This window comes from Nomascus leucogenys, chromosome 10 (genome assembly GCF_006542625.1).
Source record: "Nomascus leucogenys isolate Asia chromosome 10, Asia_NLE_v1, whole genome shotgun sequence".
Taxonomy (NCBI): Eukaryota; Metazoa; Chordata; class Mammalia; order Primates; family Hylobatidae; genus Nomascus; species Nomascus leucogenys.
In genome coordinates, this window is record NC_044390.1 from 9,387,170 (window position 1) to 9,637,238 (window position 250,069).

At 41.1% G+C, this 250,069-nt stretch overlaps 5 protein-coding genes, 1 non-coding gene and 1 pseudogene across 9 annotated transcripts; 4 read left to right on the forward strand and 3 right to left on the reverse strand.

Annotated features, from left to right (window-relative positions):
- The first annotated feature begins 28,192 nt into the window (after nucleotides 1-28,192).
- Nucleotides 28,193-28,543, forward strand: LOC100584457 (annotated as a pseudogene).
- Nucleotides 28,544-48,227: 19,684 nt separating this feature from the next.
- Nucleotides 48,228-48,299, reverse strand: TRNAD-GUC. Its single transcript has one exon. It is a non-coding gene; the product is annotated as a tRNA-Asp (tRNA).
- Nucleotides 48,300-48,662: 363 nt separating this feature from the next.
- LTA4H (leukotriene A4 hydrolase) lies at nucleotides 48,663-83,377 on the forward strand. 2 transcript variants are annotated; one of them, XM_030819796.1, is made up of 19 exons: nucleotides 48,663-48,963; nucleotides 55,147-55,277; nucleotides 56,774-56,894; nucleotides 59,776-59,844; nucleotides 61,970-62,074; nucleotides 63,083-63,135; nucleotides 64,969-65,041; nucleotides 65,306-65,446; nucleotides 66,624-66,647; nucleotides 67,110-67,180; nucleotides 68,532-68,643; nucleotides 69,236-69,380; nucleotides 70,373-70,476; nucleotides 70,968-71,038; nucleotides 75,068-75,122; nucleotides 77,782-77,877; nucleotides 80,287-80,369; nucleotides 81,130-81,234; nucleotides 83,101-83,377. In XM_030819796.1, the coding sequence occupies exons 1-19, from the start codon at nucleotides 48,805-48,807 to the stop codon at nucleotides 83,216-83,218; spliced, it is 1,836 nt and encodes a 611-aa protein (XP_030675656.1). In that variant the 5' UTR covers nucleotides 48,663-48,804; the 3' UTR covers nucleotides 83,219-83,377. The 2 variants fall into 2 exon arrangements, with proteins under 2 accessions (XP_030675656.1, XP_030675657.1); XM_030819797.1 differs by lacking the exon at nucleotides 80,287-80,369.
- Nucleotides 83,378-87,843: 4,466 nt separating this feature from the next.
- On the forward strand, nucleotides 87,844-111,717 carry HAL (histidine ammonia-lyase). 3 transcript variants are annotated; one of them, XM_003259689.3, is made up of 21 exons: nucleotides 87,864-88,128; nucleotides 88,215-88,542; nucleotides 89,214-89,274; nucleotides 89,381-89,408; nucleotides 90,041-90,115; nucleotides 90,207-90,279; nucleotides 90,367-90,433; nucleotides 90,717-90,754; nucleotides 91,404-91,529; nucleotides 93,716-93,855; nucleotides 96,013-96,060; nucleotides 97,030-97,177; nucleotides 98,083-98,178; nucleotides 98,277-98,335; nucleotides 100,250-100,330; nucleotides 103,375-103,440; nucleotides 103,517-103,682; nucleotides 106,142-106,276; nucleotides 107,679-107,787; nucleotides 107,887-107,956; nucleotides 110,001-111,717. In XM_003259689.3, the coding sequence occupies exons 2-21, from the start codon at nucleotides 88,296-88,298 to the stop codon at nucleotides 110,139-110,141; spliced, it is 1,974 nt and encodes a 657-aa protein (XP_003259737.1). In that variant the 5' UTR covers nucleotides 87,864-88,128; nucleotides 88,215-88,295; the 3' UTR covers nucleotides 110,142-111,717. The 3 variants fall into 3 exon arrangements, with proteins under 3 accessions (XP_004089193.1, XP_003259737.1, XP_003259738.1); XM_004089145.2 differs by lacking the exon at nucleotides 90,367-90,433 and having other exon boundaries at nucleotides 87,844-88,128; XM_003259690.3 differs by lacking the exon at nucleotides 107,887-107,956.
- A 2,359-nt stretch (nucleotides 111,718-114,076) lies between these two features.
- AMDHD1 (amidohydrolase domain containing 1) lies at nucleotides 114,077-137,404 on the reverse strand. Its single transcript, XM_003259688.4, has 9 exons — nucleotides 137,168-137,404; nucleotides 130,491-130,597; nucleotides 128,356-128,420; nucleotides 126,366-126,643; nucleotides 122,756-122,981; nucleotides 120,883-121,007; nucleotides 116,880-116,973; nucleotides 116,151-116,311; nucleotides 114,077-114,907 (listed from the first exon to the last, which is right to left on the reverse strand). The coding sequence occupies exons 1-9, from the start codon at nucleotides 137,302-137,304 to the stop codon at nucleotides 114,820-114,822; spliced, it is 1,281 nt and encodes a 426-aa protein (XP_003259736.2). The 5' UTR covers nucleotides 137,305-137,404; the 3' UTR covers nucleotides 114,077-114,819.
- Nucleotides 137,405-138,050: 646 nt separating this feature from the next.
- Nucleotides 138,051-209,617, forward strand: CCDC38 (coiled-coil domain containing 38). Its single transcript, XM_003259685.3, has 16 exons — nucleotides 138,051-138,270; nucleotides 144,149-144,199; nucleotides 155,623-155,723; nucleotides 158,905-159,070; nucleotides 167,877-167,941; nucleotides 177,819-177,982; nucleotides 178,081-178,161; nucleotides 181,407-181,564; nucleotides 185,590-185,688; nucleotides 188,093-188,141; nucleotides 195,134-195,203; nucleotides 196,880-197,031; nucleotides 198,322-198,457; nucleotides 204,229-204,434; nucleotides 207,098-207,191; nucleotides 209,476-209,617. Exons 2-16 carry the CDS (start codon nucleotides 144,163-144,165, stop codon nucleotides 209,587-209,589), a joined length of 1,692 nt encoding a protein of 563 aa, XP_003259733.2. The 5' UTR covers nucleotides 138,051-138,270; nucleotides 144,149-144,162; the 3' UTR covers nucleotides 209,590-209,617.
- Nucleotides 209,618-210,635: 1,018 nt separating this feature from the next.
- Nucleotides 210,636-217,902, reverse strand: SNRPF (small nuclear ribonucleoprotein polypeptide F). Its single transcript, XM_003259501.4, has 4 exons — nucleotides 217,758-217,902; nucleotides 215,541-215,666; nucleotides 211,373-211,437; nucleotides 210,636-210,773 (listed from the first exon to the last, which is right to left on the reverse strand). The coding sequence occupies exons 1-4, from the start codon at nucleotides 217,758-217,760 to the stop codon at nucleotides 210,707-210,709; spliced, it is 261 nt and encodes an 86-aa protein (XP_003259549.2). The 5' UTR covers nucleotides 217,761-217,902; the 3' UTR covers nucleotides 210,636-210,706.
- Nucleotides 217,903-250,069: the final 32,167 nt, after the last annotated feature.

Sequence of the window (250,069 nt, forward strand, 5' to 3'; positions counted from 1 at the left end):
TCATCTTAAGGCTGGTTTCTCTCAAAGGAGCAAGAGGGCTACCAGAAGCTTCAGGGAGCATGCTTCCTTGTTCATTTCTAGCAGAAGAAGCAGCGTCTCTCCCAGATTGTTAAATGAAAGCCCTGGGCCTCCAATTGGATAATCTAAGGTCATAGGACCACCCCTGAACCAGTCACTGCAGCCATGGCACCAAGTGGACCATAACTGGTTGAAGTCAATCAAGACCTACCCCTGGCCTGGAAATCAAGTACTTTATCCACCGCAGTATACTGTTTCTTTGATTTCTGACATGGAATTTTCTGGAGTCATTAAAAATACCAAATATAGTTTAATGGAGCAATAAAGTAAATGGCAACTACATTTTTCCAATTGCTCAAGTCAAAATCTTGAAATCAGGCAGGGTGTGGTGGCTCACGCCTGTAATCCCAACACTTTGGAAGGCCAAGGCGGGTGGATCACCTGACGTCAGGATTTCGAGACCAGCCTGGTCAACATGGTGAAACCCCACGTATTTTGTATTTTGTAAAAATACAAAAATTAGCCGGGAGTGGCGGTGCACATCTGTAATCCCAGCTACTTGGGAGACTGAGGCAGGAGAATCACTTGAACCCTGGAGGCGGAGGTGCAGTGAGCTGAGATCGTGCCTGGACAACAAAAGTGAAACTCCGTCTCAATAAAAAAAAAAAGAAATCTTGAAATCATTCTTGACTCCTTTATTTCTCACATTCCACTCCCATATCCAACCTATCATCAAAATCAATTAGCTCTACCACAAAAATATCTAGAATCTGATCCCTTCTCACTTAACCACTACTGTCTCTTATCTACAGAGAAGCCAAAGTAATCCTTTTAAATAGTAAGTCATACCATGTCAGTCCTAAGCTCTAAGGCCCTCAGTGACTCTCATATCAATCCAAAGAAAAGCAAAAAGCAAAAAGCAAGACTATTCATGCTCCGGCCTGTCTCTCCACTCTCATCTCCTACTACTCTCATCTTGCTCACTCTGCTTCAGCCAGAATGGCTTCTTGCTAGATCCCCAAAAATATCCAGCATGCCCCTGCCTTCAGGCCTTTGTATGTGCTGTTTCCTTGGCCTGAACACCTTTCTTTCCAATATCCGCTTGGCTCATCCCCTTTGTTCAAAAATAACATTATCAGAAAGGCCCTGCATGACCAGTCAGTGTGAAAACACACCCAGCCAATCTTTAAGTCTCATACCTTGCTTTATTTTCATAGCACTTACCATTACCTAAAATATTTAAGTAATTGTGTACATGTCATTTTTCTCCCCTCCTGAATGAAAGCTCACGATAGCAAAGTTATTCACTAGTACAGCCCTAATATCTAGAACCATGAAGGCATTCGACATATAGTTACTGAAAGTGAATGAAAGCTTTAGAACAAATAATATACGAAAGAGGAAATAGCTAACAACATGAAAAAAATGTTCCGTTTTTCCAATAAGCAAAGAAATACAAATTAAAATATAGCCAAGACAATATTTTTGCCTATTAAGTTGGCAAGAACTATCAAACACTAAATCCATTGCTGTTGATAAGCATTGAAACTGGTATTTTCATGTAATTTTGGTGACCAGTCTCATTAATTCATTTAAGAGATATTTGTTGGGTACCTACTATATACACTGTGCAATTTGCCAATATATACTCTAATGTGTCATAAGGTTCAGAGTCTCTGTATTAGTCAGGAAAGACTAGGTTACCAGTGGTAACAAATTAACCCCAGAATCCTAGTAGTTTACTGTAACAAGAGTTCCAACATACCCACCTTGGGTTGGTGAAGAGAGAGAGTTGTTCTGTGTCACTCAGGGACTCTACCATCTGGAATGTCATTGGTCACCCTTGCAGAAAACAGGAGAGATTGGCAAATTATGCATAGGCTTTCCACAGCCACATCCAGGAAATTCACACATCACTTCTGTTCACACTTCATTGTCCAGAGCTATTCATATGACCCTACCCAATGGCAAGGAGGCTGAGAAGTGAAGCCTCCTTTCTGCATGCCCAAAAGGAGCAGCGAAACACAGATGTTGGTAAATACTAACAATGTCTGCTATAGTCCTTCACCAAGAAATCTTACCACTCTACTAAAATAACCTAAAGTACATAAAAGGCCTCATTAAGGAAAATATTCATTGATGTTTTATTTATTATTTTGATAGCCCAAAAGAATCTTATTGGATAATGAGGAAATGGGTAATGAACTTATAGTTTATCCATATACAATAAATTATTGTGCAGTCATAAAAATAGTAGTTAATGCAGAATCTATATATGGAAAAATAATTTTAATAAAAGAGTAAGTAAAAATTAGGAAACAAATAAAATGGGTATTATGATCACAACACCATAAAAATATACCTAATTTTAAAAAGTCTGAGAAAATACACTGAAATGTTTTCATTCAACAAATACCTGCTAGGCGCTAGGCCCTGCAGATTCAAAGATTAAATACACTGTCTTTGTACTAGAGGTGCCACAGTCTTATAAGAATATCCAAAATGAGCCAAAAGAAATCCTTGCCTAAACCCAGAACAGTTATTCTAATAATTTTATGGTTGTAGATAAGGATAGACTTTCATGCCATTGTGATTTGAATCACTCAGAGAATGAGAGGCAGAGAATCATCATTCATTCCATAGATAGTAATCAAACTTGTCCTAAGTGGGTCACAGAATTGATCAAGACACCATACCATGCTCACTGACCCCAGAAGGCTTAGAGTCTAGCTGGAATCCTACATGTCAAACAGGCTGGTCCTTGCTGGCCTCAGCTTCCGGCCTGATGAACTCCTTTACATAATGCTCTGTATCAGACCTATGAAAGTTCCTGGTGCCTAAAATAGTTCCTGGCATATAGTTTGGTGTCCAATAAATTCTGGTGTTTTCCCCTAAACCAACTCTACCTATAGGCTTTCCATTTCAGTTGATGGTATCTACATCCTTCAATGCTCAGGTCAAAAATATGGAGTCATTCTCAACACCTCTCTTTCTCTCATACCCTACAAATCTTTTTCAGAAAACCTTATAGCCCCCGCCTTCTGAAATATATCACAGAATCAGACCACTTCTCACTCCTCCACTGCCACCGCCATGTTTCACCATTAGTGCCGCAACCTCCTAACTGGTCTCCAGGCTTCTCCCCTGGCCCCTGCATTCTGTTCTCCATATGGCAGGCATGGAGAGCTGTTTAAATCCTAAGTCTGACCCCACCACTCCTCTGCTCAACTCTACTCAAACAACTCAGCTTAAAGAGTCAAATTTAGAGTTCTCACAATGATCTTTATGGTCCCTCTCTGGAGTCTCAGCTTTGTTAGATGCAAGTTAGTAGCTGTTAGTAGCAACATGGTATAACACCGCCTTTGCAATCCAGAATTGGAATTCAGAGATAATATGACCTCCCTCCATGCACAATTTTTAAGAGTCATATCTAAAATACAAAGCAGAAATAAAAAGAAAGCCCACAATAAGGGATGCATTTTAATATGTAAACATTCAGGCACAACTACAGTAGAAGACAAAAACATCTCCACGAATTTCACAAACACCCACTATCAGATGGCACCACCCCATTGAAAACCACTGCCCTTTACCATCTGGGCTGGCTTCCTCTCTCTAAACTAAACACCAGCCCTCAGGCACTTCAGTCACTCTGCTCCAGCCACACCTGCTTCCCTGCTGTTTTGGACCAGCAAGTCACCTTCCTGTCTGGAGTCTTTGCAATTGCAGGATTCCCTCAGGGAGCCACGTGGCTCACTCACTCCGCCTTCAGGTCTTTGCTCAAACATTCTTTTCTCAGAGAATCCTTCCCTGACCACTCTCTTTAAAATAACGACCTTCCTCTCCCCAGACAGCACTCCCTCTCACCCCTCCCTGCTTATTTTTCTCCATACGCTTATTGTCTGACATACCAGATATTTTATTTATATGGTGTTGTCTGTGTCCACTCCATGAGGTCACTGATTTTTCCTGTTTGTCTTCTGCTATATCCCTATTATGTAAATAGGTGCTTGGCACAAGGTGAGTATTCAATAAATATTTGTTGAATGAATGAAAACAGTGAACAAGGGATATGTATTGAGTGATGAATGAATGAATTGCTACAGACACCCAGCAATCATGGCATTAGTCCTGAACGCCTGGCCTCTGCTCTTCTTTACCTCACTCCTTTCCAAACTTGTTCTGTCCCACATGCTTGTTGCTTTCCACTGTATACATTCTTCATTTCCCAATTTGAAGCTTGACCTGGCTTCTTCCAACCTTGACTTCACATCTGGATTATGAATTTTGTCTCACCCCCAGGCATGATGAAATTGTGACAGCTTCCTAGCAACACCCATCTTGACCTCCTTCCTGCCTTCTACCCTGTGTCCCTCCCCTCCCCGCTTTTCAACACTCCATAGCTTTATCCACATATGTACTTGCTCTAATATGCCTGTCAAAATCCTACTGGTTCTTCAAGGGTAGATTCAAATGCCCCCTCCTTGCTCAGTGAAGCCTGATCCACCATCCCAAAGTCAGTCTCATACCGCTAAGGCCTCTTAAGTATTTGTAACTCTTATGGCCCTCATCACAGCCTTTGCTGTATAAAATCTTTGTTTGCTCATCTTATCCCTTCCGCTGGAGTTTAAATTGTTTAAAGGCAGGGAGTAAGTCTTACTTATCTATTGCGTTTCCCGTGGTATATGAAACATGGTCAATAAGTATTAAATAAGATAATTTCTATAAACTTCTTAGTACAGTTCTTGGCATATAGTGAATGTTCAATCCACAGTGGCTGCTAATACCAGTTCACACACAAGGAAGGCAGAGTCAGTTCCACTCCAGAGGAGATCTACACCGTGTGACTTTAGCTAGGTGAGTTTGAGAGCCTGTGACATGTCCAGGTCCTTACTTTTCACTGCCTGTGCCTCTTCCTATCTGTAGCAGTTGCCCCATGTTTCCTGGACCCACCTGAGTGCCCCTGAAGCTGTGGGCAATTCCTGGCACAGGCAGACTGACGGCTTTCATCCCAAGTGCTTGCATAGGCCTTCTTTCTTTGTCTGGTACAGAATCCTGCTAGGCTACTTATAAGTGCAACCCATAGTTGAGGGAGGGGGTGCTCAGTGAGCCGAGATCATACTATTGCACTCCAGCCTGGGCAACAAGAGCGAAACTCCATGTCAAAAAAAAAAAAAGAATGCTTTGAGTTGCATGAAGCCATCCTAGCCATGGCTTAAACTTTTCTCACATGACATAAAGTGCAAAGGTAGGTGGTTTCTGGCAGCAATTGTCATGAAGGACCCAGGCTCTTTCTCTATTTTTGCTCTGTTATCTGTGCATCTTGACTTTATGCCATAACACTTGTCACTCTTGGTCACAAGAAGGTCACAGCAGTCAAGGTAGAAAGAAGGAAACAAGAGAACAACAGTGTCTACTTCCTTTGCAAGGAAAGCAAAAGTCTTTGTCAAAACATACCAGAGGACTAACTTTCTTCTGTTTCATTGGCAGGAGGGATACCAGGAAAGTCAGCATCTGATATTCCTGCATCAGCTGCTGCAAGCAGCAGTTAAGAAGAAGGCTGTGCTGGGCATGGTGGCTCAGGCCTGTAATCCCAGCACTTTGGGAGGCTGAGATGGGTGGATCACTTGAGCTCAGCCTGGGCAACACGGCAAAACCCTGTCTCTACTAAAAATACAGAAATCAAAAATTAGCTGGGTGTGATGGCGTGTACTATAGTCCCAGCTACTTGGGAGGCTGAGGTGGGGGAGGGTGGTTTGAACCCAGGAGGCTGAGGTTGCAATGGCCGTCTTCACTCATTCCTAGGCATTAAGTCAAGCTAAACGTGGGAAGAATTTAGTTAATGGTGTAACTTTAAAGCAAGGATGGTAATAGTCCTTCCTTAAAACAAATCCCCTTAAACAAATCCCCTCCTTGCTCAGGGACCAAAGCTGCCTTTGTAAAACTAATGAAAGTCCACGAAATTAGGATTATGGCGGTGGCAGCAGGGGCGGGGAAGGGAGGGGGCTGAATTATCTGAAAATGTAGGCAAGGTTTCCATGATTCCTTGCTGCTCAAGCATCTGGTTTAGGGGCTGCCTGATTCTTGAATCATTCTTTGCTCATTTAAACGCTATTGAATTTAATTTGTCTAAGATCTTTCTTTTAGCGAGCCACTGAGACCCTGGAGTTGTTTGGTGTGACCACATATTCCAACTAATGAGATTTAGACTGAGGAAAGAGCATTTATCTCATTTTTTTTTCCCTATAAAGCCAAATTGCTGGAAAGTATAATTTACCCTTACTGAATACTTTCTCAGGTTGTTACCATTTGGTTTCTGCCCTTCCCATTTGACTGAACCTGCTTGTACTAATGGTGACAGATAAGGTGCCACCATACACTGGTTCAAAAGTCACCTTGTTACCAGAAAGCGGGCCCAATCCAGACCCCAAGAGAGGGTTCTTGGACCTCATGCAAGAAAGAATTTGGGGCAAGTCCATAAAGAAAAGCAAAGCAAGTTTATTAAGAAAGTAAACGAATAAAACGATGGCTACTCCATGGACAGAGCAGCGGCATGGCCTGCTCAACTGAGTATATTTATAGTTATTTCTTGATTATATGCTAAACAAGGGATGAGTTATTCATGAGTTTTCTGGGAAAGGGGCATTGATTTCCCAGAACTGAGGGTTCCTCCCCTTTTTAGACTGTATAAGGTAACTTCCAGATGTTGCCATGGCATTTGTAAACTGTCATGGCGCTGGTTGGAGTGTCTTTTAGTATGTGAATCCATTACAATTAGCATATAATGAGCAGTGAAGATGATCATAGGTAACTTTTTTTTGCCATGTTGATTTTGGTGGGTTTTGGTCGACTTCTTTACTGCATCCTGTTTTATCCGCAGGGTCTTTGTGACCTGTATCTTGTGCCAACTTCCTATCTCATCCTGTGACTAAGAACCACTAAACTGCTAGGAATGCAGCCCAGTAGGTCTCAGCCTTATTTTACCCAGCCCCTATTCAAGATGGAGTTACTCTGATTCAAATGCCTCTGACAACTTTCTCTGTAAAAACATCACTGCCTCCCTCAGGAAGGGGTTGTGGGTGGCTTAAAACAACAGAAATGTATTGTCTCACAGTTCTGGAGAGTAGAAATACAAGACTAAGGTGTTGGCAGTGCCATGCTCCCTCTGAAAGCCATAGGAGAATCTTTCCTGCCTCTTCCTAACTTTTGTTGCTTTTTCTTGTCTTGCAACTACATAACTCCAGTCTGTCTTTGTCATCACATGGCATTCTCCCTACATGTCTGCATCTTCACAATTCTGTCGTTTTTTGTTTGTTTGTTTGTGTTCCTGAGACGGAGTTTTGTTCTTGTTGCCCAGGCTGGAGTGCAGTGGCGCGATCTTGGCTCACTGCAACCTCCACCTCCCGGGTTCAAGCGATTCTCCTGCCTCAGCCTCCTAAGTAGCTAAGATTACAGGTGCATGCCACCATGCCCAGCTAATTTTTGTATTTTTAGTAGAGACAGGGTTTCACCATGTTGGTCAGGCTGGTCTCGAACTCTTGACCTCAGGTGATCCACCTGCCTCGGCCTCCTAAATTGCTGGGATTACAGGTGTGAGCCACTGCGCCCAGCAAGGCTGTCTTCTTATAAGGACACTGGTCATATTGGGCTAGGGGCCCACTCTTCTGCCGTATGACCTCATCTGAACTAATTACATTTGCAATGACCCTACTTCCAACTAAGGTTGTGTTCTGAGGTACCAGGGATTAGGATTTTAACATCTTTTTTGGAGGTTGGGGGGAATAAATTAACCTATAACATTGCTCTTATGGAACTTATAGTCTAGAAAGGAGGCATACATTAAATGCATCATCACACAATTAAAGATGAAAATGTCATTAGTGGTAAGTGCTCCAATAATAACAAGAACAACAAGAAATCGTATCAGGTGGGCTGGACATGGTGGCTCGTGCTTGTAATTCCAGCACTTTGGGAGGCTGAGGCAGGCGGATCTCTTGAGCTTGGGAATTCGAGACCAACCTGGGCAATATGGCGAAATCCTGAGTCTACAGAAAATACAGAAATTAGCTAGGCATGGTGGAGTGTGCCTGTAGTCCGTGCTACTGAGGCTGAGATGAGAGAATCACTTGAGCCCAGGAGGCTGAGGCTGCAGTGAGCCAAGATCGTGCCACTGCCCTCCAGTCTGGGCGACATAGTGAGACTATATCTCAAAAAAAAAAAAAAAAAAAAAAGAAAAGAAAAAAAAGGAAGGCTGGGCGTGGTGGCTCACACCTGTAATTCCAACACTTTAGGAATCCAAGGTGGGTGGATCACGAAGTCAGGAGTTTGAGACCACCCTAACCAACATGATGAAACCTCGTCTCTACTAAAAATACAAAAATTAGCCGGGCATGGTGGTGCGTGCCTGTAATCTCAGCTACTCAGGAGGCTGAGGCAGGAGAATCTCTTGAACCCGGGAGGCAGAGGTTGCAGTGAGCTGAGTTTGCACCACTACACTCCAGCCTAGGTGACAGAGGGAGACTCCATCTAAAAAAAAAAAAAAAATCATAACAGGAGAAGCTAAGCCATGGTTGAAGGCGGTGGTCAGGAAAAGTTTCTCTGAGGAAGGAACACTTAAGCTGAAGCCTGGAGCGTTCCTCAGGGGGACAGCAACACCGAAGGGGGCCCCAGGCTGAGCAGAGATTTGACAGAGGTGTATTAATACATAAGAGACCCTCCACAAAGATTCTCAGAAAAGCTGAGAAGAAATAGAGTCTCTATCACTCTGGTAATCTTAATGGTCCCAAACAGTTGTGTGCAAGAGGAAAATTCAGTTACTGAGTCTTTCAAAGAAGGAAGGCCTGTCTTATTATCAGGTTCTCCTACTACATAAGTGGTTGTTTTGTTTAGTCTTTTTAAGGACCATGTTGAATATGCCAAATTTCATTTATATCCTTATTCCTTTGGGATCTGGACAAGTCTGCCAGATTTCTGGATTAGCAAAAATTGATTCGAGTGTATGATTTCAGTTAGCGGCTGCTGGAATCACTGTGAGTTTTCAGCATGACATTGTTTAGTGAGCAAACCTCTGAAAGTATGCTTTTATATCTGTCAGTCCCCTCCCCAACAAGCCTCCAAAACCCAGCTATTCTAAAGGGAGTTAAGACTTCCTAAAGTAGTAGACAAAGAACTGAGTGTCAGCTCCTTGGTTGAGTTCAGATTGCCTCCGACAGCAACTGGGCCACAGTATGTGGCACACATTTTCAGAGCCAGATGGGGAAAGGGGGTGGGTTGGTTCCCCCTGGAAAGGCTGTGCTGTGGCTGGGTGGGGTGGGAAGTTAGCCTCCCTTTTCAGGGACAATGTGTCCCACCCTATGCCGGATAATGGCACATCACAGCTCAGCCTCCCAATTTCACCCACTGGCCTCCGTTTCCCATGTCATCTGAGGTCAGAGAGGCCCAAGCCAACAGAGGTGACTCCGCAGCCTTGCAGGAAGCTGAAGCTGTGAGAAGGATATACTGCTCCATGCACACCCCCGAAGAGCTGTCCATGGACGGGCCAGGGCTGCTTCCGGGCCAGCGTCCAGGTCTGCTGCTGAGGGCCAGGTGGTGTTGGAGTTGGCCGACTCTCCCTCCTCCATCACATTTTCCAGGAAGGGGTGGCTAGGGACGGGTGGTAGGTGGGGATATTGTCGGCAATGAATGTTAGTGTTTTTGACCAAGAGCCAAAGTATTGTGCGTTTCTGGGGGTCTGGCAGACTGCCTCTACCCAGGGAGACATGCACAACGAGCCTGCCATCCCAGCCTATAGCACAGTTGTTTGAACTTTGCGGGGTAGGATGGGTGTGGGTGTGTGGTTCTCACCGTAAGGATCAAGGCTTTTTTTTTTTTTTTCCACTCCTTTACATCTTTAAGTAAATGAAGCAAAGGAACTGACTGTTGGACTTGAGGAGTGGAAAGGGGCTGTTTATTACCATTCTTGCCAGTCATTTCCCAGGGTTAGAAGTCAACAGTTCTTTTCTTCCTTTCGTCCAGTATTTGAGTTTAAGTCTTAACAGAGGCAAGTGGGCATTAATAATAGTTGTCCAGGCCAGGCGCAGTGGCTTACACCTGTAATGCCAATGCTTTGGGAGGCTAGGCAGGAGGATCACTTGAGCCCGAGAGTTCAAAATCAGCCTGAACAACATAACAAGACCATATCTCTCCAAAAAATTTAAAAATCATGCAGGTGTGGTGGCACATGTCTGTAGTGCCAGCTACTCAGGAGGCCGAGGTGGGAGGATCGCTTGAGCCTAAGAAGTTGAGGCTGCAATGAGCCATCATGGCACCACTGCACTCCAGCCTGGGTGACAAAACAAGGCCGTGTCTCTAATAATAATAATAATAATAATAATAATAATTTAAAAGTCCAGTTTGGCACCATGGGCATATAATCTGGCCTTGTTGGGTTCCTGTTTATAAAAGATCTCCCTGCTATGGGCTGACTCCTTCCTCACATAGCCCTCCTTGGCCTAAGAAAACCCAGGAGAACAAAGGTGGGAGGAAATGTCAGAATCCAGAAGGGCCAACTTCTGAGCAACTCCGGGAAGTTTTCTCCCAGAACCAGGTCCTGCCAGCAGAGAGCTCTCCTAAGGAACCGGGTTGCTGAGGAGTGGGTGGAGCTCAGCACCTTTCACACTCCATCAGATCACAGCCTGTTTCCATTAGGAGGGTTGGATGCTGCAGCCTGTTTCCCACCTGGTGTAAATTGCAGGGGCTACCGCTGCCACCAGCAGGGTATCAGCAAATAAAACCAGGCCTGAGGCCATTTGTTACAAATTTGAGGCTTGTGGTATTTGAAGCTGCACAGTCATTCGGGAGACTGAGTATTCTACAGAGGAAAAGGCTGGTGGGGCGGTGCATGTCCCAGAGGACACCAAGTGTTCTCCAAACCCACAAAGTTTGAAAATCCATCAGTAGAAATTTCTAAAATTTCAGAGATGCCAGATTTGGCTAATCAAAATTCAGGGTATTCCGTTAAGTTTGAATTTAAAATAAAGGAGGAACACTTTTTTTTTTAAGGATAACTATGTCCCATATATTGCATGGGAAGACACACTTATGCTTACAAAGTATTTATTCTTCCTTGTATGATGTTGGTGAGAATGTAAATTAGTATAGCCACTATGGAAATGAGTATGGAGGTGTCTCAAAAAATTAAAAATGGACCTGGCATATTGCTATGGTTTGAATATGTCCCCTCCAAAATTCACGTTGAAACTTCATCCCCACAGTGGTGATATCAAGAGGTGGGACCATTTGGGGAGTGATTAAATCATGAGGGCCCCACCTTCATGGATGAGATTCAGGTCATTATAAAAGGGCTTGAGGGCCGGGCACGGTGGCTCATGCCTGTAATCTCAGCACTTTGGGAGGCCGAAGCGGGTGGATCACGAGGTCAGGAGATCGAGACCATCCTGACTAACATGGTGAAACCCCGTCTCTACTAAAAATACAAAAAATTAGCCGGGCATGGTGGTGGGCGCCTGTAGTCCCAGCTACTCGCGGGGCTGAGGCAGGAGAATGGCGTGAACCCGGGAGGTGGAGGTTGCAGTGAGCCGAGACTGCGCCACTGCACTCCAGCCTGGGCAACAGAGCAAGACTCTGTCTCAAAAAAAAAAAAAAAAAAAAGGGCTTGAGGGAGAGGCTTTACTCTCATCTTCCTTCTGCCACAAGGACACAGCAACAAGATGTGATCGTGGAAGCAGAAAGCAGTCCTCACCAGATACCAAATGCCGGAGCCTTGATCTTGGACTTCCAAGCCTCCTCAACTGTGAGAAAATACATGTCTGGCCAGGCGCGGTGGCTCACGCCTGTAATCCCAGCAACTTGGGAGGCCAAGGCGGGTGGATCACGAGGTCAGGAGATTGAGACCATTCTGGCTAACACGGTGAAACCCTGTCTCTACTAAAAATACAAAAAAAAAATTAGCCGGGCGTGGTGGCGGGAGCCTGTAGTCCTAGCTACTCGGGAGGCTGAGGCAGGAGAATGGCATGAAACCGGGAGGTGGAGCTTGCAGTGAGCCGAGATCGCACCACTGCACTCCAGCCTGGGCGACTGAGCGAGACTCCATCTCAAAAAAAAAAAAAAAAAGAAAGAAAGAAAAAGAAAATACATTTCTGTTCTTAATCAATTACCCAGTGTCAGGTATTTTGTGGTAGCAGGACAAATGGATGAAGGCACGTGCAATCCAGCTACCCAGTACTGATTGTATATCCAAAGGAAATGAAGTCAGTATGTCAAAGAGATATCTGTGTCTCATGTTCATTGCAGCATTATTCACAGTAGATAAGATATGGAATTAAATTAAGTGTCCATCATGGATGTATGAATAAACAAAATATATATATACAATGGAATACTATCTAGCCTTAAAATAAAAAGAGGAAAATTACGTCACTTGTGACAACACGAATGAACCTGGAGGACATTGTGCTAAGTAAAATAAGCCAGGCACAGCAAGACCAAAATCACGTGATCTCACTTCTATGTGGAATCTCAAAAAGCCCAACTCATGAAAGCAGAATTGAATGGTGGTTACCAGAGATTGGGTTTGGGGAGATGTTGGCCAAAGGATACAAAATTTGAGTTCGATAAAAGGAATAAATCCAAGAGATCTATTGTACAAACAGTGACTATAATTGATAACAATGTATTATATACTTAAAAATCACTAAGAGAATAGATTTTCAGTGCTCTCACCACAAAAAAATAAGTATGTGAGCTAATGTATATGTTATCTCAATTTATCCATTCCACAATGTATACATATTTCAAAACATCAAGTTGTACACCGTAAATATATACACTTTTACTGGTCAATTAAAATTTATTTTCAAAAGTACTTGTTCTTTATCTAAAACTTACATTTAAAGCATCGTCTATTTTCTCTGTCTACCCCACCCCAGGTACAGAATGCCTCCAGAAGTTTCTTTTTCTTTTTCTTTTTTTTTTTTTTTTTGAGACAGAGTCTCGCTCTGTCACCAGGCTGGAGTGGCTTGATCTTAGCTCACTGCAACCTCCGCCTCCCCGGTTCAAGGAATTCTCCTGCCTCAACCTCCCGAATAGCTGGGACTACAGGCGTGCACCACCATGCCCAGCTAATTTTTTTTGTATTTTTAGTAGAGATGGGGTTTCACTGTGTTGGCCAGGATGGTCTCAATCTCTTGACCTTGGGATCTGCCTGCCTCAGCCTCCCAAAGTGCTGGGATTACAGGCGTGAGCCATCGTGCCTTGCCTGCCTCCAGAAGTTTCTACTGAAGGCAGAGGCTAAAGGAAACCTGCTGTGAATGCTGACATCTTATTCACTAGTCTTTGAACTCTTCTAGGGGCTGGCTGCCAGACTGAAAGCATTGTTTGCTTATGGGATGAACGTCTTAATGCAGGGAACCTGAATGGCCAGTTGTCATCAACCCAACCAAAGGTTGGGCAAAGAAAGTAATGTTGTTGTTCTGTAATAGGTAAATGTCAGGTAGTTCTATTCTCAATGGCAAGCTGATGAAGCCCACCCCAGTCCACACACTTTCTCCCCTGTTCAGAATCTGTTGCCAGGTGGGTGGCTCGGCCTGTTCTTCCTCTCCCTTCCTTGTTGCCCTCTCAGCCTCTGCAATGGGGCTGTGAGGAGACCAAACCCCATCAGCTCCTCCTTGGTATTTCCTCATTCCACCATTCAGAGTGTTTCCCTGAACCTGTTTGCCTGAGCATCTGGGCCAATATTTGGTGGGGAAAGTGATTTAATTTTTTTAATTGAGGTGAAATTCACATAACATAAAACTAACCTGATTTTTTTTTTTTTGAGACAGAGTCTCACTCCCTCTGTCGCCCAGGCTGGAGTGCAGTGGCACGATCTCAGCTCACTGCCTCCTGGGTTCCAGTGATTCTCCTGCCTCAGCCTCCCGAGTAGCTGGGATTACAGGCACGTGCCACCATGCCAGGCTAATTTTTGTATTTTTAGTAGACACGGGGTTTCACCATGTTGGCCAGTCTTGTCTCGAACTCCTGACCTCAAGCAATCTGCCCGCCTTGGCCTCCCAAAGTGCTAGGATTATAGGCGTGAGCCACCGTGCCTGGCCAAATTAACCATTTTAAAGTGTACAATTCAGTGGCATTTGGTACATTCACAATATTGTGCAATTTCCGCCTCTATTTGGTTACAAAGCGTTTTCTTCGCCCCCGGAGAAAACCCTGTATCCATGAAGCAGTTGGCTGCCAGCAATTTAAATTTAATTTTAAATTTTCACAGTTTTAATTAAGCAAATTTAATTTCAAATTTGCCTCTTTAGAAATAGAGAGCCCCCCTCAAACTGCCCCTTGTGAGGCTGACGTGAGGGGAATGAGAGAAATGGAAAAAGCAATTCTTGAGTTGAGTTGAATCAGTGGACAAGACTGGTTTCCAAACCTAATTGCAGATCTCTCACTGGTTTATAGAACTGAAGGCTATGAATTAAAAGGCTCCAGAAAGACAGGTGTGTGCATGAAATGAGTCCCTGGTGGTTGACAGAAGAGGGTTCACTTTAAGGCAGGGCTTACCAGGGAAAGTGGCAGAAGCTGCCAGACTATGCAAACAATGGGGAAGGGAGTCACAGGGCATGAAAGGGTCTTGTGAAGGGTGTAACCTGCTCACAGAGCACATTCTTGGGGACTAGGGTAAGAGAAGAGGCTACAAAAAGGTGCACAATGGGCTTGAGCTTCTGGGTTCGGAGGGAGCCGATGAATCACCTTGGGGAGGTGTCCCATTGCTCCTTAGCCAGTGAGAGCCTGAGGTTTCCTGATTTACAGGAGTTGGTTTCTTCTCAGAGGAACACTTGACTCTCTCCTCTCTAGAGAGACCAATCCTCCTTATTGTATGTAAAATCTGGTGCAACTGCATTGTTGGAGACCACTGGTACTTCTTGCAGTGACTTGCTTGCAGCAGTTTTCTTTATTCTCCAGCTGGTTCCAGCTTCTTTTAATCTCTAGTTGTTGACAGCAGTCTCTAGCTCACCACAAAGCTAGAAGCTTCCCAGTTTGGAACAGACTTGCAGAGGTAATCCCCTTTGTTCAAGATTTGGGAGATAACTGTTGGGCCAATGCCCCCTTTATTGCAAAGGTTGCAAGGAAAAGAACAAAGGAAGAGGAAGATCCGCTGGGACAGTTGGACCTGCCAGGTGGCACAGAGCTGTACAGTCCTTCATTGAACAAATGTTTGTTGAGGGCATGCTGGCACAAGGCACTGCTCTAGAAGACGCAAGTGGTTATAGCCCACCCTGAGCTACTGCATTTTATGTGCCAGGCACTGTTCTTGGGGCTTTGCTTATATTCGCTTATACTGAAGGACAACAGCCTAGTGATTATTTATGGGAAAGTGAGCTTTTCCCACCCTTGCCTCAGGGTGGCGGTTGCCCAAAAGTGGGGTTCGTCCTATGTCCACACCTCCTTACCTGCCACCTCAACCACCAAGAGGAAGTGAACCTCCCCTGCTACTCTAGCTCACGTGCAATAATCACAGGACACAAGGAAGTTGTGGCAACAGGAGCAGAAAAGTGGAAAAACAAATACCTCTACCCCTCTGCACAGATGCTGTGTCTGCCTCACAAATATCTTTAACCTCCATCATCTCGTCATTGCTCCCTTGCTCCACGGATGGAAGCAGTTGTCCCCTCTGTCTAGCTTTACAGACACTTTGCTCAAGCATCAGAGGAGATACAGTATTCAAATGGGATGCCCTGAATACTATGTCTTCTTTAGGCATCAGGCAGGAATGTCTGAAGCTGAAAAACCCTAAAACAAGTGCAGAAGGGCCTTGTTAACGTTTCTAAGAATAGCGCTGGGAGAATCCCCTTGGCCTAGCCTGGAAGGTCATCATTCATCCTAGGTTGGGGGGATGAAGAATCCTGCCTGTGTCATTCTATATACTCTTTTCTGATAAAGATACTTTGTTAAATGTAACTCAATTCAATTTGATTTTATATCCTTAAAAGATTTCTTTCACATGAACAAATCCACAAAGTAAAAAAAAAATAAAAATTTTGGCCGGATGTAGTGGCTCATTCCTGTAATCCCAGAACTTTAGGAGGCCGAGGTGGGCGGATCACAAGGTCAGGAGATCGAGACCAGCCTGGTCAACATGGTGAAACCCCGACTCTACTACCTGGCCAACATGGTGAAATCCCAACTCTACAAAAATACAAAAATTAGCAGGACGTGGTAATGTGTACCTGTAATCCCAGCTACTCAGGAGGCTGAGGCAGGAGAATCTCTTGAACCAGAGAGTTGGAGGTTGCAGTGAGCCGAGATTGCACCACTGCACTCCAGCCTGGCGACAGAGCAAGACTCTGTCAAAAAAACAACAACAAAAAAACAAAAACCCCTCCACTTTTATTTATTTATTTATTTATTTTGTTGTATTGTTATTAATTTTTTGAGACAGAGTCTTGCTCTGTCGCCAGGCTGGAGTGCAGTGGCGCGATCTTGGCTCATTTCAACCTCTAACTCCCCGGTTCAAGAGATTCTCCTGCCTCAGCCTCCCTAGTAACTGGGATTACAGGCACACACCACTACATCAGGCTATTTTTTGTATTTTTAGTAGAGATGGGGTTTCACCATGTTAGTCAGGATGGTCTCAACCTCCTGACCTCGTGATCCGCCCGCCTCGGCTTCCCACAGTGCTGGGGTTACAAGCGTGAGCCACCGTGTCTGGCCTAAAAAAAAGTTTTTATTGTGTCCTCAGTGGGGATCAGAAAATATAGTTACTGTGTTTTTCCTTCTGCATTCCGTCTGAAATTATGTCTTATTTTTAAATTTATTATTGAATGCCGCATACTGTCATTTTGTTTCCTATCTTGGATCAGGTTGTAGGTACTGTGTGTGAGTGTGCATCTGTGTGTGTGTGTGCGTGTGTGTGTTTGAGAGCAAGAGAGAGAGAATGTTGAATTAAGGTCTTTCAAGGAAGGGTTAAAGAGCCATGTGCGAATGCGCTTCTGTTCCACGGCAGGCATTTAGAATCACAGTGCTTAGAAGAAGTGGTATAATGATAGGCTGCTTGTGATGATATTGCCTCCCTGGGACGCTTCAGGAAGGGTGAGGAGACTAATTGGCTGGTCTGGCAAACAATTCAAGATGAGACCAAAAGGAGGAGCCATCTGCTGGCAGGAAGTAAACAGAAATTCACCTTAGCGCTGGCCCTTCCACAGTGGGTGCACAGATGGTGACAGGCGGAACCCTTAGGGAGAGAGCAGAGGCCCTCATCTGCCAAGAGAGGAACAAAGGGGATTTGCTATTGCCTCCAGGGAACAGCCTCTTCTTTCATTTTGAGATCATCTAAGGAGTTTGCCCACATCACAAACCTGTTAGTATGAGCTTGGTGGCCTTGGGGAGTTTCCAGGCAGTGTTACTGCGTAGAACTAAGAGTGAGGCTTTAGAGGAAGCAATGGAGATGGAAGTAATTGGTTTAAGATCTTGGACATGGGCACCCTCTAATCTGGGATGACCTCATGTGGCTGTGCAGCACAGAACAGCAAGGGGGCACCATTGACATGCAAAAGGCATTTCCTTGACACTACCCCTCCCAGCTCTGCTGCAGGTCCCAGTCCGCGCAGTGCTTCAGGGCAGTCCTACTCCTGACTGCTTGCAAGTTGAACCTTCGAGTCTCCAAGCAGGAAGCATTGCAAGGGTGAGTAGCTGCTGCAATAAGCTCTCATTTCTGCAAAGGGGTGGTAGTATATGTTTTCCCAACATACCCACCTCAGATATAGTAATTTCTAAACATATCAGTGGAAATAGAATAAAACCTCTCAGATGCAAATTATCTTGGTTGCAAGGGTAAGGAGTAGGGGGAAAACCAATATGAGTTAATAAAAGAACTGAACATACTTAAAATAACGTGAATTTTTTTCCCTCTAATTCCATGAGAGGTTAGACATGTAATTTCTTTATACTTGAGTACATTGAGAGAATCAGGATAGCACTTTTTAAAAATTTTAATTTTCTGTCTGAAAGCCGTCACTGTAAGGACTATTACTGAAAATTTAAAGGTCAAATATTTAAACAATATGAAAAATTTGCCATTTTGCTTAACAAGAAGTCCTGAGACACGACAGATGCAAAGTTTGTCAATTCAGTGGCTCAACGAGGTTAAGAAAGATTTGGGCTGTTTACAACCTTCCTATTCCATTCCCACTTAGCAGGGCAGTTTTGAACCACCAAGTACCTCCCTTCATGGTCACAAGATAGCAGCCATGGTTCCAGCCAACCCACACAAATCCTACAACATCCTTTAGATGAATATTCTCTCCGTGTGTGTGTGTGTATGTGTGTGTGTGTGTGTGTGTGACCACAGAGGAAAACCTTCCCCAGGAGTACCTCATATACATACAACTTAAACTGCTAAAAAAAAAAAAAAAAACTAAAAAATATGATGGTTCAAAGAAGAAAGCAATTTATTTTCTTTTCATGTATCAGTCCCAATGTATGTAAGTCTTTCTGTCTTGCTCTGCCATTCTCTGAAGTCATGTGCTTGCTTGAAGCTGGATTAGCAGTACCACCCAGTTTGCAGAAAGGGATTAAGAGAGAAAGTACAGAACAAGCATTCTCCTTCTTAAAAACATGGTCTAGAAATTAGACTCATTATTTTTTCTCACATCCCATTAGCCAAAACTTGGCCACACCTTACAATGATGGAGGCTGGGAATTAGAGTCTGTAATTGGGCATGTGCCTAGCTAACAATGAATGTAACTTCTGCTGAAAAGAAAGGTAAAGTGAATGTAGGGAGAAATTAACATTCTCTGCCATACTCCTCTTGTCAATTTCTGCTCCTGTCTCATTGGTCAGAATTACTTAACATGATGGGATCTAAACCACTAACAGCTAGGGAATGAGACCACCAGGATTGGTTTAGATCAGGGTTCTCAACCTCAGCACCATTGACATTTTGGACTGGATGGTTCCCTTTGTTGTGGGGGCTGTCCTGTGCATTGAAGAATGTTTAGCAGCACCCCTGCCCTCTACCCGCTAGATGCCAGTAGCACAGTACCCCTACCTCTGTGGCAACAAAAACTGCCAAATATTGCCAAATTACCTTCAGTTGAAAATCACTACCTTAACCACGATTTTGCCCTCTAGCAGGAATAGGATGCCCCTTTCCCTGAATCAAGTTTTTAAAAGATGGACGCTGCCAGGTGTGGTGGGCCCACTCCTGTAATCTCAGTGCTTGAGGGGCTGAAGCAGGAGGATCGCTTGAGTCCAGGAGTTTGAGACCAGCCTGGGAAATGAAATGAGATTCCATCTCTGCAAAAAATAAAATAATTAGCCTGGCATGGTGGTGTGCACCTGTAGTCCCAGCTACTCAGGAGTCTGAGGTGGGAGGATCACTTGAGCCCAGGCGTTCCAGGTTGCAGTGAGCTGTGATCACTACATTGCATTGCAGCCTGGGTGACAGAGTGAGACCTTGTCTATAAAATAGAATAAAATAAAATAAAATGACAAACACAAAATCAGGGTTATTCTAACAGGAGTGATGGGGGCAATGGCTGCTGCGCAGGCAACCGTCATCAATGTACAATGATAGAAGAAATGTCAAATAACATGTTATCCAATGAAGGCTGGACGTGGTGGCTCATTCCTGTAATCTCAGCACTTTGAGAGGCCAAGGCAGGAGGATCACTTGAGCCCAGAAGCTCAAGACCAGCCTGGGCAACACGGTGAGACCCTGTCTTATTTAAAAAAAGAAAAAAGGAAAAGAAAAAATAACACTATCCAGTGAAGATTCTGTCAGATGATCTTTAATTTATTTATTCAATAAATATGTATTAAAAGCATACCTGGTAGGCTGGGTGCTGTGGCTCACACCTGTAATCCCAGCATTTTGGGAGGCTGAGGAAGGAGGATTGCTTGAGCCCAGGAGTTCGAGGCCAGCCTGGGCAACATGGCAAGACCCCGTCTCTACAAAAACTACAAAAATTAGCTGGGTGTGGTGGTGCATACCTGTAGTCCCAGCTACTCGGGAGGCTGAGGAGGGAGGATGGCTTGAGCCCAGGAGTTTGAGGTTATAGTGCGCTGTGATCATACCACTGCACTCCAGCCTGGGTGACAGAGGGAGGCCCTGTCTCTAAAAAGTAAACTAAAATAAAGTAAAATAAAAAATTTGGCTGCTGAGGCTTAGCCAAAAGAAGAAGAAAACGAAGAAATATTTTCTAAAAAGAAAAAAATTTTGTAATTTAAAAAAGATTTATGGGTAAATTGCTAATATCAAAGCTTTTTAAGTGCTTAAAAGCCATTTGACTTCTTAAATAGATTGTTTACATTATTTTCCTAGTAAATCCTTTCCCCACTGAGTGGAAAAATAAACCTAAAACCAACTCCTATCTAAATCATGGGAAATATGGGTAAGATCCAAATGAATTTATTTGGGTTTTAATTTTTTCTTTTTTTTTTTGAGACGGAGTTTTGCTCTTGTTGCCCAGGCTGGAGTGCGATGGTACGATCTTGGCTCACTGCAACCTCTGCCTCCTGGGTTCAAGCGATTCTCTTGCCTCAGCCTTCTGAGTAGCTGGGATTACAGGTGCCCACCACCATGCCTGGCTAATGCTTGTATTTTTAGTAGAGATAGGGTTTCACCATGTTGGCCAGGCTGGTCTCGAGCTCCCGACCTTAGGTGATCCGCCTGCCACAGCCTCCCACAGTGCTGGGATTACAGGTGTGAGCCACCGCACCCAGCCAAAGGTTTAAATTTTTTCAAGTTATCATGTTAAATTCGTAGACTTCATCTATACAAATAGATTTGAATTTGCTTAGAACTTATTTTGGCTAAAGAAGTGGAAACAGTATAACAAACAATAATTGAACAAACTCTAAAAAATTATTGGTAACAACATTGGTTGTTCTTCCAATTTGCTTATAATTATTTTATTCTGACTTTTTCTTAGATAATTGAGCTGGTTTCACTTAGATAACCTCTAGCTCTCCTAATGTAGATGTATTTAATATAAATTATATCCTGTGACAAATTAAATATAAATTGGGGAACAATTGAAAAGTATAAGAGAAAACAGACCCAAATTAATGTCATGCTGTCAGGTAGGGCTTCAGGGGCTGTTATCACATTCCTCATTTCTGCAAAATGTTTCACTTAAATCTGGAAAAATGAAAAGGCACAGTGTTTGTTAAATGCCTAAGGGCAGAGATGGGAAAAGCAAAGGTAAACTTTGTAGAGAAGTGAAGTTGGCAGGAAATTGCAAGATGAGATTTGGCTTGAAAATAGAAGCTTATTTATCAAGAAGAAAACTATGAAAAGATAAAAATACGCAATCCTCCTTGCACATTCTCCCAAATGATCCTGTGTATGGCTTGTGTGATTAGGTTAACCACTTCTATATTAAAACTAGAGAAACTTTACATTTTCCCGTTGCTACTTTGCCTGAAAAAATGGGTCACTGGCCAGGCGCGGTGCAGTGGCTCATGCTTGTAATCCCAGCATTTTGGGACCTCACGAGGTCAGGAGCTTGAGACCAGCCTGGCCAAGATAGTGAAACTCCATGTCTACTATAAATTCAAAAATTAGCTGGGTGTGGTGGTGCACCCTGTAATCCCAGCTACTCGGGAGGCTGAGGCAGAGAATTGCTTGAACCCGGGAGGCGGAGGTTGCAGTGAGCCCAGATTTCACCACTGCACTCCAGCCTGGGCAACTCTGTCTAAAAAAATAATAATAATAAAATAAAATAAATTTAAAAAAAGGGTCATTGCCCTAAGGTGAGTGGCAATACTCAACTTATAGCTTTTATCAATTAGCTAGGATTTTGCACATACAGATAACTGCATTTCTTTTTATATCCTGTGATCCAATTATATGTTTTTCCCTTTAAAATATCTGTTGAAATAAGAAGCATAAGTTGTAATCACTAAAAGTGTTTTTGCATATTTAAAACAAAGTAAAATCTAGAACAAGAGTTGAAGACACACCAACAAGTACGTATACGCTCCTTCTTCTTGAATTAAGTCAGCTGCTAATATTTTCTGGTTTGACCTCAGAAATTCAGTAAGGAAGCCATTGTGAATATTTTACTAGAGGCAAAAGTCCTTGATAATTTTTTTTTTTTTTTTTGAGACAGGGTTTTTGCTCTGTCATCCAGGCTGGAGTGCGGTGGCATGATTACAGCTCACAGCAGCTTCAATCTCCCGGGTTCAAGTGATCCTCCTACCTCAGCCTCCCAAGTAGCTGCAACTACAGGTGGCAGCCACCACACCTGTCTAAGTTTTTAAATTTTTAGTAGAGATGGTGTTTTGCCATGTTGCCCAGGCTGGTCTTGAACTCCCGGGCTTAAGCAATCTGCCCACCTTGACCTCCCGAAGTGCTGGGATTACAGGTGCAAGCCACTGCCCTCGGCCCTTTATAAATGATTTTTCACCATTGGAGCTTACTGTGCATAACAGACACCTTTGGGGATCTGTTCAACCCACAGTCCCACATTTGTGGCCACTACTTCTGTTGGGTGGCCTCTGCCATGATTCCTCTCACTGGTCTCCAGTAACACCTTTCCTTTCCCCTTGCCCTTCAAGCCTCAGGGAGGTGCTGGCTCGCTGCTGCTGCTAATGCCTTGGTGATTTCTCATCCTGTTTGTGCGCCTTTAACCCTGGCCAAGCCTCTGTAAAACACAGTGTCTCATTAAACTTTTGTCAGTTATGTCCTATATGTGCGCCACTTGTTCCCCACAGGGACCCTATCACACTCTCTGTATTATTTCCTATTGCTTCTCTAACAAACTACTACACATTTGAGGGCTTAAAAAAACACAGGTGTAGTATTTTATAGGTCTGGAGGTCAGAAGTCCAAAATGGGTTTAACTTAGCTAAAAGCAAGGTGTCAGCTGCGATTCATGCCTAGTGAGGTTCTAGGGGAGATTCCATTTCCTTGCCTTTTCCAGCTTCTAGAAGCTGCATTCTTCGGCTCAGGGCCCCTTCCTCTCTCTTTAAGGCCCACAGTGTAGCATCTTCTCTCTCTCCTCTGCTTCCATCATCACAGTGTCCTTTTTTTTTTTTTTTTTTTTTTTTTTGAGACGGAGTCTTGCTCTGTCGCCCAGGCTGGAGTGCAGTGGCGCGATCTTGGCTCATTGCAAGCTCCACCTCCCGGGTTCACGCCATTCTCCTGCCTCAGCCTCCTGAGTAGCTGGGATTACAGGCGCCCGCCACCACGCCCGGCTAATTTTTTGTATTTTTAGTAGAGACGGGGTTTCACCATGTTAGCCAAGATGGTCTCAATCTCCTGACCTTGTGATCCGCCCGCCTTGGCCTCCCAAAGTGCTGGGATTACAGGCGTGAGCCATTGCGCCCGGCCCATCACAGTGTCTTATTTGGCTCTCATGCTCCTGCCTTCATCCTTCCCTTGAAGAGCCCCCTGAGATTTGATGGGTTCCACCCAAATCATCCAGGACAATCTCCCCATCTCAACTTCCTGACTTGAAGCACATCTGCAAAGTCCTGTTTGCCAAGTAAAGTAGCATACTCATATTTCCAGGAATTAGGACTTGGACGTCTTTGGGAGGCCAGGGTGGACATTATTCCATCTACCATCCTTCCTTCAAGGCAATGGGTCCTTCTGTTTTCTTTCCCAATGCTCTGTTCCCCCAGATAGAAATACAGTCATGTATCACTTCACAACAGGGATATGTTCCAAGATATGTGTCACTTGTCAATTTGACCGTCGTGCAAACATCATAGAGTGTTCAGTACTTACACAAACCTAGATGGTATAGCCTACTATACACCTAGGCTATATGGTGTAGCCTATTGCTCTAGGCTGCAAACCTGAACAGCACGTTACTGTACTGAATACTGTAGGTAATTGCAACACAATGGTATTTGTATATCTAAACATATACAAACATAGAAAAAGTACAGTAAAAATATGCTATCAAAGGTTTTTTTTCTTTAAAAAGGATACCCCTCTATAGGACACTTCCTGTGATTGGAGTTTGCAGGAAGGGAAGTTGCTCTGGGTGAGTAGTGAGTGGGTGGGGAGTGAGTGTGAAGCTTCCTTCCAGCGGTTGCTCTGCTCTTCCCCACCTTCCTGTCCTCACCCTCCTGTCAATGCTGGCTCACTACTCCCCTATCCCTGTCCCAGCCTGGGGACAAGGAAAAGAGGACATAGAGGCAAGCAGCTTCCTTTTAAGAATGGAACTCTGAAATTGCAGACATCATTTCCACTCACACCTCAGGTGTCTAGAATGTAGTTACATGGCCACATCAAACGGCAAGGGAGGCTGGGAAATGTCGGCTCTCCTTGGGCAGCCATGTGCCCAGCCAAAACTCATGAGCTCCTGTTACTTAAATAAAGGAAAAGAAAATGGAAGTTAGGAAACCAGGAGGAGTCTCTGCCACATTCTCTGCAGCTTAGTTTTCTCATCTACAAAATGAGAAGGCAGTTTTGATGATTAAATGTCATGCATAGAGAGGGATGAGAACTGTGTGCAGCACACAAGTGTTCAATAAACGTTAGTTTATGTTATTGGATTATATTCTTTTCTCTTCTCCTCCATGCTTGAGTCTTGTCTTTTTGTTGTTTTTTTGTTTGTTTGTTTTTGTTTTTGAGACAGAGTCTCATTCTGTAGCCCAGGCTGGAGTGCAATGGCGCGATCTAGCTCACTGCTACCTCCGCCTCCCAGGTCCTGGTTCAAGCAATTCTCCTGCCTCAGCCTCTCGAGTAGCTGGGATTACAGGCATGTGCCACCATGCCCAGCTAATTTTTGTATTTTTAGTAGAGACGGGGTTTCACCATGTTGGCCAGGCTGGTCTTGAACTCCTGACCTTGTGATCCACCCACCTCAGCCTCCCAAAGTGCTGGGATTACAGACGCGAGCCACCGCGCCTGGCCGATGCTTGAGTCTTAATGTCTGCTCCAAGGTAAATGAAGACCATGAATGATCCAAGGATGCTGGAGGCACATTCCATTGGGTATTGACCTCTAGGGTGTAAATGGACCCATTCCTTTAAAGGTGCAAGAATGGGGTGAACCATCTGGCACCCACAAAGGGCCTGGCCCACCAAAAGTACTGGATGAATGTGTGGTGCAATGAATTAAATCAGCTCTTTACGGACATGGAGCAGGTTCAGCCTGAAGAGGAAAGAAAGAGAGAGAAAGGCTGAAGAAAGAGAATGATGGGAAGGAGGACAGGAAAACAACAGAGGAAAACGAAGGGGCCAGCACCTTTGTGTGAATGAGAAAAAGACTCCCCTTCCTCAAGACATGTTGCTGCCATTAGCCTCAACATTATCACAATACATATGCAAACCTATGCTGACTATGGCATGAACGGTGTCCCCTAGAGTTTTCGGTTTACAATAAATACAACTAGCCCTAGAAAAGCCATATAAAGATTGAGGGATGGCGGATGGGGTTCGGGAGAGGAGTGGGAATAATAGAGAGTAACAGCGAAAAACCACATTGGTAGGAAGTGTGAGAATTAGGAATTAAAAAATGATAGGTGTGTGTTATAAACTGAAGGGTGTCCCCTCCAGATTCACACAATGAAGCCCTAACCCCTGGTTTGACTGTACTTGGAGACAGGGTCTTTAGGGAGGTAATTAAGATTAAATGAGGTAACTTGGGTGGGGCCTAATCCCATAGGACTGGTGTCCTTATAAGAAGATGCTCCAGATCTCCCTCTCTCTCTCCCTCCCTAAAAACCCTATCTGCAAGCCGGTGCAGTGGCTCACACCTGCAATCCCAGCACTTTGGGAGGCCAAGGCAGGCGGATCACGAGGTTAGGAGTTTGAGATCAGCCTGACCAACATGGTGAAACCCCATCTCTACTAAATTACAAAATAATTTGCTGAGTGTGGTGGCGGGTGCCTGTAATCCCAGCTACTCTGGAGGCTGAGACAGGAGAATGGCGTGAACCCAGGAGGCGGAGGTGGCAGTGAGCCGAGATCGCACCACTGCACTCCAGCCTGGGCGACAGAGCAAGACTCCATCTCAAAAAACAAACCAAAAAAACCCTATCTGCAAATACAGTCAAACTGGCGGTTAGGGCTTCATTGTGTGAATCTGACATCTCTCCCTCTCCCACTCCCTCTCCTTCCTCTCTCTGTGTGGCACAGAGAAGAGGCCCTGTGAGAATAACAGTGGGAGGGTGGACAGCTACAAGCCGGGAAGAGAAGCCTTACCAGAAACCAGCCCGTATGGCACTTTGATCATGGACTTCCAACCTCCAGAACTGTGATGCATTAAATATCTGTTGTTTAAACTACCGAGTCTGTGGTATTTTGTTGTGGCGGCCCAAATTGACTAATATGTATTAAGTGGGAAAGAAAGAAATGGTTCATTACAGCAGAGAGTGAGCAGAGATGAGAGAGAAAGGAAGGGCAAGAAAGAAGAGGAACTTCACTTCAAGGCCTAAATGAGGTTCAGTGCTTTTTTTTTTTCAGTGTGTATCTGGACTTCAGGAGGGAGTTCTCATGAATCTCGTGTTTGGGTTCTGCCTTGATAGTGAGGCTCTTCTGCCACCTGGTGGCAACTGCTTAACCCAGTCATTCATTAATTCATTCCTTCATTCAAGAGACATCTGTTGCATGCCTGCCCTGTGCAAGGTATTGTGCTACGCAAAGGATATAATCCTTAACACCTACTCTGTGCTGAGCTCTGTCCTATGTGTGTTTTGTTTTGAGACAGAGTTTCGCTCTTGTTGCCCAGGCTTAAGTGCAATGGTGCAATCTTGGCTTACGGCAACCTCCGCTCCCGGGTTCAAGTGATTCTCCTGCCTCAGTCTCCCGAGTAGCTGGGATTACAGGCGTGCACCATCACGCACGGCTAATTTTTGTATTTTTAGTAGAGATGGGGTTTTTCCACGTTGCCCCGGCTGGTCTTGAACTCCTGACCTCAGGTGATCTGCCCACCTAGGCCTCCCAAAGCGCTGGGATTACAGGCGTGAGCCACCATGCCCAGCCTATCCTATGTGTTTTACATGGAGAAATGATTCACACTTCACCACAACCCTCTGGGCTAAATACTATTATCTCTGTTTTATAGAGGAGGAAATTGAGACACTAAGAAATTAAATAACCTGCCCAAGAGCCTACAGACAGTGAGAGAGTGAGATCAGGAAGCAAGAAGCCCAGCTCTAGAAGGCTTTACAGACATACTCCCTGCCCTGGAGGACCTTACAGTTTCCTTTTAAAAAGAGGTAAATAACCAGCTTAAAGGATATGTATTAAAAAAAAGAAAAAGAAAAAGAATAACGTGAAACAGCAGTGTACCATTTTATTCTGTATTGACAGGGACAGAATGCAGAAAAATTCTGGGCAGAAGAGGGTGGGTCCCCAGCGACGGCCCCACCCTCAAGGTGAAAAGCCTAATACCGCAGCCCAAAGTGAAAACTTACATCCTTGTTTTCCCGCTGGAATGCTGCCTTTTCCAAAACCACCCACAGCCTGCCCTGCCCCCCATCCTGTATCTGTAATAGCCCCAGAACTCAGCTGGCAGAGAGGAGAAGCAGCTTGACTTAAAAGTGTGCAGCACCTCCACCTTAGCTCTCTCTTGCTCTGCCTCCCAAAGTGCTGGGATTACAGGTGTGAGCCACCGCGACCAGCAAGGCTATTTTCTTATAAGGACAACTGAGAGCCTGACGTTGTAGCTTTCGAGAGTAGTCCAGCAGGGACAGCTGGACTTCAGGGGAAGATTACCTTCCGGCTCTCTCCCCTTTTCAGCTCCCCTTTCTGCAGAGAGCCACTTTCACTGGCAATAAAATCCCCCACATATACCATCTCCAATTTGTTGTGTGACCTCATTCCTCCTAGATGCCGAACGAGAACTCGGGCGCGAGTGCAAAAGGCTGTCACACTGACTTTCCACTGAGTTGTTAACACGTCAGCTGTCCACAGATGGCAACGCTAAAAGAGCACTGTAACACTCTTTCTGGGGCTTCAGGAGTCATGGGTACCCCACTAGACCGTGCTGCAGGGCCGCATGGAGTTTTGCTCCTGCCAGCGCCCCAAAGCATTCGCCCCAGCTCCTGCACCCACTCACCTACACTCCCCCTCCTGTGAGGGGTCGGGGAAAATTTCCTGCTTCAGTATGAATTCTGGTTTTAATTAACTGTCAAGAATCCTGGGGCCTTCATCCCAGCTGAGGAGATCTGGCAGCCATGGATCTCATTGCCACTCAGAGATTTTAGAACTTCAGCTATAAAAATGGGCAGAATTTTCCTTGATCATATCGGTGGTACCTGTCTGTGTTCCCGTGCAAACTGACACGATCCTGACCAACTGCTCAGAACTCATCTCCACTCAGTTCACAGGCGCCCTGGCCTTTTAACAAGGTAGTTAACCTGCCGTGCAGTGAACTTCAAGATCTTGTCATGCTCACTGGCAGCCACAGGTTCAAGATGTGAGCTGCAAAAGTTGCAATAGCAAACCGGGATGGATTTATGAATTTGCCACTGGAGATAGCCGTGTTATAAGGAAGGCTGTGTGATCCTGGAAAGTGCTCTAGTTCAAGAGAGTGAGGGCTCTGAGGAGCATGTACCATCTGATAATTCTTGAAGAAAAAGAGATAAATTCATCTTTCCCAGGTCCCCCTTGCTGAAAACAAACATCAGGTGACATTCACTGTCACCTTAGCATCAGAGTCAGATGTATGACCTGCAGGTTGCGAGGATCTAAGATGGAACCTTTTAAAAAAAATTTTGTATTTTCCATCCAACAGCAGTGTATAGAGAGAATATCAGACAGATGCCATTAATTTTTTCCCCTATGTTTACATTTTGAGGTAGAAGAGTCTGTCTGCAGCTACATGGTGGGTTATGTAAGAAAAAATATCTGGGCTATTGGATGAAAAGTGTGTTTTATGTGAATTTTGAAAGGAAAATATGACAAGAGTATTGTTTGAGACTTACTTGGGCTTCATTTTAAACTTAAAAAAAATTCCAGTTATTTCACTTGATTTGCTAACTTCAGAGAATAGATCTGAATCTGTGCTTGGCACTGAAGGCCCAGTTAGCATGGCTGTGCTGGCTGGTGTGCCATATTCTTGCTGGAAATGAACTGTAGCACCAGAGCCCATTCTTCCTTGTTGATCTTGACCCAAAGCTGTCACCATTCCTAGTTATTTGTTGCCACATGATTGGTGATGATTGGAAACTTTTTCTGAAATGGGCAGAACTGCTTAGTTGTCTTTTATCATGTAACTTAAGCCTAGTAATATAAATAAAGTAATACTTGGAAAAAAAAAAAGAAAGAAAGAATCTTTCCCTTTGACTAAAAGAGGCCACATTCAACTGGCTCATTGTGCATCCATTAGGTTAGGGCACTGGCCCCGACTGGGAGGATTTTTAAAACACAGGAAATAGGCCAGTACAGTGGGTTTATAACTGTAATCCCAGCACTTTGGGAGGCTGAAGTGGGAGGATCGCTTGAGCGCAGGGGGAGACCAACCTGGGCAACACAGGGAGACCCTAGGAGTTCAAGACCAAAACAGAGCAAGACCCTCATCTCTACAAAACACTAAAGAATTAGCTACATGCAGTGGCTTACACATGTAATCCCAGCTATTCTGGAGGCTGAGGTGGGAGGGTTGCCTGAGCCCAGGAGTTCAAGGCTGCGGAGAGCTATGATCAAGCCACTGCACTCCAGCTTGGGTAACAGAGTGAGACCCCTATCTCTTAAAAAAAAAAAAAAAAAAATAGAAAGCCGGCTGAGCACGGTGGCTCACATCTGTAATCCCAGCACTTTAAGGGGCTGAGGCGGGTGGACCACATGAGGTCAGGAGTTCGAGAACAGCCTGGCCAACATGGTGAGACCCCGTCTCTACTAAAAATATAAAAATTATCTGGGCATGGTGGTGGGCACCTGTAATCCCAGCTATTTGAGGGGCTGAGACAGGAGAATCGCTTGAACCCGGGAGATGGAGGTTGCAGTGAGCCAAGATCGTACCACTGCACTCCAGCCTGAGCGACAAGAGTGAGTCCATCTCAAAAAAAAAAAAAAGCCACATTCCACAAGAGCATTTCTGCAAGAGGGGTGGTAAATACACAGAAGGCAGAGCAGAAGAGGGATGAGAGAGAGAAAGAAACCATCAAGCTACACTATCCAAAATGGTAGCAACTGTTTAAATTATTATTTTTTTTTTTGACCAAGAGAGCAGAAGTGCAACAATCCCAGAGCAAAGCAAATGGTCCCTCTTCTCCTGACCTGTCTCAGGGATAAACTGAGAGTGGCGATGTTGAGCTTAATTAGGACTTTGCTACTTTTCTATGTGAGGTGACAGGATTTTAAGAGTGACCTTATTCCTCCCTTCCACTGAGTCCTGCAGCTGGTTGTCAGGTGCTGTTACTCACACCTTCCAAGTGTCCTCTTTCCTGGTGGTTAGAGAAAGGAAGGACAACTTCACCTTCCAGTCTCCATTTCAGTTGAGACCGTTGCTGGTAGTTTATGCTCCATTAAGTTGCCCAGGAGCAGCCTTTACTGCAAACTGAGTTATGCGGGTCTCCAAACTTCCACCCCTATTCTTATGAAGACCTGAAGGTATTGTTTAATAAAAGGTCTTTCTTGTAATAATCATGCTTATTTGCTTATATGTGAGTCTCTGATTCTCTATCATTAATTTTTTCACTTGTGATAAACTAGCAGAGATGGGTGATTTAGACAGGCAATAATCAGCCAGTACAATAAACTTTTAATTTAGGCTGGCTGCTCTGAAACCAAAAGACACAAATATGCAGAACAGGGTAGCACTCAGGCTTTAATCTAACTATTGCTCCACCCCACTCTGTGTCACTGCCTTGTTAAATCTTTCTTCGGTATTTCTCCCTTCCCTTTCAATCCTACTCTTCAACTTGGTTGAGTCCCTTGATCACATCTTGCACTAAGTCCATTAGCCTCCCTAAAATATCCCTCCTCTAAGGTCAGTCTCCTTCAAAACACCCTTCAGCTGAATTCATTTGACAAATATTGAGCATCTACTGTCCTCAAAGAATTATGGTTAGTAGGGAGACACCTTGGTAAAATGAAATACATATAGATATATAGACACAGATACATAGTGAAATGTATGTATTGGTTAATGTTCCTTTGGTCGCAAATGATAGATAACTCAAGCAGGTTTAAGCCCAAAAAGGGAATTTGTTAATGCACAAAATCCAAGAATATATCTTGAATTTAAGTGAGGCATGAATCAGAGGATCAAATAATGTCACCAGCAGACTCTTTCCCACTCTCTCTCATTCCTTTCACTCTCTTTATTTTTGCTTCATGCTCAGGCAGTATGTGAAGTCTGCTGGCGGCTCCAGGCTTGCAATAAAAACTTGTGTTTCTTGCCAGCCGCTCATGCTCAGTCCCAGGATTCACTCTAGTTAGATGGACCTGGGTCACATGATCACCTCTGAACTGTAGCTCCTTAGTGCTCTGATTGATTAGACTTAAATCACATGGGCTACACCCAAAGTACGGGGTGGGGGTGGGATGGGTTGCTGAACTCTTGTCAGAGAAGGCAGAATAGAAGCTAGTGTTAAAAGAAACTGTTTAGACAAATTAAATTTAACAGAGTTTATTTGGGCAAAGAATGATTCATGAATCAGGCAGCACTCAGAACCAGAAGAGGTTCAGAAAACTCCACTTGGCAGTGTGAGCAATGAGCTTTTCTAGGGTGAACACAAAAGCCATGTAGAAAAACCACTTGATTGGCTACTGCTAGGCATCTGCCTTATTGGGCGTGGCCTCATCAATTGGGTGCTTATCATTGGCTGAAGCTTCTCTGTGATTGGCTGAAACCAGGCTATATGTTACAAAAATATACTCCTAAATTAGGTTTCAGTTTGTTTACATGCTATTAGGTTGCTGTTTGTTCCACAGAAACTCAAAATATACAGAGAGCCTCTGGCCAATGGCCTCATACTTATTTAATTTAACACTAGGTAGATTAAAAACAACAAATATTTCTATAGTATGGGTAAGACATATTGAGAACACAATGAACAGGTGCCTAAATCTGTATGTGAGTCACAGGAGACATCACAGCAGAGGGTAAATCCGAGCTGATGCTTGAAAAAGGAGCAGGAGTTTGCTGACAGGCAGGGAAGGCCATGAGGATTGGGAGGGAAGGGGTCCCAGTGGCAAGAATGGCCTATGCAGAGTCACAAAAGAAAATAAACTATGTGTCCATCGGACATGGCTTGGGTGTGTGTCCCCATCAAATCCATGTGGAATTGTAGTCCCCAGTGTCAGAGGTGGGGCCTGGCGGGGAGGTGATTAGATCATGGGGGCGGATTTCTCATGAATGGTTTAGCATCAGCCCCTTGGTGCTGTTCCAGTGATAGTGAGTGTGTGCTTGTGAGATTAGGTTTTTTAAAAGTGTACATCACCTCCTCTCTAGCTCTCTCTTGCTCTTGCTCTCAAGAGCAAGAGACACCTCGCACCCCCTTTGCCTTCCACCGTGATTGGAAGCTTCCTGAGGCCTCCCCAGAAGCAGAAGCCACCATGATTCCTGGGAAGCCTGCAGAACCATGAGCCAATTAAACCTCCTTTCTTTTCTTTTTTTTTTTTGAGACGGAGTCCCACTCTTTCGCCCAGGCCGGACGGCAGTGGCGCAATCTCGGCTCACTGCAAGCTCCGCCTCCCGGGTTCACGCCATTCTCCGGCCTCAGCCTCCAGAGTAGCTGGGACTACAGGCACCCACCACCACACCCGGCTAATTTTTTGTATTCTTTTTTAGTAGAGACAGGGTTTCACCATGTTAGCCAGGATGGTCTCATTTCCTGACCTCGTGATCTACCCGCCTCGGCCTCCCAAAGTGCTGGGATTACAGGCATGAGCCACCGCGGCTGGCCAATCTCCTTTCTTTGTAAATTACGCACTCTCAGGTATTTCTTTTTTCTTTTCTTTCTTTCTTTTCTTTTCTTTTTTTTTTTTTTTTTTTTGAGATGGAGTCTGCTCTGTCACCCAGACTGGAGTACAGTGGTGCAATCTTGGCTCACTGCAACCTCCGCCTCCTGGGTTCAAGTGATTCTTCTGCCTCAGCCTCCCGAGTAGTTGGGATTACAGGCGCCTGCCACCACACCCGGCTAATTTTTGTATTTTTAGTAGAAATGGGGTTTCACCATAAGCCAGGCTGGTCTTGAACTCCTGACCTCATGATCCGCCCGCCTCAGCCTCTCAAAGTGCTGGGATTACAGGCATGAGTCACCGTGCCCGGCTTCTTTTTTTTTTTTTTTTTTGAGATGGAGTCTCGCTCTGTCACCCAGGCTGGAGTGCAGTGGCACAGTCTTGGCTCACTGCCACCTCTGCCTCCCGGGTTCAAGCAATTCTCTGCCTCAGCCTCCCGAGTAGCTAGGATTACAGATGCCCGCCACTACGCCTGGCTAATTTTTGTATTTTTAGTAGAGACGGGTTTTACCATCTTGGCCAGGCTGGCCTTGAATTCCTGACCTCACGATCCACCTGCCTCGGCCTCCCAGAGTGTTGGGATTACAGGCGTGAGCCACCGCGCTCGGCAGATATTTCTTTATAGCAGTGTGAGAATGGACTAACTCACCATCTTTTTGCACAAGGCAGAGAGCCAGATTAAAAAGGTAGGTTGTGGAGCCACATTGCTTGGTTTGAATCCCAGTTGAATCTTGGCTGCTTACTTAATTGCACCATGCGTCAGTTCACCATCTGTAAAATGGGAATAGGAATAGTACCTACCTCTCAGGCTGTTGCCAGGATTAATTGAAATGTGTCAATACACTTAACGTGCGTAGAAGGCGGCCTGGGATATAGGAAGTGCTAAAAACAATTGCTAAATAAATCCAATGAAGTAAAATAAAATTGGTGTGATTATTAATTCATGCTGTGCCACAACCTACTTTAAAATAATGGCCTACAATTATTTGGTTCAATGCACTATAAATTTGGTTTAAAAGATCACAACAAAAGAACAACACGACTTTCTTGTGATCATTTATATAGGGAACATACAATCCAGTTCCTTCTCATATATAAATTTCCCTCTTTGTAGTCATAGTGTTTACACTGTTATCCCACAGTTCCACATTTTATAGGAAATGTAGTTTCTCCTTCCGGCTTTTGTTGCCTAAGGTCTAATATTGCAGACTTATTATAGCAAAATGTTGCTCAATTTAGCCCACCCAGTCTCATGAGACAACAGACTGACCCAAACAACCCCAAAGGAGAGAAACTGAACAGAACGCACATACAACCCACACTGCCTTGTGTTCATTTTGTAAATGTCAAGCTCTGAAATTGGGTCAATGGTCTTGTTATCCTTTGTCTGTGAGTTACATTTTCTGCATTGTGTATGTGTTAGGAACTTTGATTAGATATTCTCTGTATATTTTATTCTTTGGAAATCTTCCAACCTCCACCCTTAAGTAACAATGACTTTTGAAATGGTCTAAGAAAAAGGAAAAATCTCATTTGCAATGTTTTGCGTGGTGAGGGGAAGAGAGGAAGTTAGAAAAAAAGGCCTGTGGTGAGGCCAGTGTATAGGGCAGTGCTATAAAAGGAAGTGTTCTGGGGTCTCATTGTCTGGGTTTGAACCCCAGACCTGCCTGTTCCAAGTTGAGTTGACTTGAGCAATTATTTATTGGAGCTTCTGTTTCTCCTCTGTAAAACAGAGATAATGCCTCATAGTGGCAGCCAGCTTCCAAGGAGTCTCCCAGTGATCACCCCTCCTGGTACTCATGGCTTTGTGGTGTGCCCTCCTATTGTGTTGGGGTTGCTCTGTGTGACCATTGGAATATGACAAAAATAGTTGTATATTATTTTCAAGGCTCAATTGTGTTAGCAAAAGGCAGCTTCCCCATGGCTGCCATTTCCTCCACTTTTAGAGAATGGGAAACTTCAATGATTCCCTGCCCTGATCACCAGGCCAGGGTAGACTAGACGGCCCCAGTGCACACAGATATCTTGTGTAAAATGTGAGGCATTCATTCTTTGGAAAAACACCTGGGGGTTCAATAAGTGTGTCTTAGTCCATTCAGGCTGCTATAACAAAATACCATAGATGCGGTAGCTTATGCACAACAGAAATTTATTTCTCATAATTTTGGAGGCTGAGAAGTCCACGATAAAGATGCCAGCAGATGTGATGTCTGGTGAGGGCCCATTTTCTGGTTCATAGATGGTGCCTTCTTCCTGTGTCTTCACATGGTGGAAGGGCATACAAGCTCTCTGAACTCCCTTTTGTAAGAGCACGAATTCCATTCACCAAAGGCCCCATCTGCCAATACCATCACCTTGGGGATTAGGATTTCAACATATAAATTTTGGGGGTGACACAAACATTTAGACCATAACAAAAGATGAGTTTTTTTCTGAATTTGCTTTTTGTTCCTAACTTTGCTTATAACTGTCAACCTCATAAGAAGTATTTTCCCTCTCAAATACCCATCCAAACTTTACACATTCATTCATTAGAGGTTTCCAAAGTAGTATGGACATAGGCATATGGCAATTATTTGGATGCAGGCAGAAACTATTAAATCTTTAAGATTATTTATGTAACTGGCTTCACAAGCATAATTTGTAACATAGAATTATAAACAACTATATTTTATTCTTCTGCTGTCCCTTTAATTTTTCTCAGTGAACTGGTATTTCCTCTGCCCCTGGATAAACCTTGTGCAGGCTCATGATTTTTCTGGATCCTCAGATAATTACAAGTTCTATGATCATGTTTCATACATTGCAGCATTAATTTAGAAGTTAGAATGTAAGCATAAGTGAGTGCCTGAGTCAGCTAAGGCTGCCAAAACAAAATATTATAGACTGGGTGGCTTAAACAACAGATATTCATTTCTGACAGTTCTGGAGGCTGACAAGTTCAAGTTCAGACTGCGAGCAGATTCAGTGTTTGGCATGGCCCTTTTTCCTGGCTTGCAGATGGCCACCTTCTTGCTGTATCTTCATATGGCAGAGAGAGGAAGCTCTAGTCTCTCTTCTTCTTATAAGGGCACTGATTCCATCACTAGGGATCTTCTCTCATGACCTCATCCAAACCTAATTACCTCCCAAAGACCTCACCTTGTAATACCCTCACATTGGGGGTTAGAGCTTCAATATATGAATTTGGGGGAGACTTAAACATTTAGTTCATAATATTCTGCCCTTTGTCCCTCTCAAAATTCACATCCTCCTTGCATTTAAAATACATTCATTCCATCTTAACAGTCTCAAAAGTCAACTCATTCCAGCATCAACTCTAAAGTTTAAAGTCTCATCTAAATATCATGTAAATCCAATGAGTGGGACTCAAAATTCACCCTAAGGCAAAATTCCTTTCCAACTGTGAATCTGTGAAACCAGACAAGTTATGTGCTTCCAAAATACAATGATGGAACAGGCTCAGGATAGATATTCCTATTCCAAAAGGGAGAAATTGAAAGGTAGAAAGGGGTAACAAGTACCAAGAAATCCAAAATCTAGAAGGCAAAATTCATTAGGCCTTAAAACTGAAATACGATTCTCTTTGGCTCAAAGAGTGCTCTGCCCTGTAGGCCCACTGGGGTGGTGGTCCTCCCTCCCAGAACCACTGGAAGGTATCACCCTCATCTTTCAGTGGGGTGTCCCTGCTTCTTCAGCTCAGTGTAGCACTCGCCACATGGCTCTCTGTGAGGGCCACACCCACATGAGTGCTGAGTAGCAGTCCCATTCTTTGAAACCAAGATGGAGGCAGCCTTGTTCCCAGGCGCCTGTGCACTCTGGGCCTGTGGTGGGAGTAGCAGCCCTGATGATGTCTGAATTGCCTTTGGGATCCTTCCTCTCTTTTCCTGAAGGATATTGAATATTCACAGGCTTACTTCTTTCCATCTTGTTTTCTCTTTTCCTGAAGGATGTTGCATATTCACAGCCTTACTTCATTCCATCTTGTTTTCTCTTTTCCTTTTAGTCCCAACTGGCAGGGGACTAAAGCATTATTTCTCCTGGAATAATCCCAACTCTATTTCTGGCTTCTGTTGAGATGGCTGATTAGGTCCATGGTTTATACTCACACTACTCTCCTTATCAAATGGGTGACCAGCCACACTGTTAATAATCTCTTCTTTTCTTTTCTTTTTTTATTTTTTAAAATAGAGATGGGGTCTCACCATGTTGCCCAGGCTGGTCTTGAACTCTGGAGCTCAAGTGATCTGCCTGCCTTGGCATCCCAAAGTGCTGGGATTATAAGCATGAGCCACCATGCCTGGCCTAACTCTTCTGAACATGGTTTCTCATTTTTTTTGCAATAAGGACAGGCTAAGAATTTTCCAAATCTTCAAGTGCTGGTTCTTTTTTGATTAACAATTTCTTCTTCAATTCATTTCTCTCTTCTTAAATTTTACTATCAGTAGTCAAGAGGAACCAAGCTGCTCTTTCAGCACTCTGCTTAGAAATGGCCTCGGCCAACTATCCAATTTCATTGTTTGAAAGTTCTACCGTCCACAAAACACTAGAACGTGAACACAATTCAGTAAGCTCTTTGCCGCTTTATAAAAAGGATTTTCTCCATTGTCCAACAACATGTTCCTCATTTCCATCTGAGGCCTCACAGAATAGCCTTTGCCACCTATATTTCTGCTAGCATTCTGTTCACGATTATTTATGCATCCTCAAAGAAGGAAGACAGAAGTTCTTTTTGAGTCCTCACCAGAATCATCTTCAGCAATTTTTTCACAGCAACCTTGGCTTTTTCTAGCATGTATCTCAAAACTCTTTTAGCCTTCACCCATCACCCTGCATCATCACTGATTCCACATTTTTAGAATTTATTTTAATTAAAAAAGTGTATATAATGTAATTCAGAAGATCCAAAGATATTCCTTATGCACCATATGGATGCCAATTTCACTATGCAAATTTCACCATGCAAATTCTTCCTCCCTCTGAAATACTTTGGCCTTTATTATTATTATTATTTTAATTTGAGATTCAGGAGGTACATGTACAGATTTGTCACATGAATATATTGCATAATGCTGAGGTTTGGGCTTCTGCTGAACTGTCACCCAGTTCAAATGGTGAACATGAACATAGTACCCAATAGGTAGTTTTTCAACTCTCTTTCCTCCCTCCTTCCCTTTCCCCTTTTGGAGTCCCCAGTGTCTATTGTTTCTATCTTTATGGCCGTGTGTACCCCATGTTTATCTCGCTCCCACTTACAAGCAAAAACATGCAGTATTTAATTTTGTTCTGTGTTAATTCACTTAAGATAATGGCCTCCAGCTGCATCCATGTTGCTACAAAGCTTTTTATGGCTGTATAGTATTCCATTGTATATTTGTACCACATTTTCTTTTCCAATCCATCATTTGATGGGCACCTAGGTTGATTCCATGTCTTTGCTATTTTTATACATTTGTTACAGCAGCACACATCCTGATACCAATTTCTGTCTTAGCTTGAGCTGCCATAGCAAAATAACGTGAGCAACAAGAAAGATTAGCAGACCTAATCATTCTCCTACTCCAAGGTAAGATGAGTGCATTAACAAACAAAACAAAATAATGATGACAAATAAGATCTGACAAAAGGTGCCCCCCATGCAAATCATAAGATGCTTATTTAAAGTAAGGATTTACATTGACCATTGTTAAGAGTAAACCTTGCCCTCAATGTATTTTGCATCTTGAGATATGATTAATTAGCATATGTAAAGAATTTGCAAACATTTATTGAGGATGTGCCCTTTTTGCTGATATTGGTGAACAATAACAAAAATTAGAACCCCGTTTTTTATTTCCATGCAAGCCTCACTGCTTCCAGGAAGATGCCCACTGATGTCTCCATTGAGCTCCTACAGCGTTTGGGACTGGTCCACCTTGATACCCTTTAATTATTCAGTCTCCCACACTGATCTTTGGTGGTTTCATTTTAGTACCCACAAAAGGTGTCTGATAATTTGCCATAGGTGTGTTTATGCTTGCCATGAGTGCCCACTTCCTTTTGGCCTGGAGTTCAGGAGTTCTAGAATTGTCCCTCTCCAAGTGAAGACCAGGGAGTAGAGGATGAGGAGAGGGAGAAGAAAAGGTTGAAAAAAAAAAAATCAAAGAACCTGGAAGGTTTGTTCTGTTAGATTTTGCAAAGAGCAGCAGAAAAAGCCAAATCTATCATAAAATATAACTTGATTTCTGATATTATATTATTCTAGTTCAATGATTCAATGAAATAAAGAGGAAGCATTTAAGGAGTGAGAGATGAGATGTTCTGGGAAGCCATGCCCGCTTAGATAAGCAGCACCCTCAGCTTCCATGGTGCGTCTTTTCGTTCTGCCATCTTTCCTTCTTTTGTTCCTTCCTTTCTCCACTTCTGATTTTTATTCCTTTTGAATCTTTTGAAGACCTACTATGTTGTTTGTACTGAGCTGGGGGCTGCAATAGAGACAACAGAATTGTAAGGTATACCTGGAAGAAACTGCCCCCTCTACTTCTTTGGGAACAGAGTGAGAGAGGTATAAAGAAACAAATACAAACTAACCAGAAGGACAAGAAATATATACAGTCGATTCTCGTGATTTGCAGTAACTATATCCTAGAAAGTTACCATAAACATTGCATTAGTGAATCCTGAACCTTTGCTCCCAGGGGAAATAGAGTAGGTTCCTCAGAGCCTCTGTTCGCATTTTCGTCAATCAATACAAAATCTCATTGTATATGTTTTTCTGTTTAAAGACACTTTTGTAATATATAGTTGATTCATTAACATTGAAATCACAGCCAACAGCACTGTAACTCATGCTTGATGCAGCTTATCTAACACACACACTTTCTCCCTAAAGCACATCGCAGCCTTCTTGCACTTAACCCTAGACAGCACTTTAGCACCCACTTGGGGAACGTTTTAAACTGCAAAATCACCAACGAAAAGAACAAAAATGTGTAAACAAGGTGACACTAGACTGCAAAAAGGACACTTGTTTACAGTATAAGCGCAGAAGCAGGAAGGCAGAGGGTCACTTTGTTTAACCTCAGTTGAGACTGTGTGCCTCTGGAGACTCAAATTTTTCACAGCTCTGAGCGTGTCCAAGAGTAACCACAAAAGCTCTGTAAATATTGATTTTGGGATAACAAATAAATTTTGGCAAGTAGGCAAACTTGTAAATGCCAAATCCACGAATAATGAGGATTAACTGCATATATATATATATATATGTATGTATATATACATACACATACATACATACATACATACATACATACATACATAGGTATGTGAAGTTCACGTTCAGAAGAATTAATGACCAAAAGAGAGAAAAATACACTGGGAATATATCTATGGCAAAAGGGGGCAGTGAGCAGAGGTGAGAGAAGTGGATATGGAGGGCCTTCCAGGACCGTGCATTGGTTGGATAGAGCTGAGTGGGGTGCAGGGTGTGTGTGAGGAAGAAAGGAGAAGGGGGCTGCTTTGGAAGCCAAGGGAAGCAGCTTGGAAGGGAGGAGGAGGCCAGGTCTGGGAGGTTTGCAGAAGTGTTCGGCTGGGTTTAAGAAATCCTGAGACACATGTGCAGGAGAGGGCAGAGAGTGAGTCAACCATGTGAGTCTCTTCCACGGGTTTACTCAACTCTGAATTTCAAATAAAAGCCTTTTGTAAGAAATGACAAAATAATAGTTCCTCAAACATGGATTTGTAGATGAGAAGAACGTATAGGAGGAAAGCATTTTGGGTTAGCCTTTGCTCATGAAAATGTTATTTCCATGAGCAAATAGAGATAACCTGCTCTGTTGGCAGAGCAAGAGAAACTGGGCTCAAAGCCAACAAATGTGACACAGAAATAGGACTTTTGAAAACGAAACCCTGAAAGCACTTATCAAAACCTACTTGTGCTTTAAGTCATCAGAACAAAAGGTGTAAGTACCTGCTGTGATGAAATATCACTGCCTACTTAGTGGGAAAAATGTAAGCTGAGCTGGAATCTCTGAAGCAGAAAGAAACAGGTACAACAAAGCTTGCAATCAGGCTTACTGGGAAAAGAAAAGAAAGTGAGCGAGAGGAAAATAAAGTATGATCAAGGCCAGCAGTTGTAAAGAAATTTTTCTCGTAACTTGAAAACAGCTTCCCTCCCTACTTCATCTACTTTTAACCCCTACCCAAGCTGGGGTAGGGAGAAGGGTGTAGGATTTGTGTCTACAACTACAGAATCAGGTTGCTGCAATGCAGTGAATGTTTCTGGCCTGGTGCAGGGATCTTAAAGGAAATCTCCTGCCAGGGTGCAACTGTCGAAACTTCAAAGCAGCATGACAAAACCTGGCTACAATGTGTTCACCAAAAGACACATACCAGAATGTCCATAGCAGCACCATTCATAATAATAACTCAGAACTGGAAATCACCCACATGTCTATCCATGGTTGAAAGGATAAGTAAATCATGGTATATCCACACACGGAACACTGTACAGCAGTGAGAATGCACAGCCTAGATGTACACACAACATTATGGAGAAATCTTGCAAAAGGAATGTTGAGCCAAGGAGCCAGGCATGACAGAATATACTGTATGTGTCTGTTTATGCAAAGGAAAGATAAATAGCCGCACAGGTCAAGGTAATATGCTATTGGAAGTCAGGCAGTGGTTACCCCTAGGAAGCAGGATTTATAGAAACTGAAAGGGAACTTAAGGGAGGCAATAGTGCGGTGGTGGTAATGTTCTGTTTCTGATCTGGGTGCTGATTGCACTGGCATGCTCAGTTTATAAAGTTCAGTGAGCTATACACTTATAATATGTGCATTTTTATGAATGAGTAGTATGCTTCAATAACAATGTTTTTAAAAGTGTTTACCATTAGTGGGGGGGGGAGTGGGCTGGCAAGGGCATTCTGTATCACAAACAAACATATTGCCTGGTGGCATCAGAGGACAAGGGCAGGTGCAGAAGGTGGCTTTTTCTTTGCTGCAAAGTCAACACAGAGTGAAACACTGAATAAAAGGATGCCTGGAACCTCATGTGAAATCTCATTCGCTCATTTATACATTTGTTCATTCACACAACAGACATGTGCTGAGAGGGAGAATATACAATCGGGGTCTTAAAGACACATCATGTAGTAGGGAAGGCAGACAAGTAAACTGACAATGATGCAGTGTGGTAAATGCTTTGTTGAGGATAACACTAGGGTATTAAGACAGTACTGATTTGAGGGTCCAGGGCAGTGGACCCCAAGAGGAGTCCTGACATGTTTGATTAACACTTGAACTGAATTTTCTCCAATGCCAAAAGTATTTCTTGAGCCTCTAAGGCAGTGATCTCATTTAAAATGCACACGGATCACCTGGGGATCTGGATAAAATGTGGATTCTGATCCAGTAGGTCAGGGCAGTCCTGATATCTGCATTTTTTTTTTTTTTTTTGAGACAGAGTCTTGCTCTGTTGCCCAGGCTGGAGTGCAGTGGCGTGATCTCGGCTCACTGCAAACTCCACCTCCTCAGTTCAAGCGATTTTCCTGCCTCAGCCTCCCAAATAGCTGGGATTACAGGTATGCACACCACGATGCCCAGCTAATTTTTGTATTTTTAGTAGAGACGGGGTTTTGCCATGTTGGTCAGGCTGGTCTCGAACTCCTGACCTCAAGTGATCCGCCCATCACGGCCTCCCAAAGTGTTGGGATTACAGGCATGAGCCACTGCCCCCGGCCAAGATCTGCATTTCTGATGAGGCTTCTAGGAGGTGCAGATGCTGCTGATCTTCAAACACGCTTTGTGAGACCTAAGAGAGAAGGCCATGTGATGGCGGGCACTGTCTGGCTCCAACTCAGGACAGCTTGACAGCCTATTTGGTTCAGGCCAGTCCCTCCCAAGGACACAAGCAGAGAAATAAAAGAACTGTGTGGGAGGAGACACGGGTGGCTGGGGGTGCTTTCCAGACTCTGCAATCAACCATGGGGTGGGGTGGGGTGCCAGAAAGGGATCTGGGAGGAGACCACTTACGCTATTTTACAAAATTGGCAGAACTTTTTCTCATGCTTCTTTCATTTTGGACCTCCCAGCTGCTCAAACCTTGAGTTTTTTTATTTTTTATTTGTTTGAGGTGGAGTCTTGCTCTGTCACCAGGCTGTAGTGCAGTGGTGCAATCTCAGCTCACTACAATCTCTGCCTCCTGGGTTCAAGTGATTCTCCTGCCTTAGCCTCCCAAATAGCCGGAACTACAGGTGTGCGCCACCACGCCCCGCTAATTTTTATACTTTTAGTAGCGATGGGTTTTCACCATGTTGGCCAACATGCTCTTGATCTCCTGACTTGGTGATCTGCCCACCTTGGCCTCCCAAAGCGCTGGGATTACAGGCACGAGCTGCCATGCCCAGTCCCAAACCTTTTCTTGACATGCAGAACAGACTGGAGATGTGACTATAAATATAGAATTCATGCACATGGCTGCACAAGGAAGAAGAAATTTCACAGAAGATGGAGAAACTGGTCAGGATTGCCTCAACTATGTTGTAAGGTGAACATTAAAAACGTGGCTAAAATCATTTCTTCTATTTGCTCACACACTGAAGGGAGGAAGAGAAGGGTGTCACATGCACTTTGTTCTCTTGGCGAGGGAGATTCTACTAGACTCTAGCCCAGACTGGAGGGTGGGGGGCACAGTCCTGAAGGGGAGGAGGAGAGCCCTGCCAAGGTTGTGGGAAGAGTGGGAGTGGGAAGGGCATGCAGGCTCAAGGAAGGGCAAGAGAGTGCAGAGAGCTTGAACACCTTGGTTCAGCATGGCTGATGCAGGGCGTATTGAGCCACTCAAGTGGAAGCTGCAGAGCCCCGTGGGGCCAGTGGTAGACACTATGAAGTCCACAGGAAGTCAGCAAGGGCTGTTTTTGTTTGTAGTTTGGGATTCCAGTGACCTTTGGTTTTTTCATATCAATAAATAACCTTTTGACTGGGAAATATATTCACATTAAAATTCAAAAGGCTTACAAGATTATTCAGTTGAAATATCTCCTTCTCACCTCTGTTCCTTGGCCTTCCTTCTCTGTCCACACAGGCAAACAATACCATGAGTTTCTTGAGCATCCCTCCAGAAGTATTTTATGTAGATATGAACAAATTTTTAGAATAAATTCTCTTCCCCCTTTTTACACAAAACAGTGAGTCATCCATAGTCGGAATTTCATCAGGCTTCCTGACCACACTGCTCCTTTATTTTTCCAGACATCACTTGTCATCCAAGACACGGACTTCCTTGGTTTTCCTTCTTCATCAAGGATCACGAGGTCAGGAGGTTGAGACCATCCTGACTAACATGGTGAAACCCCGTCTCTACTAAAAATGCAAATCATGATGTTTTTCTTGACTTTCTCCGAAGGGATAGAACTTGTCCCTCTAGAATTTCATGTATTGTTTTCCTTGGGCCTTAGTCTCCTCTTAACACCATGTTGTCTTAGGTCATTAGTATAGCTGGGTACTAGAGTATAAATTATCCAAGAGGTAAGACAGAACCTTCCCCAATTATTTTCTAGGTAGCACAGTGTAGTAGAATGCATTTAATACATATCTGCAAATTACATTGACTATTTCAAGAAAGGAAAGGTACATGTAAAGGAAGGGGAAAAAACAATGTAAAGTCTTTTTGCCCTTTTAAGGGAAGCATTTGTGCAACAATTGAAACTTCCCATAAATGCATTTCAAAACATATCTTTGCTAATGTTGCCATTCTTTTTAGAGGCCTGATTTAGTGTGACTTGTTTTGCTGTACAAACCGTGGTTGCTTCTCATTTCCCAGGTTGTCCTAAAAGCTCTTGCTAACACAACAAGGAAAAATAACATTACAGTGGTTAAAACAGACAAAATAAAAGCCAACAGCAATAATCATATTAGCTAACATGTAACAAATGCCCAATCTGTGCCAATCACAGTGCTAAGCAGTTCCCATACTTTATGTCATTTTATCTTTTCAACAACTCCACTGGCCACAGGTGCCTCAATTATCCTGAGGGGATTGAGGGATTAAGTAACTTTTCCAGGTGAACAGCAGGGCTAGAATTCTTCCTGTTCATATGGCTCTATAAATATAGGTATTATTTCTTTTCATAATATATTATATAGATCATCTTTTCATCTTTAAGTTTCCTTTGGTAACTAGACCCTGATATTACCCTTCTTTTATTATTATTATTATTATTATTATTTGTAGAGACAGGGATTCGCCATATTGCCCAGGCTGAACTCGAACTACTGGGCTCAAGCAATCCACTTGCCTCAGCTTCCCAAAGTGCTGGGATTACTGGTGTGGGCCACTGTGCCCAGCCTTATCCTTCTTTTATAGATGCAGTGGAAAGCCTCATTTTTTGAAGCATTCTCAATTTCCCATTGGATATCAATAATACTCCAATTGCTTGTAAATTGTGAATTTTGTACATTCTATATTTGGGGCGAGTGGTATCTCAGAAAACATTTCCTACTGTAATTTATTTTTTGATTAATATATTAATGGAGGAATTTATTTGTGGTTGCCTGTGGATATTTTTATTTAAACACAAGTGGCATAAACTCTGTGGGTTCCTGGTAATCAATAATAGAAGATGATGATAATGACGTTCTTATTAAAACAAACTATCCTTTCTCCATTCTAGATAAAGAAGATGATTTGATTGTGTATTATTTGACTAAATGAATTCTATGGTATCTATTGTATTGTATTTGTCACCCTAGATTTGGTGACCTCAAAAAATGTTTGCGTCTCTGCATGGTGGCCTGCACCTGTAATCCCAGCACTTTGGGAGGCCAAGGCAGGTGGATCACTTGAGGCCAGAAGTTTGAGACCAGCTTGGGCAACGTGACAAAACCCCGTCTCTACAAAAAAATATAAAAATTAGCCAGGCGTGGTGGCGGGCGCCTGTAGTCCCAGCTACTCGGAGGCTGAGGCATGAGAATCGCTTGAGTCCAGGAGGTTAAATGTGCAGTTAGCCGTGATCATGCCACTGTATCCAGCCTGGGCAACAGGACACTTGCCAAAAAAATCCGAAAATGCAAATGTTGATGACAGATTCTTACACCCTATGAATTAGGACCTACGCATGTGTGAGGTATTAGATTTCATAGTTTGGGATTTTTTTATTTTGTTTTCCTTTGGCTTGCAGGGGCCAACACAAGGATATCCAGAAATACAGCAGTTTTTTTTTGTTGTTGTTGCTGGAGCTAAATTTCGTCACTTTTGATAGAGAATTGAACCATACCAGCATGCTCAACCCATCAACTATCCCTCACACCTCTGAAATCTTTACTTTCTTCTTCTTCTCTACCTTTTTGCCTCTGAGTCGATCCTTCTGCAGAAACTTTCCTCTTCTGCAGAAGCCCTTTTACCTGTATATCTAAACATATTAAAGTTTTCTCTTGCCCTAAAAAGCAAAAATTAAAAAAACACTTTCTCGGCCGGGCGCGGTGGCTCACGCCTGTAATCCCAGCACTTTGGGAGGCCAAGGCGGGTGGATCACGAGGTCAGGAGATGGAGACCATCCTGGCTAACACGGTGAAACCCCGTCTGTACTAAAAATACAAAAAAAAATTAGTCGGTCTTGGTGGTGGGCGCCTGTAGTCCCAGCTACTCGGGAGGCTGAGGCAGGAGAATGGCGTGAACCCGGGAGGCAGAGCTTGTGTGAGCCGAGATCGCGCCACTGCACTCCAGCCTGGGCGACAGAGCGAGACTCCGTCTCAAAAAAAAAAAAAATGCTTTCTCAATGCTGCATTCCTTTCTAGCTTCCCCTTTATCTTCCCTTCTCACGTTGGCCAAGCAACTTGACAGTGGTTTATGCTCCACCTCCCTCTTCTCTTCATTGCTTAATCCACTACTCTCTGGCTTCCATCTTCAACCAAATCACGACAGTCAACAAAATCACCACCTTCCCCACTCTCACCCCACTGCCAAATCTAGAGAATTTTCACTTCTTACTTCGGTGGTCCTCTGGACTGCATCTGGCATTGATGGTTGGCTCTTTCTGGTTTATTTCATGGGTTTCTCTTCCTCTAGCCCTTTTTAAAACAATAAATTCTGGTGTTCTCTCAGCTTCCAATCTGTTTTCATTACCCTTCTCTTTACACACTCTTCTTGGGTTGAGCTTACCCACTGTCATAATTTCATCCACCACGTTATGTGACGTGGTCATGTCTACCTGACACTTCCCCAGAGCTATGGTCTTAAATATCCAAGTGACCCATGGACATCTCCACTTCGACTCCCATAGGTTCTCAAATTTCATATGTCCAAAATTGAATTTAGCGTCTTCCCCTTAAATCTGTCTGATTTAGTTTGAATATATGTCCCTACTAAATCTCATGTTGAATTATAATCTCCAGTGTTGGAGGTGGGGCCTGGTGGGAGGTGTTTGGGTCACGGGGGCAGATCCCTCATGGCCTGGTGCTGTCCTCGCCACAGTGTCTTGTGGGATCTGATTGTTTAAGTGTGTGGCACCGGCCCCGCAATCTCTTGCTCCTGCTCGGGCCATGTAGAGGCCTGCTCCTTCTTCACCTTCTGCCATGATTGTAAGCTTCCTGAGGTCTACTCGGAAGCATACCGGAGCTATGCTTCTTGTACAGCCTGCTTAACTGTAAACCAATTAAACCTCTTTTCTTCCCAGTCTCAGGTATTTATAGCAATGCAAGTACAGCCTAACATACTATCCTCTTCATATAGACTACTACCTCTGGTTAATGACTAGCCAGCCACTGAAGCCGAAAGCCTGGGCCCCCTTTGTCTCCTTTCAATCTGTGAATCCACTTATCTAAGTATTCCTTCCATTCATTCCTTCCTCTCTATCCTAACTTACTACTTACCTATGTCAGGCCCCCAGCATCTTCTGATTGAGCCATTTTAATAGTTTCCTAAATCTCCTGCTAATGGTTTTGATACCGCATTTTATAACATGAGTCTGACCATGCGTTATCAGTCCCCTGCTGAAAACACTTCAGTGGGTCCCCCATTAATGCACCCAGGATTAAAAGGCCACCTGTTTAAGGTCCTTCGAAACCTAGCCTCTTCCAATTTTTCCAGTTTTAATTTTGAGGCCCCACCCTAAAGGCAAGGCATCCTTCAGTCCTCTTTCACCTGCCACAAGGGCCCCAGAGCTGAGCTAGATGTCCCAGCTCTGCACTCCCATTGCGACCAGTGCATAACTTTTATAGAAATTCATTAGTTTCTAAGATGGGAACGTGGGCTTTCTCCGTTTGAGAGATGCAGGTTCTGGGGATGTACATAATAAACACTCAAACTGACAAAACAACTGTTTAAACCTTGAATTACTTACTTACATCTGAAAGAAAAACAGCTCTGGTGCCTCCCCGTCGGGGAATCGAACCCCGGTCTCCCGCGTGACAGGCGGGGATACTCACCACTATACTAACGAGGAACCGCACAAAAGAAAGTTTTCTGATAGGCCTTTTCTACGTTTTTGCTCCGCCCCGCCTTCGCTACATGCAACCACTAATGAACCTGATTTTCTTATGTTTGCCACTACAACTTCCACGGAAGTTAAACAGAGCCAAAATGGTAGTGTTCAGTTTTATCTCCCCCTCCATTTCTCATCATTTCCCTCAGGCCACCCTTCTTCTAACTGCCCCGACTCCCCTCCTCTTCTTCAGCTCCAGGAGCACTCTCGGTCCCCTTCAACACCCCTAACACACACGCTCCCAGGTAGCAAAGCGCCCGCTTGCCGCGCGGCACCATGAAACTTGTAGTTCCTTCACCCATCCCCCAACGCTCGTCTGACTTTAAGAAACTTCCTTTCCCGGCGTGCACCGCGAATCCCTCCTCCTCTTCTTTACCTCTCTCCCTCCTCCTCAGGTTCTCTATTGACGAGTCTGGTAGCTGAGCGTTGGGCTGTAGGTCGCTGTGCTGTGTGATCCCCCAGAGCCATGCCCGAGATAGTGGATACCTGTTCGTTGGCCTCTCCGGCTTCCGTCTGCCGGACCAAGCACCTGCACCTGCGCTGCAGCGTCGACTTTACTCGCCGGACGCTGACCGGGACTGCCGCTCTCACGGTCCAGTCTCAGGAGGACAATCTGCGCAGCCTGGTACAGTGGGGCGCCTGCCCAGTGCCCGCCTCTCTCGGGCTCCCTGCCCCTCGCCCCTAGTCCTTGCGGGCTCCCGGATTCCGGCTCACCCCGCCGCGGTCCCTGCCTAGCCCCACGTCCCCGTCTGCTCTTCTGTAGCCCCCATCCAACTCATGTTGTGCACTTCAGCCCCCAGATCTCCCACAGCACCCCCTCTCAACCCCACTTACGCTTCTGCATCCCTTCCCTCATCCCCCACTTATACGTATGTCTCCTCCGCCCCTCTCCCGGATCGTCTCTCCTTGGTCCCCGGGCACATCCAGCGCCTCGTCCACTCCTCTCAACTCACCCAGCCCTTAGGTGTCATCTTTGCAGTAGCCCCCGTAATTTTAGTTCCTGGCTCTAATTACCCCATGGCCTCCCCATTGCTTCGGCCTGCGGCCCAGAACCCCCTTCTTCAGGCCCCAGACTTTTCCCAGCCCCCAGCGCACCTTCCTCAGTCAACAATCTTACCCAAGTCTCAGATCCCATGTCCTGTCGATCCCTGATCACGGTTGCCTCCCGGGAACCCTTATTTCAATCCACAGGTCTGCAGGGCATCACCCATCCGTCTCCCTCCTAGTTCCCTGGATCTCCCTGCTAGTCGTTCTCAAGCCTCTTAGGATTCCCAGCCCCGGCCGGGCAGGCCTCTTCTTTCCGCCCTACTTTGAAACTAACAGTCCCTGCTTGCTAACTCTAGGCTCAGCTCTCTCTCTTCAGGGTCCTTTCTACTTTTTAATCTTATCAACTTTCTTGTTTTCTAATAATTTGAGAACGGATAGGACATTCAAATTTTCTAAGGATGATTCAATACGTTTTATTAATAGTTGGTTCCAAGGAGCCAAGTAGTTATTTCACTTAGAAAACACATACTTCTACAAACTCTATTACCATTGGAATGAAGAAAGGTTGTAGATTCATGGAATATTATTCAATGATTTTATCTGTATCATAACCTATATTTAATCTTCTTGCTCAAATTGCCCGATAGTATTTGGTTTATACCTTTCACCTGAAGGTACCTTTCACCTGAAGAATTTCATAGAAGAGCATTTTAAAAATAAGAGGGTCATGAAAAGACAGCCAAATTCGGCTTCTTCACCAGAGTAGGATGCTACATGTGTATTTTACACAGTGTAGCATGGTGAAATCTACTAAAGCATATCAATAAGCAATCAGATCAGATCGGGCAGATAAGAATTGGTGGCTTTCAGGCCTCTTTTTCCTACTTTTGTAGGAAAGATCTGCATTTTGATTTCATTAATATGAACTAATAAGTACTTTCTTACTTTGTCCTTCAACATTTTGCTAAACTGATTGATTTGAAAAATAGGTCGATTCCTCTATGTACTGATACGTAATCAACAAAAGTACTATAAGAAAGAAAATAAAGATATTATAAGCAGGAAGGCATCTATTTCCTTGTAGATCGCACTTTGGTCTTCTTGAAGTACCATGCTATCTTTAATTGCAGTAGCAACTTTGCCTGGGCAGGGCTGAAGTCCTATTTCAATGCAGTTTCAAAACTAAACACCGTATGTTCTCACTCATAAGTGGGAGTTGAACAATGAGAACACATGGACACATGGAGGGGAATATCACACACCGGGGCCTGTCGGAGGTAGGGGCCTAGGGGAGGAATAGCGTTAGGAGAAATACCTAATGTAGCTGACGGGTTGATGGGTGCAGCAAACCACCATGGCATGTGTATACTTATGTAACAAACCTGCACATTCTGCACATGTGCCCCAGAACTTAAAGTATAATAATAAAAAAAGAAAAACCACACCGTGGGACTGCCATATTTGAACATGTGTTTATATGTCCTACATTCAAAAGTACTAGAGATTTAAAAATTAAGCAATTCAGGAAACTTGTGTTCAGATGTGAATAATTCCAAACCAAAACCAAGGTTGCTAGTGGAAGAAATTTAAAGAGGTTTTTCTAATATATGAACAGCAAATTCTTCCTTGAATCTTTAGCTGCAACCTATATTTCAGAAGAAATATTCCAATTGGTTTAAGATATAATAAAACCTTGACTAAGCCCCAAACCCACTCAAAGCTCTCAGTTAACTGGAAAGTTCTTGCTTTTCAACTTTATTTAAAAAAATTAAATTATAAACTATGCTGAAAAAAATAAAGAATGAAAATTTTTATAGCTTTTTGCTGCTTAATGTGACCTCACAGTTACCTTTGTTTTGTAAAATAAAAACTTAAAAAATTTATTATTTGAAGTTCAGGTGTACATATGCAGGTTTGTTACATAGGTAAACTTGTGCCATGAGGGTTTGTTGTACAGATTATTTTGTCACCCAGGTATTAAGCCTAGTACCCATTAGTTATTTTTCCTGATCCTTTCCCTTCTCCTACCCTCCACCCTCCAGTAGGCCCCAGTGTGTGTTCCCCTCTGTGTGTCCATGTGTTCTCATCACTTTTGTAAAATAAAAACTTTACCTCTGTTCTATAAGTAAGCAAGAGTCAGGATGTTTAAATCTTGAAAAGAATGTCCCAATCTAAAAATCTGCTCATTGTTTTTACATTCCCCAAATCTAGAGAAAAGTAAGATTTTAAAATTGTGATTTCTGGTTGGCATGTCTGTTTAGCAAATTAGAGCCTGGAATTATAATAATGTTAGATGTTATACAAGGAAGGCAACTTGTAGTACAAAATAACATGTTTATAATTGTTTGCTTATTTATGACAAAAGCCTTAGACCAGGAGCTTATCCTTATTAATTAGTTAATTAATATTTATTTAAGGTTAACCTGTTTCTTTCCTCCACTAGATTGGGGACTCTTGAATGTAGAGACTGTGTTTCATAACTCTTTGTATCTCAACTTCCTAGTATAGTCTATGTCTGGCATGTATAGGACATTCAAAAGTTTGATTAATGGATGATTTCAATTAGAAAACAGTGCCTAAGTTTAACATGGGCTACATTGATAATAGTGCCAGCTGTATTTCAGAGGTGAGACGGGAAGACCCAGTGCCAGTGCTGAATCAGGAGAGACGTCGTGTCTTCTTTTCATGTCTTCTTTTCCTCTCCATGCTTAGAGTTTGTGATGTTGAGGAATGCCGAAGGAGCCTTAATCAGACAAATTCTAAGCTTTCTAAAATTCTTTTCAAGTTTTGGGTTATTTACACTGAAGTTTGATCCTCCAAATTTATGATAACTTTCACACATTTGTTTCTTTTCACTGAAACTTTCAGAAATGTTTAGGTGTTCTTTTGGTTAGTGGCTCAAGAGGTTTTAGTGCCATGGCCAAGGCAGAAGCCAGCAGTTAATAATAGGTATTTCTGACTGCAAACCATCTTGTCTTCACTAAGTAAATGGCTCAACTGGGAATCAAATCAAGGTGGTTTTTTAGTTTTAGTTTTGTGTTTCACAATAAACCTATGTTTTTTTCCCATCATATCCCTGCACATAGCAAGTAGAAAATGTAAATTTAGACATCATAATGAGGCATAAAGCTTTTTTAGAAAAAAACTCTGCTTTGTTCTAGAAAGGACTGAGACTGCTTGAAGCAACATATATAGTATAAGATTAAAAATAAATAATTTGCAGGAAGAGAGAATAAGAATAGGAGAAACAAAACCCATGGCATAAAGCCCTCTATACTTTAAAAGAAGTGGGCCACAAGGTTGACATGGAGCTTCCTACCAGCCTGTGCAAAAAAGGAATCAGATATCTATTCCATGTCAACTGACCAGCTACTGAGAAGTACAACTGTTTTTTTGGGGGATGGAGGGTATTGTTCAAAGAGGATACTGTGAAACATAGTAAATTATATCCTATAATTAGTAGAGCTGTTGATGCTTAACACATGTTTCTTAAAAAGTACCAAATCCAACTTGTCAACGATCCAGTTTTCTTTATTTTTCTTTCTTATTACAGTTTTTGACTTTTTTTTAAATAACATCGCTGAAATTTGAAGGGGAATTTTAAACAGTAGTTTGCAAATGATAGTTGAGGCTTAGGACTTGGGATAATACAGCTTAAACATTGCATTTTTTGTTTTCTCTTGGTCTAGGACCTGCTTCATGCGTTAATTGACACCTAGTATTTTTGAGGCAGAGTGCTAAACCCTGGGAATACAGACCTAAGTAACATTCTCTGTTTTAGAACCCTTAGTCTAATGGAAAAAGAAATCATTATAATGCAGTACAGTAAGTATTATAGGAAAGGGTAGGGCCAACTGCTATAACAAACACAGGGGATATCAAAAAGTTTCACAAAAAATAGTTGTCACTATGACACTTCTGATTCTGAACAGATTTGGAAAGTTTAGCCAATATAGAAAACAGAATATGTTCCACTGGGAAATGACCCAGTTAATTCATCTATATAAGCATGTGTTGTTATAAATGCAAGATACTCAAATCAAGTTTTTAAAACAAGTTAGCTATTCTGAATAGCTATTCAGAACTAGGTACTAGAGTATGAAGAGACTAGAGAGGTACTAGAATATGAAGGAGTAACCCTATTATTTTAAATAGGATATAAACTGGATCTTCTACTAATTTAGAGTAAGGATAACAGATAAGGTACCCCCAAAAGAAAGTACCCAGGGGCAGCTGGGAAATGGCTGGTTCTTGGCCTTACATGTAGCCAGGCCAGATTTCAGAAAAGGAAAAAAATATTGCCAGAGGTAGGGAGATCTGGTAGAACGCAGTTCTACCAGTCCAGGGCCTGACCTGGATTAGTGGTGGAAAGAAAGGAAAAGTATGAAGACATTGTGAAAGAAGAACTTTTAAGTGGCTGTGTGGGATTGGGAAATGGGATCAAACCTTCAGTAACTGGAAGAGTTCTTGTAACAGAATTAAGAAATCTGGGGAGAAAGCTGATTCAGGGAGGATAAAAATCATTTTTGGAATTTTTAGAAGGCTATTTCAATGTATGGTGCTATGTCCCATGGAGATGTTGAGCAGGCAATTAGACTGAGGTCCTGGGGAGGGAATACAACTGTAGAACTAGAATGGCAGGCATCTTCACAGAGATACTAGCTGAAGATGTGGGCATGAGTAAGAGCTAGGGAGTGAAGGATTTGGGTAGAAAATCAAAGGACCGGGGCTGGAACATTGGGACATATCCATATTTTTGAATTGGAATAAAGGAGGGGAAAGGAAAAAAACATTAGACAAATAGAGAACCATTTATGATGTATGTGTACAGGCAAAGAAGCGAAGGAAGGGGTTTTAGCCAGATGACATTGTCCGTAAGGGCTGTGAGTAGACAGAGGTCAAGGTTATTGGACAGAAAAGACTTTGTTGATCGGGGTGGGGGCTGCCCTTTCAATAGCAAAGGAGCTAAAAGCCAGATGGAAGAAGGGGAAAGGGAGGATGATTAATGAGGAAGTAGAAGTAGCAGTCATAGCAGTCATAAACTGCCTTGGAGTTTAAGGAAGGAAGGAGGAAAAGTAGAATAGTTAGTGGGTAGATCCATCAAGTAGAATTTTGTTTATGTTGTTAGGAAACAGTCTTGTGGCATAGGAAGGTTCAAGATTCTAGGACAAGAGATTAGTTGAGAGATAATTAAAGAGTATGATTTCTAGGGCTCAGGATTTTGGGGATAGAAAATACTCTGACACTTGATGCCACTCCTTCATGCCCAAAGCAGTTGTCCTTAATTGGCCATGTCAAGTAGATATGGCCTCCCAATCCTCTGCAGGATCATTTGGTCTGAGTTGCCATACCAGGTTGGGCTTTTTCTAGATACACAACCACAGTGATATACAGTCTGCTGATTTGCTTAACGAACATGAAGTTTGAAAGTACATGAGTTCTAGGAGGAAATATATTGTGTAATGTATTGAGGAGCCAGAGTGAAAGAAATAAGTTATAGGTAAAGTTTTTCATAATAGAGAAAATTTTAGGAGTCAGAAGCAAACATATTTTGATTTAGATTTGACTTTTACTTAAAGCCCAAAATTTGTGTGACTCTCCTAGGGTTACTTAACAATATATATGCAAATGTTAGAACCCAAACATTTTCAGGATGCTTAGAGTCCCAAAAAATTAGACCTAGACTAGCTTTTGACTCTTTAATTCTTCTAATTTCACTCTATATTTTACTCTCCACAAGCAACTAGTTGTTGTAGCCTAATACGAGTTTTTTTCTGGCAAATAAAACTATTTTCTTACTATTTAAAAATATTAATTTTAGGTTTTGGATACAAAGGACCTTACAATAGAAAAAGTAGTGATCAATGGACAAGAAGTCAAATATGCTCTTGGAGAAAGACAAAGTTACAAGGGATCGCCAATGGAAATCTCTCTTCCTATCGCTTTGAGCAAGTATGAATGCTATGGTCTTTCTCTTTTACAGCTAAATAATGGGGAAACATATTTTTAACTAATTTAAATATTTTTTCTTTTTAAATTTTAGTTTGTAAATATGTAATGATTGGTATACTACTTCTCTTGATCTTCTGTTCAGGTTAAAGTTGATACAGCAGTTAAAATTATATATACTTAAGATACTAAAAATGTTGTTTGTATACAATACAACAAGGACTTTGGGAACTGTTAGTTTTTAAATGATTCATCCTTTTACTAATATCTAGAGTGATGGTGGGGGCATGCCATCATAAGAAGGCATTTCAAGATAACCTGGGCAGCTTTTACAAGCTGCACATTCCTTGCCCTTGCCCCAGAGGTCAGCTGCATTTATTAATAGGACAATGATAATGCCAAAGATAGAACTGTTACAGTGCAGCAATCTTGGGATAAGTGCTTTAAATGCATTCTTGTATCTAATCCTTACAGTAACCCTGCTGGTATAATCTACACTTAAAGAGGAGGAAAGGGAACCTTAGAGAAATAGCTTATTCAAGAAAGTGGCAACCAGAATCATCACATTGGGAGTATATGCCACCTCTTGATATATTGGGGAGGGGAAAAAGGGTGAAAACTATTGGCCTAGAACAAGGGTGATCTACCCCAGTTGTTCAGTGGCCAGTGTTTTCATGCCTTCTCTTTCCCTTTAAGAGAAGGGAAACACTTAAGTCTAGCTTGTGAGGTAGATGGTATTCACCCCATTCTACAAGGAAACTGTGGCATAGGGAGGTCAAATAATTTCCCCAAGTTTACAGTACCAGTAAGTGATAGAGTCAGGATTCAAACACCAGCAGGGCTGCTGGTCTCTAAAGCTCTGCTGTTCCCTTATTATCAGTGCTTCTCAAACTCTCTGGGGTAAAGGAGCAATTTTTATCCTCTTCAATCTGTCATAGAGTGATACTTTTGTAAAATGCAATAAAAATGAAATATGAGGAAGAGATGAAATATAAGCACACATTTTTTATTATTAGATTCAACAGACATAAAAATGACTCTAGAAGTTTTGCAATGCTGATTCTCAACTTCTGGTCTTGTCTTGTCCTGGGCCAGTAACAGTTTGCAGACTAGCACTGCTCTGTGTCATGCTGTGGCACCTGCTGCTGTGGTAGTTGAAGCCCCAAAATGATTTCTTTCACTTTTCCACTCTAATAAGATATTAAATGATATCACAGATGCAAAGTATGTGACACACAACGGGGTGGTCAACCACTGTTAGTTGCCGTTATGCCTTCACTAGCAGTTAGCATGGGAGAGGTAAAAGGACCCACAGGCTGGCAATTAGGTAGGAAAACTGAGAGGAGACTTAGCCACTGAGGATGTGGCATACCTAGAGCTTACTGCCAATCAGTGATGAGAATGCATACTATGTTATTTATATTATTCAGTGTATGTATTATGAGTTTAAATTTTCACTAGATGGAATCATACTCTACTAATATATTTGTTTCATACAGAAATCAAGAAATCGTTATAGAAATTTCTTTTGAGACCTCTCCAAAATCTTCTGCTCTCCAGTGGCTCACTCCTGAACAGACTTCTGGGAAGGAACACCCATATCTCTTTAGTCAGTGCCAGGTAAAAAGGATTCCAGAATGATTTCTGATGCAGAAAATTCCAGCACATACGGTTGAATGAAGCAAAATGAACAGTGGTTTTATGGATTGTGTGGGTTTTACCTAATATAATGTATTAATTGATCTTATAAAAACATATAAGATAAATTATATATTTTCATTTTATCTTTCACTATTAATACACTCATGCATTACTTTAAATAAGAAGCTTCTTTCAGTTTGGAAATATGTCCACCTAGATTGGACTTTCTAGGCCTGACTTAGAACTTGGCAGAGAGTAGGTACTCAGTCATAAAATAAAAGGAAAAATTAATAAATAATATGTACTGGTTATGAAAAATGCTAATAGTAAAGAAATGGAAAGTGAAAGATTTAATTTCCAAACCTTTTCCAGACACCATTGCCCAGAGGTAACCACCATTGAGTTTGGAATGTAGCTTTTGCATATTTTTCTTACACATTTACAAAAGTATGTATTATATCAATATATTAACTGTACCTTTAAAATTGCATGACTTAAACTACTTTTGTTTTCTGTTTTAAAACTAAGGGTAAAGAGCCATACAATTAGAGATACCTGTCACAAGGATAATACATTTCAAACTGTCTTCTGAAAGAAAAAATACCTACTTTGCATAGTAATCAAATAATTTACAATTAAGGGAACTGACTTCATTAAACGTTTGCTCTATTTCCAGGCATTGTGCTAGATTCTTTACATGTTTCATCCCTCCCAATATTCCTGTGTATTAGGTTCAAATTTCAAAACAAGTCCATTTAAAAAAGGAATTAGCATATGAATCAGACCTGTTTACTTTCTATGGTCACTTGAAACATCTTTTTAATCTAAGAAACCCTCAGTTTAATAATCTAGAAGAGATGAAATGTTCTACGCAAGAGTGTACAAATGGCACAATCTATACATGAATATCTGATTTTCAGGCAGTATTTCTTAATAGAATGTCTATTAACCAAAGTTGGCAAGAAATGCAAGATTTGTGAGTCATGAAAATGTTAATTTTGAATATATTATTCCATTTCTTATTGGCAGCAATGTTGGGAATACAGGAAACAGATTTCAGCTAAATTAATAAATGATTGAGGTGATAGGAATCATGTAGACATGATTTTGTTTGATGAGTTTGCTTACGGTTGTTCTGTATGCATATTTGCCTGGGTTTGGCCTTATCCAGTGAAATACATTTAAAAACCCCTTTGGTATTGCCATGTCACCTAACTAGAAACCATTAAGGAACTCTAGAGGCGTGGTCTTGGAACTCTATTTTGGGAGAGAGAACGAGGTGGCTCTGCTAGTCCTACTTAATCCATCTAGAGGTCATTTGGGAGCCTATATCTTTGGAGAATTTTCTAGAACTGAAATGAAAAGACCTGGAGTTTGGGGGTTTTAAGAAAGCTTGTGGTGGAATGAAGTATGTTTAGGATTTGTAATAGCTTCAGAGAAGGGTGTTAATATCAGAATTCCTTTGAGTTTAGTAGACTGTCTCAATGAGGCTGGGTTTCCATTTCATTGTTCACCAGCAGTAGACAGACTTATTTGTAAGCAGACCGGGTATAAGATTGTAGGTGCTCTTTTTTTTTTTTTTTTTGGAGACAGGGTCTTGCTGTGTTGCCCAGGCTGTAGTGCAATGGTGTGAACTTGGGTCACTGCAGCCTAGAACTCCTGGGCTCAAGCGATCCTTTTACCTCAGCCTCCTGAGTAGCTGGGACTACAGGTGTGCACCACCATGCCCAGCTAAATTTTTTTGGGTGGAGGTAAGGTCTCACTATGTTGCCCAGGCTGGTCTCAAACTCTAGAGCTCAAGCAATCCTCTCATCTGAGCCTCCCAAAGTGCTGGGATTGCAGGAGTGAGCCACGGCACCCGGCCTCTAGCCATACTGGATGGAACCAATGTTAATAATGATTGGTGTGGCAGTAGAGAAACACTTTGCATATCGTATGAATGAATATGTCTAGATGGTATTGAAAGAGACTGTTCTTTCTCCCTTCTTTGCTTCTTTGTTTTACTTACAAGGTTTGCGGCAAGATTGAAGTGTCAAGACTACAGCAACATTTCTCAGGCTGTGTTCATTAGAACACTGACATCCCGTTAGCTGTTAAACCAGAGAGAAATGGGTTTTGTGTTAACATAAATGTAAGAAATCAAACAGGTTTGTTTATTGTAGGTCTGTTCAGAGCCTTCAGGCGGCTAATGTTCTAGTGGCTCTGCAAGACAGTGGTGTAGTATGCCATACTTCTCAGGTCTGTTTTGCTACAGAGCCCTTTTTTTCTCAGGTTTCTAAAAGCTTCTCACCGGGCCCTACTGTCACCCAGACCATAGAGTAGGAAACACTGCTTATGAGTTTCTCCATGCTTCAACTGAAATGTGAGGGTTAACCATAGATTAAGATGGAAAATCTGATTTTTAAAAGTCCAAGAATCTATTTTTGGACTTTGAAAGATCCCAAGAGGCCAGGCGTGGTGGCTCATGCCTATCATCCCTGCACTTTGGGAGGCCGAGGTGGGCAGATCACCTGAAGTTGGGAGTTCGAGACCAGCCTGACCAACATGGAGAAACCCCATCTCTAATCAAAATACAAAATTAGCTGGGCATGGTGGTACATGCCTGTAATCCCAGCTACTCGGGAGGCTGAGGCAGGAGAATCGCTTGAACCCGGGAGGTGGAGGTTGCAGTGAGCCAAGATCCAGCCTGGGCAACAAGAGTGAAACTCCGTCTCAAAAAAAAAAAAAAAAACCCAAGAAATGAGGACTGTTTTTATTTTTAAAAAAATATGTCTAAGAACAATGCTGCAATTTTTAATGATTTCTTAATGACTTATCAGAAAGATAAATAGCTATTTCTTCTTGTTTCTCCCTTTTTCAGGCCATCCACTGCAGAGCAATCCTTCCTTGTCAGGACACTCCTTCTGTGAAATTAACCTATACTGCAGAGGTAAATATTACGAATTATTAACTCAATTAAATGATGCATATCAGTAAATATGGTATAAATGATAAGCAGAGATGATAATTGAATTTCTAGAGCTAGAATTATTTTTCTTAATGAAATTCTACCTGAAATATGTAAAAAAAAGAGGCTGTGGCACTCATTCTGAATCTCTACTTTAAAGGCAGTTTTAAACATTTTAACTGTGAAAAAAAGGAAATGGAAACCAATCTGACTTTTAAAAAGGAATTCAGGACCAGGTATGGTGGCTCACGCCTGTAATCCCAGCACTTTGGGAGGCCGAGATGGGCAGATCACGAGGTCAGGAGATTGAGACCATCCTGGCTAACATGGTGAAACCCCGTCTGTACTAAAAAAAAAAACACAAAAAATTAGCCGAGCATGGTGGCAGGCACCTGTAGTCCCAGCTACTGGGGAGGCTGAGGCAGGAGAATGGCGTGAACCCAGGAGGCAGAGCTTGCAGTGAGCTGAGATGGCACCACTGCACTCCAGCCCGTCTCAAAAAAAAAAAAACCAAAAAACAAAAACAAAAAAACAAACAAAAAGAAGGAATTCAGAATCCTGGATCTAGAAATAAGAACTTAGGAACAATTTTTACTTAACTTTTAAAAATTGACATTTGCAGGATTCAGGCTTCTATAAATGCATTCTGTAGCCATATAAGCCTAGTGGGCATATATTCCAGACTTGTCTGTATGCAATTCCAACTTGTTCCCTTGGTAGGTACTGCTAATCCTTTTTGGAAAAGGTGGACTGTAATTACTAAATAATCACTATCCCAGAGGCTAGACCTACTTAGACCAAGCAAATAGAATGAGGACCAACCCATATTTATGGGGCCTTCTTGCTTCCCAAATCATCCCACAACCAAATTACACCTAGGGTAGTGCAGTGATGTATTATACTTGGAGGCAAAGAATCCCAGTGCTCTGGCTCTTCTCCACCACTTAATAACTATGTGAAGTCCCAACTACTTGGGAGGCTGAGGTGGGAAGATCACTTGAACTCAGAAGTTCAAGGCCAGCCTGGGCAACATAGCGAGACCCCATTTCTAAAAAAATAAATAAATAATGATGTGACCCTTGAACAAGTTTTATGACCTCGCAACCTCAGTTGGCACATATATATAACGTATCGCCACCTAAATGAAGGGAGGCGGCTGAACCAAATTATTTCCTGAATAGTTTTGTGCTTTAGAATCTATAATTGTAGCACTGGTTCAGGAACTTCTAATTCTGTGCCTGCCTCAGTCATGGCTTTGGGTCCTGAGCCATGCAAGAAGAACATGAAAGTCTAGCCCCTACTGGAATATATTCTTGCTTGATCATTAATACTTGGGGGAGTCCATTATTCTGGCATTCGTCAGAAATCAAACTTTCAGAATCATGGAGCTAGGATACACAGTTAAATGACTATATGGTTTGCCCCATAAGGGTCTTTTCCATAAGGATTTCCAGAGAAAATTATTTGACAGTTTTTAGCAATAAATTTTAGTTTTTCACAGTTACTACTTTTAAAACGTTCCTCTATTTGTAACTCCAAGTGTGTGTTTTCAAAACAAAATTGTTCAAAACCATTCTGTCCTACAGTGAGTATATAACGTCCTTTTAAATCTGTTTTGTGAGTGTAGGGGGAGCAGGGATGGTGGCTGCCATTGCCAGGGATGGTGCTGGGCTCTTCACTTATATTATTTATTCCTTGCAACAAGCCTTTGAAGTTTTACACTTACTTGATGGGGAAACTGAGGCTTGGGGGTATATTTATTTGCCCAAGTTTGTGCAGTAAGTTATTAGGTGGCAGAGCTGGGATTTTAATCCAGTTTCTACCAAAACTCTGCTCTTAATGTGCATGGGTGAATGGATAGAAATTTCACATTCACATATATATATGTGTGCATATATATATACACATGTATACACATTGTGTTCATATATATGTGTATGTGTGTGTGTATATATATATATACTTTTTGTATATGTATATACTTTTTGTGTTCATAGTCTGTTTATTAGACAGTCAAGAAGGGGAGGTAAAGGTTATTTTACATATATAGTTTAAGACACATAGAAGCTTTTATTTATGACTAGAAATGATTTTTCTCCTTGATTAGGTGTCTGTCCCTAAAGAACTGGTGGCACTTATGAGTGCTATTCGTGATGGAGAAGCACCTGACCCAGAAGACCCAAGCAGGAAAATATACAAATTCATCCAAAAAGTAAGATCCTAGGGTCTAGATTTTTGTTTTCATTGGCGGTAAACTACAGTTAGCTTGTACACATCCAGAGGGCAAAATTACTTTTGAAATATTTCAGAATTTTGAGAACAGCTTTTGGTTTTCGTGTTCTTTGTTTTTTTTTCTTTTGTGCTTTTAAAGGGTTTTGTTCTACTTACAGAGTATTGTTTGAAGAGAGGGTTTGCTGTAGAGACAGAGTAGGGAGCGTGCCTGTTTTCATTTTCCCTCACTCCAGTCAGGGGCTGGCTTCCTGTTCTTTTGTGTTCTTATGCATTCTCCTGCCCTGGTACTACAGTGTGGGCAAGTGGCTGTTGAGAGTGTTTACAAATGGAGGAGTCAAGACCAAAAATGCACTCAGTTACAGTCCTGGTCATTAGACATATATCTTTGACCTTCAATGAATAGAATGTGTATGCATGTGTGAGTGTGTGTGTGTGTGTGTGAGTGTGTGTGTGTGTTTTCTTAATTGATCTCACAATGGATAATTTGACTTCCACTGCAGCTTCTGTGGTTCCAAGCTCCCATAACTTTGGCATCTACTTATTGCCAGGTTACTCTGTGTGTCTCTATAACATGTCAATAGTGCTTTGAAACATAAAGGAATAAAAAAAGAAAACCAAAACCTTTTAAAAGTCAGGAGGAAAAAGGCAAACACACGGGAAAAGCACTTCCTTTAGGTTACTTTTTGGAAAATGCCTAAAATGTACCTTTTAATAGTATGTGTGATCTTGTTTTTCCACGTGTGAGAAGCTTTTGTTCCTAGCAGAATAAAAGGCAAATAGATGTTTTGAACAATGTTTTTTGTATCACAATTTCAAGCTATATGTTAAAGATGAGAACTATTTGAGAAGTATAAAAGCAAAGTTATCCCTACTAATATTAGGAGATTTGAAAGGGAATTTACTTACTTTTAAATATGAATTGTCTTACTGTGTAACATTTGTGAACACTAATGCAAGCACGTGGTGTGCGTTTGTTTGCCCTCTTTAGGTTCCGATACCCTGCTACCTGATTGCTTTAGTTGTTGGAGCTTTAGAAAGCAGGTGAGCTTTTGGAAAAATTTTCAGGTTTGTGGAAGGATCAAAACTTAAGCATCTTGAACCTCTCTCAAGGTTAATTGGTTGATCATTTGCATATTTCTCAAGATATCAAGCTGACAGCTCTAGAAAAATTCAAATCTAAATATAAAATGTAGGCAACAAATTAATTTTACATTTAAAAATCTTGACCAGTTATCCCTTAGATTTTTCAAGTATTGTAAAATGAGCATGCTCTTACCTTTAGAGGTCTGGATCCTCAGGGAAGCTTGACCAAGTCACTCTCTTAATCTCTGTTTCCTTATCCTTGAAATTATAATGTCTGACTTCCTACCTCATAGGGTGGTTATGAGAAACAAATGAGATAAAATATATTAAAGAACTTGGAAGCCTACAAATATTACAGAAATGTAAGATATTTTACTAATATTTTACCAATAGAGTGCACTTCCTTCTTAATTCTTTGTTCATTCTTAGTTTTAAGCACACTTAACTGTTTTTAAGTGTGCAGTTCCATAGTGTTAAGTATATTCACATTGTTGTGAAACAGATCTTCAGAAATTTTTCATTTTGTAGAACTGAAACTCTGCACCCATTAAACGATAGCTCCTCTTTCCTCCACCCCCCAGTCCTTGGTAACACCCATTCTATTTTCTGTTCCTGTGAATTTGACTACTTTAGATACCTCACATAAGTAGATCATACAGTATAATTTTCTCTCTTTGTGTCTGGCTTATTTCATTCAAGGTGTAATGACCTTAAGGTTTATCCATGTTACAGCATCTGACAGGATTTCCTTCATTTTCTGTTTGTTTCTTCTTGTATAAGAGTATTCAACCTTTAAGTGCATAACAAAGTTTATACCCATTCCTGTTCTAGAATAGTCTTGTGGGCTGGGCTGTGTGGCTCACGCCTATAATCCCATCACTTTGGGAGGCCAAGGTGGGAGGATCGCTTGAGCCCAGGAGTTCGAGACCAGCTCAGGCAACATAAGTGAGAGCATGTCTCTACAAAAAAATAAAAAATTAGTTGGGCATGGTAGTGTATGCCTGTAGTCCCAGCTACTCAGGAGGCTGAGGTGGGAGGATTGCTTGAGCCCAGGAGGTAGAGGCTGCAGTGAGCTGTGATGGCTCTTCTAAACTCAGCTTGGGCAACAGAATGAGACCCTGTATCAAAAAAAAAAAAAAAAAAAAAAAAAAAGCTGGGCATGGTGGCTCACGCCTGTAATCCCAGCATTTTGGGAGGCCGAGGTGGGCGGATCACGAGGTCAGGGGATTGAGACCATCCTGGCTAACACGGTGAAACCCCATCTCTATTAAAAATACAAAAAAAATAAAAAATTAACCGGACATGGTGGCGGGCGCCTGTAGTCCCAGCTGCTCAGGAGGCTGAGGCAGGAGAATGGTGTGAACCCGGGAGGCGGAGCTTGCAGTGAGTCAAGATCGCGCCACTGCACTCCAGTCTGGGTGACAGAGCGAGACTCTGTCTCAAAAAAAAAAAAAAAGGAGAATAGTTTCTTATGAGTTGTGACTGGGTTTCTATAGTTGTGAAATTGAGGGATGAAATGAGACCCTCAAGAGGTCTTACAAGAGGCGATAAACTAATTGGGGACAACTTATGTCTTGGTTTTTTTCTTTTGGCCCAGCCTGTACCTCCTTAGAGAGCTGCATATCTATTGCTGCATATACAACAGGCCATGTAACCTCATCCCTTTCCCATAAGCACATGGTAAATGCACTCTCACTGTAAAGGTTTGTCTATAAGACATTAAATACTTTTTAGAACCAGATGAATCATTTGCTGTGAATTTCTTTTTTATTAAGCTTTTTAATCTTGCAGGCAAATTGGCCCAAGAACTTTGGTGTGGTCTGAGAAAGAGCAGGTGGAAAAGTCTGCTTATGAGTTTTCTGAGGTTGGTCATACAGTTATCCGTTGTAGTCATTGTGATAGACAGTAGATTGAAGATTTTGAGTGTGAAATGTGATGGTTTTAAGTGATACGGAGAAATAATCAGATTGTCTTTTATGTAGGTGTGCAGTTGCTACATTCTTTTTATCATTTTCATTTAAAATAAAAATCATTAACTTGTAACCTTCATAGAAAGCAATATACAATTTTAAGAAATGTACAATGGTGATAATTAAGACATACAGACACATATGTGTTGATTTTTCAGACTGAATCTATGCTTAAAATTGCAGAAGATCTGGGAGGACCGTATGTATGGGGACAGTATGACCTATTGGTCCTGCCACCGTCCTTCCCTTATGGTGGCATGGAGAATCCTTGCCTTACTTTTGTAACTCCTACTCTACTGGTAAGTGTAACTATTTCTTCATTTGAAATTGACATCTTTCAAAAATAAACTTAAGAACCTTAAGAGTCCTAATAATATGTATATATATGTAAAGAACCTTAGAGTCCTAATAATGTATATATGTATAAAAATCTTTTCTCTTGTTCGTGTAACCTTTGTTTCTAATTTTATTGTGTATTGTGGTTATCACATCTCATTTTTTTTGTTTTTTGAGACACAGGCTTGCTCTGTTGCCCAGGTTGGAGTGCAGTGGCGCGATCTCAGCTCACTGCAAACTCTGCCCCCGGGTTCAAGCGATTCTCCTGCCTCAGCCTTCTGAGTAGCTGAGACTATAGGTGCACACCACCATGCCCAGCTAATTTTTGTATTTTTAGTAGAGACAGGGTTTCACCATATTGGCCAGGGTGGTCTCAATCCCCTGACCTCGTGATCCACCTGCCTTGGCCTCCCAAAGTGCTGGGATTACAGGCATGAACCACCCCACCAGGCCTCCATCTTGTTTTTGAAAGGAAAATAATCTGGCCATTTGGAGAAGGAGAATATTATGTTCACGGTATTTGGGGAGTTGGGCATGGGGGCGCTGTGTAACAACAATTCATTGATAAATTATGTATCCAGACAAACAGACTACACCAATTACACTTGGTGTGTAGGTACAATTAAAAAAAAAATCAGTACACCATGTATAGGAAAGGATTAGGGCCATAGTACACTGCTCTGTTTAATATGCCTGTGAGCTACTTTAAATTTTTCCTAGAACCAAAATGAGTGATGGATTAGCAACAAAATAAATAAAATACAGCACAGGACACATAGGACACTCTAAAGTTTTATTAAATATATTTTGGGTAATAGGAGAGAAAGAAAGTGATGGGTAAATAAGAGCAGATGTAAAAATGGAAGTAGAAGAAATGTTTCATGGAAGTTAGACACAAATAGACTGGCTTTCATTGTATTGCAAAAATTCCCTAGAATTAGGGCAAGAAAGAATGATGCTAATTTTTAGTTCTGTATTTTTTTTGTTTTTTAATTAAGGTCTCTTTTGCCTTCTTTGAAGTGCTGTAGTAGAAATATAGTGGACCACCAGTGCCAGTATGCTAAGTATTTAGGTAGGCAGTCTTTTAGATAGTCTGTAATTTGATTACTAAAATACTAAGGTAATTTTCTTTTTTTGTAGGCAGGTGACAAGTCACTCTCCAATGTAAGTTAAACTTTTTCATTATGGCCTTACCTTTAAGAAGTATACGTCAACTGATTTTAAAATATCCCTTGTATTTTTATGTTAAAGATATGGTTATAACGGACAATTTGGGGACTCTTGTCACATTATTAACAATTAGATGTAATAGATTTAAGGAAATTTTATGGTTTGATCTCTTCATATATTTATGAAATATTTTTAATGCAGTGATATATCTATTTAATATTTTCTAAGTAATTTTTGCTTTCTAATTACTTTATGCCATATTTGTGTGTGTGTGTGTGTGTGTGTGTGTGTGTGTGTGTGTGTCTTTGGTTAAATTAAAGATTTTGCTGAACTGAGTAACTCCCTGAATATCTCAGCTAATATTTTTTAAAAATTGAATAACATGGAGTGTTTACAGAATGCGTTATTTTAGGTTAAGATAATCAGTCTTACTATTAATCACACTGTTTTCTTTAGGTCATTGCACATGAAATATCTCATAGCTGGACAGGGAATCTAGTGACCAACAAAACTTGGGACCACTTTTGGTAAGATTTTTGTTATTATTTCTTTATTGGTTCATGTTACTGATTTTTTTTTCCCTGCCTCCTACCACTCTGAATTGTTTTGTGTGTATCTCTTGTTTTTCTTTGTTATCATATCTTAGGTAGGCAGGGTTTTTTTTTTTTTTTTTTTTTTTTTTTGAGATGGAGTCTCACTCTGTCACCCAGGCTAGAGTGCAGTGGTGCGATCTAGCTCACTGCAAGCTCTGCCTCCCAGGTTCAAGTAATTCTCCTGTCTCAGCCTCCTGAGTAGCTGAGATTACAGGCACACGCCACCATGCCCAGCTAATTTTTTGTATTTTAGTAGAGATGGGGTTTCACCGTGTTGCCCAGGATGCTCTCGAACTCCTGAGCTCAGGCAATCCACCTGCCTCGGCCTCCCAAAGTGCTAGGATTACAGGCATGAGCCACTGTGCCCAGCTATTTTTTTTTTAATTGGAGACAAGGTCTCACTCTGTTGCCCAGGCTGTAGTGCAGTGTGCGATCTCTGCTAACTGCAACTCCAGGGTTGCAATCCTCCCTCCTCAGCCTCCAAAGTGGCTGAGACTAAAGGTGCATGCCACTGTGCCTGGCTAATTTTTGTATTTTTTATAGAGATGGGATTTCACCATGTCACCCAGGCTGGTCTCAAACTCCTGAGCTCAAGTGATCCGCCCACCTCGGCCTCCCAAAGTGCTGAGATTATAGGCATAAGCCGCCAAGCCCAGCCAACAAGGATTTTTTTTTTTTTTTTTTTTTTGAGATGGAGTCTCACTGTCACCCAGGCTGGAGTGCGGTAGTGTGATCTCTCTGCCTCTCAGTTGAAGCAATTCTCATGCTTCAGCCTCCCAAGTATCTGGGACTACAGGTGCACGCCACCATGCTCAGCTCATTTTTGTATTTTTAGTAGAGACGGGGTTTCACCATGTTGGCCAGGCAGGTCTTGAACTTCTGACCTCAGATAATTCTCCCGCCTCAGCCTCCCAAAGTGCTAGGATTACAGGCATGGGCCACCACGCCCGGCCAACAAGGATAGTTTTAAAAAATTCTGTAACACTACAGTGTTAGGAGTGTTAGGTTCAGTCTAGGTGTTAAGTTTAATTCCTGATATACTCACACTTTTAACATAGGGACATACAAGAGCAGAACCAGGGCTTAACTTTCCCTGCTGCCATCGGCTGGGCTGGGCTTCCCATTGCTCTGGATTGACTGCCTGGGGCCAGAGTCAGCTTAGACTGTAGTGGTCATGCCTTACAACTGCTTTCCTCTGTAGAAAAGCCAAAAAGAAAATATCTTGACTGAAATGTCTTTTCTTCTCAGCTGTGTCCATGTTTTTATTAAAAAAATTTTTTTTCAGGTTAAATGAGGGACATACTGTGTACTTGGAACGCCACATTTGCGGACGATTGTTTGGTGAAAAGTTCAGACATTTTAATGCTCTGGGAGGATGGGGAGAACTACAGAATTCGGTAAAGGAGTCAAAGTTTTAAAAACTTTCATCCAAAGTTGTATAGGTGTTAAAAACTGAGTTTTTATAAAAGTGTCTTTACTGTGTAGCAACCAAAAAGTCATTTTTACAAGTGTGGAAAGTGAAGTCGATGCTGGTATAACACTGTATTGATCCACACCGTTCACTGTTCTATGTGAGGTAGTTTTGATGACCTGGTCTAAACAGGGAGCTATGGGACCTCACTGGGTCTTTGCTATAATATAGCTGTTTACTATGTTTGAATTTTATTTGGTGTATTTATGTCATTTTTAAGTGTTGTCTCCTGAAAGCCGAATTTGCTGACCAGGCATTAAATCCTTTTTCTAGTCTTTTTATAAGAATAAAGCCTGTATTATTGAGTGAGAAACATCAGAGAATATTACGTAAGTAAGCATTCTATTAATAGGCTTCCAGAAGTTTATGCCAACAAACATATCCTAGTATTCCAGTCTCCAAGTTTTAGATTCCCCTAAAGTTATACCACTGAGTGAAGTAATACCTCCTTATTAGCTTATTTGCGTGGTGATAGCAGTCTTTCTATATGTTTCTCCGTGTTATTTCATGTCTTGCAGGTAAAGACATTTGGGGAGACACATCCTTTCACCAAACTTGTGGTTGATCTGACAGATGTAGACCCTGATGTAGCTTATTCTTCAGTTCCGTATGAGAAGGGCTTTGCTTTACTTTTTTACCTTGAACAACTGCTTGGAGGACCAGGTAAGTAGTTGCTATTTTATGATTTTTTTTTTTTCTTTTTGAGGGTAATGTGAGAATTAGGAAGAATTGTTTTGTTCCACTTAATACTTCCAATTCATTCTGGACGTAGCTGCTGAAGAAATCTGTATTGTTTTCTAAGTTACCTCTCGACTTAAAACCATTAATAACTCCTAAGGTTTAAATTATGCTGCTTCATTTTTTAAAAAATCTCATCAGTTTTTGAAATTAGGATAATAGTGTGTACTCCCTGAAAACATTTCTATGGTACAGAAGTTTATAAGAGTAACAAGTGAGAGTCCATCAACCCCTTTCCACTCCCCAGGGGTAACCACTGTTAGCAGTTTGGCGTAAATGGCTCCAGATAATTTTCTAGGTGTAAATTAACAAGCAGACAAATAAATACATATAATTATTTTAATTACAAAAAATGGATCATGCTATATATTGGCTCTGCATTTGTGTTTTGTTTTGCTCAATATTTCACATACACCCTTCTATGTCAGTACATATAAATCTGTCTCATACTTTTTAATGCCATCATACTATTTCATGATAAAGCTATGCTGAGTTACGTACCCATCCCCCACTAATGGACATTGAGGTGTTCTCCTTGGTTGATTGACTTGGAAGGCTGTCTGTCACCTGGATCCATTCTGCCTGTCCAGTCTTATTTTTCTCCTTTCTAGTCATATGAAGGTTATTGCTTTTAGAACTTGGGTTATGCATTCCTTTTCTGTGTCTTCATGTGTTATCCCCTTAGCTATAATTAGAATTTCTCTGCTCCCTTCCACTGAATTACATATATTCTTCAAGGCCCAACTTAAGTCCCACCTCCTTTTCTGAACATTCTTTCACTCTGAAAGTCCTCGTAGATTTCCCTATTCTCTGAATGTTCTCTATTCTCTGTGGTTAATTGTACAATGCCAAACACGCACACAAAATGTCAAATAATTACTTTCTATGAATTGATTTCTTTTCTTTTTCACTCTTAGAGATTTTCCTAGGATTCTTAAGAGCTTATGTTGAGAAATTTTCCTATAAGAGCATAACTACTGATGACTGGAAGGATTTCCTGTATTCCTATTTTAAAGATAAGGTTGGATTTAAAAACGTTTTCTATTTTTCATGCTCAATATATCTCTATTTATTGACTGATTAGGTTAACTTGTATTATCTAATAGTAGTATTGGTTCAGAACTTTAGGACTCAACCTCTCATTGCATATTTTTTCTATTTTAAATGTGATCTTAACCACATGAACTACCTGTAGAATTTTCCTATTTCAGAGAGGTCATCAATAGTACGGTGATAAATACAAATTTTAGAAGATAGAGTTAGATGAGGTAATGGATATATTAGCTCGACTTAGTCCACATTGAATACATATATCAAAACATCGCATTGTGTCACATAAGTATACACAATTATGATCTATCAATTTAAAATATTAATTTTTAAAAAAGATTTAGAAATTATCTTGATATGGCAGATTAGACAAAATTATATATCTAAGGACTTATAAGTTTACATTTTTTTTCAACAGGAAAGGGCTTTCTATTGTAAACTGTGAATTCTTACTATTCATAGGTTGATGTTCTCAATCAAGTTGATTGGAATGCCTGGCTCTACTCTCCTGGACTGCCTCCCATAAAGCCCAAGTAAGTACTTGCCTGCTAATGCTTTCCTTCTCATTCTCTTAACTCCTAGAGAGCCTCAAAATATCTGAAAGAATAGTATGCCTTCCTGAAACTGTTACTAGTTAATGATGACAGCAGAGTTCTTAGGTGTTTTGGCCTTAACCCTGAGGCCAAAAGAATAATTTCCGCAGTTTACAAATATGGTTTTTCACTTCAAGTGCATCCTTTCTGCACAAGGATGGTGAGGGATTTAGAAAAGAATAAGCTATCGTGTCTTCCTTCAAACTTCTGCAATAAAAATATAATTATTATGTTAATTACAACACTGTTATAAGTTATTATCCCCATTTCCCAAGGAAGTAAGTTAGTTTAGCTAGGTAAAGTGTCTTGCCCTAGGTTGCACAGCTAGTAAGTAGTAAAAGTTGAGATTCAAACCCTGGCAGTCTTATTGCCTCTAGTATACTGCTTTCTTTCTTCTTTTTTCTTGGAAACAGGATCTCACTCTGTGGCCCAGGCTGGTGTGCAGTGATGTGATCTTAGCTCACTGCAACCTCTGCCTCCCGGGCTCAAGTGATCCTCCTACCTCAGCCTTGCAAGTCGCTGGGACCACAGATGCACACTATCACACCCGGCTAAGTTTTTGTACTTTTGCTAGAGGCAGGATTTCACCATATTGCCCAGGCTGGTCTCAAACTCCTGAGCTCAAACGATCCGCCTGCATTTGTCTCCCAGAGTGTTGGGATTACAGGCGTGAGCCACCATGCCCGGCCTCAATATACTGCTTTTTATACTGAACCCCCTCCTTCAATCGGACCTGAACCCTGTTCTTTCACGAGTCGTGTGAGGACACTGACCATGGCACGTTCCAGTCTCTTGTTGCCTTTCTTTTGGATCACCGAAATTGCCTACCAGCTTCTCTTACACTAAACAGGCCAGTTTAATTGATGTGCAGGGAGCAGCAGGAGAGAAGCTAGGAAACAAGATGAAGCCTGGTCATGTTTGTTTGTAAAGCACTTTAAACAGTCAGGCCGAGAAGTGTTTGGTTGAGAAGTTACTGGGAGTTTTGAGTATGGAACAGATGTGGTCAGAGCGCCCCACTAACTGGGCAGTCCTGGTTATCACCGGCTGTGGTGGGAAACAGGAGCTCAGAGAGGGAGGGGTGATTACAATAGAATGTTTCGAATTTTGTTTGGAAACAGGTGGCACAAATCATCAGTGAACCCTTTTAATGTCTAAAAAAGGTTATCAGCAAAAATAATACTTTAGATTTTTTTTCCTAGCACTTCATTAAGAAGTGCCATACATTATCTCGTTAATTTTTACAACAGCCTTACCAGAGATTATGAGGACCTGAAGGAATACAAAGGCAGTGGAAAGGAAAGGAGTAACTGAGGGAAGAGACGTTTGGGGGCTAGAATCTATTGGCAACTGATTGGCTGTGGTGAGAAAAGAAGAAATTAAAAATGAGCAGAGATGTAATAAAGTTTCAGCTCAATCCAGCACACATTTATTGTCAGGCACTAACATGATGAATAAGGAACTCACAGAGCAAATATGTATGTATCAAGTAATTATAATACAATGAAAAGTATTTTTTTAAAAAAATATTAAGTGTTGCGGGTGAGGAAACTATTAATTTTAATGGTGATGGATTTGGACATCATCTTGGAGAGATGACTTACAAAGGAGAATACAAGAAGTAAACTTTAGAACCTTAGAGGATCTTCATTTTAGAGCTAGGACAGAGGAAAGGTAGCAAAATAAATGGAAAATCAAAAAGATTTCAAAGGTTAATTCATTGTTAAGAAAGCTGTGGGAAGAAATAATTTAAAAGTGGTACGGAGAGTGGTCAGCAGTCTGGTGTGCTGTAGAATTATGAGGAGCCTGAGAATAAAAGCATAGAATTTGGAGCTTGGAGTCTTTCAAAGGCTGTAACTTCAGGGGCCTGATAAAGCCAAAAGACAGTACCAGGAAGTTTAGGAGTGGAGAAGGCTTTGCCCATTGCTTTTGAAATTGGGGAAATCTGGGTGGAAAATTAGTTCTTCAAAAGTGTTTCTTTGATATCACTGCTGCTAAGGGATCCTTTTTGGGCGTTGGTTCATTCTAGATCCCTTGAGATTGCTTTCAAGTAATACCAAAGTGCTGGAGGAACCCTGGAATCATTCCTGTGCCTGGGGATTCTGTAAAGAGAGAGTATCTTAAAAAATCTAACCACAGAAAATACTTTGATCCATTGCAGCACAGAATCTTGGCTTCCACGATCCTCTTTTTATAATGCTCTCATCATTTGTATATGTACTTAAATATCTGAGTCTATCCACATCTCTCCATTTCTACTACCACTGTTCAAGTTCAGTATCACATCTTCACATCCTGGAAGACTGTTCTGGCACCGAAACTGTGCACTTGTACCTGTTCTGACTTCTCCCAGCCACTCTCCACACTAAAGCTAGAGTAAACCTTTAAAAGCACAAATGTGTCATGGTGTCCTCCTGCTTAGCAGTCTCCACTGGTATCTCTTTGCTCTTGGGCTAAGACAAAATCTTTTAGTGGGGATTATAAGCTCCTAACACTCTAGTTCCCTTTGCTTCAGTCACACTGGCAGTTTTGGAGTTTCTCGAACTCTCCATATGTCCTCCAACGTAGTACCTGAGCATGCTGTTTCCTCTACCTGGAGCCCTTTGCCCAGTTAATTCCAATCTCAGCTCAAGAACCACTTCCTCATGGAAGCATTTCTTGACATCCCTGGCCAGGTCAAATCTCCCATTCTAGGGCTTCTTAGTGCTATATCCTCTCTTCGTAGCAGTTGCGCAGTTCTAACTTTACATTTAATCACACATTTGTGTGATTAAAGTATTTCCTCTTCGCTATACTGTCAGCACCATGAGAACAAGGCACATATCTGGTTTTGCTTTTTACTTTTTTTAAGACTTTGCCATAAGTAGGGTCCTTTCCCAGGCTAATTCTTAAGTTAGTACTTTTAATTACACTAATAAGGAAGTTTCAGGACACTAAGAAACAGACCAGCTAAAGGTTTTCTACTTTGCTATTATTTTTTAAGAAATCAATGCTAATAATGTTTTAGTTGAAAGCAGTGTACTCTGATCAGTCAAGGACCTCTGATCCCACCTGTTCTTGAAGACAAAATGGCATGCCTGCAGTCCACAACCTGACACTTCATGTAATAAACTGGCAACTGCTTCAAGGTGGGAGCTGTGTTGACCTCTTTATTGTCTCCCCTAGGGAACAAACGGAGTCCCAGTCACAACTCTCTTTAAGGGAGATTCAGTGGTAACTTCTAATCAAAACTTACTTCATTTAGGCTCTAAGGGGCAGGTGCCACTCTGTTCCCTAATACAAGCATTTCAGTGCAAGCAAGCAGGATTTACGGACAAAGAGGGATGTTTTGCGAGAATTTTGCACACACTACATGTTCTTTCCCATTGTTGCAAAATATGATTTCTAAGTTGAGAACACAAAAATATTGGTATAATTTGCTTAACAATTACAATGTGTCAATTTCATTTTCGTCTGAAAAGAATGAAATCATCAGGCAATGATATCAGGCTCTCTCAAGGGTCTAGCATCTAGAACGGTGACAATTATGTAGCAGGTGCCTGCAGGTTTGTTAGATGATTAGATGTTTGGAGCAAGCAAGTAAAATCCATGACAGCAAGGACTTTGTGTTGTTCATCTTGTTGTCTTGGGTGCCTAGAACTGTTCCTGCCATATAGTAAATATGCTCAACTGATTCCAACTACTGTAACATATACTACTTGGGCACATGACAGTCTTTTGCTGAGGTGCTTTGGCATTCTTTCTAAAAGATAGACGGGTGTTTCATTAATGTGGTATCCATTTGGGTTTGTGAGTTCTTGGATGATGCCAGTAGTATGTAAGTTAGGTAAAATATTTCCTATTTTCATCACTTTGGAGTTTGTTTTCCTTATTTAAAAGGGACTTTGAAATTTAAGTGTGTACTGTAGCTTTAAAACTGCATTTCTGCAAAAGCATGTGCATTTTTATACAATTTAATCTTTATCTTTGCAGTTATGATATGACTCTGACAAATGCTTGTATTGCCTTAAGTCAAAGATGGATTATTGTAAGTAATAACGTGTGATTTATTCCTTTTTGAATTGTGCAAATATGTCTTTACTCATGAAGCAGGGAGGGTACTTTAAATCACAAACAGTTATATTTGGAAAGGCTATTTGAAAGTCAGGTTTATCTAAGGTGATATTATATCTACTCTCAATATAGAAAATTAAGGGTTTGAGACAGGGTCTTGCTCTGTTGCCCAGGCTGGACTACAGTGGCGTGATCATGGCTCATTGCAGCGTCAACCTCCTGGGCTCAGTCAGTCGTCCCACCTTAGCCTCCCGAGTAACTGGGACTACAGGCATGCGCCACCATGCCTGGCTAATTTAAAACTTTTTGTACAAACAGGGTCTGTGTTGTACAGGCTGATCTCAAACTCCTGGTCTCCAGTGATCCTCCCACCTTAGCCTCCCAAAGTGCTGGAATTACAGGCATAAGCCACTGTGCCCAGCCTAGAAAATTAAGTTTTATGGTGGGAAAAAATAGATGTTGAAGGCATTAATCCTGATTTTTCTTGCTTCTTAACTGTTAAAAAAAAGTATGCAAAAATATTTGCATCTTACCTTTCTTCTTTTCCTTTTAAATCATTTATAAGATACTGCTTCCAATATAGCAATTTCACATACCAGGTAAATCTAAAATGATCTTGGATGACCAACTGCTATTAGTGGTGGAAAGAATCGAGGCACTTTTGCTCTTTGTTCACTTTCTATGAAGCTTCTTAAAGAGGAGCTTCTTTATATATGTACTAAAAATATAACCCTTTACTGAAGCCAAAGTAAGGATGTGCCCTTGATAATTCTTTAATGAAAAATAACAGAAGATTTAGGAATACTTTTATTCCTATTAATTTGCAACAGATTTATAATTTTTTTATGTAATTTCAACTTTTAAGTTCAGGGGACACGTGCAGGTTTGTTACACGTGCATATTGTATGATGCTTAGGTTTGGGGTATGATTGATCCCATCACCCAGGTACTGAGCATAGTACCCAATAGTTTTTCAACCCTTGCCCCAGTCCTAGTAGTGCCCAGTATCTATTGTTGCCACTTTTATGTCCATGAATACACAGTCGTTTAGCTCTCACTTACATGTGAGAACATGCTGTATTTGGTTTTCTGTTCCTGTGTTAATTCACTTAGGATAATGGCCTCCAGCTGTGCAATCAGTTTAGCTATTGCCTTTTAAAACCTGTTTTGTGTAGTTGACAAACTTGTCATGAAGAAAAGTATAAGAGATTTCTATGGGAAACAGGATTTTTTAATAGTGTATTAAAATCCTCTGTTTTAGTTTGAAAAATGTATTCCAGCTTATTTGGTGCTAGATAAAACTGCTGCTAATTTCTGCTCAAATATTGCTTTGGGCCCAGCAGTTAAGGTGGATAATGATCAACTCTTCAATGTTAGTAGAAGCAGGCAGTGTTAGGAACAGACTCAGGACACTGTATTCACTAATGCACTCTTTTCCTTATGTATTTTATTTCTCAATGATTTGTCTTAAATAGTAAATAAATGCAAAAGAATACTTACGACATATTCATATGATGTAAAAAACGATTGTCTGACCCACCACTGGCGTAAAAAGTAAAATCTTACCGGTACCTCTGTAGCATCCCTCCCCATCTTATCCCCCTCTCCACCCTCCTTGCTGACCCATCCAGGTAACCATTGTCCTGAATTTTGGTTTATCATTCTCTTGCTTTTTATGTTTTTACCACATAAATATATCCTTAATATATAGTTTAGATTTGCAAGTTTTTGCACAGAAAATGAGCTGGAGCTGTAAGTTCTCGTATTAAGGATAAGTTGTAAAGGGAAAAGAAGTATTGCTATTAAGGAGAGTTCTGAAGGGGGGGGAAGATGCAAAATATTTCTTTAAAAGGGTATATACCTATGCATTAAATTTAGTGGGAAGATATACAGAAACTACTAATATTGGTTACTGAGGAGTAGTACTTGGAGACGGAGCAAAACCAAAAGAATTTTCCTTCTGTCCTATTTGATTTTTTAGTATTTGCATATATTTCTTTTAAAGTAACAAAAGCCCTAGTTTAAAAGAATATAAAATTAGTTCTAAAAGATTTAAAAATCCGTATTTTTATAAGCTTTTTAAAATATTGCTTAATCATCTTCTCAAAGATTTTTGAGAGTAAATCCAAATCTGAAAAGTGCAGACTCATTTTTCTTTTTCTTAGATGGTTTCTAAGATTAAGTGGGAAAAACAGAATACGTGGAGATGGAGAAAAACATTAGTTTATGGCCTTACCAATTTATTAATGTAATATTTAAAAATATACGATTTCGTTCTTTACCTACATTTTTGAATTGGTCTATAAATTAGTCGACATGCATACATTTTGAAATGTTTCTTTGCTTTGGAAATTTCTATACCTCGAATGGTACAATGAATGTCAACAGTTTCTTCTACTCTTCCTACCCATAATCTACTTTTTCTTAAGTAATATAGATTCTAGGAGTCATATCAGCTATTTAAATTACAGTAACTCAGTCTCAGGATTACTTAAGTAACTCAGGCTTAAATTTATTTTGAATAATCTTGTTCATATGATTCTTTTTCTCAATTTTTACTTTTATGTCAGATAAACCAATAAGTATTATTAAATTGTACTTGAACAAAAATAACTAGGTAACATTTATTTTAGGCCAAAGAAGATGATTTAAATTCATTCAATGCCACAGACCTGAAAGATCTCTCTTCTCATCAGTTGAATGAGTTTTTAGCACAGACGCTCCAGAGGGTAAGTACTAGCTCAAAACCTTAGAAATCAAAATGGACAGAAAGGCGCAGCATTTATGTTCTACCCAACTTGGCAAAAGATTATTAATGTGGAAACTAATGGGGAAAAAATCATTTATAAAATTTATTCATTTCTTTAAAAAGGCATTGAATGCTGTGTTTTATATTGTGCTAAATATGAAAATATGTAAGAAAGGATATACCTTATCTTCAAATAGCTTATAATCTAGTAGGAAGGGGAACACATGCAAAATTTAGCAATAAGCCAGGCGCGGTGGCTCACATCGTAATCCCAGCACTTTGGGAGGCTGAGGCAAGCAGATCACTTGAAGTCAGGAGTTCGAGACCAGCCTGGCCAACATGATGAAATCTCATCTCTACTAAAAATATAAAAATTAGCCGGGCATGGTGGCAGGTGCCTGTAATCCTAGCTACTCGGGAGGGTGAGGCAGGAGAATCACTTGGACTGGGAGGCGGAGGTTGCAGTGAGCTGAGATCATACCCCTATACTGCAGCCTGAGCAACAGAGTGAAACTCCATCTCATAAAATTTTTTTTTAAAAACATTAACAATAAAAGGAGGCATACTTTAGGTATCATTTGGAAAAACTTAATTAGTGAAAGACTCTTCCAACTGGGGCATCAGAGAGGGAATTTTGGAGGAGACTTGATTTGCACCCCCAGGGCTAGCAGGGAGGTAGAAATTCAAGGTGGAGGGAGCAGCAAGGGCTGGAATTTGTCTGCAGCATTGCCGGAGTAAACAGTAGCACTGGGTAAGGAAGTCAGTGAAGGTAACACTAGAAAAGCTGGTAGGACCAGATGTGATGACTCTCAATGCTAAGCTAAGAAATTTTAGATCTTACACTGATCAGTAGGAAAGGATTTTAAAAATCCAGCAGGATAGTCGGGATGAAATGCTGGGTTGTGAAAACTAATCTGGGGCCCTGAAGGCTGCCTGGTGGTGAAGTTACTAGTTGGGAGACTGGCAGGAGTACCGGACTTGAGAGAGTGAGTTGCGGGGAGAGGAGAGAACAGGACGTGAGAAAGAGGTTACACAGGGTGAAAGCACAGAGCTCTGTGACTGACTGGATATAGGGGTTGACAGTAAAGAATCCAAGCAGATTTTAAGGTTTCGAATCTAGGCAACTGAAAGAACAGATGAAACTGAAAGGAGATGCTGCATTTTGAGATAAACCAATGACTGGATTTTAAAGACTTCCATGAGAGGGAAGTCTTCAGTCTAAGGACCTTTAGAAGGAAGATTTGGAGCGGAATTTCCTGTGGAATTGATGCAAAAATTAGGAATAGGATTTTGAGGCAACAAAGGCCCCATCAAAGAGAGAATCTATTTTTAGTGCGTCGGGTCATCATGGTTTCATAAATTGCTCTACCACTGGTGGGTGGCCTAGGGCCACAGAGAGAGAGAACATGGTAGGGTGATTCTGGAATGGGTATGGCAAAACTTAGGGCAAGTCAGGGAGCCTTGGAGATGACCTTAACCAGTTGGTCTACCAGGGTGGACTTGGAGTTGCATGTGTCCATAAGGGGCTAATGGACTAAATTATTAGCGACAGGGTTAGTAGAGATTGGTTAGTGAGTGTGTTAGCAGAGATTGGTTAGTGAGAGCAGAGATTGGTTAGTGAGTGTGGAGTCCTGTAAGGTAAGGAGGTTATGGTTGGAGGGGAGAGTTATCATCTACCTAGAGGCACCTCTGCCTCTCACAGGCACTACAAACTCTCTGCTGTCCAAACTGAACTCATCTTTTTTCTTTCCTTCACCCAAACATGTCCTCCCTTTTAGGGTGAGTTAAGGTAGGGATAGGATGCTTATGAACCCCCTGAAATTGTATACAGAAGTTTGTATTCATGTAGTAAGTGTATTTTCCCCCTAGGGAAAGAGTCCACATTATTCATCAGATTCCCAAAGAGATCTATAATACAAACATTTAAGAACTGCTATTATGTAGGGATGCAGATAATTTAAGAGGGATTTCAGAGGAAATATACAAAGATAAAGCTAGGGGGAATCAGTCAGACAAAAATTAAGGAACTATGATTTAATCTGGAGAATGGAATTGCATTTGAGATATACAAGGTTTAGACAATAACTAGAAAAACTCTAGGAAAGGTCTATTTATACGTTCTAAAAAGTCTAAGAAGAGCAATTCTCATTTAATGCTGAATACTTCACAAAGTAAATTATCCCTGTGCTCCCAGTAGAATATCCTTATCTGGAATAAGTTTGCACAGAATTTACTTTAGTGTACAATTTGTTTCTTTTATTTTTATCTAACTTATTTCTATATTATAAAATATTTAGGATTTTAATCTGGCTATGCATTTCTCTCCAGCTCCTTTCTTCCAAGGAATCCTGTTGAAATGATACGGTATACTTCTTTATTTTGCTCTTAGGCACCTCTTCCATTGGGGCACATAAAGCGAATGCAAGAGGTGTACAACTTCAATGCCATTAACAATTCTGAAATACGATTCAGGTACATCATTTTAACTTGTCTCTGTGGAAGAAAGCAGAAAACTCCTTTGAAAGGTGGAGAAAGGGAATGCAGAGTATGAGACATACTTGAGTCTTGAGAAGTCCTTGTCAAACTGACTGCTTCTATATAAATACTTATAGTGGTATTTAAGGAATAGTTGCAATGTATAATCTGATAGTATTAATCTTTTTGTTAGACTTTGCTCTAAACCTCTCTTGCCTTAAAAGAAAAAAAATTAGAATGAAGGATTCCGTGGTAAATAGGCTTTCCCACAACCAATTAAATCTACTTAGAAATGGGAATAGTTAGAAATATTTTATTCTATTATATGTTAATCTTTCTTAATTCAAATTTGTAATGTGAGGCTTAAACCAAAGTTTAATTCCTTCAGAAACTGCATTTATAAGGTATGTGTGCACCTACCTGATCTTTCTTAATTCACATTTGTAATGTGAGGCTTAAATCAAAGTTTAATTCCTTCAGAAATTGCATTTATAAGGTATGTGAGCACCTACCTGATCCAGACCTTTTAAAATATATGATCTTTTTCAAGAACCAGCTCCTCTTCTTTCTCTTTACTGATTATTAAATTGTATATATAAGGAGATGAGAGTCTCAGAATCAAGACATACCATAATGTGGTGTACAGTATAACTATATGGGGTTATTCATCACTACAGAAGTAATATTAAGATATACCTATCATATCCTGCCCCTTCCTCATTTTCTACCCCATGCTCCCCCTAAATCCTCCTTTTAGATGGCTGCGGCTCTGCATTCAATCCAAGTGGGAGGACGCAATTCCTTTGGCGCTAACGATGGCAACTGAACAAGGAAGAATGAAGTTTACCCGGCCCTTATTCAAGTAAGAGCCCACTCAGACTGCACTTTGAATTCATCTAAGAAATAGGAAGAAAACTCTCAAATGTTTAAACGTAATCTATATGACAATATTTTTTAATTTGTTAAAGTTTATCAATATAATTTTGGAATAGGGATTCACACTTATAAATATTTAAAATTTGAAATAATTTCATTCCTTTTTTTAGAAGCATTATATATGGATTACCTATTCTGGGCCAAATAGAGTTAGACACTGATGAAATGGAAATAAATCAAAGATAGCCTTATATATACAAAGATTTTTAAAGGTAACTAGAAGATAATTGGTGGGTAGGTGTAGACAAGAAAGAGAGTCTGAAGTTAAATGTAAGGAGAAATAAGCAGATAAAGCTAACTCTTTTGTGTTCAAATGTTGCATAGAGGTCAAGGGTAGGTTGCTTGACATAATAAAGGAATGCTTGGTGAGAGGGGGATAAGTTGTATCTTGACAGCAAAATACAAGTTAAAAATATCTCAGTCAAATTCTTTATGAATTTTGTCCAAATTCTGGAAAAAAATATCATGCCATAAATATCCGTGGTTACTTTTGTTTGCTTTTCATTTACTTCACAAGTATTTAGGTTGGTGCAAAAGTAATTGCAGTTTTGGCCATCAAAAGTGATGGCAATATAATAATAATATCATAAAACTTGGCAAAATAAGTCATTATCTCTTTTTTGATGTGACCACAAAATTAATTTTTAAGTATATTTTATATGCTTTCCATAATTAAAACCCATCTAGCTTTGAACTGAGTAAAGTATACTTTAAATAGGTTTTTAAATAAGAGTATACTTGGGCCGGGCGCGGTGGCTCACGCGTGTAATCCCAGCACTTTGGGAGGCCAAGGCAGGCAGATCACGAGGTCAGGAGTTTGAGACCAGCCTGGCTAACATAGTGAAACCCTGTCTCTACTAAAAATACAAAAAATTAGCCAGGTGTGGTGGTGGGCGCCTGTAATCCTAGCTACTTGGGAGGCTGAGGCAGGAGAATCGCTTGAACCCAGGAGGCGGAGGTTGCAGTGAGCTGAGATTGCGCCATTGCTCTCCAGCCCGAGTGACAGTGCAAGACTCTGTCTCAAAGAAAAAAAAAAATGAATAAAATAAATAAGAGTATACCTTTTGTGGGAAAAATAAATATTTCTGTTTTATGATGTTTATAGTAGTTACATTAAAAATGACTAATCCTACCTTTTGTATGGTAGGTCCTGTTTATTTAGTGTATTTATTATTTATTTAGTGTATTATTTATTATGTATTTATTATTTATTATTTCACTGTGGTCAGGATTTTTACTCTCAATTATTTGAAGTTTTCAGAAATTCTACTTATAAATTTAGTGTTTTCATACTCTTAAATAATCTTGATTAAAAAATTTTTTTTAAAAAGCAGTTTTTAAAAAGAAAGCCTTTGAGGCACACTCTCACATACAGGGCTGATATTTAGCCAGCAGATTAGAGGACACTGTTCAAATAATAAAATCCTTCCATGCTGCTTGGTAAATAGCCACTGGTCCCAGCCACTCTAGCCCTTCCCTGTAACTCGCTGCAAAATGTCTGATCTGCCAGTATAAAGGCCAGTCTCTGGTACAGAAGGAGGTCTCTGGGACCCTGTGGCAGGACCTTACCCATCTGACTGGCTGGGAGTGGTGCCTTATTTGGGTGACATTGGCTGTCACCCCTGCTGACATCCTTTAATTTAATATTGGGTATTGACTTATGTTCTTATTCTCTTTCTCCGTCCCTTTTCCCTTCCTCCGAACCCCTTCCCTCCTTTCTTTCTTCCCTCCCTCCCTTTCTCCTCCTCTGTCTCCTTCTCGCCTTTCTTTTCAATTTTTTCTTTTTTGGCAGGGATCTTGCTGCCTTTGACAAATCCCATGATCAAGCTGTCCGAACCTACCAAGAGCACAAAGCAAGCATGCATCCCGTGACTGCAATGCTGGTGGGGAAAGACTTAAAAGTGGATTAAAGACCTGCCTATGGATGATTTTAGAGATTTCTCTTTTATAAATGGAATTCGTAAAGAAATATAAAACTTCAGCTCACAATTAAAACTGTCTTTTTAGTTTTGGCTTTTTATTGTTTTGTTGGTGATTTTACTAAAATAAAGTTGAGCTACTTCTTCTTATAGTGGCATATTCTTTGTAAATTTTAACAAGGTTTAATCTTTGGATTTACAAATTTAAAAATTTTAAATTAGCTTTATATTAATTTTCTCCCAGTATGATCACAAAATATGTCAAGGTAGTATTTTACCTGATAATATGATTTAAATTCATTAATTTGAATCTGCTGCAGATTCAAAAATTCAACATGATTAGGATCTTGCTTTGCTTTTTAAATAACCTTAAACATGAGGCTGGGCACGGTGGCTCACACCTGTAATCCCAGCACTTTGGGAGGCCGAGGCAGGTGGATCACCTGAGGTCAGGAGTTTTTGAGACCAGTCTGGCCAACATGGTGAAACCCCGTCTCTGCTAAAAATACAAAAATTAACTGGGCATGGTGGCACGACTGTAATTCCAGCTACTCGGGAGGCTGAGGGAGGGTAATTGCTTTAACCTGGGAGGCAGAGGTTTTAGTGAGCCGAGATGGCGCCATTGCACTCCAGCCTGGGCAACAGAGGGAGACTGCCCCAAAAAATAAAAAATAAAAAAAAAACCTTAAACATGAATGCTCAGTTGTATTTGCACACCACCTACCTGACGGACAGCAGAAGAACTCCTTACCAGAATGTGTCAACCATAGCGGGAACTCTCAACTCCCTCGTCCTGGACCCCTCCAGCTCATCCAGTGGGCTTGTCCTGGTCTCCTGTCCATCAGGGGTCAGATGGCCACCCCAAGCACCAGTCCTTCCCATCCCTCTGACAGTCTGTTCAAAGACAACAAAATAACTTGAACCAAATAAACATAACAAAGCACCCCTGCCAATGCAACGTAGTGCCCCAGGGCACCTCAGCACACATAGCTGTATTAGGTAGAATTATTAGTGTATTAGCTCTATTAGTTAGAATTAATTGGAACGATAGCTGTGTTAGAATTCTTTGATTGCAAGTAGCAGCAATCCAACTGACCAGAAGTCAAAAAGGGAAAAGGAAGATTATTTTAAGGATACAAGGTATGGGGAGATTATCAGAACCTGGGACGGACAGAAGGGGTCTGATGCCCAGGACTGCAGCACTATCAGTGCTCTTGTCCCTCACCCTCTGCCTCTCTTAGTCCACATTGTACAGGCTGCCCACTCTTCAGCTTTACTGTTGCAAATAGCTCTGACCACATGGAGAGGCTATCACAATTCCAAACTCCCAGAGGTGAGACTCTAACCCCGGTTGGGTCCACCTCCGGTCAAATAAATTGTGTAAGAGGAATGGTGTCTTAGAGTATAATTGTTGGCAAGGGGTGTGGTGGGGGGGCGGTGTCCTGACCAAATAACCCCTCAAAGTGCTAATGCAGTGACTAAAGTTACAATAGGAGCGAACACCCAAGGTGGGGCAGGTATGGAAGAGACATATTCCTGCCTATTCCTGGAATCCTGACTTCTCCCTGGCTCTCACTCTGCCTAGTAGTCTTTGTTTTGTTTTGTTTTGAGACAGGGTCTCACTCTGTCGCCCAGGCTGGAGTGCAGTGGCATGACCACAGCTCACTGTAGCATCGGCCTCTGGGTTCAAGCCATCCTCCCACCTCAGCCTCTGGGGTAGCTGAGACTACAGGCATGCACCACCATGTCTGGCTAATTTTTGTTTTGTAGAGACAGAGTTTGGCCATGTTGCCCAGGCTGGTCTCGAACTCCTGGGCTCAAGCAATCTGCCCGCCTCATTCTGTCCTCTTGGTCACTTATCTACACTGCAGTGTGATTCTTTCTCCAGGCTCTGGTCTCCCTTGTCTTCCTTGCCAGGAATACAGAGAAGGGAGTTCAGCTCAAATCACTGTCATAAGATCACATTCTAAGATTAGACTTTAGCAAATCCATTTACCCAAATACTGCTTTTTAAGGCTTCTGCCCTATGAACTTACAAGACAAGCTCTAAGTTAATGTCGTTTTTAGTTATCACTTAGTGATACTGAAAGTGAATTGTGACAAGGGATGCTTGAAGGGTGATGTGGAAGGGCGCTGTGAAGAAGGTAGAGGGCGCTAAAGACAAACTTAATCCTGCTTGCTGGTTTACCTAGGGGCCAGCTCAGTGCAGTTCACATTTCTTCACTTCAGCTAGTAAGCATATGCTAAGTGTCTTTGTGCCAGGTCGGATATATATATAAAATCATGGATGAACACAGACAAGTAATTTCTAGATAATACTAAAGAAGAGCTATGCTAAGGCATCCCAGAGAGGGGCCACTTAACCCAACTGAAGAATTTGGGGAATGCTTCCTGGAGAAGAAAAGGCCTAAACAGGCTTAAGGAGTAAGAAAGATCTAGCCAGGCAAAGGAAGTTGGAAAATGCGTTCCTGGAGAGAGAATAACAAGGAAGTCTCTGTTCCACAATGCATAGGGCCTGAGTTTAGAATCCTCAAACTGCTGGGGGTGACTTACATGGCTGGGAGCTGGAAATCATCTGGAAGCTCCCTTCACTAGTCTGATGTCTGGGCTGAAATTACTCAGAAGCTGGACCCGGCAGTGACTGTCAACTGGAGCCCGCAGTAGTTTGGGTTTTCCTGCAGAAAAGATAGTTTCTATGAAGATAGTTAGGCCTCTTATTAGTCATCTTTATACAGCTTTATCCATCACCAGACAGTAAGCCTCATGAAGGTAGAGCATGTTTGTTATTTATTTCATCCCCAGCACCTCGCATAGAGCTTGTTACATAACAGGTGTTTAAAAATATTTGTTAAATGAGTCAAGAAATGAATGGAGGGGGGCAGAAGGTTAAGGTGGTTCACATGTGCAGGCCTCAGTTTTCTCACAGATGTAGGAGGTAAGGTCTCCCTCTGAGAATTAGAGGAGGTGGATGTTGAGAAGGTCCTGGCAGAGGGGTCAAAGTTTTGGAAAGTCACTGTGGGCTGGACAGAATAAAAGGGCAATACCATCAATCTATGTGATCACAGGACTTTCTCTTTCAGTGTCTTCTGCCTGGGTGAACAGATATGGCAGTTTCTTTTAATTTTAAACAGGGTCTTGCTGTCACCCAGGCTGGAGTACAGTGGTACAATCATAACTCATTGCAGCATTGACCTCCTAGGCTTAAGCAATCCTTCTGAGAGATGGCTGTTTTTTGTGATGACTAAGGGGATGGGTGTTACTCCAAGTGTAGACACAGGTTTAGGGATGCAATGGAATCTCAGAGTGCATAAGAAAGAGTGGTCCAGTGAGCAACTAGGGGACAAGCTTCCTAGGATAGTAAGTGAGGATGCTGGTGGGAAGTGGAGGGACGAAGGGACTGACTGGAGGTCAGGTCCAAGGCTGGCGGTGACTAAAGTAAGGGGGCAGCTGGAAGGTCATGGTCAGAAGGTGGAATACTGGAATTTCAGATTTCTTAGGTGTGTCAAATTCAGGTCATGACAAATTCCAGGGTGATTTCTTGAATGTGTCAAATTCAAGTCATGACAAATTCCAGGGTGCAGTCATGGTATGGGTAGCTGAAGAGCAAGTTTCAAGGAAGGGTAGCTATTTGTACGCTTCCTGGGAAGCTGTCAGCAGCTGAGAGGGACTCTGGGTATGAGTATAGGTGTTTTTCGTGAGCAAGCATGTCTCTCTTTCCAACAGAAGTCTGATTTAGTGGAAACAGACTTTTTAGGATTTTTCTAGTGCAATAATCAAATCTCTAAAAACTGGCTTACGATGAAAGTGCTGCTTAGTCGAAATAGCATCTGCATATCTTTGATGCCTTAATCATGCTATCCAGAGTTCCTTAATACCAATGGTAATGAGGCGGGTGCAGGGAGCAGTTATCTGTGGTGAAGAAGCTTAATTGGGTGAGGGATATCCATGTGCCAAGATGAAAGACCATTTATGGAACATTATAGCTTTATGATTCGTACAGGAACATTTACAAAGCATTATAGTTACATGGAGTATTGGTGTCCAGATACTAGTAATCACAGACACTTCTATAACATTTCCACTATGCCAGGTGCTGTGTTGAGGGCTTTATATATATGAACTGACTTCATCCTCCCAATAGCCCTTTGACATATATACTATCATCATTATCATTATCTTCATTTTGCAGATGAGGCAACTGAGGCTCAGAGAAGTCAAATCACTTGCCCACAAGTCATACACTTAGCAAATGGCAGAGCCAGGATTTGATCAGAGGTAAATCCTGCACATACTGGAGGGAGGCAGTTAGCCCCCAGCCCTTCTGATAAGGAAATACAGGGTAATACTCACCTAATCAAGGCTAATAAGTAGTAGAGCTGGACTCTCATCCACAGCTGTCTGAGCCCCTAATCTCCAAGTCAGGGTGGTTCATTTGCCCAGATGATGACCTTTAGTTGTGAAAATGATCTCTGGCCTTTGCAGTCTTCCCTGGTGGAAAGAAAGCTTCAGAAAACCTTACTGGTGACAGGAAGTAGTTGCTCAATACATGTTTGTGGGATAAACAAGTGAGTGATGATTGCCACACTCCCGGTGTCACAGTTGGCCTGCAGGACACATTTTACAGTTGAGTAATCTCAGATAAAGACTGGAACATGATGTTTATAAGCTGCCCTTGATGGCAGAGAACACAGACAGAAACGAGGGGAGAGAAATTGGGGACCCTGAAGAAAGGGGGCCAGCAGCAGGTAGGTGCCATCAGGGGACAAGAGCAGCACCTCCCCAGGGTGGGAGACCCCAGGCCTTTCTGGCAGCAGGTCTGGATGGAAAGTGGACAGGAGGCTCACCCGTCTGCATCCCCTGCTCCTGCCCCTACTCGGCTACAAAAATCAAAGGGACAGCGGGTACCTCAATAAATATTTGTCCAATGCATGAATGAGTAAAGGTGAAGGAGGGGGAGTGTTTTGCAAGTCTTTTCTCATCCTTCCAGCTGACCACACCCCGGTAGCCACTCCTGCATAAAGCTCTCCCCTCCTGTGACCGGCTGAGGACGTCAGGCTGCAGCGGAGCCATGCCCAGATACACGGTGCACGTACGTGGGGAATGGCTGGCAGTGCCCTGCCAGGACGCGCAGCTCACTGTGGGCTGGCTGGGCCGGGAGGCCGTGAGGCGCTATATCAAGAATAAGCCCGACAATGGTGGCTTCACCTCCGTGGATGATGTGCACTTCCTTGTGCGCCGGTGCAAGGGCCTGGGCCTGCTGGACAATGAGGACCAGCTCGAGGTGGCCCTAGAGGACAACGAGTTCGTGGAAGTGGGTGAGTGGCTGCAGGAGAGGGCCGCGAATGGGTGTGGTTTGGCCTGGTTTAGGCTTTGCAGCATTGAACCCCCACCTCAGGGAAAATGATGAGCAGAGGTCAGGCATGCCAAGGCTGGCTCTGTGCAGGCACATGCCACGCCTCTGGGGATTTTACGTTCTCACACAACCCTGTGAGATGGGTAGGATTCCCCTCCACCTCTGAAGGAGGAGAAATCAGAGAGGAGGTAACTTACCCAGACTCCAGCAGCTAGTAAGTAACAAAGACTAGGCTGGTACTCAAGGCTGCAGGTCTGAATCCCTTTGCAGTGACGGAATCATTTTGAGGTTATTTTGCCTTTCAAAAGAATCCACCCCCACCCCCAGACTGGAGGCCAGCAGCATAGCATCAGTTGAGATTTTGAAGAAAATAAAGCTGGGAATGGGGATGGAAGTGGAATTCTGTCTTGAACTTTCATCTAAACCCCTGGTCTCTGCCCTGACACCTACCTCTCTGCTTTTTGCTCTCCTCCTACATAAAGATGCTAAGACCACATGAAACCATCTGAAGTAGTTTTAAGGCAGCCATTTCTATAGAATTCATGGGCCAATGATGGGCCCCGTCCTTGGTTTAACAGGGGGAACATGGCTGTACAATGTGATCTGTAACGAGTCTCCCGTGCATTGTTTTAGTTATAGAGGGTGATGCCATGTCTCCTGACTTCATTCCATCTCAACCAGAAGGAGTTTACCTGTATCCTTTCCCACAGGCTTTTTGGTCTGCTCTGGGGGTGGTTCCTGCAGATGGTGGGGCTGGGGTTTTTCCACACCACCCTGTATGTTCCTTTACCTGGATACAGATACAGCAAGTACCGGGAACCTGAAAAGGTAAGCTTCAAACCACTTTCTTTTTCTTCAGAAAATTAAGGCCCTTTATTTAAGAGGGAAGAAAGCCAGGAAAACTTCTGAGTAAACACTGTCAATTAGAACAGGGCTGGCCGGGAGCAGTGACTCATGTCTGTAGTCCCAGCACTTTGGGTGGCCGAGGTGGGCAGTTCACTTGAGGTCATCAGTTTGAAACCAGCCTGGCCAACATGGCGAAACCCCATCTCTACTAAAAATACAAAAATTAGCCAGGTATGGTGGCATGCACCTGTAATCCCAGCTACTCGGGAGTCTGAGGCACGAGAATTGCTTGAACCCAGGAGGCGGAGGTTGCAGTGAGCCGTGATTGTACCACTGCACTCCAGCCTGGGCTGGAGACTCTGTCTCAAAGCAAACAAACAAACAACTACAGGGCTTTATCCAGCTCTGTAGTAGGGAAAGGGGGCTTGGAAAGGCATTACGCTTTTGCACCAATCAGCCTCCTCTTATGCAAGCTGCCTTTTTATTTAGCACATTCATGTTTCACGCAGTGATCAGATCTCTGAAATGTCAGTTTGGTTCTGTTGAAGGTGTCCCTACTCTGGTTAGAATAATCAAGCTGTTCAGACTCACTGAGATCCCCTTCTTTTGTGTAGCACATCGAGTTAGATGGAGACAGTCTGACCACAGAGGATCTGGTCAACTTGGGAAAGGGACACTACAAAATAAAGGTATGGGGAGGGAGGGGAAAGATGTCCTCTGGCCGTTTTTGCTGCCCGTGGAAGCCTTCGACGTGCTCAGTTCTGATCAACATTCTCCTAGCTCACCCCAACTGCTGAGAAGAGGGTGCAGAAATCCAGGGAGGTCATAGATAGCATCATAAAAGAGAAAACAGGTATATTTTTATCTTTATGTTATAAATATTTTTATAAACAAACAAAAATCCCTGCATCTAATTGCATAATGTCTCTTTTTATCCTAGTTGTTTACGGTATTACTACAGGTTTCGGGAAATTTGCCAGAACTGTAATTCCTATCAATAAGCTACAGTAAGTTTAAAACACACATATGTTCACGTTCCACCTACCCTCGTCTTTGAAATATTTTTCAACAAGGGAAATAATTCACATTTGCCCCAATTTACAGATCAGAGGATGAGGCTTGGGTTAACTTGCATGTGAGTTGGTATTGAAAACCCAGGCTGGCTGGTTTCTCCCATTGCCTTCCTTCTGTCCCTTCAAGGATTTGACCACGATTCCCTTCATTTTCCCAGCTGAGGGAACATTTTCTCACTGCGATGTATCTAAGAGGGTTTTTACCTTTCTGTTGCAGGGAGCTTCAGGTCAACTTAGTACGCTCACATTCTTCAGGTGAGTCAAAACATTGGGTGCCTCCTGGATCTTGTGTGATTAGATGAATAAAGCACAGCACAGTGTGAGTTATCCAGTTATAGTCACAAAAAGCTAGTTTCTCAAAACAGCATTTCAAGAACTAGCTGCCGAGGTGAGAAGGGATGCAGAAAGAATCAGCTGAGCCTCAGAAAAAGAAATGGGCCAGGTGGAGGGATGGGGTTGGTATGAGAACACATGCCCCATCCCGTGGAGACAGTGTTGCATTCAGGGAAGGAAATGAAGCCTGGAACTCAGAGAATGAGTTAGGATGGGCGTAGTGAGATGGGAAAGACTGTCACCAATCAGCACCCATCAAATGGTAAAGAAGTTGTGCTAAGGACTCTGGATGCTATTCTAAAGGTGAGTGGGAGGTCAGGGGTTCACTGAAGCTTCCCCAAAAGGGGAATTGAGAAGGCAAAACTGGGGTCTTAACCTTTGTCAGGAAGATGGGGCTCGGACAAGTCAGACAGGCAGGAGGGAGAGTAGTCCAACTACCTGAGCCGAGAGGAGAAGGTAATAGCAGGCTGGGCTACATATGGGAAAGATTGGAGGGAGGGAGGGAGGGAGGTTGTCAGGAGATAGAAAGGAGTTTGCTTTTCTTGGAGAAAACATCAATTCTGTTTTGCAGGTGTTGGGAAACCACTAAGTCCTGAGAGGTGTCGGATGCTCTTGGCTTTAAGGATCAATGTCTTAGCGAAAGGATACAGTGGCATTTCCCTGGAGACCCTCAGACAAGTCATAGAAATGTTTAATGGTAATGCAATGGCTGCCTAGACGGAACCTCTGTGGAGGCTGGGCATGTACCACAGGGTAGAATTGATTGGCCAGATGCTGAGGAATCACCTGAGATAAGAAGACATGAAATAATTGAAATGAGTGGGAAATGCCCTTGGCAAAAAAAGGATAGTTAGATGGGGGAAGAGGAGAGAGTCGCTCATAGATGCTTACTCCTGTGAACTTTATTCTGCAAGACCCTTTCCCTAGCATTTGTCATTTTCAAGACTAGAACAGGACTCTTAAGTCTGCCCTTACATTCAAGCCTGCCTAGAAGAACCTTGGATTAAGTGGTACACGAATATGGTTAGAAAAATTGCATAATGATATCAATGTCCATCCCGAAGTCCAAATCAGTAGTTCTGGTTGGTGCCTGAGAATCTGAAATCGTAATGCCCCCCAGGTGATGGCCAGACTTGCACACTAAAATCCAACTTCTTGCAAAGGTAGAACAGAAATGCAAAGAGGTTAATGACTCCCTTGTAATCAAGAAGCCGTGTAGTGGCAGGATATGATGGAACTCAACTCTAGAGCTTTCTTCTTGGATAGGAAAATTCTAACGTGGAAATCAGATTTGCAGTAGTTGGAGGTATTGTCCCTTCTCACAGGTAAGGACAAGCCTTCTAGGTGAGTGGAGACTCAGAACTCTTTGAGGGGAAGGAGAGGGAGGAGAAGCAGAGCTGAGGCAGTCACAAACAGCAAAACACATTCTAGAGTTTCCATGTTATGGACGCAAGTGGCACATAGATAGGCTATGCCAATGAATGGAGTGCAATTTGAATGAACAGTCTGTTGTCTGTAGGGCTGTGCTGAACAGACTAGTAGTGATTCCCACACCTATTTTTACTCCTACCTTGGTCTGCCATACTATATAGCCCTAAAATCCCAGACAGTAGCACTCCAACCTTAAACCCACCTGTACTTTATGGGTGAGTCTAAGGCACCTCTGAGAATTCCCCAGCGTGAACTATGAGCCAGAAGCTGGTCTGTGGATGGCACTGCCATACCCGACTGACATTATTTAGTAGTTGGAAAAAATGCTTCTGTCAGGAATCTGATTTTATTTCAGAAAAATGAAGCCTCTTTTTTGGTAACTTTTTGGGAATTTCTTAGAAAATGGCACGTGTTCATTGATAAGGGGCAGTGGAGTGTAGACTGGGTGACTGGCAAAATGAAAAGACTCAGTTGCCTATGACTTCTCTTCCCCTGGGAAACCTTGTTAATTCTTTGGTGCACCGCTTCCTTCTGGAACATTTTATATTACTTTTCCAGTGTTTCCAAACATTTTCCAATAGCTGTGAATGGCTAAACTTGGTCAAATGAATGTCCTTGAATTTCATATTTAGATAATTTCTAACTATTTTTCCTATAATAAACAATGAACTGTAAAAAAACAAACAAACAAAAAAAAAAACCAAAAAAATAAAAACAAAACCAAAACAAAAAAAACAGCTAGTTCCTGATCACGTCCTTAAGATACATTGCTAAAACTTCTACAAGTGGAAGTACTAGGTCAAATTAGAGCATGCAGATTTTGAGGGCTTTGCACCCAGAAGTGTCCTCCTTCCTTCTTCTTATTTATTTAGGAGACAGGATCCTGCTTTGTCACCCAGGCTGGAGTGCAGTGGCATGATCTCGGCTCACTGCAACCTCCGCCTTCCGGGTTCAAGTGATTCTCCCATCTCAGCCTTCCCGGTAGTTGGGACTACAGGCATGTGCCACCATACTTGGCTAATTTTTGTATGTTTTGCAGAGACAGGGTTTCGCCGTGTTGCCCAGGCTGGTCTTGAACTCCTGGGCTCAAGTGATATGCCCGCCTCGGCCTCCCAAAGTGCTGGGATTACAGGCTTGAGCCACTGCGCCCAGCCCTTCTTTCCTTCTTGCTGACTCTCCCTCCAGCCCTCCTTTGCTCCCTCTCTCTTCTCTACCTTCCTTTCTTCTTCCTCTCCACCCCCACTCCTCTTTTTCTTTCTATAGCAATTCATCCAGGTCCCTTACATATTAGCTGGGTTTGAAGAATTGTCTTTCCCCAGGTATTTATGCCATAAAGTGATAGATATTGGAGGCAGGGTGTTTGTTGCGGGGGCGGTGGGGGCACTCACTGGCAAAGCAAGGAGAGTCAGAATGCAGTCCTCTTGAACTAATTGCTGCCTACTTCTCTCCCAGCCTCCTGCCTGCCCTATGTTCCAGAGAAAGGAACCGTTGGTGCCAGTGGAGACCTTGCCCCACTCTCTCATCTTGCTCTTGGGCTAATTGGAGAAGGGAAGATGTGGTCTCCAAAGAGTGGCTGGGCTGATGCTAAATATGTAAGACTTATAACAGCTTCCATCTGCAGCAGTTGCCCTAGGTTGGACACCAACTGTGCTTGCATGCTTCGTATCACCTAATCCTTACAACAGCCCAGTGAGGGAGCCTCTACTATCCTTACTTTATAGATGAGACAGTGAAAGCTTAGAAGTCAGACTAGGCAAGACTGTTAGCTTCTATACTCGGCTGTCAGCCTTCTGGGTTTGGTAATCACCTTGGTGAAAAGGCATAACTGCTACTGTTAATCCCAATTATTTATCCTGCACTTAGAACATTTCCAGTGCCTAGCAGGGAGGTCACACACTGTCACAATTTTAGTTAGGAGCTGGTCTCACAGGTGCAGTGGTATGGCTCGTAGCACTTACTATATGGCTTCTGGAAAGCAGGTTTCATTTTTCCCTAAGCTCTTACCCTGGTGGCTAATCAAAAAAGCCTGTTTTTGATAAAGCGTCGGTGTTTTCTTCATCTGTGTCTGAATTTCATTACAGCAGCATAAAGCATCATTTAATGTATCATCCCTGATGAATTGCTGGGAGGTTCCCTGTTAGTAAGTGAAAGGGCTAGAGGGCCCCGGAAGAGGAAACAGCTGAGGAAATAGATAATCCTTTTGGGGATGCAGCTTCCAGATCATCTGTCTTCCGTGCAGGCTTGTCTTTGATTATTTCACTATGGACAGCATTTTCCTCCGACCACCCTCACACAGCAATCACCCTGACCTTTCTAAACAGCAAATTCAAGCATGTTCTGGTGAAAACCTGTAATGCTTCCCATTGTCCTCAGGATAAAGGCTAAACTTAAAGTGGCTTTCAAGGGTCTTGTTTGTCACGTTAGCCCCTAATCCCTTCTGTGTGTGGTTCTGCATTGCAGAAACTGGAGGTTGCTTGCAGCAGGAATGTGCTGGGCAGAGGATCTGGTATAAATACGTTCTTCTCTTTCCTATTTCTGCTTCTGAAACATCTTCTAGGGATCTTTTGAAGCCAGAAGTTCAAGACCAGCCTGGGCAAGAAAGCGAGGCTCTGCCTCTACATAAAATAATTTAAAAATTATCCTGGCACAGTAGCATGTGCCTGTAGTCCCAGCTACTTGGAAGGCTGAGGCTCACTTGAGCCCAGGAATTCAAGGCTGCAGTGAGCTAGGATTGCACCACTGTGCTCGCTCCAGCCTGGGTGACAGAGACAGGTGTCTAAAAAATAAAAGAAAAAGAAAAAAAGAAAAGCCCTCTAAGAAGCTTCCCTCTCTGCTGCTCCACTTCCTACCTCTCGAGTTCCTTGTGACCCTCCTGTATGCTCTCCTAGCACATGATCGTTTTCCACTGCACCCCACCCACTTCCCACATCCTCAAGCACTGAATGTACAATTACTCAGATTGCCCCTGAGCTTGCCTGTCTTCATTTTGCCTAGTCCTAGATCCACCCCAACACCCAGAACAGAATCCAGCCTCTAGCTGATAATTGAATCTAATTGTGAAATTGACATAATAAGTGGGACCAGCTCTGTCCTTCTCTTACCTTAACTTCCCCTTCCTTCTTTCCTAGAAAGACCTTAACTTAATGACTCTCTACTTCTTTTATTTCAAGGGAAGACTGTTCTGCCCATTCCCCTCGGGATTCTGTCTCCATCTAGTAGAGGGAATTTTATAATCCCCTCTTCATTGGTGCTCACACATGTGCCACAAAAGCCCTGCTCTGAGGTTTTGCCAGTATTTAAATGAAGCATTAGTGAGGTTAGAGGACTTTTTAGGTCAAGCTCTGGAGGCAGGGGAGTGTGAACTGGGAGGAGTCCAGCCTGTGCACAACACAGATGCATGTATGTGTGTCAGATGCATGTATGTCAGGAGGCAGCGGTAAAAAAGGTGAACCGCTAAGGTGGAAACTGAACACGAAGGACCTAGAAACCAAAATTTAGGGTTGCTTCTATAGACAATGGAGCTCCTGATTTCAGTACAAAAATTAATTGAAAGATAAGTCTGCCTTCATGACTAAAGAACAGAACTAGAGAATAGACCAGAGAACACGAATAGAGCCAGTTCCTGTAGGTCTCATCTCTTGTAAGATGGACTTTTGGGTGTAAAGAGCTATTATTGGATTCCATATGATATTGGAAATAGGCTAGTATTTCATTTGATACCCATTTTCAAATTTTTAATCATTCTATAGGTCCTAGAAGCCCATGGATTGAAACCAGTTATTTTAAAACCAAAAGAGGTAAGGAAACCCAAGGAAAATATGTTCATAGTGCATAAGTCTTTATTTATGCAATATTTTCAGTTTTAATCTCAGCCTCAATGGTTCCTTAAATGCAACTTGCATGTTTGTTTAAAGTTCATCCCTGAAGAAGGGGCACCTCTGTAAGAATTTAAAAGATTCTTTATGCCAGGCATGGTGGCGGATGCCTGCAATCCTAGCACTTTGGGAAGCCGAGACAGGTGGATCGCCTGAGCTCAGGAGTTTGAGACCAGCCTGGGCAACATGGCGAAACCCATCTCTACTACCTCCCCTCCAAAAAAAAAAAGACAAAAATTAGCCAGGAGTGGTGGTGCACGCTTGTAATCCCAGCTACCCTGGAGGCCAAGGTGGGAGGATCACTTGAGCCCTGGAGGTCAAGGCTGCAGGGAGCCATGGTCACACCACTGCACACCAGCCTGAGCAACACAGTAAGACCCTGTCTCAAAAAAGAAAAAAGATTCTTCATGCCACAATGCATAGGAGGTCTCTTAGGAACTTAAAACTTCAAATCGAGTTCTGTTAGGATCTCTGAGAGATAGACGTTCTCAGCCCAAATTCCTTAGAATGCTCTAAGCTAAGAGTCTTGGACAAGAATTGGGTTTTTTTTGGATGTCTCATCTATAACAGTAAGAATTTAAAGAAGAAATGCAACCTAATGCACTAAAGATTTTATGTGCATTCTACACTCCAGAGCTGCATTGCTGCTTTGGGAATGGGGATACTTAACGAGTGTTTCATTTGCCAGATTTGTGCTTACAAGTTCACATATGATAGCACTTACTCTTCAAGGGCTTAAATAAACATTACTGTCCCATACTTCAGAAAACATAAACATAATTCAGCTGACTAGCTAATTTTTCTTTTATGAAAGCAAAAGATACAAAATCCACTGGTATGTAGGTTCGTTACAATAATCACAGTAGGAAACTTTGCTCTCTCCCCCCACAGGGCCTGGCACTCATCAACGGGACGCAGATGATCACATCCCTGGGATGCGAAGCTGTAGAGAGAGCCAGTGCTATTGCACGGCAGGCTGACATTGTGGCAGCCCTGACCCTTGAGGTGCTGAAGGGCACCACCAAAGCCTTTGACACTGGTCAGCAGGGTTCTTCCTTTCGGTTGTTATTCATTCAACCAGAGGTTGTGGGGTGGGGTGGCTGAGATCTTTAGACACAGAAGTGGTGGGGGCAGGTGGTAGGGAAGGAGAAAACCCAAGTGCCTATGGCGTACCCAGTGTGCTGCATCTTCATCTAGGCTATGGCACAACTGATCCTTGAAAGAACCGCAGTTTACAGATGCACAGAGCCCAGAAGTTGAGTGACTTGCCTCAGAGCACCCGGGGATCTGGGTGTGTCAAGCTCTGTGTTGCCTTAGGAATCTTTTTACAGGACTTAGGAGTGCTGTAAAAAGGAGCAGGATTAGAGTTGGTCCCGACTAGAAAATTGGGAAAGAAAAACTGTCGAATTGGTAGCTTATTTAGAAAGTAGTGAATTTTGATGACCCCCCAACTATAATACGAAAAAGGGCAGAACATTGTCTAAAAGTGACTGAGTTAAATTGAGCCACTGTAGGGCTCCCTCCCGTTATTAGCCCTATTCCTTTAAGGTAGGCCCAGTGTCTTGAGTGGAATTCCCGGTAGTCTCAACATATAGTTTGCTCTCAGATATTTAAAGTAGAAGGAATCAAGTCAATAAGGAAAATTGTGCTTTTGGAGTTAAGTTTCTAATTCTGAATGGTGGCTAAGGACCCCTGGGACTTTTGAGGGCTGTGTCAACACTGTAGATGGTCCTGAACCATTGATGGTCATTTATTCTAATATCAGAATTACTTGACCTGGCATGGTGGCTCATGCCTGTAATCCCAGCACTTTGGGAGGCCAAGGTAGGAGGATCGCTAGAGCCCAGGAGTTTGAAACCAGCCTGGGAAACGTAGTGAGACCCCCATCTTTAAAAAAATAAATAAATGGAATTATTCAGACTTTTTCTCCTTCATTAATTCTAGACATTCATGCTCTTCGACCTCACCGTGGGCAAATTGAAGTTGCTTTTCGGTTTCGGTCACTCTTGGACTCAGATCACCACCCATCAGAAATAGCAGGTCTGACCATGTTTATGGGAGTGGCCTATTTGGTTATGTGTTTTGTGAAAAGAATTGGTAACATGATCCCTGTCTCATCCCCTCCACCTCTTCCACAGAGAGCCACAGGTTCTGTGATCACGTCCAGGATGCATACACCTTGCGCTGCTGTCCACAGGTAAAAGCAAAAAAAAAAAAAAAAAAAGTCAATAAAAATGCCAATAAAGCTTTTCTTTCCCCAGGTTCAGGATGAAAAATTTTAAAACAGGAAAGTGTTAGAAAAACATGTAACGGTCAACTATAGTCCAAATTTCTTACTGTCTCTATGAAAAGTTATGTATATTTTACCTTTATGTGTGCAATTGTTGTAAAGTTTCTATCCTATATGGTGAACTATTTGTTTTCTTTTGATTGCTCAACCTACTTTCAGAGGACAACTTTTTTTTTTTTTTTTTTTTTTTTGAGACAGACAACAAACAGATAACCTCTTTGTTTTGGAGACAGAGTCTCACTCTGTCACCCTGGCTGGAGTGCAGTGGCATGATCTCTGCTCACTACAATCTTCACCTCCCAGGTTCAAGTGATTCTCCTGCCTCAACCTCCCGAGTAGCTGGGATTACAGGCATGCGCCACTATGCCTAATTTTTGTATTTTTAGTAGAGATGGGGTCTCACCATGTTGGCCAAGCTGGTCTCGAACCCCTGACCTCAAATGATCCACCTGCCTCAGCCTCCCAAAGTGCTGGGATTACAGGCGTGAGCCACCGTCCCCAGCCCAGACAACCTCTTATGTTGATTCAGTGCTCTAACTTTTAAAAATTCTCAGTAATAAAATCATAACCAGTTAGTAGAGTTTTACTGTTTCTCCCTGTTAAGAGGAAACTTTAACCAGATAGTCAGAGATGTTTACAGGAAAGTCTTAATTATATCATTTTGAAACTCAAGTGCATAGTAATGGTTATACCTTACTTGCATTTTATGGGCAATATAAATATTTTAAATGAACTTGTGATGCTTAACTTTAAATTAAAAATGCAGATGACGTGGGTTGGCATTAGGCATCTGTATTGCAGATGTATAATTTACATATAACAATTAGAGAGCCAGGCATCTCAATAAACAGTATTTTGGTCTGTGCTAAATTTCAGTCTATGGTGTAATAGAGAGTCCCCCCTAGAATAAATACCCTCATTTCCCTTTACTCAGCAAGTTATCTTTTCTAGCTGGCTTATTAAATAATAGATCAAAACACCTACGGGTAAGAATTGCCAAATTAGATCTACAGGAAGATTAAGTCCTGATATAAGACTTCCCTGATATTTTAATAACGATAGCAGATTCTATGTGACAGGCACCATTATCACTGTCTTTCATTTATTAATTCATTTAATCTTCCCAACTATAAGATACTCTTTCTCCCATTTTGCAATGGGGAAACTGAGGCACAGAATTAAGTATCTTGCCCACGATCACACAGATAGATAATTACTTCCCTGACTTCTGGGAGAAACCAGAGCCAGGTGCTGCTTTATAGGATTGTGGCTATCTCTGGGGTTTGTACAGGGTAGCTGCCTTACGTGTGAGCATCTTCTAATGTGATACCTTCATGCTTAACGAACTTTACCGCCTTGGATAATAGCTACCATTTGAGGAATCTCTGCGAGTCACATCTAAGAATTTGTTTGCATTGTGTACTTCTCAAAAGCCATAATTGCTATTGTCTGTTTTCTAAGTCTTCCTCTCTTTTAACTATAAACCTAAGAAACTTGCCCAAGTCCTACCACTAACCTGGGAGTGAATCTGTCTGTGTCTAGAGTTGGCATTCTTCCTCCCACACCATGCTGCTTTGTATAGATTGATCTAATGTGAATATATATGATAATGAATTTATTCTAATTTGTTTCAGTGAAAACCCAAAATAATTATAACAAAATTATCTTCAGTTCAAAATGAACAGAGTATAATTTCCATGGTTGTAACTTTAAGATCTTCTACATTCTTTATAACTTTAAGATCTTCTATATTCTTTTAAGAATATTGGTACTCTTTGGGTAACCAAATGGGTCATATACCTTATTTTGATTGTATTTTAGGTCCATGGTGTGGTGAATGATACAATAGCATTTGTGAAGAGCATCATTACCACGGAACTGAACAGCGCAACAGATAATCCTGTATCTTTTGATTGTATACTAACCTGCAATTATAGAATTGCAGCTGGTAATTTTAGGATCTACTGAAACAATCATTTTGTGTAGCTTCTCAGTTCCATTGCTCCATTTCACAGAGTAAATGAATCAGTACCTGAGACTCAGAGGTTAACTGACTTTCTCCAGGTCAGAGCTGGTAAGTGGCAGAGGTGACCCGTGAACTTACTCTCAGGTTCGAAGTCTAACATGCTGTACTTTCAAAATGGACCCATTCAAGATTTAAGAAGATATTTCCAGCATTGGCTGACATGTTTCCTGAAGACACTGGCCCTAAAACCCACTGCCAAGGTTGTTGGTGGAAGGGTGAAGACGTAGGTCACAAATGTGATTGCAGAGATGCTGAACAATTGATGCAGGCCTCTCTGCTTTGAGTGAGAGCAGTTTGCGTTACGCAGAGATCAGCCTTTTAACACTTACCAAAGTATTGTTTAAAGAGTTATGGCTTCTTCATCCTGAGGTTTTTGGCATTTTTTTGTTTTTGTTTGATTTTAGACGGAGTCTCACTCTGTCTCCTAGGCTGGAGTGCAGTGGTGCCATCTCGGCTCTCTGCAACCTCTGCCTCACGGGTTCAAGAGATTCTCCTGCCTCAGCCTCCTGAGTACCTGGAATTACAGGCATGTGCCAGCAGGCCCAGCTAATATTTGTATTTTTAGTAGAGACAGGGTTTTGCTGTGTTGGCCAGGCTGGTCTCATACTCCTGACCTCAAGTGATCCACCTGCCTTGGCCTCCCAAAGTGCTGGGATTACAGGTGTGAGCGACCACACCCGGCCCCCATCATGAGTTTTTATTTGTCATGTGCACTTTGCTCAAATTAGTGCTTTTGCATTTGTTCAAAGAAATAGTAAAACTGATTCCATTTCTCAAGGATGGAGCTCCTCTCTTCTTAATGGTGTGGCTTACCTCAGAGCCATCTGGTTTTTGCTATGGAATGTTCCATGACGGCTTAGTTCCCCAGATGTTGAGGTGATCAGTCAGGAGTCACACTGGCACAGTTTTCACGGAGACAGCACTGCCTTTGAAGATAATCAAACGCCTTTGGAATCTATTTTTCCTATTCCACATCTGCCTTAGTTCTGAATCCCAGAGAAAGTGCTGAATCAGCAGCCCCAAAAGCAGGTCACAGGCTGAGTTAGCAGATGGTTACGTGACAGCTCTGTAAGGTTTCCCATGAGATGGCTTTTGTATGTATGTGTTTTTTGACAAGCTTACTTCAGAATGTGTGTTTTATGTTCTTTCACATTGTTTTACACTGAAGTCAAACCCACACTAAGGCTCAGAAATTGTGGGTCTCTCCATTCACCTCAACACCACCCCATCCCCCAGATGGAATAGTAGTTTTTATGAACTCTGTGTAGTCTTATCTCACGTACCAGTCTTTTCACTGTAGGGAAGAGGTATCTATTCTACATTTACATCATTGCCTTTAAAGGGTATCTCATAGTTTTTAGAAATTACCATTCAATTACTGAATATGGGGCAGGGGATAATTAATTCCTCACTAAATTCTTCTGCTACCACTTGCCTCAGCAAGAATTTCAGCCAAAAGTCTTTTTTTTTCAATTAAAGATTGCTAATTATTGATAAATTTCCAATAGGCTAATATTTGGGAGTTCTCTTGCAATACTGCTGTTACCTGAAAGAATATGTTTCTCAATTTTCTATTGCAGATACGGAGCCCCATCACACATGCTGGATATTATGGGAGTTAAATTCTAATTGTTTTAATCTAATAGGCAACAAACAAATTTGGAACAACTAGAGGACAATAAAAACATGTCTAAGTTCTAAATTGATGCAGAATTCCATTGCTATAGGGATTCAGAGAATGGAGAGGAGGCCAAGGCCAAGGAGCTAGACCCAATGGGCTCACAGTTACACATGCAGAACAGAGTAATCCACACTTGACTAGGTTAATGTAACACATACATCTCCAACCTTTTCAAAGTTAGAACCTTTCTTGCACACAGCAAGTTCTCAGTTAATAGGTAATGAATATTCTTGAGCCCAAGAGGCAAAGATTAGCTCTTTAGAACCAGGAAGAAGGATCCGTTACTGCCTTTTCCTGGGTGCTTACTGGCTTAAGTAAAGTGCATGATGGAATAGAAATATCTGAGGCTGAGTTTGGTGGCTCACACCTATAATCCCAGCACTTTGGGAGGCCAAGGTGGGCTGATCACTTGAGGCCAAGAGTCCAAGACCAGCCTGGCCAACATGGCAAAACCCTGTCTACGAAAAATACGAAATTTAACTGGGTGTTGTGGTGCGTGACTGTAATCCCAGCTATTCAGGAGGCTGAGGCACAAGAAATCACTTGAACCTGGGAGGCAGAGGTCACAGTGAGCCGAGATGGCGCCACCGCACTCCAGCCTGGGTAACAGAGTGATACAGAAAATAAAAAAAGAATTACCTCAGAGTAATAATATTCAGCAAATTTAAACTTGCCACCTACTTAAAATGGATTCATGAGGACATATTGGCCACCATCTGCTGTTGAATGCTGACACCAGATTACTGAGTAAAGAATTTGAAAATTTTCTCAAAATTGGTTGTTCCAGACATTTTGGTAGTTGCTCATCAGCAGAGTTTCCCATTCAACAGATTCTTCTATGGAACACAAGTTTGCAGTGCCCATTGAAGAAACAGAAGTTGCTTTCAAACAGATGTGTTGGTCTCTGTTTTTAGTTTCAGGCTATAAACCTTTTGAGGGCAGGTACTAACCACCAGGTTAGTACAATTATGGTGCTTGAGAATCTAATCTCAAGAGAAAACATCATTTCAAGATTCACGTTTTTTCGGCCTCCAAATTGGGTGTACATGATTCACCTTTAAGGCTTTTTGTTTTTTGCTTTTGTGCCCCTTTGTGTCTCTTGCAGGAAGACTTGTCTCTTTCCCTCCACCCCACATTTGTACACAGACTGCCACCTCCACGTTAAAAAAGAGGGCAGGAAGGGGTTGTACTTGAAGTGACCAGCAAACGTTATCTTCAAGCCTTAACCTCTTTTGAAAGATGGTCTTCGCCAGTAGGGGAGAGACAATTTCTGGAGGAAACTTCCATGGTGAATACCCAGCCAAAGTAAGCTTTTTAGAACTGCTCTTGACCCAGAAAGCACATTCCAATATAGGCTGACTAAATGGAGACCCTCTTTCAGGCCCTAGACTACTTGGCCATTGGCATCCATGAACTTGCTGCAATCAGTGAGAGAAGAATCGAGCGGCTCTGCAATCCCTCCCTCAGTGAGCTGCCTGCCTTCCTGGTGGCTGAAGGTGGTCTGAACTCTGGGTTCATGATAGCTCACTGCACAGCTGCAGCCCTTGGTAAGGACACTGCCCTTTTCCCAGAACACACGCCTATCCATCTAAGGGTCTTTCCATTTCACCTAGAAGTATCAAATGTGGTCTGTGAGTGAGATCTAACTTTTCACCACTTTTATTTGCATCCTAGTTCTCTCAGTGCAAAGGTGACAGGTTAACTCTAATATTTTCCAGAAAAAAAATAGTTGAAAAACTTCAATACTGTTATACTGAAATATAACAATACAATAATAAGGCTGTAATGGACGATTTCTCTGTGGAAAGCAATTTGACATTGCATATGAACTTCATCTCTATAGCTTTTTTCCAAATCTCCATTTGAAGACTATTAGAAAAAGACTAAGATGGTTATAGTTAATAGTGAAACTTGAACCGACCTATAATTAAACTTTAAACTTTTAAACCTATAATTAAACTTTGGATACGTTTCACTAGATATAACAACCACTAAAACCATAAAGATGTTATTGCAACATAAAAAAATGCTTATAAGAATCAGGATACCCTCTGTGAAGAGTGAGCTTCAATATAGTTTATTTCTGACTCAAGATTGTAAGAGAGAGATTAACACATCAGAACAGCGCCTGGTACTAAGTAAGTGCTAAGAGCCTCATTTATATTCATTCACTTAATTGCACAATTGTCACCGGAGGTAAGTGCTATTATTGTTATCTATAGATTAATATCTGAAGATCTGAGAGTTAAGCGACTTGCCCAATATTGCACGCTAGCAAGATGTAACGCAGAATTCAAACCCTGAATTTTGACATGCAAAAATGTGCTTTTACTTCAATTAATGAGGATCTCATTTTAATCAATACTTAATCCTAAAATAGGATTGTCAAATTTAACAAAAACACAGGATGACTAGTTAAATTTGAATTATTTGGGACATACTTATACTACAAAAAATTTTTTTTAATCTAAAATCAAAATTTAACTGGGCATCCTCTACTTTATTTAACAACTAAAAGGCAGGATAGCATGAGTTATTACATGCGTAGATGCTAGATCAGAAGCCCAGCTCTGCCATTTACTAGCTCTGTGAGCCTCTTTATCCTGTTGATCCTCAATTTACACCTGCATAAAATGGAGATAAGTTTACCTAAGGGGGTTGTTTGGAGGATTAAATGAATTGATGCATATAAAGCCTGGCACATCATAAGCACTAAATAAATACTAGTTGCTATTAATATTATTCCCAACCAACACAAATAACCAACTAAGAGCCACTGAATTCACCTCCTCTGACCAGTATCTTCTATTTGCTCACTTGCTTATTAATAAAATACCCCTTTAACAAGTAGAAATTTCTCACAATAACGTAGTAGTGGGGGAGTAGTCATTGATTTCTAGAGAACAGGATGGACATTGGGAAGCCTCATTTGAATATGTTTTAGTTTCCCAAGCTGCCTATTGAGGTTGTTCGGCTTGCTTTCATTATAGTAAAATTAGTGTTTTTCTTTTTTTGGCTCTTATAAGTTATCTTTCTGAACAAGCCTCACCACAGATTGCTTATCTGTATAGTCCTCGGTTTAGGGTCCAAGGACTTGGGACTTACAGTGCTGAAACCTGGAAAGTCCTTGGCCAACCAACATGACCTTGACAAAGTAGCATGACCCTAGTTTAAAGCGAGATCATCTTAGGATACGATTCCATACAGCATAGAAAACAACTGAAGCTTCACCCATGACCACTCTTAAAGCCAAAGAAAGAGGAGAAGAGACTTTGAGTCTGACCTTTCCTGACTTCTAAGATAGGGTGAGGGAACTTCATAACTAAGTTCTTGCTACTTATAGTGTAGTCCTCAGACCAACAAATGGCCATCACCTGAGAGCTCGTTAGAACAGCAGAATTTCAGGCCCCACCCAAAGCTCAGTATCTTTGTTATAACAAGGTCCCCAAGTGATTCATGTGCACTGGAAAGCTTGAGAGTCCCATGTCTGGGTTCTCCCTAGAATTCCCCCACCTCCCAGATATTTCTGGCAGTCATCGAGCCCGTTTATATCCACTTATATCATCCTTGAACACTGAAGTGTTAAATCTTCTCGCCCAAGATTTATGGGTCCAGCCTCAGTCCCCAAATGCCACACCCGAATTCTGGTGACAACCAAATTGACCTCAAGTACCTGAAAATGGCCATCATGTCTCTTTCTCCCCTAGTCTCCCTGGCATGCTAAATGCATCCCAGGTTTTCATCTTGGCCTCGTTATATTAGAATTCCCAGCTCTCCCATCCCCGTCTTACCTCAGAACTCACTATTGCTTTAGAGTCCTCACTTTGGGGAAAAAATGACCTGCTTCCTTTTCCCAAAGCAGCTTTCTACCATCAGGTGCTTGGATAATGTCCAAGATCTTCTGGAGAGTGTATCCCATGCTGTGAAGCACTCTGTGGAAGCCACAGGTCCTTTAGACAGCTCATCCTATGAGGAACACTTCTTAACTGGCGCTGGTCTCTTGCAGTTTCTGAGAACAAGGCTCTGTGCCATCCCTCGTCTGTTGACTCCCTCTCCACCAGTGCAGCCACAGAAGACCATGTCTCCATGGGAGGATGGGCAGCAAGGAAGGCCCTCAGGGTCATCGAGCACGTGGAGCAAGGTAATGCTGATGAGTCCAGGATGGCGGGCCTCCCTGATAGACCACTGTGCCGGTGGTTCTCAAGTGGGATCTTCCACCAGCAACATCAGCATCACCTGGAAACTTGTTAGGAAGGCAGACTCTCAGGCCTCCTTCCAGGCCGCTAATTCAGAAACTCCAAGAGGAGAGCGGAGCAATCTGTGTTTAACAAACCCTCTGAGTGATTCTGATCTTCACTAATGATTAAGAACCAAGGAACCGTGCAGAACTAAGCTGGTCCTTTGGCTGGCTTTTTTTTTCTTCTTTCTTTCTTTCTTTTTTTTTTTTTTTTTTTTTTGAGACAGGATCTCTATCTGCCGCCCAGGCTGGAGTGCAGTTTTGCAACCATAGCTCACTGCAGCCTTGAACTCCCGGGCTCAAGTGATCCTCCTTCCTTAGTCTCCTAAGTGACTGACACCGCAGGCAAGCACCACCACACCTGGGTAATTTTTAAATTTTTTGTAAAGATGGGATCTTGCTGTGTTGCCTTGGCTGGTCTCAAACTCTTGGCCTCAAGCGATCCTCCCACCTTACCCCCCCAAAGTGTTTTTTTTTTTTATGAGACTTTTAAAACATATTCAAAGTGGTGAGAAGAGTACCATGAACTCTCACACCCTACCTTGATTCAACAGCACATTCAATTTATGAAGTACACTATGAACTCTAGTGAGTGCAGACAGGTCACAATGGGAGAGGATGAAGCTGTGGACTTCACTGTGGACCTGGAAGCAATTTCTCATCTTCTAGTCCAGTATCCCCACCCCGCAATTCATATGGAATTGGAAACCGCGAGATGTAAAGCATCTTGATGAAATGCATACAATTATTTAATAGAACTGGGGCTCAAGATGAGGATCAGCTCTTCTTTCTGACTTCCTTCCCTACCCACATGACCCAAACTTGGCCAACAAACCTCGGTTAGAGGATGTGAATGGGGGATTTCACATGTTTATTATATGGCTTCTTAGTTGGTGCTGCAAGTTGTTGCTCAAATACCTTTTTGCTCATTCCCAAGGAATGGCCAGAAAACAATAGAATAAGGCAATGTTTCTCCATCCCTGACTTTGCTTTCCCGTAACAATTAAAAATTGGCAGATTTTGCTAGTGCAGATGAATGGGCAGCTTCCTGGGTAGGTGTGCGGGTCTGGTAATTATTCAGGCAAATGTCTCAATTCTCCCCTTCTCAGCATTAAAGATATAGTCAAGGGGTTAGAAAACATGTTAAAATGGCAACTAACTACCAAAGCAACTTCATTCTACCAATAGACAGAGAACAAACCATCTGTTAGTTGGCTGGTGATGGGTGTCAACTTTGGGAAATCCACATTCCTTAAGCATGAAGTCAGACTTTCATAAGCTACCCTCTTCTAATTTCTTGTTTCAGTGCTGGCCATTGAGCTCCTTGCAGCCTGCCAGGGCATAGAGTTTCTACGTCCCCTGAAAACAACCACTCCGCTGGAGAAGGTCTATGAGCTGGTGCGCTCTGTTGTAAGGTAAGATCAAACAGGTCTTTGAAAATTACATCAGTTCAGCACTGTGAACCCTGGCAGGGTTTAGTGTTTGGCTGATGGGTGGATGTGCTCTCCCTGTAGGCCCTGGATAAAAGATCGCTTCATGGCCCCGGACATTGAGGCAGCCCACAGGCTGCTCCTGGAGCAGAAGGCAAGCTGGCCCCTTGGCTTGTTTCTTAATTTTTAATTGTTACAGGAAAGCAAAGTCGGGGATGGAGAAACATTGCCGTATTCTATTGTTTCCTGGCCATTCCTTGGGAATGAGCAAAAAGGTATTTGAGCAACAACTTGCAGCACCACTAAGAAGCCATATAATAAACACTAAGTGCACCAGGTGCAGCCAAATGTTGAATGTCTAAGGATTAGAAACAGAAATGGATTTTAAATGGAGTTTTGGGACAATATTCATGGGGAAAAAGATAAGACATCAGGTTCATTGATGCCTTCCCACCCCTGCAAGATGTCCTCTTTGATTCAAAAGTGCGTTCCCTTCTGGGTGATGCTATCACAACTACCACCACTGGGTGCAATGGCTGTGTGGACCTGGAGAGAAAACCAAGGCCCAGGTGTTTACTTCAGAAGACTTTCGGTCTGTCTAGTGCTCTGGTGAGATGCGGGTTTTTCTTTCCTGCGTATTTCCACTGGTTACATTGACCATATACTCAGCTGCCGGGTACAGATGCCCAGCATGTTGGCTTATCTTTTAAATGTCGTTTGAAGTGCTTCAAACCTTTTGAATAACTTCTGGGTGTGATGTTCCCTAGAATCGCTTGATTTCCTTAAAACAGTTGCTCTGCTCTGGGGGAGTGATTTTTCCCTGTGATTTTCACACCCATTATTTCTAAGCACGTCCTCCACTCTGGGTGGGGAAGCTGCTTGTCTGCTGCCGACTTTGGAGCTAGGAGGGAGGTATAAGAGAGGTTAGCCTTTAAGAGTATTCATTTTCTAAGGTCATAAAAAATAATAGGAAAGGCTCCTTGGCTGTCAGTGGCAATCAGTTAAAAAGCAGATATAAACCAAAAACAGGGCCTTAATTTCATTCAATTTAAAAAAAAATTTTTTTTAGAGATGGGGGTCTTGCTATGTTGCCAAGGCTGGACTCAAACTCCTGGGCTCAAGTGATCCTCCCACTTTGGCCTCTTGAGTAGCTGGGACTACAGGCACATGCCACCATGCCCATCCAGGGCCTTACTTTGAGATGATGTTATGCTTGGAAAAAAAAAAAAAGAAAAAAGAGGTTGGTGGGTGGGAGGCAAAAACTAACCAAGGATCTGAGGCAGTGCCTCTCCAGCGTTAATGTGGCTATGAATCTGCTGGGCATCTTGTTAAAATGCAGGTGTGGATTCAGTAGGTTTGGGTGAAGGCCAAGATTCTGACTTGTCCCAGGTGATGCTGATACTGCAGGGGCACAGGCCACGCTTTGAGTAGCAGGGTCAAAGGAACAGAGCACCTGTGGCATGGAAATAAGGCAACAGGGAAATACAATTCACTGCCTTTTATCATTTAAGGCTTGCTTTGGAAAACACACAGGTCCAGGCCATGTGTGGTGGCTCACGCCTGTAATCCCAGCACTTTGGGTAGCCACGGTGGGTGGATCACTTGAGGCCAGAAATTCGAGACCAGCCTGGCCAACATGGTGAAACCCCATCTCTGCTAAAAATACAAAAATTAGCTGGGCCTGGTGGCACGCACCTGTAATCCCAGCTACTCAGGAGGCTGAGGCACAAGAATTGCTTGAACCTGGGAGGTGGAGGTTGCAGTGAGCTGAGATCATGTTACTGCACTCCAGCCTGGGTGACAGAGTGAGACTCTGTCTCACAAAAAAAGAAAAACACAAAAAGAAAAAACCACATAGGTCCTGTTAAGACCCTGGAGCAACTATCCTTCACTCTGTCCACACTGAATTCTCTGGGTTTTGTTATTTCCTTGCTTGTTTTGGTTTGGAAAAGTATGCAGCTTAAAATCTTTATGATGACTTTAGAAAGTTTTGGACTTTGTATATTTACAGTCTTTAATGCAACCAAAGACTAATTGACACAGGTCATGTGTCAAATGGCTTAAAATAAAAGCAAGCAAACAGTAGCTGTGTCCAGTCATGTATAGAGTATGTTTTGACTTCGGATGAAGTTGATGTTTAATAGCATGTGGAAACAATGTCGTCAATATTTCAACTTTGTTTTGTCCTTGCTTTTCAGGTTTGGGAAGTAGCTGCTCCATACATTGAAAAATACAGAATGGAGCATATTCCAGAATCAAGACCTCTTTCTCCAACAGCCTTTTCACTGCAATTTCTGCACAAGAAATCCACCAAAATCCCGGAGTCTGAGGACCTTTAATGGGCTTTGTCATGAAGTAGCAGATCAGAGGGCAGTCAGTTTAGCACAAAGCAATACTAGGCTGAAGGAGAGACCCGAGAACTTTCCTAGGTAGATCAATCCATTGTATAACTCAGTTCTTCTAAAGCCGACTTTGGTTAGGCTGATGGCAGTATTATAGTTGCTAAATTCAGCACTGTGTTCCTGCTGTCGTGGTTCAAGACCCACGGTATTTTCAGATTATAAAAGTTTTCTTTCTTTCTTAACAGTTTCAACAGGCCACTCACTCTTAAGGGTGAGAAGAATAACCACAATTGTATGTGCCTGTTTTTTACTCTTAGCATTAGATGAATTCAAATTTGGAAATAGATTGATAGCAATTTTTTCTAAAAACATTAGACTTTTGTTAACCTTTTTTTTTTTTTTTAAATTTGCTTCAACAAGCTCTCCACCAGTTGACTTTCTTTGGCTAATTTTACTTTGCATGATATTCCTTAATACGCCTTCATAAATAACCATTTTAAGTCATAATTTGTCCTTAAGCTGCTTTTTTCTTCTATTAATTGGATCATAGTAAAGAGTAGTCAATAGGGTCTTCAGCTATTAATTATAGAGGTGATTAAAACGAACAAGGGGTTTCATGTGCAAACGAGATAAGGAATGAATATAAAGATTGCTATTTGGGTGGCTCTTATTAAACTGTGTATTTTGTACTTATCACTACACGTATCCCCCAAATGCTTACATGGGAGTTTGAGGTTAGTATTTTCGCTTCCTAGGTGTTAGTACTCTATTCACATTCTTATTGTAACCTTCCTCGTTTCACAGATAAGGAATCTTTGGGGATTAACCAACCTCCTTTCTGTAATGGTAATCATTAAAATGAGTTCTATTGACAAAGGTCAGATGGAGCCCTAGAATGTATTACCCCATCTATTTTTTCCCCCAAGAAGATAAAGGACCTTCAGGGATGGCTTAAGTGCATCTGTCCAGATGAAGGATGGGTCACATGACCTCTTGGCTTCCCAAGGTTAAGCTCTGTGACTTTGCACCTGTGCGTGCATATATGTGCAAGGCCCTTCAAGTGGTCTGAAACCGTGGCTCCAAAACCCACAGCTGGTGGAGAGGAGGACAGACACACTTGCCACCTTGCCTACCTAATTGCCATCTAAAATGGGCCCAACAGTGGATTTCACAGTAGAGTTTTCACCCTTTAGATTTGCAACCTGTCCACAGGAAAGGTGGAAACTGAAGTGAAAACTGCTGCCCACAGCCATTCAGGGAGCAAAAAAAGTGCTGAGGAGCCTGTTTACCTAAAGGTTGTTCTTGGTGCTATTCTTTGTCAAAATGTGAACACACACAAATGAGGTTTGTGCATTGTCATCCGTGAGCTGCCGTTGAGCCAGTAACCCCCAGCGGTCTGATGGTGCTCTTCGCTCCAGTTTGGGGAATGCTGGATTCTCACAGCCCCTGCAGTCGTCCAGGTCAAAATGACACTTTGTCACTGAGTTTTCTACACAGCTCTATTAGTAACTGACAGCACACGCCTTCAAGGAAACTTCAAGGGAAACATGGAATAAACTAAGTCTCAATTGCCTTATGGTGTCACTTTATTCTTAGGTTTTTATAACAAAGTTTAGCACCTCTAACAGCAGTTAGTCAAGCTTCTCAAGGATTCAGTTGACAGACGTCAACCGTTTTAAGAACATATGCTTGACTCAGTACACTCTTTTTCCCATTGGTTAGCAACAAAAGAGTCGGAGGCATCAGGATTTCCTCCCCAGCCCCGCAGGCTCACCTGGGCTTTGTCACAAGTTGTCTCAGGACAGCCAGAGGAGGAAAACCCTAAAGCACAAGGGCTTTTCAAGCCTCTGTTGTGCCACGTTCGCTAATGTCCTGTTGGCTAAAGCAAGTCACATTCCAGGCCCAGAGTCAATTTGGGAGAGTAACACTCAAGGGCATGGGCATGTGATTTGGCGTGATCCATGGGCCCCTATCTGACAATCTACCACATGCATAAAATCCCATCACAGGCTGGGCGCGGTGGCTCATGCCTGTAATCCCAGCACTTTGGGAGACCAAGATGAGTGGATCACGAGGTCAGGATTTCAAAACCATCCTGGCTAAGATGGTGAAACCCTGTCTCTACTAAAATTACAAAAATTAGCCGGGCACGGTGGCAGGTGCCTGTAATCCCAGCTACTTGGGAGGCTGAAGCAGGAGAACTGCTTGATCCTGGGTGGCAGAGGTTACAGTGAGCCAAGATCATGCCACTGCACTCCAGCCTGGGTGACAGAGTGAGACTCCATCTCAAAAAAAAAAAAAAAAAAAGAAAAATCATCACAACCAGCAAAATTCAAAAGCAGATACATTTCATACTGCTTTAAACCTGTGTCTGATTTTTGGGTCTGGTCACTGCATTGCTTTTTATTAAACTTTATGGTTCTCTCTTTATGGTTCATTTTCCTTTTTTTGAAGTGGAGTCTCGGCTCTGTCGCCCAGGCTGTAGTGCGATAGTGCTACCTTAGCTCACTGCAAACCTCTGCCTCCTGCGTTCAAGCAATTCTCCTGCCTCAGCCGACTGAGTAGCTGGAATTACAGGTATGCGCCATCACACCTGGCTAATTTTTGTATTTTTAGTAGAGATGGGGTTTCACCGTGTTGGTCAGGCTGGTCTCGAACTCCTGACCTCAAGGGATCTACACTTCTTGGCCTCCCAAAGTGCTGGGATAACAGGTGTGAGCCACCGCTCCCAGCCCATTTTGCCTTTTTACTTACTTTTGTTAAGAGTATTAATTTATTAAATGTAAACATTGAAAATATACCAAAAAATAGTTGGAGAACGTTAGTTTCAGCCCAGAGGGTAGACTTCATTAGTCTAAAATAGAAAAGACAGTTAAATTACAATGCTATAAAGGCTATCATAGAGACGTGGGAATGTGGGGAGGGGCGTCCAGCTCCAGTTTCCTATGTAAGGAAGAGAAGGAAAGCATTCTGGGCAGAGGGAACCGTACTGCATGGCCCTGAGCAGGTCACTGTCCCCTAAGGAACAGTGTGAAGATTGGTGTGATTAGGGCTTAGAACTCAGAGCTGCTCAGACCTTAATGTGCATGTGAATCACCCGGGGCTTATTAGGACGCAGATTTGGACTCAGCAGGTCTGGGTCCAGCCAGAGGTTCTGCATTCCTAGCAAACTGTGAGTTGCACGGGCTTGCAGCACACTGGCCTGGGAGGACTAGGGCAGTTTGGGGTAGATGTCGTCTTCTGTCTTCTTTCAAAAAAGGCGTGAATGCTATTTGTTTAAAGTGAGTGCCTCCTAGATGAAAAATCGGATGTGCTTCTCCTTCTTGTTTCTTCAACAGAAGAATCTAATCTTGTGTTGCTTGAGTTCCAGGGAAGAGTGGACCTATCATTCAGTTTTGGCTTTTATGTCTATCTCCTGTGTCCCAAATGTTCACAGTGCCTAGGTGACTGGTCACAGGGGAGCCATCACACACAGCAACTGTGTGCCCCCTACACTGTCTCAAGACTTCTTAAACAATCGCATGAGGTTCAGAGCTCCAGAGACCCCATCATGATGACAACAATGTGCAATGTTACCCTTAACCTTCCAATGATTACCCTTAACCTTCCAATGAGGGGCATTTTGAGTTGCTTTATATTGACTACAGCAAAGCCTTATTCATTCAGGCTCTATTAACCTGAAATTAGTGATCATTGGGAGAGTTAATCTTTACTTCTCAAATTATTTCTTACCAAGTTTGATAATGCAGTTGTGATTATAAAGATGATTGAAACATTTAAAAAGATTTCATATCAACTTACATGGCTTTTAAAAACACCCATTTATATGTAAATAATTATCCACTCTTTACAAATAATTTTGTAATTTCCTAAAAACTCTAATAGACAACGCTGCTGATCTACTTCCAGGCTGAAAGGAAACAACAACAACAAGAGTGACAGCAAACATTTATTGAGAGCTGTAAAATGTGTTTCACCCAATTGTAATGTGAAGAATCAAAAATTTTTAAAAATTTCCAAAAACATTACAATTGTAGTTGGTAAAAATGCATCCATTTCAGGAAGGCTCCTATGCCTGTGTATAAATGATGTGTCTTCAACACTGCTGGGAAGCTCTATTGCTGAGATTGAGAAGACCTTAGAAATGGAAGGACACTCTTCATCAGAGGACATTAATTCATTTGACAAGCATCTAGAAAATGAACTACTTGGGGAAAGGAAATATTATTTGCTTAACAGAAGGCTATATTTTAGCTTCATTGGGGCGTATCACTGAGATTTCTTTTGATCCCCCAGTGTTCACTAAATATAGTTTAAAAACTGAGATGTGAAATACAGACACAAAATGAAAATTTTACACCAAGCCTACCTTCCCCCACAAAGGCATTTTTATGATACCCATCATATTAATCTACAGAATATTTGTAACCAATATTTGTGAAATAATTGGATGTTTTGTGATTTTAATCACAATAGGTTTACCTGTTTATATGTCAAATGCATGTGTTAAATGAAAATAAATCTATCCCTTGGGTTTTTTGAGTGACTTAAAAAGACATTGAAGTACATTTAGGTTTAAGTGATATAATTCTTGTAAATATTAAGGTGTTTTAACTTTTAATATAACTATATTGACTTATTTCATATAGTCAAAAATCTTCTCGTTTCAAATCTATCATGTTTTATAGATGACTTTTCCTTTAGCTACAACATATTCAATTAATTCATGATGGCCTCCGAACTGGTAAATCAAATGCTCCCATCTAGAAAAAAAAACAAACAAATATTACTTCAATGTGTGCAAGTAAAAATTATTACTTTATCAATAAATGCTAATTTTAAAATGCATTCCCTACACATTTATTTACACCCAGTCAATGGTATTTGAGCTTTCTAAAAAACATTGTATAACTAACTGGTCTATGGTAAATCAAACATTGTTTAATAATATTGTTTAAGTACTTGATCTTAAAATGTTTGCTTCATTAAGTGATACACAAATGTCACCATCAACATTATATTCAATACAGGGAGTGATTTCTGATCATGGAGAGAATTTTAAAGCAGGTGTCTCTGGAGGACATGAGGTCCAAGGGCTGCAATGGGCTCATAAGAGTCAAGTAGCCAAAGGATTTACAACTTGTAGGTCTAGAACAGTAAGACCCTGATATGGTTTGCTGCTATGTCCCCACCCAAATCTCATTTTGAATTGTAGCTTCCATAATTCCTACATTGTGGGAGGGACCCAGTGGGAGGTAATTGAATCATGGGAGTGCGTCTTTCCCATGCTGTTTTCATGATAGTGAATAAATCTCACAAGATTTGATGTTTTTATAAATGGGAGTTCCCCTGCAAATGCTCTCTTGCCTGCTGCCATTTAAGACAAGACATTGCTCCTCCTTTGCTTTCCACCATGATTGTGAGGCCTCCCCAGCCATGCAGAACTGTGAGTCAATTAAACCTCTTTCCTTTATAAATTACCCAGTCTCGGGTATGTCTTTATTAGTAGTGTGACAACAGACTAATATCACGCTGGAGGCCCAGGTGGCAACAGACTGTGGGTGGGTGAGTGATAAGCCACCAGGAACAGGAAAACTAAGTTTAAGCTTTTGGGATCCAGTCGGCATGAGAAATCAGAGAGGGAATGAATCAGAACCAAGGTGACAAGCCAGCGTTGGGAGAAAGTTGAAAATCAGAAGCGGAGCAGAAAAACACAAACATGTGCCAGAGGGCAGAACCCGGCCAAAGTCCAGGTAAACAGAGCAGAAACCTGGAAATCTACGAAAGATACCAGACAGATGAAGAGATCTTGAAAACTTGGTCTACCCTGTCGTTTAGGGCCTGTCAGTAGATTTACTCATTGGAAAGGGATCAAGGTACAGGGAACTGGATAGTGTCTGAGCCCAGACAGAGTCTGACACTAATTATTAGTGGAAAAGGGATTTAGGCCTCATCTCTATACTTCAGTGGGCATAATATAAAAGAGCTAAGTTGAAGCACACTCACCGGGATGAATTGATGATAATGAGATCTCCCTGTTTGCCAACTTCCAACGATCCGTGTGTGTGAGACTTTCCCAGTGCATAAGCTGCATTGATGGTGGCAGCAGCCAAGGCCTCAGGCATGGACATTCTCATGTTTACACAGGCCAGATGCATGACCATTGGCTAAGGCAGGAAGAGAAAAGTGTTGGAGGAAAGTGACACACGGCAACTGCAATTTAAAACATTTCTCAACACAGCACAACAAATAGAGGCAGCTAAAGGTATACGAGGAATTGGCTCAGTTGCAATGGGAAAAATCTAAGTTTATACATAAAGGTTCTTAGACTTTGGAAAAGATTACTTTATTATAGGGATTGTGCATTTAATATTTATTGACAACTTTTCAAGACCACTTACTGCACACAATGAAGTTCACTTCCACCCTTACTAAGACCTCTTGGAGTTTATGCTATTCTCTGGAGAAAGGAAATGGGTTATTGTAAAACCACAATACTCAAAGCTGAATCAGAAAATAATGCACATAGAAGCTTCTCTCCTCTCTCTATGCCTGCAGGCATTTATGTGGGACAGAAAAATCCAGTTACACTGCTGTCTACCCCTTTTTTTCTTGTTTCACAGAAAAATATTTTTAGATTTTTTATACTGTTTTAAAAGCTAGTGAAATATTTTAAAATTATTTATATGCTTGGTAGATACTCTGCTCAGAAAGGTACATGAAAAAAATAATTACCATTGAAAAGCAATATGCATTGGGGTTGAAATCACTTCCCAGAGCAACTATTACTCCTTCATCTAACATCTTCCTGGCTCGAGGTTGTTTCAGTCTAAGGGGAGGAAAAAAATGTCAGTCTCTAGAATGGGAACTTTTGTAGAATAGCTGTTCAGAACAGAAGAGAACTTGAGACAGTCAACGCCTTCATATTCTGGAACAAGAAGCAGAAACTCAAGATTAAATGATTAGTGGTAGAGTTACATATATAATCCCAGGACTCCTGATTTTTATCATTCTGCTTTTGAAATTACTTAGATATAACTAACATTTAATTAATGATTGTTTATCTCATCCATCTTTTTACATATTAAGGCATTCTTGCAAAGGGAGGAAAATATAACTTACAAATCATTTTAGAATTTAATAAGCTTTTTGGTGACTCCCAAATTAAATAATAAATGAGGTTACACTATGCTTTTTTTTTTTTTTGAGATGGAATCTCCGTCTCTTGCCCAGGCTGGAGTGCAGTGGCACGATCTTGGCTCACTCCAACTTCCACCTCCTGGGTTCAAGTGATTCTCCTGCCTCAGCCTCCTGAGTAGTTGGGACTACAGGCAGCTGCCACCACGCCCAGCTAATTTTTGTATTTTTAGTAGAGATGGGGTTTCACCATGGTGGCTAGGCTGGTCTCGAACCCCTGATCTCAGGTGATCCACCCACCTTGGCCTCCCAAAGTGCTGGGATTGCAGGCATGAGCCACTGTGCCTGGCCACAATATGCTATTTTTATTAGTTTCTGTTTTGCAATTTCCTATTCATATCTCTCCTTTTCCCCTCTTTTTATTTTTTTTGCCTCAAACATCTCTGTAGGTCCTTTAAAATCTTGAAGGTCCAAGAATTTAGTGTGTAAAATGTTTATACTTCTTCCTGGATTAGGCATCCCCTTGACCTCCCTGGTGAAATATTCTTTTTTTTTTTTTTTTTTTTTTTTTTTTTTTTTAATTTATTTTTTTATTTTTTATTTTTTTTATACTTTAGGGTTTTAGGGTACATGTGCACAATGTGCAGGTTTGTTACATATGTATCCATGTGCCATGTTGATTTCCTGCACCCATTAACTCGTCATTTAGCATTAGGTGTATCTCCTAATGCTGTCCCTCCCCCCTCCCCCCACCCCACAACACTCCCCGGAGTGTGATGTTCCCCTTCCTGTGTCCATGAGTTCTCATTGTTCAATTCCCACCTATGAGAGAGAACATGCGGTGTTTGGTTTTTTGTCCTTGCGATAGTTTACTGAGAATGATGTTTTCCAGTTTCATCCATGTCCCTACAAAGGACACGAACTCATCATTTTTTATGGCTGCATAGTATTCCATGGTGTATATGTGCCACATTTTCTTAATCCAGTCTATCGTTGTTGGACATTTGGGTTGGTTCCAACTCTTTGCTATTGTGAATAGTGCCGCAATAAACATACGTGTGCATGTGTCTTTATAGCAGCATGATTTATAGTCCTTTGGGTATATACCCAGTAATGGGATGGCTGGGTCAAATGGTATTTCTAGTTCGAGATCCCTGAGGAATCGCCACACTGACTTCCACAATGGTTGAACTAGTTTACAGTCCCACCAACAGTGTAAAAGTGTTCCTATTTCTCCACATCCTCTCCAGCACCTGTTGTTTCCTGATTTTTTAAATATTCTTTATTCTTTAGGACATATCTCAAAAGTGTTACACCAAAAATAAACAAAGCCTAAAAGCTCTTTAAAGCAATGAGGACAGATTTAATTTTGGAATAACTGCTGCAATAGAGAAAGAGTCCAGCAGAGATAATTCTCATCCTAGAGTCACTCCCAGTCTATGATCGATCATTTGTACGACCACTTAAAATGTTTTTCAACAGTGTATGAGAGGAGGTGAGTGAAGCAGAGACAGAGAGTGAGGAAAGGGCACAGCTTCAAATGTTCCTGCAGGTCATTTGAATGGCCCTCCTCTCCTTCAATAAATACTCAGGGGTAAAAGAGAAAAAAGCGAGGCTGTAAAAGTATTAGGGCGCTCCATAAAAACCAAGGTGAATATTTCCTGAATACATTTAAATATTACATGCAAATTATACATAAAATACATGATTAAAGCGAGCCCTTAAGTAGCATAAGGCAATGGTTATTCTGGAAATGAGAGTCAGGAGAGGTTTCAGGGGAGAGCAGGGGCCCTGCTGGTCTCTCCTGATGCAGAGATCAGAAAAATACAGAAACGAGAAGCCAGAAAGCAGAGTATGGCCTTCACGTCGACTGCCCTTGTGGTCCTAACAGGAGGCTAAACCTGTCTATGGCAATGGCAGATGACAGCCTCCGCTGGCATAGGAAAAAAGTTCAGACTTTTAATGCTGAATGGCCCTCCAGTACCACAAAGTCTTAGGCTTTTGCTCCACGTCAAGAGATTCAAGACCAGTTAAAGAAAGCCTTTTTTTTTTTTTTTTTTTTTTTGAGATGGACTCTCACTCACTCTGTTGCCCAGGCTGCAGTGCAGTGGTATGATCTTGGCTCCCTGTAACCTCTCCCTCTTGGGTTCAAGCGATTCTCCTGCCTCAGCCTCCCAAGTAGTTGGGACTACAGGTACGCACCACCTTTTAGTAGAGACGGGGTTTCACCATGTTGGCCAGTCTGGTCTTGAACTCTTGGCCTCAAGTGATCTGCCACCTCGGCTTCCCAAAAGTACTGGGATTACAAGCGTAAGCCACTGCGCCCAGCTGAAGAAAGCCTTTTCTTTCGAAAAAAATAAAAAACAAAAAACTTATTTCTTGGGTGGTGGAGACAAATATTGATTGATGACTTAGACTGATGACACTTGAATGTATAAGACATTGGTCATACCAAGAACAGTTATTGATATTTCCTGATTGTAGTCTACATTGTGTTTACTCTTTAAATTAAGAGAATAGTAATAATAATAAAAATGTACAATATCATACATGTGCGTATAAAATCATAGTAGATTTGAGAAAAGCACTGAAGTATTCCTTTCTTCACCCTTCTAAAACTTACTTGGAGCCTGGTCTTACCTAACCTCAGCACAATTCATGTCCTGGGCTGGATAATTATTTGTTTTGGGTAGCTGTTTTGTGCAATGAGGAATGTTTAGCAGCAACCCTGGCCTCTACCCACTAGATGCCAGTAGCATCCCCTAGTTGTGACAACTAGAAACGTCTCCAGACATTGCCAAATGTCCCCTGAGGGACAAAATTACCCTGGGGTTGAGAACTACTGTCTTAACTGCAGAATCACTCCCCATGCAAAAGACCACATATCCTAGCCACACAGAAAGCACCTAGTCCTAAGAGAAGATAAACTTCCTCTTGACTGCCGGCCTCCCAGACCACAAACTTGGATATCATATAAGTAAGTAGTACAATGGGAAGGGTCAGAAGACCTCAGATCTCATATTGGTTAGAATTAGAGCAACAGTAATAACAGATAAACTAAGAATATTCAATTCGTAGACAGCATACAGCAAAATATCTGGGGAGATTTTACAAAATATATGTCTCCTCTTTCCTCCCACCCCCAGGATTTATAAAGATTTATGACAATTATGGTACCCACTAACATCCCGTTAGAAAACAGCTCATGCAGATTCTGAATACTGCTAAATATCTTTAACATCTTATGCACATATTTAAAAGTATAGCACGTATTTCATTATTTACTAATTATAAAAGTAATGCATAGTAATTCTTTTTAATTGGAAAATTCCAAAATCCATGAAAAAGAAAAAGAAAAAGAAAGCACCATCTTCCTCAATAATCCTACCACTCAAAGGCAATCTGGGTGTAAGTTCCTTCCTCAGGGAAATTCGTTTACGAACATCAATCCAGGGTTGGCATCTTCATTAGCTGAGTTTTCTTCATCTGCATTTTTAAGGGATTTCTAAGGGCAACGAAATAATGTCTGGGCACTTTGGACGTCTGTGTCTTCACAGCTTGTACTTGCAGCTCTTGGGTCTGGGGTGAGAAACGACCTTACCTCAGCATGTAGGCCGTGGTGGGCAGAAGGACGGCAGAGCACCTGGCCGTTGCCATGGCAATGATGCCTTCATCACTCACTTCTTCCAGGTGGCTGATTGCCTGCGCTCCCAGTTCAGCTCCAAGCTAAGGAGAATGCGCAGAGAAGGAAAGATTTAACAAACAGCAACAACGAATCGATGAAGTTCCATTAAATTGTTTTGTTTGTTTGTTTGTTTGTTATTTTTGAGACGGAGTCTTGCTCTGTAGCCAGGCTGGGTGCAGTAGCGCGATCTCAGCTCACTGCAACCTCTGCCTCCTGGGTTCAAGCAATTCTCCCACCTCAGCCTCCCGAGCAGCTAGGACCACAGGCGCGTGCCACCATGCCCAGCTAATTTTTGTATTTTTAGTAGAGATGGGGTTTCACCATGTTGGCCAGGATAGTCTCGATCTCTTGACCTCGTGATCCGCCTGCCTCAGCCTCCCAAAGTGCTAGGATTACAGGCATGAGCCACTGAGCGCAGCCTAAATTGTTTTTCCCATAAAGAGAAACAGTGTTTTATTATTAAGATTTCTTGCCAACCGTTGTAAGCCCAATCCCCCAAATGGGTGAAGGGTTTGTAATTGGCACTCATTTGAAAATTAGCTAGTGGGCTACTTTAAAAACTATTCTTAAACACAAATCCTTCAGACATTTTCTGAAACAGAAAATTTTATGAATCTTATGGATCAGAGGTGAGAGAAGGGGATCTAGAGCTATTTGGGAGAATTGGGAGGAACTGGTGGTTGCATGAAATGCGGTAGGTGAGGGAGAGGCAGCAGTCAAAACGATATCCAAGGTTTTCACTTAAGCAACAGACAGGTGACGGCGACATTTACTGAAGCAGAAAATGGGACAAGACTTGGAAGCAATACTAAGAGATCAAGCTGGATATAAGCCAGTTAAGAGGCGTGCAGATGGGGTATCTATGTCTGTATTTATGCCCCAAGGGCTTGTTTATTTAGGTCTCAGGCTTTAGAAGAGAGAAGCCTAGACTCATGACTGCAGGGACTTTGTCTTACTGCTGAATTCTGAATGCCTAGAACAGTGCCTGGCACACAGTATTCATTCAAATATTTGTTGAAAGGATGAATAAATGAATTAATTTGAGCAAAGATATATGGATTTGAAAATCATCTTGTGGCTATTTTTGGTGTGCTCCACTAAAATGATTTGGATGCTGCCACAGAAAGATCTGAAAAGGTACAAGTGAAATTAATATACTGTGCTAGTGTGGCTTTGTGTGCCAAGCAAAATACATTAGAAATTTAGTAAAAGAGATCACTGAGGTAATTCTTTTTCTTTTCTTTTCTTTTTTTTTTTTTCTTTTTTTGAGATGGAGTCTCACTGTGTCCCCCAGGCTGGAGTGCAGTGGCGTGATCTCGGCTCACTGCAACCTCTGCCTCCCCAGTTCAAGCAATTCTCCTGCCTCAGCCTCCCGAGTAGCTAGGATTACAGGCGTGTGCCACCACGCTAATTTTTTGTATTTTTAGTACATACGGGGTTTCACTGTGTTAGCCAGGCTGGTCTCAATCTCCTGACCTCGTGATCAGCCCGCCTCGGCCTCCCAAAGTGCTGGGATTACAGGCGTGAGCTACCACACCCGGCCAATTCTTTTGCTATTAATACTAATATCACCAGCGGATGATAATGAAAGTAAATGATCAGCAAAAAAGTAAGTTTTTAATAGAGGTCAGGGTTTTCGAGTCTCAACCAGACCAATCTGTACATTGTTCAAACAAATTTCCCCATTCAATATCTTTTCAGAGGGCTTTGAAGACACTAATTAAGTTTCCCATAGCATGAATGTGCAAGAATGAATGTTGACGAGGGAAAAACTAAAAGTCAACCACACCTCAGCAGCCTTCATCGGGTGGAGTTCATCCCCATGGAAGTTAATCTGTAACCCTATATCTTTTCCACTTCGAAGAATCCTTCTGGTGGAATCGAGATCAAAGACACCTTTCTCACAAAATACGTCGATATTGTCCACGTGTATTTCCCCATTTCTGCCAAGTTCCTTCAGCTTTGGGAGGTGGTTATTGATGATGTCATCAGCAGCTTCCGTAGCAGTTTTTCCTCTGGGGGAAGAAAATGAGATTGCCATGGGCAAATATTAAAAACAAGAAACAAAAAGACAGGGTTATCTGGCACTTGAAGAACCAGAGGAGCAGTAGAGGTAAACAACTTCAAGCCTCAGAAAGGTAGAGAAAGACTCCAAGCTACAACTCTGGGCTCTTAACTATTGGGCCATGTCTACATAGTGGAGGTATCGACAAGACTTCTGTATGCACTGACCCTATGCACAGAGATTCAGATGGTTCATCCATTCTGGCAGACCTATGTTACCTTTGGGGATGTTGCAAGGCTACCTGGCTGAAAAGCTTAATTTGGCCGGGCACAGCGACTTATGCCTGTAATCCCAGCACTTTGGGAGGCCGAGATGGGCAGATCACTTGAGGTCAGGAGTTTGAGACCAGCCTGGCCAAAATGGCAAAACCCCGTCTCTACTAAAAATACAAAAATTATCTGGGCATGGTGGCATGCACCTGTAATCCCAGTTACTCTGGAGGCTGAGGCAAGAGAATTGCTTGAGCCAGGGAGGTGGAGGTTGCAGTGAGCCGAGATTGCACCACTGCACTCCAGCCTGGGCGACAGAGCAAGACTCTGCCTCAAAAAAAAAATGCATAATCTTCCTGTCAAGGACACTCAGAGGGCATCCTGGATACTCCCCCTAATGACCCACCTGTGGTCCCCTTACCTGAGCCCAGCTATCACCCTGCCTTTTTCTTCCTTCACAATGTTTCTTGAAGCACCTGCCTTAGGCTTTCTGTCTCACCATCTGGGGATATGGGGGAGGAGGACAGCAGGAGGCTCTGAAATTCTCTCTAAAATTCTGGTGGAGTTGGGCATGGTACGTCATGCCTATAATCCTAGCAACTGGGTAGGCTGAGGCAAGAGGATTGTTTGAGCCCAGGAGTTTGAGGCTGCAGTGAGCTATAATTGCACACTGCACTCCAGCATGGGCAACAGAGCAAGACCCTGTCTCTAAAAAAAAAATTAACAATAAGAAGAGTAGATAAAATAAAGTTCTGCAGTAGTTATATGTTAGAAAAGCCTGTGCTTTTAGAGTCTGGTAGACACAGAGCTCTACCACCTGGTGGCCACGTAACTTAGGAGATGCTCTTTAGCTGTTATTTGAGCTCAGGCTTTACCAATGGGAATCCAGATGCAGACCTCAGAGGCTCATTGGCAGATGGAGAAAATTTCTATGAAACCTCAGCCCTATATTTGGCGCACAGAAGGCTCTCACTCAGCAAAACCATTTGGGTAGGTGGGTAGAGGTGGACTAGGAGAGACAGGCACTTATGCAAGTTATTTCTTTTTCTTTTTTTCTTTTTTGAGACAGAGTTTCGCTCTTGTTGCCCAGGCTGGAGTGCAATGGCATGATCTCGGCTCACTGCAACTTCCACCTCCCGCGTTCAAACGATTCTCTTGCCTCAGCCTCCCGAGTAGCTGGGATTACAGGCATGCGCCACCACGCCCAGCTAATTTTGTATTTTTAGTAGAGACGGGGTTTCTCCATGTTGATCAAGCTGGTCTCAAACTTCTGACCTCAGGTGATCCACCCGCCTCGGCTGAGCCACTGTGTCCCGCCTATGCAAGTTATTTTTAATTCTTAAGACAATCATATAGAATAGGGTGGCATTTAGCTCTGTTTCACAGATGAGTAATTCATGTTCAGAAAATTAAGTCATGACCTCAAAATCACCCAGCTGGAAGTAGCCAAGCTGGATTCAAACCCAGGTCTGGCATCACTTCAAACTGAGACTTTTCCACCATGCCACACTATCCTTTCTACTGCAAAAGAAAGCAGACTATTATACACTTTATATTCTGTTTGAAAAAAAATCTACTGTTTTCTATAGAGAATGTCTCAAGAGTCTCAGTGAAATTTTAAGCTTTAATAATTTCAGAAATATAAATGCTAAAAACTTACAACAAAGATCACTGGAAATATTAAATATTTATGTATCTTTTCTACACAACTAGTTTTGTGAATTTTGAATAATAAATTTTAATGTTACTTTTTTAGTTCCTCTGATTGAAGATAACATGAAAAACTTAATTTTTATTGACATTAAATACTTATATTTTCCCATTACAAAGTGACTATAGCTAATAGCAATGTGTTGTTTTCTTAAAAATTGTTAAAAAATAGAGTTTAAGTGTTCTCACCACAAAAAGTGATAAGTATGTGAAGTAATGCATATATTAATTAGCTCGATTTAGCCATATCACAAGGTATACATATTTTAAAACAACATGCTCTACATGATAAATATAGTATTTGTGAATTAAAAATATATATATATTTTTGAGGTAGAGTCTTGCTCTGTTGCTCAGGCTGGAGTACAGTGGCGCAATCTCGGCTCACTGCAACCTCCACCTCCCAGGCTCAAGCGATTCTCGTGCCTCAGCCTCCTGAGTAGCTGGGGTTACAGGCACGGGCCACCAGGCCTGGCTAATTTTTGTATTTTTAGTAGAGATGGGGTTTCACCATGTTGGCCAGGCTGGTCTCAAACTCCTAAGCTCAAGTGATCCACCTGCCTTGGCCTCCCAAAGTGCTGGGATTACAGGTGTGAGCCACCGCGCCTGGCCTAAAAAATGAATTTATATTCTGAAGTTTACAAAATCAGATAAATGTAAAAGAAATTTAAACAATTAAATTTTTAAATAATGATTGTAAGTCTGTAGTATTATATTTATCTATCTAAGTTATTAATGTTTAAGACTGTACTAAGACTTCAGAGGCACCTTATGCATGTTCAAGTCCTGGACTTCTTTTAGATAGGTCAGTTGGCTGTTGGAACCATGAGCCTTCTTATTTAGAAATTCCAGGACCAAAAGGAACTCTGGACAAATAAAATGCAAGTGCAGAAAGGAACAGAGTTCTCTACAGTAAGGCCATGCAGGAGGAACTTTTAGATAAAGGGGAAGGCTAAAAATCAATTACAACAACAAAACAAAAATGTTTGCTGTTAAGAAAGCAAACAGATGAACAAAAACGAACCCCTCTGAGTCACCTAGACCACGAGGTTTGAGCTACCTCCTAAAGAGTGTTACTATTAATTTCTAAAGTGCTTTTAGAAATGCTAATTATCATGGGAAATTATTCAAATTAACATGTGTAATTTTAAACGACTACAAGGGGCCATTTCTTTTTCTTAACCCAAAGAGCTTGAAACATCTTTTCTATCATAATTAAAGGACTAGCAGACTGATGAGGCTAAGGGATCGCATTCCTAAAACCGAGTCTGCAGGATGAGTGGCCATTAGAATCAGTTCTTTCCAAAGACTTCTATCCTTCTGCCTGCAACAGCTGAAGTGCTAATGCATCTCCACCCCCGGGGTTCGTTTTCAATGCTCTGAGTTAAACCCCGGTCCCCACTGGCTGAGATTACTTCGGCACTGAATGAGCCCCGCAGTAGGTAGCCGAGATGCCGATGTCCAGCTCCCGCCGGGCGCGCTCAATCACGCGCAGCATCTTGAGCTCGGTCTCCAGGTCGAGGCCGTATCCACTCTTGCACTCCACCAGCGTGGTGCCAGCCCTCATCATGCACTGGAGCCGTTGCTGGAAGGAGCGGAACAGCTCCTCCTCTGAGGCTTGGCGCGTGCGCTCCACGGTGAAGTGGATCCCTCCTCCGGCCTTGTGAATTTCCATGTAGGTGGCTCCTGCCAACTGAACACACGCCTTACCCTTAGGCCGGCAAATGCGAGGAAGTTGCAGGGAGGTCTGAAGAATCTACCTCCAGGGGCAATATTATATAATGATTAAGAAGCCATATGACACGGGCACCAACCCATCAGATTAGAAAGGTGCTGGGATACACAGTCCTGGAAGCCCCTAGTCTGCCAGACACTGGATTGTGGAGAGCTCCGAAGGGGTCCTGGGAAGAGACTGGAGTGGTAGAGATGGGAGACGTGGTGGGTAGCCTGTTGGGATCTCAGGGCAGTGGCAATTAAAAACTGGCACAGGCTGGACGCGGTGGCTCACACCTGTAATCCCAGCACTTTGGGAGGCCGAGATGGGCAGATCATGAGGTCAGGAGTTCAAGACCAGTCTGACCAATATGGTGAAACCCCGTCTCTACTAAAAATACAAAATTAGCGGGGCGTGGTGGCACGCGCCTGTAGCCCCAGCTACTTTGGAGGCTGAGACAGGAGAATCGCTTGAACCTGGGAGGCGGAGGTTGCAGGGAGCCGAGATCGCACCACTGCACTCCAGCCTGGGTGACAGAGCGAGACTGTCTCAAAAAACAAACAAACAAACAAACAAAAAACTGGCACAGGAGTATTGCAATATTTTAACAAGTCAATCAGCCCGCAATGTGTACTTGCTAAGTATCAGCCCTCCCTCCATCCCTCAGCTTGTTTGAGAAAACAAAGCTTAGGCAATTCAGGAGTTGCAGGGAACCCCATTGCAATTATTCAAATCTCCACTAAAGCGGCCCCAGGAAGTTTCCTTGTCTCAATATTTGGCCATCAGAGTTTGGAGCTTGACCTTTGTCACTCAAAGAGGCTCTTTCTGAGGTCCCACTGGGCTCCAGTTACTCTGGGCAGCAAGGAGTGTGGTGCAGAGAAAGGATGCAGGCCTGGGGTCTCCTGGCCAGAGTTTTCATCTGCCATCCTCCATCTGGTGACCCTAGTCAACACTCTTCCCTTCTCTAGACCCGGCTTTCTCCATCTACATAATGAGAGAATGGGACTGTGAATCTCTTTCTGCATCTATACAATGAGAGGATTGGACAGCTTTCGGCTCTGAAATTCTGTGATCTAATAAAACAATCTTAAAAACAGCTCTAGTTTGTTGAAGAAGGTACATGATATCTGAAGAAAAGAATTTTTTTTTTCTTTTCCTGAAATAAGCCAGTTTAGCTGCTAGGAGGCACATCTTTTTTTTTCTTTTTTTAAAAACACATGTGAAAATCTCTCCAACCAGGGATTTAGGAGTTGGTTACAGCTAATATAGGACTAACACAGATTACATTTTGTGATTCTTAATAAGTCTCAGTTTATAAGAGAAAAATTAAGACATTTTATTTTTGTGATCAGTAACATATTTTTCCAAGTTTCACTCCAATAAATGGCAATTTTCAAACTATTCCCTGGAGCCCTTTCAAAGGCTACTAGAGATAGCGATTTGGAATGGGAATGTGGGGAAGGAAAGAGAAGGAGACATTAGTGGGCAGTAATAGCCCTGTATATAATACAATGATTTGGGGCAGTTATAAATAAGTTTTGTTGTCATTTGTTTCCCATACCCAAGCAAGTAAAAATATCCATTAAAAAATATGTTGACATATGTTGCAAAGCTTGATAGCCTACTAACTGTTCAGCAAAAGACTTCATATTTGTGCTTTATTTTGATTTGCCATGATTTGTTGCAGTTACCTTCATTGCAAATTCGTGAACTCTTTCACCAGCCCATACCGGATGTGTGTGTGGATCCACCAAACCTGTAATCAATACATCAAGTTATCTTACAGTTAAGAAATAAAGAGCGCTTAGACAGCAGGCAAACAGCAGCACTGCACCCTGCTGCTCTGGGGAAAGCGTGATGGTGGCCATCCATTTTGGAGGAGCATGAAAGGAAGAATTTGTCTGTCTGTTTCCGTTGACAGAGAGAAAAGAAGACTGCCCTGTTGTATGGCTGGTCTAGAAAGCTCTAATGAAGGAGGTGATGCAACACGATGAAAATATCCCCTACAGAAATACAGCTCCTTTTGCTCAGTAAGTCCATGCTCACCAAATAAGCTTTTATTTTATTTTATTTTATTTATTTATTTTTGAGAAAGGTTCTCACTCTGTCGCCAGGCTGGAGTGCAGTGGCACACTCATGGCTCCCTACAGCCTTGACCTCCCAGGCTCAAGAAATCCTCCCACCTCAGCCTCCCTAGTAGCTGGGACTACAGACATGCACCACCACACAGGCTAATATTTGCCATGTTGCCCACGCTGGTCTTGAACTCCTGGGTTCAAACAATCTGCCTGCCTTGGCCTCCAGTGATCTACCTGACTTGGCCTCCCAAAGTGCTGGGATTACAAGCATCAGCCACTACGCCTGGCCCAAATAAACTTTGAAATCAGGTTGTCAAGCCCCCTAGTTGAGCAAAACCATGAACCTTATCACAAGGAATAATCTGGATATGAAAACATAATACTACAATCCCCTCCTCCTGTAACTCTGAGAAGGGAAAATATGAAATCAGAAAGATGAATCTATCTTCAAGAAAGAAATGTATTTTAATTAAGGAGAAACTGTACAGCAATCACTTGAAACTTTTGTTTATCCAGGTACAATTCAGTAAAGTGTGTCTTTCCAAAATATTTTAGATTTCTTATGGATTAAATGACTCATTATTGGCTCTGATTGGACTAAAATCAAAAGCCTCTACTCAGATTGCTTTCTGCTATATCCCTCTTTTTCATAACATTTCACCCCGACTTTGTCTCCTGACCCTCAAGAATCATAAGGAAGGCCAGGCATGGTGGCTCATGCCTATAATACCAGCACTTTGGGAGACCGAGATCAGCAGATCACTTGAGGTCAGGAGTTCGAGACCAGCCTGACCAACATGGTGAAACCCTGTTGCTACTAAAAATACAAAATTAGCCAGGCATGGTGGTGCATGCCTGTAATCCAGCTACTTAGGAGACTGAGGCAAAAGAATTGCTTGAACCTGGGAGGTGGAGGTTGCAGTGAGCCAAGATCACACCACTGCACTCCAGCCTTGGTGACACAGTGAGACTCTGTCTCAAAATAAACAAACAAAAACCCATCAGGTAGAAGCTCTGTCAGATGTGTATAATAAACATTTAAAAGTATAAAAATTTTATATAAAAAAATAAATATGAAGCCCTTTTGTTTGTGTAGAACTGGAAGTTTGTGAAACTTGTTTTTGATGATTACATGAAGTCATACAACATAGTTAATGTAGGATATGATGGTTAATAAACTGATTCTGTTGTCAATCATTAAAGATACTGCAGTGAAAGCTCTAGGATTTTTGTTTTTCTTTTTCTGCCCAGAGCTGGATCCTTTGTTTCACATCCTATACAAATTTAGAGTATTTCTGGTATTAGAGACAGCAGCTGCCTTGTTAGCCTCTCTTATGCCATGGATTAGTAAAGTTCTTTTGACTGTTTTTGAACCTAAACACAACACAGCTGGTTTCTATTCAGCATGTGAGTGGGAAGAAGTGGAGTCAAATGAATGGGCTTGATTCCTAGGTTGCCTTTTTCCTGTTGAGGAACCTTGGGTAACACATTTCACCCTTAGCCTTCAATTTTCTAATCTGTAAAGTATAGATAATGATACCTCCCACACAGGGCAGTTATCAGGATTCAAGGTGAAACCATGTTTGAAAGCAGCTAGACATTCAATAATAGAAATTCAGTACATGGAATGATGATTTTTTAAAAATATTATCTTGAGACTTTAAAATAAACTGTTACTCTTCCTCTTTACATTTCAGGAGCAACTGTTAAAGCTAGTTGTAGACCTTTACTGAAAAAGAGGTAAATACCTGGTAGAATACATTTCCCAGAGCAGTCAATTATTTCTTCAAAAGTTTCTCCAGAAAACTGTCTTCGAATAACATCAGCAGGACCAATAGCTTTTATAAACCCATCTCTGAAGAAAAATCAAGAAATAGTTATTAAATTTGGGGAAATCTTGTGAGAAATCTGATGAGTGACTTAAAATATGTTTTCAGATTCTTTGGTGTTAATTAGTCAACATTTACTGTGTTTCTATCTTGAACCTGAGTCTTTGGAAAAGCGTCTCTAGCCACGTTCAAGACAACCATAAAAGACCCAGATTAGCCAAAGCCTCCTCAGCAAAATGAACAAAACTGGAGGAATCACATTACCTGACTTCAAATTATACTACAGAACTATAGTAACCAAAAGAGCATGGTACTGGCATAAAAAACAGACACATAGACTAGTGGAACAGAATAGAGAACCCAGAAATAAGTCCGTACATCTATAGTGAACTCATTTTCAGCAAAGATGCCAAGAACATACATTGGGGAAAAGACAGTCTCTTCAAAAAATGGTGCTAGTGAAACTGGCTATCCATATGCAAAAGAATGAAATCAAATCTAAATGGGTTAAAGACTGAAATCTAAGACCTTAAACTACGAAACTACTCAAAGAAGACATTGGGAAAACTCTCCAGGACATTGGTTCAGGCAACAATTTCTTGAGGGATACCCCACAACAACAGGCAACCAAGCCAAAAATGGACAAATGGGATCACTTCAAGTTAAAAGGCTTCTGTACAGCAAAGAAAATAATCAACAATGTGACGAGACTACCCACAGAATGGGAGAAAATAATTTGCAAACTATCTGACAAGGGATTAATAACCAGCATATATAAGGAGCTCAAACAGCTCAATAGGAAAAAACCTAATAATCTGATTAAGAAATGGACAAAAGATCTGAATAGACATTTTTCAAAAGAAGAGATACAAATGGCAAACAGGTATGTGAAAACGTGCTCAACATCAATGATCATCAGAGAAAAGCAAACAAAATCACAATGAGAGATCATCTTACCCTGGTTAAAATGGCTTTTATCCAAAAGACAGGCAATAAAAAATGCTGGCGAGAATGTGGAGAAAGAGGAACCCTCGTACACTGTTGGGAATGTAAATTAGTACAGCCACTATGGAGAGTATGAAAGCTCCTCAAAAACTAAAAATAGAGCTACCATATGATCCAGCAATCCCACTGGTAGGTCTATATGCAAAAGAAAAGAAGTCAGTATATTAAAGAGATATCTGCATCCCGTGTTAATTGCAGCACTATTCACAATAGCCAAGATTTGGAAGTACACTAAGTGCCCACCCACCGATGAATGGATAAAGAAAATGTAGTACATATACACAATGGAGTACTATTCAGCCATAAAAAAGAGTAAGATTCTGTCATTTGCAACAACATAGATAGAACTGGAGGATATTATGTTAAGTGAAATAAGCCAGGCACAGAAAGGCAAACTTGGCATATTCTCATTCATTTGTGGGAGCTAAAAATGAAAACAATTGAGCTCATGGAGATAGAGAGTAAAATGATGGTTACCAGAGGCTGGGAAGAATAGAAGGGGAGAGGAGAAAAATGGGGATTGTTAATGGCTAGAAAAATATGGTTAGATACAGTGAATAAGGCCTAGTATTTGATATCACAACAGGGTGACTACAATCAGCAATAATATGTTGCACATTTTAGAATAACTGAGGGAGTATGGTTGGAATGTTTGTGACACCAAGAAATGATGAATGCTTGAGATGATGGAAACCCCATTTACCCTGATATAATTATTACACATTGTATGACTGTTTTAAAATAACTCATGTACCCCATATATATATATACCTACTATGTACCCATGAAAATTTACAATTAAAAAACTTTAAACGTCAAATATATGTAGCAGACAATTGCCATTTGTTCCCCAAGATCAATGTTCCCTTTTTTTACACTAGTAGAGCCCTAAAGTTTAGCTGGACACATGACGACCCAAAATACAGACTGTATTTCCCCGCCTCCCACTAGCCAGGTGTGGCTATGAGACTAAGGTCTAGCCAGTAGGATTGTCTTCTCTTCCTATTCTTATTGGCTGGAATGCAGACACCATAATTAGAGATGGGGCGGCCATCTTGGGTCATGGAGTGAGTGTAAGAAAGTGGGCCATGCATGGGGGAGCAAGGCAGCAGGGGTCTGGCTCCTGAGGACTCCATGGAGTACTGCAGTCAACTAGCCCTGCATTCATATGTCTGGATTTTCACATAGGAGAGAAATATACTTCCATCTTGTTTCAGCCACTGTTAATTTAGGTCTTGGTCACTTAAACAAATTCGTGTTTCCAACATGGAGATTCAGGGCTATAAACCTGAGAGCTGGAATATGTTGTGAAAAGCAGTTCGGATAAGGGATTCAGAACTGGGACAGAAGGGGTTGGGGTAACCTAACAAAATGTAAGAGTGGAGGAGCAGAAGAAACTGGATGGAAAGAGATGTTATGATAGGAAAAGAAATAACGATTGTGGGGGCTTTTGGGAGGATAAACTTAGGGTGGAATAAGAAATTAAGTCTTGAAATCGAATTTAGTATCTTGATTAATACAATTCTTCATCACTAACAGCTTTTATCTGGCCCAGTTAGATAATCTACCCAGTGTGCAGTGAATCTGGTGGTGGAAAGGACCAGCAGGATTAGAAATTGACCCTTGAATGGGAAAGAACAAAAAGAATGCTCTTATGCAAAGAGCTGATGACTGACACTGCTTTAAGAGAGGTTGTTTTAAGAAAGTCAGACCTAAGAAATAAATCTGTAACATTCTCCATCTGTGCAGGAGGGGAATTTCGAGGGCACTGGGTCCTCTTCCTGACCCCACTAATCCCATGCTTATCTACTTTTCAACAGTGTGGTTCTCTCATTCATCGGTGGACTCCTACCTATGTTTGAACAAAGTTTTATGTCCTTTGTTGAGGACATAATGAGGACAGTTATTGAAGGAAACTAAAAAAAGCATTCCCCCAAAACTGTTTTTTTAAGGTAGTCATTAAAATTACAAAGATACATATTACTGCTATGGTGAGATTTTCACTATTTATGACTAAGTGAACAAACAAGAATACAAAACAGTATGCATAGCTTCCTTTTCTAAAGCATGCATTTTTATGTGATTCTATTTGCATAGGAAAACATCTGAAAGCAGAAGCACTAAATGTTGGTATTAGTTCACCTAATGATGGGGTTTGAGTGACTTTTTCCCTTTTTGTTCATCTGTATTTTCTTTTCCTACAATGAACGTATATCACATACACTTTTTTAGGGGATACAAATAATAGGCACACGTGGTTTTATTTACTTTGTATTCTGAGAAGTTTAGAAAGAAAAATTCTGCAGAGTCTTCTGAAAGTAAAGCAAATTAGCAAGGAAGACCCTACTTCAGGAGCTAAAGTATAATTATAATGAAAACAGTAATGATGATGATTTAAGGAGGAGGATGCTTCTTTGAGTGGCTCTCAGGGTGCTTTGCGAAAATTTAGAATTGGCACATACACTGTCTCAGTTTCTAAAACCTAAAAATTGGTCTTGTTTTACAGATAGATAAATCTGACACCTCTCCCGATCCTCCCATTGGTTCAGGCACCCCTCCGCATAGTCTCTTACAATAAGCCTATGTGCACACATCTCTCTAGCTTTGTGCTTACCATATTGTATTATAATTATCTTTTCATGTGTCTTGTTTCCCAGTAGACTTTGAGCTCTTTGAGGTCAGAACCAGTCTTAGTCATTTTTGCATTCCCTACGCTGAGCACAATCTAACTACTCAGCACATATTTGTGAATGAATGAAAATGTCCTATTTTAGGTTCATTGTCCACCTGACAGTTTAATTGGCTTCTAGGAAGGAGAATATAACACCCATCAACTTTTCCTTCAACATTTTCCATTTTTGCCCCTCCTCTGAAGTGCTAAAACAAATGGTCCTTGTGTATGAATCTATATTTTAATTCCTGTTTGTTTTGTTCATTTAGACATTTTCATCTAGGTTTTAGCCTTTGGATGGGACAATTGTAAACTGGATGACAGCTTGTGCTTCTTTTCCACACCTGGGAGCCTCTTCGAGATTAACTACAATCTACACACACACACACACACACACACACACACACAGAAAGAGAGAGAGAACTTAATTTAAGAATGAGATACCTTTAGAGACCTAAATGAATGAATACAATGGTGGAATTTACACCCTATGGCAGACAATCACTGAGATATTTATTTTTAGGAAGGGGGAGTTTCTGGTGCCCCTCAAACCATATTCTTTTCCAGGACTCATTTTATATATCTATAGCATATAGGGGATTAACTATTAGTTGATCTTACTGAGATTCATTCTAATCAGGACACACCATGGTATGTATATACTTGTTGAAAAAAAAAATAACACACTGTTAAAATCCATCCATTTCTGGGCTTTGAAATGGAACTTTCTTCCACTTCTCTGTGCTTTTAATCAGTACCCCTCTTCCTACACACACTCACACTCACAGCCTGTGTTCTTCTTGTCTACCAAAAGAAAAGCAGGATTAAGTTGTCCTTGAACACACGGGTTCTGCATAAAGGAAGTGATGTGAAAATTTAAGACAATCACCTAAATAATTCACCTGAAAACACTGTTACCTTAAAATATTCAGATAATGAGGTGGGAGATATATTTCAAAGCACCTCAAATCACCAGATAATTATTCCAATTCTATACTTGATTTTTGCACCAACCTAATATATCAGACAGTGATGATAGTAAGTGAAAATAAAAACAACACCATCCTGTACCGAGCTAATCAGATTTGAATGGCAAGGTTCTCAATATTCTTGTAAATTTATTCCAATGTAATAAATCCAACAAACTCTGAGAACAATGTAGCAGACTTGAATGAAAAAGCTCCACCTTCCAGACCACAAGTCAGCTCCCTCCTTTTTCTTTCCCTACTTTTTGTGGTTTTGATGTGAACAAAGAACATGTCTTGGAACCCAAGACTTCATGTTGGTACATTAGCATAATTTTATTTATATATTTATTTATTTTTGAGACAGAATCTCGCTCTGTCGCCCAGGCTGGAGTGCAGTGGCGAGATCTCGGCTCACTGCAACCTCCGTCTCCCGAGTTCAAGCGATTCTCCTGCCTCAGCCTCCCGAGTAGCTGGGATTACAGACGTGTGCCGCCATGCCCGGCCAATGTTTGTATTTTTAGTAGAGATGGGGTTTCACCATGTTAGCCAGGCTGGTCTCGAGCTCCCAACCTCAGGTGATCCACCTGCCTCAGCTTCCCAAAGTGCTGGGATTGCAGGCATGAGTCACTGTGCCCGGTCGCATTGATATAATTTTTATAAGATACTCCAGTCCCAACCCAGGTAGATATTTTTCAACTTTCTAAGCAAAATTTAAAATAATATTTTCATAGTAAATTGGGAATGTTTTCATCCCTTAATTTAAAATAGACCAATCAGGCTGGGCGTGGTGGTTCACACCTGTAATCCCAGCACTGGGAGGACAAACCAGGTGGATGGCTTGAGCCCAGGAGTTCGAGGCCAGCCTGGGCAACACAGTGAGACACTGTCTCTATAAAAAATACAAAAATTAGCCTGGCATGGTGGCACGCGCCTGTAGTCCCAGCTACTCGGGAAGCTGGGGTGGGAGGATGGCTTGAGCCTGGGAGGTGGAGGTTGCAGGTGAGTCTGTGAGGTGGAGTTGAGATCATGCCACTGCACTCCAACCTGGGCGACAGAGCTAGACCCTGTCTCAAAAAAAACAAAAAATAGGCTGGGCGCAGTGGCTCATGTGTCTCAAAAATAAATAAATAAATAAATAAATAAATAAATAAATAAATAAAATTAAACCAACCCACAGTCCCTCAAAACCTGGGCTCTTGCACAACCCTGAACTGCCTCAGATAAGCCATGGTCAGTTTGTGAGACTCATTCATCGTGTGCAGTTGTGGCCCTATGGCGCCCTTTGGATTCAAATTCTCATCCAACTTCCCTTGCTACCCCAGGTCGCCCTCAAACTTTGTTCTTTTATTCACATCTGGCAGGAAGCTCAGATGAGTAAGAGAAATATCTTGCTTTCTGATGGTCAAATCTTGATTTATTATCACTCAGGGCCGTTATCGTCTAAATGTTCTCCGTGGTTCTAAAGCTTTAGTGTACAAGATCATGGGGATGTGAAAGGTACTTTTGAAAAATTCAGGTCTCAGAACTCCAGCCCCAGTGATGCTGATTCTAAAATTCTAGGGATAGGGAGTGGGGGACACAGGTGGAATCAGAAATCTGCCGTAAGAATAAAATAACCACAGGCCACCCTGACAAAGGTGGTCTCCTGGCTTCCCTTTAAGAAGCACTGGGGAGGACCTCAACCCCTTCTGATGGTTGGACAGTGATATGTTACCAGAAGAGGCAGGACCCTGATGCCTTCCAATGGGGTGTTCCTCTCTGAGCTCTTTGGACGGAATGACAACCCCAAGCAGCAGAGCGTGTTAGCAACAAGTACCCCAAAGCCTGGCTTGCCCGTGTGTCTCTGTGCAGGGACGCTTTCACGGCGTTGTTTCCCTCCAGAGTGCACAGTGAGAGGAAGAACGGCCGGCTCCGCCCGTGGCGGCCCCCACCCTGAGCGCCCGGCCACTTACTTGCCCACCACCAGGCTGGCACCCTCCAGCACCGCCAGGCTGCGCAGCGCATCCCGCGCCAGGAAGCGCTCGCCGCGGGCGCACACCAGCACCACTTGCTGCGCGTTCTCCAGCAGAAGGCTGTGGCCGCCTGCCATGTCGCCCCGCGCCGAGAGTCGCCGGGAGGCCACCGGGCTCGGGCCACCGGCAGGACTCAGTGGAGGACGAAAAGCCGCAGCCTGCGCCGTCCGGGGCCGGGAGGGTGGGGCGGGGGCGGGCGCTCGCAGCCGCTGCCCTTTGCTCGCGTCTCCCAACCACGGCAACAGGGGCGGTAATCATTGCAAGAATGGCAATGAGTAATAAACCTGATGACGAATCCTCTCCTTTTTGGTCTTATCCCGTCCTGAGTAAACGAGATGGAGACTAGTGTCCCTACTTTTCAGATAAGGAAACTTAAGCTTGGTTACCCCGAGAGATCAAAGTGAGCTGTGTCGATCACGTGGTTATGTGGAAGCCGGTCAAGGGGTGGCGGGGTGAGGGCGCCCGGAGTGTTCGGGAGTGAGGGACCGGAACCTGGGGTAGAGCACCGGAAGGGGGGCAATGGGGGAAACCTCTGCCCAGGGGGTTGGGGTGGGAGCCTGGAGATAGCGCTCCTGGAGAGGGCAGAGTAGGGGAAAGCTGTGCCCAGGGGCAGGGACGGGAGCTTGGAGGTAAAGCCCCGGGAGAGGACAGAGTGGGGGAAATCTCTGCCTAGGGTGCTGCGACGCGAGCCTGGAGGCAGAGCCCCGGGAGGTTACTGCGTGGAGGAAACATCTGCCCACAGGTTCTGGGGCGGCAGCCCGGGACGCTGAGGGCGGCGAACCGAGGGAACCTGGGGGTGGGGAGGAGGGGGATGCGGTAGGGGAGGTGCTCCTGGGTCCGCGCGGGTGGCGGGTGCCGCGCTCTTATCCGTTGGCCAGCTGCGTTCCGGGATCAGCTACCAGACGGTCCCTGAGATGACGGGGAACCGGGCTGGGGGAGGATAGAGCCGAGACTGGAGGATCGATTGGCACCTCCGCCCACTTTTCCCACAACGCCTTCCCGAACGATAGGTTGGAAAGGCTCCTGGATCCAAACTCGCTGAGGTAAAATAGGTTTCAGCTCAGCGTCCGCCCCTCCGCACGCCCCCTCCCGCCCCTCAGCTGTGTCTGGTGGGGTCTACAAGCAACTTGCGACCAAAATTGGAGACAGAATCAAGTTTATAGAAGATGGTCTGTGATTCTCAGCCTCGTCGCTTCCTGCTACCAATTGCTATGGAAACACTGCCAGGCACAGGCTTTTGTTTTGAGTCCTTAATTACTTGATTTCGTTTATACATGTTTATTACAAGCTGTGTGTTAAGTCTTGTGGAACATACAAAGACAGGAAAGGCGCTTTCCCTGCCCAGCAAAGACTTTACAATAAAAATGATAGATGTGGACACAAATAATGTACTATAAAAGCAGACTAAGCCTGCAAAACCACAAAATACAAAAGTTAATTTAGTGTCATTAAAAAAACCTAGAACAGAAAGCAAAAACTCCTTTAGATGACCACGATAAATAAGAATATAAGTTAGCTTCATATTATGGCCTATAAAAGAGAGATCAGTTAGGAAAGAGAGAGGAAAGATAAAAATTGGAAAATATATAGACAATGTGAGTGAAAGAGACCCTAAGGGCGGGGGGAGGGGCATCAGAAGATTATTCACAGCTCATATACACAATCACAAACAGGTTGTTTGTGTGTGTGTGTGTGTGCATAGCTTTTAAAAAGTTTATACATATATATATTTCTGTGTCTTTAAAAAGAGAAGTAGAAATAGTGGGGAATAGAAACACATAAAGTCACTAATTCACAGAGAAATATTAAAATTTTATATTGTAAAATTTCTGCTGAAGACTTTAATCAGTTACATTTTGCAATTTTAGGCATATTTGCAGAACTATGCAATTGTAGGTATAAAGGATGGGTTAAAATTTTAGAAAAATAGAAAGGGTTCAATAAACTTGTCTTAGTCTGAGTTGTTTCCTATGAGCTGTTTGACCTTGGGGAATTTATTTACAGTAATTTCTCGAAGCCTCAGTTTTCTCATCCTCATCATAGGGAGAACTGTTTCTGCTTTATGGGCTTGTCTGAGTTTTAAATAAAATAAAACATAAATCACTTAGCCCAGTGCCCAGCTCTAAACAAGTAATAGGTATTATTACTATTATTAGTTTGTTTTAATCCTGCTATTTGTCTTGCTGGCCAATTAAGTTAAGGATTAGATTTCAGCCAATAGTACTGTTCCTCTCCTGACTTCACAGACCATGTACCTAAAGCTTGCGAGCTCTGGGTGAGTCTAAAAGAAATTATATTTCTTTTTCATAGGTATTTATGTTTGTGGGTGAACTGCATCTGATTCACAGTCCAGACAGACAACATTACCTGATAAGCTCCTGCAAACAGGAGGTTTGCAAAAGCAGAAAGGATGAGTGAATTTCTTTCCTTAGTTACTGTTCAGCAGTTATAGTTGGATAAGGATGACACATTTTTCCTTGGTAATAACCAACATCCTGATAGCAGCTCTTATAAAGTACTTTTCACATTATCTGACTTGTATATGCTGACTCCTTAACCCATCCTTCCTTCCTCTTGACCTCCAGTTTTTGTTTTTTGGTGTTTTTTTTTTTTTTCACTTCGCAAAAGGGGCAGTCAGAAATGTCAACAGAAGAGTCCATGCTAAATAGGCTGACGCCAGCAGTGCCTTAAAGGTCAAGGTGAAAGTAATTTCCTCATCATCGTGCTGTGCTCTGACCCAGTCAGAAGAGGCAGCGTGCATCTAAGCAGGCCAAGGACCCAGTGGCTCCTGGCTTTTAGGTAAACAAAAAATTGCTAACTGTGATCTCCCCACACCATCCAAGGACACAGTTCACAGCCCCTTTTCCTAGTATTTGTCCAAGGTAGGCGGAGAGGAGGTGGGGAAAAAAAATGGAAGGGCATTGGGTCTGAGAGAACCAGTCTAAATCCTCATATGCATGTGAAGATAAACATTGCTTTTTATCTCACATTGAGATCATCTGGAAATTTGTTTTCATTGGGTTTTAGAGGGGGTTGTTGCAAAAAACAAATAAACTGCTTCGAATAATATCCAGTAGACAGTATTATTATTCATTTTATTTAGAGTTGGTTTAGAACCTTAGGACTGGGCCTTATCAAATCCCACTCCTCTTTCCCCACTTCCCCTGGAGCTCAGAATGTTAAGAATCTACATGAAGCTGATTCAGGTCCCCCAGATTTGCACTGATATTGCTGGTAGACTCCTCTCCAATGACCACGTTTCAAGAACTTTGATTGGGAGTTTCTTACGAAAAGTAGTTGTCAGTTATGCTCCTATTTCAAATGGTGGCAGTTGACAGAGCGGACCAGAAAGAGGAAGGATCTGGACAATATCTACTTTGAAAAAAGTATAAGGGATCACTTCTTCACAAGCCTACTATGAGCAGGCACTTCGCATATATTATCTATGTTTGAAAATTGCAGCAAGCCTGTAAGGAAGGTGTTATTATTCATACTTGATAGAAGATTCTACGGTGCATTAAGCGTAATTCTCTAGATCCAAGAGAAAGAGTGGATAAGAGTCAGAGGCAGGAGTTAAACCTACCTGCCCCCAAAGGCCAGGGGTCTTTCCATAGTGCCATTCCTACTACCCTTGCAATGACACTTGTCAAGGGACCTGACTCACAGACCACATATAATTGTACAGCTATTAAAGGAACACAACAATTAATTAAATCAACCAGCATGGTGTTCACTTGAAAGAACAGTACACGTTACACCCATGTCCCTTTAGATATCTAATACATATCTCAAATTTCACATGTTCCAAAATGAGCCTCTGATCTTCCCAAGTGCCCCTTCCCCCACTGCCTTCTCTGTCTCCATTTATGGCAACTCCATCCTTTCTGCAATCAGTTTTTTATCTCATACTCCACATCCAAACCATCAGCCAATCCTGTAGGCTCTACTGTCAAAACTCATCTAGAATCGGACCACCTCTCACCACTTCCACTGCTATCCCAAGGAAGGGATAGCATTATCTCTTGCCTCCCAGTGGCTGTAGTCTCCTAGTAGATCTCCCTGTGTGACCCTTTTCCCTTTCTACAGTCTTCTCAGCTCAGAATCAGAGTGATTCATTGAATGTTTCCATTTCACTGAGAAAATGACCTCCAGGGCCCTCATGATCTTGGACTTGTTGTCTCTCTGGCTTCATCTGGTGTTCTCCCCTTTGTTCACTGTGCTTAAGGCCCACTGGTGTCCTTACTGTTCCTGAAACACACCAGGTACATTCCTCCTTCAGAGTGCACCTCTCCATGTGCTCACACTCCCATAGCACATACTATGCAACTGAGGCCATCCAAAGGCTGGACATGGTGACTTACCTAACAATCCCACAAAGTAGACACTATTTGCATCATTCCTCTTGAAAGATGGGGAAATTGAAGTGTGAGGATTAGGGGACATAGAGAGAGTCTATGCTCTTAATCATTTAGCTTATGCCACCATTTTACATTTCTGATATTTCTGAGCTTTTGATCTTTTTCATCTATTGGAAGTTGGATTTGAACATGTATTTAAGATGTGAACTTTCAGGCATTTGCTGTGCAATCCAACAACATTTTCCCTCTCTTTTGGTACAGAGCCTTTGTTTAGCCATCATGCTGTTTTTATTTCTCACAACAAAGACATCCACCGACTTTAACATTTTTTTTCTGATTGGAAAGGGGACTTTATAATCCCTTCCTAAGAAAAACTGGTTCTGTTCCTCTCCCTCCCTTTTGTTCACCAACCCTTCATTCATCAATACAGGAATTCATGCATATGGAAGTATAGAAGTAAAACAACATCTAGAGACTGCTGATTGCATTTACATGTTATATGAACTATATAAGAGACGGAATAAGAGCAGATATCTGCTCTTAGCAATTGGTTTAGAGGAACAGAACTTCCAGTTTTTCTGGGAGTGAAAAAGTCCTTGAACCCATGGATAAAGATGCTCATTGCAAAAAGACTTTAAAGATATAGGGAATGAGAGTGGGAAGGAGAGTGAATGTAGATAGATAGAAGGATCAAAGGAGTGAAAATGTGACAAGAAAGAGGTGATCAGAATCTTAAGAGTGGAGATGAGTACAGAGTGTAAAATTGAGAAAATCTACAAATCTTTAGTATTAGCCATCCAAATTCCAAATACTCATCAACCACAGGTTGTCACCAATTTTTCAGCGATCTTTCTTTTCCACCTGTGAGAATGAATGTAATGCCTGTGAAAAAATGTTCAGTCATTTGAAAAAGTATAATGTCAATGTTATAGGTTTTTATTCATTTTTTCTCTTTTACAAGCTTTAACATAATTTTTTAAATATTTATTTTTATAACCACTGGAACTAAAATCAGATGCTAATTAGTAAATATTAGCACATAATAGTTCCCACTTACTGAGCTGGTCTGTAAGCCAGGCATCCCACTTGGTTAAATCCATTGCCCACTGAATCCTCAAGAAAGCCTTAACAGGTGTGTCCACTTTAGGAAACAGGAAGCAGAGGCTCAGAGATGCTGAGTAATTAAGATGTAGGCTCCGTGAAGACAGTGGTTTTTGCTCTGCTTTTCTGTCTTTTTAAAAATTGCCCTGTCCGCCACACGTAGAACAGTGCCTGACACATAGTAGGTACTCAATAAATGTGTTTTGAATGACACATGAACTTGCTCACACACAAGTAAATACCAAACCAAGATTTAAAAATCAGGCTTGTCCCAAGTCTGTGTTCTTAATCATCTGCTGCTCTGCTTCCAGGATATTTAGGTCTTCTATATGGCTCTTTGAGATTCCTGAGGCACATATTTAAATGGGCAGCCCAAAATAGAATGTGTTGCCCATTGTTTCTGCTGTGGGCACATTTTTTAATATAAACTCCTGGGTGTCCTTTATCCCCAGAATGAATATATCTTTATTATTTTTCTCATTGTAAAAGTTACACCAGCTCATTGAGAAATTTGAATGATACTAAAAGTATAGAAATCAGAACAAAGATTAGGGTAAGGCCAGTGAAGCTCTAGCTTCATGCACAAAATTTAAGGGGAAAGCAAAAACTCCGTAATCAAAATAAGCAATATTTTAATTCACTATTTTAAATATATAAATTAATGTAAAAAAATTCATGATAAACGAAATAACAGAATTTTAAATAGAGACAAGTTCTGTGGGCCAGGATTTGGGCGAGTAGCGTGAGGCACTGGCTCTCAGGGTCATACAAGTACAGGGTCAGATACTTGTCTGTATTTACAATTTTGATATTTTGCTCATTATAAACCTTCCTGCATTTATTTGGAATTTTATAAAAATATACTGCATTAACATTTAATTGATCATAATAACTGAAGGTTGGTTCTTTTGTTTTGTTTTCGTTTATTTTGGCAGTCCTTAAGTTTTGCAGCTAAGGCTGAGTGCCTCAATCACCTAACCCTAATCCCAAACCTGGTAAAAATGAGAGACTGCACCAAATCACATATAATCACGATTCATGTTTGATGAACAGCATTTCAAACACCTCTCAGATTTTTCCATGCAGTTTTTAATCCACACTATCCCTACTCTTTTGAAATGTTTTTAAACCAATACCATGGACAGAGGTAAACAGTGACTACAGCATCATTTTAAGGGGCTAATTGGTAATTTATTTTATGGATATACCATAGTTATTTGGTCAACTCTGTATTTATGAAATGACATTGAACAAACATTATTGCACATGCTTTTTTGGCTGCTTGTCTGATTATTTTCTTGACATAAGATACTAGAATTGAAATTGCCGGGTCAAAGAGTATGTGTGTGCTCACTGCTTTTAAAAGTCATAAGGACTGTTAAGGAGTCATCGGCAGTTGAATTTAGCCCTTTTATACGATGTTCATAGAATTTTTAAAAAACATTTTTTTTTCTTTCGACAGGGCCAGGCGACAAAATGTCCTCAAATTTATTGCCAACACTGAATTCTGGAGGTAAAAAGAAATCAGTCAATATATTCTTGTTCGGGCCTAGTAGTGTTAGGCTCCATAGCAGATTGTGAGCGTAAGAAAAGGAGAATGTTATACAATAAATATAAAATGTAATGAGTTTATAAACTATGTGCAGAGAAGATTCAGTTCTACTTTTTAATTCAAAAAAAATCTTCAAATCAGAGAGTGCATTAAATTGTCATATTTAGCTAGATTGCCCCAGTCTCTCATGACATAAAACAATTAACTCAATTATTTGTCATAGTCAAGGACATACCTAACTAAACTTTATGGAAATCTGCCCTCTTCTTTCCTTAACCACCCTTTCTCATTTTATCCTTCTGCCTATTTTTTATTTTTATTTATTTTATTTAATTAAGTTTTTTGAGACGGAATTTCACTCTTGTTGCCCAGGCTGTACTGCATTGGTGCGATTTTGGTTCACCTTAAACTCCACCTCCTGGGTTCAAGCGACTCTCCTGCCTCAGCCTCCCAAGTAGCTGGGATTACAGGCATGCACCACCATGCCTGGCTAATTCTGTGTTTTTAGTAGAGACAGGGTTTCACCATGTTGGCCAGGCTGGTCTCAAACTCCTAACCTCAGGTGATCCACCCACCTCGGCCTCCCAAAGACCTGGGATTACAGGCATGAGCCATCGTGCCCGGCCTCCTTCTGCTTATTTATGAGGATACAAGGAATTAGGATTTACTAGTATATAAGGAATTACAATTTTCACTTACAAATCTGACAAAAATTTAACATTTGGATAACACTAAGAGTTTGTAATAGGTAACAGGCACTCAGGCACTCTACAGGCATTCTCTTTAAAGGAACATTTGGCACTATTTGTATTTACAATGTAAAAGTTTGGCTGCAAGAGACAGAAAATATAAAACAACTGTGGCTTAAACATGATAGACATTTGTTCTCTCTCAGGTAAAGTCTGGATATAAGCATTCCATATCGAGGTTCACATCAGGGGCCCAACTCCTTCTGGCTTGTTCCTGGGCTATGTTCTTGGTCCAAGAGGGCTGCTTCCGCACCAGTGATTACATCCATATTCCTGCCAGCCAGGAGAAAAGGGGAAGGGGGGACATGCCCTGAAGTTTTATTCACCACTTCCACTGACCTACCTCCAAGGGAGGCTGAGAAACATAGCCTCTACTCTGAGTGTTCATTTAGGGTTCATTTAGGTATAGAAGAAGGTATAGAAGGAGGAAGAACGGATATTGGGGGTTCACTAGTAGTATCTGCTCCACTACCATTTTTTTAAAAAGCATTTAAAGGGAGCCATGTTTGGAATTTATTCCACAGATATGTATGCACAAGTGATTAAAGATGTGTGTACAGGAATATTTATTGCAGCATTGTTTACAATAGTAAAATACTGGAATCAATCATAATGTCCATTGGAAAGGGTTGGTTATATAAACTATAATACATCCAGGGAATGGGATAATGGGATACTAGACAGACAGCTTCTCTGTCACCCAAGCTGAAGTGCAGTGGCACCACCTCGGCTCACTGCAAACTCCGCCTCCTGGAGGTTCAAGCAATTCTCGTGCCTCAGACTCCCGGGTAGCTGGGATTACAGGTGCCCACCACGCCCAGCTAATTTTTGTATTTTTAGTAGATACGGGTTTTCCCCATGCTGGCCAGGCTAGTCTCCAACTCCTGACCTCAGGTGATCCATCCACCTCGGTCCCTCAAATTGCTGGGACTACAGGTGTGAGCCACCACACCCAGCCTGGTTATTTAGTTTTTTTTTTTTTTTTTTTATGTCGTGAATATATATTTCCTGATATAAAAGGAACTCCTAGCTATATTGCTAACTGAAAAAACAAGATGCAGAATATTAGAATAGTATGGATTGGATGATGACTTTTTTAATTAAAGGATTTATATTACTTTGTCAAGAACTGTGACAGGGCTACGATTTTCCTCTACTTGCAAACTCATAAGTTAGCTTGCTACAGTTTCCTGGATGTTGACAAGAGATACAAAACTCTTGGGTCAGAGACAAAGGACTTTATTCTCACAACACAACAAGCAGCATGAGTTTTGACATATTTGGTACCAGTTCCCTAAGACCCATAGCCTTCTTTTAAGAGTAATACAATTATATATTAATAACATAATATGAACCTTTGAACCCATCAGAACCCACAGATGAGGATCTTCACAAGAAATTACAACCTGACAATAAGTACATACCCTATCCCTTGGCTTTCCTCACCTAAGCCAGGCACCATGTTGAAGTCTGTTTAGATTATTTCTTTACTTTTTTATTTGTATGTATAGTTTTATACTGTATATATGTAGTCTTAAAGAGCATATTTTTCATTTTAGTTTTAACTTTTAAAAAAGGGTATCTTGTTGACTATCATATTTTAGAAATTTTTCAGTTAACATTATATATATATACAAACATATATATTAATTTTAATTTTTAAAACACAATTGTTTTTATAGACAAGGTCTTGCCATGTTGCCCAGGCTGGCCTTGAGTTCCTGGGCTCAAGCGATCCACTTCAGTGTCCCAAACTATTGGGATTACAGGAGTGAGCCACCATGCCCAGCCAACATTATATTTTAAGATTCATTCATACTGTTGTATGGTTTAGATCATTCATTTTCACTGCTGTGTAATACCACAAAATGCAAATGTACCATAGTTTACAATTGACGCTTCTTTGGGTATTTGGGTTGTTTTCAGCTTATTGCTATTAAATGATGCTGCTAATAAACATTCTTGTTCACATCTCCTGGTATACAAGAAAGTTTCTCTTGCATGTATACCTAGGAATAGAATTGCTGAATCTGATGTTGGCTGGATATTCAACTTCAGATAATAATGTCAAAGTGTTTTCCAAAGTACTTATGCCAGTCACAACCCTACAAGAAATATGTTAGAGGTCCTGTGGAATTAATATCCTCTCCAAACGCTTGGTATTGTCAAGCTTTTTAATGCTTTGCTAATCAAATGGGTGAAATTATGGTCTTAATTTGCATTTCCCTGATAACTAATGAAGTTGAACAACTCTTCATATGTTTATTGATCATAAATGTTTCTTCTTCTGTTAAATGCCTATTTAATACAGTCTTTTTTTTCTATTTTTCTTTAGGTTGTTAGTGCTCTTTATATTGATTTGTAGTTTTGTAGATATGGTATATCCCAATTATGTCATCTGTATGGAGTACAAATATTTTCTCCCAGTTTTATCTTTCACTTTGTTTATGGCGTCTTTTGATGAACAAAGTCTTTAATCTTAATGTAGCTGAATTTATCAATATTTTCTTGTATAGTTACTGCTTTTTATGTTTTTAAGTAATCCTTCCCTAGCAAAGGCCTAAATGATAAAACCTGTATGTTCTACTGTTTGTTTTAAAGGTTTTTGGGGGACAATTTTATCCTTATTTCATCTGTAGTTAATTTTTGTATGGAGTGTGAGGTAAAGATCCAATTTCCTCTTTTATTCCATGAGAATAACCATTTTCCCTAACTCATATTTTGAACAGTCTCTCCTTTCCCCATATGTGGATATGTTCCTGAGATTTCCATTCTAGTCCATTAGTGAATTTGTCTTTCCCTTTACTGTAGCTCCATAATGATACACAGCAGAGAAATCTCCCCCTCCTGTTCCTCTTGGGAAGGGTTCTCACTATTCTTGTCTCTTGGTTTTCCTTACTAATTTTAGAATTTACTTATCAAGTTTATTTAGAGAAACTCCTGTGGGACTATATACTTATATTACTGTGAATCCATTGATCATTTGTGGAGAATTGGCATTTTTATGAAATCATGTCTCTCTATCCACAAACCTGACTCATCTCTCTATTAATTTAGATCACTTTAATGTATTTTAAGATTATGTTATGCAGTTAATTCAATTCTGCAGTTTTTTAGTGCCTTTTATATACTGACCTAGCTGCTCAGGGTTCAAATATGAATACATCAGTATGATTAGAGACAGTAAAAACCATGATTTCTAAAAAGATATTTAATATTGGTAGATACTCCAAATATGATTTTAAAAAAACAAAATCAAGTCCAGAAACAACACCAAAAAATGAAGAAACAAATGGAAGGAAGAAAGGAGGGAAAGAAGGAAGGAAAAATGAGTGCTTGAGGGAAAACACCCCATATGCAATCTATTAGGGAATTCTGTTGGCTCTCCCTTCGGAATGTACTCAGAACCCAACCACTTTTCAGCGTTTTACTCCTACCATGCTGGTCTGAGCCCATTACCTCTTACCTGAACTAGTTTGATCTTAACCCTTGACTGCCCCACTCCAAGTCTCTTCTTATCCAACTACAAAGTACTAAGTAGGCCAGACCACATTCCTTCTCTGTTCAAAGCCCTCCCTCCAATGCTTCCCTAGTTTACTGAGGGTCATTGCCATAGTCTTCAAGACTGCCTACAAGGTACTAAGTAATTATCCTTGCTACTACAGTCCCCCGACCCCATTTATTTCACTGCAGCTACACTAGCCTTTCTTGAACACACACAAGAGATGATCTTGCCTCAGGACCTTTGCATTAGCTGTTGCCACAGCCAGTACCACTCTTCCTCAGATATCCACTTGACTGATTCTCTCAACTCCTTTAAATACCACTTGATCAATGAGGCCCATTCTGATCACTCTACTTAAAGTTGCTCATCCCAGCCCTCCTATATTCTGCTTTACTTTTCCCACAGAACTTTATTATATTAATGTTTATATTTTCTATTTCCAAACCTGCCACTTAACCTCAGTATAAGTTCTTCAAGAGCAGCCATCTTTGTTTTGTTCACCAGTGTAACATCAGTGCCTAAAACAGTACCTGGCACATAGTTGAGGCTTCATCAGTATTTGTTGAATGAATGAATGAATGAATGAGTGGATGAATGAATTAATGAATAAATAGAAGAATTAGGACAAGACAAATAGAGTGTCAGTAAGGAGCAAGGCTAAGAAAGGAGTGAGACTGTGTGAGACAGAATAATGGCCCCCCAATTGTGTCCACATTCTAATCCCTGGGATCTGTGAATACATTACCCTTACATGGCAAAAGGGACTTTGCAAATATGATTAAGTTAATTACCTTGATATGGGAAGGTTATCCTGGATTAGCCAATGGGCCTAATATAATCCAAGAGTCCTTATAAAAGGAGTATCAAAGACAGAGAAGGTGATGTGACAATGGAAGTAGAGGCTAAAGTGATGCACTTTGAAGATGGAGGAAGAGACCACAAACCAAGGAATGCAGGAGGCCTCTAACAGCTGGAAAAATAAAGGAAACTGATTCTCACCTGGAGCCTCCAGAAGGAACACAGCCCTATCAACATCTTGATTTTATGCTCAAAGGACTCATTTCAGACTTCTGGCCTCCAGAAGCGTAAGAAAATAAATTTGCATTGTTTTAAACCACTAGGTTTGTGGTAATTTGTTACAGTAGCAATAGGATACTAATACAGTGAGGCAGAGAAGAGAAAGCCTTCTCCCAAGGTTGTTAATTAGTAATGGCCGGGATTTGCAAGTCAACTTAGAGAAGAATATAATAGTAACAAAAGGAAGAGATCTAGAGTTTAGAGTTTAGAGTAGCCAGGATTCAGCTACTGGAATTTGATTTGTAGAACTAAGCAGACCCCTTATTATTAAAATGGAGTATTGGAGAGAGGTTGAGCCTAGTGTCCAGTTTGCTAAACAGCTGGTAGAATGAGACTCTGTGTTGAGGCAGAAGACTATGGTTAATGGTGGAATTTGATGTACATTGCAGGTATGGAGTGCTGTGAGGGGTTGAATGCAGACCCCAAAAGATATTTCCACCAAGAGCCTGAAAATGTGACCTTGTTTGGAAAGGGGGATCTTTGCAAAATAATTAAAGTAAGGATCTCAAGATGAGATCTTCTTGGATTTAGGACAAGTGCTAAATCCAATTACTATTGTCCTTATAAGAGAACAGAAAGGAAGATTTGAGATACAGACACACAGAGGGGAAGGTCATGTGAAGAATGCAGGAAGAGATTGGAGTGATGGATCTACAATCAAAGGAATCCCAGGAATTTCACTACCAGAAGCTAGGTGAAAGTCATGGAATAGATTCCCCCTCAGAGCCTCCAGAAGGAACCAACGCTGCTAACACCTTGATTTTGAACTTGTGGCCTCCAGAACTGTGAAAGACTACATTTCTGTTGTTTTAAGCCACCTTGTTTGTGGTAATCTGCTACAGCAGCCCTAGTCCTATGTGACGAGGAAAGAAATACAGGGAGAAGCGTTGCCTAGGGGCTAGTTCATGTGGTGTGTTTATAATACAGGAAATTTGGTGTAGCGGGTTGAATGGCAGCCCTCCACAAATGGTTGGTCTGCCTATTCTAACCTCTGGAAGCTGGGAATGTGGCCTTATTGGGGAAAAGGAGCTTTGCAAATGTAATTAAGATAAGGATCTCGATGAGACCATCCTGAATTTAGGGTGGGCCCTAAATTCAATGATAAGTGTCCTTATAAAAGAAAGAAAAGGAGAAGGCCATGTGAAGTTGGAGGCAGAGGTTGGAGTTATCCAGCCAATGAATGTCTAGAGCCATCAGAAGCTAGAAGTGTGGAAGGATTCTCCCCTAGAGGCTTCACCAAGAGAACATGGCTCTGCCATCACCTTGATTTCAGATATCTGACCTCCAGAATGGAGAGAATACATTTCTGTTGTTTTAAACTATCAATTTTGTGATATCTTATTATGGAAACAAGAAGAAACTAATATACTTGGTGTTCAGAAACTTAGTTTTCTTCTATTTCTCTGTAAACTGAAATAAACTCAGCTTTGAACTTGGAGGGACAAAAATATCATCTTGTCAATTCCAAGACACTTAAACTTGGTCAGTAGAGATTTTAACTCAGGCATTAAAGATTTGAAGACACTTGGGATAGGGCAGAATCTAAGTTTGTAGAGTTTCTCTTGGGAGAAGAGAAGGCTGATTGGGGAAGAGGTGTCCAGCCCACCAATAACTCATCCCCTGGAGGACAACAGTGGCTCCATATTGGGATGTCTGGGGTCCAGCCCTGGCCTGAGAGTGATGGTATATAAGGCATAGGTCCATGAACTCTGGAAACACCACTGTATTAGGCAGAGCTCTCCAGAAAAAAAGAACCAATAAGAAGGAGATTTACTATGAGTAATTGGCTCATATAATTATGGAGGCTGAGAAGTCCCATGATTTGCCATCTATACTCTGGAGACCCAGGAGAGCTGGTGATGTAATTCAGTCAGACTCAGAAAGCCTGAGAAGCAGGGGAACTGATGGTATGAGTTCCAGTCTCAGCATAGGAGAAGATGAGATGAGATGTCCCAGTTCAAGCAGTGAGGCAGAAAAGAAGGGGTTACTTCCTAATTCCTCAGCCTTTTCTACTCAGACCCTCAAGAGATTAGATGAGACTCACCCACGTGGATGAGGGCAGTCTACTTTACTGAGCCCACCAATTCAAATGCTAATCTCACCTGGAAATACCCTCACAGACACAACCAGAAATAATGTTTAATCTGGGCACCCATGGCCCAGTCAAGTTGACACACACAATTAACCATCACAGGCACCTGGCCCCAGGTCCTTTTGGGTCCTCAATCTCTGTTGCTCCCTCCTGGTCTCCAGCCTGTTGGCTTTGCTCATCTACACTTCTGCTGTCCCAGAGTCCAGCTGCATGGACCCACCCTCAGCTGTTTCTACTTCGTGTTTTTAAGACCTAAAATTTTACGTGCTGCCTTGACATATTTCAGCCTCACAGGGCCCCAAAAGCCTAACCATAAATCCTCTTGCTCTTGCCAAATATGACCTCCACCTAGCAGGAAAGTCTCCCTGCCTAGCTAGTTCCTCTATCAATTGGACCAGCTGCATTCCACCTGGTCTTCAACCTAATGGGTTTCACTGCACTGTCAGCCATGAAATTATTCAAACAAGTCAATCACATCCTCCTGTGGGGACCAGGGGACACCTCAGCCTTTTGTTACTACAAAGTTGCCTCCCACCCCTGGTGATTCACTGTGCTCCTGAGTGCAATTCCCATGTGGCACTGCATTGCAGGCAGCATTCTCCTCCCCCAGTCTATGAGTGTTCATCTGTCCAGTGTTGGGTATCATGTGTTCAGCCATCTCGTAGTATTTAGGATGGGGGATTCACTCCATCACCATCAGGGTGAATAGGAGATGATCAGAGTACTCTGTGTTGAACCCAAGACTTCCACTCTGCAATTTTCTTTCTCTCTAACCCATGACTTACAGAAAAATGTGTCTGGAGTTTCTATAATCCCAGCCACTCCCACTTTCTACACTGAATCCTTGGGCAAATGGCTGCTTCTCAGGTAGACTTTAAGCTCCAGTCCATTAATTCCTTAAACTTTGGTCCACTAGCTCTTAGCCCTGGATGTACATTACAGCCCCCTGGGGGATTCTCAAAATATTCCAGTGCTGACGTTTCCTTAACCAATTAAGTCAGAATCTCTGGAGGTGGGTGGAGCCAAAGTGATTCTAGTGATTTGGGGCAAGAATCATTGAGTTTCTTCACAGGCCGTCTGCTTGCTGGGAGGATGTGGAGTCTTTTTGTAAGGTTGAGGTGGACATGGGATGTGGGGTATGGGTTGGGGAATGTGTCCTCAGGAATCCTCTTCCTATCTCTGATTTAAGATGTCAACTCCAGGCTCCCAGTATTCTTGGTCATATGGTTTGGCTCTGTGTCCCTACCCAAATCTCATCTCAAATTATAAACCCCACATGTCAAAGGAGGGGCCCATAATCCCCATGTGTTGAGGGAGGGAGGTGATTGGATCATGGGGGCGTTTTCCCCCGTGCTCTTGTGATAGTGAGTGAGATCTAACAAGATCTGATGGTTTTATACATGTTTGGAAGTTCCTCCTTCATGCTTCTCTCTCCTGCTGTCTTGTGAAGAAGGTTCTTGGTTCCCCTTAGCCTTCTACCATGATTGTAAGTTTCCCGAGGTCTTCCCAGCTATGCAGAACCGTGAGTCAATTAAACCTCTTTCCTTTGTAAACTACCGAGTCTCAGGGAAGTTCTTTATAGCAGTGTGAAAATAGACAATTACACTTGACCTTGACTATTGGTTTTGAAAGCCAAGATTTCCATCCTGCCACATCCCAAGAATTAGAAAGTAAGAAATAAAGAAATAAAGAGACAGAGAGAAAGATTTTTTTGTCATACCAAATGTTATAGATAAAAACAGGAAGTCCATGCAGAAATTCAACTGACTTTTCTTTTTCTTTCTTTCCTTCCTTTTTTTTTTTTTTTTTTTTTTGAGATGGAGTTTCGCTCTTGTTGCCCAGGCTGGAGTGCAATGGCGTGATCTCGGCCCACCACAACCTCCGCCTCCCAGGTTCAAGTGATTATCCTGACTCAGCCTCCCAAGTAGCTGGGATTACAGGCATGTGCCACCACACCCAGCTAATTTTGTATTTTTAGTAGAGACGGGGTTTCTCCATGTTGGTCACACTGGTCTCTAACTCCCGACCTCAGGTTATCCACCCACCTTGGCCTCCCAAAGTGCTGGGATTGCAGGCATGATCACCAGGCCCGGCCCTCTTTTACTTTTTTAATGGCCTCTTTTACTTTTTTATTAAGTGTACAAGTCCATGGTTTTTACTATATGAACACATATGTGCAACCATCACTACAGCCAATTTTAGAATATTTTTACTAATTCAAAAAGAAGCCTGCACCCCTCAGCCATCAACCCATAGGCCCCATCCACCCTCCAGCCCCAAGCAACCACTCATCTACTTTCTATCTCCATGAATATGCCTATTCTGGATATTTTATATAAATGGAATCATATAACGTGTGGTACTTTGTTACTGGCTTCTTTTACTTAACATGTTTCCAATGTTCATCCATGTTGTAGCATATATTGTACTTCATTCCTTTCTCTGGGCAAATAAGAGTTCCTTGTATGGATATACTGTGTTTTGTTTATCATTCATCAGTTGATGGATATTGTATTAATCTGCTCTCATGCTGCTAATAAAGACATACCCAGAAAGAGATTTAATGGATTCACAGTTCCACATGGTTGGGGAGGCCTCATAATTATGGTGGAAAGTGAAAGAAGAGGAAAGTCACGTCTTATGTGGTGGTAGGCAAGAGAGTGCGTGCAGGGGAACTCCCCTTTATAAAACCATCAGATCTCATGAGACTTATTCAGTATCACGAGAACAGCACAAGAAAGAACCCCTCAACACGATTCAATTACTTCCCACTGAGTCCCTCCCATGACACATGGGAATTATAGGAGCTACAATTCAAGATGAGATTTGGGTGGGGACACAGCCAAACCATATCAGATATCTAGGTTGTCTCTATTTTTTGGCTATTAAAAATTATACTGCTCTAAATATTCATGTACACATTTTTGTGAGCCCCTATGCTTTCACTTCTTTTTGGTATATCCTAGCAGTAGAATTTCTAGGTCATGTGGCAATTCTATGTTCAACTTTTTAAGGAACTGCCAGATTGTTTTCCAAAGTGACTGCCCCACTTAAACATTCCTTCTAGGAGTGAATTTGGGTCCAATTACTCCACATGCTCTCCAGCACTTTTTATTATCTTTGACTTTCTTTTTTAAGACGCTCTAATCTGGGCAGAGGCTCTCCCTAAGGGTAGTGGCTGTATCTGTTGCTGTTGAAATGGTGGTGTAAGGGTAATGGTGGTATATGTATAATGGTGAGAAGAAACATATTAATATCTCAAAATTTTATCCTACTATTTTGGTAAAGACCTCCTTATTTTATCAACTCATTCCTCAAGAAGCAGTAAGAGCTATGTCAGTGCTGTGGGAAATAGACAGAGGAGCTGTGGCTCCTACCCAGGAGATGTGGAGGCAAGGCTGTCTGCATTCTACTGTTAAAGCAAACTAAATATGGCCTGAGAAGGACTTCATACTTCTATTTTGAGTCCTTGTGAACGAACTGCAACCTAACTTAATAGGTAGACAAAATTGAAACCCTAACTTAGAAGTATGCCCTGAAACAATAGCTGAGTCTTGGCCTAATCCCAGCAGTCGTACTTCAACCACTCATACACTGCTGAGTGCTCAGACTGTGTTCAAATAAGGCAAATGCCGAGCTGTAACCAATCTAGCTGTTCCTGTACCTCACCTGAGATTTCTGTACTTCACTTCCCTTTTTTGTCTATAAATTTGTTCTAACCATGAGGCATCCCCGGAGTCTCTGACTCTGCTGTGATTCTGGGGGCTGCCTGATCCACAAATCGTTCATTACTCAATTAAACTCCTTTAAATTTAATTCGGCCAAAGTTTTTCTTTTAACGCTACCTTCTCAGAGACCCCTGCATCCCATTCATTCCACCCTAGCTGGTGGGAGACTTACTATTTTGGTCAGCAGAGGAAGGATGACAGAATTCATTCATTCATTCTTTCTTTTTTAACAGATAAAGTAAAAGATGGCTCAACCGAAGAGGACAGGCCTTATAAGATCTTTTTCAGAGATCTCTTTCTTTTCAAAGAAAATGAAATGGCAGCAAAGAAAACGGTAAAGTTTAATTAAAATCACAACCCCAATTAATGTTAGAATCATATCCACTTATCTATTGCTCTTATGAACTTTGCTGGGCTAAGACATGGAGTCAACTAGACACAGGTGGTGTGTGCCCCACACCATGATGGGGAGACAGTGTGAACACAAACTACAGAAAAACATCCAGCTGACAGTAGGCAGCGCGAAGATCGCCACCTAACGGATGAAGAGAGATACAACACTGCAGTCCAGTAGGACAAGTATGGTACACTGTCCTTCATTGATTCCAACACCCACATTTCCACATTTCCACATTTTGTACATTTCTGAAATTGGTATCTAGCTTACATAGATGGGATGTCATACATCACTGGCCGTGCGTAACACAATAGCACATCTTACAATAAGTGGCATCTCAGAGTGGAGGAAATACAGTAACAGAGGCGTGCCAAGGAAATATAGAGAAAGGGGTGTTCATCTTTGTTGATGAGAAGATGGAAAAAAGGGTGTTAGTGGTGAGGAGATAAAAGGAGGTGGGTCTTCAAGAATCAGATATGGATAAGACAATGTGCCTGCCTCCCTGCCCCGCCCCGCCACGCCCCGCCCCGCCCTGCCCACCTGCCCGCCCGCCTGCCGCCCGCCCACCCATAGTCAGCTGGCTGCAGACTCCCTGCCTCCGGCTCCCGTGATTCTCCTGCCTCGGCCTGCGGGCTGCCTGGGATTGAGGGCGTGCGCCACCACCCCTCCCTGGTTTTTCTCCTTTGGCTGGAGGCGCGGTTTCGCCATGTTGGCCAGGCTCTTGGCCTCCCGAGGTGCTGGGACTGCAGACGGAGTCTCGCTCACTCGGTGCTCGGTGTTGCCCGGGCTGGAGTGCGGTGGCGTGGTCTTGGCTCGCTGCAGCCTCCGCCTCCCAGCCGCCTGCCTTGGCCTCCCAGGGTGCTGGGATTGCAGCCTCTGCCCGGCCACCGCCCCGTCAGGGAGGTGGGGAGCGTCTCTGCCTCGCCGCCCATCGTCTGGGATGTGAGGAGCGCCTCTGCCCGGCCGCCCATCTTCTGGGATGTGAGGAGCGCCTCTGCCCGGCCGCCACCCCGTCTAGGAAGTGAGGAGCGCCTCTGCCCGGCCGCCCCGTCTGGGAAGTGAGGAGCACCTCTGCCCGGCCACCCCGTCTGGGAAGTGAGGAGCACCTCTGCCCGGCCACCCCGTCTGGGAAGAAGTGAGGAGCGTCTCTGCCCGGCCGCCCCGTCTGGGAAGTGAGGAGAGCCTCTGCCCGGCCGCCCCGTCTGGGAAGTGAGGAGGCCTCTGCCCGGCCGCCCCGTCTGGGAAGTGAGGAGTGCCTCTGCCCGGCCGCCCCGTCTGGGAAGTGAGGAGCACCTCTGCCCGGCCACCCCGTCTGGGAAGAAGTGAGGAGCGTCTCTGCCCAGCCGCCCCGTCTGGGAAGTGAGGAAAGCCTCTGCCCGGCCGCCCCGTCTGGGAAGTGAGGAGTGCCTCTGCCCGGCCGCCCCGTCTGGGAAGAAGTGAGGAGCGTCTCTGCCCGGCCGCCCTGTCCGGGAAGTGAGGAGCGCCTCTGCCTGGCCGCCCCGTCTGGGAAGTGAGGAGCGCCTCTGCCCAGCTGCCCCGTCTGGGATGTGGGGAGCGCCTCTGCCCGGCCGCCCCGTCTGGGAGGTCTACCATGGAGGCCAGACGCAATGTGGGGGCTGGACGCGGTGGCTCACGCCTGTAGTCCCAGCAGTCTGGGAGGCCGAGGCGGATTGATCACTTGAGGCTAGGAGTTCGAGACCAGCCTGGCCAACATGGCGAAACATATGAAAAATACAACAGACAAACCAACCAACCAACCCAGCGACAACAAAACAGGTCTACCCTGGAGTCATACTCTAATTTTTTCTATTTTTCTCCGTTTCTGATCCTTTATCCCATTTGCTTTTTCTTCCTCTTCTCTTTCTTCTTTGTCAAATAGAGGATTGAGTTATTATTGATCCATACAAAGTCCCTCTCTCATTTATTTTCTTTAATTCCCACCCCCCATTTCTATTCCCCGTCTTCCCATGTGCAACCTTCCTAATATGTTTGATATGCATCTTTTTGTTTGTATGTATTTTTAGAAAATGTTTATTGTTTTGTGTGCAAAAAAAATTAATAAAAAAATAAAAAAAGACAATGTATATGTGTATGCTGGGGAAGGAAGAAGGGATGCAAGTGGAGGAGGGGGTGTTGTTTTCAAATTATGTGGTATGAAGCTAGATCAATGATAAGGCTAATTTTCCCACTGTACCTTGCAGAGTTAATCTCACCACTGGTGTGATCATCATACCTACATCGCCTGGTTCACATTTCAGTAGATTTACTTTCTTTCTTTCCAGAGGTAAAAGTTGATTACAGGACTTTGTCTACCCTAAATAAGATAAGGAAATTATCTAGAAATGCTCAACAACAGATTCATCTGTATGTGATGGTTCCTCAGCATCTGTTGTATGGTTTTGTGGAACATACTTTAAATTAAATTGAGAGAAGATGAATGAAATCACAAGCCTAATTTTTAAATACCTACTGGGGAGATCCCTTTCAAGTTTCTAATTCCACAGAACCAACCCTTAGAATTTCCTTTTTTTTTTTTTTTTTTTTTTGACAGTCTTAATGTGTCACCCAGGCTGGAGTGCAGTGGTGTGATCTCGGCTCACTGCCGCCTTTACCCCCAGGTTCAAGTGATTCTCATGCCTCAGCCTCCTGAGTAGCTGTGACTGCAGGCACCCATCACCAAGCCCGGCTAATTTTTGTATTTTTAGTAGAGAGGGGTTTCTCCATCTTGGTCAGGCTGGTCTTGAACTCCTGACCTCAGGTGATCTGCCCGCCTTGGACTCCCAAAGCGCCAGGATTACAGACATGAACCACCGCACCCAGCCCAGAATTTCCTAATTTTAACTGCGTTTTGAGCAAGACTAAATTGTGAAAATGAAGCTGAGAGGACATTTTCCAGTCTTGTATTTGTGATGTACATATTTAATAAAAGTTAAATGATCTCAGCTTCATATGAGAAGGAAATTAAAACAACACACATTCCTTCAAAGAGAAGAACCTGGGGTTGCTTTTTTAATGTTAAGATTTTTGTTGCAAATGTTATTTTTATATATGATCACTAATTTTAAGATAACATACTTTGGCATATTAAAAATTCTTTTCAACTTTTTCACTTGGGCAGGAAAAATTTATTAACCATAACATGAAAGTCTACCAGAAAACTACTTTTTCATCCAGAATGAAGAGTCGTTCATACCTGAGCCAACTAGCTTTCTACCCTAAAAGGAGTGGTAGGTCATTTGAAAAGTTTGGGCCAGGTCCTGCTCCGATTCCTGGATTAATAGAAGGTGAGTCTAAATTACTCTTAAAGAACATCATTTTGAATATTTACTATTAATGTCAGGTTTGGGAGCTTTGTTGGAGGGTGATTAAAACAGACAGTATGCTCTCTTATAATGGTAAGGGAGTCTTAGTAAATGGGAATTGAGAGTTAGGAGAAACTCTATGTTAAATAAGAAAACATACTTTTCCAAGATGACTGTTACTCATTTTCATAACCATCCTCCCAGGAGGACAGTTACTGCCAAAAGAATATAGTATTAAAGTTTGCAAAAGTGGATAAAATATAAAGGTAATAGCTCTGGCCATTCATACTCAGTTGTAGATGTCAAACTTAGAAAGTTTCTAAAGATGAAAAAGCCTCGATATCCAAGCCATAGAACTGACGCATCCAGAATGAGGAAGCTAATAAAATTAAATGAGCAAATACCTAATTTGGTTTTAGTGACCTTTGGAGGCAACATATTAAAATACTATAAGATGATAATTACCACTCAACAAAAGAAGGCAATCTGATTATCAAAAATGTCATGGGTGTATCCTACTTGTCAAACCAAGTAGTGCCTATAGATGAGATACAAAGTACTTTGAAGTTAATGAAAATAAAGTAATTAATGCTAGGATGATGGAGTCTAAAATCTTCCCCCAAAATAAATGTTTTCCAAATTTTTAAATTAAAAAGTTTAAAATAAGAAGGGAAAGAAAGAAAGGAGGAAGGAAGGAAGGGAGGGAGGGAGGGAGGGAGGCAGGCAGGCAGGCAGGCAGGCAGGCAGGCAGGCAGGCAGGCAGGCAAGAAGGAAGGGAGAGAAGGGCATACATCATGCTGTGATAACTTAAAAAAAATTTCTCTGGATCCCAAAGCCCATGCACTTTCTCAAACTGTAAAAAAATTTTTCAGAGAACAAGCAAACCACTTAGGGAAGGGCTTTGGATTCAATAATTAATGTAGGAAAAGGAAGCCATGTTAACTTATTCAGAAGAGCTTCCAAGTGCATATATAATTGTATGTAAAAGCAGCAAATGATAGGCAGCAAGGTGATGCCAGGGACTGTACCACAAGTTCTACGGCATATCTACGTTCAATCATGTGCCTCATAGTTCGCCTTCATAGAATGGTAAGCCTTAGGTCATCAAGAGCATTTACAATTACATGTGATATGTTTTAGAAAGAGTTCTACACCAAGGGGCTGGTTTTAAAAACCCAGGACACTCCAGCAGTTCTTAAATAACTCAGAAGTATGGCTTTGCAGATAACCCCATTCGACAGCATTGCTATTTAACACAGAAGTTACCGGTCTCTTGAAAGTAGGTGTCTTGGATGAATTTTGGGTACAAAGGAAAAAAAAAAGTAAATGGCATAGGATCAACTCTTCAAAAGGAAACAGTAAAATTGTTTGGCATTATCCAAGGCAATTTGGGCTCTGTCAGCAATGGAAACCAGGTTGTCAGTTTCTGCCAGTTGCACAGATAAGCAATTTGGACATTTTAACTTAAAATATAGAAGTCACCCTCAGACTGTATTTCCAATCAGGAGCTGATTTGAGTGAAACCCTTACTCCTCAACCTTGCATCCCCTGCCTGAATCCTGATTGAAAACAAACCTCCATGAAAGCAAAATGAGCAAGCAACCACATGCTGGGAGGTTAGGTGACTTTATTTTTTGTGTATGCAGTAAGTGGCAAACTGCTTGGTCCCCATCAAAGAAATCACATGCACAACTAAGTGTCAGAGACAGATCACTTTGCCTACATGAGAGAAGTGCCATTTCCATCTTCGCACAGCTACCAGCCTGACTCTGGTTTTGCTCTCAAAGCACAACACCTGGGATAGTTGCAGGACTCTCTGTTGCAGTATTCTATGTCCTCAGATCTCTCAAACTGGTCTTTACATCCCCAGAGAGTGGTGGAGGTGCCCTCAGGTCTAGGAATGCTAGTGCTTTGGGTAGGGCTTTATTATTCATGGCCTCTTGGTTCAAAGATCTGCCTGATAGCTAGAATAGCCAAAATGGGAAACTCACTTTAACGAGTCTACTTAGAGTTGAAGAATAAAATTCTATCAACTCAGCCAGATAGTACTATGTCAAAGTAGGCTGAAATGGTGAATATGGCTCTAAGATTTAGTAAGTTGACAGCACAGGAATTTTTTTGGATATTGAAGTTTATTTTTAATTTGGCTGACCCATCAGAAGTGATCAAATTAAAGCTACAGTAAGCACTTTCATTCTTTTCTTCTATTAAAAATGTTTGAGTAAATTGAACCTGAATCTAATCAAATAAATATGAGGATTGAAGACCATGTTAGATAGCACCATGAGGATACAATATGTCAGATCCATTATATGGGAAATTCTACAGAGAAATTGACCTCGTTTCTTGAACAAATGAATGGCATGGGAAAAAAAAAGTGTGTGTAGGGTATAGGGTGTGAGGAGTGGGGGTGGCTATTATAGATTAAAAAGAGACTTCAGGATTCTTACCATAAAATATTTAGATTTTAATTTTTAAAATTCCAAAAAGGTATTTTTAAGGCAACTGGGAAGATTTGAATGCAGACTGTGTGTAAAATGACACTAAGCAATAGTTCATTTTGTTAGGGGTGATGGTGGTAGTATGGTTATGATTTAAAACTTTTTATCTGCTAGAGTTACATATTAAAGTATTTATGGGTGAAATGATACAAAGGGTTGAATTTGCTTTGAAATACTCCAGTGACGGAGACATTAAGGAGGGTGGCAATAAATGAGACAAGATTGGTAAAATGTTGATAATGTTGAAGTAGGTGACAGGTATACAGGGGAACATTATATGGCTCTTTACTTTTATGAATGTAAGTGATTCCCGTAATATAAAGTATTTTTGTTTTGTTTTGTTTTGTTTTTGAGATGGAGTCTTGCTCTGTCACCTAGGCTGGAGTGTAGTGGCGCAGTCTTGGCTTACTACAAAATCTGTCTCCAAAGTTTAATCAATTCTCATGCCCCAGCCTCTGAGTAACTGGGACTACAAGCGCATGCCACTATACCTGGCTAATTTTTTGTATTTTTAGTAGAGACGAGGTTTTGCCATGTTGGCCAGGGTGGTCTCGAACTCCTGGCCTCAAGTAATCCACCTGCCTCAGTCTCCCAAAGTGCTGGGATTACAGGCATGGGCCACCACTCCCAGCCTAAAGTTTTAAAATCTATTAAAAAGACAGCTGTGTGATAAATGCTGACTGATTTCATATGTATTTTATTTAATCCTCAACAAAACATTGTTAGATATTTTTGCCTCCTCTTTGCGTCTGATGAAAGTGGCTCACAGAGTCTGTCACTTATTCGAAGTCTCTCAGTGGGTGCAGAATTCAAGCCAAGGCCTGTCTGACTCCAAAGCTTGCTTTTTGTTACCTCCCAATTAACATTTATTAAAGATTATAATAATCATTGTTGCCATTATTAACCTTGAGAAATTAAATAATTACTCATCCCAATTGTATTGTTTAAATAATAGCCAGTAACAATTATTAAGAAGTTACTATGTGTTTTTGTAATATATTGCATCATTTTCCTCTCACAACACCATTACAAAGTAAAGTAGTATATCTACCCGGGCTTACTTATGCTTTGGTAATAAACCACTCCTAAATTTCAGCGGCTTCCAATAACAGAGGTTTAATTATCCTTCACTTTCCAATGTGGGTGCTTTTCACTGGGTCTTCTGCTGAAAGGACAGTTCCTGTCTAGGATGTTGCTGGAGTTATAGCAAAGGGAGAAAGGAGAGAAACAGGTAGTGGTTCTTGAAGCTTCTTCCTGGAGGCAACATAAATCCCATCCGATCCCATTCCCTGGGCTGAATCTGTCAATAGGCAATACTGACATCAACTTGGTGGGGAAAGAGAATCCTCTCACAGAGAGGGGCAGCAAATATTTGGGAACAATAACATAATCTGCCACAGGCAGTATCCTCATTTCACAAATGAGGAGACTGAGGCATGGAGAGAGGGTAATTTACTTATATTCCCACAGCTAGTAAGAGGTGAAGGTCAAATGTGACCCAGGAAGACGTGGGCCTCCTAGGCAGCACAGGCTCACAGGTTACTTGGAAATATTGTTTCCTTTCTATTTCTATTTGCATTTTTTTTGCTTTTATTATTAACTTTTGAGACATGGTCTCACTTTGTCACCCAGGCTGGAATGCAGTGGTGTGATCATGACTCACTACAGGCTCGACCTCCTGGCTCAAGCGATCCTCCCACCTCAGCCTCCCCTCCCAAGTAGCTGGGACTACAGGCACACATGACCACACCTGGCTACTTTTTGTATATTTTTGTAGAGACAAGGCTTCGCCATGTTGTCCAGGTTGGTCTCAAACTCCCGAGCTGAAGCGATCCACCTACCTCAGCCTCCCAAAGCATTGGGATTACAGTCATGAGCCACTGCTGATGGCCCTGCTTTTATTACTCTTTTTAATTGACCCCATAATAATCATACATATTGATGGAGTATGGTGTGATGTTTCAATACATGTATACAATGTGCCATAGTCAAATCGGAGTAATGAGCATATTCATCACCTCAAACATTTATTATTTATTTGTGTTGGGAACATTCAAAATCCATTCTTCTAGCTATTTGAAAATATGTAACAAACTATTGCTAACTGTAGTCACCTTACAGCACTATAGCACACTCGAACTTATTCCTGCTGTCTAGCTGTACTTGTGTGTCTGTTAACCAACCTCTTCCTATCCCCCCACCCCGATCCTTCCCTGCTTCTAGTGACCACTGTTCTACTCTTTACTTCTATGAGGTCAACTTTTTTAGCTTCCACGTAGGGATGAATATTTAAATTCTTAAATTTTAGATTCAGGGGATACATGTGCAGGTTTGTTACGAGTGTATGTTGAATGATGCTGAGCTTTGGGCTTCTATTGATTGCATCACCAAAATAGTGAACATGGTACCCAATAGGAAGTTTTTCAACCCTCGCTCCCCTCCCTCCCTCCCTGCTTTAGGAGGCCTCAGTGTCTATTTTTCCCATCTTTATGTCCATGTGTACTCAGTGTTTAGCTCCCACTTATAAGTGAGAACATGCAGTATTTGCTTTTCTGTTTCTGTGTTAATTCACTTAGGAGAACGACTTCCAGCTCTATCCATGTTGCTGCAAAGGACATTATTTTATTCTTTTTATGGCTGCATAGTATTCCACGGTATACATGCACCACATTTTCTTTAGCCAGTCCACTGTTGATGGGCACCTAGGTTGCGTCTCTGTATTTGCTATGGTTAACATTGCTGTGATGAACATACAAGTGCATGTGTCTTTTCGACAGAACAATTTATTTTTTGAGAGGTAGGTACCCAGTAATGGGATTGCTGAGTTGGATGATAGTTCTATTTTTAGTTCTTTGAAAAACCTCCAAACTGCTTTCCACATGGGGCTGAATTAACAGTGTATTCCCATCAACAGTGTATAAGCATTCCATTTTTCTCTGCAACCTAGTCATCTGTTATTTTTTGACTTTTTAATAATAGCCATTCTGACTGGTGTGAGATGGCATCTCATTGTGATTTTGATTTGCATTTCTCTGATGACTGGCAATGTTGGGCATTCTTTCCAGTTTATCGGATGTCACTTGTATGTCTTCCTTTGCCTACTTTTTAATGTGTTTTTTTTTTCTTGTTAATTTGTTTAAGTTTCTTGTAGATTCTGGATATTAGGCCTTTGTCTTCAACAAAGGTTGCAAATATACATGGCTTGCAAAAATTTTCTCCTGTGCTATAGGTTGTCTGTTTACTCTGTTGATAGTTTCTTTTGCTGCGCAGAAGCTCTTTAGTTAAATTAGGTGTGAATTGCCAATTTTTATTTTTGTTGCATTTGGTTTTGAGAACTTTTCCTAGGCCAATGTCCAGAAGAGTGTGTCCCAGATTTTCTTTTGGGATTTCTTTTTATAGTTGGAGGTCTTACATTTAAGTCTTGAATCCATCTTGAGTTAATTTTTGTATATGGTAAGAGGAAGGGATCTAGTTTCATTCTTCTGCATATGGCTAGCCAGTTTTCCCTGCACCATTTATTGAAAAGGGGATCCTCTCCTCATTGTTTATTTTTGTCAACTTTGTTGACAATCAGTTGGTTGTAGGCACCCAGCTTTATTTCTTGGTTTTCTATTTTGTTCCATTGGTCTATTTTTGTACCAGTACCATGCTGTTTTTGTCACTGTAGCCTTGTAGTACAGTTTGAAATGAGGTAATATGATGAGTCCAGCTTTGTTCTTTTTGCTTAGGATTGCTTTGGCTATTTGGGCTGTATTTTGGCTTCATGTAATTTTTATTTTATTTTTATGAATTATTTATTCATTTAGAGACAGTGTCTTACTCTGTCTCCCAGGCTGAAGTGCAGTGGCATGATCATAGCTCACTGTAACCTTGAACTTCTAAACTCAAGCAATCCTCCTGGCTTAGTCCTGTGAGAGGCTAGGACTATAGGCACGCACAACCATGCTCAGCTAATTTTTTAATTTTTTTGTAAAGACGGGTTTCTTGCTGTGTTGCTCAGTCTGGTCTTGAACTCCTGGCCTCAAGCAATCCTCCCACCTTGGCCTTCGAAGTTTTGGGATTACAGGCATGAGCTACGATGCCCAGCCTGAATTTTAGAATAGTTTTTTTCTAATTCTATGAAAAGTGACATTGGTAGTTTGATAGGAATAGCATTGAATCTGTAAATTGCTTTGGTAAGTGTGGACATTTTTAATGACGTTGATTGTTCCAATCCATGAGCCTGGAATGTTTTTCAATTTGTTTGTGTCATCTATGAATTCTTTCAGCAGTGTTTTGTAATTCTCATTGTAGAGTTCTTACACCTCTTTGGTTACAAATATCCATAGGTATTTTGTGTGTGTGTGTGTGTGTGTGTAATGTAAATGGGATTGCCTTCTTGATTTGGCTCTCAGCTCAAATGTTGTTGATGTATACAAATGCTATTGATTTTTGTACATTGATTTTGTATCCTGAAGCTTTGCTGAAGTTGTTTGTCAGATCTAAGACTCTTTTGGTGGAGTCTTTAGCGTTTTTTAGGTATCGAACCATATCATCAGTGAAGAGAGATAATTTGACTTCCTCTTTTCCTATTTGGATGCTTTTGTTTCTTTCTCTTGCTGGATTTCCCTGGTTAAGACTTCCAGTATTATGTTGACTAGGAATGCTGAGAGTGGAAATCCTTGTCTTATTCCAGTTCTTAGGGGAAATGCTTCTAACTTTTACCTGTTCCGTATGATGCTGGCTGTGAGTTTGTCATAGATGGCTGTTATTATTTTGAGGTATGTTGCTTCGATGCCTAGTTTGTTGAGTGTTTTTATCATAAGCGAATGTTGGATTTTATTGAATGCTTTTTCTGTGTCTATCGAGATGATCCTATGGTTTTTGGGTTTAATTCTGTTTATGTGGTGAATCACATTTATTGATTTGTGTATATTGAACCAACCTTGTATTCTAGGAATAAAGCCCACTTGATCATGGTGAATTAACTTTTTGATGTGTTGTTGGATTCAGTTTGCTAGGTTTTTTTTTTTGAGGATTTTCATGTCTATGTTCATCAAGGATATTGGCCTGTAGTTTTCTTTTTTGTTGTGTCTTTGCCAGATTTTGATATCAGGATGATACCAAATTCATAGGATGAGTTAGGGAGAAATCCCATCTCTTAGACTTTTTGTAATAACTTCAGTAGGATTGGTACTAGCCCTTCTTTGTACCTCTGGTAGGATTTGGCTGTGAATCCATCTGGTCCAGGGCTTTATTTGGTTTGGTAGGTTTTTTTATTACTGATTCAATTTCAGAACTCATTATTAGTCTGTTCAGGGTTACAGTTTCTTCTTGATTCAATCTTGGGAGATTGTGTGTTTCCAGGAATTTATCTATTTCCTCTAGATTTTCCAGTTTGTTTTCATAGAGGTGTTCATAATAGTCTCTGTGGATCTTTTGTATTTCTGTGGGATTGGCTATAATGTTACCTTTGTCATTTCTGAGTGTGCTTATTTGGATCTTCTGTCTTTTTTCTTTGTTAATCTAGCTAGTGGTCTGTCAATCTTGTTTTTCTTTCAAAGAACCAACTTTTTGTTTCATTGATTCTTTGTATGGTTTTATTTTTTTGCCTCAATTTCATTTAGTTCTGCTCTGATTTTAGTTATTTCTTTTCTTCTGCTAGCTATGGTTACATTCTTATCAAGAGATTTTATTTTATGCCACATTCTGTTGGTTTTTATGAAGCAAATATTATTGAAATGTAGCATATGTATAAATTTCCAGAATGAAAAAAGCTTGAAAGGAAACATTTGGTATTTTGTATTGCTAGATGGTAACACTAGTTGTCATCTTTTCCTTTCCTGGCATAAGTTTGGTTTACGAGCCCAAAAAGATTTTGCCTAAGAGCTTTGGTTTTATACGTAGCTTGGCCAAACATTAAGATTTAAAATAGTTCAGTCTTACTTGGTATAGCACAAGCTTAGGTTAGCTGTATGACCTTGGATAAGAATTTTGACAGCTCTACACTTCAGAGCCTCACAGACAGGATGGGGATAGTAGTAAGTACCTTATTCAGGTTGTTGTTAGGATTAAATGATGTGCTTAAAGTGGCTAATGAAGTTTCTGGAATATGATAGACATAAAATAAATTGTAATTACTATTACTAAATTAGTTTGAGTGGCTAGGAAAAGGTTTATTTGAAGATATAGTATTTTTAAAAGATCAGATACATACAGTAGAATAATTTAATTATATGGCTTTTATTTTATACAGCATTTTTAAGGATGATGAACTAAACTTAAGTCTATTTCAACTTTCTTCACAGGTTCAGACACAAAAAGGACCATCCATGGATTTATTAATGACCAGAGAGACAGGTTTCTGCTCGAGGTAGTAAAAATAACTTTTCTCCCCTAGCCAAATGGAAGACTTCTTGCATAGTATTTTCAAATATTTACTTTGACATTTTGCTTGTCTATTACATGTCTCAAATCTATTGGTTGAACAGGTTGGTTTTTTCATGTGTTCATTAATTTGAAAAATACTTACTGAGAATTTACTATGTGCCAAGCAGTAAACAAAGCAAAGACCTGCCTCTCAAAGGATTTACATTCTAATATCCCAGACAAGGTTTTATACTTCCTGGAACCTATCAGAAAAATTATTCTAGAAAATGTCTGGTTCTAGTTTGTCCCTTTTTCTCCAATTATCTCTCCTATGACCAGGATAGCACCTGAGATGTCCTATTTAATGCAGCTTCTCCTGATGCTTTGGCTGAATATGGTGGGAATCCAAGCACTGTGGAAATTCAGACAATTCTAGAATCCCTCCAGCTTGCTTGATACCTATTCATGTCAGAACAGTGTGCCAGGTCCCTTGTGGAGTCTTTTATAAAAAATAATAGAGGCTTTTTTCCCTGCCATCAAAAACTTTAACTAGAAGCCAGGTGTATAACTGAAAACATGATTATTCACTAAGTCTATATGCATATTCATTTGCCATAGATAAAGCAGAGATGCCAAGCACTTAATGGGAAAATAATTACAAAATGAATGAACATTTTTATACCTTTATTGTCAAGTATCTAATAATCTAAAGATGTTAATGTGTCTCAATTAAACTCTTTGATGCTAATGAGTAAATAACAATGTACTTGACCTTTCCTAATTTCACATCACATATTTTGGGGCATAAATTTAGTTAATTAGTACTTCCATACGCTGCCAGCTACAATCAACATAAAATATCTCACTTAAAGTAACTGATAAAGTTACAAATAGAACCTGATGGCTTTGTTTGTTAAAAAGCATTTCCTGGGTATGAGTTTGATCTTTATTATAAAGTCTTACTGACATAACTGATGTCCTAGGTAGTTTAAGGTGGTGCTTGACAGATACACTAGGATTTCAGGACATTTATATTAAATGTACCTCATTTCCTTTCTTTACTATATCCCTCCCTCCCTCAACCAGTTTAATGAAGTGTCCACTTATCAAAAAGACTTGTACAGTCTACCCTCTATATCCACAGGTTCAGAATCTGAGAATTTAACAAACCACAGATGAAAAATATTCAGAAAAAAATGATAAAAAATAATAACAAAATAATATAAATTTTGAAAAAGTATAAAGTATAACAACTATTTATATAGCATTTACATTGGTATTAGGTACTATAATTAATCTAGAGATTATTTAAAGTATATGGGAGAATGTACATGGTTATATGCAAATACTATTCCATTTTACATAAGCGACTTGAGCATCCACAAAGTTTGGTGTCCTTGGGGATCCTGGAGCCAATCTCCTGTTGATGCCAAGGAACAACCATTTGTAATAAAAAATCTGGCCTTGTCCAGAAAGAGTCTGGCCTTTGCTCTTGACTTCCGGGTGGTAATCTATATCATACTTAATAAGGGTGTCTTTCTTTAATATAGAACTGGTCACATCTGACAGTCTTAGGGTGGAGGCTGCCCATCCCAGAAATATTAACAATGGGACTTACAGGTGGGGCTTTGGGTCACACTCAGAGGGTCTGGAGACTGGAGACAGTTCAACCACATGGTCAATCAATTAATCATGCCTGGTTAATGAAGCCCCAGTGAAAACTCTAGACACTGAAGCTCATTTGTGCTTCCCTTGTTGACAATATTCTCTGTGCATTGTCACATGTAGATGCAGGGAGGATAACACCTTCTAGTTCCATGGGGAGGGAACACTGGAAGCTTTGCATTTAGAACTCACTCAGCCTCTGCCTTATGGGTCTCTTCCTTTGGATGGTTTCAATCCGTATTCTTTCCTTTTAATAAACTATACCCATGAGTATAATAGCTTTCAGTGAGTTTATGAGTCCTTCCAGCAAATTATCAAAACTGACGGTATTTGGGGGAACCCCTCAAACTTGCGGTCAGTGTCGGAAGTGAGAGCAGTCTTGGGGACTATGATATGAAATTTTCAATTTGGCTAACTCTGGGTAACTTGTAATAGTTTTCAAAAACTGAAGTGGCTTCATGGCATCTTTTTTTATTTATAGCAGAGTTGGGACATGAAATACCCATTTAAAAATTATTAACATTGACATATTATGAATTTAATATTATAAATCCTTTATGCCAATAAATTTGACAACTTAGATGAAATAGATTCCTTGAAAGATGCAAACTACCAAAGCCTACCCAAGAAGAAAGAAATAAACAGAATAGCTTTATGTCTCTTAAAGAAATTGAACTTACAGGTAAAAAACTTCTCACAAAGAAAAACCCAGATTTATTGGTTAATTCTGCCAAATATTTAAAGAAGAAATAAATTTAATTTTATACACACTGTTCCAAAAAAATGAGTAAGAAGAGGGAATACTTCACAACTCATGCTGTGAAGCCAGCATTATCCTCATATCAAAACTAGATAAAATGATTAGAAGACAAGAAAACTAAAGACGAAGATCTCTCGTGAGCATATATGCAAACATTCTGAACAAAATGTAACAAACCAAGTCCAACAATACATAAAAAGATAATACATTATGACAAATTAGGGTTCAATCTAAGAATACAAAAGTAATTTAACATTTGAAAATAAATCAATGTAATACACATTAACAAATTAAAAATGAAAACCCATATGATTATCCCAATTGATGCAGAAAAACCACTCAACAATATCCAAAATTCATTCTTGATAGAGACTCTCAGTAAAGTAGGAACAGAAGTTCCTCAACTTTATAAAAGGACATCTACTAGAAACTTATCACTGATGTTGCATATCTAATGGTGAAAGACTGAATGCTTTCCCCCTAAGATTAGGAACAAGGCAAGAATTTCCACTGCACCACTTCTTTTTGTCAGTGTTCTGGAGGTCCTAGCTAGTGCAATAAGAAAAGAAAAAGAAATGAAAGACATTTAGATTGGACATGAAGAATTAAAGCTGTCTTTATTTACAGACAACATGATCCTCTCTGCAGAAAATCTGAAGAAATCTATTTTAAAACTACCGTAACCGATGAGTTTAGCAAGGTTGTAGCAAGGTCAATTTACAGAAATCAATTGTATTTTTATAAACTTGTAATGAAGAATTAAGAAATTAAAATTTAAAAAGCAATGCCATGTCCAACAGCATCAAAATATGAAATACTTCTAGATATGTTTGTAAAATGTGTACAATAGATGTACACTGAAAACTACAAGACATTGCAGAGAAAAATTAAAGACCTAAATAAATGGAGAGTGATACCATGTTCATTGATCCAAAGACTCAATATTGCTGAGATGCCAAATCGTTCCAGATTTGTTTATAGATTAAATAATTCATTTACTTCTATAAATACAATCGCAATACAAATCCCAGGAGTCTTTCTTGTAGAAGTTGAAAGGCTGATTCTAAATTTTATATGGAAATGCAAAGGACCTAGTTTCAAGAGCTATGAAGGATCTAAAATGATATCTTACTTGCAAGCTAAGAAGTTAGTCTGCTACAGTTTCATAGTTTCAATAGAAGACACCAGACTCCTGGGTCAGAAATAAAGAATAGTTTCTTATTTATAGCCATTCCACTCCTGGGAATTTATCCAAGAAAAATAAAAGCATATGTGCTCATGGCAACCTTATTTGAAGTAGCCCAATGTAGGAAACAAGCCAAATGTCCATGAACAGGTAAATGGGTAACCAAACTGCTGGGGTATATTAACATAACTGATTACTATTCAGCAATAAAAAGGAATTAGTTATGGATATTCTACCAACATGGATGACTCTTAAAATAGTTGTACTAGGCCAGGCGCGGTGGCTCACGCCTGTAATCCCAGCACTTTTGGAGGCCGAGGCGGGCGAATCACGAGGTCAGGAGATCGAGACCATCCTGGCTAACACAGTGAAACCCCGTCTCTACTAAAAATACAAAAAATTAGCCAGGCAAGGTGGCGGGTGCCTGTAGTCCCAGCTACTCGGGAGGCTGAGGCAGGAGAATGGCGTGAACCCTGGGGGGCGGAGCCTGCAGTGAGCCCAGATCGCGCCACTGCACTCCAGCCTGGGCGACAGTGAGACTCTGTCTCAAAAAAAAAAAAAAAAAAAAAAAAAATAGTTGTACTAAGTTTATAAATCCAGACAGAAAAATAGTTCATACTATAATTTCACTAGATAAAATTCTAGAAAATGCAAACTCGTCTATAGTGACAGAAGACAGGTCAGTAATTGCCTGGGAAAGGAGTTGGGGAGGAGGGAAGAAGGGATGGATTACAAAGGGCTTGAGTAGACTTTTTGACGTGATGAATATGTTCATTATTTTGACTGTGGTGATGATTTCCCAAGTATATACATATGTCAAAACTTAACAGATTGTATACTTTAAAAATGTGGAGTTTATTGGATAGTTATACCTCAATTAGGCTAGAAAAAAATTACGAAAATGATTCTACAATTACTCATCTTTTCTAATTATTATTTTTCCCTCTCTGCTGGATTATTGCCACCAACATACAAACATTCTATTATTTACCCCATCTTTTAAAACAACCCCACCCCAAAAACCCTCTTTAGATATCAATTTGGCTAACTCTGGGTAACTTGTAATAGTTTTCAAAAACTGAAGTGGTTTCATGGCATTTTTTTTTTTTTTTTTTTTTTTTTTCTTTTTTTTTTATTATTATACTTTAGGGTTTTAGGGTACATGTGCACAATGTGCAGGTTTGTTACATATGTATCCATGTGCCATGTTGATTTCCTGCACCCATTAACTCATCATTTAGCATTAGGTGTATCTCCTAATGCTGTCCCTCCCCCCTCCCCCCACCCCACAACAGTCCCCGGAGTGTGATGTTCCCCTTCCTGTGTCCATGAGTTCTCATTGTTCAATTCCCACCTATGAGTGAGAACATGCGGTGTTTGGTTTTTTGTCCTTGCGATAGTTTACTGAGAATGATGTTTTCCAGTTTCATCCATGTCCCTACAAAGGACACGAACTCATCATTTTTTATGGCTGCATAGTATTCCATGGTGTATATGTGCCACATTTTCTTAATCCAGTCTATCGTTGTTGGACATTTGGGTTGGTTCCAACTCTTTGCTATTGTGAATAGTGCCGCAATAAACATACGTGTGCATGTGTCTTTATAGCAGCATGATTTATAGTCCTTTGGGTATATACCCAGTAATGGGATGGCTGGGTCAAATGGTATTTCTAGTTCGAGATCCCTGAGGAATCGCCACACTGACTTCCACAATGGTTGAACTAGTTTACAGTCCCACCAACAGTGTAAAAGTGTTCCTATTTCTCCACATCCTCTCCAGCACCTGTTGTTTCCTGATTTTTAATGATGGCCATTCTAACTGGTGTGAGATGGTATCTCACTGTGGTTTTGATTTGCATTTCTCTGATGGCCAGTGATGATGAGCATTTCTTCATGTGTTTTCTGGCTGCATAAATGTCTTCTTTTGAGAAGTGTCTGTTCATGTCCTCTGCCCACTTTTTGATGGGGTTGTTTGTTTTTTTCTTGTAAATTTGTTTGAGTTCGTTATAGATTCTGGATATTAGCCCTTTGTCAGATGAGTAGGTTGCAAAAATTTTCTCCCATTCTGTAGGTTGCCTGTTCATTCTGATGATAGTTTCTTTTGCTGTGCAGAAGCTCTTTAGTTTAATGAGATCCCATTTGTCGATTTTGGCTTTTGTTGCCATTGCTTTTGGTGTTTTAGACATGAAGTCCTTGCCCACGCCTATGTCCTGAATGGTATTGCCTAGGTTTTCTTGTAGGATTTTAATGGTTTTAGGTCTAACATATAAGTCTTTAATCCATCTTGAATTAATTTTTGTATAAGGTGTAAGGAAGGGATCCAGTTGCAGCTTTCTACATATGGCTAGCCAGTTTTCCCAGCACCATTTATTAAATAGGGAATCCTTTCCCCATTTCTTGTTTTTGTCAGGTTTGTCAAAGATCAGATAGTTGTAGCTATGCGGCATCATTTCTGAGGGCTCTGTTCTGTTCCATTGATCTATGTCTCTGTTGTGGTACCAGTACCATGCTGTTTTGGTTACTGTAGCCTTGTAGTATAGTTTAAAGTCAGGTAGCGTGATGCCTCCAGCTTTGTTCTTTTGGCTTAGGATTGACTTGGCGATGCGGGCTCTTTTTTGGTTCCATATGAACTTTCAAGTAGTTTTTTCCAATTCTGTGAAGAAAGTCATTGGTAGCTTGATGGGGATGGCATTGAATCTATAAATTACCTTGGGCAGTATGGCCATTTTCACGATATTGATTCTTCCTGTCCATGAGCATGGAATGTTCTTCCATTTGTTTGTATCCTCTTTTATTTCATTGAGCAGTGGTTTGTAGTTCTCCTTGAAGAGGTCCTTCACATCCCTTGTAAGTTGGATTCCTAGGTATTTTATTCTCTTTGAAGCAATTGTGAATGGGAGTTCACTCATGATTTGGCTCTCTGTTTGTCTGTTATTGGTGTACAAGAATGCTTGTGATTTTTGTACATTAATTTTGTATCCTGAGACTTCGCTGAAGTTGCTATCAGCTATTTTTAATTTTTTATTTATAGCAGAGTTGGGACCCTCTTTAGATATCACATTACATACCATCTTCTGCCCCAATTTTCTGCTCTCCTTTATAGCAAAATTTTTCAAAAGCATTAGGCTTATTTCCTGCCTCCACTTCTTCTCTCCCTATTCTCTCCTAAATCCACTTCCATCAGGTTTTTATCCTTATCATTCACCAAAACGACTTTTGTCAAAGTTACCAGAGACTTCTCTGTTGCTAAATCAAATTGTCACAGTATTCCTTTTATTTAACACTTGGCCTTTCAGCAGCAATTGGCCCATTCACTCCTTTCTTGAAATGCTTTCTTCTGTTGGTTTCTGGAAGCCACTCTCTCGACTCTTCCACCTTGCTGGCTGCTGCTGCTTCTCAGTTTTATGTGCTTGTTCCTCCTCTTCTCCCTGATCTTCAAGTGTTAGAATGTCCAGGGCCCATTCCTTACCCTTTGCTGTCTACCCTCCTTCAGGCTCATGTCTTTGAATTCCACCTCCATATTAACAACTTCCAAATTTATTTCTCTAGCTTATCTTCTTCCCTGAACTCCAGGCTCACAAATGCAACTGTAATTCTTAACATTTCCCATCAAGATGTTCAATAAGCATTTCAGACTTCATGTTTCCTAAACTCCGCCCCTAATATACTCTTTCCTACCCTTGCAAGTCTATATCTCATACCGTAGTCTCTGTCTCACTAAATAGCAATTCCATTTTTCCACTTGCTTAGACCAAAAATATTGGGGTTATCCTTGACTCCTTTTTACAATCCACATCCAAACAGATCTTCAAAAATATTCTTTTTCAAAATATATCCATAATCAGACTACTCTTCATGACCTCCACAGCTACTATTGCAGTCCAAGCCACCAACATCTCTAGCATGTATTAGTGTTATAACTTCTAAACCTGTGTCTCCTGCTTCTACTGTTGCTCCCCTGCAGTCGGTCTGTTCTCCATACAATGATAGGATCATGCCCTTCCTCTGCCAAAAGCCTCTAGTGACTTGATCTGGTCCCCAGCTCACTCTCTGACCTCACTCCTACCACTCTTTCTCTTGTCCCAAAAGACAACGATCCAAAATGCCATAATCCCAAACATTGAAATCCTGAAAGATCAAAATCTCAAAAATATAGTTCTGGAAAACGTAAACTTAAAAATTTTTTTAAAGACATTTATTTATTTGTTTACATTTTTAAAGGGGGATTTTTTTGAGGACATATAACAACATGACAGACCACCTGTTAAGCCGCTTTGCACAATGAAGTAGGCGATAACAACAACATATGTATTTTTGCCAGTACAAATACTCAGGCATTCTAATGACAATTGCACAGGTGTAACCATTATGAGCAGACTAACTATATGCAGAAAGAAATAGGTCCAAAAGCAAAATGTATAAATGAATATTGTTATGGTTGGTAATTTGTGCACCCAGCTTTACAACTGCAGTCATCAAATAAACTTTATCAATAACACGTTGAAATTTTTTTAGAAGTCTTTGATCACCTCTAATTCCAAATCTGTCATTATGTCAATATATTGTTTGGAGACTCAACTGAAATCTGTTTTCTTCTGAATAAAGACGATAACAAGGTAATAGTTTTGTCTAACATGATGCCACTATCCTATGATTTTGATTTTCAGGATTTTAGACATCAGGGAATGTAGAATTTTGATCTTTCGGGATTTTGACATTTGGGATTATGGCATTCAGTATTGTGTATTAGGGATTATGATTCAAACCCTTTCTCTTGCTCACTCTGCTCCAGCCTTGGTGGCCTCCTTGCTGTTCCTGGGACACACCAATCACTCTCTTGCCTCCAGGCCAATGCACTGGAGGCTCTTCCTTATATTAGGTTGATGCAAAAGCAGTTGTGGTTTTTGCTATTTCAATGGCAAAAACCGCAATTACTTTTGCACCAACCTAATAGGAGGACCATTCCTCCCTCAGAAATCCTTATGATTGGTTTCCTACTTCCTTCCAGTCTCTGTTTAATTCTCACCACATCAGGGAGACTTTCCTTGGCTGTTCTATACATGACAGCAACCCCCTGCCCTTGTCCACAGCACCCCATCCCGCTTTCATCAGCTTCCTTCCTCTTCTAGAATGGACACTCCATACAAGCATTTATGTTTCTTTGGTTCATCACTCTATTTACACCCCTTAAAACAGTCCTGGCACACAGTAGGCACTCAACAAGTACTTGGGGAATAAAGTAATGAATGAAGCATTTTTTGTTTTAAACTTGGAGGGTCTAATTATTGGTGGTTATCTCTTTAAAATCATGTCATTTCCATATTTTAAATTCATTTATATTATGTACGTGGCCTTATTTATGATTTTTTTTTTTCCTGCATGGCATTAAAAACCCAAATAGGTCTGGGTGTGGTAGCTCACGCCTGTAATCCCAGCACTTTGGGAGGCCAAGGCAGGTGGATTGCTTGAGCTCAGGAGTTTGAGACCAGCCTGGCCGACATGGCAAAAACCATCTCTACTAAAAATACAAAAATTAGCCGGGCATGGTGGTGTGCACCTATATAGTCCCAGCTACTTGAGAGGCTGAGGTGGGAAGATTGCTTGAGCCTGGGTGGTTGAGGCTGCCGTGAGCCAAGATCACCCCACTGCGCTCCAGCCTGGGTGACAGAGCGAGACCTTGTCTCAAAAACAAAACAAAACAAAAATCACCACATGGACTCTTATATTCTGTACTACAAAAATAAAAGGAACTAGAAGGCAGATGTCAAAGTTGTGTTTGGGGATCTAAACAGGCCTCTTTGATTACAATTAGACATGGTACCCTTGGGCTGGCTCCCAGGAATGCACCACTGGCATGGCAGAGTTGAAACTGCTTTCTGCCATGGTATTCCTATTGGCAGAGAAGCTGGTAGCTTTTGTGACTGCAAACAGCCCAGTTTCCCAATTCCCAGAAAGTACTGGAGGGTAATACACTGTAGGTAATACCAGATGCACCTGCTCTTTGGAGGAATATGCAGCTATTTTTTATTTGTACGGCACAGCCCTTTTGGAACAACACTGAACCTCTTCACAGAAGTAAGAGAGGGAAATTAGTCTCCCCTCTAATTATCCCCGAAAATAAAACTCCTTCAAGAAATAAAGTCCGTTGCTCCAAGATTTAGGCATACTATTATTTCTAACACAAATGTTCACTTGCTGTGTATAAGACTGTTGAAATTACTAAAAATGTGGAATCATGTTTTTACACCTCTGTCTTCAATGCCCCTAGTATGCTTTGTCAACCAAAAGAAACACAATCAAAAAGTTTGAAAAAGACATAGCAATGAGGGAACGGCAACTAAAAAAAGCAGAGAAAAAGCTCCAAGATGATGCACTGGCCTTTGAAGAGTTCCTTCGAGAAAATGACCAGAGATCTGTAGATGCTCTGAAAATGTTAGTTTTATCACTCTGGCCAAATCCCTCCCACCTCTTTTGTTTGTTTGTTTGTTTGTTCCTAAGAAGCAAATTAACAGATCTTCATTGCTTTTCAGGGCAGCACAGGAAACGATAAACAAACTACAAATGACAGCAGAGCTGAAGAAAGCAAGCATGGAGGTACAAGCAGTGAAAAGGTGAGGGTGGGCACAATCTTCTCGTGGCCAAATTTCCACGACCCATTAAAACCTATTCATGCCAGGTAAGACCTAATAATCCTGATCATCCTTATCAGTTGATGATGTCATAAGTATGAACAAATTTTTAAAAATAAGTAACCTGTCCATCAAGATTTGTTCCTGCCTGGGTATCAGGACAGTATGTGGCTTCTGGCTGGAAAGTCTCTCTAAATTGTAGATACAGAAGCAAAGAAATTAGTTGAAGCAAAACAACTAGGAATAAACAATAAATTATTGTCTAAGTGCCCTTCTTCATTCATTTTTTTCTTTTTATATTTTTAGTTTAGTCTGGTTGCACTTTTGCATTCATTCTGAGACATTTTTTCCCCCACATTTTAACATCTCTGAAATTGGGACTCATTCTACGATCATCTTACAATCATCATGGGCAGTATTTTTTATATTTACGCTTACATAGTGGAAACTAGTATTGCTATTAAAAACTAAGATCTGCTGGGCACACTGCTTGCCTCTCAGCTCCTTTGGAAGCTGAGGCGAGAGGATCGCTTGAGCCCAGGAGTTCAAGTGAAGTCTTAGCAACACAGTGGGACCCCATCTCTAGTAAAAAAAATAAAAATAAAAAACTAAGATCTATAAAGAGAAAAAAGTATTGGAGCAGGAGTTGGGATAAAATTGTACCATCTGCCACTCTTTTTCAAACTTGGATGTTTCCTTCTATGGTCAAGGAAACTCACTTGAACTAATTTTTTTTTGAGAGGGAGTTTTACTTTTGTTGCTCAAGCTGGAGTGCAATGGCATGATCTCGGCTCGCTGAAACCTCCACTTCCTAGGTTCAAGCGATTCTCCTGCCTCTGCCTCTCGAGTAGCTGGGATTACAGGTGCCCACCACCATGCTTGGCTCGTTATTTGTATTTTTGGTAGAAATGGGGTTTCACCATGTTTGCCAGGCTAGTTTCGAATTCCTGACCTCAGATGATCCACCCACCTCAGCCTCCCAAAGTGCTGGGATTACAGGCATGAGCCACCGCGCCCGGCCTAACTAATTTTAAGTAGCTAAAGAAGCTTCCTTCTGTCATCATTTTTGGACAGTAATTTCATGATTTAGAAGACACTGTAATGTTGGTATCAGGTCAAAGCTAAAACTTACTTTTCCTTTTTGAGAACTTGATGCTTACCTCCCCTCTAGAACTCGGTCCTTGGCTTCTTACATCCTTCAGACAAGCTAGTCTGAAATAAAGCAGAGTTGGTTTCTCTGAAACCAACTGCACTAACAGAATGTGCGTTTCACATTTTGGCTACAGCAGGCTCTTCTATTTTAGGAGCCTAAAGCTGAAGCTGCTCCAAGATGGAGAATTTCCTACTCTCTTTCACCCCCTGATGCAATTAGAAGATTCTATCCATTTATAGAATATTGCTAGAGCTAGAGTAGCAGCCTCTATTTTTGTGCAAAGTACTGCATTTATGCACAATAGCCACCGAGTTAAGCCCTCCAAACAGTCTTGCCGAAGAGAACTTTTGATCGTTTATGTTTCACATCATCCTAGAAAGGTGCAGGAGATCATGAAAAACAAGCTTATAGTGGAGCAAGGGCAGCAGGTGCTCTTCTCTCTTTATGGCTCGCGATGGCCTCAGGAGGCCTCCTCTACAGGTAGGGCTGGAAAGGGAAGGGAGCATCTTCTGAAGCTTTTGCTTGGAAACTGTATCTTTCCAGTCAATTGTCACCTCGTGTTCTTTGTAGCATATCTGGGAGGATTTCAATCTAAAACGGAGGCAGCGGTAGAATGAAGGTCTCCCATCAATCTTCCAACTGGTGACACGTGAGGCAGCCATTTACTGACCCTTGAATATCACTCTTGCACCAGGGCTGAAGGAAGGCTCTGACAGATAGAAGTATTACAGCTAAAAACATTGATACAAAGTAATATTGATAAGAGTATTGGCGAGGGTCTGAATAACGAAGGCTCTGAAAGATAAAGGTTTGGAAGCTCCCTTTCAAGTGGGCCTTCTTTTGTTATTTTAACATCCCTCTTTGTCCACTTTGTAACGTGATTACTGTAATACAATGTGAAGCTGGGCAAAAGCTTTTGGTCCAAGTCACTCAATACTGGCAAGAGCTTGGGCATCTGAGTCAGATGGACCTAGGTTTCAGAACTGGCTCTACCATTTACATCTCCTTTCCAAGATAAGAATAATAGTACCTATTTTAAAGTGCTGTCCTGAGGATAAGCTTATGTCTGTAGTGTGCCCTGCCTATAGTAATAGGTCCTCATTAAGTGTTAGTTTCTTTCTTTTCCTTACAAATGTACCATCTTTTGCTACCTTTTTTTTTTTTTTTTGAGACAGTCTTGTTCTGTCGCCCATGCTGTAGTGCAGTGGCGTGATCTCAGCTCACTGCAACCTCTGCCTCCCAGGTTCAAGTGATTCTCCTGCCGCAGCCTCTTGGGTAGCTGGGATTACAGAGACGCGCCACCATGCCTGGCTAATTTTTGTATTCTTAGTAGATACAGGGTTTCACCATGTTGGCCAGGCTGGTCTTGAACCCTTGACCTCACGATCCACCCTCTTTGGCCTCCTAAAGTCCTGGGATTACAGGGGTGAGCCACCACCCCCGCTTTTTTTTTTTTTTTTTTAAGACAGAGTTTTGCTCTTGTTGCCCAGGCTAGAGTGCAATGGCACGATCTCGGCTCACTGCAACCTCTGCCATCTGGGTTCAAGCGATTCTTCTGCCTCAGCCTCCCAAGTAGCTGGGATTACAGGCGCCCACCACCATACCGGGCTAATTTTTTGTATTTTTAGTAGAGATGGGTTTTCTCCATGTTGGCCAGGCTGGTCTCGAACTCCTGACCTCAGGTGATCTGCCTGCCTTGGCCTCCCAAAGTGCTGGGATTACAGGCGTGAGCCACTGCGCCCGGCCCTTTTGCTACCTTCTAATTTCTCCCTAAATCTAAAACTTAATACAGTGTTTCCCACAGAATAACAAACAAGTCGAGTAAAATTATCATGTCTATTCTATGTGCGCATATCCTTGGACATGTTTTATTTAAACAGTATTCCTAGAGTTTTCTTTCATCTCCTTTCATATTCACTGAAGCCCATATTTTTATGGCCATATTTATCTTTTTTGATAATTAAATTATTAATTCAGTACATAATCAAGAGAAATAATTTTGTAAAAATTTTTTTTCTAATGAACTTGCTTTCACACAGATATACCTAATCATATCTTTGTTTCTTTTGAGTAGTGAAATAGCAAAAACAGAATTCCTCCTCAGGGAGTATATGAAATATGGTTTTTTTCTGCTGCAAATGTCTCCAAAACATTGGCAAATCCAGCAAGCACTAAAAAGAGCACAGGCATCAAAAAGTAAAGCAAATATCATCCTTCCAAAAATATTAGCAAGTAAGTTACTCATACTCAACTTTCATGAGCTAAATATCCCTAACTCTAAAATCATCTGCTTCAATGTTTTTTATCTAAATAGATTTTTTTAAAAGCAGAACCTAAACAAAGATTTTCACTCTCTCTGTTATTGTATATCATTAATTTGGAAACTTGAGCTAATTTCAGATATAAAGTGTCTTTGTCTATTTGTGTTGCTGTAGAGGAACACTTAAGGCTGGGCAATTTATAAAGAAAAGAGGTTTATTTGGCTCACAGTTCTGCTGGCTATACAAGAAGTGTGGTGCCAGCATTTATTTCTGGCTGGGGCTTCAGGCTGCTTCCACTCATGGCAGAAGGGAAACATGTGTACAGAGACCACATGGTGCAAGGAGAAGCAACGGGGAGGGGAAGCAGGTGCCAGGCTCTTTTCAACAAGGAGCTCTTGTGGAAACTAAGAGAGTGAGAACTCACTCATTCCTATGAGGACTGCAACAAGCCATTCACAAGAGGTCTACCCCCATGACCTAAGCATCTTTCACTAAGCCCCACCTCTGACACTGGGGACCAAATTCCAACATGAGATTTGGAGTGTAGCATAAAGCAATAAAAATATATGCATGGGGAAAGAGAAAATATATTATTTGCAACTGATATGGTAGCATACTTAGAAATCCCCTCTAAAAACCTGAGAGACTATTTGATTTTATTAAAAGATTCAGTAAACGGACACAGTCATTTATTTTTATTTTTATTTTTTGTTTTTTGTTTGGTTTGGTTTTGTTGTTGTTTTTGAGATGGAGTCTCGGTCTGTCACCCAGAGCTGGAGTCCACTGGCACTATCTTAGCTCACTGCAATCTCCGTCTCCCGGGTTCAAGATATTCTCCTGCCTCAGCATCCTGAGTAGCTGGGACTACAGCCGCACGCCACCATGCCCAGCTAAGTTTTGTATTTTTAGTAGAGACGGGGTTTCACCATGTTGGCCAGGATGGTCCTGGTCTCTTGACCTTGTGATCTGCCCGCCTCGGCATATTAACCTAAGTTTTATGTTTTATTAACCTAACATGTTATGTTTTATTTATATATTAACATATTTTTATGTGTGCTATATATATATGTTATTTACTTATATGTTAACATATTTATGTTTTATTAACCTAGCATATTAACCTAAGTAAACTAACTTTATTAATTAGAAAATACACAGGAAGGTGGGACATGGTGGCTCATGTCTGTAATCCCAGCATTTTGGGAGGCCAAGGCAGTCAGATCAGTTGAGCCCAGGAGTTTGGGACCAGCCTGGACAACATGGCAAATCCCCTTCTCTACAAAAAACAAAATATTAGCTGGGCATGGTGATGCACACCTCCCAGCTACTCAGGAGGCTGAGGTGGGAGGATCACCTGAACCCAGGAAGTTGGGGTTGTAGTGAGTCATGAGCATGCCACTGCACTCCAGTCTGGCTGATGGGAGTGAGACCCTGTCTCAAAAAAGAGAGAAAGAAAGAAAGAGAGAGAGAGAGAAAGAGAGAGAGAGAGAGAAAAAAGGAAGGAAGAGAGGGAGGGAGGGAGGGAGGGAAGGAAGGGAAGTTAAATCTAAGAAAACCTGTCTCAAAAAAGAAGGAAGAGAATGGAATGGAAGGGAAGGAAGGGAAGGGCAAAGGAAGGGAAAAGGAAGGACAAAAGGAAGAAAAGAAAGAAAATATACCAGGAAATTAAATCTAAGAAAACAACAATAACTTTAATGTGTGTGACCTGGAGTTTTGAGAAATAGAAAGCTATGTCATGTTTTCAGATAGAAATATTGATATTTTAAAGTTGCCAAATTTTCTAAAACTAATGTATAAGTTTTATGGAATTATAATTAAAATGTTACCAAAATGTATCAGGGAATTGGGTCTTGGTTGGGGAGAACTTTGCACAATGATCCAAAGGTTCATCTAGAAAGACAAACAAATACTTTTGAATTCGGAAGGTAATGGGAGGAGGATTACAAATGCTTTAAAATTTTATATAATATATTATCATGGAGTCTCAGTAATTGAAACAGTCATGTACTGGCATTAGGTCAGCTCAACGGACGAGATATGGGTCCCATTACATATATATAAGAATTTAAGGCTGGGCGAGGTGGCTCATGCCTATAATCCCAGCATTTTGGGAGGCCAAGGCGGGTGGATCACAAGGTCAGGAGTTCGAGACCAGCCTGACCAACATGGTGAAAGCCTGTCTCTACTAAAAAATACAAAAATTAGCCAGGCATGGTGGCGCATGCCTGTAATCGCAACTACTCAGAAGGCTGAGGCAGGAGAATCGCTTGAACCTGGGAGGCGGAGGTTGCAGTGAGCCGAGATCACACCACTGCACTCCAGCCTGGGTGACAGAGCGAGACCCTGTCTCAAAAAAAAAAAAAAAAAAATTTAAGCCAGGTGCAGTGGCTCACATCTGTAATCCCAGCACTTTGGGAGGCTAAGGAGGGAGGATTGCTTGAGCCAGGAGTTGAGACCAGCTTGGGCAACATAGTGAGACCTTGTCTCTACAAAAAATTTAAAGATTAGCTGAGCATGGTGGCATGCAACTGTAGTGCTACCACTAGGGAGGCTGAGGTGGGAGGATTGCTTGAGCCCAGGAGGAGGAAGTTGCAGTGAGCCATGATCATGCCACTGTGCTCCAGCCTGGGCAGCAGAACAAGACCCTATCTCAAAAAAAAAAAAAAAAAAAATGTAGTAAGTGAAAGCGAGGTCACAAATCAAAGGGGATGATTTGCACTTTCATCTAACACTGGGGTAACCAGGACCAGACTTAACCTTTTGCCTGAAAAACTGGATAAATATATGAAACAAGAATTTTCAGACATTGGACATCAAACAGTAAAGCAGAGTGAGACTCCGTCTCAAAAAAAAAAAAAAAAAAAAAAAAAAAGCAGAGTGATCCCTTGGAGAGGGGAAACCAGGGAGGTGAGCCCTAGGATTGCCTCAGCTTACTACCTGGAGGGAGTTTCCAGGATGCAGTGCAGGGATGGGAACCAGGGGCGGCCCAGCTGAGAACTGACGCCACTACTCCAGGATTGGAGCATTTACAACACAGAAATTGGCAAACTACAAATCAGGGGGAATTTGCTTTCTAGAGAGTTGGTTGTTAAACCTTTACCAACACACCATCAATGGTTTCCCTGCTGAGTTCCTTAGGTCTCTCACTGTGCCAAGTGTGATTAAATTAGGTCATATGTGTAAAGTGTTGAGCACATGAAAAAATCTTGTTAAAGCTAAAGGGTGTTGCACAAGAGGGAAAACAAGTGGGAAAAAAAACCAAGAAGTATTTGCATTCAGCAACTTAAGATTCAGTCCTTCTGGTGCCAGGTGCGGTGGTTCCATCCTGTAATCCCAACAATTTGGGAGGCCAAGGCAGGCAGGGTGCTTGAGCCCAGGAGTTGGAGACCAGCCTGGGCAACATGGTGAAACCCCATCTCTCAAAAAAAATACAAAACTTAGCCAGGCATACTGGTGAACACCTGTAGTCCCAGCTACTCAGGAGGCTGAGGTGGGAGGATGGATTGAGCCCAGGAGGTCAAGGCTGCAGTGAGCTGTGATGGTGCCACTGAACTCCAGCCTGGGTAACAGAACAAGACCCTGTCCCCCCCCAAAAAAATTAAAAAATAAAAAAAATTTCTTCTGGGTTCATGATCCAAATAGAGAATGTTCAGAAACTAGTTAAGTCTGTCAGTCCAGAGGCTTGAAAGCTAACATTTGGGATTTAAGGAGTTACGACAGGTGGATGTTGAAAATGGAGATGTCCTAGCGCCCTACCAGTCAGTTCTCACACATTCTCCTATCCCAGGGACCAGCCCTTACTATCTGCATATTGCGTTTGCATATTACCATCTGCATATTACGTTTGCTGGTTGATGATGCCTCCAACTTATATTTCTGTCCCTGGAAGTTTTGACAATAACTCTATCTTCACCCTGAGACAAAGCTCTCTTTCTCAGCAGTGTTTTTCTTCCCCCATCTTTCTCTTTCTCTCTCCTCTTCATTTTCCATTTCTAGAATTATCATTACATTCAAGTAAAAAGGAAGGCATCCTTGAGGAGTCCGGGAGGACAGCCGTCCTTTCAGAAGATGCTTCTCAGGGAAGAGACAGCCAAGGTAAAGGTAGATTTGGGACTCATGAAAGTAAAACCTGAGAATGTGTCCATCTCAAAGTGGAGATAGAGAACTACAAGCCAACCTGGAAAACGGAGGGCTGTGCCCACCCCACCCTCAATCCTAGCAGCTGGGGGCTCTGCTTCTCTCCCACCCCACCCTCAATCCTAGCAGCTGGGGGCTCTGCTTCTCTCTCTCATGTTATCACAAAATGCCAAGAGGTGCACGAGTGGATAAAATAGGCAGAGAATCAGAGGAAGAGGGCCCCTGAGACATCCCCTGGCTGACCAGCACATGTCCTGAAGTCCTTCCAAGCTGAGGCCCCTTGTTTCTCTGGTGCGGGCCTGCCTTCTGCTGTTGGCAGGCCCACTCCCAGGGCCCAGAAAACCAGGCCATTTGCAATGAGGTGACTGCCTTTGGCCAGTGATTGAGAGAATTAACCCTTGGGAAAAGGATTAATTTAGAGCAGAGGTAGCTCTAACCTACCCACCATCAACGCCAAGAAGTCCTTCACTATCACCATCCCTCCCAGGTGGAATGACCCTCCTCCTCCCACTCTGCATCACAAATTCAGACCAGAGATTGGCCCACTGGGCTGTGCTATCTGGCCCCAGTGTTTTGGTGTTGTTTGGCTTGGTGGCCCATGTTTACAAATCAGCACACGTAGGCTAGGCATGGTGGCTCACACCTTTAATCCCAGCACTTTGGGAGGCTGAGGCAGGTGGATCACTTGAGCCCAGGAGTTCAAGACCAGCCTGGGCAGCATGGTGAAACCCCGTATCTGCCAAAAATACAAAAATTAGCTGGGCGTGGTGGTATACGCCTATAGTCCCAGCTGCTGAGGAGGTTGAGGTGGGAGGATCGCTTGAGCCCAGCAAATTGAGGCCGCGGCAAGCAGTGATGGTGCTGTGCCACTGCACTCCAGCCCGGGTAACAGAGTGAGACCCTGTCTTAAATAAATAAATAAATAAATAAATAAATAAATAAATAAAGTAAAATAAGCATATGTCATGAAAAAAATCTGTATTTCTATCTTCTCTTGAAAACCACAAGATCTGAAGTCTGGGATCAAGTTGGGAACTTTGCCGTGGGAGGGGTCTGATCTCTCCAGTTGCTTTGTCCTTACTGGGTCCACTCCACTCCTTTACCTGCACTGCCCTGTATCCATCTGAGTTTGTAGCCCCCAATACAGGCTGACTCCTGGGGACTCCTTTTCTCTTGTATCCTGCTATCAACCTTGGGATGTATTTAGTAGTGGGATAAAGGTCAGGAATACAAGTCGCCTGCCCAGAAATGACCCTGGTGTAAGCCTGAAGCCTTGTGCATCTGGCCAGCTGATTGAAAAGTAAATTCTTTTGGGTTGCGAGGCCACTTTGGCTCACTTTAAGACGTACTACTTTGCCTGTTGGAGGATCCTGAGTAGGGTGTGGGGGCAGGGGTGGGGTAAAGGGAGTGGGAGGTGGTGTCCATGTTCCCTTCTCTTTGAAATTTTGAATATAGAAGTTTCTCAGTTTAAATAACACCTCTTAACAATACTTTTTAGTAGTACATGTTAGGGTACCAGCTTAAAAGCTGAGACAGGCCACGCGCAGGGGCTCACGCCTGTAATCCCAGCACTTTGGGAGGCTGAGGTGGGTGGATCTCCCGAGGTCAGGAGTTTGAGATCAGCCTTGCCACCATGGTGAAACCCCGTCTCTACTAAAAATACAAAAATTAGCTGGGCGTGGTGGCAGGCACCTGTAATCCCAGCTACTTAGGAGGCTGAGGCAGGAGAATTGCTTGAACCTGGGAGACGGAGGTTGCAATGAGCCGAGATAATGCCATTGCACTCCAGCCCGGGTGACAAGAGCGAAACTCCATCTCAAAAAAAAAAAAAAAAAAAAAGCTGAGACCATAATAATAATAAGATGGTGATGGGACCCATCTGGTTGGTTCTTCATCCATTTTTTTTCCCTTCTTTCCTTTACTCACCATGTATTTATTGAAGACATAAATGTTTCAGGTGCTCTTCAAGACCCCACGTATACAAAAACAAATAGTACATAGTTTTGCATCCCAGAACTACACACTACAATGGGGTGAGTGATATATAGTTATAGACAGTGAGGGCTCTGGAGGGAAAAGCCAAAAATGTGATCTCTGCCTGAGGCATTTAGAAGAGTCTGTGCCTTTCATTTTACTCTTAGGTGTGCAACTCAGTTTCAATAGAATAAAAGACCTCCATTTTCTATGCAATTATCATTCCAATAATAAAATAATTTTTTTTTAAAAAAAAGAAGTAATGGGCATGTCTGTGCAGAAAAATGAATACCTTGCACCAAGTGCACGGGCTCATTTCTAATTCCATGTTATTTCTCTTCACTCCACCATCACCAACGGCATGGACTCACCTGGACATTTTAAACAGGAAAGCCAATCAGAAGCCTGACTCGCACTCCAGAGAAAAGGAAATCAAAGTACAGTATATACTTGACTAACTCCCTTGGAAACTGGGAATGGTTTTAGGCAAATAACTTTTAGCCTTTTCCCAACATATATGTCATGCATCCATAACTGTTGTAAGAGATCCTGGAAGTAATGGTGCCATTTCTGTGCACTCCTGAGATCTCACAGGCCTCTCTCCATTCTTTGTTAAATATCTACAACTATTATTTGCAGAAACTATCTGCATCCCCCCCCGGCATCTTAGGTCTTTGCTTCTCAGAACCCACTGCCCTATTTTTTATTAAGCTATTCTGCTAGCCTTTGTGTTTGCAATTTCACCATGTGATTCAAAATTCCTGCAATTAGGATCATAAAGTATTTTTTTTTTGTTGTTTTCCCCCTCACTTAATTGTTCACTCATTTGTACTCATTATTTCAGAAGTCACTCGTTCTCAACCCTTACTACCCCAAGAGAGCTTCTTTAAGAAAATATGTTGATGCCTGGGATGGGTACACCAGCCCAGAGGAAGGGATCTGGGCCAGCATCACAGTATCATGACAATCATTGAGAGAAACATAAACATTTTGCTGTGAATTCTAGGCACCCTCTGAATTCTAGACATCCACTTCTGTGGCATTTGGCAATCACTACTTTTTTGTAATTAAATGTTCATTTTGAGATCGTTTTACATTCATGTGCAATTGTAAGAAATAGTAGAGAGAGACTCCATATACCCTTTACCCAGTTTCCTCCAATGGTATCATCTTGCAAAACTGTAGCACAATACCGTAACCAGGATATTGACATGGATGCCATCAAATACAGAACATTAGCGCAGGGTTCTTCATGTTGCCCTTTTACAGTCACACCCACTTCCCTCTCCCACCTCCCCTTAAACCCTGGCAACCACCAATGTCTTCTCCATTTCTATGATTGTGTTATTCCAAGAATGTTCTATAAATGGAATCCTACAGTATGTAATCCTTTGGGATTGGGTTATTTTACTAAGCATAATTCTCTGGAGATTCACTTAAGTTGTTTTGTCTATCAATAGTTGGTTCCTTTTTATTGATGAGTAGTATAAAATGGTATGGACATGCTACAGTTTAACTATTTGCTCATTGGAGACCATCTGGATTATTTTTAGTTTGGGGATATAATGAATAAAGTTGCTATAAATATCTTTGTTCAACCTTTTGTGTGAACATAATTTTCACGTCTCTGGAATAATTATAATGTAATGCCTGATTGGATGGTAGATGTGTGTTCAGTGTTTTTTTGTTTGTTTGTTTGTTTCCTTTCTGAGATGGAGTCTCGCTCTGTCACCCAGGCTGGAGTGTAATGGCACATTCTCTGCTCACTGCAACCTCCACCTCCCAGGTTCAAGCAATTCTCTTGTCTCAGCTTCCTGAGTAACTGGGATTACAGGTGCCTGCCACCACGCCCAGCTAATTTTTGTTATTTTAGTAGAGATGGGGTTTCACCATGTTGGTCAGGCTGGTCTCGAACTTCCGACCTCAGGTGATCCACCCATCTTGGCCTTCAAAGTGCTGGGATTACAGGCGTGAGCCACCACGCCCGGCCGCATGTTCAGTTTTTAAAGAGATTGCTAAGTTGTTTCTCAGAGCGGCTATATCACTTTACATTCCCACTAGCATTGTATGTGGGGTCCAGTTTCTTCATATCCTCAGCAGCATTTGGTGTTTTCACTGTCTTTTATTTTAATTATTCTGGTAGGTATTAATTGATTTTCCTAGTAGCTAATGATGTTGCGCATCTTGTCGTGTGCTTGTTTGCATCTTTATATCCTCTGATGAAATATCTATTCATGTCTTTTGCTCACTTTCTAACTGAATTGCCTTTTATTAAAATTGTTGGATTTTGAAAATTCTGTATATATTAGATACTAGTCCTTTGGGGATATGTGGTTTGCAAAGAATTTCTCTGAGTGTGTAGATTGTCTTTTTTATCCTCTTAATAGGCTCTTTTGTACAGTGAAAGTTTTAATTTTGATGAATTTCAAGTTATGAATTTTTTCTTTTATAGTTCATGCTTTTGGTGTCAATTCTAAAACATTTTCCCTACCCTAAGACTCAAAGATATTTTTCCATATTTTTTCTTAAGGGTTTTATAGTTTTACATTAAGTTTGTGATCCATTTTCCATTTTGAGTTAATTTTTGTATAAGGTGTGAGGTTTAGATTGTGGTGATGGTGCTTTTTTGCCTGTGTATGTCAATTGCTCCTGCACCATTTGTTGAAATGGCTTCTTTCATTGAATTGCTTTTGCACCTTTGTCAAAAATCACTTAGGCATATTTGTTGGGGGCTATTTCTGGATTCTCTATTCTGTTCCATTGATCTATGTGGCTGTCCCGCCACATGATCTTGACTCCTGTAGCTATTAGTTTTTTTTTTGTTGTTGTTTATTTGTTTGTTTTTAGTATAGGCATTTATTATGTATGGCCTTGATTTCACATACAAAGTTAGAATGGCAATTACCCTTAAAATTAACTCATTAAAAGGTGTAAATATCACAGTATAGATATGTTATCCAAAACTCCAAAGGTAGTGAAACTGGTAACATACTGCTACTTATCTTTGGACAGATACAACCATAATATTAATGGAACTGGTTCTCAGACAAGTACGTACCACTTGCTCCCGTGCCTTAGGGAGGATAGGATGTTATAACACAGGCATTATTGATGCTGTGACTCCTGGATAGTTGCTCCTAATTAACACTGCTAAAATGAGGTTTACATGTTTTACTTTGTGTGGGAGCTGATGACTCTTGTTCTTCTGTGTTTTGAGTGATATATTTCAAGGTGTTGACATCAAATCCACTCATTCCAAAATGCATCACAGATGGAAATTTAAGCCTCTTTACAAAGCAAACCACTGGAAATTTATAGGTAGTATGCAGCACTGGTCTGTAACTGATCTCTGATAATATAGCAACATCATTTCTTTGGAACATAATTTTCTTGATCCCACAAGAAATGACAGGATAAGAAAACTCATAGTTAAATGGCAACAGTCTTGTTACAGGACAGTTATCTCCCAGGTGTATGTCACCAGTTTTAATTTCTGTGTTGTTATCAAAGGGCCTTATTTTCATTCTAACAACCAATCATCAGAACATGTTGAAACTATTGCAAGTCAGACAGTGACCTAAGCCATCAGTAGTCAACTCAGTCATTGCTGCAGTCCAAACAGTGTCTTCTTTATCCACTGAAGATCTGTGTCTTAGGACTGGGTGGAGTCCAGAAGAATTCCAAAACAATAGAGAAAACAGGAAGGACCCGCCTAAGAGCACAGAGGTCTTCATTGCTCCAGATTCCAAGACACAACACAGGGAACAGGAAATGGCCTGTAGCTATTAGTCTCAAGGTCAGGGAGACTTCTTATATAATTTCTCTTTTTCAAAACTGTGTTGGCTATTCTAGCTCCTTTTTCTTTTTATATAAATTTTAAAATAACCTTATCTATATCTACAAAAAAACTTTCTGGAATTATGATGGGAATTGTGTTAAGCCTTTTTATGGGTTGAATTATGTCCCCCACAAAGATATGTAGAAGTCCTAACCCATGGTACTATGTACATGACCTTATCTGGAAAAAACATAAATTTTTTATTACACCTTTGCAGACGTAATCAAAGTAAGATGAAGTCATTAGGGTAGACCCTTAATTCAGTATGACTGGTGTCCTTACAATAGAAGAGACACAGAGACACAGGGAGAATGCCATGTGATGACAGAGACAGAGATTGAAGTGATGTGGCTGCAAGCCAAGGACTGCTGGCAATAGGAGCAGCTTAGAGAAAGGCATTAATAGATTCTTCCCTGGAGCCCTCAGAGAGAACATGGCCTGTTGACACCTTCATTTTTGACTTCTAGCCTCCAGAACTGTGAGAGAATAAGTTACGGTTGCTTTAAGCTGTTGTTTGTTACATCAGCCCTAGGAAACTAACACAAACCTGTATATCAATTTGGGGATAATTGATTTCTTTACTATGTTACATTTTCCAGTCCATAAACACAGTCTGCCTCTCCATTTGTTTAGATCTTCTTTGATTTCTTCAACCTTCTGTAGTTTTCACCTTACAAATCCTATACATGTTCTGTTAGATTTATAGCAAAATATTTTTGTCTTTTCTTTTTGAACAATTGTAAATGGTATTGTACTTTGTGTTTTGGTGTCCATGCAGTCATTGCTAATACAGAGAAATACAATTGATTGTATACCCTGACTGTACTGAACTCACTTATTAGTTCAAGAATTTTGTTTTGTTTTTAAAGACAGAGAAATACAATTGATTGTATACCCTGACCGTACTGAACTCACTTATTAGTTCAAGAGTTTTGGTTTGTTTTTAAAGACTCCTTTGGATTTTCTATGTAGACCATTATGTCATTTGCACATAGGGACAGCTTTATTTCTTCCTTTCTGATTTTTATGCCATTTATCTCTTTTTCTTGCTTTATTGCAATGGGTAGAACTTTCGATGTTGAATAAGAGTAGAGGGAGCAGATATCTTTGTCTTGTTCCCAGTCTTAAAAGGATTCAGTTTTTCACCATTAAGTATGTTAGCTGGAGGATTTTTGTAGATGTACATACTCTATCAAGTTAAGAAAGTTCTTCTCTGTTCCAGTTTTCCTGAAAATTTTTATCAAAATGAGTGTTGAATCCTGCCAAATGCCTTTTCTGCATCTAGATGCACACAGTAACATGCAGACACCACATTCGCTACCTCAGAAAGCTCACCACTCTCCTAGTCTCATCCATTCATTCAACAAATATTTATTGAGTGCCCCAACAATAAATAAAAGACAATCTCTGCCCTCAAGGGGCTTACCATTTAGGGAGGAAGACAGATAAGTTGATTGCAATACAATGTGATAATGTTATTAGAAGGATAAGTGCAGAGTGCCACAGGCATGCAAAGGTAGAACTCTTAACCCAGAGGAGAGGTGAGGGCATGGGAGGGCAAGGGAAGGATCAGTGAATGTGCTTCAGAACAGGATGCCTCTAAGCTGAGTCTATAAGAGGAGGAGGAGTTAGTGAGGACAAGCCCTGGAAGAGGGAGTGCTTTCTGGTACAGAGATGACAGAGCTTGGCTCTGTTCAGAATGGCAGGTTTATCATTCAGGGTAAAAGGGGGAGAGGCTCAAGGAGTACATGGGCACTGCACCATGAGCAGGGAAGTGGTGATGCTATCTATCTAAGCAGTCTGTGCTTTGTCCCAAGGGCCCTGGGGAGACACTGAATGTTTTAAACAAGAGTGTGACAGAGACCCAATCCTATTTGCACTTTAGAAAGATGGATGTGGCAGTATTTTAGAGAATGAAATGGTGGAGGACAAAACTAGAGGTACAGTGGCCAGTTTAGGAGCCTATTGTCACAATTCAGGTGAGAGAGACTGGACTGCCTAAACTAGATAATGGCATCGGGAACAAAGAAGGAAAGGCTGTGAGAGACATCAGGGAAGTGGCACTAACAGGACTTTGAATGGCTTATGTAAAGATTGAGGGAAGTGTCAGGAAAAGAGAGTGGTTACAGATAACTCCCAGAGTTCTAGCATGGCAACTGGGTGCATGGTCTTGCCATCCAATAATATTGGGAACCCAGTAAGAGGAGCAGGCCTGCCTGAGGAAGAAGAGAAAGAGTGTGATTCTGGATGTTCATTTTAGTTCCCTATGGGACAGCCATGTGGGTAGTGACATCCAGTTGAAGGTTGGACATTGAAATCTAGAGCTCAAGAAAGAGAGAGAGATGTGAGAGTCATTAGTGTATTAGCAGTGGTTGAATCCACGAGAGGGATGAGGTCTTCCCAAAAGAATGGGTAGAAGGAGAAGGGAAGAAGACTGAGGAGGAACCCCAAAAGACCACAAGAGTATCAGAGAGGTGGGAAGAGAGTGATTAGAAAGTGATGTCACTCAACCCAAGAGCAGAGAAGGGTGGACTGTAATGTCAAATGCTTTCTCAGGGTATGTTTCCCTAAAATTCATCTATGTCCCTGGCCCTTTCTGTTTTCCCACACCTTCTCTCCAACTGCTCAATAGGCAGCTCCAGGTGTGTATTTTGTCCCCTCAAACTCAACATGAATAAAGCAAATATTAATCTTTTTCTTATCCCATCTGTAAGCCGTTTTCCTTCCTGTGAGTGCTACCTCCATTTTTCCAGGCTCCAGACCACAAATGTTGGAGTCATCTTTGTCTCTTCTCTTATGGCCCCAAGAGCCCTTTCTATTTTTGGTTCCCATGATTTCATTCTTCCATATATCTCTAAATTCTCCTCCCTCCCCACACACTTACTCATCGTTGCCATTGTCACTGCCCTCTATCTGAAAGTGTTAATGACCTAGATCACATCAACAGCCAACTTACTCTCTCCCTATCCCTGCTTCTTTAATATTGCAATCAGTTTCCACTGATCTTTCTTACAGGATTTTTCCAGAGCCACTTTCCAAGCCACATGATTGTGCTTTAAGGAGGTACCTCATTGTCCATTGCCCCACCTAACATTTTGTCAGCCTGATTGGAAGACATTTTGAGAAGTAAAATCTGCTCTTAAAGAGAGAAGCATTGCCTTACTTGGGGACAGTCAGAAGGCTGTGATACAGCTTTCATTTTGAGCAGTAGAGTACATTTAGATTCTCAAGAAGAATGCATTAAAAGGACAAAAGGATGAGGCAATGTAGGCTGTCAAGTGTTTCTTTAAAAATAAAGTTACCTTACTTTATAGATGCGCCTCAAATAATTGGTACCATATGGTATGGCCCTCCCATGTGGTCTCATTGTTTGTGTATGTCAGCTTTGTCTGGGACAGAATCCAATTTTCTTTTGTATATTCATGGAATCCATTGATTTCTGCAATCAGCGGTTCCCTAAAAGGCTAAACCTGCTATTGAAAATAATTATGTTACAGTTGGGTTCCAAGGACAATTTAGAAAGGAATGCAAACCTGTTGACAGAAAATGGCTCACAAATCAGACATTTTCTTTTTCTTTTTTCTTTTACAGCCTGGCTGAAAGTTTCGGTTCAGAAGACAGTTTGGATTTCCTTTTAGATGATGAAATGGACTTTGATTTGGTAACCAGATTATATTTGCTGGTTTAAATATTATGTTTGGTGAAAAATACTGACGATCATTTATTCTTTTGAAATTAAAATATTTTATTCAAAATATTGCACAAACCTTCCAGAAAGAAATATAATTTTGATACTGTTCTCCAGTTGGATATATAATCTATCTTTGTCATAAGACATTTTATAACAAATGATTATGTAGAAGAAGGTAATGATTTAGGTTTTATATATGTATATATGTAAAATCTACAATCTTCCTGTAAAAATAGCCACTTTCTGATTGCATTTTATTGGGACTTGAGATCTGTTGGGTAGCTGAACCGTAAAATAAATAGGCCTTCAACAAAACAACCCTTTACTGCTGCAAGATTGACTTTGAGCTAACCCCACCCTAAATGCAACCACAGAAACTCAAAAGGGACAACAAATACCATTCATTGTTGTATATTACACACCTCATCCAAGTCATCTTTTTAAAAAATTGTGACAAATAAACATATAAAAAATTTACCATTTCAGCCATTTTAAGTGTGCAGTACAGTAGTGTCAACTATAAGCAACAGATCTCTAGAACTTTCTGATTTTGCAAAATAGAAACTCTATACTTATTAAACAACTCCTCTTTTCTCCCTCCTATAGCCCCTGGCAACTGCCATTCTACATTCTGTTTCTAAGAGTTTTACTATTTTAGATACCTCATGTAAGTGGAATCACTCAGTATTTGTCTTTTGGTGCCTGGCTTATTTCATTTAGCATACTGTATCCAAGGTTCATCTATGTTATAGCATATGACAGGATTTCTTTCCTTTTTTTTTTTTTCAAGATGGAGTTTCGCTCTTGTTGCCCAGGCTGAAGTGCAGTGGCATGATCTCGGTTCACTGAAACCTCCGCCTCCTGAGTTCAAGCAATTATCTGCCTCAGCCTCCTGAGTAGCTGGGATTACAGGCACCCGCCACCATGACTGGCTATTTTTTGTATTTCTAGTACAGACGGGGTTTCACCATCTTGCTCAGGCTGGTCTTGAACTCCTGACCTCATGATCCACCCACCTCGGCCTCCCAAAGTGCTGGGATTACAGGCGTGAGCCACCGCACCCAGCTGATTTCTTTCCTTTTGAAGCCTGAATAATATTCCATTGTATGTGTATACTACATTGACTTAATCCATTTATCCATTGATGGACATTCAGGTTGCTTCCATGTCTTGGCTATTGTGAATAATGAGGAACATGGGTGTGCAAATGCCCGAGTCATTTTTTGAAACAATGTTTAAGGTAACACATACTTCATCTTAAAAATTTAGGAAATATAAAATAATTAAAATGTGGGGAGAAAATGACTTTCACTCAGCTTCCTGTCATCTTTCTTCTATTCCTTCTCCCTTTCCCTTTCTCCTGCACTTGCCTCCTCTTCTGCTCTGTCTCCTTTTCCTCACTCTCTTCTTCCTTTTTTCTTCCCCATCCCTTTTTTAATACCCTCATCTCCCCACACTTCAAATGTGCTCTTTCTGAGAGCCAGCTCTCACTTGGAAATAGGCGAGTTTCCCATACAGGTTCCTACCTGCGTCTCCCTCATCCTTAGAACCATCTTCCTTTACCCCACTGTATTTTCTAGATAAGTCACATGTGCATAGGTAGCATATTTTTAAGTAAATTATATTCTTCATTATTGATTAATTAGGAGCCAGCACTTTATTTCAAGGAACCAGAGGAGTTACTTCAAGTCCTCAGAGAGCTGGAAGAGCAGAATCTTACTTTGTTTCAATATTCCCAAGATGTAGATGAAAATCTTGAAGAGGTAAACAAAAGAGAAAAAGTTATACAGGATAAAACGTAAGTCATTATAAACAAGTAGATTTATTCCATTAAGCAATTTCTAACCGGAGCCTGGGTCCAACTCACTCACATGTGGCTCTTCCTCGTGGTCTCTGTGAACGTAGGCTGGGGTTTTTAATAGTTTACGTTGTGGAGTGCAAAACGTAGATGTCATATTTACACAGAATAGACTGGCTTTAATTTTGTCCCTACTTCCTTTCACTTGTCAACATATTTTCCTAGCTAGTAATAATAAAAGATACTTTGAAAAATGACTAAAAAGAATTAAAATGGTACCTACTGCCTTTTGTCCAGTATAGTTTTTGCCCTATCACTTGGCTAGCTGTCATTTACTTTACCAAATCATGCTGTGGATGATAATGCTAACAAATGCATTTTCATTGGCCGTGACTCTCAGAAAAGTAATTTTTGTGATTAAATATTATATAATTTTATAAAGTTCCTGTCAATATCTCAGGGCGAATATAGAAAGGATTTCTGTCAGGAGAAAGCAGCTGGATTTGATCCCTCACAAAATTCCTTCCTCATCTAAAAATATATAGTATTACAAACTTGAAAAAGCGTTGAATTACAGAGAATAAATCTTTGTATCTACTCATTGCAAAAATGTGTAGAACCTTTTCTCACAACAGTTTTCTGGGCCAGAAGATGGCAATCTTTTTAAACAATAGGTCAAACTACATTTAACTTCAAAACAAATTAATTTGTTCAGAAGAATCTAAAAATCATTATCTCACAGCTACCCCATACCATTTCTGAGACTTTTTAATCCTTGTATCTTTTCCAATCTTCACAGTGTCTGATGGCCCTCCACTCACCTCCACAATAAGATTTACTGGGACAGGGTGGGTGCAGGTAGGCAGGAAAGGGGGATATATAGAATCTATCTCTAGAGGATCTTATCAGAATCTTTAGGTGAGGGAATTAGGAGTCTATATTTTCCCTCTTGGCTCCCCAGATATTCTGATTATCAGCCACGTTTGAGAACACTGGGTTCCTGATGCCTCAGCTCTGCTGCTATTTGGGGGAACTTGAATGGAACCACCAAAGTAGGGGAGGGGAAGAAAATGCCTTCTGATGGAAGTTAAAAATAGCATTTGTGCATGTATTTTTTCTCATTTTAACTTGAAAAGTTACATGTACTTTGGTAATGTCTTCAAATACAGACTTGTATTTGGCTCACTACCTGGATTTTGACACATGATCTAGAGTGTTAAAGCTCCTGACTGATGGTTATTTCACTAACCACAAATTTCAGATGAGGGTCTCTTTCTTCTTTTGCAATAGAAATAGCAACATAGAATTTCTTTTGGAGCAAGAAGAAATGCTTAAAGCTAACTGTGTGAGAGAAGAAGAAAAAGCAGCAGAATTGCAATTAAGGTCCAGGCTCTTTAGCTTTGGAGAATTTAATTCAGATGCTCAGGTAATCACTCTTTGCCTATGGTGATTTCATTTTGGCTCACGATTATAATTTTTATTCCCTGCGTCCTAAGTATGTGAATAGGAGAGTTAAAGCAAATCACAAGTCCTAGGTTGATGACAGAAGTGGAAAGCGAGCTTGGAATTTATTTTGCCAGTATGTAATAGCCAATTTACATAGGCAGAAAGCATTCAAATTGGCATTGGGGTTCTCTTAAAACGTTGCTCTATTGCAACGCATGATATTGACCATAGTTCTCCCTCGAAATACATTTCTTCAGAGCCTAGACATATGTAGTAGTTCACTGTGTGTTATCATTTTGGTGGTAACTCAAGGAGTAATAAAACAGAGGAAGCCATGAATCAACACAATTAACAGTGACTCAACACTGACTAGAAAATTTCCCCGACACTGAGCCTGTACTAGATTTTTGCCTCTTCAGGCCTGTGTAGACTCATTATCAAAACAGCTGTGATATGTGCTAGTACACTTACTTATTGAGAAGTTCATCTCTCAGCTAGATGCAAATCCCCTCGAGTGCAGGGGTTGACTTACTATTCTTCATTCAGTTGAGGGTCCCTTTAAAGTTGGTGCTCAACAAATGTTTGTTGAATGAATGATGAGGTTAGCTTTTAGACCCACAACCAGCTCCATCTAACATTGATTACCTTGTAAAAACCTCAAATGAAATAAAAATTCAAAGCTAATATATGAGGCTAACATTGTTTCCGGACCAAACTAAGGGTTGGGCTGCTATTTCTTGTGGCCCAATAACGAGATGCAGATGAACTGGGGAGGAAGACAGTTTTTATTTCTGTAACTGGTTATAGGGAGAAGGCCTGGAAATTATTGCCAGACCAACTCAAAATTACAAAGTTTTCCAGAGCTTCTATACCTTCTAAGCTATATGTCTATGTGTAAGTGTGCACTCATCTAAAGACATGAGTGATTAACTTCTTTTGATCTATAACTAAGGTCTGAGTCCTGAAGACCTTCCTCTGGAGCCTCAGTCTAAGTTTACTTAATCTAAATGGGTCCAGATGTTGGGGTGATTACCCTTGTCTTGTCTCCTGCTAAATCAGGGAGGTTTGGGTAGTTCCTTCAGATCCCCAATAAACTTGTCTGTGGAGGCCTGGAGAGTTTCTTCATCCCCAGTAAAACTTGTTTAATCTTAAATGGGTCCTGTTAAGAATTCCTTCATTATTTTGTCATTCTTTAAGACCCTGGAAAGGTCTAGGCAAAACTCTTGGTGGGTTTTTGTTACATTCCAGCCTTTGTATAAGGGCATTGGCTTTTAATATTTAACTTAACCACTCAATCAGTACTGAAAACAGTTGTTAAGGAGGCCTGCGTTAGTGAGACCTGGGCTGCCACAACATCACATTTATGGATATGAACTTGATTTTCAAACAGAAGTAGAACTGGGAGAACTGCATCAGAAGAAGACTGTCCTCCCCTACCCACAGGTGAACAGGGTTACAAAAAGCACAAGCTGGTTATGGCTCCTCCACACACACACACATTTCCTAGGGAGTTATAGTGCCCTGAGTTAGTAAGGGATGGGGTTGTGCATTGCCGGGGCCAAGAGGTGTGATGATAGCCACCTTTCAATTCAGTGCTGTTTTTTCCTAACCATTTTTTTAAAACTGTGGTACAATATACATAACCAAATTTACCTCTTAGCTATTTTAAGCACGTGATTCAATGGCATTAAGTACATTCTCAATGTTGTGGAACCATCACCACTATTTCCACAACTTTTTCATCATCTTTTCAACATAAAAATGTAACATCTTAACCATTTTTAAATGTACAGGTCAGTAGTGTTAAGTACATTCACGTTGTTTTGCAATCTCCAGAACTCTTCATCTTGCAAAGCTGAAATTCTATACCCATTAAACAATAACTCTCCATTCCTCCCTCTCCTAGCCCTTGTCAACCACCATTTTACTTTCTGTCTCTCGGAATTTGACTATTCTAGGTACATCACAAAAGAAGAATCATACAATATTGGTCCTTTTGTGTCTGGCTTATTTCATTTAGCGTAATGTTTTCAAAGTTTATCCATGTTGCAGCATGTATCAGGACTGCATTATTTTTACAGCCAGATAATATTCCATTGTACGTTTATACTATATATTGTTTATCCATTCATCTGTTGATGGACACTTGAGTGGTTTCCACACTTCAACTGTTTTAAATAATTCTGAAACCAATTGACATGCAAAATGTCTGATAAATATCTGTGATATCTCCCCTCCTCCCTGCCCCATCCCAACCAAGCCCTTTTCATCCAAGTTTGGGGCAACTATTAAAAAATAAAAGTGGCATTTTTGATACTCTTTTAACATTGAGGCAACCAGATACCTAAAGAAAGAAAGTAGAATTGACGTAAAATTCCTTTTTAAATAGCTATCCATGAAATTGTGATCACAAGTGTAAATTTGGTATTCATGTATTGCACTCTGGGGAAATGGGAATAATAATCCATAGTGTCTTCTAGAGATGTGAAATGTGGGGTGGGAAGGGGAGGTGAAGCAGGAAAATTGGAAGGGAAGCGTATTCTTAGGATTTTTTCCTTCTCTACCTCCATTTTTTCAGCTCTCAGAATATACAAAATATAACCCTTTGAGTAAATTTAGCTGCAGCTCATTTTTTAAGTTTCTTTTCCAACATTATTGAGGTATAATTGACATATTTGATTGTGATATTCATAAATTATGTTACTCTGGAGCTATCAGTATGAAATGAATTTTATTCTTTTAAAACTTCCACACTCTTAATGATACTCAATCCCCTAAAAATTTTGCCCTTGATCCAATATTTTACTTTTAAAATAAAATTTTAAGTTCAAGTATAATGTAATGTTGAGAAGTGCACAAATCACAAGTGTACCTCTCAAGAAATTTCCTCAAACACACCCATGTGCTACCCCCCAGATCAGGGAATACACTATTATCATCCCCTGCAAACCTCCCTCACACCTCCTTCCAGTCTTTACCAGCCCTCTTTCCCACTGTCCTGACGTCTCATGCCATCAATCAGCTTTCCTGTTTTTGAACTCTATTGGAATGGAATCACGTAACATGTCTGGCTTCTTTCTCTCAACACTGTGTTTGTGAGATTCATCCATGTTGTTTAGTGTAGCAGTTGTTATTTCTTCATTGAACATGAAATGGAACATAAACTGCTCCATTGTTCAATTTGAGGAATGTGTTTATCTCTGGTTTTATTGTTTTCTTTGCACAAGGAGCTGATCAGTTGCAATTGAGAGAACTGTGTACGGTCAATACACAGCAGAATGTCACATGGATTAGAATGACAGAACCCTTGAGTTTGAAAAGACTTTCAATGACATCTAGATATCCACCCCCCCCCCCCCCCCACCTTTCCCCTCTCCAGTTTTGATACAATGATTCCTCCTAAAACACTGCTCTGGTCATATCACTTCCCATTCACTGTTGAAAGGCACTTGAAGTTCTCTATGAGTCTTCCATAATTCCTGTCCCATTCACCTGGGCAGACTCCCTTGGCAGCTCCTCCTCCAAGGTACTGTGGGCTGGGCCTGCCATCTGGGGGCAGTTCCAGGGATGGGGCTGAAACTTCCCTTCCGTCATCAATTGGCCTGTGCCTTGTGCTCCCTTTTGACTTTTTGCTTTGTCAGGCCAGGCTCTCAATCCCTTTTTTGTTCATATGTGAATTACCTTCATTCATCTCATTCTCCTCTCCTATCTCTTGTTCTTACCTTGTTATATTAAGAAAATATCTCTTCTCGCCATTTTCTCTCCTCTTAGAAGAGGGAATTTAAGAAAAAAAGGGGGAGGGGGTGGTGGTGTAAAAAAGACATCGTAAAAAGCCACTGTCCTGCTCATCCATCTCTAAAGCCATCTAAGTGTTCAAGAGGTCTCCTTTAGAAATTTCCATCAACTAGCAACCACTTTCATCTTGAAGTTGTTTTTCCTCAAAACCAGTGGTGAATATATTTTTAAAGTATTTTTCTCTGCTTTATTTAGTGACTCACATTACAGCAATGTTGTTTTCATATGCAATTTACAATATTTCAATCCGATGGGTTACTTTTATTTTCTTTTGTATTTTTCTGTGTTTCCAAGGTTTAGAAAAAGAACGTACTATTACATAAATAGGAAACACAGTAGGTGTTATTTTAGAGAGAGGGGAAAAGGGAAATTTTTGGCCAATATAGGACTTTTGCTGTTTTCTTTTATATTATTATGTATCTCCAAGTTTTCTAAAAGGATCATGTCATTCATGTAAATAGGAAATATAATAAGTGTTACCCTATGAATGTAAAAAGGAGCTTTATGCTAAACAGTACCATCAGAAAGCTTTTTAAGCTAGGAGGTGGAAAAGCTGTTGGAAGTACATTCTTGGTATCAGCTTGGCTTGTAATTGTGTTGGTGGCTCTGTAAGGTGTTTGTGGTTCCAGGAGGGGCTTCCCATGGCTCCAGGAGCCATATCTGTCTTGAGTGTTATTTGTCGCTGGCTTTATGGTGATTCTCATCTTCTTGAGTGGGAGCAGGAAATGGGGCAGAATGCTACCTGAAGAGTGATTCACATTGCCCGGCAGTTTGTTGAGCTCCTCTTAATTGCAAACACCAGGTTCACAATGGAGACAGAGGATGACAATTTTCTTACGGTCCCGAGACAAGTTACCTACCACCTCAAGAATCTCCACCAACAGTTAAAATGGCACAGTGTCGAGGTACAGGGATCAGCAAGGTTTGGCCTAAGCTTTTGTTCAGACTAGAACATTGCAATGGCTTCCCAGTGAAAACAGTGAAAATGATACTTCTAAAAAGGCTTTGGTAGGCCAGCCTGGGTACGTGTTTGCTTGCAACTTTTTTTCTGAGAATGCATTCAGTCATTTATTCAGCAAACATTTATTCAGTACATAGTTATGTGCAAAGCACTGTTTTAGTTGTAAGTTTAAGCATAAGATGTAGCTCCTGTTCTCCTGGTCTATAAGGATAAGGCAGAGAACTATCATATAGGATGATTATAGTTTCGCAATTATAACAGAGTAGTACGTGCAAAAAAGGAGGGGGGCTGGGTTACATATTTTGCCAAAAGGAAATGCATGCGAGTGGCAAAAAAACGATTTAAAATGTTTGTTGCCTCTCTTTGAATTCTTAGGGAGTCAGATATACAAAAACATTCAAGCAAAAAATATTCTGCCCATTATAATACTTTTTATATCTTGAGTTCAATATATTTTAAGAAAATAATCCAAGGTGTTCTATAGTAATGCTCTGACTATAAATTGATATAGGTGAAATATCACTGCTGCATTTTCTCAATGATCTGTTTTATTAAAACTTCTCCTTTAAAAAAGTAAACATTAGGCCAGGCACAGTGGCTCATGCCTGTAATCCCAGCACTTTGGGAGGCCAAGGCAGCCCGATCATCTGAGGTCAGGAGTTTGAGACCAGCCTGGCCAACATGGTGAAGCCCCATCTCCACTAAAAATAAAAAATGAGCTGGGCGTGGTGGCACACGCCTGTAATCCCAGCTACTTGGGTGGCTGAGGCACAAGAATCGCTTGAACCTGGGAGGCAGAGGTTGCAGTGAGATGAGATTGCACCACTGCACTCCAGCCTGGGTGACAGAGTGAGACTCTGTCTCAAAAAAATAATAAAAATAAAAATGTAAACATTTAATAGCATATACATGGGATTTTACTGTAATATAGTAAAATGGTATATTTATTGAATGTGCAATGTGATGTTAATGTTTTCTGCTCTTCTCAATCTCAGGAAATACTGATAGACTCACTTAGTAAAAAGATTACTCAAGTATACAAAGTCTGCATTGGAGATGCTGAGGATGACAGCCTCAACCCAATTCAAAAGCTGGTAAAAGTAGAGTCTCGCCTGGTAGAACTGTGTGACCTCATCGAATCCATTCCCAAAGAAAATGTGGAGGCAATTGAGAGGATGAAACAGAAAGAACGACGGCAAAAGTACAGTCAATAAGGATAAGAATGACTTAATGAGTAGCTGGTTTTGCTCAGATTCCACAAAAACATTAGCAAGTCTCTTGTGTAATGTCATATTATAGGGACACAGTGAGGAGGAATGAAATCCAGCCCTGCTCTCCTCATATAGCTATTATTTAGCATGGGAGATCATTCATCAAATATTCTTAGGAAATAAATGTGTCATTACCAATGGTAATGAGCACTGCGAAGGAAGGAACTGGGTGAAGAGTTCACCAGGGGCAACTGACCTAGTTTGCGATGGACAAACTAGCCTGGAAAAGCAAATCTTTGGTAATTATATGCAATGTATGAATAAGTAATTACATGAAAATTTTTGAATAGCTATCATGGGGAAGGAGAATTGCACTGGTGGTGAAGGACACAAGACGTAGAATTAGGAGCCTGTCATGGGAAAACTGCAAGCAGACTCAATCTACCTGTAGTTCTCCCATGAAGGGCTCCTAATTCCTAATGAAGGAATTGTTTGAAAGTCTGAGCTACACACACAGTGAGGGTTTTCCGCAGTGTTTAACTGCCAACACTTACACAACATTCACTCATTTATTCCTCAAGACAACCTCATGAGGATTATCATCCCTGGAGCCCCACACCATTCCCCACATGCTTGCATAGCTTGGTGCCCTTCAAAGGAGATCTGTGCATTGAGGGTGGTATGGCCTGACCGGGGCCTTTCAGAATGCATTCATTTACAAATTTCCATACCAAGTTAAATAAGAACTTTTAGGTACAAACAGTTGTCCCTTGGTATCTGTAGGGGATTGGTTCCAGGACCTCCCAAGGATACCAAAATCTGCAGATGCTCATGTCTCATATGACATGGCATATTTGCATATAACCTACATACATCCTCCTGTATACTTTAAATCATTTCTCAACTACTTATACCTAATGCAGTGTAAACGCTAGAGTTGTCATACTGTATTTCTTAAAATTTGTATTACTTTTATTGTTGGGGCTTTTCTCCAAATATTTTCAATCTGCAGTTGGTTGAATGCCCAGATGAGGAACTGTGAATATGGAGGGCCTACTGCCCTAGTTTGAGGCAATGATTACTGTAAATATGACCCCTAGCCTACTGTGGCATGTAGGGAATGCTTACAAATGGGATAATATTCATGTAATAGCAAAAAACATGTTGAGAGGCAGACTAGTACTCTGGCTATCAGCTTGGGGATTAGACCATGCTGAGTGAGTTCAGTTCAACTGTTTATGACTTCGTGACCTTAGGCAACATAAGCACTCTAGTCGGTTTCTTTATCCGTAAAATGGGAGTAATACTGACACTTACAGGTTGTTGTGAGGATTAAATTAGATGATCCAAGTAAATTACAAGAGCATGCTTGGCACATTGTAAGCACTCAAATATTAGCCACTAGTATTAGATATTTTGTTATTGCCTACTACTTTACAGATGTATGGTGGATATGCTTACCCATAGTAAAAATGATGTCCAGACTATATTACGGTGATCTTGATGGGATCTTATTGAACATAAAGCAAGCTTTAAAAAAAATTATAAATGAAAAGTTACTCCTTCCCTAAGATGACCTCATTATGACTACACTAACAGCACTTGCATCTTTTTTACAGTAGCAAATATATTTGCATCAAAGTGTAATTACAACTCATTTTTAGCAGTGATACATGAATGTAATTCCAATTACTGACATTCTTCTTAAAAAGAATTATAGCTGATTTTCCCCATGGTCTGGGGCACCTAACATGGCACCTAATTTTGCAATAAAAATGCTAAGTACATGTTATTTCCATTCCCTAGTATATAACCTTACACTTAGAATATCATTAAATAGGTCCATAAAATAGCTATCATGTATTTAGTGCCTATTGCTCACCACCTTGTACTTGATAAGCTGCACAGATTACTTAATTTTTCCCTCAAAACAACCCTAAAGAGAGTATGACAAATAGCATTTCTTGCTCACAATTTGAGGATATTATTCAAAAAGATTAACTGGAAGGTACACTTTTGTGGCAGCTCATTAAGCTATGCATTCGTGTACTTTTCTGTATGTATGTGACACTTCAATTAAAAGTTTTAAAAAGAGGGACAAGTAGCTAAAAGTTCATTCAAGTAGCTATTATACAAACTATCTGTAAAGTGCTGAAATGTTTAGGAGGCCAAGGCGGGCAGATCACGAGGTCAGGAGTTCGAGACCGGCCTGGGCAACATGGTGAAACCCTGTCTCTACTAAAAATACAAAAATTAGCCGGGTGTGGTGGCATGCACCTGTAATCCCAGCTACTTGGGAGGCTGAGGCAGGAGAATTGCTTGAACCCAGGAGGTAGAAGTTGCAGTGAGCCAAGATCATGCCACTGCACTCCTGAGACTCTGTCTCTGGAAAAAAAAAAAAAAAATAGACCAAGATATGGGTATATTTTATATTTTCCAAAATGATGAAATTTCTTCCCATTTCAAAATAGTATTTGTTGTCGAGATTTACCTGAATATTCAAAAGCCATTCTTATGAGTAAAGATGAAGTGTCATTTTCATTTAACTTTAAAGGAGGTCTTCTATTCATATGGTTCATTATCCAATAGTAATGTACTTTTCTTACTTAATGTGATTTACAGTTACAAGAATGTTTCTCCCTTCTTGTGACAGGTTTCGTGATGAGAAAATGAAAGAAAAACAAAGACACCAAGAGGAAAGGCTAAAAGCTGCTCTGGAAAAAGCAGTAGCACAACCAAAGAAAAAGGTTTGTTTTGCTATTAATAGATCCAGCCATATCAATATGTGAGTGCCTCTGTGGTACAAAAACAAAATACTTTATTTGTCTAACTTATCCAGGTTGAACTTCAGAAAGATAATCTTTCTTGCTTACAGCTTCAATTGGTCTCTCTGGTTCCTTGTTACTTTTAGAATAATTCAAATTAGTGGCTCTCCAGTTAGATACACTTTTCAGTAAAAGAAGCCTCTTCTCTCCTCTTTTTAGCCCTAGGTTCATTAAAATCAGATAATTTTTTTTCTTTTTAGTTTTTTGGAATAGATTATAAAAACATATGGTTCAAAGTTCAAAAGATACGAGAGTATTCAGTATAAAGTCAGTCTTCCTCAGTTCCCCTTCCTGGAGTCAACCACTGTTAACAGGTTCATTTGCATCCTTCTGGAAATATACATACACAAATATGTATTTATGTACATATTCTTTTCCTTACTAATGATAGCTAGGAACTTGGCTTCTTTCACTCAGTAATGTTTTGGAGATGTGAACCCAGAGAATCACAAGTAACTGTGGGGACTGTGTACAATCCCCACATTGTAAAGACAATGAGATTGACAGTTGGAGTTAAAATGATTTGCCCAGAGCCACTTTGACTTAGTAGCACAATCAGGACCAGAAGCCAAAGTTCTTCATTTTGCAAGACTACCTGTCCAATCAGAAGTTTGGGATTAGGTAGTCAGGTACATGTGGTCCATCAATTCTACACAGGGTAAGGAGTTTGTATCTATATGCCACTCTTTCCCTCCTCTGGGATAGCGTCTGAAATATATTCCAGAAAGACAATTTCATGGTTATCTGCAAAGCTACTGCGGATGCTGATTCTTACCACAGTGATAGCTAACACATAACGAATGCTTACTGTGTGCCTTACAACTAACCACAAGAGGTAAGAACTTGAAAACAATTCTGAAGTATGGGAATTGTTAATATGTGTCAGGCCAAAAAAATGATTACTTCAAAATATTTTATTGAAATAAATACTTCATCTTAAAAAGGGTATTTATCTAGTTCAATTCTTTCCATGAAGACTTTCCTCACCTGTCCTCTCCTCCCAAGAATTAACCATTCATCACCCTTCCACATGGACTACTTAGTAAACCCACCAAATTGAAATTATTATTTTTCAATATATTCAACTTTCCTTCTAGACCATGAGTTTGTATCCCTAATACCTGGCACATCATGGATACTTGATGTGTAGTGGGTTAACAGACTAAAAATGAGTATAAAAACTAAAACGGGAAAAAATTGGGGGAAAAAATGGTTATCTGATAAATCAACAACACACAAAGACCTCTGGTAGAAGCTGACCCAGTTAGGACACTTCATCATTGCTAATTTTCTCAGACAGTATTAATAACAAATGTTACCAAAGATCTCTGACAGTTAGAAATTCCAATATTACAGAAGGAATTCAGACATTCTAGTCCCCCAAGGACATTTTTGTTGTTACAGTGATGGGGTAAAGTGCTATTGTTATTTAGGTTCTCTGGGGCTGGCAATGCAGGGGACAATCTCACATAAGAATTGTCCTACAATGTCAATAGTGCCTTTTGAACACAGCGGCAATGTCCCATCAAATCTCATAGAATTATGGTAGTTTCCCCACTTACACATTTAATTTATACAAATTCAGCTATAAAAGCAAAACAAAATAAAAAGCGGAGGAGGGAATCCCAAAAGTAAAGAGAAAAATAAGTAGTAATATACTTGAGTATATATGACCCAGAGAGAATGAATAGGTATGAACTAGGGGTTTCCCAAAGCCTCTTCTGTTGGGAACACCTCCAGAAGCCAACCAGTGTTCAAGATGGTACGTGGTTTTCTGGACTTTTTATTTAACAAGATTTCTAAATGCTAGTCAGGTGCTCAACAGGAGAAAGCCATCTCTTCCAACCATGGAGGAAAAACTGGCACTTACTGAGAAATAAAATGGTGGCCTTCAACATGGTGCTTTTCTAGGCTGACCACATTTGAACCGTATACTATTTGATGACTTTACCTAAGTTTTCCCACTTTCCAATAAAACCTAACTGCTGTGCCTTCTGCATACTTATCAGTGTCCAGTTTGCTACTCAACTTTGCCTAGCATGTTAGACATCCGTTAGGTTATAAGTCCCTTTTAACTGTGATTAGTTAATATTACAAACCATATTATTCCTTGTAAAAATCAAGTTAATATTGGTATTTCACAAATTTCAATAGAAAATGGCTATGCTCAAAAAATATTAAGTATTTTGTTTTTCTTTTGTTTCAGTTGGGAAGACGACTTGTCTTTCATTCAAAACCTCCATCTGGTAACAAACAGCAGCTACCTTTAGTCAATGAAACAAAAACAAAATCACAAGAGGAAGAATATTTTTTTACTTGAATAAAAGCAGTAAGACATTTTATTACCAGAATGTCTTAGGTGTATTTTGTAAAGTTTGGCTTTCACTAATGGCAATATTCTGCCCCATGTACCAGGCCTAATCAATTTGAGGAAGACAGGCCCTTGTTCTAAGGGCTACAGGCTTAGGAATGAGTTATTTTTTTTGTTGTTGAAGTCGTTAAGTATTCATATCGTAAGTATTATTCCATATAGCTAAACATTTTTATCTGTACTTTGAGTTGTTCCACTTGGGGATACACAAAGATAATTTACTGATAAAACTATGGTAAATGAACACTGAAGTGTAATAATGGCCATTCTCTTACAACATGAGGATGATATATTTTCTCAACCCATCTGTAGGGAAGTTCATAGCATACTGTTATTACTATGGAATATACAATTTAACAATGTACAACCCTAAAATACCTGAAGGGTTTTGAGGGGCTTAAAACTCAATCTCGAGGTTACAGTCTCAGAACATAATGGTGAGACTGGTTTTTATTTGACATTACATTTTGTTCAGAGAACTTTCTTCTCTTCAGTGAACAAACCGTATGCTTTCAGCCTGAATGTCAGTTCCCAATTTCTGTTGTGTCCTGTCTGTACAATCATTTTAATTTTTAGAAGATGTTTCAATTTTAGCTACAATATGTGCAATTAGCTTATACTGACACAGAATTAACATGTAATTTACTGACTACTAAGTAAAATAAGACAGTATATTATTAATACCAAGAAAATGTTTAATTTTATACATGTTAAAAGTGGCTCAAAAATAACTTTAAAAGAAAAAGTTGCATTTAAAAGGTCTCAGCTAATAAATAATTTTACAAGAAAAGGTCTGAAATTCACCTTCATAAAAATATCTAAAGCATATAAATAATTATCCTTTATGAAAAAAAAAGAATCTTGGGCTCACAAAAGAAAAGCAACTTAAATGAAATTCAGTGGCTTTTAAAGCATTAGTTCTGTGAGTAATCTTTCCCAATTGGTTCAACATTTCAGCTTTGCTTGTAAATATCTGAATACAAACAGTTCACAAGTCAAGTTGAAAAACAAACAAATCTTTATTGTCTAGAAATATATATAAAAAAAAAACCCCCCACAAAAGATGCTATTCTCTCATTTCCCCATCTTCTTCCTCTTCTTCCACACCTCTGATATAAAGGACATTATTACACCTGTAAATAGAAAAAGTCGATTTTGTTGTTCCAACCAGAAACCATGTATGATCTGAATTACTGTATTTTTATTATGAAAATACTGAATGCTATATTTACAATATTCTTGTCTCTAAAAAAATTTTTAAATATATTCGTTTTAAAAAAAAGTTTCACATAGATTTGTTGAAAAGCACATGGCACTTATTTTCCACCATGTGGTTGTTATAAAATGACATCTTTATGATTTTCCAAAGGAAATAATTACCAGAATTTGGAGCTTTGAAGCTAGTACAGAAAATCAACATAACAAAACAGCCAGACCCAACTAAAATTCAAAACTAAGTTCCTGCAATGAAGGCCACTGCAAAAGATTATAGCTAAGAGCTAGAAAATTTAACATCAACACTAGAAAAATCTTTTGGCCAGTTCCAAAACATTTGAAAACTTACCTTTGACAAGTTTAACAATTTCAAAGACTTCTGAAGGCTAACTGTAAAGTATTATAATAGTGATTTTTTTAAAAAAAGTAATTCCAAAATTGAGGCACTAATATATTTAGAACAGGTATTCCTAATGCTCACCAGTAACTCCTTACGTATACTACTGCTGTTTGTTACCTTATTAAAACTTCACCCAGATGTCCAGACAAAGCTCCATCTATGTATTCTTCTGTATTTGCAAGCTTTCAATAAAAAGAAATATATTAGTATAATCATACGGGAGGAAAATATTACAATACAGCTAATATTGGTGAGAGAACTCATTAACTGAGAACTTTCTATACCAACAACTCAAATTTATCTATAATTAATAGAAGATGAGCTTTCTATTACTATTGTAGTACTTTTGGTTTCATATAAACCTTCAATAAAATTAATATTCACGGATGTAGAACAAATATATAATAAAGCTTGTTTCAACATAAGTTTCTGAATCTCCCAGGTTATGTAATATTTCTTTCTATTAGATATCAAAACAGTGTGTGGAAGAAGGCAGTCTCTAATTTATGAATAAATTGTGATTAAAAAGTTTTCTGAAAATTCATTCTAAAGAACCAGACGTTAAGTTTTCTCAGAGTAAAACATTATAAATCATATTGAGGTGTCCAGATGGGTATATGAAAGCTATGGCTAACATGCCAAATACTTTTATATTAGTCAACAACCAAAGCAAATAATTGACTAAGAATTTTCTTCTTTTCCTGTCTTTTAAGAAACAGGGTCTCCCTCTATTGCCCAGGCTGGAATGCAGTGGCACAATCATAGCTGACCAAAACCTTGAACTCCTGGGCTCCTCCTGCCTCAACCTCCTGAGTAGCTAGGACTAAAAGCATGTGCCACAAAGCCTGGCTACTTCAAAACAATTTTTTTTGTAGAGATGAGATCTTGCTATATTGCCCAAGCTGGTCTTGAATTTCTGCCTTCAAGTGATCCTCCCACCTTGGCCTCCCAAAGTGCTGGGATTACAGGCATGAGCTACCACATCTGGGCCTGAATAAAAATTTTTTTTAAATTATGTACTAATAAACAGGGAAAAACAAGTTCTTAAGAGAAAGTTAAATAGTTAACAGTGACCTTTACAGTTATTTTGGTGAACTATAGCAAAGTAGTGTGTTTCCCTTACGGTATTATTATGAATCAAATGTCTGAGCTCTTCTTACTTTACAGTTATTTTGGTGAATTATTTCTAATTTTATATCAAAATGTTTAGCTTTCCTTCTACATATAGGTAACAAGCTTTACTTATAATTAAAAGAAAAATCACAATCAATGCCACCTGGGACTCAGAGACGGCACTAAGGAGTGATAGGAGAGAGGGAGGTTTCCTTCACAACTAGGCATGTGGAAAAGGAAAAGAAAAATAGGGCTTAACAATAAGGATTAAAATAGGATGTTTCATAAGGCATGAAAAACATGTTAATGAACACTACTACTGGATGTTACTCCCTCCCTTATAGAAAACAAAAACTAATCTCCATTATCCAGATGATACAGTTTTGTCTGAAATATACCAGGTTGTTGAGATAATTAGTTTGTATATAACAGCTGTAAGAAATAATGTATTAAGAGCAATTAATTTTTTGTAAAAAGCAATTACAACCTTTAACTGGTTTCTAAATGACACAATAATGCTCCAAATACTTTCTATCATGTATTAAATTCAGTCTTCACCATCACTTAACAGGCTCTCTATGGACGCCATTTTAACCTAACTTTCTGTCATTCTTCCCTTAACTCAATCTGCTCTGGCCTTTTTGCTGTGCCTTGAACACACCAAGCATGCTTCTGCCACAGGGCCTTTGTACTTGCTGTTCCCTCAAACTGGGATGCTTTTCCCCAGATACTCACCTGAGTTGTACACTAATTCTGGTATCTTCCAGGTTTCGCCTCCTCAGAGAGGCTATCCTATATAATACTGCACATACTGTCTATTCCCTTTTTCTTCATGGATGGCATCTATCATGCCTATTATCACATTATATTACCACCTCCCACCACTAAAACATAAACTGTTGAGGGCAGGGACTTTGTTTTGTTCAATGCTATATTCACAGTGCCAGGCACATAATGGAACTCAATAAATATTTGCTGAGTGAACAAATTCAAACACTGGTATCAATATGGTTGACTACTCAAAGTGGTTGGTTACTCAGACATTTTGGAACTCTAGCAGGGTCACTAGCAAGCTATATTAATTCTAAAACAAAATTCACCCTTTGGAAGTGTACAATTCAGTGGTTTTCAGTATATTCAAAAACCTGTGCAACTATCACCACTAATTCCAGAATATTTTCATCACAATTCATATACTTCCCAGATTTTTCTATGGTCTTGGTAAATGATTCCTGTTTAAGGAATTTTCCAAACTCAAACTATGCTTTGGGGACCTTAACGTCATGTGCTCAGGTGGTAATTGCCTAAGTTAAGGAAAATCATAGCTCTCTGCCTACTTAAGTACTCCTTTTAGTACTCTGCTTACAAGTATGGAATCCTTGGATTCATGATTGGATTGACCACCTGTCTTGATAGCCTTTAAAAACCTGCCTGGAAACTACTACCATTAAAAAACAACAAAAAACCCCAAACTAATTTTTTAAATGTGCAAAAGACATCAACAGGCATTTCTCCAAAGATAAACAAATGGCCAATAAACACATGAAAAGGTGCTCCACATCATTAGCGAAATGCAAATCAAAACCACAATAAGATACCAACCACTTCACACCCATTAGAATAACTATTTTATAAACATCCACAGAAAATAATCAGTGTTAGTGAGGATGTGGAGAAACTGGAACCCTTGTGCATTGCTGGTGGGTGTGTAAAACCACATAGCTGCTGTGGAAAATACTGTGACAGTTACTCAAAAGAAAAAAAAATTTCTCTGCCATCCAGCCTAGAGTGCAGTGGTGCGATCACAGCTCACTGCAGCTTCAACCTCCCCAGGCTCAGGTGATCCTCCCACCTCAGCTTCCTGAGTAGCTGGGAACACAGGTGCCCACACCACCATGCCTAGCTAATTTTTGTATTTTTTTTGTAGAGATGCAGTTTCACTATGTTGCCCAGGCTGGTCTCAAACTCCTGGGCTCAAGCAATCTGCTGCCTCAGCCTCCTAAAGTGCTGGGATTACAGGCATGAGCCACCATGCTTGGCCTCCTTAAAAAATTAGACATAGAATTACCAGTAATCCAGTAATTCCACTTCTAGGTATATACCCCAAAGAGCTGAAAGCAGGGACTGGAACAGACATTTGTATACCCACGTTCACAGCAGCATTATTTACTACAGTCCAAAGAGGGAAGCAACCCAGTGTCCACCAAGAGGCAAATGGATTAGAATGGGTATATCCATACAATGGAATATTATTCAGTCATAAAAAGGAAATTCTGACCATGCTACAACATGGATGAACCGTGAATAATACACTGTGCTAAGTCAAACAAGCCAGACACAAAAGGATAATATACGATTCCACTTATATGAGGTATTATGCATGGTCAAATTCATAGACATGTAGAATAGTGGTTACCAGGGGTTAGTTAGGTGGAGGAAGGAATGGAAAATTATTGTTTAATGTTTAATTGTAAAATAATTGTTTAATGTAAAATTATTGTTTAATGGGCAAAAAATTTCACTTTTGGATGATAAAAAAGTTCCAGAAATGGATAATGGTGATGGCTGCAGAACAATGTGAAGGTACTTAATGCCACTGAATTATACACTTAAAAATGGTTAGAGTGGCAAAACTGTAATGTATATTTTACCACAATAAAAAAAAATTAATTACAAAAAAAACCACCAAAACACATGGCCGAATCATTTACAGAAATTCGTTTGACAGACATACAGTCAGGTCAATTCCTTCGGCAGATCTGTCTTTCCCCTGAAGGAATGAATTTCCTCAATAGCTTTGGTGTTGTGCCTTTAGCATCCATTAAAAGACTCAAGAATTTCACTTGAAAACTTTCTTTCAGGGCTAAATGTGAGAAATGTTTTGTTTTCTCCAGCAAATTAGTGTGTTTCCCTTATGGTATTATTATGAATCGAATGTCTGAGCTCTTCTTTAACTACTAGGAATAAAATCTGTAGCTGAATTCTGGTTTAAGTCCATGTCTTATACCCTAGTATATCACAGTATCTTCCCTGGCTTTGACTTTATTTTTGAATTTGGCTGTATATTTGTCAGTTTAATTGTATGTATTCTTATTAGTCAGACTAAATCTTTGAGAAATAAGGTGAAGCAAAACAAATGCAATGTTATGACCTTTACAGCTCTTTAGCTTACCTGCATGTTCATGTAGCCATCTACAGATACCAGATAGCCCTTGTACTCCATTCCCCACTTAAGTTTCACCATCACTGGCTTTCCTGTTAGTCCATTGAGGAAAGGTTTGGGATTGAGGGGTAAACTCTGCACAAAGAACAAAAAAGGATCCAATTAATTATTTTTCCTCCCACCACCAACTCTCTTCTACCGAATCACCAATATTTTGTGGTATGCAAATGAAGAAAACTTTTGACTCCTTATTATTTTAGTACATAATTTTCACTTTTATTTGTTGAAGAGTACCAGGGAAATTTAAATATCCAGTTAGCCAGTTTCACCTTTAACCCATCAAAACAAAACACTATTCACTTAAGATACACTGACTACCGACATCACTGACTGTTCTGAGCTCTAAAGAAACAAAGATAAAGACACTAAAAAAAAAAAAAAAAAAAAAAAAATGCGGGCCAGGCAGGGTGGCTCGTATCTGTAATTCCAGTAATCTGGAAGGCCAAGGCAGGGGGATCACTTGAGGTCAGGAGTTCAAGACCAGCCCAGGCAACACAGTGAGACCCCCATCTCTAGCAAAAATAGTCGGGTGTGGTGGTGCACACCTGTAGTCCCAGCTACTAGGGAGGATAAGGTGGGGGGACTGCTTGAACCCAGGAGCTCGAGGCTGCAGTGAGCTATGATCAGGCCACTGCACTCCAGCCTGGGCAACAGAGCAAGACCTTGTCTCTTATAAATAAATAAATAAATGATCCCTGTCCAGAAGTTGGAGATGGGGAGGGGAACTCTTCACATACAAATAATTATATTGCATACTGCAATGTAGTAAAAGGAGATATACTAGGCACAAGGGTACCAAAGCAATCCAGGGAAAAAAAGGAAAGGTTGCCTGAAATAAGTAATACCTCAGTTTTAAAGGATGAGAGTTTATTTCCAGAGCGGGAAAAAACGCTGTTCCAGGCAAGGCTAGCTACTTATGTAAAAGGAGGGAAGTGTGATGCAACAAGGTGATTTTGGGGACATACAATTCAGCATTGTCAGTCAAAGCCCCAAATATAAGACTACAGAAGGAAGCAGAGGGCACATCACGCTTGACAGTATTTAACTGTGGAAGCTAGGGCTAGGTCCTATCTGACTTTGTCACTAGCACTGCCTCTTACTTACAGCAATTACTTAACGTTTATTTATTCAGCAAACCATTAACATCTCCAGTGATTTCGGTTTTTGCCCTCTTCTGCTCACTCACCAGTCAAAGAAAGAAAAGAACTAAGAAACTTGGCTACTAATCCCCTCTAACATAAGCATATTCGGAGTGATCTTGATATGGCGATTACTCCAATAACCTAATGAGTCTCAAGTTTTCATTCTCCAATTTGTTATCCACCACAGCAACTATGATTTTTTAAAGTGCACATCAGATTGTCATATTTCTGCTTAAAATGATTCAATGGCTTCCAACCGAATCATGTTCAGTTGATTTGGAGTACAACCAAAACCTCCCAATACAGCCTAAGAGGTCCTGCCCAACGCCTGCTCCTCCGATACCAACACTTAACCACTATTCTCGCAAGTGGCTGTACCTTTCTGTCAATTTCTCCAACTGACCAAGCTTTCTTTCCGGCCGCAGGTCTTATGCTCCTATTCCCTGTGCTCGGTAGACGACTCCTCCTGCTCTTTAAAGGGTCGTATTTCATGACACTTAGGCTTCAAGTTAAATTCCACCTCCTAGGGAGGCCATTTCTGACTAAGCCTCTAATGTCTAACGCGCACCCTCACAGCCTCCTGTCTGCATTGTTCTTAGCACTTATTATTTGCAATTGCATACTTGTTATTTTTTGACTAATGTCTGTCTTCCCCACCCAATTGAGTTAATCTAGAGCATGGCCGTATCATTACTTTCATGGAATGAAAGTGAATTTTGGAGTGTGGTTAAGTGGGAAGTGCAAATTCTCTTTGACTTTTACCCCGACCCTATAGCCCCAACTAAGAATACCCCAGGCCCGGATTCAAACAAAGAGGAGAAGGCACAGGCACCCCTAGGAAAAGAAAAGCATCGGGAGGAGCACGCGCCTCAGAAACCCTAAAAGGAGAGTGAAAGGAGCTGGTGAGAGGGTGCGCGGCGCCTCACGCGGATGAATGGGAAACGCGCGAAGCAACCATCAGGCCCCGCGAGGCTGGTCTCCCTTCTTTTCTCCCCGCTTCTCCCGCTGTTCTCTTTCTCCTTACCATCGTAACCACGGCCGAATGTTGCAGGTTACTCTCTGCCGACCAGGCCGCCGCCCGTCCCTCGTGACTACAGCAGGTACCGCAGGTCCCGAGCCGCTGAGTTTCAAGAGAAATGGCCGCCAAACAGGAGTATGACCTTTCACCTCCCACCACGGCCCTTCCTGCCTCTGCGATTGGACGCAAAGAGATGCGTGCTGATTGGAGGAGATGGCTGGACCAGTATCTCCTAGCAACCGGCAGCGGCTGGGGTTTGCGCCTTCAATGCGGCGCGCGGATCTTGGGAAACCGGCTCTGAGAATCGCTGTGAGGCAGCCAAGGACTGGAGGCAGGCCGGTGTTTGTCAATGTGCTGTCCTTCCTAGAGGGGCGGTCTGGGAGAGGCTGTGTAACGGATGTGACTTCTCCCCAACTTGGCTAATGGGGATTTACTTTGTCTTTTTACACCCGTGAGAATGTTCGGGGTTCCGGAGTTCCTTCCTCACTCTTCCAACAGGTTGCATGATTTAGGGGCGCCTCTGCCGCAGGCCCTTTCTACCTGAGTGTTCTCTCTTCTGCAACACCCGTTTCAACCCCATTTAAAGGAACTGGGGGCTAGCCAGACTAGACTAGGGGCGGCGAAACGCACTGACGGGAGTCGGATACAGAATTTCTTGCAAACGAGGTCAAGTTGCGTCTGGGTTACGGTGTCAAGCCCCACCCCCGCCCCACGACCCCGCCGGCCCTACCTTTCTTTTGCATCGCCGGCAGAGACCGGCATGGCCTTCTTACGTGCATTTGAAATTACCTAAGGGCGTAAGCAATATTTCTTCTATCACGGATTAAAACTTTCGATGTAACGGTGTTATCTGAATCTCACTAGTTTTTGTCGTAATCCTAGTGAGTTCGGCTCACTCTGATCTGAAATGCTAAATGCGGTTCTTGGAGAACACGCCCTTTGGGAAGTAACGCTTTTTTGCGGCCCTGAAGAGATAGATTTGGAGTTGAGGATGAAATGTTGGGTGTTGAGGCATTGTGGAGCAGTGGGCAAGACTTTGGAGAGGGCCTACATTCGGAACCTGCGTCTGTCAGGCGCGGCCGGCATTGGGCAGTGTCTTAACCCCGAGGGCCATTGTTTCCTCGGCAGGAACGCGGCTTTAAAAACGGAACCATCCTCAGCGTGGTTGCGAGAATTTAACGTAAAACGGGGCTTGGCTTTGTAAAAGCTTAGTGTTTCACGTAAATGTTGAACACTGACAAGACAATGATTGTCAGTGTAGTTTTTACCAAACAGTTATTAGATTTATTCACCCTAAATTTCAGTGGATTTCTCCCTTAGTTTGTCTATTGTTTTATGAACTTTAAGTCTTTGTACAGACTTTGAGTTCCTATTATGTGTCAGGCTTTTTCAACAATTGTGGAAATCTTCCCTTACTGTCTGATTCGGGGTGATAGCCCCGTTTAAGAGATGAGGAAGCAGGCCCAGCAGGTAACTGTAACCAGTTGAGGGTAGCTGTCCGAGTTCTTGGCGTTTTCAACAAAGAATTGGACAAAACGCACAAACAAAGCAAGGCAGCGAAAGCAGAGATTTATTTTAAATGAAAGTAGCACTCCACAGAGTGGGTACCCCCTGGTGCAAGCGGCTCAAGAGCATTGGGTACAGAATTTTCTGGGGTTTAAATACCCTCTAGAGGTTGACCATTGGCCCACAACCAGTCTGATTGGTTGCAGGAGGGGACCAATCAGAATGAAGAGCATGCCCACGACCAGTCTGATTGGCTGTGGGAGGGGACCAATAAGAGGTACTTTCATTTTTCAACTGCCACGCAGAAAATGGAGGGGTTGAAATGGGAGTAGCCTCTGATACCCAGTCAGCATGGATGGGCCCTAGGTTCCCTGCCTCTAGCCCCTATTCTTCTGCCTCATAGCTTGCTCAGGACCACATACCTGGGTTTCAAAACTGCTTTTTCTACTTCATGAAGCTACCTTTCAAAGACTCAATATGTACTTTAGAAGCCTGCCTCTTTAGCTGTTTTCTCAGTGAAGCAAAACGAAATACTACAGTAAACACATTATGTAAAGATAGTGTATTTAAGGTTGGTTTTCCTCTTCATGTTAATTTTTTTTTTTTTTTTATTTGAGACAGGGTCTCATTCGGTCACCCAGGCTGGACTGTAAAGATGTGATCTTGGCTTACTGCAGCCTTCACCTCTTGGGCTCAAGAGATCCTCCCACTTCAGCCTCCCAAGTAGCTGGGACCACAGGCATGCGCCACCACACCCAGCTAATTTTTAAATATTTTGTAGAGATAGGGTCTCGCTATGTTGTCCAGGCTGGTCTCAAACTCCTGGGCTCCAGCTGTGTACCCATCCTCGCCTCCCAAAGTGCTGGGATTACAGGCGTGAACCACCATTCCTGGCCCATATTAAATTTTAATCTTAAATACCTTATTAAAATTAAGTGGGCATAAGTCATTGATATTTGTCTAATTATAAATATTATACAAAACTTTGGAAAATATAGAAAGTTCTAAACAATAAACCTAAAGTCACTAGTAATCCCACCAATCAAAGAAAACAACGATTAACTTTTATTTAATATATGCACTTTTTTTTTTACAAGGTATCTACAGTTTTTTGTTGTTGTTGTTTGTTTTTTCTTTTTTGTTGTTGTTTTGGAGACAGAGTCTCACTCTGTCACCCAGGCTGAAGTTAAGTGGTGTGATCTCAGCTCACTGCAACCTCCGCCTCCCAGATTCAAGCAATTCTCGTGTCTCAGCCTCCTGAGTAGCTGGGACTACAGGCATGCAGCATCACGTCCAGCTAATCTTTTGCTAATTTTTTTTTTTTTTTTTTTTTTGGTAGGGACGGGGTCTTACCACTTTGCCCAAGCTGATCTTGAACTCCTGAGCTCAGGCAATCCGCCCACCTCAGCCTACCAAAGTGCTAGGATTACAGGTGTGAGCCACCACACCCAGCCTACACACAGTTTTGTAACTTGTTTTCTTCACTTTATATTGAGCAAATTCTCATATGACTAAATATACTCTTCTAAAATGTGGCTTAATGTCTTCATTATACTTTGTATTTTGCATCTGTGATAATGTATTATTCTATTATTTTCAATTTTTCTCCTGTTATAAACAGTCTGCACTGAACATACTTTTACATGAATCTTCAAGTGTATTTTTGATTCTTTACCATAAATTCTTAAAAATATAATTCCTAGGTTAAAAGGCATTACTATTTTAAAAGCAAATATATATATTGCCATGTTGGCATATGGCTCCACAGAATATTCATCAGAATAATTGCTTCAAATATAGGGGAAATAACAGGCTTTATGTTTTTTCGAAGATGAGATAGAATACATTTTGAGCACATATGAAGAAAATGACCCCTAATTGTTAATTAGGATGAACAGTTTGGTGAGTTCTACCATTATTGTCCTATAACCCAAAAATTCCAGTGGTATACAACCATCTAAAAAGGAATTTATGAAATGATTTAGAAATACTTACTGAGGTGAGTAAAATGAATGCGTGAATTTTAAAACCTCTTTGAGAAGAAGGGGACCAATACATATTGAATGCCTTTCATGTTATGCCAGGATATTTTATTATGTAATTAGTCTAATTTAAATCCTCACAGTACTTCAAGGTAGATATTATTATCGTCCCCATTTTAGAGATGAGGAGACAGCCTCAGAGAGATTATGTATTTTTGTTGAAAGCCATGTGGAAGGTAAAATGGCTCCAAAGCCTAAGATTTTTCCTTTATACAATGCTGCCGCTCCCAAAAATGTGGTTAAGTAGAGTACAAATAAATATATAGAAATACAAATATTAATGCAGTCAATGAAGAGGGATAGCATTTAGGAAGTCACTTTTGAAATTGATGAGCTCTTCTTTTTGTTTTGTTTATTCTCATAATTCCAACATCTTATTTTTTTCTGATTATGGCCAGAATCCGCTACAGGTATGATCGGAATAGGTTTAAATGAGGAAAAATCCAAGATTTGAATGCTGTCTGGTGGAAGCTTTTTATATATTTTTTGTTAAACCTGAGAGATATGGTATTCTGTCTAGCGAAGAAGTTAAGATTAAAAAATACATGTTTCCTTGGATCATACAAACACTGAACCTAGATTAGAATTCAAATCTTTTTGGTGGTTCAAAGCCCATTGTACCATTGTAGAGAGACAATCATACCTCAAAGGTATAGGAGCATAGGAACCCCCTCTCTCACCTCTTAATGTTTGATATTTGAGTCTGAGAAATAAATAGACAATAGACCAATTGGTCTATCTATCCAAAACAAGGAGAAAAAGCACAGCGTAATTGATTTATGCGCACGGGAGCATCACAGGAAGGCGAATGCCCAATTCTAGTAGCGCTAGACTCAATAAGGTCTAGAAGTTTATATACCCTTATTCATAGGGGAGAGGGGAATGCAGGATGTAGACAATTTTAGAAGAGTAATAAGTGATTTTTACAAGAGATGAATGGGTCCATAGAACAGACAATAGTCTGGGACAAAGTTCATCTGGGCTGTAGGTATGGTGTTTGATTTTCAGTCTTTTCCTCTGTGATATGAGTTTAATTTTCCTTGGTTAATGAAATTTCAGTAAGAAGATTGAAGAAAATTGTTTTCCTCTTCAGTGGATTGGATCTTTAGGTAGATAAGGAAACTTCAGAGAAAAGTCTCTTCCTGTGCTTCAGGAGAGGGGGAGGGGCAAGAGATGGGGGATGGGAGAAGGTCAGAGAGAAGGTCAGACCTTGGTTCTGAGGCGGCTGCTTTAGTGCAAAGTATCAGTATGCTTTGGGGTATCATTTTCTGAGCCCCAACAAAGGAAACTTGGTATTGTGGTTAGGAGCCAATACTGTCTGAGTTCAAATCCTGACTCTGCCATGTGCAGGTTATCTCTGCTTCAATCTCCTCATCAATAAAGAGGATGATCATGATAGTACCCATCTTAAAAAAAAATTTTTTTTTAATGAGGTGGGCTCTAACTATGTTGCCCAGGCTGGTCTCAAACTCCTGGGCTCAAGCAATCCTCCTGTCTCAGTCTCCCAAGTGGCGGGGATTATGGGTGTACACCACCATGCCCAGCTCAATACCCATCTTATAAGACTGCTAGTAGGATACAATATTTGTGGTGTTTATGCACCTCCTGATACTGAATAGTTTCTGTAGCGAGGTACATAGGCACGTGAGTAGGTCAATGTGACCTACTAATAACTAATACTAATCACTAATATTGGACTACTTGTTTGCTGCTTGCTAAACTGCTGCTTGCTCAAAAAGTTGTGGGCTGTTGGCTCTGATTCTTCCGCTGTGCACCTGACATCTATCTATCTGGGTCTATCACTTCACCTCTTGGGACCTGGGGGGCAAGGGAGGCTGACACGGCTAAGACAATGCTTCTGCTGTTTGCTGTGTGTAGTAAACTGTCTTGTTCTGATCCACATAGTCTCATTGTCTCCTTTTGGCACCTGTGGAGAGATAGCAGGTTTACTCCTTGCTACCTAAAGTTGGAGTTCTCTCCTGACTCTCACAGGGTTAACATTAAATGAAGAACATTAAGTGAGATAATATATGCAAAGCAGTAAAATATCTGGTCAGTTCGATAAATGTTTGTTCTCCTACATTTATATTCAATCAAAATCTAACTATCCCCAAAAGTGTTGGTTCAAGTAACGTAAAACCAATGTAAAAGTAGCACCTTATATATTTAAGGGGAGACCAATCCCTTTATGGACCAGAAAATTACTTTGCCTAATAACTCAAGATGTAAGAGATTAGTCTAGACCCAAAATCACATTTATTAGCCATTAAGTGCAGAGGGAGCTGGAGGGAGCTAGCAATCACCTGGGAAACAAGTGAGACAGAAAATGAATGGATGCATACAATTTGTTCATATATATTGAGTTATATTAAAAAAGCAGTATGGGCCGGGCAGTGTGGTTCATGCCTGTAATCTCAGCACTTTGGGAGGCCGAGGTGGGTGGATCACTTGAGGCCAGGAGTTCAAGACCAGCCTGGCCAACATGGTGAAACCCCGTCTCTACGAAACCTCGTCTCTATTAAAAGTACAAAAATTAACCAAGCATGGTAGTGCACACCTGTAAGCCTAGCTACTCAGGAGGCTGAGACACAAGGATCACTTGAACCCAGGAGGCAGAGGCTGCAGTCAGCCGAGATGGTACCACTGCACTCCAGCTTGGGTGACAGAATGGGACTCTGTCTCAAAAAAAGAAGACAGTATATATGGTAGCAGAAGATAATAAAAACAGTATATTTAATAGCACATTATATGATTGTTTTATATGATTGACAACATAATGGTTGATAATGCTGGTTCTAGAGACCAGATTCGAATCTGAGTTTGAATCCTGCCCCCAACAGTTACTAGTGGGAACTTGTGTAAGTTACCTGCCCTCACTAAGCTTATTTTCCCATGACATAGGGATAATTGTTTCTTTCTCCCAGTGTGGTAGTGGATGTTAGGAGTTAATACAAGGTTGTTCCTCTATCCTTCCTGAAGATGCAGTTTTAAAACCATTAGATGGAGTGAGCAAAGTATGCACCTGTGCTGGGGTATGGGGGTAGTCACAGTGGTCTGAACGGAGTGAGGAGAACATCCACATAAGAGAGCAGCCAGTGTGGGGTGTCAGAGCCTGAGCAGGAGGAGGAAGGTATCTACATAGGAGGGTGGGCAAACATGGGAAGTTGGTGCCTGAGGAGGTGAGGATGGTGATCACACGTGGTGAGGGGCAGCCCAGCACCAGCCATTGGAGCCCAAGTAGGATGAAGCATCCCCAGAGGGTGGCCTGACAGGGAGTGTTGGAGCCTGAGTGGGGTTAAGAGGGTGTCCACACTGCGGGGAAGAGGGTGGCCTGCTGTGGAGTGTCAGAGCCTAAAGGAAGCGAGGAGGATGTCCATGCAGAATGACTATGCATTTTTTAACAACTTTTAATTATGAGATTCACATATAAACCATTTCAAAATATACAATTGAGTGGCGTGTAGTACATTCACAGTGTTATTGCAACCACCACCTCTATATAATTCCAAAACATTTTTGCAACTTCATTTATTTGTTTGTTTGTTTTGGGATGGAGTCTCGCTCTGTCACCCAGTTTGGAGTGTAGTGGTGCAGCCTTGGCTCACTGCTAACCTCCGTCTCCTGGGTTCAAGCGATTCTCCTGGTTCAGCCTCCCAAGTAGCTGGGATTATAGGCACATGCCACCACACCCAGCTAATTTTTGTATTTTTAGTATAGACGGGGTTTCACCATGTTGGCCAGGCTGGTCTTGAATTCCCGACCCCAAGTGATCTGCCTGCCTCGGCCTCCCAGAGTGCTGGGATTTCAGGCATGAACCACTGTGCCCAGCCCATTTTCACAACTTTAAAAGAAAACTCTGTAGTCATTAAGCAGTTCCTCCCTATCTTCCTTCTCTCCTAGCCCATGGCAACCCTCAATCTGCTTTCTATCTCTATAAATTTACCTGTTTTGGGTATTTCATATAAATAGAAACAACATGTGACCTTTTATATCTGGCTTTCACTAAGCGTAATATCTCCGAGCTTCACCCACATTGTAGCTTGTAGTAGTACTTCATTCCTTTTAATGTATGAGTATGATTCCATTGTGTGTATATACCACATTTTGTTTATCCCTGCACCTGTTGATGGACATTTGGGTTGTTTCACCTTCTGGCTACTGTGAATTTTGCTGCTGTGAACATTTGTGTACAAGTATTTGTTTGAATACCTGTTTTCAATTTCTTTGGACATATACCTAGGGGTGTGGAATTGCTGGGTCATATCATAATTTTACATAGAACTTTTTCTGAGGAACTGCCAAACTTTTCCACAGCAGCTATGCCATTTTATATTCCCACCAGCAATGTATGAGGTTTCCAATTTCTCCACGTTCTCACCAACAGTTTGTTATTTTCCATCTTTGTTGTTGTTTTAATTGTAGCCATGCTAGTGGCTATAAAGCAGTATCTCATTGTGGTTTTGATTTGCATTTTCCTAATGACAAATGATGTTGAGAATCTTTTCATTTGTTCATTGGCCATTTGTATACCTTCTTTGGAGAAATATCGTTCAAATCCTATATACCCTTTTAATGTTCTATTTTTGGAAACTTTGAATGTATTGCCTAATTAAATAAAAGAAAAAGTCATTTAATTGTTTTGGATCTTATTTTCTTTCTTTATACACTGTAGGGATTGGGCTAGTTCAGAGTTTTCAACCTTGATATTATTGACATTTTGGGCCAGATAATTCTTTTTTCTTTCTTCTTCTTTTTTTGAGACCCCGTTTTTTTGAGACGGGGTCTCTCTCTCACCTAGGCTGGAATGCAATGGCTCAATCTTGGCTCACTGCAACCTCCACCTCCCAGGCTCTAGTGATCCTCCCATCTCTGCCTCCCAAGTAGCTGGAACCACAGGTGTGCACCACCATGCCCAGCTAATTGTTTGTATCTTTGGTAGAGACAGGTTTTCGCCATGTTGTCCAGGCTGGTCTTGAACTCCTGAGCTCAAGCAATCTGCCTGCCTCAGCTTCCCAAAGTGCTGGGATTACAGGAGTGAGCCACCGTGCCCAGCCATGAATAATTCTTATTTTGTGACTTGTCCTGTGCATAGTAGGTTGCTTAGCAGCATCCCTGGCCTCTACCCATTAAATGCAAGTAGTCCCTCCCCCACCCAGGTTTGACAACCAAAAATGTCTCCAGGCATTGCCAAATGTCCCCTGGGGAGCACAGCTGCCCCTGGTTGAGGATCACTGGAGATCAATGGCCCCACAGGCCCCTGAACCTGTTGTAGTTTGCAGGTAGTGTTGTGGCTTTGCAAACTATTTTCAAAAATGAAAAATAACTAACAAATTGTACATTTATTTTAATAAAGATGCTATAGACTAAGACCTCATGTGTCTTTGCTTTTGCTTGGAATGAAGTCAACTTAAAATACAAATACTGGTGGATCATCATGGGTCAGAAGCTCTGACTGGCATTTATTTGTGTATCTGATTATTAAAATGGGAAACAAATTTGAAGTAAATGATGTCTTTGAGTTTCGTAAATCATAGATTCAGTCTGTGGGAGAGAGTAGGTAATAAAAGAAGTCTGTGGATGAAATGGCTGGAAACCACTCAAGTAGATGATCAGCAGTCAATACTGACTTTAAACTCTGTTCTGTTTTTTGCCATGGTTCCAGCGGGTGGCAGTGGTGAATTTGGAGTAAGATTTCTGTTTGCCACATAAGCACTTCAAAGTTAATCAGTACAAATAGGACTTCACTGTTCTCAAAACACTAAAGGAAACAAAACAAAACCTCATGGAATTATCCGCACAGTATCCTGTGCCATACAGTCTCCCCCCATCTCCTTCACCCCTCAAATGTCTCCACTGAATCCGATTTTTAAAAATAAAGCTTATTCTACTTCCTCATCTATTACCCTGTTGCCAGAGGTATCTGACCTCCTTTCCTTCAAAACAAACTGAAGACCTGGACTTATTAGTTGGATGCTCACCAACCTTTGTTGGTTACCCATGACTAGCAGCCTAAAACAAACTCCTTCACCTCTTTCCCTTCTGTCCCATGAACCGCAAAGCTGGCCCTTGCACCACCGGCCATGCTTTTTCTCACAACTCCACGTACTTACACAGGATGTTCTTAGCACCTAGAAATCCCTCCCCGTTTGCTTTGCCTGAAAAATGCCTCCTCATCTAATCTCCATGGCCCCGCTCAAATGGGCACTTCATATCTGAAGCTTTCTCTGACTTCCCTAGGTAACTAATTGTTCTGTCACATGGGCTCTACCCCACCTGTTTTAGCACTAACTAAACTCTCTTTTAGAGAAAAAGGCATTTTATTCATTAACCCTTTGTTGCTATTATTAGTCATTTACTAGCACATAATTGGTTCCCTGGCACATAATGGCAAATTTCTGGAATGAATAAATTAATAGCTGACTTGAGAGACTTGGACTTTAAAAATTTGCACCAATTCAAACAATATATATATGCCAAAAAAAGGGGGGGGGGGAATCAGGGTGTCCACCCTTCTTACTCAAAAGAATGGAATAAACTGAACAGTAGAGCATTCTCCTGCTTCAGCCTCCCGAGTAGCTGGGACTACAGGTGCCCGCCACCGTGCCCGGCTAATTTTTTTTGTATTTTTAGTAGAGATGGGGTTTCACCGTTTTTGCCAGGATGGGCTCGATCTCCTGACCTTGTGATCCACCTGCCTCGGCCTCCCAAAGTGCTAGGATTACAGGCGTGAGCCACCGCGCCCGGCCCTAGATAGCCTATATTTCTATTGGCTCCATTACTTGTGCTATTAGCCTTAACTTCTTGATTAGGGAACTATCTGCCAGGTTTCTTCATTACAAAGTTACCTTTTAAAATTGTATTATTAAGAAGTATTTTGTGAAGGTACTTTGAGGCTATGTAGTTATCTCATTCCTCCTCAAACTTTCACCTACTGCATATTAGCATCCACTGTATTTCTGGGCTAAATCAGTTACTTATGCTGGCTGCCAAATGGTGATTTTCTGACTCCATCATTTCTTCTCCATCAGTTGGCATTCCACTGTAAGAAAAGCTTTCTCCTTTTCCCACTTATTTATATCAGTATGGACTCATAGATTCTATTTTATTTAGTGGGTTAATCGTGTCATGATTATTTATTTTGATGCTCTTTATTTTAAGGACTCATGAATTTCTAATCTGTTACTATTGTTACTTCTCTGCCTTAATTGTCACATATTTGGACAGGGGGAGCCCCTATTAAGCTGTCTTCTGTGTTCTTCTGACATGTCATCCTCATTCTTTGAGCATTTCCTTATTTTCTGTCCCAGTAAGATGTTCCCTGTCCCAACCCTGGAATCAGTCAATTCTCCAAAAAGCCCTGCTTCGTTTTAGTGGAGAATGGCATTTAGGAAACTAAAGATTGGTCTAGACAATAGGCATGCTCCTTGGTAGGGGGGTGTTGGTGCTTCCAGGCCCTCTCACTGGACAAAACTAGAGAACGTATGCGTGTGTATACATACATACATGCATGCATATATGACCATATCCATACTTGTTTCAATATCTCTATTGAAAATTCCAGTTCAACACCACATGGCTTATTCTAGTTTTTTCGGTTTCCATATTTGTAGTCCCTTCCCCAACAGTTAGAAAACTGTCTCCCTTCATCCTCAATTTGTTTACTTATCTGATCAATCCCCTCCATGTAACCAAACTTCCATCACCACTACCATCCCCCCCCCACCCAACCCAGCAAGACAGCCTTGCCTGACTCTAACAGCATGAACTGGGCCACCACTCCAGAGCACTCTGACCTCCCCATTCCCACTTTGCTCAGCCCCACCTTGTACTTTTAGACAGAATTATTCAGAAATGAAGGATAGATAGAAGCAAACTATAAATCCCTTTTAAATTGATGTTTATAATAAAAACTAATACAAAAGAAAACATATAGAGGGAAAGAATTTTAATTTTTTCTGGACACCCTCCAATTGTTTCAGTATACCAGTATTCCACGTAAATTAAAAAAAATTTAGTCACGCTTTATTATGTGATACTGTTTTAATGTGAAAATTGTGAGGAAGGGCTATTCTTATTCTTTTCCAGTTTCCTTTTCTCTTTCCATTTCTTTTCCTTTCTTTTTTTTTTTTTTTTTGAGACAGAGTCTTGCTCTGTTGCCCAGGCTGGAGTGCAGTGGTGTGATTTCAGCTCACTGCAAACTTCGCCTCCTGGGTTCAAGAGATTCTCCTGCCTCAGCCTCCCAAGTAGCTGGGATTACAGTCATGCATCACCACGCCTGACTAATTTTTGTATTTTTAGTAGAGATGGGGTTTCATCATATTGGCTGGGCTGGTCTCGAACTCCTGACCTCAGATGATCCGCCTGCCTTGGCTTCCAAAGTGCTAGGATTACAAGCATGAGCCACTGTGCCTGGCCTTCCATTTCTATTCTATCTCTTCTATTTTGTGGGTGGCTGAAATAAGAGCAAAGGAATTATATCACAAATTGATCTAATAAAATACACAATACTAGAAAAATCAATTGAGAAGTGTGTGACTCAAGGTAAAAAAAACTTATAAAAAATCATATAGTCAATATTCTAAGAGTTAGAAGTTCATAAATATGGTGATTAACTCTTAGGAAAGAACCTATTATTTATCAGTATATTAAAGTCTTACTGAAGTAAAGTAAACAGGATAGGCTGGTAGATTTTAAGGCAAATTAAAGCAAAAAGATTAAGATTGAGAGAGGGAGCTGTTATTTATGGAAGGAGACTTAGGATTGAGGAAAGGAACTGTAATTTATAGAGGGTAATTAGGTTGGGATTATGCTCAGCTATGATTAACAAAGACCCAGATTAATGATGATTTAAACCAGTTGAATCATACAGTTTGGATATATGTCCCCCTAAATCTTATGTTGAAATGTAATCCCCAAAGTTGGAGATGGGGCTTAGTGAGAGGTGTTTGGGTCAGGAGGGCAGATCCTTTATGGCTTGATGCTGTCCTCATGATATTGAGTGAGTTCCTGAGAGATCTGGTTGTTTAAAAGTGTGTGGCACCTTCAGGTCCTCTCTCTCTTCCTCCCCTTCCTGCCATGTGAGATGCCACCGTTCCCTCTTTGCCTTCTGCCATGGTTAGAAGCTTCCTGAGGCCTCCTCAGAAGCTGATGCCGGCGCTACTCTACAAAAATACAAAAATTAGCTGAGCGTGGTGGCACATGCCTGTAATCCCAGCTCCTCGGGAGGCTGAGGAAGGAGAATTGCTTGAACCTGGGAGGCAGAGATTGTGAGCCGAGATCACGCCACTGTACTCCAGCCTGGGTGACAGAGTGAGTCACATAGAGTGAGACTCTATCTCAAAAATAATAAATAAATAAATAAATAATTTTAAAAATGGGTTAAATATTATTAACAGGGTTAAACAAGGTAACAACAGGTAATACTTCTTATATTCCAGGGATTTCAGGTGAAAAACCTGTTTATAATTATCTTATACTTTTTAACATAATTTTTTTTGCTCTTAACACTGCATTTTTCAAAAATACAATTATCATGTAAATTCAGGGAAGACCATGCTTGCTTTTGTTTAGAGTTTTACTAACAGTTTTCACTATTTCAGAAAAGCATTGACAATGCTGCAAGCTGCACTTGAATCACCAAGACAACATCCGTGGCTCTGTTTACAGGTTCAAGCAGTTGACTACTTTGTGAGGTTTTCTAGTGTAGAAGTGCTTGAACGTTTGCATATTTTTATGATCAATTATTTTACATTTATGTCTGCTTGATGCTATAGTTTAGGCATTATATTTATTTTTAAATTACATGTGTAGGTAGGCTATGTTCTGTATGAATTTCACTTGATAGTAAAGAACTGCTGCTAGTATATAAGGTGCCTCTGTACAAATAAGCCCCCTCTGAGTGGAGGAATTAGGAAAAGGCACCCCTTCTTTGGGGTTGATGTAGCCCCCTGCCAGGGTGCATGACTAGGCAACAGAGTGCACCTAGAATTTGCCCCCCATCTACCACCTCTGTAACTGTAGATGGCAAGCCCCTTTAAAGGCAGCATGAAAAAAAAATACTTTTTTTTTTTGAGATGGAGTCTTGCTCTGTTGCCCAGGCTGGAGTGCAATGGCATGATCTTGGCTCACTGCAACCTCTGCCTCCCTGGTTCAAGCAATTCTCCTGCCTCAGTTTCCCTAGTAGCTGGGACTACAGGTGTATGCTACCACACCCAGCTAATTTTTGTATTGAAAAAATACTTCTTGTAGAAAGTAGGCATTGGGTCTGATGGGGCTGATGATTACTAATTTAAAAAGATAGTCAAGGACTGAACCTGGAAATACTTCCATGTTTAGAGGTATAGTTAAGTGGACCCAACAGTTAGGAAGAAACAGAGAGTAGTGTACTAGAAACCAAGTGAAGACAGTACTGTAAGAAGGGAAAGTGATCCATTGCATCAAATGCTGCTGTTAACCAGCGTTTTGGGAGGCCAAGGTAGGCGGATCACTTGAGGTCAGGATTTCAAGACCAGCCTGGGAAACATGGCGAAACCGTCTCTACTAAAAATACAAAAATTAGCTGGGCATGGTGGCACACGCCTGTGATCCTAGCTACTTGGGAGGCTGAGGTGCGAGAATTGCCTGGGAAGTGGAGGTTGCAGTGAGCCGAGATCATACCACTGCACTCCAGCCTGGGAGACAGAACGAGACCCTGACTCAAAAAAAAAAAAAAAAAAAGACAAGACAGATGAAAACTCATTCTGTCCACTGGAGTAGGCCATGTGGGGGTCACTGATGATCTTTACAAGAGCACCCAGTGAGGTAGTAGGATTGAAAGCTTGATTGACATGGATTTAAGTGGAAACATGGGGAGAAGTGAAGAAGATAAGTATAGACAACTCTGGTGCTAGAAACTAAGGAGCTGAGGGTGTGTGCAAGGGAGTGTTGATACATAAGTCAATGAATAACAAAAATAACATTAGGTAGTGATTTACACTTTGAAGAAAAATATGTAAGATAACACCCAAGAGACTGGGGTCTAGTATTAATTCAGTCATTAGACTCTTTGAGTCCTTGAACAGGTCACCTTTACCTCATTGGGTCTCAGTTTCCTCAACTGAAAACAATGCAAAGTTTGAACTGGGTGACCTCTTTTATCTTTAGCATCTGTTATTCTATATATTGAAAAATAGCTTCCAAACAAACGAGTTTACACTTTACCATCTTGTACAAGGTATTTAGCCTCCCTATATCTTAGTTTCTTCTAGTATTTTATTTTATTTTACACTTGATCTTAGCCAAAAGGCCGAGAAGCAATATTTGTTTTATTTTGAGACAGAGCCTCGCTCTGTCACCCAGGCTGGATTGCAGTGCACTATCACAGCTCACTCCAGCCTCGAACCCCCAGGCTCAGGTGATCCTTCTACCTCAGCCTCCCAAGTAACTGAAACTATAGGCACATGCCACCACACCCAGATAATTTTTGTATTTTTTGTAGAGACGGACTTTTGCCATGTTGTCCAGGTTGGTCCCGGACTACTAGGCTCACGTGATCTGCTTGCCTCAGCATCCCAAAATGCTGGGATTGCAGGCACAAGTCACCACATCTGGCCAGTTTCTTCTATTTTAAAATTATGGACATGTACGAAGTTGTTCATGGTCAATACTAGTGAAGTGGCTAAATAATACGTCCATTGGCAACAATATTTTCACATGATAAAATGTAATACAGGCTGGGCACCATGGCTCACACCTGTAATCCCAGCACTTTGGGAGGCTGAGGTGAGTGGATCACCTGAAGTCAGGAGTTCGAGACCAGCCTGGCCAACATGGTGAAACCCTGTCTCTACTAAAAATACAAAAAAAAATTAGCTGGGCATGGTGGTGGGCACCTGTAATCCCAGCTACTTGGGAGGCCGAGGCAGGAAAATCGCTTGAACCTGAGAGGCGGAGGTTGCAGTGAGCCTAGATCACACCATTTTACTCCAGCCTGGGCAACAAGAGCGAAACTCACCTCAAAAAAAAAAAAATAATAATACAATAATTTAAAATAATATTTATGAAGATTCTAATGACATGGAAAAATACAAGACATCAAAATATGTAAATAAATAATAATGTCAAATAAAATATGGACACTTGTATATACATGTTTAGAAAAACAGACTAAAAAGAAACACCAAAATATTATTACTTGTTATTTTTAGGTTATGGGATTTGGGATGGTTAAATTTTCTTATAATTTCCTGGGTTTTTCATTTTAAAAAATTTTGCCATTAGGAAGTGTGCCATTGATAATAGGGAGATTATTTTTTAACTCAGTTAGCTTTAGCTCTTTAACATTTATGAATGCTTATGCCCATAATTATTTGTTCACAATTATGTTTCATACAATGGATTTACAGAATATGGTCACCATGACCCTGAAGTCACTTGCATACACACTAATTTAAACATGTAAACATTCACTCAAGAATATATTCATCTGGCCGGGCGCAGTGGCTCACACCTGTAATCCCAACACTTTGGGAGGCCAAGGCAGGCGGATCATGATGTCAGGAGTTTGAGACCAGCCTGGCCAACGTGGTGAAACCCCATCTCTACTAAAAATACAAAAATTAGCTGGGCATGGTGGCGCATGCCTATAATCCCAGCTACTGGGGAGGCTGAGGCAGGAGAATGGCTTGAACCCAGGAGGCAGAGTTTGCAGTGAGCCATGATCGTGCCACTGCACTCCAGCCTGGGTGACAGAGCAAGACTCCATTTCAAAAAAAAGAATATATTTATCTGAGGAGATTAGCCAGTGAATCTTTCCTTTAAGAGGTGGTGGAAATGTATTCATTTTTAAAGTTAGCATTGGTAATATTAGAATAATAATAGTCTAAACAATATCTTGTGCTATAGTCGGGTGTGAGCAGGGAAGGAGAGGGCTTCCACACTACACACACACCAGGTGTGTCGGGTGACCATCCTGTGATGGTCAGGCAGTTGTTAACTGTTTGTCTACAGTAATAATTGGTCACAGCTGGCACCAGGGAAAGACGGTCTCTTAACAGATAGAAAACATCTGAAACTGGTGATCAGCAGCTTCCAGATCAGATCTCAGCGTTGGATGAGCAGAAGCAACGCAAGACCTCGGAAGCCTGCCAAGGTATAAAACCCCAAGTCAAACGTTCAAACCGTGCTGGTCTTTCATATCACCCGCTTGGCCCTCTTTCAAGTGTACTTTCCTTCCTTTCCTTCCTGCTCTAAAGCTTTTGAATAAGCTTTCACGCCTGCTCTAAAACTTGTCTCGGTCTCTCCTTCTGCCCCTCAGTCAAACTGTTTCTTCTGAGGAGGCAAGAATTGAGGTTGCTGCAGACCCAGATGGATATGGATTCTCCATCGCTAACAGGGCTATATACACAATTAACATTATTTCTGTTATAATCAAAATCATCCAGCAGAATTTCAGAATCTTGCAAAAGTTGACCATATGTATCATATAGTCTTTTCCGCAAACCTTCTGCCCCCCCCCACCCTGCCCTTTTTTTTTTTTTTTTTAAGACAGTGTCCCACTCTGTCGCACGGGCTAGAGAACAGTGGTGTGATCACAGCCTGCTGCAGCCTCAAGCTCCCGGGCCCAAGCGACCCTCCCGTCTCAGTCTCCCAAGTAGCTGGAACTACACCCATCACACACATTTTAAAATGTTTTATAAAGACAGGGGTCTCATTACATTGCCTAGGCTGGTCTTGAACTCCTTGGCTTAAGCAATCCTCTTGCCTCAACCTCCCAAAGTGCTGGGATTACAAGCCTGAGCCACTGAACCTCTCCCTCTCTCCCTTTCTCCTCCCTCATCTCTCTTTTCCTCTCTCCCTCTCTCCTCCTTTTCTTCTCCCCCCTCTCCTCCCTCTCCTCCCTCTCTCCTCCCTCCCTCCCTCTCTCTGTCTCTCTTCCCTCTCTCTCTCCTCCCTCTTTTCTCCCTCTCTTCATCTTTCCCTCTCTCCTCCCTCTCTCCCTCCCCCTCTCCCTCTCTCTCTCTCTCCTGCTGTCATCCCTCTCTCCCTCTTTCTCTCTCTCCTCCCTCTCTCCACCTTCTCTCCTCCCTCTCTCCACCTTCTCTCCTCCCTCTCTCCACCTTCTCTCCTCCCTCTCTCCACCTTCTCTCCTCCCTCTCTCCACCTTCTCTCCTCCCTCTCCTCCCTCTCCTCCCTCTCCCTCTCCTCTCCTCTCCTCCCTCTTCCCTCTCTTTCTCCTCGGTTTCTTCCTCTTTCCCTCTCTCCTCCCTGTCTCCCTCTGTCTCTCCTCCCTGTCTCCCCCCTCTCTCCTCCCTGTCTCCCTCTCTCTTTCCTCCCTCTCTCCCTCTCTCTCTTCTCCCCCTCTCCCCTCTCTCTCCTCCCTCTCTCCCTCTCCTCCATCTATCCCTCTTTCCCTCCCTCCTCCTCTCTCCCTCCCTCTCTCCCTCTTTCTCTCTCCTCCTTCTCTCCACCCTCCCCCTCCCTCTCCTCCCTCTCTCCCCCCTCCCCCTCCCCTCCTCCCCTCTCCCCCTCCCTCTCCTCCCTCTCTCCCCCTCTGTCTCCTCCCTCTCTCCATTTCCCTCTCTCCCTCTTTCCCTCTCTCCTCCCTCTCTCCCTCTTTCCCTCTCTCCTCCCTCTTCTCTCCCTCTCTCCTCCCTCTTCTCTCCTTCTCCTCCCTCCCTGCTCTCTCTCTCTCTTTCTCAGGTTGCACACACGTACACTCCAAAGACTTATCTTTTAAGCACACTTCAACAGTAAACAAGGAAGCTGGCATTAACTCAAGCCAACACATTCCCTGCTTTCTGAACATTATAACATCTTGAGCCACGGTCCCTTCTGCATCTGAGTAAGTTTCCAGTATTTACCCACGTTTCTGGCTGAGTTAACTCTCTCCTGCTGGGCGAGAAGATGAAAGTGAGATGAGATGGGGAGAGGAAATGTATAGAATGTGGATTTTAAACTAAATATCTTCACCTATCCAGATAGGAACAGGATGGATATTTAGCCTTCCCTGAGCAGATGGGATGAAGTAGGTAGTGAAGATCCTCTTTTTATTTGGATATAACGTCTGAAGTAGTTTCAGAGTGAAGAATTCAAGATTGTTTCCCTACTGCTGTTCGAAGTCTGTTTGCTACTTAATTACATTCACGAATGTTCCTTAATAAACCGTTTGAAGAGATTAACTGAAACGATGCCCAAGGCAGCATATGCCTTTTCCAGGCAGGAATAAGGATACACTCAAGTATGTGAATATGGACAATAGGGAAGTCAGCATAGTGACACATTTGTTTCATGAGTCATTTTAATTAAATAATACATGAGCAAATACTGAGAAAGGCCTTACTCCATGGCAAATGATAGGAATTCATATGAGATCAAAGAAGATCGTGTTTTCATGGATAATTTTATATATTTGTGGTCTATTTGTGGGGAAAAGAGAATATTCTGTTCTTAATCATTTCATTCTGGATTATAATAAATCTGCATTCATATAAACTTGACTAATTTGGAATTTATGGGAATTCCATTAGAGCTGAATTTATCATTGTTCTCTGAAAAGAAAATCTTGCTAAGAAAGTTACTTGTGTAAACAAGAATGCACTGCACATGTATCCCAGAACTTAATGTAAAATTTTTTAAAATCCCAGAAAAAAAGAATGCAGAAGAAATCATTAGGAATTTGCAAAGAATATTTTCTAACCTTTAAAAGGCGTCCTTGATATCATCAAAATGTATAGTTGCAATAGAAACAAAAGACTGCGAGTTCTAGTTAGATCACCTGATACTCATCATCGCCACTCTTTCCTCCTCTTCTCACTTAGCAATATATCATGAACATTTTCACGTGTCAATATATATTATTTTACAACAAGATTTTTAATAGCTGCATGATATTGCATCTCATGTTCTACCATAATTTATTTAACCTATTGTTGGATGTTCAACCTGGCTATGCATTTTTTGTAATTGTAATGGCGCCGTGAACATCCTTATCCGTATTTATTTGTATGTGCCTCTTTGATTATGTTCTTAGGCTAAAGTCTTAAAAATAAGATCATTTGATCATAGGATATGTTTAATTAAGGCTTTTAAGGTATTCCCAAATTAAAGGGCTGGAAGTCAGAGGGCAAGGGATTCCACTGATAGAGTCCATAGATTAACCTCCTGGGACAGAGCAAGGCAGAGGACAAAGAATGCATCTCGAGAGGCTAACACAAGTCATTCAGCATCCTCCTTCTCCAAACTAGAGCCTCCTTGCTGAATTTTTTCCTGTAAAGCTTATTTCCTATTCATGTATCCTGTAATATATTTATTTATTATTATAATTATTATTTTTTGAGACGGAGTCTCTCTCTGTCACCCAGGCTGGAGTGCAGTGGCACCATCTCGCCTCACTGCAACCTCCGCCTACGGGATTCAAGCGATTCTCCTGCCTCAGCCTCTGGAGTAGCTGGCACTACAGGCGTGTGCCACCAGGCCCGGCTAATATTTTTTGTATTTTTAGTACAGATGAGGTTTCACCATGTTGGCCAGGCCATTCTCAAACTCCTGACCTCAGGTGATCCACCCACCTTGGACTTCCAAAGTGCTGGGATTACAGGCATGAGCCACTGTACCTGGCCAATTTATTATTTATTTTAATTATTATCTCTTTGCCTTCACTAAAATATAAGGTCTACAAGGTCAGGAATTGGCTTTTTAATTCATTGCTGGATATCCAGTGCCTAAGCAAATGCCATGTACATCATAAGCAATAATTCTATTTTTAATGAATAAGTAAAACAAAGGGATTGGTAGTCCTGCTAGATTATGTACCAGTCAGATCACCTTTGAAGTATTCCGGGCAGGCCAGGCCCTACCTGGAGAGGAATATTGACACACTGACAAGTGGTCTTTAAGTGTGTCCTGGGCAGAATGATTGAAGAAACTCTAATTGTTTGGTTTGGAAAAGAGAAGGGAGTTAGGGATAGGAAAGCTTGTCTACCTTAAAATATTCAACTCTCTTAAAACATTAAAAAGCCTTTCATATGAAAAACATTTGGGCTTATAACCTGTGCTAAAGGATGGAAATTGTTGACTTTTGCTCAGCCTAAGAAAGAGCTTGTTCACATTTAGAGCTGCATAAGAATTGAATAGGCTTCCTCTCTGTCTATATATATATATATATATATATATATGTGTATATATATATATACACACACACATATGTATGTGTATATATATACACACATACATATATACACATATATATACACATACATATGTATATATGTGTGTGTGTGTGTGTATGTATATATATTCCTCTGTTTCTCTTCCTTGGTATATAGATGAAAGAATTGCCTTTTTAATTCACTGCTGGATATCCAGTGCCTAAACAAATGCCATGTACATCATATGCAATAATTCTATTTTTAATGAATAAGTAAAAAAAGGGATTGGTAATCCTACTAGATTATATACCAGTCAGATTGTCTTTGAAGTATTTTGGTCAGGCCAGGTCCTACTTAGAGACAAATATATCCTTGATAAATATGAACAGTATACATATAGAGGAATATATATATATATATTCCCTTGATCATTTTAAGGAGAAAACATTTATTGGGATGTAGAGGTGATGCAAGTGTCTGATGGGTAAAAAGATTCTGAAGGTTTCTTTCAATCTGGAGGCCTTATGATTCAGTAAATATATAATATGGTTTTTATGGTTTTTATTTTGATAATTTTCTTACTGGTTCATCACCAGAGAAGGGGCCAACATAGGGGCAAAGAAGAATATTGTGATCTAATATAAAATAATACATATTTTGAGGGTAGCCAAAAGTCTTGCTTACCAGAAATGGTATCTTCCATTCATTTCCTAGAAAACTAGAAAATTCACCACTCAAAATTAATTGCTTTAGGTTGAAATTGACAGTAAATCTTCTATTTATTCAGGGCAATGCTCAATAGAAAAAAATGTAAATATAGGGTAACATCAAGTAAGAAAACAATCTAATTTTAGAAAAAAAAAAACTTAGAGAAACTATCCTAAATCAATATAGCTTAATATTATTGAGGTCATGGAACATAAATAAAATAAATGTTAAGGAATATATTAATAATCTGGTATGATCAGTAAGTTCCTTCCTTTCTCCCATCTTTTATCTTACTGTTTCTTCTTTCCCTTTCTATCACTTCTCTCCTCTTTCTTTCCCATTCTTCAGTAAGTATCCATTTATCACTGACTACTATAAGCTCTGGGAATACAATGATTAACAAATAGAGACATGGTTCCTTCCTACTTGGACCTAGCAGGAGCCAGTTAACAAGAGGAAGAAAAAAAGACTTTCAAGACCAAGAAAGGAAGGGGGAGTAGAAAAGCAATTAACAGAAGGAAAATGGGCGACATCGTTTGCTTATTTTTTTTCTACCTTCATCCCACTCCATTCCTTGTATAGTTTTTCTTGTTGGGTGCCATCTTCTTTCAACTTCTGATAAAACCCACTGCAGTGCAATAATCATCCAAGTTTTCTTCTGATTGGATAGCAAGTTCATTTATTTAATTATTTTCAATAAATTATTTTTAAATATGATCATTTTCCCCAGGAAAAGAGGAAGACAGTAACTTGACAGTGGAGAAACCTGGAAGCCATTGCCTTAACCGAGTCATGAAGGTTAGTGTCATCGGTGATGTCCTGAAGGTATCATGTCATCTGCCAGATTTCTATTGTTTCCCTGGACAGTTAATGATGAGCTAACCATCTTAGAAGTCAAAGGAAATTTTTGTTCATGAAGGGACTTTGAGAAGTCTTGGGGCTTTCTTGAGTATTACTCGCTTTCCCCTGAAATCCATTTCTCTCCCATCCCTGCCCTCTGCTGGGTCTGCTCTCTGTCACTTTGACCTTACTGAGGCTTTGGCTTACTGGTTGGGGCCACTTCCATCACCACCATGTTTAACACAAGTTGCTTTTAAATTGCTTTCATTTAAATTATGGATTATTTCAAACTGCACAAAAATGTAAAACATACTCCATCCCTGATTTAAAACGCTGTAACTTTTTGCCATATTTGTTTTGCCCCCTTACCTCCAACTTTTAAAAAAGATATAGAAGTCCCACATCCACATCCCATTTCCCACCTGTCCCTTTGAGAAGGACTACAGGCTATAAACCTGGAGTTGAAATTGACTATACCCATCTTCAACTTTTCTAGATATTGCTGAATTGTTCTTTAAAGTTAGTTTACATTAATCGGGGTTCTCCAGAGAAACAGAATCAAGAGGATAGAGATATATAGATATGGGTATGGATATGTATATAGATGTAAATATGGATATAGATATAGATTTATTTTATAGAATTGGCTCACATGATTGTGGGCATGGTGGGGTGGGCCAGCAGGCTGGAGATTCAGGTAAGAGTTGCTGTCGTAGTCTTGAGTTTGAAACCTGCAGGGCAGTCCAGCAAATGGGAAACTCAGGCAGAGCTTCAATGTTGGAGTCTTGAGGCAAAATTATTCTTTCTTGAGTCTTTTCTCCTAAGCCCTTCAACTGATTGGAAGAGGCCCATCTACATTATGGAGGGTAATCGACTTTACTCAATATCTATTGATTTAAATGTTAATCACATCTAAAAAAATACATTTGTAACAACATTTAGACTCATATTTGACCAAACAACTGGGCACCTCAGCCTAACCAAGCCAACACATAAAATTACCTATAATTGCTAGGCACAATGGCTCATGCTGTAATCCCAGTATTTTGGGAGGCTGAGGCGAGTGGATCTGTTGAGGTCAGGAGTTTGAGACCAGCCTGGCTGACATGGCAAAAACTCATCTCTACCAAAATTCCAAAAATTAGCCAGGAATAGTGGTGGGCACCTATAATCCCAGCTTCTCAGTAGGCTGAGGCAGGAGAATCACTTGAACCTGGGAGGCGGGGGTTGCAGTGAGCCGAGATCGTGCCACTGCACTCCAGCCTGGGTGACAGAGCGAGACTCTGTCTCAAAAAAAAAAAATTAACTGTCATAGGGTTGTACCAGTTTATACTCCCACCAGCACCTTTGAGAGTTCTTGTTGCTTGATACCCTTACCAGTCCTTGGTACTTACAAATGTTTTAATTTTGCCAATCTGCTTAGTGTGAATTGGTATCTTGTTTTAATTTGGATTTTTTTATTTTCCTGACTACTAGAAAATTGAGTATTGTTGTGTTTGTTTATTGGTCTAAGTTTTCTCTTCAGTTGATTGCCTATTCAAATCTTGCTCGTTTTCATATTGGGTTCTTTGAATTTTTCTCATTGACCTATAAGACTTCATAATTCCGGATAAAAATATCTTGTAGATTATTATAACTTTCTTTTCCTAGACTAATGGTTCTCAACATTGGCTGTACATTAGACTCACTTGGGGAGCTTTTAAAACTCTAGGTACCTTGGCTGTACCTTCAACCAATTAAAACCAGAATTTGGGGAGGTATAACCTAGGATCAATACTTTTCAAAGCTACTCAGGTGCTATCTATGTGCTTCTGAGAAACACTGTCCCAGACTAAGGCAGTAGGGTCTCTGCCATACAGAAAGTTTTAATTTTAATATTTCTGATGCCTTAATTTTCTTTTATAGTTTCTACTTTTTGTTTTCTTTAAATTTTTCTATACCTGATGTCATTAAAATATTTTACTATATATTCTTCTCCCTATCTCTTTTGTGTATTAAAATTCTTACAGTGTTGTGACAAGGATTTTTCTACACAGGTGACTAAAAACTCTTGTTTTGACAGATTGACAACCTCCTTTTTTTTCAATTTGTCATTACAGAACTAAGAAAAGGTAATTTTAGTAAAAGTTGTGCAAAATACTTATTTTTATGATGTGGCTATAAGTGAGAAGGAACCATTGATTTTAATCATTGCATTCCAATTTTAGAGCTTCGTTTTCATTTGTATTAATATCCAAACTTTTGAAGGGTGATGGTTGGATGATATGCTCTAATTCAGCTTCAGTAAGAGTTATTAATCATATGTGTGGTTCCAGTAGAAGTATTTTAATTACCATTGACTAAACTGAGGAAGAAAAGCTACTGATAAAAACAGGAAGTTAAACTACTTCAGTGAAGTGACTAATTATTGCTAACTCTAACTGCGGACACAAGTAGGATTATTATAAAGTAGGGAGATGGTGGATCTGAAGAAGCCTAGGATGAGCTGGCACTAGATAGATCTTATTCGTGGAGCATTGTTGAGTGTGCACTTGCACCTTTCTTTGTGACTAAAACGAGAAAAAGTAAATACATCTGTGATGGTTAATATTGAGTGTCAACTTGACTGGATTGAAGGATGCAAAGTATTGTTCCTGGGTGTGTCTTCGAGGGTGTTACCGAAGGAGATTAACTTTTGAGTTATTGGACTGGGAAAGGCAGACCCACCCTCAATCTGGGTGGGCTCCATCTGTCAGCTGCCAGTGCAGCCAGAAAAACATGGAAAGACTAGAACTAGCTTAGTCCTCCAGCTGCATCTTTTTCCCATGCTGGATGCTTCCTGTCCTCAAACATTGTCTTCAGCTTTGGGACTCGGACTGGCTTCCTTGCTCCTCGGCTTGCAGACGGTCTATTGTGGGACCTTACCTTGTGATTGTGTGAGTTCATACTCCGTAATAAACTCCCCTTTAAATATACATCTATCCTATTAGTTCTGTCCTTCTAGAGAACCCTGACTAATACAATGTCTTTCCTGCTTTCTTCAGTGTTATTGGGAGCACGTTGCTTCTTACTGTTTTGTTCTTCTTTCCTTTCCATGCAACCCATGTGAGTTTTAAGTTTTCTTATTTTCTGTGAAACAAAATTTGTTTATCCACATTTCTTTGCTGCTTCTTCTACTTGTCAAGAGTTTTGGTTGTATATAACAGAAACCTAAGTCAAACTAGCTTCAGCCAAAAAAAAAAAAAGACCCTAATTATAGTTTTTGTTTTCATTTATGTATGCATTCAGGGAAGGAAACTATTGTTTAGGATCATTGACTAGTGCCTGAAAGAAATTTGGAAGCCAGTCAAGGAAAACAAAATGTGATTTACAAGAAAAAAGTAAAGTTGTTTGCTTTATGAATGGCATTTTACCAGATACAGAGTACCTTTTGGTTTCCCTAGCAGTACTGAAATACTTTCATTACACAAGGACTCTCAATGGTTTAGAGCTCACAATCTCAGCACTATTGATTTTTTTATTGTGGTAAAAATCTACATAATATAAAACTTACCATTTTAATCATTTTAAGTATACAGTTCAGTAACATTAAGTAGTGACATTATTGTGCAACCATCACCACCATCTGCCTCCAGAACTTTTTAACTATTGACATTTTGGACTGAATAATTCTTCTTGTTGGAGTGGTGGTAGGGTCTGTCCTGTACACTGTAGGGTGTTTAGCAGCATCCTTGGCCTCTACTCACTAGATGCCAATAACATCTCCACCCTCTCCCACCCCCACCCCATCTTGAAAATCAAAAATGTCTCTGGACATTGCCAAATGTCCCCTGGGAGGCGAAGTCATCCATAGTTGAGAACCATTGATTTCAAGGAGAAGAATTTCTATTGTAAGTTGTGCCATTTTAACTTTGAAGAAATAACTTGGGAAAAATGCATTATGGGCATTCATTAATATCAGACACAGAACTATTTGTAACTTAACTATGTACCAGATCAATTGTGCTTTCAGTAGTAAACAAATAGAGCATTTAATTGCCAGAACAGTGATAACATAATTACTTTGATTGGCATTGCTGCAGAAGAGCTGAGACTAATCAGAAATAGTCTAGATTGGAAATGACAGCTTTACATGCATGACTGAATGTGTATGGCTAAAAAATTGCTGAAGTATAAGGTTAAGAAGTTTATTTTAGTGTGTATCATAATTACTGCATGTTTTATAGAGTGACATCAACTGACTTGCAGAAGAATAGCAATTCCGTGTTATTCTCATACAGAAAGAGTATCTTCTGTTAAGAATTATTATTTTCTCTCATCTTGTTGCACCAATATATGCTGTAGTTACAGTGAACAAGACAATATAGGCAAATATTTGAGGGATATATTAATTGCATGCAAGATAACATGAAATTTCCCAAAGCCAGATATGATTCTGCATCCAATTCTATCCGATGCCTAAAATGAAGAATGCTGAGTAGTACTTTAGCTTTTAAGGCACTAGAGAACATTTTTTCCATGCATTATAAAAATAATGTGATCCATTGTTATCTTAAGAAATGAGGAACTTAATGTTATTCATAACGTTATTCACCATGTTCCAAATAGCTGATGTTTGTCCTTAGATGTGAGAACCAATTAAGATAGAAAAAGTCAGGTTTATTCCATGCAAAATTACTTCCATTATTTATTTCTAGCAATTATCAGGATATATTAGGTATAGCTGCTGCAATACAGAAGACAAAAATTTTAAAATATTAAACTTGGTTCCATTGATATTTGCATAAGTCCCTTGACCTATCCAGGCCTTAGTTTTGCATTAGTTAAATTCAGGGATTGAGAGATAATCTTAGGGATCTTTCCAACTTTAAGATAGTATTATTTCCTTCCTTCCTTCCTTCCTTCTTCCCTTCCTTCTTCCTTCCTTCCTTCCTTCTTCCTTCCTTCTTTTTTTTTTTTTGAGACGGAGTCTCGCTCTGTCGCCCAGGCTGGAGTGCAGTGGCGCAGTCTCGGCTCACTGCAAGCTCCGCCTCCCGGGTTCACGCCATTCTCCTGCCTCAGCCTCTCCGAGTAGCTGGGACTACAGGCGCCCGCCACCACGCCTGGCTAATTTTTTGTATTTTTAGTAGAGACGGGGTTTCACCGTGGTCTCGATCTCCTGACCTCGTGATCCGCCCGCCTCAGCCTCCCAAAGTGCTGGGATTACAAGCGTGAGCCACCGCGCCCGGCCCTTCCTTCCTTCTTCCTTCCTTGCTTCCTTCCTTCTTCCTTCCTTCCTTCTTCCTTCCTTGCTTCCTTCTTCCTTCCTTCCTTCTTCTTTCCTTCTTCCTTCCTTCCTTCTTCCTTCCTTCCTTCCTCCTTCCTTCCTTCCTCCTTCCTTCCTTCCTTCGTTCCTTCCTTCTTCCTTCCTTCTTCCTTCCTTCCTTCTTCCTTCCTTCTTCCTTCCTTCCTTCTGTCTTCCTTCCTTCCTTCTGTCTTCCTTCCTTCTTCCTTCCTTCCTTCTTCCTTCCTTCCTTCCTTCCTCCTTCTGTCCTTCCTTCGTTCCTTCCTTCCTTCCTTCCTTCCTTCCTTCCTTCCTCCTCCTCCTCCTCCTCCTCCCTCCCTCCCTCCCTCCCTCCCTCCCTCCTCCTTCCTTCCTTCCTTCCTTCCTTCCTTCCTTCCTTCCTTCCTCTCTTTCTCTCTTTCTCTTTTTGACAGAATCTTGCTCTGTCACCGAGGCTGGAGTGCAGTGGCATGATCTCAGCTCACTGCAAACTCCGCCTCCTGGGTTCCAGTGATTCTCGTGCCTCAGCCTCTCTAGTAGCTGGATAACAGGCACCCACCACCATGCCTGGCTAATTTTTGTATTTTTAGTAGAGACGGGGTTTCACCATGGTGGCCAGGTTGGTCTTGAACTCCTGACCTCAAGTGATCCACCCATCTTGGCCTCCCAAAGTACTGGGATTATAGGCGCGAGCCACTGCTCCTGGCCAAGATGGTATTATTTTCTTATAGTTTAAATTAATAACTGGAAAGAATGAAGATTAAAATAAAGAATATCCTTTGATTTGTGACTATGCTTTCAATTATACAAATAGTTTATATAAATAGTCAAAATAAATGGCAGGCTAGCTTTTCAGTTTAAGTAACAATGAAGTCTTTTTGTAGGTAAAGCTTTCAGCAGTTTCCCACATATGTTGAGGACGGGAGATGGTGCAATATAATTATTTTAAAACTATACACTGTAAAATGAAGTTTTGCAAGCATGCTAATACTTATACCTTGACTTCAAAGTAGAGTAGAGCAAGTAGAAATGTGATAGATTAAGAAGGTGAACGAAAGCTGGTTCAGCTTTCTGCCTGATGACGTGACTATAGAAAGCAGGCTAGATTATTATGGATAGTACAGAAGATAAAATATGCTGGCATAAAATATTCTTATTTTTCATTTATCCATTATTATTTATATTTAATAAAATTTTCATCTCCCTATAGGTACATATTCTGTTCTGGAGAAAGTCTAGACTGCTCTTGGATATACAGAAAAATAATATTCATCATGATGATTGCCATTTATTGGGCACTTCTGTGCCAATGCTTTACATTCATTATCTCATTTAATCCTTACAGCCACTCTGTAAAACAGGTATTATTAGCTAGAATTCCTAAGTAACTTGCTCAAGGTTTCACAAAGAATAAGTCACAGAACCAGGATCTGTCTGCTTCCAAACTTTACTCCTTAGCTCTTCTAACCCAAACTGCGAGAACTTCAGGAAGAAACAAACAACAAAACAAAACAAACACCTCAATTCTTAATGCTACATATAGTTCATAGCCTCAGTAAGACAGTTAAATTCCTATGTTGCAGCCTGAGTGGGAATTATTTTGATATCTGTGACTGTCAACTTAATTAACCATACACATGACCTTCTGGATAGTATCAGATTCATCTGTCGATCTCTGAATTAAGTTTTGATGAGTGGTCAAAATTAAGATCATTCTGATGGTAGAAGGTCTGCTAGGCTTTGTTTCATTCCCTGTCTGTAAGGAGAGGGCCTGCAGAGACTCCTGGAAGTTTAAATTAGAGGAAGACTTTCTTAGCTTCTTACAAACCTCATCCTGTCTTTTGAATTGTAGTCCTTCAGAGGCATGCTTAAAGAATAGACATTTTCCCACAGTCCCCTGCTGATTCTGAATGAACAGATTCTCAGCCCCCCACTGACTGGTGAATATATTGCGTATCCCCATCTTTACCCTTTACTGACAGCCTTCATAAAAAACTAGCTTAGAAGACAAATGGCACTGCAGAAACTCTGACAACTCATTAAGGAAGCATACAGTAGTTTTCTGCCAAAGATTGATACTATTTTAATGTGACCTAACAGCAGTTTTGTCATGATGGAAGAAGGAAAGAATGCTGCCAAGAATGACTGCCTTTGGTCAAATGCAGCATAATGTCCCTTTGCACTGTTTTTAAAGAGAGAAGTAGTGAAGAAGTCAACGAATGTATAGATTATCTATGGCATGTGGCATTCACACATGCTGCTTCCTCTGCATGGAATGCCTTTCTCTCCTTTCCCACCTGCCCTTCGAGAGCTGGCCCAAATCGTAGCTTCAGTATGAACTCTTCTCTGTCACCCATGGCATCACTTCTTCCTCTGAGTTCTGACAACACTTGTTTCTACCTGTTATAACCATTCACATGTTGCCGTATAGTTTGTAGAATTATTTGTCTTGTCTTGACTCAACTAGAAGCTCCTTGAACACGGGAACTATACCTTATTCACCACTGCATTTCTTTTCTTTTCTTTTCTTTTCTTTCCTTTTTTTTTTTTTTTTTTTTTTGTTGAGACAGAGTCTCGCACTGTCGCCCAGGCTGGAGTGCAGTGGCATGATCTAGGCTCACTGCAACCTCCACCTCCCGGGTTCAAGCAATTCTCTGACTCAGCCTCCCAAGTAGCTGGGATTACAGATGCCCACCACTACACCTGGTTAATTTTTGTATTTTTAGTAGAGACGGGTTTCGCCATCTTGGCCAGGCTGGCCTTGAATTCCTGACCTTGTGATCCACCTGCCTTGGCCTCCCAAAGTGCTGGGATTACAGGCATGAGCCACCGCGCCCGGCAGGTGGCATGAGCTTTTAGGAGGTCTGTAAATCTGCAAAAACTGCATGTAACAATTTTATATGTTTTTATATGTTAAAAAAAATTTTTTTTGAGACAGGGTCTCACTCTGTCACCCAAGCTGGGGTGCAGTGGTGTGATCTCGGCTCACTGCAATCTCCGCCTCCCGGGTTCAAGCAATTCTCCTGCCTCAGCCTCCTGAGTAGCTGGCATTACAGGCGAGTGCCATTATGCCTGGCTAATTTTTGTATTTTTAGTAGAGACGAGATTTCACCATGTTGGTCAGGCTGGTCTTGAACTCCTGACTTCATGATCCACCCACCTCAGCCTCCCAAAGCGCTAGGATTACAAGCATGAGCCACCATACCCAGCCCACCATTGCATTTTTTGTACCCAGAAGAGCACCTAGCACAGAGTAGGTCCTGTGTTACTGATTGTTAAATGACTTCCCTATTGCCGTATGAGCTTATTCTTGTTGGAGGCCAGATCTACTTAGAGAATGGTGATTATGATCATGAAATGACTGACAAGTCCTACCTCTGCCAGTGACTTAATATGTAGCCTTTCAAGTTTCCCCATTCTGTAAAAGGGGAATTGCAATGATACCTAACTCATGGAAGAAAATTTCTGCAAATGATTTCAGGGTTTTTTTCTTTTTTTCATAATTATAGATATATTCAGGTTTCCTGCTGTTTATTCTTGATTTAGTTATGGTAATTTATATTTTCCTCAAAATCATTCATATCTTGTTGTAATTTATTTTTTAAAGTAATAATAAGTATTCTTCTACTTGTTGATTTCATCTGCATAACTGGTAATAGCCCATTCATAATTTGTATATATGTGTATTTTCCTGCCTTTCTCTTTTCTTCTTTCTAAAGAGAAATATGTCCAAATGTTAATAATAGTTTTCTGTGGGTGATAAGATTATAAATTACTTTTATGTTTGTCTGTATTTTCCAAATATTCAGAAATCAGTATATATTACTTATGTGTTCATGAAATGATACTTTATACTTAATTTTCAAATAAGGAAACTGAAGCCAGGAGCATTTCATAGGTGGATCATGGCCTTATATTAGGACCAGAAAACCTGCCCTGGCCCAGCCACTCTTTAGCCAATAGGGTGAGAGTCAACCACCATGACTCTTCCAGTTCTCACTGATCTGCAGAAACTGAGCCATTAAACCACTTCACCGTCTCTTGTTCTCATCTTACATAAAGGGTTGTTAGCGTAAGGTAAACGATCACTGTGAATTGATCGTTGGGGTTTAATACACCTTATGTGGTAAGTTTTATTTTTTGGCATCTCAGCATATAGTTGGTAATAAAAGACAATTATTATAGTGATAAAAGATAACAGTTAATATGTGATGAAAACACATGGCAATGAGTGAAAACATCTGAATGTGTAATTGGAAGGTAGATGCTATATATTTGATATTTTAAAATTTCCTGTGATTCTGTAGTAGGATTGTTAAAGGAAAACTATTTTTTATTTTTATTTTACTTTACTTTTTTTTTTTGAGACAGAGTTTGTCTCTGTTCCCCAGGCTGCAGTGCAGTGGTACAGTCTCAGCTCACTGCAACCTCCAACTCCTGGGTGCAAGCGATCCTCCTGCCTCAGCCTCCTGAGTATGAGTAGCTGAGACTACACACGTACACCACCACACCCAGCTAATTTTTGTATTTTTGTTAGAGATGAGTCTCACTATCTTGTCCAGGCTGGTCTCAAACTCCTGAGTTCAAGTGATCCACCTACCTCAGCCTCCCAAAGTGCTGGGATTACAGCCGTGAGCCACTGCACGCAGCACAAAACTTTTTAAAAAAACTGTTAGGAAAAGGCTCCTTGTGGTTCCTAACTCATAGCAAATTAGAAAGGAAAGACATGCAGTACAATTTGATTCAACAAATCTTTTTGGATTGCCTACTTTAAATCTTTTACTAGACCACATATAGAAATGCTTTATCTTGTAAAAATATAAGCTACTTTCAAAGAAATTTTCTTTAATAAGA

Coding starts and splice junctions, on each gene's coding strand:
- LTA4H (XM_030819796.1), top strand. CDS start 48,805: ATGCCCGAGATAGTGGATACCTGTTCGTTGGCCTCTCCGGCTTCCGTC. Junction 69,381..70,372: donor ACAACTGCTTGGAGGACCAG/GTAAGTAGTTGC, acceptor TTTCACTCTTAG/AGATTTTCCTAGGATTCTTA. Junction 70,477..70,967: donor ATTCCTATTTTAAAGATAAG/GTTGGATTTAAA, acceptor TACTATTCATAG/GTTGATGTTCTCAATCAAGT.
- HAL (XM_003259689.3), top strand. CDS start 88,296: ATGCCCAGATACACGGTGCACGTACGTGGGGAATGGCTGGCAGTGCCC. Junction 91,530..93,715: donor AGTCATAGAAATGTTTAATG/GTAATGCAATGG, acceptor CTTCTCTCCCAG/CCTCCTGCCTGCCCTATGTT. Junction 103,683..106,141: donor CTGCACAGCTGCAGCCCTTG/GTAAGGACACTG, acceptor GGTCTCTTGCAG/TTTCTGAGAACAAGGCTCTG.
- AMDHD1 (XM_003259688.4), bottom strand. CDS start 137,304: ATGGCAGGCGGCCACAGCCTTCTGCTGGAGAACGCGCAGCAAGTGGTG. Junction 116,974..120,882: donor ACCACGGCCTACATGCTGAG/GTAAGGTCGTTT, acceptor TCCTCCCCTTAG/ACTGAAACAACCTCGAGCCA. Junction 114,908..116,150: donor ATTATCATCAATTCATCCCG/GTGAGTGTGCTT, acceptor TTTTTTTTCTAG/ATGGGAGCATTTGATTTACC.
- CCDC38 (XM_003259685.3), top strand. CDS start 144,163: ATGTCCTCAAATTTATTGCCAACACTGAATTCTGGAG. Junction 178,162..181,406: donor GAGGTACAAGCAGTGAAAAG/GTGAGGGTGGGC, acceptor TCTTTTGAGTAG/TGAAATAGCAAAAACAGAAT. Junction 185,689..188,092: donor TCAGGGAAGAGACAGCCAAG/GTAAAGGTAGAT, acceptor CATTTTAAACAG/GAAAGCCAATCAGAAGCCTG.
- SNRPF (XM_003259501.4), bottom strand. Junction 211,438..215,540: donor ATGGCTACATGAACATGCAG/GTAAGCTAAAGA, acceptor TTTTATTGAAAG/CTTGCAAATACAGAAGAATA. Junction 210,774..211,372: donor CTGGGTGAAGTTTTAATAAG/GTAACAAACAGC, acceptor TTCTATTTACAG/GTGTAATAATGTCCTTTATA.